Source organism: Falco cherrug, chromosome 11, assembly GCF_023634085.1.
Source record: "Falco cherrug isolate bFalChe1 chromosome 11, bFalChe1.pri, whole genome shotgun sequence".
Taxonomy (NCBI): Eukaryota; Metazoa; Chordata; class Aves; order Falconiformes; family Falconidae; genus Falco; species Falco cherrug.
In genome coordinates, this window is record NC_073707.1 from 2171107 (window position 1) to 2459464 (window position 288358).

Consider the following 288358-nt stretch of genomic DNA (forward strand, 5'->3'; position numbering starts at 1 on the left):
GCCAGAAACGAGTTCTACTGGTACTTTTTACACTACCCCAGTAGGCAGCTGAAAGGCACCACAAAAGTTGTTCTACCTGCTTTCTGGGCTGAGATGGGGAATCGCTGAATTTTGGTCTCGGCTCCTGACAAAATGTTTCAAACACACCCCATGCACAAATCCACCGGGGAAAGTGCCAAAACCGAGTTCTCTTGGTAGTTTTTACACTACCCTGGTAGGCAGCTGAAAGGCACCACAAAAGTTGTTCTACCTGCTTTCTGGGCTGAGATGGGGAATGGCTGAATTTTGGTCTCGGCTCCTGACAAAATGTTCCAAACACACCCCATGCACAACTCCACCGCGGAAGGTGCCAGAAAGGAGTTCTACTGGTACTTTTTACACTACCCCGGTAGACAGCTGAAAGGCACCACAAAACTTGTTCTACCTGCTTTCTGGGCTGAGATGGGGAATCGCTGAATTTTGGACTCGGCTGGTGACAAAATGTTCCAAACACACCCCATGCACAACTCCACCGCGGAAGGTGCCAGAAACGAGTTCTGTTGGTAGGTTTTACAGTACCCCGGTACGCAGCTGAAAGTCACCACAAAAGATGTTATACCTGCTTTCTGGGCTGAGATGGGGAATCGCTGAATTTTGGTCTCGGCTGGAGACAAAATGTTCCAAACACACCCCATGCACAACTCCACCGTGGAAGGTGCCAGAAAGGAGTTCTGTTGGTAGTTTTTACACTACCCCGGTAGGCAGCTGAAAGGCACCACAAAACTTGTTCTACCTGCTTTCTGGGCTGAGATGGGGAATGGCTGAATTTTGGACTCGGCTGGTGACAAAATGTTCCAAACACACCCCATGCACAACTCCACCGGGGAAGGTGCCAGAAAGGAGTTCTGTTGGTAGTTTTTACACTATCCCGGTAGGCAGCTGAAAGGCACCACAAAAGATGTTCTACCTGCTTTCTGGGCTGAGATGGGGAAACACTGAATTTTGGCCTCAGCTGGTGACAAAATGTTCCAAACACACCCCATGCACAACTCCACCGGGGAAGGTGCCAGAAACGAGTTCTCTTGGTAGTTTTTACACTACCCCGGTAGGCAGCTGAAAGGCACCACAAAACTTGTTCTACCTGCTTTCTGGGCTGAGATGGGGAATGGCTGTATTTTGGTCTCGGCTGGTGACAAAATGTTCCAAACACACCCCATGCACATCTCCACCGGGGAAAGTGCCAGAAACGAGTTCTACTGGTACTTTTAACACTACCCCGGTAGGCAGCTGAAAGGCACCACAAAAGTTGTTCTACCTGCTTTCTGGGCTGAGATGGGGAATGGCTGAATTTTGGTCTCGGCTCCTGACAAAATTTTCCAAACACACCCCATGCACAACTCCACCGCGGAAGGTGCCAGAAACGAGTTCTCTTGGTAGGTTTTACAGTACCCCGGTACGCAGCTGAAAGTCACCACAAAAGATGTTCTACCTGCTTTCTGGGCTGAGATGGGGAATCGCTGAATTTTGGTCTCAGCTGGAGACAAAATGTTCCAAACACACCCCATGCACAACTCCACCGGGGAAAGTGCCAGAAACGAGTTCTACTGGCACTTTTTACACTACCCCGGTAGACAGCTGAAAGGCACCACAAAAGTTGTTCTACCTGCTTTCTAGGCTGAGATGGGGAATGGCTGAATTTTGGTCTCGGCTGGTGACAAAATGTTCCAAACACACCCCATGCACAATTCCACCGGGGAAAGTGCCAGAAACGAGTTCTCTTGGTACTTTTTACACTACCCCAGTAGGCAGCTGAAAGGCACCACAAAAGATGTTCTACCTGCTTTCTGGACTGAGATGGGGAAACGCTGAATTTTGGCCTCAGCTGGTGACAAAATGTTCCAAACACACCCCATGCACAACTCCACCGGGGAAAGTGCCAGAAACGAGTTCTACTGGTACTTTTTACACTACCCCGGTAGGCAGCTGAAAGGCACCACAAAAGTTGTTCTACCTGCTTTCTGGGCTGAGATGGGGAATGGCTGAATTTTGGTCTCGGCTCCTGACAAAATGTTCCAAACACACCCCATGCACAACTCCACCGGGGAAAGTGCCAGAAACGAGTTCTACTGGTACTTTTTACACTACCCCGGTAGACAGCTGAAAGGCACCACAAAAGATGTTCTACCTGCTTTGTGGACTGAGATGGGGAAACGCTGAATTTTGGCCTCAGCTGGTGACAAAATGTTCCAAACACACCCCATGCACAACTCCACCGCGGAAGGTGCCAGAAAGGAGTTCTACTGGTACTTTTTACACTACCCCGGTAGACAGCTGAAAGGCACCACAAAACTTGTTCTACCTGCTTTCTGGGCTGAGATGGGGAATCGCTGAATTTTGGTCTCGGCTGGTGACAAAATGTTCCAAACACACCCCATGCACAACTCCACCGGGGAAAGTGCCAGAAACGAGTTCTGTTGGTAGTTTTTACACTACCCCGGCAGGCAGCTGAAAGGCACCACAAAAGTTGTTCTACCTGCTTTCTGGGCTGAGATGGGGAATGGCTAAATTTTGGACTCGGCTCCTGACAAAATGTTCCAAACACACCCCATGCACATCTCCACCGGGGAAAGTGCCAGAAAGGAGTTCTACTGGTACTTTTTACACTACCCCGGTAGGCAGCTGAAAGGCACCACAAAACTTGTTCTACCTGCTTTCTGGGCTGAGATGGGGAATCGCTGAATTTTGGTCTCGGCTCCTGACAAAATGTTCCAAACACACCCCATGCACAACTCCACCGGGGAAAGTGCCAGAAACGAGTTCTACTGGTACTTTTTAAACTACCCCGGTAGACAGCTGAAAGGCACCACAAAACTTGTTCTACCTGCTTTCTGGGCTGAGATGGGGAATGGCTATATTTTGGTCTCGGCTGGTGACAAAATGTTCCAAACACACCCCATGCACAACTCCACCGGGGAAGGTGCCAGAAACGAGTTCTACTGGTACTTTTTACACTACCCCGGTAGACAGCTGAAAGGCACCACAAAAGTTGTTCTACCTGCTTTCTGGGCTGAGATGGGGAATGGCTGAATTTTGGTCTCCGCTCCTGACAAAATGTTCCAAACACACCCCATGCACATCTCCACCGGGGAAAGTGCCAGAAATGAGTTCTACTGGTACTTTTTACACTACCCCGGTAGGCAGCTGAAAGGCACCACAAAACTTGTTCTACCTGCTTTCTGGGCTGAGATGGGGAATGGCTGAATTTTGGACTCGGCTGGTGACAAAATGTTCCAAACACACCCCATGCACAACTCCACCGGGGAAGGTGCCAGAAACGAGTTCTCTTGGTAGGTTTTATAGTACCCCGGTAGGCAGCTGAAAGTCACCACAAAAGATGTTCTACCTGCTTTCTGGGCTGAGATGGGGAATCGCTGAATTTTGGTCTCAGCTGGAGACAAAATGTTCCAAACACACCCCATGCACAACTCCACCGGGGAAAGTGCCAGAAACGAGTTCTACTGGTACTTTTTACACTACCCTGGTAGACAGCTGAAAGGCACCACAAAAGTTGTTCTACCTGCTTTCTGGGCTGAGATGGGGAATGGCTGAATTTTGGTCTCGGCTCCTGACAAAATGTTCCAAACACACCCCATGCACAACTCCACCGGGGAAGGTGCCAGAAACGAGTTCTCTTGGTAGTTTTTACACTACCCCGGTAGGCAGCTGAAAGGCACCACAAAACTTGTTCTACCTGCTTTCTGGGCTGAGATGGGGAATCGCTGAATTTTGGTCTCGGCTCCTGACAAAATGTTTCAAACACACCCCATGCACAACTCCACCGGGGAAAGTGCCAAAAACGAGTTCTCTTGGTACTTTTTACACTACCCCGGTAGACAGCTGAAAGGCACCACAAAACTTGTTCTACCTGCTTTCTGGGCTGAGATGGGGAATGGCTGAATTTTGGTCTCGGCTCCTGACAAAATGTTCCAAACACACCCCATGCACAACTCCACCGGGGAAAGTGCCAGAAACGAGTTCTACTGGTACTTTTTACACTACCCCGGTAGACAGCTGAAAGGCACCACAAAACTTGTTCTACCTGCTTTCTGGGCTGAGATGGGGAATCGCTGAATTTTGGACTCGGCTGGTGACAAAATGTTCCAAACACACCCCATGCACAACTCCACCGCGGAAGGTGCCAGAAACGAGTTCTGTTGGTAGGTTTTACAGTACCCCGGTACGCAGCTGAAAGTCACCACAAAAGATGTTCTACCTGCTTTCTGGGCTGAGATGGGGAATCGCTGAATTTTGGTCTCGGCTGGAGACAAAATGTTCCAAACACACCCCATGCACAACTCCACCGTGGAAGGTGCCAGAAAGGAGTTCTGTTGGTAGTTTTTACACTACCCCGGTAGGCAGCTGAAAGGCACCACAAAAGATGTTCTACCTGCTTTCTGGACTGAGATGGGGAAACGCTGAATTTTGGTCTCAGCTGGAGACAAAATGTTCCAAACACACCCCATGCACAACTCCACCGGGGAAGGTGCCAGAAAGGAGTTCTATTGGTAGTTTTTACACTACCCCGGTAGGCAGCTGAAAGGCACCACAAAAGATGTTCTACCTGCTTTCTGGGCTGAGATGGGGAATGGCTGAATTTTGGTCTCGGCTCCTGACAAAATGTTCCAAACACACCCCATGCACAACTCCACCGGGGAAAGTGCCAGAAACGAGTTCTACTGGTACTTTTTACACTACCCCGGTACGCAGCTGAAAGGCACCACAAAAGATGTTCTACCTGCTTTCTGGACTGAGATGGGGAAACGCTGAATTTTGGCCTCAGCTGGTGACAAAATGTTCCAAACACACCCCATGCACAACTCCACCGGGGAAGGTGCCAGAAACGACTTCTCTTGGTAGTTTTTACACTACCCCGGTAGGCAGCTGAAAGGCACCACAAAAGTTGTTCTACCTGCTTTCTGGGCTGAGATGGGGAATCGCTGAATTTTGGTCTCGGCTGGTGACAAAATGTTCCAAACACACCCCATGCACAACTCCACCGGGGAAAGTGCCAGAAACGAGTTCTGTTGGTAGTTTTTACACTACCCCGGTAGGCAGCTGAAAGGCACCACAAAACTTGTTCTACCTGCTTTCTGGGCTGAGATGGGGAATGGCTGAATTTTGGACTCGGCTCCTGACAAAATGTTCCAAACACACCCCATGCACATCTCCACCGGGGAAAGTGCCAAAAACGAGTTCTACTGGTACTTTTTACACTACCCCGGTAGACAGCTGAAAGGCACCACAAAAGATGTTCTACCTGCTTTCTGGGCTGAGATGGGGAATCGCTGAATTTTGGTCTCGGCTCATGACAAAATGTTCCAAACACACCCCATGCACAACTCCACCGGGGAAAGTGCCAGAAACGAGTTCTACTGGTACTTTTTACACTACCCCGGTAGACAGCTGAAAGGCACCACAAAACTTGTTCTACCTGCTTTCTGGGCTGAGATGGGGAGTGGCTGAATTTTGGTCTCGGCTCCTGACAAAATGTTCCAAACACACCCCATGCACAACTCCACCGGGGAAAGTGCCAGAAACGAGTTCTACTGGTACTTTTTACACTACCCCAGTAGGCAGCTGAAAGGCACCACAAAAGTTGTTCTACCTGCTTTCTGGACTGAGATGGGGAAACGCTGAATTTTGGTCTCGGCTCCTGACAAAATGTTCCAAACACACCCCATGCACAACTCCACCGGGGAAGGTGCCAGAAACGAGTTCTCTTGGTAGTTTTTACACTACCCCGGTAGGCAGCTGAAAGGCACCACAAAACTTGTTCTACCTGCTTTCTGGGCTGAGATGGGGAATCGCTGAATTTTGGTCTCGGCTCCTGACAAAATGTTTCAAACACACCCCATGCACAACTCCACCGGGGAAAGTTCCAAAAACGAGTTCTCTTGGTACTTTTTACACTACCCCGGTAGACAGCTGAAAGGCACCACAAAAGTTGTTCTACCTGCTTTCTGGGCTGAGATGGGGAATGGCTGAATTTTGGTCTCGGCTCCTGACAAAATGTTCCAAACACACCCCATGCACAACTCCACCGGGGAAAGTGCCAGAAACGAGTTCTACTGGTACTTTTTACACTACCCCGGTAGACAGCTGAAAGGCACCACAAAACTTGTTCTACCTGCTTTCTGGGCTGAGATGGGGAATCGCTGAATTTTGGACTCGGCTGGTGACAAAATGTTCCAAACACACCCCATGCACAACTCCACCGCGGAAGGTGCCAGTAACGAGTTCTCTTGGTAGTTTTTACACTACCCCGGTACGCAGCTGAAAGTCACCACAAAAGATGTTATACCTGCTTTCTGGGCTGAGATGGGGAATCGCTGAATTTTGGTCTCGGCTGGAGACAAAATGTTCCAAACACACCCCATGCACAACTCCACCGTGGAAGGTGCCAGAAAGGAGTTCTGTTGGTAGTTTTTACACTACCCCGGTAGGCAGCTGAAAGGCACCACAAAAGATGTTCTACCTGCTTTCTGGACTGAGATGGGGAATCGCTGAATTTTGGTCTCGGCTGGTGACAAAATGTTCCAAACACACCCCATGCACAACTCCACCGGGGAAGGTGCCAGAAAGGAGTTCTGTTGGTAGTTTTTACACTACCCCGGTAGGCAGCTGAAAGGCACCACAAAAGTTGTTCTACCTGCTTTCTGGACTGAGATGGGGAATGGCTGAATTTTGGTCTCGGCTCCTGACAAAATGTTCCAAACACACCCCATGCACATCTCCACCGGGGAAAGTGCCAGAAACGAGTTCTACTGGTACTTTTTACACTACCCCGGTAGACAGCTGAAAGGCACCACAAAAGTTGTTCTACCTGCTTTCTGGGCTGAGATGGGGAATCGCTGAATTTTGGACTCGGCTGGTGACAAAATGTTCCAAACACACCCCATGCACAACTCCACCGCGGAAGGTGCCAGAAACGAGTTCTGTTGGTAGGTTTTACAGTACCCCGGTACGCAGCTGAAAGTCACCACAAAAGATGTTCTACCTGCTTTCTGGGCTGAGATGGGGAATCGCTGAATTTTGGTCTCGGCTAAAGACAAAATGTTCCAAACACACCCCATGCACAACTCCACCGTGGAAGGTGCCAGAAAGGAGTTCTGTTGGTAGTTTTTACACTACCCCGGTAGGCAGCTGAAAGGCACCACAAAAGATGTTCTACCTGCTTTCTGGACTGATATGGGGAAACGCTGAATTTTGGTCTCAGCTGGAGACAAAATGTTCCAAACACACCCCATGCACAACTCCACCGGGGAAGGTGCCAGAAACGAGTTCTCTTGGTAGGTTTTACAGTACCCCGGTAGGCAGCTGAAAGGCACCACAAAAGATGTTCTACCTGCTTTCTGGGCTGAGATGGGGAATGGCTGAATTTTGGTCTCGGCTCCTGACAAAATGTTCCAAACACACCCCATGCACAACTCCACCGGGGAAAGTGCCAGAAACGAGTTCTACTGGTACTTTTTACACTACCCCAGTAGGCAGCTGAAAGGCACCACAAAAGATGTTCTACCTGCTTTCTGGACTGAGATGGGGAAACGCTGAATTTTGGCCTCAGCTGGTGACAAAATGTTCCAAACACACCCCATGCACAACTCCACCGGGGAAGGTGCCAGAAACGAGTTCTACTGGTACTTTTTACACTACCCCGGTAGGCAGCTGAAAGGCACCACAAAACTTGTTCTACCTGCTTTCTGGGCTGAGATGGGGAATGGCTGAATTTTGGACTCGGCTCCTGACAAAATGTTCCAAACACACCCCATGCACATCTCCACCGGGGAAAGTGCCAAAAACGAGTTCTACTGGTACTTTTTACACTACCCCGGTAGGCAGCTGAAAGGCACCACAAAAGATGTTCTACCTGCTTTCTGGGCTGAGAAGGGGAATCGCTGAATTTTGGCCTCAGCTGGTGACAAAATGTTCCAAACACACCCCATGCACAACTCCACCGGGGAAGGTGCCAGAAACGAGTTCTCTTGGTAGTTTTTACACTACCCCGGTAGGCAGCTGAAAGGCACCACAAAACTTGTTCTACCTGCTTTCTGGACTGAGATGGGGAAACGCTGAATTTTGGCCTCAGCTGGTGACAAAATGTTCCAAACACACCCCATGCACAACTCCACCGGGGAAGGTGCCAGAAACGAGTTCTCTTGGTAGGTTTTACAGTACCCCGGTACGCAACTGAAAGTCACCACAAAAGATGTTCTACCTGCTTTCTGGGCTGAGATGGGGAATCGCTGAATTTTGGTCTCAGCTGGAGACAAAATGTTCCAAACACACCCCATGCACAACTCCACCGGGGAAAGTGCCAGAAACGAGTTCTACTGGTACTTTTTACACTACCCCGGTAGACAGCTGAAAGGCACCACAAAACTTGTTCTACCTGCTTTCTAGGCTGAGATGGGGAATGGCTGAATTTTGGTCTCGGCTCCTGACAAAATGTTCCAAACACACCCCATGCACAATTCCACCGGGGAAAGTGCCAGAAACGAGTTCTACTGGTACTTTTTACACTACCCCAGTAGGCAGCTGAAAGGCACCACAAAAGATGTTCTACCTGCTTTCTGGACTGAGATGGGGAAACGCTGAATTTTGGCCTCAGCTGGTGACAAAATGTTCCAAACACACCCCATGCACAACTCCACCGGGGAAGGTGCCAAAAACGAGTTCTCTTGGTAGTTTTTACACTACCCAGGTAGGCAGCTGAAAGGCACCACAAAACTTGTTCTACCTGCTTTCTGGGCTGAGAAGGGGAATCGCTGAATTTTGGTCTCGGCTCCTGACAAAATGTTCCAAACACACCCCATGCACAACTCCACCGGGGAAGGTGCCAGAAACGAGTTCTACTGGTACTTTTTACACTACCCCGGTAGGCAGCTGAAAGGCACCACAAAAGTTGTTCTACCTGCTTTCTGGGCTGAGATGGGGAATCGCTGAATTTTGGTCTCGGCTCCTGACAAAATGTTCCAAACACACCCCATGCACATCTCCACCGGGGAAAGTGCCAAAAACGAGTTCTACTGGTACTGTTTACACTACCCCGGTAGACAGCTGAAAGGCACCACAAAACTTGTTCTACCTGCTTTCTGGGCTGAGATGGGGAATGGCTGAATTTTGGTCTCGGCTCCTGACAAAATGTTCCAAACACACCCCATGCACAACTCCACCGGGGAAAGTGCCAGAAAGGAGTTCTCTTGGTAGTTTTTACACTACCTCGGTAGGCAGCTGAAAGGCACCACAAAAGATGTTCTACCTGCTTTCTGGACTGAGATGGGGAATCGCTGAATTTTGGTCTCGGCTGGTGACAAAATGTTCCAAACACACCCCATGCACAACTCCACCGGGGAAGGTGCCAGAAACGAGTTCTACTGGTACTTTTTACACTACCCCAGTAGGCAGCTGAAAGGCACCACAAAAGTTGTTCTACCTGCTTTCTGGACTGAGATGGGGAAACGCTGAATTTTGGTCTCGGCTCCTGACAAAATGTTCCAAACACACCCCATGCACAACTCCACCGGGGAAGGTGCCAGAAACGAGTTCTCTTGGTAGTTTTTACACTACCCCGGTAGGCAGCTGAAAGGCACCACAAAACTTGTTCTACCTGCTTTCTGGGCTGAGATGGGGAATCGCTGAATTTTGGTCTCGGCTCCTGACAAAATGTTTCAAACACACCCCATGCACAACTCCACCGGGGAAAGTTCCAAAAACGAGTTCTCTTGGTACTTTTTACACTACCCCGGTAGACAGCTGAAAGGCACCACAAAAGTTGTTCTACCTGCTTTCTGGGCTGAGATGGGGAATGGCTGAATTTTGGTCTCGGCTTCTGACAAAATGTTCCAAACACACCCCATGCACATCTCCACCGGGGAAAGTGCCAGAAACGAGTTCTACTGGTACTTTTTACACTACCCCGGTAGACAGCTGAAAGGCACCACAAAACTTGTTCTACCTGCTTTCTGGGCTGAGATGGGGAATCGCTGAATTTTGGACTCGGCTGGTGACAAAATGTTCCAAACACACCCCATGCACAACTCCACCGCGGAAGGTGCCAGTAACGAGTTCTGTTGGTAGGTTTTACAGTACCCCGGTACGCAGCTGAAAGTCACCACAAAAGATGTTATACCTGCTTTCTGGGCTGAGATGGGGAATCGCTGAATTTTGGTCTGGGCTGGAGACAAAATGTTCCAAACACACCCCATGCACAACTCCACCGTGGAAGGTGCCAGAAAGGAGTTCTGTTGGTAGTTTTTACACTACCCCGGTAGGCAGCTGAAAGGCACCACAAAAGATGTTCTACCTGCTTTCTGGAGTGAGATGGGGAATCGCTGAATTTTGGTCTCGGCTGGTGACAAAATGTTCCAAACACACCCCATGCACAACTCCACCGGGGAAGGTGCCAGAAAGGAGTTCTGTTGGTAGTTTTTACACTACCCCGGTAGGCAGCTGAAAGGCACCACAAAAGTTGTTCTACCTGCTTTCTGGGCTGAGATGGGGAATGGCTGAATTTTGGTCTCGGCTCCTGACAAAATGTTCCAAACACACCCCATGCACATCTCCACCGGGGAAAGTGCCAGAAACGAGTTCTACTGGTACTTTTTACACTACCCCGGTAGACAGCTGAAAGGCACCACAAAAGTTGTTCTACCTGCTTTCTGGGCTGAGATGGGGAATCGCTGAATTTTGGACTCGGCTGGTGACAAAATGTTCCAAACACACCCCATGCACAACTCCACCGCGGAAGGTGCCAGAAACGAGTTCTGTTGGTAGGTTTTACAGTACCCCGGTACGCAGCTGAAAGTCACCACAAAAGATGTTCTACCTGCTTTCTGGGCTGAGATGGGGAATCGCTGAATTTTGGTCTCGGCTGGAGACAAAATGTTCCAAACACACCCCATGCACAACTCCACCGTGGAAGGTGCCAGAAAGGAGTTCTGTTGGTAGTTTTTACACTACCCCGGTAGGCAGCTGAAAGGCACCACAAAAGATGTTCTACCTGCTTTCTGGACTGATATGGGGAAACGCTGAATTTTGGTCTCAGCTGGAGACAAAATGTTCCAAATACACCCCATGCACAACTCCACCGGGGAAGGTGCCAGAAACGAGTTCTCTTGGTAGGTTTTACAGTACCCCGGTAGGCAGCTGAAAGGCACCACAAAAGATGTTCTACCTGCTTTCTGGGCTGAGATGGGGAATGGCTGAATTTTGGTCTCGGCTCCTGACAAAATGTTCCAAACACACCCCATGCACAACTCCACCGGGGAAAGTGCCAGAAACGAGTTCTACTGGTACTTTTTACACTACCCCAGTAGGCAGCTGAAAGGCACCACAAAAGATGTTCTACCTGCTTTCTGGACTGAGATGGGGAAACGCTGAATTTTGGCCTCAGCTGGTGACAAAATGTTCCAAACACACCCCATGCACAACTCCACCGGGGAAGGTGCCAGAAACGAGTTCTACTGGTACTTTTTACACTACCCCGGTAGGCAGCTGAAAGGCACCACAAAACTTGTTCTACCTGCTTTCTGGGCTGAGATGGGGAATCGCTGAATTTTGGTCTCGGCTGGTGACAAAATGTTCCAAACACACCCCATGCACAACTCCACCGGGGAAAGTGCCAGAAACGAGTTCTGTTGGTAGTTTTTACACTACCCCGGTAGGCAGCTGAAAGGCACCACAAAACTTGTTCTACCTGCTTTCTAGGCTGAGATGGGGAATGGCTGAATTTTGGTCTCGGCTCCTGACAAAATGTTCCAAACACACCCCATGCACAATTCCACCGGGGAAAGTGCCAGAAACGAGTTCTACTGGTACTTTTTACACTACCCCAGTAGGCAGCTGAAAGGCACCACAAAAGATGTTCTACCTGCTTTCTGGACTAGAGATGGGGAAACGCTGAATTTTGGCCTCAGCTGGTGACAAAATGTTCCAAACACACCCCATGCACAACTCCACCGGGGAAGGTGCCAAAAACGAGTTCTCTTGGTAGTTTTTACACTACCCAGGTAGGCAGCTGAAAGGCACCACAAAACTTGTTCTACCTGCTTTCTGGGCTGAGAAGGGGAATCGCTGAATTTTGGTCTCGGCTCCTGACAAAATGTTCCAAACACACCCCATGCACAACTCCACCGGGGAAGGTGCCAGAAACGAGTTCTACTGGTACTTTTTACACTACCCCGGTAGGCAGCTGAAAGGCACCACAAAAGTTGTTCTACCTGCTTTCTGGGCTGAGATGGGGAATCGCTGAATTTTGGTCTCGGCTCCTGACAAAATGTTCCAAACACACCCCATGCACATCTCCACCGGGGAAAGTGCCAAAAACGAGTTCTACTGGTACTGTTTACACTACCCCGGTAGACAGCTGAAAGGCACCACAAAACTTGTTCTACCTGCTTTCTGGGCTGAGATGGGGAATGGCTGAATTTTGGTCTCGGCTCCTGACAAAATGTTCCAAACACACCCCATGCACAACTCCACCGGGGAAAGTGCCAGAAAGGAGTTCTCTTGGTAGTTTTTACACTACCCCGGTAGGCAGCTGAAAGGCACCACAAAAGATGTTCTACCTGCTTTCTGGACTGAGATGGGGAATCGCTGAATTTTGGTCTCGGCTGGTGACAAAATGTTCCAAACACACCCCATGCACAACTCCACCGGGGAAGGTGCCAGAAACGAGTTCTACTGGTACTTTTTACACTACCCCAGTAGGCAGCTGAAAGGCACCACAAAAGATGTTCTACCTGCTTTCTGGACTGAGATGGGGAAACGCTGAATTTTGGTCTCGGCTCCTGACAAAATGTTCCAAACACACCCCATGCACAACTCCACCGGGGAAGGTGCCAAAAACGAGTTCTCTTGGTAGTTTTTACACTACCCCGGTAGGCAGCTGAAAGGCACCACAAAACTTGTTCTACCTGCTTTCTGGGCTGAGATGGGGAATCGCTGAATTTTGGTCTCGGCTGGTGACAAAATGTTCCAAACACACCCCATGCACAACTCTACCGGGGAAAGTGCCAGAAACGAGTTCTACTGGTACTTTTTACACTATCCCGGTAGGCAGCTGAAAGGCACCACAAAAGATGTTCTACCTGCTTTCTGGGCTGAGATGGGGAATGGCTGAATTTTGGACTCGGCTCCTGACAAAATGTTCCAAACACACCCCATGCACATCTCCACCGGGGAAAGTTCCAGAAACGAGTTCTACTGGTACTTTTTACACTACCCCAGTAGACAGCTGAAAGGCACCACAAAAGTTGTTCTACCTGCTTTCTGGGCTGAGATGGGGAATCGCTGAATTTTGGTCTCAGCTGGTGACAAAATGTTCCAAACACACCCCATGCACAACTCCACCGCGGAAGGTGCCAGAAACGAGTTCTCTTGGCAGTTTTTACACTACCCCGGTAGGCATCTGAAAGGCACCACAAAACTTGTTCTACCTGCTTTCTGGGCTGAGATGGGGAATGGCTGAATTTTGGTCTCGGCTGGTGACAAAATGTTCCAAACACACCCCATGCACAACTCCACCGGGGAAAGTGCCAAAAACGAGTTCTACTGGTACTTTTTACACTACCCCAGTAGACAGCTGAAAGGCACCACAAAAGTTGTTCTACCTGCTTTCTGGGCTGAGATGGGGAATGGCTGAATTTTGGTCTCGGCTGGTGACAAAATGTTCCAAACACACCCCATGCACATCTCCACCGGGGAAAGTGCCAGAAAGGAGTTCTACTGGTACTTTTTACACTACCCCGGTAGACAGCTGAAAGGCACCACAAAACTTGTTCTACCTGCTTTCTGGGCTGAGATGGGGAATCGCTGAATTTTGGTCTCGGCTGGTGACAAAATGTTCCAAACACATCCCATGCACAACTCCACCGGGGAAAGTGCCAGAAACGAGTTCTACTGGTACTTTTTACACTACCCCGGTAGACAGCTGAAAGGCACCACAAAAGTTGTTCTACCTGCTTTCTGGGCTGAGATGGGGAATGGCTGAATTTTGGTCTCAGCTGGAGACAAAATGTTCCAAACACACCCCATGCACAACTCCACCGCGGAAGGTGCCAGAAACGAGTTCTCTTGGCAGTTTTTACACTACCCCGGTAGGCATCTGAAAGGCACCACAAAACTTATTCTACCTGCTTTCTGGGCTGAGATGGGGAATCGCTGAATTTTGGTCTCGGCTCCTGACAAAATGTTCCAAACACACCCCATGCACAACTCCACCGGGGAAAGTGCCAGAAACGAGTTCTACTGGTACTTTTTACACTACCCCGGTAGACAGCTGAAAGTCACCACAAAACTTGTTCTACCTGCTTTCTGGGCTGAGATGGGGAATGGCTGAATTTTGGTCTCCGCTGGTGACAAAATGTTCCAAACACACCCCATGCACATCTCCACCGGGGAAAGTGCCAGAAACGAGTTCTGCTGGTACTTTTTACACTACCCCGGTAGACAGCTGAAAGGCACCACAAAACTTGTTCTACCTGCTTTCTGGGCTGAGATGGGGAATCGCTGAATTTTGGACTCGGCTGGTGACAATATGTTCCAAACACACCCCATGCACAACTCCACCGGGGAAGGTGCCAGAAACGAGTTCTGTTAGTAGTTTTTACACTACCCCGGTAGGCAGCTGAAAGGCACCACAAAAGTTGTTCTACCTGCTTTCTGGGCTGAGATGGGGAATGGCTGAATTTTGGTCTCGGCTCCTGACAAAATGTTCCAAACACACCCCATGCACATCTCCACCGGGGAAAGTGCCAGAAACGAGTTCTACTGGTACTTTTTACACTACCCCGGTAGACAGCTGAAAGGCACCACAAAACTTGTTCTACCAGCTTTCTGGGCTGAGATGGGGAATCGCTGAATTTTGGTCTCGGCTCCTGACAAAATGTTCCAAACACACCCCATGCACAACTCCACCGGGGAAAGTGCCAGAAACGAGTTCTACTGGTACTTTTTACACTACCCCGGTAGACAGCTGAAAGGCACCACAAAACTTGTTCTACCTGCTTTCTGGGCTGAGATGGGGAATCGCTGAATTTTGGTCTCGGCTGGTGACAAAATGTTCCAAACACACCCCATGCACAACTCCACCGGGGAAAGTGCCAGAAACGAGTTCTACTGGTACTTTTTACACTACCCCGGTAGGCAGCTGAAAGGCACCACAAAACTTGTTCTACCTGCTTTCTGGGCTGAGATGGGGAATGGCTGAATTTTGGTCTCAGCTGGAGACAAAATGTTCCAAACACACCCCATGCACAACTCCACCGGGGAAAGTGCCAGAAACGAGTTCTACTGGTACTTTTTACACTACCCCTGTAGGCAGCTGAAAGGCACCACAAAAGATGTTCTACCTGCTTTCTGGACTGAGATGGGGAAACGCTGAATTTTGGCCTCAGCTGGTGACAAAATGTTCCAAACACACCCCATGCACAACTCCACCGGGGAAAGTGCCAAAAACGAGTTCTACTGGTACTTTTTACACTACCCCGGTAGTCAGCTGAAAGGCACCACAAAACTTGTTCTACCTGCTTTCTGGGCTGAGATGGGGAATGGCTGAATTTTGGTCTCGGCTCCTGACAAAATGTTCCAAACACACCCCATGCACAACTCCACCGGGGAAGGTGCCAGAAACGAGTTCTGTTAGTAGTTTTTACACTACCCCGGTAGGCAGCTGAAAGGCACCACAAAAGTTGTTCTACCTGCTTTCTGGGCTGAGATGGGGAATCGCTGAATTTTGGACTCGGCTGGTGACAAAATGTTCCAAACACACCCCATGCACAACTCCACCGGGGAAGGTGCCAGAAACGAGTTCTGTTAGTAGTTTTTACACTACCCCGGTAGGCAGCTGAAAGGCACCACAAAACTTGTTCTACCTGCTTTCTGGGCTGAGATGGGGAATCGCTGAATTTTGGACTCGGCTCCTGACAAAATGTTCCAAACACACCCCATGCACATCTCCACCGGGGAAAGTGCCAGAAAGGAGTTCTACTGGTACTTTTTACACTACCCCGGTAGGCAGCTGAAAGGCACCACAAAACTTGTTCTACCTGCTTTCTGGGCTGAGATGGGGAATCGCTGAATTTTGGTCTCGGCTGGTGACAAAATGTTCCAAACACACCCCATGCACAACTCCACCGGGGAAAGTGCCAGAAACGAGTTCTACTGGTACTTTTTACACTACCCCGGTAGGCAGCTGAAAGGCACCACAAAACTTGTTCTACCTGCTTTCTGGGCTGAGATGGGGAATGGCTGAATTTTGGACTCGGCTCCTGACAAAATGTTCCAAACACACCCCATGCACAACTCCACCGGGGAAAGTGCCAGAAACGAGTTCTACTGGTACTTTTTACACTACCCCGGTAGACAGCTGAAAGGCACCACAAAAGTTGTTCTACCTGCTTTCTGGGCTGAGATGGGGAATGGCTGAATTTTGGTCTCGGCTCCTGACAAAATGTTCCAAACACACCCCATGCACAACTCCACCGGGGAAGGTGCCAGAAACGAGTTCTCTTGGTAGTTTTTACACTACCCCGGTAGGCAGCTGAAAGGCACCACAAAACTTGTTCTACCTGCTTTCTGGGCTGAGATGGGGAATGGCTGAATTTTGGTCTCGGCTCCTGACAAAATGTTCCAAACACACCCCATGCACAACTCCACCGGGGAAAGTGCCAGAAACGAGTTCTACTGGTACTTTTTACACTACCCCGGTAGACAGCTGAAAGGCACCACAAAACTTGTTCTACCTGCTTTCTGGGCTGAGATGGGGAATCGCTGAATTTTGGTCTCGGCTGGTGACAAAATGTTCCAAACACATCCCATGCACAACTCCACCGGGGAAAGTGCCAGAAACGAGTTCTACTGGTACTTTTTACACTACCCCGGTAGACAGCTGAAAGGCACCACAAAAGTTGTTCTACCTGCTTTCTGGGCTGAGATGGGGAATGGCTGAATTTTGGTCTTGGCACCTGAAAAAATGTTCCAAACACACCCCATGCACAACTCCACCGCGGAAAGTGCCAGAAACGAGTTCTACTGGTACTTTTTACACTACCCCGGTAGGCAGCTGAAAGGCACCACAAAAGTTGTTCTACCTGCTTTCTGGGCTGAGATGGGGAATGGCTGAATTTTGGTCTCGGCTGGTGACAAAATGTTCCAAACACACCCCATGCACAACTCCACCGGGGAAAGTGCCAGAAACGAGTTCTACTGGTACTTTTTACACTACCCCGGTAGACAGCTGAAAGGCACCACAAAAGTTGTTCTACCTGCTTTCTGGGCTGAGATGGGGAATGGCTGAATTTTGGTCTTGGCTCCTGACAAAATGTTCCAAACACACCCCATGCACAACTCCACCGCGGAAAGTGCCAGAAACGAGTTCTACTGGTACTTTTTACACTACCCCGGTAGGCAGCTGAAAGGCACCACAAAAGTTGTTCTACCTGCTTTCTGGGCTGAGATGGGGAATGGCTGAATTTTGGTCTCGGCTGGTGACAAAATGTTCCAAACACACCCCATGCACAACTCCACCGGGGAAAGTGCCAGAAACGAGTTCTACTGGTACTTTTTACACTACCCCTGTAGGCAGCTGAAAGGCACCACAAAAGATGTTCTACCTGCTTTCTGGACTGAGATGGGGAAACGCTGAATTTTGGCCTCAGCTGGTGACAAAATGTTCCAAACACACCCCATGCACAACTCCACCGGGGAAAGTGCCAAAAACAAGTTTTACTGGTACTTTTTACACTACCCCGGTAGTCAGCTGAAAGGCACCACAAAACTTGTTCTACCTGCTTTCTGGGCTGAGATGGGGAATGGCTGAATTTTGGTCTCGGCTCCTGACAAAATGTTCCAAACACACCCCATGCACAACTCCACCGGGGAAGGTGCCAGAAACGAGTTCTGTTAGTAGTTTTTACACTACCCCGGTAGGCAGCTGAAAGGCACCACAAAAGTTGTTCTACCTGCTTTCTGGGCTGAGATGGGGAATCGCTGAATTTTGGTCTCGGCTGGTGACAAAATGTTCCAAACACACCCCATGCACAACTCCACCGGGGAAGGTGCCAGAAACGAGTTCTGTTAGTAGTTTTTACACTACCCCGGTAGGCAGCTGAAAGGCACCACAAAACTTGTTCTACCTGCTTTCTGGGCTGAGATGGGGAATGGCTGAATTTTGGACTCGGCTCCTGACAAAATGTTCCAAACACACCCCATGCACAACTCCACCGGGGAAAGTGCCAGAAACGAGTTCTACTGGTACTTTTTACACTACCCCGGTAGACAGCTGAAAGGCACCACAAAAGTTGTTCTACCTGCTTTCTGGGCTGAGATGGGGAATCGCTGAATTTTGGTCTCGGCTGGTGACAAAATGTTCCAAACACACCCCATGCACAACTCCACCGGGGAAAGTGCCAGAAACGAGTTCTACTGGTACTTTTTACACTACCCCGGTAGACAGCTGAAAGGCACCACAAAAGTTGTTCTACCTGCTTTCTGGGCTGAGATGGGGAACCGCTGAATTTTGGACTCGGCTCCTGACAAAATGTTCCAAACACACCCCATGCACAACTCCACCGGGGAAAGTGCCAGAAATGAGTTCTACTGGTACTTTTTACACTACCCCGGTAGACAGCTGAAAGGCACCACAAAAGATGTTCTACCTGCTTTCTGGACTGAGATGGGGAAACGCTGAATTTTGGCCGCAGCTGGTGACAAAAGGTTCCAAACACACCCCATGCACAACTCCACCGGGGAAAGTGCCAAAAACGAGTTCTACTGGTACTTTTTACACTACCCCGGTAGACAGCTGAAAGGCACCACAAAACTTGTTCTACCTGCTTTCTGGGCTGAGATGGGGAATGGCTGAATTTTGGTCTCGGCTCCTGACAAAATGTTCCAAACACACCCCATGCACAACTCCACCGGGGAAGGTGCCAGAAACGAGTTCTGTTAGTAGTTTTTACACTACCCCGGTAGGCAGCTGAAAGGCACCACAAAAGTTGTTCTACCTGCTTTCTGGGCTGAGATGGGGAATCGCTGAATTTTGGACTCGGCTCCTGACAAAATGTTCCAAACACACCCCATGCACAACTCCACCGGGGAAAGTGCCAGAAAGGAGTTCTACTGGTACTTTTTACACTACCCCGGTAGACAGCTGAAAGTCACCACAAAACTTGTTCTACCTGCTTTCTGGGCTGAGATGGGGAAACACTGAATTTTGGTCTCAGCTGGAGACAAAATGTTCCAAACACACCCCATGCACAACTCCACCGGGGAAGGTGCCAGAAACGAGTTCTCTTGGCAGTTTTTACACCACCCCGGTAGACAGCTGAAAGGCACCACAAAACTTGTTCTACCTGCTTTCTGGGCTGAGATGGGGAATGGCTGAATTTTGGTCTCGGCTGGTGACAAAATGTTCCAAACACACCCCATGCACAACTCCACCGGGGAAAGTGCCAGAAACGAGTTCTGTTGGTAGTTTTTACACTACCCCGGTAGGCAGCTGAAAGGCACCACAAAAGTTGTTCTACCTGCTTTCTGGGCTGAGATGGGGAATGGCTGAATTTTGGTCTCGGCTCCTGACAAAATGTTCCAAACACACCCCATGCACAACTCCACCGGGGAAAGTGCCAGAAAGGAGTTCTACTGGTACTTTTTACACTACCCCGGTAGGCAGCTGAAAGGCACCACAAAACTTGTTCTACCTGCTTTCTGGGCTGAGATGACGAATCGCTGAATTTTGGCCTCGGCTCGTGACAAAATGTTCCAAACACACCCCATGCACATCTCCACCGGGGAAAGTGCCAGAAACGAGTTCTACTGGTACTTTTTACACTACCCCTGTAGGCAGCTGAAAGGCACCACAAAAGATGTTCTACCTGCTTTCTGGACTGAGATGGGGAAACGCTGAATTTTGGCCTCAGCTGGTGACAAAATGTTCCAAACACACCCCATGCACAACTCCACCGGGGAAAGTGCCAAAAACAAGTTTTACTGGTACTTTTTACACTACCCCGGTAGTCAGCTGAAAGGCACCACAAAACTTGTTCTACCTGCTTTCTGGGCTGAGATGGGGAATGGCTGAATTTTGGTCTCGGCTCCTGACAAAATGTTCCAAACACACCCCATGCACAACTCCACCGGGGAAGGTGCCAGAAACGAGTTCTCTTGGTAGTTTTTACACTACCCCGGTAGGCAGCTGAAAGGCACCACAAAAGTTGTTCTACCTGCTTTCTGGGCTGAGATGGGGAATCGCTGAATTTTGGTCTCGGCTGGTGACAAAATGTTCCAAACACACCCCATGCACAACTCCACCGGGGAAGGTGCCAGAAACGAGTTCTGTTAGTAGTTTTTACACTACCCCGGTAGGCAGCTGAAAGGCACCACAAAACTTGTTCTACCTGCTTTCTGGGCTGAGATGGGGAATGGCTGAATTTTGGACTCGGCTCCTGACAAAATGTTCCAAACACACCCCATGCACATCTCCACCGGGGAAAGTGCCAGAAACGAGTTCTACTGGTACTTTTTACACTACCCCGGTAGACAGCTGAAAGGCACCACAAAAGTTGTTCTACCTGCTTTCTGGGCTGAGATGGGGAATCGCTGAATTTTGGTCTCGGCTGGTGACAAAATGTTCCAAACACACCCCATGCACAACTCCACCGGGGAAAGTGCCAGAAACGAGTTCTACTGGTACTTTTTACACTACCCCGGTAGACAGCTGAAAGGCACCACAAAACTTGTTCTACCTGCTTTCTGGGCTGAGATGGGGAACCGCTGAATTTTGGACTCGGCTCCTGACAAAATGTTCCAAACACACCCCATGCACAACTCCACCGGGGAAAGTGCCAGAAATGAGTTCTACTGGTACTTTTTACACTACCCCGGTAGACAGCTGAAAGGCACCACAAAAGATGTTCTACCTGCTTTCTGGACTGAGATGGGGAAACGCTGAATTTTGGCCGCAGCTGGTGACAAAAGGTTCCAAACACACCCCATGCACAACTCCACCGGGGAAAGTGCCAAAAACGAGTTCTACTGGTACTTTTTACACTACCCCGGTAGACAGCTGAAAGGCACCACAAAACTTGTTCTACCTGCTTTCTGGGCTGAGATGGGGAATGGCTGAATTTTGGTCTCGGCTCCTGACAAAATGTTCCAAACACACCCCATGCACAACTCCACCGGGGAAGGTGCCAGAAACGAGTTCTGTTAGTAGTTTTTACACTACCCCGGTAGGCAGCTGAAAGGCACCACAAAAGTTGTTCTACCTGCTTTCTGGGCTGAGATGGGGAATCGCTGAATTTTGGACTCGGCTCCTGACAAAATGTTCCAAACACACCCCATGCACAACTCCACCGGGGAAAGTGCCAGAAAGGAGTTCTACTGGTACTTTTTACACTACCCCGGTAGACAGCTGAAAGTCACCACAAAACTTGTTCTACCTGCTTTCTGGGCTGAGATGGGGAAACACTGAATTTTGGTCTCAGCTGGAGACAAAATGTTCCAAACACACCCCATGCACAACTCCACCGGGGAAGGTGCCAGAAACGAGTTCTCTTGGCAGTTTTTACACCACCCCGGTAGACAGCTGAAAGGCACCACAAAACTTGTTCTACCTGCTTTCTGGGCTGAGATGGGGAATGGCTGAATTTTGGTCTCGGCTGGTGACAAAATGTTCCAAACACACCCCATGCACAACTCCACCGGGGAAAGTGCCAGAAACGAGTTCTGTTGGTAGTTTTTACACTACCCCGGTAGGCAGCTGAAAGGCACCACAAAAGTTGTTCTACCTGCTTTCTGGGCTGAGATGGGGAATGGCTGAATTTTGGTCTCGGCTCCTGACAAAATGTTCCAAACACACCCCATGCACAACTCCACCGGGGAAAGTGCCAGAAAGGAGTTCTACTGGTACTTTTTACACTACCCCGGTAGGCAGCTGAAAGGCACCACAAAACTTGTTCTACCTGCTTTCTGGGCTGAGATGGGGAATCGCTGAATTTTGGTCTCGGCTGGTGACAAAATGTTCCAAACACACCCCATGCACAACTCCACCGGGGAAAGTGCCAGAAACGAGTTCTACTGGTACTTTTTACACTACCCCGGTAGACAGCTGAAAGGCACCACAAAACTTGTTCTACCTGCTTTCTGGGCTGAGATGGGGAACCGCTGAATTTTGGACTCGGCTCCTGACAAAATGTTCCAAACACACCCCATGCACAACTCCACCGGGGAAAGTGCCAGAAACGAGTTCTACTGGTACTTTTTACACTACCCCGGTAGACAGCTGAAAGGCACCACAAAAGTTGTTCTACCTGCTTTCTGGGCTGAGATGGGGAATGGCTGAATTTTGGTCTCGGCTCCTGACAAAATGTTCCAAACACACCCCATGCACAACTCCACCGGGGAAGGTGCCAGAAACGAGTTCTCTTGGTAGTTTTTACACTACCCCGGTAGGCAGCTGAAAGGCACCACAAAACTTGTTCTACCTGCTTTCTGGGCTGAGATGGGGAATGGCTGAATTTTGGTCTCGGCTCCTGACAAAATGTTCCAAACACACCCCATGCACAACTCCACCGGGGAAAGTGCCAGAAACGAGTTCTACTGGTACTTTTTACACTACCCCGGTAGACAGCTGAAAGGCACCACAAAACTTGTTCTACCTGCTTTCTGGGCTGAGATGGGGAATCGCTGAATTTTGGTCTCGGCTGGTGACAAAATGTTCCAAACACATCCCATGCACAACTCCACCGGGGAAAGTGCCAGAAACGAGTTCTACTGGTACTTTTTACACTACCCCGGTAGACAGCTGAAAGGCACCACAAAAGTTGTTCTACCTGCTTTCTGGGCTGAGATGGGGAATGGCTGAATTTTGGTCTTGGCACCTGAAAAAATGTTCCAAACACACCCCATGCACAACTCCACCGCGGAAAGTGCCAGAAACGAGTTCTACTGGTACTTTTTACACTACCCCGGTAGGCAGCTGAAAGGCACCACAAAAGTTGTTCTACCTGCTTTCTGGGCTGAGATGGGGAATGGCTGAATTTTGGTCTCGGCTGGTGACAAAATGTTCCAAACACACCCCATGCACAACTCCACCGGGGAAAGTGCCAGAAACGAGTTCTACTGGTACTTTTTACACTACCCCTGTAGGCAGCTGAAAGGCACCACAAAAGATGTTCTACCTGCTTTCTGGACTGAGATGGGGAAACGCTGAATTTTGGCCTCAGCTGGTGACAAAATGTTCCAAACACACCCCATGCACAACTCCACCGGGGAAAGTGCCAAAAACAAGTTTTACTGGTACTTTTTACACTACCCCGGTAGTCAGCTGAAAGGCACCACAAAACTTGTTCTACCTGCTTTCTGGGCTGAGATGGGGAATGGCTGAATTTTGGTCTCGGCTCCTGACAAAATGTTCCAAACACACCCCATGCACAACTCCACCGGGGAAGGTGCCAGAAACGAGTTCTGTTAGTAGTTTTTACACTACCCCGGTAGGCAGCTGAAAGGCACCACAAAAGTTGTTCTACCTGCTTTCTGGGCTGAGATGGGGAATCGCTGAATTTTGGACTCGGCTGGTGACAAAATGTTCCAAACACACCCCATGCACAACTCCACCGGGGAAGGTGCCAGAAACGAGTTCTGTTAGTAGTTTTTACACTACCCCGGTAGGCAGCTGAAAGGCACCACAAAACTTGTTCTACCTGCTTTCTGGGCTGAGATGGGGAATGGCTGAATTTTGGACTCGGCTCCTGACAAAATGTTCCAAACACACCCCATGCACATCTCCACCGGGGAAAGTGCCAGAAACGAGTTCTACTGGTACTTTTTACACTACCCCGGTAGACAGCTGAAAGGCACCACAAAAGTTGTTCTACCTGCTTTCTGGGCTGAGATGGGGAATCGCTGAATTTTGGTCTCGGCTGGTGACAAAATGTTCCAAACACACCCCATGCACAACTCCACCGGGGAAAGTGCCAAAAACGAGTTCTACTGGTACTTTTTACACTACCCCGGTAGACAGCTGAAAGGCACCACAAAACTTGTTCTACCTGCTTTCTGGGCTGAGATGGGGAATGGCTGAATTTTGGTCTCGGCTGGTGACAAAATGTTCCAAACACACCCCATGCACAACTCCACCGGGGAAGGTGCCAGAAACGAGTTCTGTTAGTAGTTTTTACACTACCCCGGTAGGCAGCTGAAAGGCACCACAAAAGTTGTTCTACCTGCTTTCTGGGCTGAGATGGGGAATGGCTGAATTTTGGACTCGGCTCCTGACAAAATGTTCCAAACACACCCCATGCACAACTCCACCGGGGAAAGTGCCAGAAAGGAGTTCTACTGGTACTTTTTACACTACCCCGGTAGACAGCTGAAAGTCACCACAAAACTTGTTCTACCTGCTTTCTGGGCTGAGATGGGGAAACACTGAATTTTGGTCTCAGCTGGAGACAAAATGTTCCAAACACACCCCATGCACAACTCCACCGGGGAAGGTGCCAGAAACGAGTTCTCTTGGCAGTTTTTACACCACCCCGGTAGACAGCTGAAAGGCACCACAAAACTTGTTCTACCTGCTTTCTGGGCTGAGATGGGGAATGGCTGAATTTTGGTCTCGGCTGGTGACAAAATGTTCCAAACACACCCCATGCACAACTCCACCGGGGAAAGTGCCAGAAACGAGTTCTACTGGTACTTTTTACACTACCCCGGTAGACAGCTGAAAGGCACCACAAAACTTGTTCTACCTGCTTTCTGGGCTGAGATGGGGAACCGCTGAATTTTGGACTCGGCTCCTGACAAAATGTTCCAAACACACCCCATGCACAACTCCACCGGGGAAAGTGCCAGAAACGAGTTCTACTGGTACTTTTTACACTACCCCGGTAGACAGCTGAAAGGCACCACAAAAGTTGTTCTACCTGCTTTCTGGGCTGAGATGGGGAATGGCTGAATTTTGGTCTTGGCTCCTGACAAAATGTTCCAAACACACCCCATGCACAACTCCACCGCGGAAAGTGCCAGAAACGAGTTCTACTGGTACTTTTTACACTACCCCGGTAGGCAGCTGAAAGGCACCACAAAAGTTGTTCTACCTGCTTTCTGGGCTGAGATGGGGAATGGCTGAATTTTGGTCTCCGCTGGTGACAAAATGTTCCAAACACACCCCATGCACATCTCCACCGGGGAAAGTGCCAGAAACGAGTTCTACTGGTACTTTTTACACTACCCCGGTAGACAGCTGAAAGGCACCACAAAAGTTGTTCTACCTGCTTTCTGGGCTGAGATGGGGAATCGCTGAATTTTGGTCTCGGCTGGTGACAAAATGTTCCAAACACACCCCATGCACAACTCCACCGGGGAAAGTGCCAGAAACGAGTTCTACTGGTACTTTTTACACTACCCCGGTAGACAGCTGAAAGGCACCACAAAACTTGTTCTACCTGCTTTCTGGGCTGAGATGGGGAACCGCTGAATTTTGGACTCGGCTCCTGACAAAATGTTCCAAACACACCCCATGCACAACTCCACCGGGGAAAGTGCCAGAAATGAGTTCTACTGGTACTTTTTACACTACCCCGGTAGACAGCTGAAAGGCACCACAAAAGATGTTCTACCTGCTTTCTGGACTGAGATGGGGAAACGCTGAATTTTGGCCGCAGCTGGTGACAAAAGGTTCCAAACACACCCCATGCACAACTCCACCGGGGAAAGTGCCAAAAACGAGTTCTACTGGTACTTTTTACACTACCCCGGTAGACAGCTGAAAGGCACCACAAAACTTGTTCTACCTGCTTTCTGGGCTGAGATGGGGAATGGCTGAATTTTGGTCTCGGCTCCTGACAAAATGTTCCAAACACACCCCATGCACAACTCCACCGGGGAAGGTGCCAGAAACGAGTTCTGTTAGTAGTTTTTACACTACCCCGGTAGGCAGCTGAAAGGCACCACAAAAGTTGTTCTACCTGCTTTCTGGGCTGAGATGGGGAATCGCTGAATTTTGGACTCGGCTCCTGACAAAATGTTCCAAACACACCCCATGCACAACTCCACCGGGGAAAGTGCCAGAAAGGAGTTCTACTGGTACTTTTTACACTACCCCGGTAGACAGCTGAAAGTCACCACAAAACTTGTTCTACCTGCTTTCTGGGCTGAGATGGGGAAACACTGAATTTTGGTCTCAGCTGGAGACAAAATGTTCCAAACACACCCCATGCACAACTCCACCGGGGAAGGTGCCAGAAACGAGTTCTCTTGGCAGTTTTTACACCACCCCGGTAGACAGCTGAAAGGCACCACAAAACTTGTTCTACCTGCTTTCTGGGCTGAGATGGGGAATGGCTGAATTTTGGTCTCGGCTGGTGACAAAATGTTCCAAACACACCCCATGCACAACTCCACCGGGGAAAGTGCCAGAAACGAGTTCTGTTGGTAGTTTTTACACTACCCCGGTAGGCAGCTGAAAGGCACCACAAAAGTTGTTCTACCTGCTTTCTGGGCTGAGATGGGGAATGGCTGAATTTTGGTCTCGGCTCCTGACAAAATGTTCCAAACACACCCCATGCACAACTCCACCGGGGAAAGTGCCAGAAACGAGTTCTACTGGTACTTTTTACACTACCCCGGTAGTCAGCTGAAAGGCACCACAAAAGATGTTCTACCTGCTTTCTGGACTGAGATGGGGAATCGCTGAATTTTGGCCTCAGCTGGTGACAAAATGTTCCAAACACACCCCATGCACAACTCCACCGGGGAAAGTGCCAAAAACGAGTTCTACTGGTACTTTTTACACTACCCTGGTAGGCAGCTGAAAGGCACCACAAAACTTGTTCTACCTGCTTTCTGGGCTGAGATGGGGAATGGCTGAATTTTGGTCTCGGCTCCTGACAAAATGTTCCAAACACACCCCATGCACAACTCCACCGGGGAAGGTGCCAGAAACGAGTTCTGTTAGTAGTTTTTACACTACCCCGGTAGGCAGCTGAAAGGCACCACAAAAGTTGTTCTACCTGCTTTCTGGGCTGAGATGGGGAATGGCTGAATTTTGGTCTCGGCTCCTGACAAAATGTTCCAAACACACCCCATGCACAACTCCACCGGGGAAAGTGCCAGAAAGGAGTTCTACTGGTACTTTTTACACTACCCCGGTAGACAGCTGAAAGGCACCACAAAAGTTGTTCTACCTGCTTTCTGGGCTGAGATGGGGAATGGCTGAATTTTGGTCTTGGCTCCTGACAAAATGTTCCAAACACACCCCATGCACAACTCCACCGGGGAAAGTGCCAGAAACGAGTTCTACTGGTACTTTTTACACTACCCCGGTAGACAGCTGAAAGGCACCACAAAACTTGTTCTACCTGCTTTCTGGGCTGAGATGGGGAATGGCTGAATTTTGGACTCGGCTCCTGACAAAATGTTCCAAACACACCCCATGCACATCTCCACCGGGGAAAGTGCCAGAAACGAGTTCTACTGGTACTTTTTACACTACCCCGGTAGACAGCTGAAAGGCACCACAAAAGTTGTTCTACCTGCTTTCTGGGCTGAGATGGGGAATCGCTGAATTTTGGTCTCGGCTGGTGACAAAATGTTCCAAACACACCCCATGCACAACTCCACCGGGGAAAGTGCCAGAAACGAGTTCTACTGGTACTTTTTACACTACCCCGGTAGACAGCTGAAAGGCACCACAAAACTTGTTCTACCTGCTTTCTGGGCTGAGATGGGGAACCGCTGAATTTTGGACTCGGCTCCTGACAAAATGTTCCAAACACACCCCATGCACAACTCCACCGGGGAAAGTGCCAGAAACGAGTTCTACTGGTACTTTTTACACTACCCCGGTAGACAGCTGAAAGGCACCACAAAAGATGTTCTACCTGCTTTCTGGACTGAGATGGGGAAACGCTGAATTTTGGCCTCAGCTGGTGACAAAAGGTTCCAAACACACCCCATGCACAACTCCACCGGGGAAAGTGCCAAAAACGAGTTCTACTGGTACTTTTTACACTACCCCGGTAGACAGCTGAAAGGCACCACAAAACTTGTTCTACCTGCTTTCTGGGCTGAGATGGGGAATGGCTGAATTTTGGTCTCGGCTCCTGACAAAATGTTCCAAACACACCCCATGCACAACTCCACCGGGGAAGGTGCCAGAAACGAGTTCTGTTAGTAGTTTTTACACTACCCCGGTAGGCAGCTGAAAGGCACCACAAAAGTTGTTCTACCTGCTTTCTGGGCTGAGATGGGGAATGGCTGAATTTTGGACTCGGCTCCTGACAAAATGTTCCAAACACACCCCATGCACAACTCCACCGGGGAAAGTGCCAGAAAGGAGTTCTACTGGTACTTTTTACACTACCCCGGTAGACAGCTGAAAGTCACCACAAAACTTGTTCTACCTGCTTTCTGGGCTGAGATGGGGAAACACTGAATTTTGGTCTCAGCTGGAGACAAAATGTTCCAAACACACCCCATGCACAACTCCACCGGGGAAGGTGCCAGAAACGAGTTCTCTTGGCAGTTTTTACACCACCCCGGTAGACAGCTGAAAGGCACCACAAAACTTGTTCTACCTGCTTTCTGGGCTGAGATGGGGAATGGCTGAATTTTGGTCTCGGCTGGTGACAAAATGTTCCAAACACACCCCATGCACAACTCCACCGGGGAAAGTGCCAGAAACGAGTTCTGTTGGTAGTTTTTACACTACCCCGGTAGGCAGCTGAAAGGCACCACAAAAGTTGTTCTACCTGCTTTCTGGGCTGAGATGGGGAATGGCTGAATTTTGGTCTCGGCTCCTGACAAAATGTTCCAAACACACCCCATGCACAACTCCACCGGGGAAAGTGCCAGAAACGAGTTCTACTGGTACTTTTTACACTACCCCGGTAGTCAGCTGAAAGGCACCACAAAAGATGTTCTACCTGCTTTCTGGACTGAGATGGGGAATCGCTGAATTTTGGCCTCAGCTGGTGACAAAATGTTCCAAACACACCCCATGCACAACTCCACCGGGGAAAGTGCCAAATCGAGTTCTACTGGTACTTTTTACACTACCCTGGTAGGCAGCTGAAAGGCACCACAAAAGTTGTTCTACCTGCTTTCTGGGCTGAGATGGGGAATGGCTGAATTTTGGTCTCGGCTCCTGACAAAATGTTCCAAACACACCCCATGCACAACTCCACCGGGGAAGGTGCCAGAAACGAGTTCTGTTAGTAGTTTTTACACTACCCCGGTAGGCAGCTGAAAGGCACCACAAAAGTTGTTCTACCTGCTTTCTGGGCTGAGATGGGGAATGGCTGAATTTTGGTCTCGGCTCCTGACAAAATGTTCCAAACACACCCCATGCACAACTCCACCGGGGAAAGTGCCAGAAAGGAGTTCTACTGGTACTTTTTACACTACCCCGGTAGACAGCTGAAAGGCACCACAAAACTTGTTCTACCTGCTTTCTGGGCTGAGATGGGGAATCGCTGAATTTTGGTCTCGGCTGGTGACAAAATGTTCCAAACACATCCCATGCACAACTCCACCGGGGAAAGTGCCAGAAACGAGTTCTACTGGTACTTTTTACACTACCCCGGTAGACAGCTGAAAGGCACCACAAAAGTTGTTCTACCTGCTTTCTGGGCTGAGATGGGGAATGGCTGAATTTTGGTCTTGGCTCCTGACAAAATGTTCCAAACACACCCCATGCACAACTCCACCGGGGAAAGTGCCAGAAACGAGTTCTACTGGTACTTTTTACACTACCCCGGTAGACAGCTGAAAGGCACCACAAAACTTGTTCTACCTGCTTTCTGGGCTGAGATGGGGAATCGCTGAATTTTGGTCTCGGCTGGTGACAAAATGTTCCAAACACATCCCATGCACAACTCCACCGGGGAAAGTGCCAGAAACGAGTTCTACTGGTACTTTTTACACTACCCCGGTAGACAGCTGAAAGGCACCACAAAAGTTGTTCTACCTGCTTTCTGGGCTGAGATGGGGAATGGCTGAATTTTGGTCTTGGCTCCTGACAAAATGTTCCAAACACACCCCATGCACAACTCCACCGGGGAAAGTGCCAGAAACGAGTTCTACTGGTACTTTTTACACTACCCCGGTAGACAGCTGAAAGGCACCACAAAACTTGTTCTACCTGCTTTCTGGGCTGAGATGGGGAATGGCTGAATTTTGGTCTCGGCTCCTGACAAAATGTTCCAAACACACCCCATGCACAACTCCACCGGGGAAAGTGCCAGAAACGAGTTCTACTGGTACTTTTTACACTACCCCGGTAGGCAGCTGAAAGGCACCACAAAACTTGTTCTACCTGCTTTCTGGGCTGAGATGGGGAATGGCTGAATTTTGGTCTCCGCTGGTGACAAAATGTTCCAAACACACCCCATGCACAACTCCACCGGGGAAAGTGCCAGAAACGAGTTCTACTGGTACTTTTTACACTACCCCGGTAGACAGCTGAAAGGCACCACAAAAGATGTTCTACCTGCTTTCTGGACTGAGATGGGGAAACGCTGAATTTTGGCCTCAGCTGGTGACAAAATGTTCCAAACACACCCCATGCACAACTCCACCGGGGAAAGTGCCAAAAACGAGTTCTACTGGTACTTTTTACACTACCCCGGTAGTCAGCTGAAAGGCACCACAAAACTTGTTCTACCTGCTTTCTGGGCTGAGATGGGGAAACGCTGAATTTTGGTCTCGGCTGGTGACAAAATGTTCCAAACACACCCCATGCACAACTCCACCGGGGAAGGTGCCAGAAACGAGTTCTGTTAGTAGTTTTTACACTACCCCGGTAGGCAGCTGAAAGGCACCACAAAACTTGTTCTACCTGCTTTCTGGGCTGAGATGGGGAATGGCTGAATTTTGGACTCGGCTCCTGACAAAATGTTCCAAACACACCCCATGCACATCTCCACCGGGGAAAGTGCCAGAAAGGAGTTCTACTGGTACTTTTTACACTACCCCGGTAGACAGCTGAAAGGCACCACAAAACTTGTTCTACCTGCTTTCTGGGCTGAGATGGGGAATCGCTGAATTTTGGTCTCGGCTGGTGACAAAATGTTCCAAACACACCCCATGCACAACTCCACCGGGGAAAGTGCCAGAAACGAGTTCTACTGGTACTTTTTACACTACCCCGGTAGACAGCTGAAAGGCACCACAAAACTTGTTCTACCTGCTTTCTGGGCTGAGATGGGGAACCGCTGAATTTTGGACTCGGCTCCTGACAAAATGTTCCAAACACACCCCATGCACAACTCCACCGGGGAAAGTGCCAGAAACGAGTTCTACTGGTACTTTTTAAACTACCCCGGTAGACAGCTGAAAGGCACCACAAAAGATGTTCTACCTGCTTTCTGGACTGAGATGGGGAAACGCTGAATTTTGGCCTCAGCTGGTGACAAAAGGTTCCAAACACACCCCATGCACAACTCCACCGGGGAAAGTGCCAGAAACGAGTTCTACTGGTACTTTTTACACTACCCCGGTAGACAGCTGAAAGGCACCACAAAACTTGTTCTACCTGCTTTCTGGGCTGAGATGGGGAATGGCTGAATTTTGGTCTCGGCTCCTGACAAAATGTTCCAAACACACCCCATGCACAACTCCACCGGGGAAGGTGCCAGAAACGAGTTCTGTTAGTAGTTTTTACACTACCCCGGTAGGCAGCTGAAAGGCACCACAAAAGTTGTTCTACCTGCTTTCTGGGCTGAGATGGGGAATGGCTGAATTTTGGACTCGGCTCCTGACAAAATGTTCCAAACACACCCCATGCACAACTCCACCGGGGAAAGTGCCAGAAAGGAGTTCTACTGGTACTTTTTACACTACCCCGGTAGACAGCTGAAAGGCACCACAAAAGATGTTCTACCTGCTTTCTGGGCTGAGATGGGGAAACACTGAATTTTGGTCTCAGCTGGAGACAAAGTGTTCCAAACACACCCCATGCACAACTCCACCGGGGAAGGTGCCAGAAACGAGTTCTCTTGGCAGTTTTTACACCACCCCGGTAGACAGCTGAAAGGCACCACAAAACTTGTTCTACCTGCTTTCTGGGCTGAGATGGGGAATGGCTGAATTTTGGTCTCGGCTGGTGACAAAATGTTCCAAACACACCCCATGCACAACTCCACCGGGGAAAGTGCCAGAAACGAGTTCTGTTGGTAGTTTTTACACTACCCCGGTAGGCAGCTGAAAGGCACCACAAAACTTGTTCTACCTGCTTTCTGGGCTGAGATGGGGAATCGCTGAATTTTGGTCTCGGCTGGTGACAAAATGTTCCAAACACACCCCATGCACAACTCCACCGGGGAAAGTGCCAGAAACGAGTTCTACTGGTACTTTTTACACTACCCCGGTAGTCAGCTGAAAGGCACCACAAAAGATGTTCTACCTGCTTTCTGGACTGAGATGGGGAATCGCTGAATTTTGGCCTCAGCTGGTGACAAAATGTTCCAAACACACCCCATGCACAACTCCACCGGGGAAAGTGCCAAAAACGAGTTCTACTGGTACTTTTTACACTACCCTGGTAGGCAGCTGAAAGGCACCACAAAAGTTGTTCTACCTGCTTTCTGGGCTGAGATGGGGAATGGCTGAATTTTGGTCTCGGCTCCTGACAAAATGTTCCAAACACACCCCATGCACAACTCCACCGGGGAAGGTGCCAGAAACGAGTTCTGTTAGTAGTTTTTACACTACCCCGGTAGGCAGCTGAAAGGCACCACAAAAGTTGTTCTACCTGCTTTCTGGGCTGAGATGGGGAATGGCTGAATTTTGGTCTCGGCTCCTGACAAAATGTTCCAAACACATCCCATGCACAACTCCACCGGGGAAAGTGCCAGAAACGAGTTCTACTGGTACTTTTTACACTACCCCGGTAGACAGCTGAAAGGCACCACAAAAGTTGTTCTACCTGCTTTCTGGGCTGAGATGGGGAATGGCTGAATTTTGGTCTTGGCTCCTGACAAAATGTTCCAAAAACACCCCATGCACAACTCCACCGGGGAAAGTGCCAGAAACGAGTTCTACTGGTACTTTTTACACTACCCCGGTAGACAGCTGAAAGGCACCACAAAACTTGTTCTACCTGCTTTCTGGGCTGAGATGGGGAATGGCTGAATTTTGGTCTCGGCTCCTGACAAAATGTTCCAAACACACCCCATGCACAACTCCACCGGGGAAAGTGCCAGAAACGAGTTCTACTGGTACTTTTTACACTACCCCGGTAGGCAGCTGAAAGGCACCACAAAAGATGTTCTACCTGCTTTCTGGGCTGAGATGGGGAATGGCTGAATTTTGGTCTCCGCTGGTGACAAAATGTTCCAAACACACCCCATGCACAACTCCACCGGGGAAAGTGCCAGAAACGAGTTCTACTGGTACTTTTTACACTACCCCGGTAGACAGCTGAAAGGCACCACAAAAGATGTTCTACCTGCTTTCTGGACTGAGATGGGGAAACGCTGAATTTTGGCCTCAGCTGGTGACAAAATGTTCCAAACACACCCCATGCACAACTCCACCGGGGAAAGTGCCAAAAACGAGTTCTACTGGTACTTTTTACACTACCCCGGTAGTCAGCTGAAAGGCACCACAAAACTTGTTCTACCTGCTTTCTGGGCTGAGATGGGGAAACGCTGAATTTTGGTCTCGGCTGGTGACAAAATGTTCCAAACACACCCCATGCACAACTCCACCGGGGAAGGTGCCAGAAACGAGTTCTGTTAGTAGTTTTTACACTACCCCGGTAGGCAGCTGAAAGGCACCACAAAAGTTGTTCTACCTGCTTTCTGGGCTGAGATGGGGAATCGCTGAATTTTGGACTCGGCTGGTGACAAAATGTTCCAAACACACCCCATGCACAACTCCACCGGGGAAAGTGCCAGAAACGAGTTCTGTTAGTAGTTTTTACACTACCCCGGTAGGCAGCTGAAAGGCACCACAAAACTTGTTCTACCTGCTTTCTGGGCTGAGATGGGGAATGGCTGAATTTTGGACTCGGCTCCTGACAAAATGTTCCAAACACACCCCATGCACATCTCCACCGGGGAAAGTGCCAGAAAGGAGTTCTACTGGTACTTTTTACACTACCCCGGTAGACAGCTGAAAGGCACCACAAAACTTGTTCTACCTGCTTTCTGGGCTGAGATGGGGAATCGCTGAATTTTGGTCTCGGCTGGTGACAAAATGTTCCAAACACACCCCATGCACAACTCCACCGGGGAAAGTGCCAGAAACGAGTTCTACTGGTACTTTTTACACTACCCCGGTAGACAGCTGAAAGGCACCACAAAACTTGTTCTACCTGCTTTCTGGGCTGAGATGGGGAACCGCTGAATTTTGGACTCGGCTCCTGACAAAATGTTCCAAACACACCCCATGCACAACTCCACCGGGGAAGGTGCCAGAAAGGAGTTCTCTTGGTAGTTTTTACACTACCCCGGTAGGCAGCTGAAAGGCACCACAAAAGATGTTCTACCTGCTTTCTGGACTGAGATGGGGAATGGCTGAATTTTGGACTCGGCTCCTGACAAAATGTTCCAAACACACCCCATGCACAACTCCACCGGGGAAAGTGCCAGAAAGGAGTTCTACTGGTACTTTTTACACTACCCCGGTAGACAGCTGAAAGTCACCACAAAACTTGTTCTACCTGCTTTCTGGACTGAGATGGGGAAACACTGAATTTTGGTCTCAGCTGGAGACAAAATGTTCCAAACACACCCCATGCACAACTCCACCGGGGAAGGTGCCAGAAACGAGTTCTACTGGTACTTTTTACACTACCCCGGTAGTCAGCTGAAAGGCACCACAAAAGATGTTCTACCTGCTTTCTGGACTGAGATGGGGAATCGCTGAATTTTGGCCTCAGCTGGTGACAAAATGTTCCAAACACACCCCATGCACAACTCCACCGGGGAAAGTGCCAAAAACGAGTTCTACTGGTACTTTTTACACTACCCTGGTAGGCAGCTGAAAGGCACCACAAAAGTTGTTCTACCTGCTTTCTGGGCTGAGATGGGGAATGGCTGAATTTTGGTCTCGGCTCCTGACAAAATGTTCCAAACACACCCCATGCACAACTCCACCGGGGAAGGTGCCAGAAACGAGTTCTGTTAGTAGTTTTTACACTACCCCGGTAGGCAGCTGAAAGGCACCACAAAAGTTGTTCTACCTGCTTTCTGGGCTGAGATGGGGAATCGCTGAATTTTGGACTCGGCTGGTGACAAAATGTTCCAAACACACCCCATGCACAACTCCACCGGGGAAGGTGCCAGAAACGAGTTCTGTTAGTAGTTTTTACACTACCCCGGTAGGCAGCTGAAAGGCACCACAAAACTTGTTCTACCTGCTTTCTGGGCTGAGATGGGGAATGGCTGAATTTTGGACTCGGCTCCTGACAAAATGTTCCAAACACACCCCATGCACAACTCCACCGGGGAAGGTGCCAGAAAGGAGTTCTACTGGTACTTTTTACACTACCCCGGTAGACAGCTGAAAGGCACCACAAAACTTGTTCTACCTGCTTTCTGGGCTGAGATGGGGAATCGCTGAATTTTGGACTCGGCTCCTGACAAAATGTTCCAAACACATCCCATGCACAACTCCACCGGGGAAAGTGCCAGAAACGAGTTCTACTGGTACTTTTTACACTACCCCGGTAGACAGCTGAAAGGCACCACAAAAGTTGTTCTACCTGCTTTCTGGGCTGAGATGGGGAATGGCTGAATTTTGGTCTTGGCTCCTGACAAAATGTTCCAAAAACACCCCATGCACAACTCCACCGGGGAAAGTGCCAGAAACGAGTTCTACTGGTACTTTTTACACTACCCCGGTAGACAGCTGAAAGGCACCACAAAACTTGTTCTACCTGCTTTCTGGGCTGAGATGGGGAATGGCTGAATTTTGGTCTCGGCTCCTGACAAAATGTTCCAAACACACCCCATGCACAACTCCACCGGGGAAAGTGCCAGAAACGAGTTCTACTGGTACTTTTTACACTACCCCGGTAGGCAGCTGAAAGGCACCACAAAAGATGTTCTACCTGCTTTCTGGGCTGAGATGGGGAATGGCTGAATTTTGGTCTCCGCTGGTGACAAAATGTTCCAAACACACCCCATGCACAACTCCACCGGGGAAAGTGCCAGAAACGAGTTCTACTGGTACTTTTTACACTACCCCGGTAGACAGCTGAAAGGCACCACAAAACTTGTTCTACCTGCTTTCTGGACTGAGATGGGGAAACGCTGAATTTTGGCCTCAGCTGGTGACAAAATGTTCCAAACACACCCCATGCACAACTCCACCGGGGAAAGTGCCAAAAACGAGTTCTACTGGTACTTTTTACACTACCCCGGTAGTCAGCTGAAAGGCACCACAAAACTTGTTCTACCTGCTTTCTGGGCTGAGATGGGGAAACGCTGAATTTTGGTCTCGGCTGGTGACAAAATGTTCCAAACACACCCCATGCACAACTCCACCGGGGAAGGTGCCAGAAACGAGTTCTGTTAGTAGTTTTTACACTACCCCGGTAGGCAGCTGAAAGGCACCACAAAAGTTGTTCTACCTGCTTTCTGGGCTGAGATGGGGAATCGCTGAATTTTGGACTCGGCTGGTGACAAAATGTTCCAAACACACCCCATGCACAACTCCACCGGGGAAGGTGCCAGAAACGAGTTCTGTTAGTAGTTTTTACACTACCCCGGTAGGCAGCTGAAAGGCACCACAAAACTTGTTCTACCTGCTTTCTGGGCTGAGATGGGGAATGGCTGAATTTTGGACTCGGCTCCTGACAAAATGTTCCAAACACACCCCATGCACATCTCCACCGGGGAAAGTGCCAGAAAGGAGTTCTACTGGTACTTTTTACACTACCCCGGTAGACAGCTGAAAGGCACCACAAAACTTGTTCTACCTGCTTTCTGGGCTGAGATGGGGAATCGCTGAATTTTGGTCTCGGCTGGTGACAAAATGTTCCAAACACACCCCATGCACAACTCCACCGGGGAAAGTGCCAGAAACGAGTTCTACTGGTACTTTTTACACTACCCCGGTAGACAGCTGAAAGGCACCACAAAACTTGTTCTACCTGCTTTCTGGGCTGAGATGGGGAACCGCTGAATTTTGGACTCGGCTCCTGACAAAATGTTCCAAACACACCCCATGCACAACTCCACCGGGGAAGGTGCCAGAAAGGAGTTCTCTTGGTAGTTTTTACACTACCCCGGTAGGCAGCTGAAAGGCACCACAAAAGATGTTCTACCTGCTTTCTGGACTGAGATGGGGAATGGCTGAATTTTGGACTCGGCTCCTGACAAAATGTTCCAAACACACCCCATGCACAACTCCACCGGGGAAAGTGCCAGAAAGGAGTTCTACTGGTACTTTTTACACTACCCCGGTAGACAGCTGAAAGTCACCACAAAACTTGTTCTACCTGCTTTCTGGACTGAGATGGGGAAACACTGAATTTTGGTCTCAGCTGGAGACAAAATGTTCCAAACACACCCCATGCACAACTCCACCGGGGAAGGTGCCAGAAACGAGTTCTACTGGTACTTTTTACACTACCCCGGTAGTCAGCTGAAAGGCACCACAAAAGATGTTCTACCTGCTTTCTGGACTGAGATGGGGAATCGCTGAATTTTGGCCTCAGCTGGTGACAAAATGTTCCAAACACACCCCATGCACAACTCCACCGGGGAAAGTGCCAAAAACGAGTTCTACTGGTACTTTTTACACTACCCTGGTAGGCAGCTGAAAGGCACCACAAAAGTTGTTCTACCTGCTTTCTGGGCTGAGATGGGGAATGGCTGAATTTTGGTCTCGGCTCCTGACAAAATGTTCCAAACACACCCCATGCACAACTCCACCGGGGAAGGTGCCAGAAACGAGTTCTGTTAGTAGTTTTTACACTACCCCGGTAGGCAGCTGAAAGGCACCACAAAAGTTGTTCTACCTGCTTTCTGGGCTGAGATGGGGAATCGCTGAATTTTGGACTCGGCTGGTGACAAAATGTTCCAAACACACCCCATGCACAACTCCACCGGGGAAGGTGCCAGAAACGAGTTCTACTGGTACTTTTTACACTACCCCGGTAGGCAGCTGAAAGGCACCACAAAACTTGTTCTACCTGCTTTCTGGGCTGAGATGGGGAATGGCTGAATTTTGGACTCGGCTCCTGACAAAATGTTCCAAACACACCCCATGCACATCTCCACCGGGGAAAGTGCCAGAAAGGAGTTCTACTGGTACTTTTTACACTACCCCGGTAGACAGCTGAAAGGCACCACAAATCTTGTTCTACCTGCTTTCTGGGCTGAGATGGGGAATGGCTGAATTTTGGTCTCGGCTGGTGACAAAATGTTCCAAACACACCCCATGCACAACTCCACCGGGGAAAGTGCCAGAAACGAGTTCTACTGGTACTTTTTACACTACCCCGGTAGACAGCTGAAAGGCACCACAAAACTTGTTCTACCTGCTTTCTGGGCTGAGATGGGGAACCGCTGAATTTTGGACTCGGCTCCTGACAAAATGTTCCAAACACACCCCATGCACAACTCCACCGGGGAAAGTGCCAGAAACGAGTTCTACTGGTACTTTTTACACTACCCCGGTAGACAGCTGAAAGGCACCACAAAAGATGTTCTACCTGCTTTCTGGACTGAGATGGGGAAATGCTGAATTTTGGCCTCAGCTGGTGACAAAATGTTCCAAACACACCCCATGCACAACTCCACCGGGGAAAGTGCCAAAAACGAGTTCTACTGGTACTTTTTACACTACCCCGGTAGACAGCTGAAAGGCACCACAAAACTAATTCTACCTGCTTTCTGGGCTGAGATGGGGAATGGCTGAATTTTGGTCTCGGCTCCTGACAAAATGTTCCAAACGCACCCCATGCACAACTCCACCGGGGAAGGTGCCAGAAACGAGTTCTGTTAGTAGTTTTTACACTACCCCGGTAGGCAGCTGAAAGGCACCACAAAAGTTGTTCTACCTGCTTTCTGGGCTGAGATGGGGAATCGCTGAATTTTGGACTCGGCTCCTGACAAAATGTTCCAAACACACCCCATGCACAACTCCACCGGGGAAGGTGCCAGAAACGAGTTCTGTTAGTAGTTTTTACACTACCCCGGGTAGGCAGCTGAAAGGCACCACAAAAGTTGTTCTACCTGCTTTCTGGGCTGAGATGGGGAATGGCTGAATTTTGGACTCGGCTCCTGACAAAATGTTCCAAACACACCCCATGCACAACTCCACCGGGGAAAGTGCCAGAAAGGAGTTCTACTGGTACTTTTTACACTACCCCGGTAGACAGCTGAAAGTCACCACAAAACTTGTTCTACCTGCTTTCTGGACTGAGATGGGGAATCGCTGAATTTTGGCCTCAGCTGGTGACAAAATGTTCCAAACACACCCCATGCACAACTCCACCGGGGAAAGTGCCAAAAACGAGTTCTACTGGTGCTTTTTACACTACCCTGGTAGGCAGCTGAAAGGCACCACAAAAGTTGTTCTACCTGCTTTCTGGGCTGAGATGGGGAATGGCTGAATTTTGGTCTCGGCTCCTGACAAAATGTTCCAAACACACCCCATGCACAACTCCACCGGGGAAGGTGCCAGAAACGAGTTCTGTTAGTAGTTTTTACACTACCCCGGTAGGCAGCTGAAAGGCACCACAAAAGTTGTTCTACCTGCTTTCTGGGCTGAGATGGGGAATCGCTGAATTTTGGACTCGGCTGGTGACAAAATGTTCCAAACACACCCCATGCACAACTCCACCGGGGAAGGTGCCAGAAACGAGTTCTGTTAGTAGTTTTTACACTTCCCCGGTAGGCAGCTGAAAGGCACCACAAAACTTGTTCTACCTGCTTTCTGGGCTGAGATGGGGAATGGCTGAATTTTGGACTCGGCTCCTGACAAAATGTTCCAAACACACCCCATGCACATCTCCACCGGGGAAAGTGCCAGAAAGGAGTTCTACTGGTACTTTTTACACTACCCCGGTAGACAGCTGAAAGGCACCACAAATCTTGTTCTACCTGCTTTCTGGGCTGAGATGGGGAATGGCTGAATTTTGGTCTCGGCTGGTGACAAAATGTTCCAAACACACCCCATGCACAACTCCACCGGGGAAAGTGCCAGAAACGAGTTCTACTGGTACTTTTTACACTACCCCGGTAGACAGCTGAAAGGCACCACAAAACTTGTTCTACCTGCTTTCTGGGCTGAGATGGGGAACCGCTGAATTTTGGACTCGGCTCCTGACAAAATGTTCCAAACACACCCCATGCACAACTCCACCGGGGAAAGTGCCAGAAACGAGTTCTACTGGTACTTTTTACACTACCCCGGTAGACAGCTGAAAGGCACCACAAAAGATGTTCTACCTGCTTTCTGGACTGAGATGGGGAAATGCTGAATTTTGGCCTCAGCTGGTGACAAAATGTTCCAAACACACCCCATGCACAACTCCACCGGGGAAAGTGCCAAAAACGAGTTCTACTGGTACTTTTTACACTACCCCGGTAGACAGCTGAAAGGCACCACAAAACTAATTCTACCTGCTTTCTGGGCTGAGATGGGGAATGGCTGAATTTTGGTCTCGGCTCCTGACAAAATGTTCCAAACGCACCCCATGCACAACTCCACCGGGGAAGGTGCCAGAAACGAGTTCTGTTAGTAGTTTTTACACTACCCCGGTAGGCAGCTGAAAGGCACCACAAAAGTTGTTCTACCTGCTTTCTGGGCTGAGATGGGGAATCGCTGAATTTTGGACTCGGCTCCTGACAAAATGTTCCAAACACACCCCATGCACAACTCCACCGGGGAAGGTGCCAGAAACGAGTTCTGTTAGTAGTTTTTACACTACCCCGGTAGGCAGCTGAAAGGCACCACAAAAGTTGTTCTACCTGCTTTCTGGGCTGAGATGGGGAATGGCTGAATTTTGGACTCGGCTCCTGACAAAATGTTCCAAACACACCCCATGCACAACTCCACCGGGGAAAGTGCCAGAAAGGAGTTCTACTGGTACTTTTTACACTACCCCGGTAGACAGCTGAAAGTCACCACAAAACTTGTTCTACCTGCTTTCTGGGCTGAGATGGGGAAACGCTGAATTTTGGTCTCAGCTGGAGACAAAATGTTCCAAACACACCCCATGCACAACTCCACCGCGGAAGGTGCCAGAAACGAGTTCTCTTGGCAGTTTTTACACCACCCCGGTAGACAGCTGAAAGGCACCACAAAACTTGTTCTACCTGCTTTCTGGGCTGAGATGGGGAATCGCTGAATTTTGGTCTCGGCTGGTGACAAAATGTTCCAAACACACCCCATGCACATCTCCACCGGGGAAAGTGCCAGAAAGGAGTTCTACTGGTACTTTTTACACTACCCCGGTAGACAGCTGAAAGGCACCACAAAAGTTGTTCTACCTGCTTTCTAGGCTGAAATGGGGAATGGCTGAATTTTGGTCTCGGCTCCTGACAAAATGTTCCAAACACACCCCATGCACAACTCCACCGGGGAAAGTGCCAGAAACGAGTTCTACTGGTACTTTTTACACTACCCCAGTAGGCAGCTGAAAGGCACCACAAAAGATGTTCTACCTGCTTTCTGGACTGAGATGGGGAATCGCTGAATTTTGGCCTCAGCTGGTGACAAAATGTTCCAAACACACCCCATGCACAACTCCACCGGGGAAAGTGCCAAAAACGAGTTCTACTGGTACTTTTTACACTACCCTGGTAGGCACCTGAAAGGCACCACAAAAGTTGTTCTACCTGCTTTCTGGGCTGAGATGGGGAATGGCTGAATTTTGGTCTCGGCTGGTGACAAAATGTTCCAAACACACCCCATGCACAACTCCACCGGGGAAGGTGCCAGAAACGAGTTCTGTTAGTAGTTTTTACACTACCCCGGTAGGCAGCTGAAAGGCACCACAAAACTTGTTCTACCTGCTTTCTGGGCTGAGATGGGGAAAGGCTGAATTTTGGACTCGGCTCCTGACAAAATGTTCCAAACACACCCCATGCACAACTCCACCGGGGAAAGTTCCAGAAACGAGTTCTACTGGTACTTTTTACACTACCCCGGTAGACAGCTGAAAGGCACCACAAAAGTTGTTCTACCTGCTTTCTGGGCTGAGATGGGGAATGGCTGAATTTTGGTCTCAGCTGGAGACAAAATGTTCCAAACACACCCCATGCACAACTCCACCGCGGAAGGTGCCAGAAATGAGTTCTCTTGGTAGGTTTTACAGTACCCCGGTACGCAGCTGAAAGTCACCACAAAAGATGTTCTACCTGCTTTCTGGGCTGAGATGGGGAATCGCTGAATTTTGGTCTCGGCTCCTGACAAAATGTTCCAAACACACCCCATGCACAACTCCACCGGGGAAGGTGCCAGAAAGGAGTTCTGTTGGTAGTTTTTACACTACCCCAGTAGGCAGCTGAAAGGCACCACAAAAGATGTTCTACCTGCTTTCTGGACTGAGATGGGGAAACGCTGAATTTTGGCCTCAGCTGGTGACAAAATGTTCCAAACACACCCCATGCACAACTCCACCGGGGAAAGTGCCAAAAACGAGTTCTACTGGTACTTTTTACACTACCCTGGTAGGCAGCTGAAAGGCACCACAAAAGATGTTCTACCTGCTTTCTGGACTGAGATGGGGAATCGCTGAATTTTGGTCTCGGCTCCTGACAAAATGTTCCAAACACACCCCATGCACAACTCCACCGGGGAAGGTGCCAGAAACGAGTTCTGTTAGTAGTTTTTACACTACCCCGGTAGGCAGCTGAAAGTCACCACAAAAGATGTTCTACCTGCTTTCTGGGCTGAGATGGGGAATCGCTGAATTTTGGCCTCAGCTGGAGACAAAATGTTCCAAACACACCCCATGCACAACTCCACCGGGGAAGGTGCCAGAAAGGAGTTCTGTTGGTAGTTTTTACACTACCCCGGTAGGCAGCTGAAAGGCACCACAAAAGATGTTCTACCTGCTTTCTGGACTGAGATGGGGAAACGCTGAATTTTGGCCTCAGCTGGTGACAAAAGGTTCCAAACACACCCCATGCACAACTCCACCGGGGAAAGTGCCAAAAACGAGTTCTACTGGTACTTTTTACACTACCCCGGTAGGCAGCTGAAAGGCACCACAAAAGTTGTTCTACCTGCTTTCTGGGCTGAGATGGGGAATCGCTGAATTTTGGACTCGGCTCCTGACAAAATGTTCCAAACACACCCCATGCACAACTCCACCGGGGAAGGTGCCAGAAACGAGTTCTGTTAGTAGTTTTTACACTACCCCGGTAGGCAGCTGAAAGGCACCACAAAAGTTGTTCTACCTGCTTTCTGGGCTGAGATGGGGAATGGCTGAATTTTGGACTCGGCTCCTGACAAAATGTTCCAAACACACCCCATGCACAACTCCACCGGGGAAAGTGCCAGAAAGGAGTTCTACTGGTACTTTTTACACTACCCCGGTAGACAGCTGAAAGTCACCACAAAACTTGTTCTACCTGCTTTCTGGGCTGAGATGGGGAAACGCTGAATTTTGGTCTCAGCTGGAGACAAAATGTTCCAAACACACCCCATGCACAACTCCACCGGGGAAAGTGCCAGAAACGAGTTCTCTTGGCAGTTTTTACACCACCCCGGTAGACAGCTGAAAGGCACCACAAAACTTGTTCTACCTGCTTTCTGGGCTGAGATGGGGAATCGCTGAATTTTGGTCTCGGCTGGTGACAAAATGTTCCAAACACACCCCATGCACAACTCCACCGGGCAAAGTGTCAGAAAGGAGTTCTACTGGTACTTTTTACACTACCCCGGTAGACAGCTGAAAGGCACCACAAAAGTTGTTCTACCTGCTTTCTAGGCTGAAATGGGGAATGGCTGAATTTTGGTCTCAGCTGGAGACAAAATGTTCCAAACACACCCCATGCACAACTCCACCGGGGAAAGTGCCAGAAACGAGTTCTACTGGTACTTTTTACACTACCCCGGTAGTCAGCTGAAAGGCACCACAAAAGATGTTCTACCTGCTTTCTGGACTGAGATGGGGAATCGCTGAATTTTGGCCTCAGCTGGTGACAAAATGTTCCAAACACACCCCATGCACAACTCCACCGGGGAAGGTGCCAGAAACGAGTTCTGTTAGTAGTTTTTACACTACCCCGGTAGGCAGCTGAAAGTCACCACAAAAGATGTTCTACCTGCTTTCTGGGCTGAGATGGGGAATCGCTGAATTTTGGCCTCAGCTGGAGACAAAATGTTCCAAACACACCCCATGCACAACTCCACCGGGGAAGGTGCCAGAAAGGAGTTCTGTTGGTAGTTTTTACACTACCCCGGTAGGCAGCTGAAAGGCACCACAAAAGATGTTCTACCTGCTTTCTGGACTGAGATGGGGAAACGCTGAATTTTGGCCTCAGCTGGTGACAAAATGTTCCAAACACACCCCATGCACAACTCCACCGGGGAAAGTGCCAAAAACGAGTTCTACTGGTACTTTTTACACTACCCCGGTAGGCAGCTGAAAGGCACCACAAAAGTTGTTCTACCTGCTTTCTGGGCTGAGAAGGGGAATCGCTGAATTTTGGACTCGGCTCCTGACAAAATGTTCCAAACACACCCCATGCACAACTCCACCGGGGAAGGTGCCAGAAACGAGTTCTGTTAGTAGTTTTTACACTACCCCGGTAGGCAGCTGAAAGGCACCACAAAAGTTGTTCTACCTGCTTTCTGGGCTGAGATGGGGAATGGCTGAATTTTGGACTCGGCTCCTGACAAAATGTTCCAAACACACCCCATGCACAACTCCACCGGGGAAAGTGCCAGAAAGGAGTTCTACTGGTACTTTTTACACTACCCCGGTAGACAGCTGAAAGTCACCACAAAACTTGTTCTACCTGCTTTCTGGGCTGAGATGGGGAAACGCTGAATTTTGGTCTCAGCTGGAGACAAAATGTTCCAAACACACCCCATGCACAACTCCACCGCGGAAGGTGCCAGAAACGAGTTCTCTTGGCAGTTTTTACACCACCCCGGTAGACAGCTGAAAGGCACCACAAAACTTGTTCTACCTGCTTTCTGGGCTGAGATGGGGAATCGCTGAATTTTGGTCTCGGCTGGTGACAAAATGTTCCAAACACACCCCATGCACAACTCCACCGGGGAAAGTGCCAGAAACGAGTTCTACTGGTACTTTTTACACTACCCCGGTAGACAGCTGAAAGGCACCACAAAAGTTGTTCTACCTGCTTTCTAGGCTGAAATGGGGAATGGCTGAATTTTGGTCTCGGCTCCTGACAAAATGTTCCAAACACACCCCATGCACAACTCCACCGGGGAAAGTGCCAGAAACGAGTTCTACTGGTACTTTTTACACTACCCCGGTAGTCAGCTGAAAGGCACCACAAAAGATGTTCTACCTGCTTTCTGGACTGAGATGGGGAATCGCTGAATTTTGGCCTCAGCTGGTGACAAAATGTTCCAAACACACCCCATGCACAACTCCACCGGGGAAAGTGCCAGAAACGAGTTCTACTGGTACTTTTTACACTACCCTGGTAGGCACCTGAAAGGCACCACAAAACTTGTTCTACCTGCTTTCTGGGCTGAGATGGGGAAAGGCTGAATTTTGGACTCGGCTCCTGACAAAATGTTCCAAACACACCCCATGCACAACTCCACCGGGGAAAGTTCCAGAAACGAGTTCTACTGGTACTTTTTACACTACCCCGGTAGACAGCTGAAAGTCACCACAAAACTTGTTCTACCTGCTTTCTGGGCTGAGATGGGGAATGGCTGAATTTTGGTCTCAGCTGGAGACAAAATGTTCCAAACACACCCCATGCACAACTCCACCGCGGAAGGTGCCAGAAACGAGTTCTCTTGGTAGGTTTTACAGTACCCCGGTACGCAGCTGAAAGTCACCACAAAAGATGTTCTACCTGCTTTCTGGGCTGAGATGGGGAATCGCTGAATTTTGGTCTCGGCTCCTGACAAAATGTTCCAAACACACCCCATGCACAACTCCACCGGGGAAGGTGCCAGAAAGGAGTTCTGTTGGTAGTTTTTACACTACCCCGGTAGGCAGCTGAAAGGCACCACAAAAGATGTTCTACCTGCTTTCTGGACTGAGATGGGGAAACGCTGAATTTTGGTCTCAGCTGGTGACAAAATGTTCCAAACACACCCCATGCACAACTCCACCGGGGAAAGTGCCAAAAACGAGTTCTACTGGTACTTTTTACACTACCCTGGTAGGCAGCTGAAAGGCACCACAAAAGATGTTCTACCTGCTTTCTGGACTGAGATGGGGAATCGCTGAATTTTGGTCTCGGCTCCTGACAAAATGTTCCAAACACACCCCATGCACAACTCCACCGGGGAAGGTGCCAGAAACGAGTTCTGTTAGTAGTTTTTACACTACCCCGGTAGGCAGCTGAAAGTCACCACAAAAGATGTTCTACCTGCTTTCTGGGCTGAGATGGGGAATCGCTGAATTTTGGTCTCGGCTGGTGACAAAATGTTCCAAACACACCCCATGCACAACTCCACCGGGCAAAGTGTCAGAAAGGAGTTCTACTGGTACTTTTTACACTACCCCGGTAGACAGCTGAAAGGCACCACAAAAGTTGTTCTACCTGCTTTCTAGGCTGAAATGGGGAATGGCTGAATTTTGGTCTCGGCTCCTGACAAAATGTTCCAAACACACCCCATGCACAACTCCACCGGGGAAAGTGCCAGAAACGAGTTCTACTGGTACTTTTTACACTACCCCGGTAGTCAGCTGAAAGGCACCACAAAAGATGTTCTACCTGCTTTCTGGACTGAGATGGGGAATCGCTGAATTTTGGCCTCAGCTGGTGACAAAATGTTCCAAACACACCCCATGCACAACTCCACCGGGGAAGGTGCCAGAAACGAGTTCTGTTAGTAGTTTTTACACTACCCCGGTAGGCAGCTGAAAGTCACCACAAAAGATGTTCTACCTGCTTTCTGGGCTGAGATGGGGAATCGCTGAATTTTGGCCTCAGCTGGAGACAAAATGTTCCAAACACACCCCATGCACAACTCCACCGGGGAAGGTGCCAGAAAGGAGTTCTGTTGGTAGTTTTTACACTACCCCGGTAGGCAGCTGAAAGGCACCACAAAAGATGTTCTACCTGCTTTCTGGACTGAGATGGGGAAACGCTGAATTTTGGTCTCGGCTGGTGACAAAAGGTTCCAAACACACCCCATGCACAACTCCACCGGGGAAAGTGCCAAAAACGAGTTCTACTGGTACTTTTTACACTACCCCGGTAGGCAGCTGAAAGGCACCACAAAAGTTGTTCTACCTGCTTTCTGGGCTGAGAAGGGGAATCGCTGAATTTTGGACTCGGCTCCTGACAAAATGTTCCAAACACACCCCATGCACAACTCCACCGGGGAAGGTGCCAGAAACGAGTTCTGTTAGTAGTTTTTACACTACCCCGGTAGGCAGCTGAAAGGCACCACAAAAGTTGTTCTACCTGCTTTCTGGGCTGAGATGGGGAATGGCTGAATTTTGGACTCGGCTCCTGACAAAATGTTCCAAACACACCCCATGCACAACTCCACCGGGGAAAGTGCCAGAAAGGAGTTCTACTGGTACTTTTTACACTACCCCGGTAGACAGCTGAAAGTCACCACAAAACTTGTTCTACCTGCTTTCTGGGCTGAGATGGGGAAACGCTGAATTTTGGTCTCAGCTGGAGACAAAATGTTCCAAACACACCCCATGCACAACTCCACCGCGGAAGGTGCCAGAAACGAGTTCTCTTGGCAGTTTTTACACCACCCCGGTAGACAGCTGAAAGGCACCACAAAAGTTGTTCTACCTGCTTTCTGGGCTGAGATGGGGAATCGCTGAATTTTGGTCTCGGCTCCTGACAAAATGTTCCAAACACACCCCATGCACAACTCCACCGGGCAAAGTGCCAGAAAGGAGTTCTACTGGTACTTTTTACACTACCCCGGTAGACAGCTGAAAGGCACCACAAAAGTTGTTCTACCTGCTTTCTAGGCTGAAATGGGGAATGGCTGAATTTTGGTCTCAGCTGGAGACAAAATGTTCCAAACACACCCCATGCACAACTCCACCGCGGAAGGTGCCAGAAACGAGTTCTCTTGGTAGGTTTTACAGTACCCCGGTACGCAGCTGAAAGTCACCACAAAAGATGTTCTACCTGCTTTCTGGGCTGAGATGGGGAATCGCTGAATTTTGGTCTCGGCTCCTGACAAAATGTTCCAAACACACCCCATGCACAACTCCACCGGGGAAGGTGCCAGAAAGGAGTTCTGTTGGTAGTTTTTACACTACCCCGGTAGGCAGCTGAAAGGCACCACAAAAGATGTTCTACCTGCTTTCTGGACTGAGATGGGGAAACGCTGAATTTTGGTCTCAGCTGGTGACAAAATGTTCCAAACACACCCCATGCACAACTCCACCGGGGAAAGTGCCAAAAACGAGTTCTACTGGTACTTTTTACACTACCCTGGTAGGCAGCTGAAAGGCACCACAAAAGATGTTCTACCTGCTTTCTGGACTGAGATGGGGAATCGCTGAATTTTGGTCTCGGCTCCTGACAAAATGTTCCAAACACACCCCATGCACAACTCCACCGGGGAAGGTGCCAGAAACGAGTTCTGTTAGTAGTTTTTACACTACCCCGGTAGGCAGCTGAAAGTCACCACAAAAGATGTTCTACCTGCTTTCTGGGCTGAGATGGGGAATCGCTGAATTTTGGTCTCGGCTGGTGACAAAATGTTCCAAACACACCCCATGCACAACTCCACCGGGCAAAGTGTCAGAAAGGAGTTCTACTGGTACTTTTTACACTACCCCGGTAGACAGCTGAAAGGCACCACAAAAGTTGTTCTACCTGCTTTCTAGGCTGAAATGGGGAATGGCTGAATTTTGGTCTCGGCTCCTGACAAAATGTTCCAAACACACCCCATGCACAACTCCACCGGGGAAAGTGCCAGAAACGAGTTCTACTGGTACTTTTTTACACTACCCCGGTAGTCAGCTGAAAGGCACCACAAAAGATGTTCTACCTGCTTTCTGGACTGAGATGGGGAATCGCTGAATTTTGGCCTCAGCTGGTGACAAAATGTTCCAAACACACCCCATGCACAACTCCACCGGGGAAGGTGCCAGAAACGAGTTCTGTTAGTAGTTTTTACACTACCCCGGTAGGCAGCTGAAAGTCACCACAAAAGATGTTCTACCTGCTTTCTGGGCTGAGATGGGGAATCGCTGAATTTTGGCCTCAGCTGGAGACAAAATGTTCCAAACACACCCCATGCACAACTCCACCGGGGAAGGTGCCAGAAAGGAGTTCTGTTGGTAGTTTTTACACTACCCCGGTAGGCAGCTGAAAGGCACCACAAAAGATGTTCTACCTGCTTTCTGGACTGAGATGGGGAAACGCTGAATTTTGGCCTCAGCTGGTGACAAAAGGTTCCAAACACACCCCATGCACAACTCCACCGGGGAAAGTGCCAAAAACGAGTTCTACTGGTACTTTTTACACTACCCCGGTAGGCAGCTGAAAGGCACCACAAAAGTTGTTCTACCTGCTTTCTGGGCTGAGAAGGGGAATCGCTGAATTTTGGACTCGGCTCCTGACAAAATGTTCCAAACACACCCCATGCACAACTCCACCGGGGAAGGTGCCAGAAACGAGTTCTGTTAGTAGTTTTTACACTACCCCGGTAGGCAGCTGAAAGGCACCACAAAAGTTGTTCTACCTGCTTTCTGGGCTGAGATGGGGAATGGCTGAATTTTGGACTCGGCTCCTGACAAAATGTTCCAAACACACCCCATGCACAACTCCACCGGGGAAAGTGCCAGAAAGGAGTTCTACTGGTACTTTTTACACTACCCCGGTAGACAGCTGAAAGTCACCACAAAACTTGTTCTACCTGCTTTCTGGGCTGAGATGGGGAAACGCTGAATTTTGGTCTCAGCTGGAGACAAAATGTTCCAAACACACCCCATGCACAACTCCACCGCGGAAGGTGCCAGAAACGAGTTCTCTTGGCAGTTTTTACACCACCCCGGTAGACAGCTGAAAGGCACCACAAAAGTTGTTCTACCTGCTTTCTGGGCTGAGATGGGGAATCGCTGAATTTTGGTCTCGGCTCCTGACAAAATGTTCCAAACACACCCCATGCACAACTCCACCGGGCAAAGTGCCAGAAAGGAGTTCTACTGGTACTTTTTACACTACCCCGGTAGACAGCTGAAAGGCACCACAAAAGTTGTTCTACCTGCTTTCTAGGCTGAAATGGGGAATGGCTGAATTTTGGTCTCGGCTCCTGACAAAATGTTCCAAACACACCCCATGCACAACTCCACCGGGGAAAGTGCCAGAAACGAGTTCTACTGGTACTTTTTACACTACCCCGGTAGTCAGCTGAAAGGCACCACAAAAGATGTTCTACCTGCTTTCTGGACTGAGATGGGGAATCGCTGAATTTTGGCCTCAGCTGGTGACAAAATGTTCCAAACACACCCCATGCACAACTCCACCGGGGAAAGTGCCAGAAACGAGTTCTACTGGTACTTTTTACACTACCCTGGTAGGCACCTGAAAGGCACCACAAAACTTGTTCTACCTGCTTTCTGGGCTGAGATGGGGAAAGGCTGAATTTTGGACTCGGCTCCTGACAAAATGTTCCAAACACACCCCATGCACAACTCCACCGGGGAAAGTTCCAGAAACGAGTTCTACTGGTACTTTTTACACTACCCCGGTAGACAGCTGAAAGTCACCACAAAACTTGTTCTACCTGCCTTCTGGGCTGAGATGGGGAATGGCTGAATTTTGGTCTCAGCTGGAGACAAAATGTTCCAAACACACCCCATGCACAACTCCACCGCGGAAGGTGCCAGAAACGAGTTCTCTTGGTAGGTTTTACAGTACCCCGGTACGCAGCTGAAAGTCACCACAAAAGATGTTCTACCTGCTTTCTGGGCTGAGATGGGGAATCGCTGAATTTTGGTCTCGGCTCCTGACAAAATGTTCCAAACACACCCCATGCACAACTCCACCGGGGAAGGTGCCAGAAACGAGTTCTGTTAGTAGTTTTTACACTACCCCGGTAGGCAGCTGAAAGTCACCACAAAAGATGTTCTACCTGCTTTCTGGGCTGAGATGGGGAATCGCTGAATTTTGGCCTCAGCTGGAGACAAAATGTTCCAAACACACCCCATGCACAACTCCACCGGGGAAGGTGCCAAAAACGAGTTCTACTGGTACTTTTTACACTACCCTGGTAGGCAGCTGAAAGGCACCACAAAAGATGTTCTACCTGCTTTCTGGACTGAGATGGGGAATGGCTGAATTTTGGTCTCGGCTCCTGACAAAATGTTCCAAACACACCCCATGCACAACTCCACCGGGGAAGGTGCCAGAAACGAGTTCTGTTAGTAGTTTTTACACTACCCCGGTAGGCAGCTGAAAGTCACCACAAAAGATGTTCTACCTGCTTTCTGGGCTGAGATGGGGAATCGCTGAATTTTGGCCTCAGCTGGAGACAAAATGTTCCAAACACACCCCATGCACAACTCCACCGGGGAAGGTGCCAGAAAGGAGTTCTGTTGGTAGTTTTTACACTACCCCGGTAGACAGCTGAAAGGCACCACAAAACTTGTTCTACCTGCTTTCTGGACTGAGATGGGGAAACACTGAATTTTGGCCTCAGCTGGTGACAAAAGGTTCCAAACACACCCCATGCACATCTCCACCGGGGAAAGTGCCAGAAACGAGTTCTACTGGTACTTTTTACACTACCCCGGTAGGCAGCTGAAAGGCACCACAAAAGTTGTTCTACCTGCTTTCTGGGCTGAGATGGGGAATGGCTGAATTTTGGTCTCGGCTCCTGACAAAATGTTCCAAACACACCCCATGCACAACTCCACCGGGGAAGGTGCCAGAAACGAGTTCTGTTAGTAGTTTTTACACTACCCCGGTAGTCAGCTGAAAGGCACCACAAAAGTTGTTCTACCTGCTTTCTGGGCTGAGATGGGGAATGGCTGAATTTTGGACTCGGCTCCTGACAAAATGTTCCAAACACACCCCATGCACATCTCCACCGGGGAAAGTGCCAGAAAGGAGTTCTACTGGTACTTTTTACACTACCCCGGTAGGCAGCTGAAAGGCACCACAAAAGTTGTTCTACCTGCTTTCTGGACTGAGATGGGGAAACGCTGAATTTTGGCCTCAGCTGGTGACAAAATGTTCCAAACACACCCCATGCACAACTCCACCGGGGAAAGTGCCAAAAATGAGTTCTACTGGTACTTTTTACACTACCCCGGTAGACAGCTGAAAGGCACCACAAAACTTGTTCTACCTGCTTTCTGGGCTGAGATGGGGAATGGCTGAATTTTGGTCTCGGCTCCTGACAAAATGTTCCAAACACACCCCATGCACAACTCCACCGGGGAAGGTGCCAGAAACGAGTTCTGTTAGTAGTTTTTACACTACCCCGGTAGGCAGCTGAAAGGCACCACAAAAGTTGTTCTACCTGCTTTCTGGGCTGAGATGGGGAATGGCTGAATTTTGGACTCGGCTCCTGACAAAATGTTCCAAACACACCCCATGCACAACTCCACCGGGGAAAGTGCCAGAAAGGAGTTCTACTGGTACTTTTTACACTACCCCGGTAGACAGCTGAAAGTCACCACAAAACTTGTTCTACCTGCTTTCTGGGCTGAGATGGGGAAACACTGAATTTTGGTCTCAGCTGGAGACAAAATGTTCCAAACACACCCCATGCACAACTCCACCGGGGAAGGTGCCAGAAACGAGTTCTCTTGGCAGTTTTTACACCACCCCGGTAGACAGCTGAAAGGCACCACAAAACTTGTTCTACCTGCTTTCTGGGCTGAGATGGGGAATGGCTGAATTTTGGTCTCGGCTCCTGACAAAATGTTCCAAACACACCCCATGCACATCTCCACCGGGGAAAGTGCCAGAAACGAGTTCTGTTGGTAGTTTTTACACTACCCCGGTAGGCAGCTGAAAGGCACCACAAAAGTTGTTCTACCTGCTTTCTGGACTGAGATGGGGAATGGCTAAATTTTGGTCTCGGCTCCTGACAAAATGTTCCAAACACACCCCATGCACAACTCCACCGGGGAAAGTGCCAGAAACGAGTTCTACTGGTACTTTTTACACTACCCCGGTAGGCAGCTGAAAGGCACCACAAAAGTTGTTCTACCTGCTTTCTGGGCTGAGATGGGGAATCGCTGAATTTTGGACTCGGCTCATGACAAAATGTTCCAAACACACCCCATGCACAACCTCCACCGGGGAAAGTGCCAAAAACGAGTTCTACTGGTACTTTTTACACTACCCCGGTAGGCAGCTGAAAGGCACCACAAAACTTGCTCTACCTGCTTTCTGGGCTGAGATGGGGAATGGCTGAATTTTGGTCTCGGCTCCTGACAAAATGTTCCAAACACACCCCATGCACAACTCCACCGGGGAAGGTGCCAGAAACGAGTTCTGTTAGTAGTTTTTACACTACCCCGGTAGGCAGCTGAAAGGCACCACAAAACTTGTTCTACCTGCTTTCTGGGCTGAGATGGGGAATCGCTGAATTTTGGTCTCGGCTGGTGACAAAATGTTCCAAACACACCCCATGCACAACTCCACCGGGGAAAGTGCCAGAAAGGAGTTCTACTGGTACTTTTTACACTACCCCGGTAGACAGCTGAAAGGCACCACAAAACTTGTTCTACCTGCTTTCTGGGCTGAGATGGGGAATCGCTGAATTTTGGTCTCGGCTGGTGACAAAATGTTCCAAACACACCCCATGCACAACTCCACCGGGGAAAGTGCCAGAAACGAGTTCTACTGGTACTTTTTACACTACCCCGGTAGACAGCTGAAAGGCACCACAAAAGTTGTTCTACCCTGCTTTCTGGGCTGAGATGGGGAATGGCTGAATTTTGGTCTTGGCTCCTGACAAAATGTTCCAAACACACCCCATGCACAACTCCACCGGGGAAAGTGCCAGAAACGAGTTCTACTGGTACTTTTTACACTACCCCGGTAGGCAGCTGAAAGGCACCACAAAACTTGTTCTACCTGCTTTCTGGGCTGAGATGGGGAATGGCTGAATTTTGGTCTCGGCTCCTGACAAAATGTTCCAAACACACCCCATGCACAACTCCACCGGGAAAGTGCCAGAAAGGAGTTCTACTGGTACTTTTTACACTACCCCGGTAGGCAGCTGAAAGGCACCACAAAACTTGTTCTACCTGCTTTCTGGGCTGAGATGGGGAATGGCTGAATTTTGGTCTCCGCTGGTGACAAAATGTTCCAAACACACCCCATGCACAACTCCACCGGGCAAAGTGTCAGAAAGGAGTTCTACTGGTACTTTTTACACTACCCCGGTAGACAGCTGAAAGGCACCACAAAAGTTGTTCTACCTGCTTTCTAGGCTGAAATGGGGAATGGCTGAATTTTGGTCTCAGCTGGAGACAAAATGTTCCAAACACACCCCATGCACAACTCCACCGGGGAAAGTGCCAGAAACGAGTTCTACTGGTACTTTTTACACTACCCCAGTAGTCAGCTGAAAGGCACCACAAAAGATGTTCTACCTGCTTTCTGGACTGAGATGGGGAATCGCTGAATTTTGGCCTCAGCTGGTGACAAAAGGTTCCAAACACACCCCATGCACAACTCCACCGGGGAAAGTGCCAAAAACGAGTTCTACTGGTACTTTTTACACTACCCCGGTAGGCAGCTGAAAGGCACCACAAAAGTTGTTCTACCTGCTTTCTGGGCTGAGAAGGGGAATCGCTGAATTTTGGACTCGGCTCCTGACAAAATGTTCCAAACACACCCCATGCACAACTCCACCGGGGAAGGTGCCAGAAACGAGTTCTGTTAGTAGTTTTTACACTACCCCGGTAGGCAGCTGAAAGGCACCACAAAAGTTGTTCTACCTGCTTTCTGGGCTGAGATGGGGAATGGCTGAATTTTGGACTCGGCTCCTGACAAAATGTTCCAAACACACCCCATGCACAACTCCACCGGGGAAAGTGCCAGAAAGGAGTTCTACTGGTACTTTTTACACTACCCCGGTAGACAGCTGAAAGTCACCACAAAACTTGTTCTACCTGCTTTCTGGGCTGAGATGGGGAAACGCTGAATTTTGGTCTCAGCTGGAGACAAAATGTTCCAAACACACCCCATGCACAACTCCACCGCGGAAGGTGCCAGAAACGAGTTCTCTTGGCAGTTTTTACACCACCCCGGTAGACAGCTGAAAGGCACCACAAAAGTTGTTCTACCTGCTTTCTGGGCTGAGATGGGGAATCGCTGAATTTTGGTCTCGGCTCCTGACAAAATGTTCCAAACACACCCCATGCACAACTCCACCGGGCAAAGTGCCAGAAAGGAGTTCTACTGGTACTTTTTACACTACCCCGGTAGACAGCTGAAAGGCACCACAAAAGTTGTTCTACCTGCTTTCTAGGCTGAAATGGGGAATGGCTGAATTTTGGTCTCGGCTCCTGACAAAATGTTCCAAACACACCCCATGCACAACTCCACCGGGGAAGGTGCCAGAAACGAGTTCTGTTAGTAGTTTTTACACTACCCCGGTAGTCAGCTGAAAGGCACCACAAAAGATGTTCTACCTGCTTTCTGGACTGAGATGGGGAATCGCTGAATTTTGGCCTCAGCTGGTGACAAAATGTTCCAAACACACCCCATGCACAACTCCACCGGGGAAAGTGCCAGAAACGAGTTCTACTGGTACTTTTTACACTACCCTGGTAGGCACCTGAAAGGCACCACAAAACTTGTTCTACCTGCTTTCTGGGCTGAGATGGGGAAAGGCTGAATTTTGGACTCGGCTCCTGACAAAATGTTCCAAACACACCCCATGCACAACTCCACCGGGGAAAGTGCCAGAAACGAGTTCTACTGGTACTTTTTACACTACCCCGGTAGACAGCTGAAAGTCACCACAAAACTTGTTCTACCTGCTTTCTGGGCTGAGATGGGGAATGGCTGAATTTTGGTCTCAGCTGGAGACAAAATGTTCCAAACACACCCCATGCACAACTCCACCGCGGAAGGTGCCAGAAACGAGTTCTCTTGGTAGGTTTTACAGTACCCCGGTACGCAGCTGAAAGTCACCACAAAAGATGTTCTACCTGCTTTCTGGGCTGAGATGGGGAATCGCTGAATTTTGGTCTCGGCTCCTGACAAAATGTTCCAAACACACCCCATGCACAACTCCACCGGGGAAGGTGCCAGAAAGGAGTTCTGTTGGTAGTTTTTACACTACCCCGGTAGGCAGCTGAAAGGCACCACAAAAGATGTTCTACCTGCTTTCTGGACTGAGATGGGGAAACGCTGAATTTTGGCCTCAGCTGGTGACAAAATGTTCCAAACACACCCCATGCACAACTCCACCGGGGAAAGTGCCAAAAACGAGTTCTACTGGTACTTTTTACACTACCCTGGTAGGCAGCTGAAAGGCACCACAAAAGATGTTCTACCTGCTTTCTGGACTGAGATGGGGAATCGCTGAATTTTGGTCTCGGCTCCTGACAAAATGTTCCAAACACACCCCATGCACAACTCCACCGGGGAAGGTGCCAGAAACGAGTTCTGTTAGTAGTTTTTACACTACCCCGGTAGGCAGCTGAAAGTCACCACAAAAGATGTTCTACCTGCTTTCTGGGCTGAGAAGGGGAATCGCTGAATTTTGGCCTCAGCTGGAGACAAAATGTTCCAAACACACCCCATGCACAACTCCACCGGGGAAGGTGCCAGAAAGGAGTTCTGTTGGTAGTTTTTACACTACCCCGGTAGACAGCTGAAAGGCACCACAAAACTTGTTCTACCTGCTTTCTGGACTGAGATGGGGAAACGCTGAATTTTGGCCTCAGCTGGTGACAAAAGGTTCCAAACACACCCCATGCACAACTCCACCGGGGAAAGTGCCAAAAACGAGTTCTACTGGTACTTTTTACACTACCCCGGTAGGCAGCTGAAAGGCACCACAAAAGTTGTTCTACCTGCTTTCTGGGCTGAGATGGGGAATGGCTGAATTTTGGTCTCGGCTCCTGACAAAATGTTCCAAACACACCCCATGCACAACTCCACCGGGGAAGGTGCCAGAAACGAGTTCTGTTAGTAGTTTTTACACTACCCCGGTAGTCAGCTGAAAGGCACCACAAAAGTTGTTCTACCTGCTTTCTGGGCTGAGATGGGGAATGGCTGAATTTTGGACTCGGCTCCTGACAAAATGTTCCAAACACACCCCATGCACATCTCCACCGGGGAAAGTGCCAGAAAGGAGTTCTACTGGTACTTTTTACACTACCCCGGTAGGCAGCTGAAAGGCACCACAAAAGTTGTTCTACCTGCTTTCTGGACTGAGATGGGGAAACGCTGAATTTTGGCCTCAGCTGGTGACAAAATGTTCCAAACACACCCCATGCACAACTCCACCGGGGAAAGTGCCAGAAAGGAGTTCTACTGGTACTTTTTACACTACCCCGGTAGACAGCTGAAAGGCACCACAAAACTTGTTCTACCTGCTTTCTGGGCTGAGATGGGGAATGGCTGAATTTTGGTCTCGGCTCCTGACAAAATGTTCCAAACACACCCCATGCACAACTCCACCGGGGAAGGTGCCAGAAACGAGTTCTGTTAGTAGTTTTTACACTACCCCGGTAGGCAGCTGAAAGGCACCACAAAAGTTGTTCTACCTGCTTTCTGGGCTGAGATGGGGAATGGCTGAATTTTGGACTCGGCTCCTGACAAAATGTTCCAAACACACCCCATGCAAAACTCCACCGGGGAAAGTGCCAGAAACGAGTTCTACTGGTACTTTTTACACTACCCCGGTAGACAGCTGAAAGTCACCACAAAACTTGTTCTACCTGCTTTCTGGGCTGAGATGGGGAAACACTGAATTTTGGTCTCAGCTGGAGACAAAATGTTCCAAACACACCCCCATGCACAACTCCACCGGGGAAGGTGCCAGAAACGAGTTCTCTTGGCAGTTTTTACACCACCCCGGTAGACAGCTGAAAGGCACCACAAAACTTGTTCTACCTGCTTTCTGGGCTGAGATGGGGAATGGCTGAATTTTGGTCTCGGCTCCTGACAAAATGTTCCAAACACACCCCATGCACATCTCCACCGGGGAAAGTGCCAGAAACGAGTTCTGTTGGTAGTTTTTACACTACCCCGGTAGGCAGCTGAAAGGCACCACAAAAGTTGTTCTACCTGCTTTCTGGAGTGAGATGGGGAATGCTAAATTTTGGTCTCGGCTCCTGACAAAATGTTCCAAACACACCCCATGCACAACTCCACCGGGGAAAGTGCCAGAAACGAGTTCTACTGGTACTTTTTACACTACCCCGGTAGGCAGCTGAAAGGCACCACAAAAGTTGTTCTACTGCTTTCTGGGCTGAGATGGGGAATCGCTGAATTTGGACTCGGCTCATGACAAAATGTTCCAAACACACCCCATGCACAACTCCACCGGGGAAAGTGCCAAAACGAGTTCTACTGGTACTTTTTACACTACCCCGGTAGGCAGCTGAAAGGCACCACAAAACTTGCTCTACCTGCTTTCTGGGCTGAGATGGGGAATGGCTGAATTTTGGTCTCGGCTCCTGACAAAATGTTCCAAACACACCCCATGCACAACTCCACCGGGGAAGGTGCCAGAAACGAGTTCTGTTAGTAGTTTTTACACTACCCCGGTAGGCAGCTGAAAGGCACCACAAAACTTGTTCTACCTGCTTTCTGGGCTGAGATGGGGAATCGCTGAATTTTGGTCTCGGCTGGTGACAAAATGTTCCAAACACACCCATGCACAACTCCACCGGGGAAAGTGCCAGAAAGGAGTTTCTACTGGTACTTTTTACACTACCCCGGTAGACAGCTGAAAGGCACCACAAAACTTGTTCTACCTGCTTTCTGGGCTGAGATGGGGAATCGCTGAATTTTGGTCTCGGCTGGTGACAAAATGTTCCAAACACACCCCATGCACAACTCCACCGGGGAAAGTGCCAGAAACGAGTTCTACTGGTACTTTTTACACTACCCCGGTAGACAGCTGAAAGGCACCACAAAAGTTGTTCTACCTGCTTTCTGGGCTGAGATGGGGAATGGCTGAATTTTGGTCTTGGCTCCTGACAAAATGTTCCAAACACACCCCATGCACAACTCCACCGGGGAAAGTGCCAGAAACGAGTTCTACTGGTACTTTTTACACTACCCCGGTAGGCAGCTGAAAGGCACCACAAAACTTGTTCTACCTGCTTTCTGGGCTGAGATGGGGAATGGCTGAATTTTGGTCTCGGCTCCTGACAAAATGTTCCAAACACACCCCATGCACAACTCCACCGGGGAAAGTGCCAGAAACGAGTTCTACTGGTACTTTTTACACTACCCCGGTAGGCAGCTGAAAGGCACCACAAAACTTGTTCTACCTGCTTTCTGGGCTGAGATGGGGAATGGCTGAATTTTGGTCTCCGCTGGTGACAAAATGTTCCAAACACACCCCATGCACAACTCCACCGGGGAAAGTGCCAGAAACGAGTTCTACTGGTACTTTTTACACTACCCCGGTAGACAGCTGAAAGGCACCACAAAAGATGTTCTACCTGCTTTCTGGACTGAGATGGGGAAACGCTGAATTTTGGCCTCAGCTGGTGACAAAATGTTCCAAACACACCCCATGCACAACTCCACCGGGGAAAGTGCCAAAAACGAGTTCTACTGGTACTTTTTACACTACCCCGGTAGTCAGCTGAAAGGCACCACAAAACTTGTTCTACCTGCTTTCTGGGCTGAGATGGGGAATGGCTGAATTTTGGTCTCGGCTCCTGACAAAATGTTCCAAACACACCCCATGCACAACTCCACCGGGGAAGGTGCCAGAAACGAGTTCTGTTAGTAGTTTTTACACTACCCCGGTAGGCAGCTGAAAGGCACCACAAAAGTTGTTCTACCTGCTTTCTGGGCTGAGATGGGGAATCGCTGAATTTTGGACTCGGCTGGTGACAAAATGTTCCAAACACACCCCATGCACAACTCCACCGGGGAAGGTGCCAGAAACGAGTTCTGTTAGTAGTTTTTACACTACCCCGGTAGGCAGCTGAAAGGCACCACAAAACTTGTTCTACCTGCTTTCTGGGCTGAGATGGGGAATGGCTGAATTTTGGACTCGGCTCCTGACAAAATGTTCCAAACACACCCCATGCACATCTCCACCGGGGAAAGTGCCAGAAAGGAGTTCTACTGGTACTTTTTACACTACCCCGGTAGACAGCTGAAAGGCACCACAAAACTTGTTCTACCTGCTTTCTGGGCTGAGATGGGGAATGGTTGAATTTTGGTCTCGGCTGGTGACAAAATGTTCCAAACACACCCCATGCACAACTCCACCGGGGAAAGTGCCAGAAACGAGTTCTACTGGTACTTTTTACACTACCCCGGTAGACAGCTGAAAGGCACCACAAAACTTGTTCTACCTGCTTTCTGGGCTGAGATGGGGAACCGCTGAATTTTGGACTCGGCTCCTGACAAAATGTTCCAAACACACCCCATGCACAACTCCACCGGGGAAAGTGCCAGAAACGAGTTCTACTGGTACTTTTTACACTACCCCGGTAGACAGCTGAAAGGCACCACAAAAGATGTTCTACCTGCTTTCTGGACTGAGATGGGGAAACGCTGAATTTTGGCCTCAGCTGGTGACAAAATGTTCCAAACACACCCCATGCACAACTCCACCGGGGAAAGTGCCAAAAATGAGTTCTACTGGTACTTTTTACACTACCCCGGTAGACAGCTGAAAGGCACCACAAAACTTGTTCTACCTGCTTTCTGGGCTGAGATGGGGAATCGCTGAATTTTGGTCTCGGCTCCTGACAAAATGTTCCAAACACACCCCATGCACAACTCCACCGGGGAAGGTGCCAGAAACGAGTTCTGTTAGTAGTTTTTACACTACCCCGGTAGGCAGCTGAAAGGCACCACAAAAGTTGTTCTACCTGCTTTCTGGGCTGAGATGGGGAATGGCTGAATTTTGGACTCGGCTCCTGACAAAATGTTCCAAACACACCCCATGCACAACTCCACCGGGGAAAGTGCCAGAAAGGAGTTCTACTGGTACTTTTTACACTACCCCGGTAGACAGCTGAAAGTCACCACAAAACTTGTTCTACCTGCTTTCTGGGCTGAGATGGGGAAACACTGAATTTTGGTCTCGGCTGGTGACAAAATGTTCCAAACACACCCCATGCACAACTCCACCGGGGAAGGTGCCAGAAAGGAGTTCTGTTGGTAGTTTTTACACTACCCCGGTAGTCAGCTGAAAGGCACCACAAAAGATGTTCTACCTGCTTTCTGGACTGAGATGGGGAATCGCTGAATTTTGGCCTCAGCTGGTGACAAAATGTTCCAAACACACCCCATGCACAACTCCACCGGGGAAAGTGCCAAAAACGAGTTCTACTGGTACTTTTTACACTACCCTGGTAGGCAGCTGAAAGGCACCACAAAACTTGTTCTACCTGCTTTCTGGGCTGAGATGGGGAATGGCTGAATTTTGGACTCGGCTCCTGACAAAATGTTCCAAACACACCCCATGCACATCTCCACCGGGGAAAGTGCCAGAAAGGAGTTCTACTGGTACTTTTTACACTACCCCGGTAGACAGCTGAAAGGCACCACAAAACTTGTTCTACCTGCTTTCTGGGCTGAGATGGGGAACCGCTGAATTTTGGACTCGGCTCCTGACAAAATGTTCCAAACACACCCCATGCACAACTCCACCGGGGAAAGTGCCAGAAACGAGTTCTACTGGTACTTTTTACACTACCCCGGTAGACAGCTGAAAGGCACCACAAAAGTTGTTCTACCTGCTTTCTGGGCTGAGATGGGGAAACGCTGAATTTTGGTCTCAGCTGGAGACAAAATGTTCCAAACACACCCCATGCACAACTCCACCGCGGAAGGTGCCAGAAACGAGTTCTGTTGGTAGTTTTTACACTACCCCGGTAGGCAGCTGAAAGGCACCACAAAAGTTGTTCTACCTGCTTTCTGGGCTGAGATGGGGAATGGCTAAATTTTGGTCTCGGCTCCTGACAAAATGTTCCAAACACACCCCATGCACAACTCCACCGCGGAAGGTGCCAGAAATGAGTTCTGTTGGTACTTTTTACACTACCCTGGTAGGCACCTGAAAGGCACCACAAAACTTGTTCTACCTGCTTTCTGGGCTGAGATGGGGAATCGCTGAATTTTGGTCTCGGCTCCTGACAAAATGTTCCAAACACACCCCATGCACAACTCCACCGGGGAAGGTGCCAGAAACGAGTTCTGTTAGTAGTTTTTACACTACCCCGGTAGGCAGCTGAAAGTCACCACAAAAGATGTTCTACCTGCTTTCTGGGCTGAGATGGGGAATCGCTGAATTTTGGCCTCAGCTGGAGACAAAATGTTCCAAACACACCCCATGCACAACTCCACCGGGGAAGGTGCCAGAAAGGAGTTCTGTTGGTAGTTTTTACACTACCCCGGTAGGCAGCTGAAAGGTACCACAAAAGATGTTCTACCTGCTTTCTGGACTGAGATGGGGAAACGCTGAATTTTGGCCTCAGCTGGTGACAAAAGGTTCCAAACACACCCCATGCACAACTCCACCGGGGAAAGTGCCAAAAACGAGTTCTACTGGTACTTTTTACACTACCCCGGTAGGCAGCTGAAAGGCACCACAAAAGTTGTTCTACCTGCTTTCTGGGCTGAGATGGGGAATGGCTGAATTTTGGCCTCAGCTGGTGACAAAATGTTCCAAACACACCCCATGCACAACTCCACCGGGGAAGGTGCCAGAAACGAGTTCTGTTAGTAGTTTTTACACTACCCCGGTAGTCAGCTGAAAGGCACCACAAAAGTTGTTCTACCTGCTTTCTGGGCTGAGATGGGGAATGGCTGAATTTTGGACTCGGCTCCTGACAAAATGTTCCAAACACACCCCATGCACATCTCCACCGGGGAAAGTGCCAGAAAGGAGTTCTACTGGTACTTTTTACACTACCCCGGTAGACAGCTGAAAGTCACCACAAAACTTGTTCTACCTGCTTTCTGGGCTGAGATGGGGAAACGCTGAATTTTGGTCTCAGATGGAGACAAAATGTTCCAAACACACCCCATGCACAACTCCACCGGGGAAGGTGCCAGAAATGAGTTCTGTTGGTAGTTTTTACACTACCCCGGTAGGCAGCTGAAAGGCACCACAAAAGATGTTCTACCTGCTTTCTGGGCTGAGATGGGGAATCGCTGAATTTTGGTCTCGGCTGGTGACAAAATGTTCCAAACACACCCCATGCACAATTCCACCGGGGAAAGTGCCAAAAACGAGTTCTACTGGTACTTTTTACACTACCCTGGTAGGCACCTGAAAGGCACCACAAAACTTGTTCTACCTGCTTTCTGGGCTGAGATGGGGAATCGCTGAATTTTGGTCTCGGCTCCTGACAAAATGTTCCAAACACACCCCATGCACAACTCCACCGGGGAAGGTGCCAGAAACGAGTTCTGTTAGTAGTTTTTACACTACCCCGGTAGGCAGCTGAAAGTCACCACAAAAGATGTTCTACCTGCTTTCTGGGCTGAGATGGGGAATCGCTGAATTTTGGCCTCAGCTGGAGACAAAATGTTCCAAACACACCCCATGCACAACTCCACCGGGGAAGGTGCCAGAAAGGAGTTCTGTTGGTAGTTTTTACACTACCCCGGTAGGCAGCTGAAAGGTACCACAAAAGATGTTCTACCTGCTTTCTGGACTGAGATGGGGAAACGCTGAATTTTGGTCTCGGCTCCTGACAAAATGTTCCAAACACACCCCATGCACAACTCCACCGGGGAAGGTGCCAGAAACGAGTTCTGTTAGTAGTTTTTACACTACCCCGGTAGGCAGCTGAAAGGCACCACAAAAGTTGTTCTACCTGCTTTCTGGGCTGAGATGGGGAATCGCTGAATTTTGGACTCGGCTGGTGACAAAATGTTCCAAACACACCCCATGCACAACTCCACCGGGGAAGGTGCCAGAAACGAGTTCTGTTAGTAGTTTTTACACTACCCCGGTAGGCAGCTGAAAGTCACCACAAAAGATGTTCTACCTGCTTTCTGGGCTGAGATGGGGAATCGCTGAATTTTGGCCTCAGCTGGAGACAAAATGTTCCAAACACACCCCATGCACAACTCCACCGGGGAAGGTGCCAGAAAGGAGTTCTGTTGGTAGTTTTTACACTACCCCGGTAGGCAGCTGAAAGGTACCACAAAAGATGTTCTACCTGCTTTCTGGACTGAGATGGGGAATCGCTGAATTTTGGACTCGGCTGGTGACAAAATGTTCCAAACACACCCCATGCACAACTCCACCGGGGAAGGTGCCAGAAACGAGTTCTGTTAGTAGTTTTTACACTACCCCGGTAGGCAGCTGAAAGTCACCACAAAAGATGTTCTACCTGCTTTCTGGGCTGAGATGGGGAATCGCTGAATTTTGGCCTCAGCTGGAGACAAAATGTTCCAAACACACCCCATGCACAACTCCACCGGGGAAGGTGCCAGAAAGGAGTTCTGTTGGTAGTTTTTACACTACCCCGGTAGGCAGCTGAAAGGTACCACAAAAGATGTTCTACCTGCTTTCTGGACTGAGATGGGGAAACGCTGAATTTTGGCCTCAGCTGGTGACAAAAGGTTCCAAACACACCCCATGCACAACTCCACCGGGGAAAGTGCCAAAAACGAGTTCTACTGGTACTTTTTACACTACCCCGGTAGGCAGCTGAAAGGCACCACAAAACTTGTTCTACCTGCTTTCTGGGCTGAGATGGGGAATGGCTGAATTTTGGCCTCAGCTGGTGACAAAATGTTCCAAACACACCCCATGCACAACTCCACCGGGGAAGGTGCCAGAAACGAGTTCTGTTAGTAGTTTTTACACTACCCCGGTAGTCAGCTGAAAGGCACCACAAAAGTTGTTCTACCTGCTTTCTGGGCTGAGATGGGGAATGGCTGAATTTTGGTCTCGGCTGGTGACAAAATGTTCCAAACACACCCCATGCACATCTCCACCGGGGAAAGTGCCAGAAACGAGTTCTACTGGTACTTTTTACACTACCCCGGTAGACAGCTGAAAGGCACCACAAAACTTGTTCTACCTGCTTTCTGGACTGAGATGGGGAAACGCTGAATTTTGGTCTCAGCTGGAGACAAAATGTTCCAAACACACCCCATGCACAACTCCACCGCGGAAGGTGCCAGAAACGAGTTCTCTTGGCAGTTTTTACACTACCCCGGTAGGCATCTGAAAGGCACCACAAAACTTGTTCTACCTGCTTTCTGGGCTGAGATGGGGAATCGCTGAATTTTGGTCTCGGCTCCTGACAAAATGTTCCAAACACACCCCATGCACATCTCCACCGGGGAAAGTGCCAGAAACGAGTTCTACTGGTACTTTTAACACTACCCCAGTAGGCAGCTGAAAGGCACCACAAAACTTGTTCTACCTGCTTTCTGGGCTGAGATGGGGAATGGCTGAATTTTGGTCTCGGCTCCTGACAAAATGTTCCAAACACACCCCATGCACAACTCCACCGGGGAAAGTGCCAGAAACGAGTTCTACTGGTACTTTTTACACTACCCCGGTAGACAGCTGAAAGGCACCACAAAACTTGTTCTACCTGCTTTCTAGGCTGAGATGGGGAATGGCTGAATTTTGGTCTCGGCTCCTGACAAAATGTTCCAAACACACCCCATGCACAACTCCACCGGGGAAAGTGCCAGAAAGGAGTTCTACTGGTACTTTTTACACTACCCCAGTAGGCAGCTGAAAGGCACCACAAAAGATGTTCTACCTGCTTTCTGGACTGAGATGGGGAAACGCTGAATTTTGGCCTCAGCTGGTGACAAAATGTTCCAAACACACCCCATGCACAACTCCACCGGGGAAGGTGCCAGAAACGAGTTCTACTGGTACTTTTTACACTACCCCGGTAGGCAGCTGAAAGGCACCACAAAAGTTGTTCTACCTGCTTTCTGGGCTGAGATGGGGAATGGCTGAATTTTGGTCTCGGCTCCTGACAAAATGTTCCAAACACACCCCATGCACAACTCCACCGGGGAAAGTGCCAAAAACGAGTTCTACTGGTACTTTTTACACTACCCCGGTAGACAGCTGAAAGGCACCACAAAAGATGTTCTACCTGCTTTCTGGACTGATATGGGGAATCGCTGAATTTTGGCCTCAGCTGGTGACAAAATGTTCCAAACACACCCTATGCACAACTCCACCGGGGAAAGTGCCAGAAACGAGTTCTACTGGTACTTTTTACACTACCCTGGTAGACAGCTGAAAGGCACCACAAAAGTTGTTCTACCTGCTTTCTAGGCTGAGATGGGGAATGGCTGAATTTTGGTCTCGGCTGGTGACAAAATGTTCCAAACACACCCCATGCACAACTCCACCGGGGAAAGTGCCAGAAACGAGTTCTACTGGTACTTTTTACACTACCCCAGTAGGCAGCTGAAAGGCACCACAAAAGATGTTCTACCTGCTTTCTGGACTGAGATGGGGAATCGCTGAATTTTGGTCTCGGCTCCTGACAAAATGTTCCAAACACACCCCATGCACAACTCCACCGGGGAAAGTGCCAAAAACGAGTTCTACTGGTACTTTTTACACTACCCCTGTAGGCAGCTGAAAGGCACCACAAAACTTGTTCTACCTGCTTTCTGGGCTGAGATGGGGAATGGCTGAATTTTGGACTCGGCTGGTGACAAAATGTTCCAAACACACCCCATGCACAACTCCACCGCGGAAAGTGCCAGAAACGAGTTCTACTGGTACTTTTTACACTACCCCGGTAGACAGCTGAAAGTCACCACAAAACTTGTTCTACCTGCTTTCTGGACTGATATGGGGAAACGCTGAATTTTGGCCTCAGCTGGTGACAAAATGTTCCAAACACACCCCATGCACAACTCCACCGGGGAAGTTGCCAGAAACGAGTTCTCTTGGTAGTTTTTAGACTACCCCGGTACGCAGCTGAAAGGCACCACAAAAGTTGTTCTACCTGCTTTCTGGGCTGAGATGGGGAATCGCTGAATTTTGGTCTCGGCTGGTGACAAAATGTTCCAAACACACCCCATGCACAACTCCACCGCGGAAAGTGCCAGAAACGAGTTCTACTGGTACTTTTTACACTACCCCGGTAGGCAGCTGAAAGGCACCACAAAACTTGTTCTACCTGCTTTCTGGGCTGAGATGGGGAATGGCTGAATTTTGGTCTCGGCTCCTGACAAAATGTTCCAAACACACCCCATGCACAACTCCACCGGGGAAGGTGCCAGAAACGAGTTCTACTGGTACTTTTTACACTACCCCGGTAGGCAGCTGAAAGGCACCACAAAACTTGTTCTACCTGCTTTCTGGACTGAGATGGGGAAACGCTGAATTTTGGCCTCAGCTGGTGACAAAATGTTCCAAACACACCCCATGCACAACTCCACCGGGGAAGGTGCCAGAAACGAGTTCTCTTGGTAGTTTTTACACTACCCCGGTAGGCAGCTGAAAGTCACCACAAAACTTGTTCTACCTGCTTTCTGGGCTGAGATGGGGAATCGCTGAATTTTGGTCTCAGCTGGTGACAAAATGTTCCAAACACACCCCATGCACAATTCCACCGGGGAAAGTGCCAAAAACGAGTTCTACTGGTACTTTTTACACTACCCTGGTAGGCACCTGAAAGGCACCACAAAACTTGTTCTACCTGCTTTCTGGGCTGAGATGGGGAATCGCTGAATTTTGGACTCGGCTCCTGACAAAATGTTCCAAACACACCCCATGCACAACTCCACCGGGGAAGGTGCCAGAAACGAGTTCTGTTAGTAGTTTTTACACTACCCCGGTAGGCAGCTGAAAGTCACCACAAAAGATGTTCTACCTGCTTTCTGGGCTGAGATGGGGAATCGCTGAATTTTGGCCTCAGCTGGAGACAAAATGTTCCAAACACACCCCATGCACAACTCCACCGGGGAAGGTGCCAGAAAGGAGTTCTGTTGGTAGTTTTTACACTACCCCGGTAGGCAGCTGAAAGGTACCACAAAAGATGTTCTACCTGCTTTCTGGACTGAGATGGGGAAACGCTGAATTTTGGCCTCAGCTGGAGACAAAATGTTCCAAACACACCCCATGCACAACTCCACCGCGGAAAGTGCCAGAAACGAGTTCTACTGGTACTTTTTACACTACCCCGGTAGACAGCTGAAAGTCACCACAAAACTTGTTCTACCTGCTTTCTGGACTGATATGGGGAAACGCTGAATTTTGGCCTCAGCTGGTGACAAAATGTTCCAAACACACCCCATGCACAACTCCACCGGGGAAGTTGCCAGAAACGAGTTCTCTTGGTAGTTTTTAGACTACCCCGGTACGCAGCTGAAAGGCACCACAAAAGTTGTTCTACCTGCTTTCTGGGCTGAGATGGGGAATCGCTGAATTTTGGTCTCGGCTGGTGACAAAATGTTCCAAACACACCCCATGCACAACTCCACCGCGGAAAGTGCCAGAAACGAGTTCTACTGGTACTTTTTACACTACCCCGGTAGGCAGCTGAAAGGCACCACAAAAGTTGTTCTACCTGCTTTCTGGGCTGAGATGGGGAATGGCTGAATTTTGGTCTCGGCTCCTGACAAAATGTTCCAAACACACCCCATGCACAACTCCACCGGGGAAGGTGCCAGAAACGAGTTCTACTGGTACTTTTTACACTACCCCGGTAGGCAGCTGAAAGGCACCACAAAAGATGTTCTACCTGCTTTCTGGACTGAGATGGGGAAACGCTGAATTTTGGCCTCAGCTGGTGACAAAATGTTCCAAACACACCCCATGCACAACTCCACCGGGGAAGGTGCCAGAAACGAGTTCTCTTGGTAGTTTTTACACTACCCCGGTAGGCAGCTGAAAGTCACCACAAAACTTGTTCTACCTGCTTTCTGGGCTGAGATGGGGAATCGCTGAATTTTGGTCTCAGCTGGTGACAAAATGTTCCAAACACACCCCATGCACAATTCCACCGGGGAAAGTGCCAAAAACGAGTTCTACTGGTACTTTTTACACTACCCTGGTAGGCACCTGAAAGGCACCACAAAACTTGTTCTACCTGCTTTCTGGGCTGAGATGGGGAATCGCTGAATTTTGGACTCGGCTCCTGACAAAATGTTCCAAACACACCCCATGCACAACTCCACCGGGGAAGGTGCCAGAAACGAGTTCTGTTAGTAGTTTTTACACTACCCCGGTAGGCAGCTGAAAGTCACCACAAAAGATGTTCTACCTGCTTTCTGGGCTGAGATGGGGAATCGCTGAATTTTGGCCTCAGCTGGAGACAAAATGTTCCAAACACACCCCATGCACAACTCCACCGGGGAAGGTGCCAGAAAGGAGTTCTGTTGGTAGTTTTTACACTACCCCGGTAGGCAGCTGAAAGGTACCACAAAAGATGTTCTACCTGCTTTCTGGACTGAGATGGGGAAACGCTGAATTTTGGCCTCAGCTGGTGACAAAAGGTTCCAAACACACCCCATGCACAACTCCACCGGGGAAAGTGCCAAAAACGAGTTCTACTGGTACTTTTTACACTACCCCGGTAGGCAGCTGAAAGGCACCACAAAAGTTGTTCTACCTGCTTTCTGGGCTGAGATGGGGAATGGCTGAATTTTGGCCTCAGCTGGTGACAAAATGTTCCAAACACACCCCATGCACAACTCCACCGGGGAAGGTGCCAGAAACGAGTTCTGTTAGTAGTTTTTACACTACCCCGGTAGTCAGCTGAAAGGCACCACAAAAGTTGTTCTACCTGCTTTCTGGGCTGAGATGGGGAATGGCTGAATTTTGGACTCGGCTCCTGACAAAATGTTCCAAACACACCCCATGCACATCTCCACCGGGGAAAGTGCCAGAAAGGAGTTCTACTGGTACTTTTTACACTACCCCGGTAGACAGCTGAAAGTCACCACAAAACTTGTTCTACCTGCTTTCTGGGCTGAGATGGGGAAACGCTGAATTTTGGTCTCAGATGGAGACAAAATGTTCCAAACACACCCCATGCACAACTCCACCGCGGAAGGTGCCAGAAACGAGTTCTCTTGGTAGGTTTTACAGTACCCCGGTACGCAGCTGAAAGTCACCACAAAAGATGTTCTACCTGCTTTCTGGGCTGAGATGGGGAATCGCTGAATTTTGGTCTCGGCTCCTGACAAAATGTTCCAAACACACCCCATGCACATCTCCACCGGGGAAAGTGCCAGAAACGAGTTCTACTGGTACTTTTAACACTACCCCAGTAGGCAGCTGAAAGGCACCACAAAACTTGTTCTACCTGCTTTCTGGGCTGAGATGGGGAATGGCTGAATTTTGGTCTCGGCTCCTGACAAAATGTTCCAAACACACCCCATGCACAACTCCACCGGGGAAAGTGCCAGAAACGAGTTCTACTGGTACTTTTTACACTACCCCGGTAGACAGCTGAAAGGCACCACAAAACTTGTTCTACCTGCTTTCTAGGCTGAGATGGGGAATGGCTGAATTTTGGTCTCGGCTCCTGACAAAATGTTCCAAACACACCCCATGCACAACTCCACCGGGGAAAGTGCCAGAAACGAGTTCTACTGGTACTTTTTACACTACCCCGGTAGACAGCTGAAAGGCACCACAAAAGATGTTCCACCTGCTTTCTGGACTGAGATGGGGAAACGCTGAATTTTGGCCTCAGCTGGTGACAAAATGTTCCAAACACACCCCATGCACAACTCCACCGGGGAAGGTGCCAGAAACGAGTTCTACTGGTACTTTTTACACTACCCCGGTAGGCAGCTGAAAGGCACCACAAAAGTTGTTCTACCTGCTTTCTGGGCTGAGATGGGGAATGGCTGAATTTTGGTCTCGGCTCCTGACAAAATGTTCCAAACACACCCCATGCACAACTCCACCGGGGAAAGTGCCAGAAACGAGTTCTACTGGTACTTTTTACACTACCCCGGTAGACAGCTGAAAGGCACCACAAAAGATGTTCTACCTGCTTTCTGGACTGATATGGGGAATCGCTGAATTTTGGCCTCAGCTGGTGACAAAATGTTCCAAACACACCCTATGCACAACTCCACCGGGGAAAGTGCCAGAAACGAGTTCTACTGGTACTTTTTACACTACCCTGGTAGACAGCTGAAAGGCACCACAAAAGTTGTTCTACCTGCTTTCTAGGCTGAGATGGGGAATGGCTGAATTTTGGTCTCGGCTGGTGACAAAATGTTCCAAACACACCCCATGCACAACTCCACCGGGGAAAGTGCCAGAAACGAGTTCTACTGGTACTTTTTACACTACCCTGGTAGGCAGCTGAAAGGCGCCACAAAAGTTGTTCTACCTGCTTTCTGGGCTGAGATGGGGAATGGCTGAATTTTGGTCTCGGCTCCTGACAAAATGTTCCAAACACACCCCATGCACAACTCCACCGGGGAAGGTGCCAGAAACGAGTTCTGTTAGTAGTTTTTACACTACCCCGGTAGGCAGCTGAAAGGCACCACAAAACTTGTTCTACCTGCTTTCTGGACTGAGATGGGGAATCGCTGAATTTTGGTCTCGGCTCCTGACAAAATGTTCCAAACACACCCCATGCACAACTCCACCGGGGAAAGTGCCAAAAACGAGTTCTACTGGTACTTTTTACACTACCCCGGTAGGCAGCTGAAAGGCACCACAAAACTTGTTCTACCTGCTTTCTGGGCTGAGAAGGGGAATCGCTGAATTTTGGTCTCGGCTGGTGACAAAATGTTCCAAACACACCCCATGCACAACTCCACCGGGGAAGGTGCCAGAAACGAGTTCTACTGGTACTTTTTACACTACCCCGGTAGACAGCTGAAAGGCACCACAAAACTTGTTCTACCTGCTTTCTGGGCTGAGATGGGGAATGGCTGAATTTTGGACTCGGCTGGTGACAAAATGTTCCAAACACACCCCATGCACAACTCCACCGCGGAAAGTGCCAGAAACGAGTTCTACTGGTACTTTTTACACTACCCCGGTAGACAGCTGAAAGTCACCACAAAACTTGTTCTACCTGCTTTCTGGACTGAGATGGGGAAACGCTGAGTTTTGGCCTCAGCTGGTGACAAAATGTTCCAAACACACCCCATGCACAACTCCACCGGGGAAGTTGCCAGAAACGAGTTCTCTTGGTAGTTTTTACACTACCCCGGTACGCAGCTGAAAGGCACCACAAAAGTTGTTCTACCTGCTTTCTGGGCTGAGATGGGGAATCGCTGAATTTTGGTCTCGGCTGGTGACAAAATGTTCCAAACACACCCCATGCACAACTCCACCGGGGAAAGTGCCAAAAACGAGTTCTACTGGTACTTTTTACACTACCCCGGTAGGCAGCTGAAAGGCACCACAAAACTTGTTCTACCTGCTTTCTGGGCTGAGATGGGGAATGGCTGAATTTTGGTCTCGGCTCCTGACAAAATGTTCCAAACACACCCCATGCACAACTCCACCGGGGAAGGTGCCAGAAACGAGTTCTACTGGTACTTTTTACACTACCCCGGTAGGCAGCTGAAAGGCACCACAAAAGATGTTCTACCTGCTTTCTGGACTGAGATGGGGAAACGCTGAATTTTGGCCTCAGCTGGTGACAAAATGTTCCAAACACACCCCATGCACAACTCCACCGGGGAAGGTGCCAGAAACGAGTTCTCTTGGTAGTTTTTACACTACCCCGGTAGGCAGCTGAAAGTCACCACAAAACTTGTTCTACCTGCTTTCTGGGCTGAGATGGGGAATCGCTGAATTTTGGTCTCAGCTGGTGACAAAATGTTCCAAACACACCCCATGCACAACTCCACCGGGGAAAGTGCCAAAAACGAGTTCTACTGGTACTATTTACACTACCCCGGTAGGCAGCTGAAAGGCACCACAAAACTTGTTCTACCTGCTTTCTGGGCTGAGATGGGGAATGGCTGAATTTTGGTCTCGGCTCCTGACAAAATGTTCCAAACACACCCCATGCACATCTCCACCGGGGAAAGTGCCAGAAACGAGTTCTACTGGTACTTTTAACACTACCCCGGTAGACAGCTGAAAGGCACCACAAAACTTGTTCTACCTGCTTTCTGGGCTGAGATGGGGAATGGCTGAATTTTGGTCTCGGCTCCTGACAAAATGTTCCAAACACACCCCATGCACAACTCCACCGGGGAAAGTGCCAGAAACGAGTTCTACTGGTACTTTTTACACTACCCCGGTAGACAGCTGAAAGGCACCACAAAACTTGTTCTACCTGCTTTCTAGGCTGAGATGGGGAATGGCTGAATTTTGGTCTCGGCTCCTGACAAAATGTTCCAAACACACCCCATGCACAACTCCACCGGGGAAAGTGCCAGAAACGAGTTCTACTGGTACTTTTTACACTACCCCAGTAGGCAGCTGAAAGGCACCACAAAAGATGTTCTACCTGCTTTCTGGACTGAGATGGGGAAAGGCTGAATTTTGGCCTCAGCTGGTGACAAAATGTTCCAAACACACCCCATGCACAACTCCACCGGGGAAGGTGCCAGAAACGAGTTCTACTGGTACTTTTTACACTACCCCGGTAGGCAGCTGAAAGGCACCACAAAACTTGTTCTACCTGCTTTCTGGGCTGAGATGGGGAATGGCTGAATTTTGGTCTCGGCTCCTGACAAAATGTTCCAAACACATCCCATGCACAACTCCACCGGGGAAAGTGCCAAAAACGAGTTCTACTGGTACTTTTTACACTACCCTGGTAGACAGCTGAAAGGCACCACAAAACTTGTTCTACCTGCTTTCTGGGCTGAGATGGGGAATCGCTGAATTTTGGACTCGGCTCCTGACAAAATGTTCCAAACACACCCCATGCACAACTCCACCGCGGAAAGTGCCAGAAACGAGTTCTACTGGTACTTTTTACACTACCCCGGTAGACAGCTGAAAGGCACCACAAAACTTGTTCTACCTGCTTTCTGGACTGAGATGGGGAAACGCTGAATTTTGGTCTCAGCTGGAGACAAAATGTTCCAAACACACCCCATGCACAACTCCACCGCGGAAGGTGCCAGAAACGAGTTCTCTTGGCAGTTTTTACACTACCCCGGTAGGCATCTGAAAGGCACCACAAAACTTGTTCTACCTGCTTTCTGGGCTGAGATGGGGAATGGCTGAATTTTGGTCTCGGCTCCTGACAAAATGTTCCAAACACACCCCATGCACAACTCCACCGGGGAAGGTGCCAGAAAGGAGTTCTGTTGGTAGTTTTTACACTACCCCGGTAGGCAGCTGAAAGGCACCACAAAAGTTGTTCTACCTGCTTTCTGGGCTGAGAAGGGGAATCGCTGAATTTTGGTCTCGGCTGGTGACAAAATGTTCCAAACACACCCCATGCACAACTCCACCGGGGAAGGTGCCAGAAACGAGTTCTACTGGTACTTTTTACACTACCCCGGTAGACAGCTGAAAGGCACCACAAAACTTGTTCTACCTGCTTTCTGGGCTGAGATGGGGAATCGCTGAATTTTGGACTCGGCTGGTGACAAAATGTTCCAAACACACCCCATGCACAACTCCACCGCGGAAAGTGCCAGAAACGAGTTCTACTGCTACTTTTTACACTACCCCGGTACACAGCTGAAAGTCACCACAAAACTTGTTCTACCTGCTTTCTGGACTGATATGGGGAAACGCTGAATTTTGGCCTCAGCTGGTGACAAAATGTTCCAAACACACCCCATGCACAACTCCACCGCGGAAGGTGCCAGAAACGAGTTCTCTTGGTAGTTTTTACACTACCCCGGTACGCAGCTGAAAGGCACCACAAAAGTTGTTCTACCTGCTTTCTGGGCTGAGATGGGGAATGGCTGAATTTTGGACTCGGCTCCTGACAAAATGTTCCAAACACACCCCATGCACAACTCCACCGGGGAAAGTGCCAGAAAGGAGTTCTACTGGTACTTTTTACACTACCCCGGTAGACAGCTGAAAGTCACCACAAAACTTGTTCTACCTGCTTTCTGGACTGAGATGGGGAAACGCTGAATTTTGGTCTCAGCTGGAGACAAAATGTTCCAAACACACCCCATGCACAACTCCACCGCGGAAGGTGCCAGAAACGAGTTCTCTTGGCAGTTTTTACACTACCCCGGTAGGCATCTGAAAGGCACCACAAAACTTGTTCTACCTGCTTTCTGGGCTGAGATGGGGAATCGCTGAATTTTGGTCTCGGCTCCTGACAAAATGTTCCAAACACACCCCATGCACAACTCCACCGGGGAAGGTGCCAGAAAGGAGTTCTGTTGGTAGTTTTTACACTACCCCGGTAGGCAGCTGAAAGGCACCACAAAAGATGTTCTACCTGCTTTCTGGACTGAGATGGGGAAACGCTGAATTTTGGCCTCAGCTGGTGACAAAATGTTCCAAACACACCCCATGCACAACTCCACCGGGGAAGGTGCCAGAAACGAGTTCTCTTGGTAGTTTTTACACTACCCCGGTAGGCAGCTGAAAGTCACCACAAAACTTGTTCTACCTGCTTTCTGGGCTGAGATGGGGAATCGCTGAATTTTGGTCTCAGCTGGTGACAAAATGTTCCAAACACACCCCATGCACAACTCCACCGCGGAAAGTGCCAGAAACGAGTTCTACTGCTACTTTTTACACTACCCCGGTACACAGCTGAAAGTCACCACAAAACTTGTTCTACCTGCTTTCTGGACTGATATGGGGAAACGCTGAATTTTGGCCTCAGCTGGTGACAAAATGTTCCAAACACACCCCATGCACAACTCCACCGCGGAAGTTGCCAGAAACGAGTTCTCTTGGTAGTTTTTACACTACCCCGGTACGCAGCTGAAAGGCACCACAAAAGTGGTTCTACCTGCTTTCTGGGCTGAGATGGGGAATCGCTGAATTTTGGTCTCGGCTGGTGACAAAATGTTCCAAACACACCCCATGCACAACTCCACCGGGGAAAGTGCCAAAAACGAGTTCTACTGGTACTTTTTACACTACCCCGGTAGGCAGCTGAAAGGCACCACAAAAGTTGTTCTACCTGCTTTCTGGGCTGAGATGGGGAATCGCTGAATTTTGGTCTCAGCTGGTGACAAAATGTTCCAAACACACCCCATGCACAACTCCACCGGGGAAAGTGCCAAAAACGAGTTCTACTGGTACTTTTTACACTACCCCAGTAGGCAGCTGAAAGGCACCACAAAAGATGTTCTACCTGCTTTCTGGACTGAGATGGGGAAACGCTGAATTTTGGCCTCAGCTGGTGACAAAATGTTCCAAACACACCCCATGCACAACTCCACCGGGGAAGGTGCCAGAAACGAGTTCTACTGGTACTTTTTACACTACCCCGGTAGGCAGCTGAAAGGCACCACAAAAGTTGTTCTACCTGCTTTCTGGGCTGAGATGGGGAATGGCTGAATTTTGGTCTCGGCTCCTGACAAAATGTTCCAAACACACCCCATGCACAACTCCACCGGGGAAAGCGCCAGAAACGAGTTCTACTGGTACTTTTTACACTACCCCGGTAGACAGCTGAAAGGCACCACAAAAGATGTTCTACCTGCTTTCTGGACTGATATGGGGAAACGCTGAATTTTGGCCTCAGCTGGTGACAAAATGTTCCAAACACACCCTATGCACAACTCCACCGGGGAAAGTGCCAGAAACGAGTTCTACTGGTACTTTTTACACTACCCTGGTAGACAGCTGAAAGGCACCACAAAAGTTGTTCTACCTGCTTTCTAGGCTGAGATGGGGAATGGCTGAATTTTGGTCTCGGCTGGTGACAAAATGTTCCAAACACACCCCATGCACAACTCCACCGGGGAAAGTGCCAGAAACGAGTTCTACTGGTACTTTTTACACTACCCCAGTAGGCAGCTGAAAGGCACCACAAAAGATGTTCTACCTGCTTTCTGGACTGAGATGGGGAATGGCTGAATTTTGGTCTCGGCTCCTGACAAAATGTTCCAAACACACCCCATGCACAACTCCACCGGGGAAAGTGCCAAAAACGAGTTCTACTGGTACTTTTTACACTACCCCGGTAGGCAGCTGAAAGGCACCACAAAAGTTGTTCTACCTGCTTTCTGGGCTGAGAAGGGGAATCGCTGAATTTTGGTCTCGGCTGGTGACAAAATGTTCCAAACACACCCCATGCACAACTCCACCGGGGAAGGTGCCAGAAACGAGTTCTACTGGTACTTTTTACACTACCCCGGTAGACAGCTGAAAGGCACCACAAAACTTGTTCTACCTGCTTTCTGGGCTGAGATGGGCAATCGCTGAATTTTGGACTCGGCTGGTGACAAAATGTTCCAAACACACCCCATGCACAACTCCACCGCGGAAAGTGCCAGAAACGAGTTCTACTGCTACTTTTTACACTACCCCGGTACACAGCTGAAAGTCACCACAAAACTTGTTCTACCTGCTTAATGGACTGATATGGGGAAACGCTGAATTTTGGCCTCAGCTGGTGACAAAATGTTCCAAACACACCCCATGCACAACTCCACCGCGGAAGTTGCCAGAAACGAGTTCTCTTGGTAGTTTTTACACTACCCCGGTACGCAGCTGAAAGGCACCACAAAAGTTGTTCTACCTGCTTTCTGGGCTGAGAAGGGGAATCGCTGAATTTTGGTCTCCGCTCCTGACAAAATGTTCCAAACACACCCCATGCACAACTCCACCGGGGAAAGTGCCAAAAACGAGTTCTACTGGTACTTTTTACACTACCCCGGTAGGCAGCTGAAAGGCACCACAAAACTTGTTCTACCTGCTTTCTGGGCTGAGATGGGGAATGGCTGAATTTTGGTCTCGGCTCCTGACAAAATGTTCCAAACACACCCCATGCACAACTCCACCGGGGAAAGTGCCAGAAACGAGTTCTGTTAGTAGTTTTTACACTACCCCGGTAGGCAGCTGAAAGGCACCACAAAAGTTGTTCTACCTGCTTTCTGGGCTGAGATGGGGAATGGCTGAATTTTGGACTCGGCTCCTGACAAAATGTTCCAAACACACCCCATGCACAACTCCACCGCGGAAAGTGCCAGAAAGGAGTTCTACTGGTACTTTTTACACTACCCCGGTAGACAGCTGAAAGTCACCACAAAACTTGTTCTACCTGCTTTCTGGACTGATATGGGGAAACGCTGAATTTTGGTCTCAGCTGGAGACAAAATGTTCCAAACACACCCCATGCACAACTCCACCGGGGAAGGTGCCAGAAAGGAGTTCTGTTGGTAGTTTTTACACTACCCCGGTAGGCAGCTGAAAGGCACCACAAAAGATGTTCTACCTGCTTTCTGGACTGAGATGGGGAAACGCTGAATTTTGGCCTCAGCTGGTGACAAAATGTTCCAAACACACCCCATGCACAACTCCACCGGGGAAGGTGCCAGAAACGAGTTCTCTTGGTAGTTTTTACACTACCCCGGTAGGAAGCTGAAAGTCACCACAAAACTTGTTCTACCTGCTTTCTGGGCTGAGATGGGGAATCGCTGAATTTTGGTCTCAGCTGGTGACAAAATGTTCCAAACACACCCCATGCACAACTCCACCGGGGAAAGTGCCAAAAACGAGTTCTACTGGTACTATTTACACTACCCCGGTAGGCAGCTGAAAGGCACCACAAAAGTTGTTCTACCTGCTTTCTGGGCTGAGATGGGGAATGGCTGAATTTTGGTCTCGGCTCCTGACAAAATGTTCCAAACACACCCCATGCACATCTCCACCGGGGAAAGTGCCAGAAACGAGTTCTACTGGTACTTTTAACACTACCCCAGTAGGCAGCTGAAAGGCACCACAAAACTTGTTCTACCTGCTTTCTGGGCTGAGATGGGGAATGGCTGAATTTTGGTCTCGGCTCCTGACAAAATGTTCCAAACACACCCCATGCACAACTCCACCGGGGAAAGTGCCAGAAAGGAGTTCTACTGGTACTTTTTACACTACCCCGGTAGACAGCTGAAAGGCACCACAAAACTTGTTCTACCTGCTTTCTAGGCTGAGATGGGGAATGGCTGAATTTTGGTCTCGGCTCCTGACAAAATGTTCCAAACACACCCCATGCACAACTCCACCGGGGAAAGTGCCAAAAACGAGTTCTACTGGTACTATTTACACTACCCCGGTAGACAGCTGAAAGGCACCACAAAAGTTGTTCTACCTGCTTTCTGGGCTGAGATGGGGAATGGCTGAATTTTGGTCTCGGCTCCTGACAAAATGTTCCAAACACACCCCATGCACATCTCCACCGGGGAAAGTGCCAGAAACGAGTTCTACTGGTACTTTTAACACTACCCCGGTAGGCAGCTGAAAGGCACCACAAAACTTGTTCTACCTGCTTTCTGGGCTGAGATGGGGAATGGCTGAATTTTGGTCTCGGCTGGTGACAAAATGTTCCAAACACACCCCATGCACATCTCCACCGGGGAAAGTGCCAGAAAGGAGTTCTACTGGTACTTTTTACACTACCCCGGTAGGCAGCTGAAAGGCACCACAAAACTTGTTCTACCTGCTTTCTGGGCTGAGATGGGGAATCGCTGAATTTTGGTCTCGGCTCCTGACAAAATGTTCCAAACACACCCCATGCACAACTCCACCGGGGAAAGTGCCAGAAACGAGTTCTACTGGTACTTTTTACACTACCCCGGTAGACAGCTGAAAGGCACCACAAAACTTGTTCTACCTGCTTTCTGGACTGAGATGGGGAATCGCTGAATTTTGGTCTCGGCTGGTGACAAAATGTTCCAAACACACCCCATGCACAACTCCACCGGGGAAAGTGCCAGAAACGAGTTCTACTGGTACTTTTTACACTACCCCAGTAGGCAGCTGAAAGGCACCACAAAAGATGTTCTACCTGCTTTCTGGACTGAGATGGGGAATCGCTGAATTTTGGTCTCGGCTCCTGACAAAATGTTCCAAACACACCCCATGCACAACTCCACCGGGGAAAGTGCCAAAAACGAGTTCTACTGGTACTTTTTACACTACCCCGGTAGGCAGCTGAAAGGCACCACAAAACTTGTTCTACCTGCTTTCTGGGCTGAGAAGGGGAATCGCTGAATTTTGGTCTCGGCTGGTGACAAAATGTTCCAAACACACCCCATGCACAACTCCACCGCGGAAGTTGCCAGAAACGAGTTCTCTTGGTAGTTTTTACACTACCCCGGTACGCAGCTGAAAGGCACCACAAAAGTTGTTCTACCTGCTTTCTGGGCTGAGATGGGGAATCGCTGAATTTTGGTCTCGGCTGGTGACAAAATGTTCCAAACACACCCCATGCACAACTCCACCGGGGAAAGTGCCAAAAACGAGTTCTACTGGTACTTTTTACACTACCCCGGTAGGCAGCTGAAAGGCACCACAAAACTTGCTCTACCTGCTCTCTGGGCTGAGATGGGGAATGGCTGAATTTTGGTCTCGGCTCCTGACAAAATGTTCCAAACACACCCCATGCACAACTCCACCGGGGAAGGTGCCAGAAACGAGTTCTGTTAGTAGTTTTTACACTACCCCGGTAGGCAGCTGAAAGGCACCACAAAAGTTGTTCTACCTGCTTTCTGGGCTGAGATGGGGAATGGCTGAATTTTGGACTCGGCTCCTGACAAAATGTTCCAAACACACCCCATGCACAACTCCACCGGGGAAAGTGCCAGAAAGGAGTTCTACTGGTACTTTTTACACTACCCCGGTAGACAGCTGAAAGTCACCACAAAACTTGTTCTACCTGCTTTCTGGACTGAGATGGGGAAACGCTGAATTTTGGTCTCAGCTGGAGACAAAATGTTCCAAACACACCCCATGCACAACTCCACCGCGGAAGGTGCCAGAAACGAGTTCTCTTGGCAGTTTTTACACTACCCCGGTAGGCATCTGAAAGGCACCACAAAACTTGTTCTACCTGCTTTCTGGGCTGAGATGGGGAATCGCTGAATTTTGGCCTCAGCTGGTGACAAAATGTTCCAAACACACCCCATGCACAACTCCACCGGGGAAGGTGCCAGAAAGGAGTTCTGTTGGTAGTTTTTACACTACCCCGGTAGGCAGCTGAAAGTCACCACAAAACTTGTTCTACCTGCTTTCTGGGCTGAGATGGGGAATCGCTGAATTTTGGTCTCAGCTGGTGACAAAATGTTCCAAACACACCCCATGCACAACTCCACCGGGGAAAGTGCCAAAAACGAGTTCTACTGGTACTATTTACACTACCCCGGTAGGCAGCTGAAAGGCACCACAAAAGTTGTTCTACCTGCTTTCTGGGATGAGATGGGGAATGGCTGAATTTTGGTCTCGGCTCCTGACAAAATGTTCCAAACACACCCCATGCACATCTCCACCGGGGAAAGTGCCAGAAACGAGTTCTACTGGTACTTTTAACACTACCCCAGTAGGCAGCTGAAAGGCACCACAAAACTTGTTCTACCTGCTTTCTGGGCTGAGATGGGGAATGGCTGTATTTTGGTCTCGGCTCCTGACAAAATGTTCCAAACACACCCGATGCACAACTCCACCGGGGAAAGTGCCAGAAACGAGTTCTACTGGTACTTTTTACACTACCCCGGTAGACAGCTGAAAGGCACCACAAAACTTGTTCTACCTGCTTTCTAGGCTGAGATGGGGAATGGCTGAATTTTGGACTCGGCTCCTGACAAAATGTTCCAAACACACCCCATGCACAACTCCACCGGGGAAAGTGCCAGAAACGAGTTCTACTGGTACTTTTTACACTACCCCAGTAGGCAGCTGAAAGGCACCACAAAAGATGTTCTACCTGCTTTCTGGACTGAGATGGGGAAACGCTGAATTTTGGCCTCAGCTGGTGACAAAATGTTCCAAACACACCCCATGCACAACTCCACCGGGGAAGGTGCCAGAAACGAGTTCTACTGGTACTTTTTACACTACCCCGGTAGGCAGCTGAAAGGCACCACAAAAGTTGTTCTACCTGCTTTCTGGGCTGAGATGGGGAATGGCTGAATTTTGGTCTCGGCTCCTGACAAAATGTTCCAAACACACCCCATGCACAACTCCACCGGGGAAAGTGCCAGAAACGAGTTCTACTGGTACTTTTACACTACCCCGGTAGACAGCTGAAAGGCACCACAAAAGATGTTCTACCTGCTTTCTGGACTGATATGGGGAATGGCTGAATTTTGGCCTCAGCTGGTGACAAAATGTTCCAAACACACCCTATGCACAACTCCACCGGGGAAAGTGCCAGAAACGAGTTCTACTGGTACTTTTTACACTACCCTGGTAGACAGCTGAAAGGCACCACAAAAGTTGTTCTACCTGCTTTCTAGGCTGAGATGGGGAATGGCTGAATTTTGGTCTCGGCTGGTGACAAAATGTTCCAAACACACCCCATGCACAACTCCACCGGGGAAAGTGCCAGAAACGAGTTCTACTGAGTACTTTTTACACTACCCCAGTAGGCAGCTGAAAGGCACCACAAAAGATGTTCTACCTGCTTTCTGGACTGAGATGGGGAATGGCTGAATTTTGGTCTCGGCTCCTGACAAAATGTTCCAAACACACCCCATGCACAACTCCACCGGGGAAAGTGCCAAAAACGAGTTCTACTGGTACTTTTTACACTACCCCGGTAGGCAGCTGAAGGCACCACAAAACTTGTTCTACCTGCTTTCTGGGCTGAGAAGGGGAATCGCTGAATTTTGGTCTCCGCTCCTGACAAAATGTTCCAAACACACCCCATGCACAACTCCACCGGGGAAAGTGCCAGAAACGAGTTCTACTGGTACTTTTTACACTACCCCGGTAGACAGCTGAAAGGCACCACAAAACTTGTTCTACCTGCTTTCTGGGCTGAGATGGGGAATGGCTGAATTTTGGTCTCGGCTCCTGACAAAATGTTCCAAACACACCCCATGCACAACTCCACCGCGGAAAGTGCCAGAAACGAGTTCTACTGGTACTTTTTACACTACCCCGGTAGACAGCTGAAAGTCACCACAAAACTTGTTCTACCTGCTTTCTGGACTGATATGGGGAAACGCTGAATTTTGGCCTCAGCTGGTGACAAAATGTTCCAAACACACCCCATGCACAACTCCACCGCGGAAGTTGCCAGAAACGAGTTCTCTTGGTAGTTTTTACACTACCCCGGTACGCAGCTGAAAGGCACCACAAAAGTTGTTCTACCTGCTTTCTGGGCTGAGATGGGGAATCGCTGAATTTTGGTCTCAGCTGGTGACAAAATGTTCCAAACACACCCCATGCACAACTCCACCGGGGAAAGTGCCAAAAACGAGTTCTACTGGTACTATTTACACTACCCCCGGTAGGCAGCTGAAAGGCACCACAAAAGTTGTTCTACCTGCTTTCTGGGCTGAGATGGGGAATGGCTGAATTTTGGTCTCGGCTCCTGACAAAATGTTCCAAACACACCCCATGCACATCTCCACCGGGGAAAGTGCCAGAAACGAGTTCTACTGGTACTTTTAACACTACCCCAGTAGGCAGCTGAAAGGCACCACAAAACTTGTTCTACCTGCTTTCTGGGCTGAGATGGGGAATGGCTGTATTTTTGGTCTCGGCTCCTGACAAAATGTTCCAAACACACCCGATGCACAACTCCACCGGGGAAAGTGCCAGAAACGAGTTCTACTGGTACTTTTTACACTACCCCCGGTAGACAGCTGAAAGGCACCACAAAACTTGTTCTACCTGCTTTCTAGGCTGAGATGGGGAATGGCTGAATTTTGGACTCGGCTCCTGACAAAATGTTCCAAACACACCCCATGCACAACTCCACCGGGGAAAGTGCCAGAAACGAGTTCTACTGGTACTTTTTACACTACCCCAGTAGGCAGCTGAAAGGCACCACAAAAGATGTTCTACCTGCTTTCTGGACTGAGATGGGGAAACGCTGAATTTTGGCCTCAGCTGGTGACAAAATGTTCCAAACACACCCCATGCACAACTCCACCGGGGAAGGTGCCAGAAACGAGTTCTACTGGTACTTTTTACACTACCCCGGTAGGCAGCTGAAAGGCACCACAAAAGTTGTTCTACCTGCTTTCTGGGCTGAGATGGGGAATGGCTGAATTTTGGTCTCGGCTCCTGACAAAATGTTCCAAACACACCCCATGCACAACTCCACCGGGGAAAGTGCCAGAAACGAGTTCTACTGGTACTTTTTACACTACCCCGGTAGACAGCTGAAAGGCACCACAAAAGATGTTCTACCTGCTTTCTGGACTGATATGGGGAATGGCTGAATTTTGGCCTCAGCTGGTGACAAAATGTTCCAAACACACCCTATGCACAACTCCACCGGGGAAAGTGCCAGAAACGAGTTCTACTGGTACTTTTTACACTACCCTGGTAGACAGCTGAAAGGCACCACAAAAGTTGTTCTACCTGCTTTCTAGGCTGAGATGGGGAATGGCTGAATTTTGGTCTCGGCTGGTGACAAAATGTTCCAAACACACCCCATGCACAACTCCACCGGGGAAAGTGCCAGAAACGAGTTCTACTGGTACTTTTTACACTACCCCAGTAGGCAGCTGAAAGGCACCACAAAAGATGTTCTACCTGCTTTCTGGACTGAGATGGGGAATGGCTGAATTTTGGTCTCGGCTCCTGACAAAATGTTCCAAACACACCCCATGCACAACTCCACCGGGGAAAGTGCCAAAAACGAGTTCTACTGGTACTTTTTACACTACCCCGGTAGGCAGCTGAAAGGCACCACAAAACTTGTTCTACCTGCTTTCTGGGCTGAGAAGGGGAATCGCTGAATTTTGGTCTCCGCTCCTGACAAAATGTTCCAAACACACCCCATGCACAACTCCACCGGGGAAAGTGCCAGAAACGAGTTCTACTGGTACTTTTTACACTACCCCGGTAGACAGCTGAAAGGCACCACAAAACTTGTTCTACCTGCTTTCTGGGCTGAGATGGGGAATGGCTGAATTTTGGTCTCGGCTCCTGACAAAATGTTCCAAACACACCCCATGCACAACTCCACCGCGGAAAGTGCCAGAAACGAGTTCTACTGGTACTTTTTACACTACCCCGGTAGACAGCTGAAAGTCACCACAAAACTTGTTCTACCTGCTTTCTGGACTGATATGGGGAAACGCTGAATTTTGGCCTCAGCTGGTGACAAAATGTTCCAAACACACCCCATGCACAACTCCACCGCGGAAGTTGCCAGAAACGAGTTCTCTTGGTAGTTTTTACACTACCCCGGTACGCAGCTGAAAGGCACCACAAAAGTTGTTCTACCTGCTTTCTGGGCTGAGATGGGGAATCGCTGAATTTTGGTCTCGGCTGGTGACAAAATGTTCCAAACACACCCCATGCACAACTCCACCGGGGAAAGTGCCAAAAACGAGTTCTACTGGTACTTTTTACACTACCCCGGTAGGCAGCTGAAAGGCACCACAAAACTTGTTCTACCTGCTTTCTGGGCTGAGATGGGGAATGGCTGAATTTTGGTCTCGGCTAATGACAAAATGTTCCAAACACACCCCATGCACAACTCCACCGGGGAAGGTGCCAGAAAGGAGTTCTGTTGGTAGTTTTTACACTACCCCGGTAGGCAGCTGAAAGGCACCACAAAAGATGTTCTACCTGCTTTCTGGACTGAGATGGGGAAACGCTGAATTTTGGCCTCAGCTGGTGACAAAATGTTCCAAACACACCCCATGCACAACTCCACCGGGGAAGGTGCCAGAAACGAGTTCTCTTGGTAGTTTTTACACTACCCCGGTAGGCAGCTGAAAGTCACCACAAAACTTGTTCTACCTGCTTTCTGGGCTGAGATGGGGAATCGCTGAATTTTGGTCTCAGCTGGTGACAAAATGTTCCAAACACACCCCATGCACAACTCCACCGGGGAAAGTGCCAAAAACGAGTTCTACTGGTACTATTTACACTACCCCGGTAGGCAGCTGAAAGGCACCACAAAAGTTGTTCTACCTGCTTTCTGGGCTGAGATGGGGAATGGCTGAATTTTGGTCTCGGCTCCTGACAAAATGTTCCAAACACACCCCATGCACATCTCCACCGGGGAAAGTGCCAGAAATGAGTTCTACTAGTACTTTTAACACTACCCCGGTACGCAGCTGAAAGGCACCACAAAAGTTGTTCTACCTGCTTTCTGGGCTGAGATGGGGAATCGCTGAATTTTGGTCTCGGCTGGTGACAAAATGTTCCAAACACACCCCATGCACAACTCCACCGGGGAAAGTGCCAAAAACGAGTTCTACTGGTACTTTTTACACTACCCCGGTAGGCAGCTGAAAGGCACCACAAAAGTTGTTCTACCTGCTTTCTGGGCTGAGATGGGGAATGGCTGAATTTTGGTCTCGGCTCCTGACAAAATGTTCCAAACACACCCCATGCACAACTCCACCGGGGAAGGTGCCAGAAAGGAGTTCTCTTGGTAGTTTTTACACTACCCCGGTAGGCAGCTGAAAGGCACCACAAAAGATGTTCTACCTGCTTTCTGGACTGAGATGGGGAAACGCTGAATTTTGGCCTCAGCTGGTGACAAAATGTTCCAAACACACCCCATGCACAACTCCACCGGGGAAGGTGCCAGAAACGAGTTCTCTTGGTAGTTTTTACACTACCCCGGTAGGCAGCTGAAAGTCACCACAAAACTTGTTCTACCTGCTTTCTGGGCTGAGATGGGGAATCGCTGAATTTTGGTCTCAGCTGGTGACAAAATGTTCCAAACACACCCCATGCACAACTCCACCGGGGAAAGTGCCAAAAACGAGTTCTACTGGTACTATTTACACTACCCCGGTAGGCAGCTGAAAGGCACCACAAAAGTTGTTCTACCTGCTTTCTGGGCTGAGATGGGGAATGGCTGAATTTTGGTCTCGGCTCCTGACAAAATGTTCCAAACACACCCCATGCACATCTCCACCGGGGAAAGTGCCAGAAATGAGTTCTACTAGTACTTTTAACACTACCCCGGTACGCAGCTGAAAGGCACCACAAAAGTTGTTCTACCTGCTTTCTGGGCTGAGATGGGGAATCGCTGAATTTTGGTCTCGGCTGGTGACAAAATGTTCCAAACACACCCCATGCACAACTCCACCGGGGAAAGTGCCAAAAACGAGTTCTACTGGTACTTTTTACACTACCCCGGTAGGCAGCTGAAAGGCACCACAAAAGTTGTTCTACCTGCTTTCTGGGCTGAGATGGGGAATGGCTGAATTTTGGTCTCGGCTCCTGACAAAATGTTCCAAACACACCCCATGCACAACTCCACCGGGGAAGGTGCCAGAAAGGAGTTCTCTTGGTAGTTTTTACACTACCCCGGTAGGCAGCTGAAAGGCACCACAAAAGATGTTCTACCTGCTTTCTGGACTGAGATGGGGAAACGCTGAATTTTGGCCTCAGCTGGTGACAAAATGTTCCAAACACACCCCATGCACAACTCCACCGGGGAAGGTGCCAGAAACGAGTTCTCTTGGTAGTTTTTACACTACCCCGGTAGGCAGCTGAAAGTCACCACAAAACTTGTTCTACCTGCTTTCTGGGCTGAGATGGGGAATGGCTGAATTTTGGTCTCAGCTGGAGACAAAATGTTCCAAACACACCCCATGCACAACTCCACCGGGGAAAGTGCCAAAAACGAGTTCTACTGGTACTATTTACACTACCCCGGTAGGCAGCTGAAAGGCACCACAAAAGTTGTTCTACCTGCTTTCTGGGCTGAGATGGGGAATGGCTGAATTTTGGTCTCGGCTCCTGACAAAATGTTCCAAACACACCCCATGCACATCTCCACCGGGGAAAGTGCCAGAAACGAGTTCTACTGGTACTTTTAACACTACCCCGGTAGGCAGCTGAAAGGCACCACAAAACTTGTTCTACCTGCTTTCTGGGCTGAGATGGGGAATCGCTGAATTTTGGACTCGGCTGGTGACAAAATGTTCCAAACACACCCCATGCACAACTCCACCGCGGAAAGTGCCAGAAACGAGTTCTACTGGTACTTTTTACACTACCCCGGTAGACAGCTGAAAGTCACCACAAAACTTGTTCTACCTGCTTTCTGGACTGATATGGGGAAACGCTGAATTTTGGCCTCAGCTGGTGACAAAATGTTCCAAACACACCCCATGCACAACTCCACCGCGGAAGTTGCCAGAAACGAGTTCTCTTGGTAGTTTTTACACTACCCCGGTAGGCAGCTGAAAGGCACCACAAAAGTTGTTCTACCTGCTTTCTGGGCTGAGATGGGGAATCGCTGAATTTTGGTCTCGGCTCCTGACAAAATGTTCCAAACACACCCCATGCACAACTCCACCGGGGAAAGTGCCAAAAACGAGTTCTACTGGTACTTTTTACACTACCCCGGTAGGCAGCTGAAAGGCACCACAAAACTTGTTCTACCTGCTTTCTGGGCTGAGATGGGGAATGGCTGAATTTTGGTCTCGGCTCCTGACAAAATGTTCCAAACACACCCCATGCACAACTCCACCGGGGAAGGTGCCAGAAACGAGTTCTACTGGTACTTTTTACACTACCCCGGTAGGCAGCTGAAAGGCACCACAAAAGTTGTTCTACCTGCTTTCTGGGCTGAGATGGGGAATGGCTGAATTTTGGACTCGGCTCCTGACAAAATGTTCCAAACACACCCCATGCACATCTCCACCGGGGAAAGTACCAGAAACAAGTTCTACTGGTACTTTTTACACTACCCCGGTAGACAGCTGAAAGTCACCACAAAACTTGTTCTACCTGCTTTCTGGACTGAGATGGGGAAACGCTGAATTTTGGTCTCAGCTGGAGACAAAATGTTCCAAACACACCCCATGCACAACTCCACCGCGGAAGGTGCCAGAAACGAGTTCTCTTGGCAGTTTTTACACTACCCCGGTAGGCATCTGAAAGGCACCACAAAACTTGTTCTACCTGCTTTCTGGGCTGAGATGGGGAATCGCTGAATTTTGGTCTCGGCTCCTGACAAAATGTTCCAAACACACCCCATGCACAACTCCACCGGGGAAGGTGCCAGAAAGGAGTTCTCTTGGTAGTTTTTACACTACCCCGGTAGGCAGCTGAAAGGCACCACAAAAGATGTTCTACCTGCTTTCTGGACTGAGATGGGGAAACGCTGAATTTTGGACTCAGCTGGTGACAAAATGTTCCAAACACACCCCATGCACAACTCCACCGGGGAAGGTGCCAGAAACGAGTTCTCTTGGTAGTTTTTACACTACCCCGGTAGGCAGCTGAAAGGCACCACAAAACTTGTTCTACCTGCTTTCTGGGCTGAGATGGGGAATCGCTGAATTTTGGTCTCGGCTGGTGACAAAATGTTCCAAACACACCCCATGCACAACTCCACCGGGGAAAGTGCCAAAAATGAGTTCTACTGGTACTATTTACACTACCCCGGTAGACAGCTGAAAGGCACCACAAAAGTTGTTCTACCTGCTTTCTGGGCTGAGATGGGGAATCGCTGAATTTTGGTCTCGGCTGGTGACAAAATGTTCCAAACACACCCCATGCACAACTCCACCGGGGAAAGTGCCAAAAACGAGTTCTACTGGTACTTTTTACACTACCCCGGTAGGCAGCTGAAAGGCACCACAAAACTTGTTCTACCTGCTTTCTGGGCTGAGATGGGGAATGGCTGAATTTTGGTCTCGGCTCCTGACAAAATGTTCCAAACACACCCCATGCACAACTCCACCGGGGAAGGTGCCAGAAACGAGTTCTACTGGTACTTTTTACACTACCCCGGTAGGCAGCTGAAAGGCACCACAAAAGTTGTTCTACCTGCTTTCTGGGCTGAGATGGGGAATGGCTGAATTTTGGACTCGGCTCCTGACAAAATGTTCCAAACACACCCCATGCACATCTCCACCGGGGAAAGTACCAGAAACAAGTTCTACTGGTACTTTTTACACTACCCCGGTAGACAGCTGAAGGTCACCACAAAAGTTGTTCTACCTGCTTTCTGGACTGAGATGGGGAAACGCTGAATTTTGGTCTCAGCTGGAGACAAAATGTTCCAAACACACCCCATGCACAACTCCACCGCGGAAGGTGCCAGAAACGAGTTCTCTTGGCAGTTTTTACACTACCCCGGTAGGCATCTGAAAGGCACCACAAAACTTGTTCTACCTGCTTTCTGGGCTGAGATGGGGAATCGCTGAATTTTGGTCTCGGCTCCTGACAAAATGTTCCAAACACACCCCATGCACAACTCCACCGGGGAAGGTGCCAGAAACGAGTTCTCTTGGTAGTTTTTACACTACCCCGGTAGGCAGCTGAAAGGCACCACAAAAGATGTTCTACCTGCTTTCTGGACTGAGATGGGGAAACGCTGAATTTTGGACTCAGCTGGTGACAAAATGTTCCAAACACACCCCATGCACAACTCCACCGGGGAAGGTGCCAGAAACGAGTTCTCTTGGTAGTTTTTACACTACCCCGGTAGGCAGCTGAAAGGCACCACAAAACTTGTTCTACCTGCTTTCTAGGCTGAGATGGGGAATCGCTGAATTTTGGTCTCGGCTGGTGACAAAATGTTCCAAACACACCCCATGCACAACTCCACCGGGGAAAGTGCCAAAAACGAGTTCTACTGGTACTATTTACACTACCCCGGTAGACAGCTGAAAGGCACCACAAAAGTTGTTCTACCTGCTTTCTGGGCTGAGATGGGGAATCGCTGAATTTTGGTCTCGGCTGGTGACAAAATGTTCCAAACACACCCCATGCACATCTCCACCGGGGAAAGTGCCAGAAACGAGTTCTACTGGTACTTTTAACACTACCCCGGTAGGCAGCTGAAAGGCACCACAAAACTTGTTCTACCTGCTTTCTGGGCTGAGATGGGGAATCGCTGAATTTTGGTCTCGGCTCCTGACAAAATGTTCCAAACACACCCCATGCACATCTCCACCGGGGAAAGTGCCAGAAAGGAGTTCTACTGGTACTTTTTACACTACCCCGGTAGGCAGCTGAAAGGCACCACAAAACTTGTTCTACCTGCTTTCTGGGCTGAGATGGGGAATCGCTGAATTTTGGTCTCGGCTCCTGACAAAATGTTCCAAACACACCCCATGCACAACTCCACCGGGGAAAGTGCCAGAAACGAGTTCTACTGGTACTTTTTACACTACCCCGGTAGACAGCTGAAAGGCACCACAAAACTTGTTCTACCTGCTTTCTGGGCTGAGATGGGGAATCGCTGAATTTTGGTCTCGGCTGGTGACAAAATGTTCCAAACACACCCCATGCACAACTGCACCGGGGAAAGTGCCAGAAACGAGTTCTACTGGTACTTTTTACACTACCCCGGTAGACAGCTGAAAGGCACCACAAAAGATGTTCTACCTGCTTTCTGGGCTGAGATGGGGAATCGCTGAATTTTGGTCTCAGCTGGAGACAAAATGTTCCAAACACACCCCATGCACAACTCCACCGCGGAAGGTGCCAGAAACGAGTTCTCTTGGCAGTTTTTACACTACCCCGGTAGGCATCTGAAAGGCACCACAAAACTTGTTCTACCTGCTTTCTGGGCTGAGATGGGGAATCACTGAATTTTGGTCTCGGCTCCTGACAAAATGTTCCAAACACACCCCATGCACAACTCCACCGGGGAAAGTGCCAGAAACGAGTTCTACTGGTACTTTTTACACTACCCCGGTAGACAGCTGAAAGGCACCACAAAAGATGTTCTACCTGCTTTCTGGACTGAGATGGGGAATCGCTGAATTTTGGTCTCAGCTGGAGACAAAATGTTCCAAACACACCCCATGCACAACTCCACCGCGGAAGGTGCCAGAAACGAGTTCTCTTGGCAGTTTTTACACTACCCCGGTAGGCATCTGAAAGGCACCACAAAACTTGTTCTACCTGCTTTCTGGACTGAGATGGGGAAACGCTGAATTTTGGCCTCAGCTGGTGACAAAATGTTCCAAACACACCCCATGCACAACTCCACCGCGGAAGGTGCCAGAAACGAGTTCTCTTGGTAGTTATTACACTACCCCGGTAGGCAGCTGAAAGGCACCACAAAACTTGTTCTACCTGCTTTCTGGGCTGAGATGGGGAATGGCTGAATTTTGGTCTCGGCTCCTGACAAAATGTTCCAAACACACCCCATGCACAACTCCACCGGGGAAAGTGCCAGAAACGAGTTCTACTGGTACTTTTTACACTACCCCGGTAGACAGCTGAAAGGCACCACAAAACTTGTTCTACCTGCTTTCTAGGCTGAGATGGGGAATGGCTGAATTTTGGTCTCGGCTCCTGACAAAATGTTCCAAACACACCCCATGCACAACTCCACCGCGGAAGTTGCCAGAAACGAGTTCTCTTGGTAGTTTTTACACTACCCCGGTACGCAGCTGAAAGGCACCACAAAAGTTGTTCTACCTGCTTTCTGGGCTGAGATGGGGAATGGCTGAATTTTGGTCTCGGCTGGTGACAAAATGTTCCAAACACACCCCATGCACAACTCCACCGGGGAAAGTGCCAAAAACGAGTTCTACTGGTACTTTTTACACTACCCCGGTAGGCAGCTGAAAGGCACCACAAAAGATGTTCTACCTGCTTTCTGGACTGAGATGGGGAAACGCTGAATTTTGGCCTCAGCTGGTGACAAAATGTTCCAAACACACCCCATGCACAACTCCACCGGGGAAGGTGCCAGAAACGAGTTCTCTTGGTAGTTTTTACACTACCCCGGTAGGCAGCTGAAAGTCACCACAAAACTTGTTCTACCTGCTTTCTGGGCTGAGATGGGGAATGGCTGTATTTTGGTCTCGGCTCCTGACAAAATGTTCCAAACACACCCCATGCACATCTCCACCGGGGAAAGTGCCAGAAACGAGTTCTACTGGTACTTTTAACACTACCCCGGTAGACAGCTGAAAGGCACCACAAAACTTGTTCTACCTGCTTTCTGGGCTGAGATGGGGAATGGCTGAATTTTGGTCTCGGCTCCTGACAAAATGTTCCAAACACACCCCATGCACAACTCCACCGGGGAAAGTGCCAGAAACGAGTTCTACTGGTACTTTTTACACTACCCCGGTAGACAGCTGAAAGGCACCACAAAACTTGTTCTACCTGCTTTCTAGGCTGAGATGGGGAATGGCTGAATTTTGGTCTCGGCTCCTGACAAAATGTTCCAAACACACCCCATGCACAACTCCACCGGGGAAAGTGCCAGAAACGAGTTCTACTGGTACTTTTTACACTACCCCAGTAGGCAGCTGAAAGGCACCACAAAAGATGTTCTACCTGCTTTCTGGACTGAGATGGGGAAACGCTGAATTTTGGCCTCAGCTGGTGACAAAATGTTCCAAACACACCCCATGCACAACTCCACCGGGGAAGGTGCCAGAAACGAGTTCTACTGGTACTTTTTACACTACCCCGGTAGGCAGCTGAAAGGCACCACAAAAGTTGTTCTACCTGCTTTCTGGGCTGAGATGGGGAATGGCTGAATTTTGGTCTCGGCTCCTGACAAAATGTTCCAAACACACCCCATGCACAACTCCACCGGGGAAAGTGCCAGAAACGAGTTCTACTGGTACTTTTTACACTACCCCGGTAGACAGCTGAAAGGCACCACAAAAGATGTTCTACCTGCTTTCTGGACTGATATGGGGAAACGCTGAATTTTGGCCTCAGCTGGTGACAAAATGTTCCAAACACACCCTATGCACAACTCCACCGGGGAAAGTGCCAGAAACGAGTTCTACTGGTACTTTTTACACTACCCTGGTAGACAGCTGAAAGGCACCACAAAAGTTGTTCTACCTGCTTTCTAGGCTGAGATGGGGAATGGCTGAATTTTGGTCTCGGCTGGTGACAAAATGTTCCAAACACACCCCATGCACAACTCCACCCGGGGAAAGTGCCAGAAACGAGTTCTACTGGTACTTTTTACACTACCCCAGTAGGCAGCTGAAAGGCACCACAAAAGATGTTCTACCTGCTTTCTGGACTGAGATGGGGAATGGCTGAATTTTGGTCTCGGCTCCTGACAAAATGTTCCAAACACACCCCATGCACATCTCCACCGCGGAAAGTGCCAGAAACGAGTTCTACTGGTACTTTTTACACTACCCCGGTAGACAGCTGAAAGTCACCACAAAACTTGTTCTACCTGCTTTCTGGACTGATATGGGGAAACGCTGAATTTTGGCCTCAGCTGGTGACAAAATGTTCCAAACACACCCCATGCACAACTCCACCGCGGAAGGTGCCAGAAACGAGTTCTCTTGGTAGTTTTTACACTACCCCGGTAGGCAGCTGAAAGGCACCACAAAAGTTGTTCTACCTGCTTTCTGGGCTGAGATGGGGAATCGCTGAATTTTGGTCTCGGCTGGTGACAAAATGTTCCAAACACACCCCATGCACAACTCCACCGGGGAAAGTGCCAAAAACGAGTTCTACTGGTACTTTTTACACTACCCCGGTAGGCAGCTGAAAGGCACCACAAAACTTGTTCTACCTGCTTTCTGGGCTGAGATGGGGAATGGCTGAATTTTGGTCTCGGCTCCTGACAAAATGTTCCAAACACACCCCATGCACAACTCCACCGCGGAAGGTGCCAGAAACGAGTTCTACTGGTACTTTTTACACTACCCCGGTAGGCAGCTGAAAGGCACCACAAAAGTTGTTCTACCTGCTTTCTGGGCTGAGATGGGGAATGGCTGAATTTTGGACTCGGCTCCTGACAAAATGTTCCAAACACACCCCATGCACATCTCCACCGGGGAAAGTACCAGAAACAAGTTCTACTGGTACTTTTTACACTACCCCGGTAGACAGCTGAAAGTCACCACAAAACTTGTTCTACCTGCTTTCTGGACTGAGATGGGGAAACGCTGAATTTTGGTCTCAGCTGGAGACAAAATGTTCCAAACACACCCCATGCACAACTCCACCGCGGAAGGTGCCAGAAACGAGTTCTCTTGGCAGTTTTTACACTACCCCGGTAGGCATCTGAAAGGCACCACAAAACTTGTTCTACCTGCTTTCTGGGCTGAGATGGGGAATCGCTGAATTTTGGTCTCGGCTCCTGACAAAATGTTCCAAACACACCCCATGCACAACTCCACCGGGGAAGGTGCCAGAAAGGAGTTCTCTTGGTAGTTTTTACACTACCCCGGTAGGCAGCTGAAAGGCACCACAAAAGATGTTCTACCTGCTTTCTGGACTGAGATGGGGAAACGCTGAATTTTGGACTCAGCTGGTGACAAAATGTTCCAAACACACCCCATGCACAACTCCACCGGGGAAGGTGCCAGAAACGAGTTCTCTTGGTAGTTTTTACACTACCCCGGTAGGCAGCTGAAAGGCACCACAAAACTTGTTCTACCTGCTTTCTAGGCTGAGATGGGGAATCGCTGAATTTTGGTCTCGGCTGGTGACAAAATGTTCCAAAAACACCCCATGCACAACTCCACCGGGGAAAGTGCCAAAAACGAGTTCTACTGGTACTATTTACACTACCCCGGTAGACAGCTGAAAGGCACCACAAAAGTTGTTCTACCTGCTTTCTGGGCTGAGATGGGGAATCGCTGAATTTTGGTCTCGGCTGGTGACAAAATGTTCCAAACACACCCCATGCACATCTCCACCGGGGAAAGTGCCAGAAACGAGTTCTACTGGTACTTTTAACACTACCCCGGTAGGCAGCTGAAAGGCACCACAAAACTTGTTCTACCTGCTTTCTGGGCTGAGATGGGGAATCGCTGAATTTTGGTCTCGGCTCCTGACAAAATGTTCCAAACACACCCCATGCACATCTCCACCGGGGAAAGTGCCAGAAAGGAGTTCTACTGGTACTTTTTACACTACCCCGGTAGGCAGCTGAAAGGCACCACAAAACTTGTTCTACCTGCTTTCTGGGCTGAGATGGGGAATCGCTGAATTTTGGTCTCGGCTCCTGACAAAATGTTCCAAACACACCCCATGCACAACTCCACCGGGGAAAGTGCCAGAAACGAGTTCTACTGGTACTTTTTACACTACCCCGGTAGACAGCTGAAAGGCACCACAAAACTTGTTCTACCTGCTTTCTGGGCTGAGATGGGGAATCGCTGAATTTTGGTCTCGGCTCCTGACAAAATGTTCCAAACACACCCCATGCACAACTCCACCGGGGAAAGTGCCAGAAACGAGTTCTACTGGTACTTTTTACACTACCCCAGTAGGCAGCTGAAAGGCACCACAAAAGATGTTCTACCTGCTTTCTGGGCTGAGATGGGGAATCGCTGAATTTTGGTCTCAGCTGGAGACAAAATGTTCCAAACACACCCCATGCACAACTCCACCGCGGAAGGTGCCAGAAACGAGTTCTCTTGGCAGTTTTTACACTACCCCGGTAGGCATCTGAAAGGCACCACAAAACTTGTTCTACCTGCTTTCTGGGCTGAGATGGGGAATCACTGAATTTTGGTCTCGGCTGGTGACAAAATGTTCCAAACACACCCCATGCACAACTCCACCGGGGAAAGTGCCAGAAACGAGTTCTACTGGTACTTTTTACACTACCCCAGTAGGCAGCTGAAAGGCACCACAAAAGATGTTCTACCTGCTTTCTGGACTGAGATGGGGAATCGCTGAATTTTGGTCTCAGCTGGAGACAAAATGTTCCAAACACACCCCATGCACAACTCCACCGGGGAAAGTGCCAAAAACGAGTTCTACTGGTACTTTTTACACTACCCCGGTAGGCAGCTGAAAGGCACCACAAAAGTTGTTCTACCTGCTTTCTGGGCTGAGATGGGGAATGGCTGAATTTTGGTCTCGGCTCCTGACAAAATGTTCCAAACACACCCCATGCACAACTCCACCGGGGAAGGTGCCAGAAAGGAGTTCTCTTGGTAGTTTTTACACTACCCCGGTAGGCAGCTGAAAGGCACCACAAAAGATGTTCTACCTGCTTTCTGGACTGAGATGGGGAAACGCTGAATTTTGGCCTCAGCTGGTGACAAAATGTTCCAAACACACCCCATGCACAACTCCACCGGGGAAGGTGCCAGAAACGAGTTCTCTTGGTAGTTTTTACACTACCCCGGTAGGCAGCTGAAAGTCACCACAAAACTTGTTCTACCTGCTTTCTGGGCTGAGATGGGGAATCGCTGAATTTTGGTCTCAGCTGGTGACAAAATGTTCCAAACACACCCCATGCACAACTCCACCGGGGAAAGTGCCAAAAACGAGTTCTACTGGTACTATTTACACTACCCCGGTAGGCAGCTGAAAGGCACCACAAAAGTTGTTCTACCTGCTTTCTGGGCTGAGATGGGGAATGGCTGAATTTTGGTCTCGGCTCCTGACAAAATGTTCCAAACACACCCCATGCACATCTCCACCGGGGAAAGTGCCAGAAATGAGTTCTACTAGTACTTTTAACACTACCCCGGTACGCAGCTGAAAGGCACCACAAAAGTTGTTCTACCTGCTTTCTGGGCTGAGATGGGGAATCGCTGAATTTTGGTCTCGGCTGGTGACAAAATGTTCCAAACACACCCCATGCACAACTCCACCGGGGAAAGTGCCAAAAACGAGTTCTACTGGTACTTTTTACACTACCCCGGTAGGCAGCTGAAAGGCACCACAAAAGTTGTTCTACCTGCTTTCTGGGCTGAGATGGGGAATGGCTGTATTTTGGTCTCGGCTCCTGACAAAATGTTCCAAACACACCCCATGCACAACTCCACCGGGGAAGGTGCCAGAAAGGAGTTCTCTTGGTAGTTTTTACACTACCCCGGTAGGCAGCTGAAAGGCACCACAAAAGATGTTCTACCTGCTTTCTGGACTGAGATGGGGAAACGCTGAATTTTGGCCTCAGCTGGTGACAAAATGTTCCAAACACACCCCATGCACAACTCCACCGGGGAAGGTGCCAGAAACGAGTTCTCTTGGTAGTTTTTACACTACCCCGGTAGGCAGCTGAAAGTCACCACAAAACTTGTTCTACCTGCTTTCTGGGCTGAGATGGGGAATGGCTGAATTTTGGTCTCAGCTGGAGACAAAATGTTCCAAACACACCCCATGCACAACTCCACCGGGGAAAGTGCCAAAAACGAGTTCTACTGGTACTATTTACACTACCCCGGTAGGCAGCTGAAAGGCACCACAAAAGTTGTTCTACCTGCTTTCTGGGCTGAGATGGGGAATGGCTGAATTTTGGTCTCGGCTCCTGACAAAATGTTCCAAACACACCCCATGCACATCTCCACCGGGGAAAGTGCCAGAAACGAGTTCTACTGGTACTTTTAACACTACCCCGGTAGGCAGCTGAAAGGCACCACAAAACTTGTTCTACCTGCTTTCTGGGCTGAGATGGGGAATCGCTGAATTTTGGACTCGGCTGGTGACAAAATGTTCCAAACACACCCCATGCACAACTCCACCGCGGAAAGTGCCAGAAACGAGTTCTACTGGTACTTTTTACACTACCCCGGTAGACAGCTGAAAGTCACCACAAAACTTGTTCTACCTGCTTTCTGGACTGATATGGGGAAACGCTGAATTTTGGCCTCAGCTGGTGACAAAATGTTCCAAACACACCCCATGCACAACTCCACCGCGGAAGTTGCCAGAAACGAGTTCTCTTGGTAGTTTTTACACTACCCCGGTAGGCAGCTGAAAGGCACCACAAAAGTTGTTCTACCTGCTTTCTGGGCTGAGATGGGGAATCGCTGAATTTTGGTCTCGGCTCCTGACAAAATGTTCCAAACACACCCCATGCACAACTCCACCGGGGAAAGTGCCAAAAACGAGTTCTACTGGTACTTTTTACACTACCCCGGTAGGCAGCTGAAAGGCACCACAAAACTTGTTCTACCTGCTTTCTGGGCTGAGATGGGGAATGGCTGAATTTTGGTCTCGGCTCCTGACAAAATGTTCCAAACACACCCCATGCACAACTCCACCGGGGAAGGTGCCAGAAACGAGTTCTACTGGTACTTTTTACACTACCCCGGTAGGCAGCTGAAAGGCACCACAAAAGTTGTTCTACCTGCTTTCTGGGCTGAGATGGGGAATGGCTGAATTTTGGACTCGGCTCCTGACAAAATGTTCCAAACACACCCCATGCACATCTCCACCGGGGAAAGTACCAGAAACAAGTTCTACTGGTACTTTTTACACTACCCCGGTAGACAGCTGAAAGTCACCACAAAACTTGTTCTACCTGCTTTCTGGACTGAGATGGGGAAACGCTGAATTTTGGTCTCAGCTGGAGACAAAATGTTCCAAACACACCCCATGCACAACTCCACCGCGGAAGGTGCCAGAAACGAGTTCTCTTGGCAGTTTTTACACTACCCCGGTAGGCATCTGAAAGGCACCACAAAACTTGTTCTACCTGCTTTCTGGGCTGAGATGGGGAATCGCTGAATTTTGGTCTCGGCTCCTGACAAAATGTTCCAAACACACCCCATGCACAACTCCACCGGGGAAGGTGCCAGAAAGGAGTTCTCTTGGTAGTTTTTACACTACCCCGGTAGGCAGCTGAAAGGCACCACAAAACTTGTTCTACCTGCTTTCTGGGCTGAGATGGGGAATCGCTGAATTTTGGTCTCGGCTGGTGACAAAATGTTCCAAACACACCCCATGCACATCTCCACCGGGGAAAGTGCCAGAAACGAGTTCTACTGGTACTTTTAACACTACCCCGGTAGGCAGCTGAAAGGCACCACAAAACTTGTTCTACCTGCTTTCTGGGCTGAGATGGGGAATCGCTGAATTTTGGTCTCGGCTCCTGACAAAATGTTCCAAACACACCCCATGCACATCTCCACCGGGGAAAGTGCCAGAAAGGAGTTCTACTGGTACTTTTTACACTACCCCGGTAGGCAGCTGAAAGGCACCACAAAACTTGTTCTACCTGCTTTCTGGGCTGAGATGGGGAATCGCTGAATTTTGGTCTCGGCTCCTGACAAAATGTTCCAAACACACCCCATGCACAACTCCACCGGGGAAAGTGCCAGAAACGAGTTCTACTGGTACTTTTTACACTACCCCGGTAGACAGCTGAAAGGCACCACAAAACTTGTTCTACCTGCTTTCTGGGCTGAGATGGGGAATCGCTGAATTTTGGTCTCGGCTCCTGACAAAATGTTCCAAACACACCCCATGCACAACTCCACCGGGGAAAGTGCCAGAAACGAGTTCTACTGGTACTTTTTACACTACCCCAGTAGGCAGCTGAAAGGCACCACAAAAGATGTTCTACCTGCTTTCTGGGCTGAGATGGGGAATCGCTGAATTTTGGTCTCAGCTGGAGACAAAATGTTCCAAACACACCCCATGCACAACTCCACCGCGGAAGGTGCCAGAAACGAGTTCTCTTGGCAGTTTTTACACTACCCCGGTAGGCATCTGAAAGGCACCACAAAACTTGTTCTACCTGCTTTCTGGGCTGAGATGGGGAATCACTGAATTTTGGTCTCGGCTGGTGACAAAATGTTCCAAACACACCCCATGCACAACTCCACCGGGGAAAGTGCCAGAAACGAGTTCTACTGGTACTTTTTACACTACCCCAGTAGGCAGCTGAAAGGCACCACAAAAGATGTTCTACCTGCTTTCTGGACTGAGATGGGGAATCGCTGAATTTTGGTCTCAGCTGGAGACAAAATGTTCCAAACACACCCCATGCACAACTCCACCGGGGAAAGTGCCAAAAACGAGTTCTACTGGTACTTTTTACACTACCCCGGTAGGCAGCTGAAAGGCACCACAAAAGTTGTTCTACCTGCTTTCTGGGCTGAGATGGGGAATGGCTGAATTTTGGTCTCGGCTCCTGACAAAATGTTCCAAACACACCCCATGCACAACTCCACCGGGGAAGGTGCCAGAAAGGAGTTCTCTTGGTAGTTTTTACACTACCCCGGTAGGCAGCTGAAAGGCACCACAAAAGATGTTCTACCTGCTTTCTGGACTGAGATGGGGAAACGCTGAATTTTGGCCTCAGCTGGTGACAAAATGTTCCAAACACACCCCATGCACAACTCCACCGGGGAAGGTGCCAGAAACGAGTTCTCTTGGTAGTTTTTACACTACCCCGGTAGGCAGCTGAAAGTCACCACAAAACTTGTTCTACCTGCTTTCTGGGCTGAGATGGGGAATCGCTGAATTTTGGTCTCAGCTGGTGACAAAATGTTCCAAACACACCCCATGCACAACTCCACCGGGGAAAGTGCCAAAAACGAGTTCTACTGGTACTATTTACACTACCCCGGTAGGCAGCTGAAAGGCACCACAAAAGTTGTTCTACCTGCTTTCTGGGCTGAGATGGGGAATGGCTGAATTTTGGTCTCGGCTCCTGACAAAATGTTCCAAACACACCCCATGCACATCTCCACCGGGGAAAGTGCCAGAAATGAGTTCTACTAGTACTTTTAACACTACCCCGGTACGCAGCTGAAAGGCACCACAAAAGTTGTTCTACCTGCTTTCTGGGCTGAGATGGGGAATCGCTGAATTTTGGTCTCGGCTGGTGACAAAATGTTCCAAACACACCCCATGCACAACTCCACCGGGGAAAGTGCCAAAAACGAGTTCTACTGGTACTTTTTACACTACCCCGGTAGGCAGCTGAAAGGCACCACAAAAGTTGTTCTACCTGCTTTCTGGGCTGAGATGGGGAATGGCTGAATTTTGGTCTCGGCTCCTGACAAAATGTTCCAAACACACCCCATGCACAACTCCACCGGGGAAGGTGCCAGAAAGGAGTTCTCTTGGTAGTTTTTACACTACCCCGGTAGGCAGCTGAAAGGCACCACAAAAGATGTTCTACCTGCTTTCTGGACTGAGATGGGGAAACGCTGAATTTTGGCCTCAGCTGGTGACAAAATGTTCCAAACACACCCCATGCACAACTCCACCGGGGAAGGTGCCAGAAACGAGTTCTCTTGGTAGTTTTTACACTACCCCGGTAGGCAGCTGAAAGTCACCACAAAACTTGTTCTACCTGCTTTCTGGGCTGAGATGGGGAATGGCTGAATTTTGGTCTCAGCTGGAGACAAAATGTTCCAAACACACCCCATGCACAACTCCACCGGGGAAAGTGCCAAAAACGAGTTCTACTGGTACTATTTACACTACCCCGGTAGGCAGCTGAAAGGCACCACAAAAGTTGTTCTACCTGCTTTCTGGGCTGAGATGGGGAATGGCTGAATTTTGGTCTCGGCTCCTGACAAAATGTTCCAAACACACCCCATGCACATCTCCACCGGGGAAAGTGCCAGAAACGAGTTCTACTGGTACTTTTAACACTACCCCGGTAGGCAGCTGAAAGGCACCACAAAACTTGTTCTACCTGCTTTCTGGGCTGAGATGGGGAATCGCTGAATTTTGGACTCGGCTGGTGACAAAATGTTCCAAACACACCCCATGCACAACTCCACCGCGGAAAGTGCCAGAAACGAGTTCTACTGGTACTTTTTACACTACCCCGGTAGACAGCTGAAAGTCACCACAAAACTTGTTCTACCTGCTTTCTGGACTGATATGGGGAAACGCTGAATTTTGGCCTCAGCTGGTGACAAAATGTTCCAAACACACCCCATGCACAACTCCACCGCGGAAGTTGCCAGAAACGAGTTCTCTTGGTAGTTTTTACACTACCCCGGTAGGCAGCTGAAAGGCACCACAAAAGTTGTTCTACCTGCTTTCTGGGCTGAGATGGGGAATCGCTGAATTTTGGTCTCGGCTCCTGACAAAATGTTCCAAACACACCCCATGCACAACTCCACCGGGGAAAGTGCCAAAAACGAGTTCTACTGGTACTTTTTACACTACCCCGGTAGGCAGCTGAAAGGCACCACAAAACTTGTTCTACCTGCTTTCTGGGCTGAGATGGGGAATGGCTGAATTTTGGTCTCGGCTCCTGACAAAATGTTCCAAACACACCCCATGCACAACTCCACCGGGGAAGGTGCCAGAAACGAGTTCTACTGGTACTTTTTACACTACCCCGGTAGGCAGCTGAAAGGCACCACAAAAGTTGTTCTACCTGCTTTCTGGGCTGAGATGGGGAATGGCTGAATTTTGGACTCGGCTCCTGACAAAATGTTCCAAACACACCCCATGCACATCTCCACCGGGGAAAGTACCAGAAACAAGTTCTACTGGTACTTTTTACACTACCCCGGTAGACAGCTGAAAGTCACCACAAAACTTGTTCTACCTGCTTTCTGGACTGAGATGGGGAAACGCTGAATTTTGGTCTCAGCTGGAGACAAAATGTTCCAAACACACCCCATGCACAACTCCACCGCGGAAGGTGCCAGAAACGAGTTCTCTTGGCAGTTTTTACACTACCCCGGTAGGCATCTGAAAGGCACCACAAAACTTGTTCTACCTGCTTTCTGGGCTGAGATGGGGAATCGCTGAATTTTGGTCTCGGCTCCTGACAAAATGTTCCAAACACACCCCATGCACAACTCCACCGGGGAAGGTGCCAGAAAGGAGTTCTCTTGGTAGTTTTTACACTACCCCGGTAGGCAGCTGAAAGGCACCACAAAAGATGTTCTACCTGCTTTCTGGACTGAGATGGGGAAACGCTGAATTTTGGACTCAGCTGGTGACAAAATGTTCCAAACACACCCCATGCACAACTCCACCGGGGAAGGTGCCAGAAACGAGTTCTCTTGGTAGTTTTTACACTACCCCGGTAGGCAGCTGAAAGGCACCACAAAACTTGTTCTACCTGCTTTCTGGGCTGAGATGGGGAATCGCTGAATTTTGGTCTCGGCTGGTGACAAAATGTTCCAAACACACCCCATGCACAACTCCACCGGGGAAAGTGCCAAAAATGAGTTCTACTGGTACTATTTACACTACCCCGGTAGACAGCTGAAAGGCACCACAAAAGTTGTTCTACCTGCTTTCTGGGCTGAGATGGGGAATCGCTGAATTTTGGTCTCGGCTGGTGACAAAATGTTCCAAACACACCCCATGCACAACTCCACCGGGGAAAGTGCCAAAAACGAGTTCTACTGGTACTTTTTACACTACCCCGGTAGGCAGCTGAAAGGCACCACAAAACTTGTTCTACCTGCTTTCTGGGCTGAGATGGGGAATGGCTGAATTTTGGTCTCGGCTCCTGACAAAATGTTCCAAACACACCCCATGCACAACTCCACCGGGGAAGGTGCCAGAAACGAGTTCTACTGGTACTTTTTACACTACCCCGGTAGGCAGCTGAAAGGCACCACAAAAGTTGTTCTACCTGCTTTCTGGGCTGAGATGGGGAATGGCTGAATTTTGGACTCGGCTCCTGACAAAATGTTCCAAACACACCCCATGCACATCTCCACCGGGGAAAGTACCAGAAACAAGTTCTACTGGTACTTTTTACACTACCCCGGTAGACAGCTGAAGGTCACCACAAAAGTTGTTCTACCTGCTTTCTGGACTGAGATGGGGAAACGCTGAATTTTGGTCTCAGCTGGAGACAAAATGTTCCAAACACACCCCATGCACAACTCCACCGCGGAAGGTGCCAGAAACGAGTTCTCTTGGCAGTTTTTACACTACCCCGGTAGGCATCTGAAAGGCACCACAAAACTTGTTCTACCTGCTTTCTGGGCTGAGATGGGGAATCGCTGAATTTTGGTCTCGGCTCCTGACAAAATGTTCCAAACACACCCCATGCACAACTCCACCGGGGAAGGTGCCAGAAACGAGTTCTCTTGGTAGTTTTTACACTACCCCGGTAGGCAGCTGAAAGGCACCACAAAAGATGTTCTACCTGCTTTCTGGACTGAGATGGGGAAACGCTGAATTTTGGACTCAGCTGGTGACAAAATGTTCCAAACACACCCCATGCACAACTCCACCGGGGAAGGTGCCAGAAACGAGTTCTCTTGGTAGTTTTTACACTACCCCGGTAGGCAGCTGAAAGGCACCACAAAACTTGTTCTACCTGCTTTCTAGGCTGAGATGGGGAATCGCTGAATTTTGGTCTCGGCTGGTGACAAAATGTTCCAAACACACCCCATGCACAACTCCACCGGGGAAAGTGCCAAAAACGAGTTCTACTGGTACTATTTACACTACCCCGGTAGACAGCTGAAAGGCACCACAAAAGTTGTTCTACCTGCTTTCTGGGCTGAGATGGGGAATCGCTGAATTTTGGTCTCGGCTGGTGACAAAATGTTCCAAACACACCCCATGCACATCTCCACCGGGGAAAGTGCCAGAAACGAGTTCTACTGGTACTTTTAACACTACCCCGGTAGGCAGCTGAAAGGCACCACAAAACTTGTTCTACCTGCTTTCTGGGCTGAGATGGGGAATCGCTGAATTTTGGTCTCGGCTCCTGACAAAATGTTCCAAACACACCCCATGCACATCTCCACCGGGGAAAGTGCCAGAAAGGAGTTCTACTGGTACTTTTTACACTACCCCGGTAGGCAGCTGAAAGGCACCACAAAACTTGTTCTACCTGCTTTCTGGGCTGAGATGGGGAATCGCTGAATTTTGGTCTCGGCTCCTGACAAAATGTTCCAAACACACCCCATGCACAACTCCACCGGGGAAAGTGCCAGAAACGAGTTCTACTGGTACTTTTTACACTACCCCGGTAGACAGCTGAAAGGCACCACAAAACTTGTTCTACCTGCTTTCTGGGCTGAGATGGGGAATCGCTGAATTTTGGTCTCGGCTGGTGACAAAATGTTCCAAACACACCCCATGCACAACTGCACCGGGGAAAGTGCCAGAAACGAGTTCTACTGGTACTTTTTACACTACCCCGGTAGACAGCTGAAAGGCACCACAAAAGATGTTCTACCTGCTTTCTGGGCTGAGATGGGGAATCGCTGAATTTTGGTCTCAGCTGGAGACAAAATGTTCCAAACACACCCCATGCACAACTCCACCGCGGAAGGTGCCAGAAACGAGTTCTCTTGGCAGTTTTTACACTACCCCGGTAGGCATCTGAAAGGCACCACAAAACTTGTTCTACCTGCTTTCTGGGCTGAGATGGGGAATCACTGAATTTTGGTCTCGGCTCCTGACAAAATGTTCCAAACACACCCCATGCACAACTCCACCGGGGAAAGTGCCAGAAACGAGTTCTACTGGTACTTTTTACACTACCCCGGTAGACAGCTGAAAGGCACCACAAAAGATGTTCTACCTGCTTTCTGGACTGAGATGGGGAATCGCTGAATTTTGGTCTCAGCTGGAGACAAAATGTTCCAAACACACCCCATGCACAACTCCACCGCGGAAGGTGCCAGAAACGAGTTCTCTTGGCAGTTTTTACACTACCCCGGTAGGCATCTGAAAGGCACCACAAAACTTGTTCTACCTGCTTTCTGGACTGAGATGGGGAAACGCTGAATTTTGGCCTCAGCTGGTGACAAAATGTTCCAAACACACCCCATGCACAACTCCACCGCGGAAGGTGCCAGAAACGAGTTCTCTTGGTAGTTATTACACTACCCCGGTAGGCAGCTGAAAGGCACCACAAAACTTGTTCTACCTGCTTTCTGGGCTGAGATGGGGAATGGCTGAATTTTGGTCTCGGCTCCTGACAAAATGTTCCAAACACACCCCATGCACAACTCCACCGGGGAAAGTGCCAGAAACGAGTTCTACTGGTACTTTTTACACTACCCCGGTAGACAGCTGAAAGGCACCACAAAACTTGTTCTACCTGCTTTCTAGGCTGAGATGGGGAATGGCTGAATTTTGGTCTCGGCTCCTGACAAAATGTTCCAAACACACCCCATGCACAACTCCACCGCGGAAGTTGCCAGAAACGAGTTCTCTTGGTAGTTTTTACACTACCCCGGTACGCAGCTGAAAGGCACCACAAAAGTTGTTCTACCTGCTTTCTGGGCTGAGATGGGGAATGGCTGAATTTTGGTCTCGGCTGGTGACAAAATGTTCCAAACACACCCCATGCACAACTCCACCGGGGAAAGTGCCAAAAACGAGTTCTACTGGTACTTTTTACACTACCCCGGTAGGCAGCTGAAAGGCACCACAAAAGATGTTCTACCTGCTTTCTGGACTGAGATGGGGAAACGCTGAATTTTGGCCTCAGCTGGTGACAAAATGTTCCAAACACACCCCATGCACAACTCCACCGGGGAAGGTGCCAGAAACGAGTTCTCTTGGTAGTTTTTACACTACCCCGGTAGGCAGCTGAAAGTCACCACAAAACTTGTTCTACCTGCTTTCTGGGCTGAGATGGGGAATGGCTGTATTTTGGTCTCGGCTCCTGACAAAATGTTCCAAACACACCCCATGCACATCTCCACCGGGGAAAGTGCCAGAAACGAGTTCTACTGGTACTTTTAACACTACCCCGGTAGACAGCTGAAAGGCACCACAAAACTTGTTCTACCTGCTTTCTGGGCTGAGATGGGGAATGGCTGAATTTTGGTCTCGGCTCCTGACAAAATGTTCCAAACACACCCCATGCACAACTCCACCGGGGAAAGTGCCAGAAACGAGTTCTACTGGTACTTTTTACACTACCCCGGTAGACAGCTGAAAGGCACCACAAAACTTGTTCTACCTGCTTTCTAGGCTGAGATGGGGAATGGCTGAATTTTGGTCTCGGCTCCTGACAAAATGTTCCAAACACACCCCATGCACAACTCCACCGGGGAAAGTGCCAGAAACGAGTTCTACTGGTACTTTTTACACTACCCCAGTAGGCAGCTGAAAGGCACCACAAAAGATGTTCTACCTGCTTTCTGGACTGAGATGGGGAAACGCTGAATTTTGGCCTCAGCTGGTGACAAAATGTTCCAAACACACCCCATGCACAACTCCACCGGGGAAGGTGCCAGAAACGAGTTCTACTGGTACTTTTTACACTACCCCGGTAGGCAGCTGAAAGGCACCACAAAAGTTGTTCTACCTGCTTTCTGGGCTGAGATGGGGAATGGCTGAATTTTGGTCTCGGCTCCTGACAAAATGTTCCAAACACACCCCATGCACAACTCCACCGGGGAAAGTGCCAGAAACGAGTTCTACTGGTACTTTTTACACTACCCCGGTAGACAGCTGAAAGGCACCACAAAAGATGTTCTACCTGCTTTCTGGACTGATATGGGGAAACGCTGAATTTTGGCCTCAGCTGGTGACAAAATGTTCCAAACACACCCTATGCACAACTCCACCGGGGAAAGTGCCAGAAACGAGTTCTACTGGTACTTTTTACACTACCCTGGTAGACAGCTGAAAGGCACCACAAAAGTTGTTCTACCTGCTTTCTAGGCTGAGATGGGGAATGGCTGAATTTTGGTCTCGGCTGGTGACAAAATGTTCCAAACACACCCCATGCACAACTCCACCGGGGAAAGTGCCAGAAACGAGTTCTACTGGTACTTTTTACACTACCCCAGTAGGCAGCTGAAAGGCACCACAAAAGATGTTCTACCTGCTTTCTGGACTGAGATGGGGAATGGCTGAATTTTGGTCTCGGCTCCTGACAAAATGTTCCAAACACACCCCATGCACATCTCCACCGCGGAAAGTGCCAGAAACGAGTTCTACTGGTACTTTTTACACTACCCCGGTAGACAGCTGAAAGTCACCACAAAACTTGTTCTACCTGCTTTCTGGACTGATATGGGGAAACGCTGAATTTTGGCCTCAGCTGGTGACAAAATGTTCCAAACACACCCCATGCACAACTCCACCGCGGAAGGTGCCAGAAACGAGTTCTCTTGGTAGTTTTTACACTACCCCGGTAGGCAGCTGAAAGGCACCACAAAAGTTGTTCTACCTGCTTTCTGGGCTGAGATGGGGAATCGCTGAATTTTGGTCTCGGCTGGTGACAAAATGTTCCAAACACACCCCATGCACAACTCCACCGGGGAAAGTGCCAAAAACGAGTTCTACTGGTACTTTTTACACTACCCCGGTAGGCAGCTGAAAGGCACCACAAAACTTGTTCTACCTGCTTTCTGGGCTGAGATGGGGAATGGCTGAATTTTGGTCTCGGCTCCTGACAAAATGTTCCAAACACACCCCATGCACAACTCCACCGCGGAAGGTGCCAGAAACGAGTTCTACTGGTACTTTTTACACTACCCCGGTAGGCAGCTGAAAGGCACCACAAAAGTTGTTCTACCTGCTTTCTGGGCTGAGATGGGGAATGGCTGAATTTTGGACTCGGCTCCTGACAAAATGTTCCAAACACACCCCATGCACATCTCCACCGGGGAAAGTACCAGAAACAAGTTCTACTGGTACTTTTTACACTACCCCGGTAGACAGCTGAAAGTCACCACAAAACTTGTTCTACCTGCTTTCTGGACTGAGATGGGGAAACGCTGAATTTTGGTCTCAGCTGGAGACAAAATGTTCCAAACACACCCCATGCACAACTCCACCGCGGAAGGTGCCAGAAACGAGTTCTCTTGGCAGTTTTTACACTACCCCGGTAGGCATCTGAAAGGCACCACAAAACTTGTTCTACCTGCTTTCTGGGCTGAGATGGGGAATCGCTGAATTTTGGTCTCGGCTCCTGACAAAATGTTCCAAACACACCCCATGCACAACTCCACCGGGGAAGGTGCCAGAAAGGAGTTCTCTTGGTAGTTTTTACACTACCCCGGTAGGCAGCTGAAAGGCACCACAAAAGATGTTCTACCTGCTTTCTGGACTGAGATGGGGAAACGCTGAATTTTGGACTCAGCTGGTGACAAAATGTTCCAAACACACCCCATGCACAACTCCACCGGGGAAGGTGCCAGAAACGAGTTCTCTTGGTAGTTTTTACACTACCCCGGTAGGCAGCTGAAAGGCACCACAAAACTTGTTCTACCTGCTTTCTAGGCTGAGATGGGGAATCGCTGAATTTTGGTCTCGGCTGGTGACAAAATGTTCCAAAAACACCCCATGCACAACTCCACCGGGGAAAGTGCCAAAAACGAGTTCTACTGGTACTATTTACACTACCCCGGTAGACAGCTGAAAGGCACCACAAAAGTTGTTCTACCTGCTTTCTGGGCTGAGATGGGGAATCGCTGAATTTTGGTCTCGGCTGGTGACAAAATGTTCCAAACACACCCCATGCACATCTCCACCGGGGAAAGTGCCAGAAACGAGTTCTACTGGTACTTTTAACACTACCCCGGTAGGCAGCTGAAAGGCACCACAAAACTTGTTCTACCTGCTTTCTGGGCTGAGATGGGGAATCGCTGAATTTTGGTCTCGGCTCCTGACAAAATGTTCCAAACACACCCCATGCACATCTCCACCGGGGAAAGTGCCAGAAAGGAGTTCTACTGGTACTTTTTACACTACCCCGGTAGGCAGCTGAAAGGCACCACAAAACTTGTTCTACCTGCTTTCTGGGCTGAGATGGGGAATCGCTGAATTTTGGTCTCGGCTCCTGACAAAATGTTCCAAACACACCCCATGCACAACTCCACCGGGGAAAGTGCCAGAAACGAGTTCTACTGGTACTTTTTACACTACCCCGGTAGACAGCTGAAAGGCACCACAAAACTTGTTCTACCTGCTTTCTGGGCTGAGATGGGGAATCGCTGAATTTTGGTCTCGGCTCCTGACAAAATGTTCCAAACACACCCCATGCACAACTCCACCGGGGAAAGTGCCAGAAACGAGTTCTACTGGTACTTTTTACACTACCCCAGTAGGCAGCTGAAAGGCACCACAAAAGATGTTCTACCTGCTTTCTGGGCTGAGATGGGGAATCGCTGAATTTTGGTCTCAGCTGGAGACAAAATGTTCCAAACACACCCCATGCACAACTCCACCGCGGAAGGTGCCAGAAACGAGTTCTCTTGGCAGTTTTTACACTACCCCGGTAGGCATCTGAAAGGCACCACAAAACTTGTTCTACCTGCTTTCTGGGCTGAGATGGGGAATCACTGAATTTTGGTCTCGGCTGGTGACAAAATGTTCCAAACACACCCCATGCACAACTCCACCGGGGAAAGTGCCAGAAACGAGTTCTACTGGTACTTTTTACACTACCCCAGTAGGCAGCTGAAAGGCACCACAAAAGATGTTCTACCTGCTTTCTGGACTGAGATGGGGAAACGCTGAATTTTGGTCTCGGCTCCTGACAAAATGTTCCAAACACACCCCATGCACAACTCCACCGGGGAAAGTGCCAGAAACGAGTTCTACTGGTACTTTTTACACTACCCCGGTAGGCAGCTGAAAGTCACCACAAAACTTGTTCTACCTGCTTTCTGGGCTGAGATGGGGAATCGCTGAATTTTGGTCTCAGCTGGTGACAAAATGTTCCAAACACACCCCATGCACAACTCCACCGGGGAAAGTGCCAAAAACGAGTTCTACTGGTACTATTTACACTACCCCGGTAGGCAGCTGAAAGGCACCACAAAAGTTGTTCTACCTGCTTTCTGGGCTGAGATGGGGAATGGCTGAATTTTGGTCTCGGCTCCTGACAAAATGTTCCAAACACACCCCATGCACATCTCCACCGGGGAAAGTGCCAGAAATGAGTTCTACTGGTACTTTTAACACTACCCCGGTAGACAGCTGAAAGGCACCACAAAACTTGTTCTACCTGCTTTCTGGGCTGAGATGGGGAATGGCTGAATTTTGGTCTCGGCTCCTGACAAAATGTTCCAAACACACCCCATGCACAACTCCACCGGGGAAAGTGCCAGAAACGAGTTCTACTGGTACTTTTTACACTACCCCGGTAGACAGCTGAAAGGCACCACAAAACTTGTTCTACCTGCTTTCTAGGCTGAGATGGGGAATGGCTGAATTTTGGTCTCGGCTCCTGACAAAATGTTCCAAACACACCCCATGCACAACTCCACCGCGGAAGTTGCCAGAAACGAGTTCTCTTGGTAGTTTTTACACTACCCTGGTACGCAGCTGAAAGGCACCACAAAAGTTGTTCTACCTGCTTTCTGGGCTGAGATGGGGAATCGCTGAATTTTGGTCTCGGCTGGTGACAAAATGTTCCAAACACACCCCATGCACAACTCCACCGGGGAAAGTGCCAGAAACGAGTTCTGTTGGTAGTTTTTACACTACCCCGGTAGGCAGCTGAAAGGCACCACAAAAGTTGTTCTACCTGCTTTCTGGGCTGAGATGGGGAATGGCTGAATTTTGGTCTCGGCTCCTGACAAAATGTTCCAAACACACCCCATGCACAACTCCACCGCGGAAGGTGCCAGAAAGGAGTTCTCTTGGTAGTTTTTACACTACCCCGGTAGGCAGCTGAAAGGCACCACAAAAGATGTTCTACCTGCTCTGGACTGAGATGGGGAAACGCTGAATTTTGGCCTCAGCTGGTGACAAAATGTTCCAAACACACCCCATGCACAACTCCACCGGGGAAGGTGCCAGAAACGAGTTCTCTTGGTAGTTTTTACACTACCCCGGTAGGCAGCTGAAAGTCACCACAAAACTTGTTCTACCTGCTTTCTGGGCTGAGATGGGGAATCGCTGAATTTTGGTCTCAGCTGGTGACAAAATGTTCCAAACACACCCCATGCACAACTCCACCGGGGAAAGTGCCAAAAACGAGTTCTACTGGTACTATTTACACTACCCCGGTAGGCAGCTGAAAGGCACCACAAAAGTTGTTCTACCTGCTTTCTGGGCTGAGATGGGGAATGGCTGTATTTTGGTCTCGGCTCCTGACAAAATGTTCCAAACACACCCCATGCACATCTCCACCGGGGAAAGTGCCAGAAACGAGTTCTACTGGTACTTTTAACACTACCCCGGTAGACAGCTGAAAGGCACCACAAAACTTGTTCTACCTGCTTTCTGGGCTGAGATGGGGAATGGCTGAATTTTGGTCTCGGCTCCTGACAAAATGTTCCAAACACACCCCATGCACAACTCCACCGGGGAAAGTGCCAGAAACGAGTTCTACTGGTACTTTTTACACTACCCCGGTAGACAGCTGAAAGGCACCACAAAACTTGTTCTACCTGCTTTCTAGGCTGAGATGGGGAATGGCTGAATTTTGGTCTCGGCTCCTGACAAAATGTTCCAAACACACCCCATGCACAACTCCACCGGGGAAAGTGCCAGAAATGAGTTCTACTGGTACTTTTTACACTACCCCAGTAGGCAGCTGAAAGGCACCACAAAAGATGTTCTACCTGCTTTCTGGACTGAGATGGGGAAACGCTGAATTTTGGTCTCAGCTGGAGACAAAATGTTCCAAACACACCCCATGCACAACTCCACCGGGGAAGGTGCCAGAAACGAGTTCTCTTGGCAGTTTTTACACTACCCCGGTAGGCATCTGAAAGGCACCACAAAACTTGTTCTACCTGCTTTCTGGGCTGAGATGGGGAATCGCTGAATTTTGGTCTCGGCTCCTGACAAAATGTTCCAAACACACCCCATGCACAACTCCACCGGGGAAGGTGCCAGAAAGGAGTTCTCTTGGTAGTTTTTACACTACCCCGGTAGGCAGCTGAAAGGCACCACAAAAGATGTTCTACCTGCTTTCTGGACTGAGATGGGGAAACGCTGAATTTTGGACTCAGCTGGTGACAAAATGTTCCAAACACACCCCATGCACAACTCCACCGGGGAAGGTGCCAGAAACGAGTTCTCTTGGTAGTTTTTACACTACCCCGGTAGGCAGCTGAAAGGCACCACAAAACTTGTTCTACCTGCTTTCTAGGCTGAGATGGGGAATCGCTGAATTTTGGTCTCGGCTGGTGACAAAATGTTCCAAACACACCCCATGCACAACTCCACCGGGGAAAGTGCCAAAAACGAGTTCTACTGGTACTATTTACACTACCCCGGTAGACAGCTGAAAGGCACCACAAAAGTTGTTCTACCTGCTTTCTGGGCTGAGATGGGGAATCGCTGAATTTTGGTCTCGGCTGGTGACAAAATGTTCCAAACACACCCCATGCACATCTCCACCGGGGAAAGTGCCAGAAACGAGTACTACTGGTACTTTTAACACTACCCCGGTAGGCAGCTGAAAGGCACCACAAAACTTGTTCTACCTGCTTTCTGGGCTGAGATGGGGAATCGCTGAATTTTGGTCTCGGCTCCTGACAAAATGTTCCAAACACACCCCATGCACATCTCCACCGGGGAAAGTGCCAGAAAGGAGTTCTACTGGTACTTTTTACACTACCCCGGTAGGCAGCTGAAAGGCACCACAAAAGTTGTTCTACCTGCTTTCTGGGCTGAGATGGGGAATCGCTGAATTTTGGTCTCGGCTCCTGACAAAATGTTCCAAACACACCCCATGCACAACTCCACCGGGGAAAGTGCCAGAAACGAGTTCTACTGGTACTTTTTACACTACCCCGGTAGACAGCTGAAAGGCACCACAAAACTTGTTCTACCTGCTTTCTGGGCTGAGATGGGGAATCGCTGAATTTTGGTCTCGGCTGGTGACAAAATGTTCCAAACACACCCCATGCACAACTCCACCGGGGAAAGTGCCAGAAACGAGTTCTACTGGTACTTTTTACACTACCCCGGTAGACAGCTGAAAGGCACCACAAAAGATGTTCTACCTGCTTTCTGGACTGAGATGGGGAATCGCTGAATTTTGGTCTCAGCTGGAGACAAAATGTTCCAAACACACCCCATGCACAACTCCACCGCGGAAGGTGCCAGAAACGAGTTCTCTTGGCAGTTTTTACACTACCCCGGTAGGCATCTGAAAGGCACCACAAAACTTGTTCTACCTGCTTTCTGGGCTGAGATGGGGAATCACTGAATTTTGGTCTCGGCTGGTGACAAAATGTTCCAAACACACCCCATGCACAACTCCACCGGGGAAAGTGCCAAAAACGAGTTCTACTGGTACTTTTTACACTACCCCGGTAGGCAGCTGAAAGGCACCACAAAAGTTGTTCTACCTGCTTTCTGGGCTGAGATGGGGAATGGCTGAATTTTGGTCTCGGCTCCTGACAAAATGTTCCAAACACACCCCATGCACAACTCCACCGCGGAAGGTGCCAGAAACGAGTTCTCTTGGTAGTTTTTACACTACCCCGGTAGGCAGCTGAAAGGCACCACAAAAGATGTTCTACCTGCTTTCTGGACTGAGATGGGGAAACGCTGAATTTTGGCCTCAGCTGGTGACAAAATGTTCCAAACACACCCCATGCACAACTCCACCGGGGAAGGTGCCAGAAACGAGTTCTCTTGGTAGTTTTTACACTACCCCGGTAGGCAGCTGAAAGTCACCACAAAACTTGTTCTACCTGCTTTCTAGGCTGAGATGGGGAATCGCTGAATTTTGGTCTCGGCTGGTGACAAAATGTTCCAAACACACCCCATGCACAACTCCACCGGGGAAAGTGCCAAAAACGAGTTCTACTGGTACTATTTACACTACCCCGGTAGACAGCTGAAAGGCACCACAAAAGTTGTTCTACCTGCTTTCTGGGCTGAGATGGGGAATCGCTGAATTTTGGTCTCGGCTGGTGACAAAATGTTCCAAACACACCCCATGCACATCTCCACCGGGGAAAGTGCCAGAAACGAGTACTACTGGTACTTTTAACACTACCCCGGTAGGCAGCTGAAAGGCACCACAAAACTTGTTCTACCTGCTTTCTGGGCTGAGATGGGGAATCGCTGAATTTTGGTCTCGGCTCCTGACAAAATGTTCCAAACACACCCCATGCACATCTCCACCGGGGAAAGTGCCAGAAAGGAGTTCTACTGGTACTTTTTACACTACCCCGGTAGGCAGCTGAAAGGCACCACAAAACTTGTTCTACCTGCTTTCTGGGCTGAGATGGGGAATCGCTGAATTTTGGTCTCGGCTCCTGACAAAATGTTCCAAACACACCCCATGCACAACTCCACCGGGGAAAGTGCCAGAAACGAGTTCTACTGGTACTTTTTACACTACCCCGGTAGACAGCTGAAAGGCACCACAAAACTTGTTCTACCTGCTTTCTGGGCTGAGATGGGGAATCGCTGAATTTTGGTCTCGGCTGGTGACAAAATGTTCCAAACACACCCCATGCACAACTCCACCGGGGAAAGTGCCAGAAACGAGTTCTACTGGTACTTTTTACACTACCCCGGTAGACAGCTGAAAGGCACCACAAAAGATGTTCTACCTGCTTTCTGGACTGAGATGGGGAATCGCTGAATTTTGGTCTCAGCTGGAGACAAAATGTTCCAAACACACCCCATGCACAACTCCACCGCGGAAGGTGCCAGAAACGAGTTCTCTTGGCAGTTTTTACACTACCCCGGTAGGCATCTGAAAGGCACCACAAAACTTGTTCTACCTGCTTTCTGGGCTGAGATGGGGAATCACTGAATTTTGGTCTCGGCTGGTGACAAAATGTTCCAAACACACCCCATGCACAACTCCACCGGGGAAAGTGCCAGAAACGAGTTCTACTGGTACTTTTTACACTACCCCAGTAGGCAGCTGAAAGGCACCACAAAAGATGTTCTACCTGCTTTCTGGACTGAGATGGGGAAACGCTGAATTTTGGCCTCAGCTGGTGACAAAATGTTCCAAACACACCCCATGCACAACTCCACCGCGGAAGGTGCCAGAAACGAGTTCTCTTGGTAGTTTTTACACTACCCCAGTAGGCAGCTGAAAGGCACCACAAAACTTGTTCTACCTGCTTTCTGGGCTGAGATGGGGAATGGCTGAATTTTGGCCTCAGCTGGTGACAAAATGTTCCAAACACACCCCATGCACAACTCCACCGGGGAAAGTGCCAAAAACGAGTTCTACTGGTACTTTTTACACTACCCCGGTAGGCAGCTGAAAGGCACCACAAAAGTTGTTCTACCTGCTTTCTGGGCTGAGATGGGGAATGGCTGAATTTTGGTCTCGGCTCCTGACAAAATGTTCCAAACACACCCCATGCACAACTCCACCGCGGAAGGTGCCAGAAACGAGTTCTCTTGGTAGTTTTTACACTACCCCGGTAGGCAGCTGAAAGGCACCACAAAAGATGTTCTACCTGCTTTCTGGACTGAGATGGGGAAACGCTGAATTTTGGCCTCAGCTGGTGACAAAATGTTCCAAACACACCCCATGCACAACTCCACCGGGGAAGGTGCCAGAAACGAGTTCTCTTGGTAGTTTTTACACTACCCCGGTAGGCAGCTGAAAGTCACCACAAAACTTGTTCTACCTGCTTTCTGGGCTGAGATGGGGAATCGCTGAATTTTGGTCTCAGCTGGTGACAAAATGTTCCAAACACACCCCATGCACAACTCCACCGGGGAAAGTGCCAAAAACGAGTTCTACTGGTACTATTTACACTACCCCGGTAGGCAGCTGAAAGGCACCACAAAAGTTGTTCTACCTGCTTTCTGGGCTGAGATGGGGAATGGCTGTATTTTGGTCTCGGCTCCTGACAAAATGTTCCAAACACACCCCATGCACATCTCCACCGGGGAAAGTGCCAGAAACGAGTTCTACTGGTACTTTTTACACTACCCCGGTAGACAGCTGAAAGGCACCACAAAAGTTGTTCTACCTGCTTTCTGGGCTGAGATGGGGAATGGCTGAATTTTGGTCTCGGCTCCTGACAAAATGTTCCAAACACACCCCATGCACAACTCCACCGGGGAAAGTGCCAGAAACGAGTTCTACTGGTACTTTTTACACTACCCCGGTAGACAGCTGAAAGGCACCACAAAACTTGTTCTACCTGCTTTCTAGGCTGAGATGGGGAATGGCTGAATTTTGGTCTCGGCTCCTGACAAAATGTTCCAAACACACCCCATGCACAACTCCACCGCGGAAAGTGCCAGAAACGAGTTCTACTGGTACTTTTTACACTACCCCAGTAGGCAGCTGAAAGGCACCACAAAAGATGTTCTACCTGCTTTCTGGACTGAGATGGGGAAACGCTGAATTTTGGTCTCAGCTGGAGACAAAATGTTCCAAACACACCCCATGCACAACTCCACCGGGGAAGGTGCCAGAAACGAGTTCTCTTGGCAGTTTTTACACTACCCCGGTAGGCATCTGAAAGGCACCACAAAACTTGTTCTACCTGCTTTCTGGGCTGAGATGGGGAATCGCTGAATTTTGGTCTCGGCTCCTGACAAAATGTTCCAAACACACCCCATGCACAACTCCACCGGGGAAGGTGCCAGAAACGAGTTCTCTTGGTAGTTTTTACACTACCCCGGTAGGCAGCTGAAAGGCACCACAAAACTTGTTCTACCTGCTTTCTAGGCTGAGATGGGGAATCGCTGAATTTTGGTCTCGGCTGGTGACAAAATGTTCCAAACACACCCCATGCACAACTCCACCGGGGAAAGTGCCAAAAACGAGTTCTACTGGTACTATTTACACTACCCCGGTAGACAGCTGAAAGGCACCACAAAAGTTGTTCTACCTGCTTTCTGGGCTGAGATGGGGAATGGCTGAATTTTGGTCTCGGCTCCTGACAAAATGTTCCAAACACACCCCATGCACAACTCCACCGGGGAAAGTGCCAGAAACGAGTTCTACTGGTACTTTTTACACTACCCCGGTAGACAGCTGAAAGGCACCACAAAACTTGTTCTACCTGCTTTCTGGGCTGAGATGGGGAATCGCTGAATTTTGGTCTCGGCTGGTGACAAAATGTTCCAAACACACCCCATGCACAACTCCACCGGGGAAAGTGCCAGAAACGAGTTCTACTGGTACTTTTTACACTACCCCGGTAGACAGCTGAAAGGCACCACAAAAGATGTTCTACCTGCTTTCTGGACTGAGATGGGGAAACGCTGAATTTTGGTCTCAGCTGGTGACAAAATGTTCCAAACACACCCCATGCACAACTCCACCGCGGAAGGTGCCAGAAACGAGTTCTCTTGGCAGTTTTTACACTACCCCGGTAGGCATCTGAAAGGCACCACAAAAGTTGTTCTACCTGCTTTCTGGGCTGAGATGGGGAATGGCTGAATTTTGGTCTCGGCTCCTGACAAAATGTTCCAAACACACCCCATGCACAACTCCACCGGGGAAAGTGCCAGAAACGAGTTCTACTGGTACTTTTTACACTACCCCAGTAGGCAGCTGAAAGGCACCACAAAAGATGTTCTACCTGCTTTCTGGACTGAGATGGGGAAACGCTGAATTTTGGCCTCAGCTGGTGACAAAATGTTCCAAACACACCCCATGCACAACTCCACCGCGGAAGGTGCCAGAAACGAGTTCTCTTGGTAGTTTTTACACTACCCCAGTAGGCAGCTGAAAGGCACCACAAAACTTGTTCTACCTGCTTTCTGGGCTGAGATGGGGAATGGCTGAATTTTGGTCTCGGCTGGTGACAAAATGTTCCAAACACACCCCATGCACAACTCCACCGCGGAAGGTGCCAGAAACGAGTTCTCTTGGCAGTTTTTACACTACCCCGGTAGGCAGCTGAAAGGCACCACAAAACTTGTTCTACCTGCTTTCTGGGCTGAGAAGGGGAATGGCTGAATTTTGGTCTCGGCTGGTGACAAAATGTTCCAAACACACCCCATGCACAACTCCACCGGGGAAGGTGCCAGAAAGGAGTTCTGTTGGTAGTTTTTACACTACCCCGGTAGGCAGCTGAAAGGCACCACAAAAGATGTTCTACCTGCTTTCTGGACTGAGATGGGGAATCGCTGAATTTTGGACTCGGCTGGTGACAAAATGTTCCAAACACACCCCATGCACAACTCCACCGGGGAAGGTGCCAGAAACGAGTTCTCTTGGTAGTTTTTACACTACCCCGGTAGGCAGCTGAAAGTCACCACAAAACTTGTTCTACCTGCTTTCTGGGCTGAGATGGGGAATCGCTGAATTTTGGTCTCAGCTGGTGACAAAATGTTCCAAACACACCCCATGCACAACTCCACCGGGGAAAGTGCCAAAAACGAGTTCTACTGGTACTATTTACACTACCCCGGTAGGCAGCTGAAAGGCACCACAAAAGTTGTTCTACCTGCTTTCTGGGCTGAGATGGGGAATGGCTGTATTTTGGTCTCGGCTCCTGACAAAATGTTCCAAACACACCCCATGCACATCTCCACCGGGGAAAGTGCCAGAAACGAGTTCTCTTGGCAGTTTTTACACTACCCCGGTAGGCATCTGAAAGGCACCACAAAACTTGTTCTACCTGCTTTCTGGGCTGAGATGGGGAATGGCTGAATTTTGGTCTCGGCTCCTGACAAAATGTTCCAAACACACCCCATGCACAACTCCACCGGGGAAAGTGCCAGAAACGAGTTCTACTGGTACTTTTTACACTACCCCGGTAGACAGCTGAAAGGCACCACAAAACTTGTTCTACCTGCTTTCTAGGCTGAGATGGGGAATGGCTGAATTTTGGTCTCGGCTCCTGACAAAATGTTCCAAACACACCCCATGCACAACTCCACCGGGGAAAGTGCCAGAAACGAGTTCTACTGGTACTTTTTACACTACCCCAGTAGGCAGCTGAAAGGCACCACAAAAGATGTTCTACCTGCTTTCTGGACTGAGATGGGGAAACGCTGAATTTTGGCCTCAGCTGGTGACAAAATGTTCCAAACACACCCCATGCACAACTCCACCGGGGAAGGTGCCAGAAACGAGTTCTCTTGGTAGTTTTTACACTACCCCGGTAGGCAGCTGAAAGGCACCACAAAACTTGTTCTACCTGCTTTCTGGGCTGAGATGGGGAATGGCTGAATTTTGGTCTCGGCTGGTGACAAAATGTTCCAAACACACCCCATGCACAACTCCACCGGGGAAAGTGCCAGAAACGAGTTCTACTGGTACTTTTTACACTACCCCGGTAGACAGCTGAAAGGCACCACAAAAGATGTTCTACCTGCTTTCTGGACTGATATGGGGAAACGCTGAATTTTGGCCTCAGCTGGTGACAAAATGTTCCAAACACACCCTATGCACAAGTCCACCGGGGAAAGTGCCAGAAACGAGTTCTACTGGTACTTTTTACACTACCCTGGTAGACAGCTGAAAGGCACCACAAAAGTTGTTCTACCTGCTTTCTGGGCTGAGATGGGGAATGGCTGAATTTTGGTCTCGGCTGGTGACAAAATGTTCCAAACACACCCCATGCACAACTCCACCGGGGAAAGTGCCAGAAAGGAGTTCTACTGGTACTTTTTACACTACCCCAGTAGGCAGCTGAAAGGCACCACAAAAGATGTTCTACCTGCTTTCTGGACTGAGATGGGGAATCGCTGAATTTTGGTCTCGGCTCCTGACAAAATGTTCCAAACACACCCCATGCACAACTCCACCGGGGAAAGTGCCAAAAACGAGTTCTACTGGTACTTTTTACACTACCCCGGTAGGCAGCTGAAAGGCACCACAAAACTTGTTCTACCTGCTTTCTGGGCTGAGAAGGGGAATCGCTGAATTTTGGTCTCGGCTGGTGACAAAATGTTCCAAACACACCCCATCCACAACTCCACCGGGGAAGGTGCCAGAAACGAGTTCTACTGGTACTTTTTACACTACCCCGGTAGACAGCTGAAAGGCACCACAAAACTTGTTCTACCTGCTTTCTGGGCTGAGATGGGGAATCGCTGAATTTTGGACTCGGCTGGTGACAAAATGTTCCAAACACACCCCATGCACAACTCCACCGCGGAAAGTGCCAAAAACGAGTTCTACTGGTACTTTTTACACTACCCCGGTAGACAGCTGAAAGTCACCACAAAACTTGTTCTACCTGCTTTCTGGACTGATATGGGGAAACGCTGAATTTTGGCCTCAGCTGGTGACAAAATGTTCCAAACACACCCCATGCACAACTCCACCGCGGAAGTTGCCAGAAACGAGTTCTCTTGGTAGTTTTTACACTACCCCGGTAGGCAGCTGAAAGGCACCACAAAACTTGTTCTACCTGCTTTCTGGGCTGAGATGGGGAATGGCTGAATTTTGGTCTCGGCTCCTGACAAAATGTTCCAAACACACCCCATGCACAACTCCACCGGGGAAAGTGCCAAAAACGAGTTCTACTGGTACTTTTTACACTACCCCGGTAGGCAGCTGAAAGGCACCACAAAACTTGTTCTACCTGCTTTCTGGGCTGAGATGGGGAATGGCTGAATTTTGGTCTCGGCTCCTGACAAAATGTTCCAAACACACCCCATGCACAATTCCACCGCGGAAGGTGCCAGAAACGAGTTCTGTTAGTAGTTTTTACACTACCCCGGTAGGCAGCTGAAAGGCACCACAAAAGTTGTTCTACCTGCTTTCTGGGCTGAGATGGGGAATGGCTGAATTTTGGACTCGGCTCCTGACAAAATGTTCCAAACACACCCCATGCACATCTCCACCGGGGAAAGTACCAGAAACAAGTTCTACTGGTACTTTTTACATACCCCGGTAGACAGCTGAAAGTCACCACAAAACTTGTTCTACCTGCTTTCTGGACTGAGATGGGGAAACGCTGAATTTTGGTCTCAGCTGGAGACAAAATGTTCCAAACACACCCCATGCACAACTCCACCGCGGAAGGTGCCAGAAACGAGTTCTCTTGGCAGTTTTTACACTACCCCGGTAGGCATCTGAAAGGCACCACAAAACTTGTTCTACCTGCTTTCTGGGCTGAGATGGGGAATCGCTGAATTTTGGTCTCGGCTCCTGACAAAATGTTCCAAACACACCCCATGCACAACTCCACCGGGGAAGGTGCCAGAAAGGAGTTCTCTTGGTAGTTTTTACACTACCCCGGTAGACAGCTGAAAGGCACCACAAAAGATGTTCTACCTGCTTTCTGGACTGAGATGGGGAAACGCTGAATTTTGGACTCAGCTGGTGACAAAATGTTCCAAACACACCCCATGCACAACTCCACCGGGGAAGGTGCCAGAAACGAGTTCTCTTGGTAGTTTTTACACTACCCCGGTAGGCAGCTGAAAGGCACCACAAAAGTTGTTCTACCTGCTTTCTGGGCTGAGATGGGGAACGGCTGAATTTTGGTCTCGGCTGGTGACAAAATGTTCCAAACACACCCCATGCACAACTCCACCGGGGAAAGTGCCAAAAACGAGTTCTACTGGTACTATTTACACTACCCCGGTAGACAGCTGAAAGGCACCACAAAAGTTGTTCTACCTGCTTTCTGGGCTGAGATGGGGAATGGCTGAATTTTGGTCTCGGCTCCTGACAAAATGTTCCAAACACACCCCATGCACATCTCCACCGGGGAAAGTGCCAGAAACGAGTTCTACTGGTACTTTTAACACTACCCCGGTAGGCAGCTGAAAGGCACCACAAAACTTGTTCTACCTGCTTTCTGGGCTGAGATGGGGAATGGCTGAATTTTGGTCTCGGCTCCTGACAAAATGTTCCAAACACACCCCATGCACATCTCCACCGGGGAAAGTGCCAGAAACAAGTTCTACTGGTACTTTTTACACTACCCCGGTAGGCAGCTGAAAGGCACCACAAAACTTGTTCTACCTGCTTTCTGGGCTGAGATGGGGAATGGCTGAATTTTGGTCTCGGCTCCTGACAAAATGTTCCAAACACACCCCATGCACAACTCCACCGGGGAAAGTGCCAGAAACGAGTTCTACTGGTACTTTTTACACTACCCCAGTAGGCAGCTGAAAGGCACCACAAAAGATGTTCTACCTGCTTTCTGGACTGAGATGGGGAAACGCTGAATTTTGGCCTCAGCTGGTGACAAAATGTTCCAAACACACCCCATGCACAACTCCACCGGGGAAGGTGCCAGAAACGAGTTCTCTTGGTAGTTTTTACACTACCCCGGTAGGCAGCTGAAAGGCACCACAAAACTTGTTCTACCTGCTTTCTGGGCTGAGATGGGGAATGGCTGAATTTTGGTCTCGGCTGGTGACAAAATGTTCCAAACACACCCCATGCACAACTCCACCGCGGAAGGTGCCAGAAACGAGTTCTCTTGGCAGTTTTTACACTACCCCGGTAGGCAGCTGAAAGGCACCACAAAACATGTTCTACCTGCTTTCTGGGCTGAGAAGGGGAATGGCTGAATTTTGGTCTCGGCTGGTGACAAAATGTTCCAAACACACCCCATGCACAACTCCACCGGGGAAAGTGCCAGAAACGAGTTCTACTGGTACTTTTTACACTACCCTGGTAGACAGCTGAAAGGCACCACAAAAGTTGTTCTACCTGCTTTCTGGACTGAGATGGGGAAACGCTGAATTTTGGTCTCGGCTGGTGACAAAATGTTCCAAACACACCCCATGCACAACTCCACCGGGGAAAGTGCCAGAAAGGAGTTCTACTGGTACTTTTTACACTACCCCAGTAGGCAGCTGAAAGGCACCACAAAAGATGTTCTACCTGCTTTCTGGACTGAGATGGGGAATCGCTGAATTTTGGTCTCGGCTGGTGACAAAATGTTCCAAACACACCCCATGCACAACTCCACCGGGGAAAGTGCCAAAAACGAGTTCTACTGGTACTTTTTACACTACCCCGGTAGGCAGCTGAAAGGCACCACAAAACTTGTTCTACCTGCTTTCTGGGCTGAGAAGGGGAATCGCTGAATTTTGGTCTCGGCTGGTGACAAAATGTTCCAAACACACCCCATCCACAACTCCACCGGGGAAGGTGCCAGAAACGAGTTCTACTGGTACTTTTTACACTACCCCGGTAGACAGCTGAAAGGCACCACAAAACTTGTTCTACCTGCTTTCTGGGCTGAGATGGGGAATCGCTGAATTTTGGACTCGGCTGGTGACAAAATGTTCCAAACACACCCCATGCACAACTCCACCGCGGAAAGTGCCAAAAACGAGTTCTACTGGTACTTTTTACACTACCCCGGTAGACAGCTGAAAGGCACCACAAAAGTTGTTCTACCTGCTTTCTGGACTGATATGGGGAAACGCTGAATTTTGGCCTCAGCTGGTGACAAAATGTTCCAAACACACCCCATGCACAACTCCACCGCGGAAGTTGCCAGAAACGAGTTCTCTTGGTAGTTTTTACACTACCCCGGTAGGCAGCTGAAAGGCACCACAAAACTTGTTCTACCTGCTTTCTGGGCTGAGATGGGGAATGGCTGAATTTTGGTCTCGGCTCCTGACAAAATGTTCCAAACACACCCCATGCACAACTCCACCGGGGAAAGTGCCAAAAACGAGTTCTACTGGTACTTTTTACACTACCCCGGTAGGCAGCTGAAAGGCACCACAAAACTTGTTCTACCTGCTTTCTGGGCTGAGATGGGGAATGGCTGAATTTTGGTCTCGGCTCCTGACAAAATGTTCCAAACACACCCCATGCACAACTCCACCGCGGAAGGTGCCAGAAACGAGTTCTGTTAGTAGTTTTTACACTACCCCGGTAGGCAGCTGAAAGGCACCACAAAAGTTGTTCTACCTGCTTTCTGGGCTGAGATGGGGAATGGCTGAATTTTGGACTCGGCTCCTGACAAAATGTTCCAAACACACCCCATGCACATCTCCACCGGGGAAAGTACCAGAAACAAGTTCTACTGGTACTTTTTACATACCCCGGTAGACAGCTGAAAGTCACCACAAAACTTGTTCTACCTGCTTTCTGGACTGAGATGGGGAAACGCTGAATTTTGGTCTCAGCTGGAGACAAAATGTTCCAAACACACCCCATGCACAACTCCACCGCGGAAGGTGCCAGAAACGAGTTCTCTTGGCAGTTTTTACACTACCCCGGTAGGCATCTGAAAGGCACCACAAAACTTGTTCTACCTGCTTTCTGGGCTGAGATGGGGAATCGCTGAATTTTGGTCTCGGCTCCTGACAAAATGTTCCAAACACACCCCATGCACAACTCCACCGGGGAAGGTGCCAGAAAGGAGTTCTCTTGGTAGTTTTTACACTACCCCGGTAGGCAGCTGAAAGGCACCACAAAAGATGTTCTACCTGCTTTCTGGACTGAGATGGGGAAACGCTGAATTTTGGACTCAGCTGGTGACAAAATGTTCCAAACACACCCCATGCACAACTCCACCGGGGAAGGTGCCAGAAACGAGTTCTCTTGGTAGTTTTTACACTACCCCGGTAGGCAGCTGAAAGGCACCACAAAAGTTGTTCTACCTGCTTTCTGGGCTGAGATGGGGAACGGCTGAATTTTGGTCTCGGCTGGTGACAAAATGTTCCAAACACACCCCATGCACAACTCCACCGGGGAAAGTGCCAAAAACGAGTTCTACTGGTACTATTTACACTACCCCGGTAGACAGCTGAAAGGCACCACAAAAGTTGTTCTACCTGCTTTCTGGGCTGAGATGGGGAATGGCTGAATTTTGGTCTCGGCTCCTGACAAAATGTTCCAAACACACCCCATGCACATCTCCACCGGGGAAAGTGCCAGAAACGAGTTCTACTGGTACTTTTAACACTACCCCGGTAGGCAGCTGAAAGGCACCACAAAACTTGTTCTACCTGCTTTCTGGGCTGAGATGGGGAATCGCTGAATTTTGGTCTCGGCTCCTGACAAAATGTTCCAAACACACCCCATGCACATCTCCACCGGGGAAAGTGCCAGAAACAAGTTCTACTGGTACTTTTTACACTACCCCGGTAGGCAGCTGAAAGGCACCACAAAACTTGTTCTACCTGCTTTCTGGGCTGAGATGGGGAATCGCTGAATTTTGGTCTCGGCTCCTGACAAAATGTTCCAAACACACCCCATGCACAACTCCACCGGGGAAAGTGCCAAAAACGAGTTCTCTTGGTAGTTTTTACACTACCCCGGTACGCAGCTGAAAGGCACCACAAAACTTGTTCTACCTGCTTTCTGGGCTGAGATGGGGAATGGCTGAATTTTGGTCTCGGCTGGTGACAAAATGTTCCAAACACACCCCATGCACAATTCCACCGGGGAAAGTGCCAAAAACGAGTTCTACTGGTACTTTTTACACTACCCCGGTAGACAGCTGAAAGGCACCACAAAACTTGTTCTACCTGCTTTCTGGGCTGAGATGGGGAATCGCTGAATTTTGGACTCGGCTGGTGACAAAATGTTCCAAACACACCCCATGCACAACTCCACCGGGGAAAGTGCCAAAAACGAGTTCTACTGGTACTATTTACACTACCCCGGTAGACAGCTGAAAGGCACCACAAAACTTGTTCTACCTGCTTTCTGGGCTGAGATGGGGAATCGCTGAATTTTGGTCTCAGCTGGAGACAAAATGTTCCAAACACACCCCATGCACAACTCCACCGCGGAAGGTGCCAGAAACGAGTTCTCTTGGCAGTTTTTACACTACCCCGGTAGGCATCTGAAAGGCACCACAAAACTTGTTCTACCTGCTTTCTGGGCTGAGATGGGGAATCACTGAATTTTGGTCTCGGCTCCTGACAAAATGTTCCAAACACACCCCATGCACAACTCCACCGGGGAAAGTGCCAGAAACGAGTTCTACTGGTACTTTTTACACTACCCCAGTAGGCAGCTGAAAGGCACCACAAAAGATGTTCTACCTGCTTTCTGGACTGAGATGGGGAAACGCTGAATTTTGGCCTCAGCTGGTGACAAAATGTTCCAAACACACCCCATGCACAACTCCACCGGGGAAAGTGCCAGAAACGAGTTCTCTTGGTAGTTTTTACACTACCCCGGTAGACAGCTGAAAGGCACCACAAAACTTGTTCTACCTGCTTTCTGGGCTGAGATGGGGAATCGTTGAATTTTGGCCTCAGCTGGTGACAAAATGTTCCAAACACACCCCATGAACAGCTCCACCGGGGAAGGTGCCAGAAACGAGTTCTGTTAGTAGTTTTTACACTACCCCGGTAGTCAGCTGAAAGGCACCACAAAAGTTGTTCTACCTGCTTTCTGGACTGAGATGGGGAAACGCTGAATTTTGGTCTCGGCTCCTGACAAAATGTTCCAAACACACCCCATGCACATCTCCACCGGGGAAAGTGCCAGAAAGGAGTTCTACTGGTACTTTTTACACTACCCCGGTAGACAGCTGAAAGGCACCACAAAACTTGTTCTACCTGCTTTCTGGGCTGAGAAGGGGAATCGCTGAATTTTGGTCTCGGCTGGTGACAAAATGTTCCAAACACACCCCATCCACAACTCCACCGGGGAAGGTGCCAGAAACGAGTTCTACTGGTACTTTTTACACTACCCCGGTAGACAGCTGAAAGGCACCACAAAACTTGTTCTACCTGCTTTCTGGGCTGAGATGGGGAATCGCTGAATTTTGGACTCGGCTGGTGACAAAATGTTCCAAACACACCCCATGCACAACTCCACCGCGGAAAGTGCCAAAAACGAGTTCTACTGGTACTTTTTACACTACCCCGGTAGACAGCTGAAAGGCACCACAAAAGTTGTTCTACCTGCTTTCTGGACTGATATGGGGAAACGCTGAATTTTGGCCTCAGCTGGTGACAAAATGTTCCAAACACACCCCATGCACAACTCCACCGCGGAAGTTGCCAGAAACGAGTTCTCTTGGTAGTTTTTACACTACCCCGGTAGGCAGCTGAAAGGCACCACAAAACTTGTTCTACCTGCTTTCTGGGCTGAGATGGGGAATGGCTGAATTTTGGTCTCGGCTCCTGACAAAATGTTCCAAACACACCCCATGCACAACTCCACCGGGGAAAGTGCCAAAAACGAGTTCTACTGGTACTTTTTACACTACCCCGGTAGGCAGCTGAAAGGCACCACAAAACTTGTTCTACCTGCTTTCTGGGCTGAGATGGGGAATGGCTGAATTTTGGTCTCGGCTCCTGACAAAATGTTCCAAACACACCCCATGCACAACTCCACCGGGGAAAGTGCCAAAAACGAGTTCTACTGGTACTTTTTACACTACCCCCGGTAGACAGCTGAAAGGCACCACAAAACTTGTTCTACCTGCTTTCTGGGCTGAGATGGGGAATGGCTGAATTTTGGTCTCGGCTCCTGACAAAATGTTCCAAACACACCCCATGCACAACTCCACCGGGGAAAGTGCCAAAAACGAGTTCTACTGGTACTATTTACACTACCCCGGTAGACAGCTGAAAGGCACCACAAAACTTGTTCTACCTGCTTTCTGGGCTGAGATGGGGAATCGCTGAATTTTGGTCTCAGCTGGAGACAAAATGTTCCAAACACACCCCATGCACAACTCCACCGCGGAAGGTGCCAGAAACGAGTTCTCTTGGCAGTTTTTACACTACCCCGGTAGGCATCTGAAAGGCACCACAAAACTTGTTCTACCTGCTTTCTGGGCTGAGATGGGGAATCACTGAATTTTGGTCTCGGCTCCTGACAAAATGTTCCAAACACACCCCATGCACAACTCCACCGGGGAAAGTGCCAGAAACGAGTTCTACTGGTACTTTTTACACTACCCCAGTAGGCAGCTGAAAGGCACCACAAAAGATGTTCTACCTGCTTTCTGGACTGAGATGGGGAAACGCTGAATTTTGGCCTCAGCTGGTGACAAAATGTTCCAAACACACCCCATGCACAACTCCACCGGGGAAAGTGCCAGAAACGAGTTCTCTTGGTAGTTTTTACACTACCCCGGTAGACAGCTGAAAGGCACCACAAAACTTGTTCTACCTGCTTTCTGGGCTGAGATGGGGAATCGTTGAATTTTGGCCTCAGCTGGTGACAAAATGTTCCAAACACACCCCATGAACAGCTCCACCGGGGAAGGTGCCAGAAACGAGTTCTGTTAGTAGTTTTTACACTACCCCGGTAGTCAGCTGAAAGGCACCACAAAAGTTGTTCTACCTGCTTTCTGGACTGAGATGGGGAAACGCTGAATTTTGGTCTCGGCTCCTGACAAAATGTTCCAAACACACCCCATGCACATCTCCACCGGGGAAAGTGCCAGAAAGGAGTTCTACTGGTACTTTTTACACTACCCCGGTAGACAGCTGAAAGGCACCACAAAACTTGTTCTACCTGCTTTCTGGGCTGAGATGGGGAAACGCTGAATTTTGGTCTCAGCTGGAGACAAAATGTTCCAAACACACCCCATGCACAACTCCACCGCGGAAGGTGCCAGAAACGAGTTCTCTTGGCAGTTTTTACACTACCCCGGTAGGCATCTGAAAGGCACCACAAAAGATGTTCTACCTGCTTTCTGGGCTGAGATGGGGAATCGCTGAATTTTGGTCTCGGCTCCTGACAAAATGTTCCAAACACACCCCATGCACAACTCCACCGGGGAAGGTGCCAGAAAGGAGTTCTGTTGGTAGTTTTTACACTACCCCGGTAGGCAGCTGAAAGTCACCACAAAACTTGTTCTACCTGCTTTCTGGGCTGAGATGGGGAATCGCTGAATTTTGGACTCGGCTCCTGACAAAATGTTCCAAACACACCCCATGCACAACTCCACCGGGGAAAGTGCCAAAAACGAGTTCTACTGGTACTTTTTACACTACCCCGGTAGGCAGCTGAAAGGCACCACAAAAGTTGTTCTACCTGCTTTCTGGGCTGAGATGGGGAATCGGTGAATTTTGGTCTCGGCTGGTGACAAAATGTTCCAAACACACCCCATGCACATCTCCACCGGGGAAAGTGCCAGAAACGAGTTCTACTGGTACTTTTAACACTACCCCAGTAGGCAGCTGAAAGGCACCACAAAAGTTGATCTACCTGCTTTCTGGGCTGAGATGGGGAATGGCTGAATTTTGGACTCGGCTCATGACAAAATGTTCCAAACACACCCCATGCACATCTCCACCGGGGAAAGTGCCAGAAAGGAGTTCTACTGGTACTTTTTACACTACCCCGGTAGACAGCTGAAAGGCACCACAAAACTTGTTCTACCTGCTTTCTGGGCTGAGATGGGGAATCGCTGAATTTTGGTCTCGGCTGGTGACAAAATGTTCCAAACACACCCCATGCACAACTCCACCGGGGAAAGTGCCAAAAACGAGTTCTACTGGTACTTTTTACACTACCCCGGTAGACAGCTGAAAGACACCACAAAACTTGTTCTACCTGCTTTCTGGGCTGAGATGGGGAATCGCTGAATTTTGGTCTCGGCTGGTGACAAAATGTTCCAAACACACCCCATGCACAACTCCACCGGGGAAAGTGCCAGAAACGAGTTCTACTGGTACTTTTTACACTACCCCGGTAGACAGCTGAAAGGCACCACAAAAGATGTTCTACCTGCTTTCTGGACTGAGATGGGGAAACGCTGAATTTTGGCCTCAGCTGGTGACAAAATGTTCCAAACACACCCCATGCACAACTCCACCGGGGAAAGTGCCAAAAACGAGTTCTACTGGTACTTTTTACACTACCCCGGTAGTCAGCTGAAAGGCACCACAAAACTTGTTCTACCTGCTTTCTGGGCTGAGATGGGGAATGGCTGAATTTTGGTCTCGGCTCCTGACAAAATGTTCCAAACACACCCCATGCACAACTCCACCGGGGAAGGTGCCAGAAACGAGTTCTGTTAGTAGTTTTTACACTACCCCGGTAGGCAGCTGAAAGGCACCACAAAAGTTGTTCTACCTGCTTTCTGGGCTGAGATGGGGAATGGCTGAATTTTGGTCTCGGCTCCTGACAAAATGTTCCAAACACACCCCATGCACAACTCCACCGCGGAAAGTGCCAGAAAGGAGTTCTACTGGTACTTTTTACACTACCCCGGTAGACAGCTGAAAGGCACCACAAAACTTGTTCTACCTGCTTTCTGGACTGAGATGGGGAAACGCTGAATTTTGGTCTCAGCTGGAGACAAAATGTTCCAAACACACCCCATGCACAACTCCACCGCGGAAGGTGCCAGAAACGAGTTCTCTTGGCAGTTTTTACACTACCCCGGTAGGCATCTGAAAGGCACCACAAAAGTTGTTCTACCTGCTTTCTGGGCTGAGATGGGGAATGGCTGAATTTTGGTCTCGGCTGGTGACAAAATGTTCCAAACACACCCCATGCACAACTCCACCGGGGAAGGTGCCAGAAAGGAGTTCTGTTGGTAGTTTTTACACTACCCCGGTAGGCAGCTGAAAGGCACCACAAAAGATGTTCTACCTGCTTTCTGGACTGAGATGGGGAAACGCTGAATTTTGGACTCAGCTGGTGACAAAATGTTCCAAACACACCCCATGCACAACTCCACCGGGGAAGGTGCCAGAAACGAGTTCTCTTGGTAGTTTTTACACTACCCCGGTAGGCAGCTGAAAGGCACCACAAAACTTGTTCTACCTGCTTTCTGGGCTGAGATGGGGAATCGCTGAATTTTGGTCTCGGCTGGTGACAAAATGTTCCAAACACACCCCATGCACAACTCCACCGGGGAAAGTGCCAAAAACGAGTTCTACTGGTACTATTTACACTACCCCGGTAGACAGCTGAAAGGCACCACAAAAGTTGTTCTACCTGCTTTCTGGGCTGAGATGGGGAATCGCTGAATTTTGGTCTCGGCTCCTGACAAAATGTTCCAAACACACCCCATGCACATCTCCACCGGGGAAAGTGCCAGAAACGAGTTCTACTGGTACTTTTAACACTACCCCGGTAGGCAGCTGAAAGGCACCACAAAAGTTGTTCTACCTGCTTTCTGGGCTGAGATGGGGAATGGCTGAATTTTGGTCTCGGCTCCTGACAAAATGTTCCAAACACACCCCATGCACATCTCCACCGGGGAAAGTGCCAGAAACGAGTTCTGTTAGTAGTTTTTACACTACCCCGGTAGGCAGCTGAAAGGCACCACAAAAGTTGTTCTACCTGCTTTCTGGGTTGAGATGGGGAATGGCTGAATTTTGGTCTCGGCTCCTGACAAAATGTTCCAAACACACCCCATGCACAACTCCACCGCGGAAAGTGCCAGAAAGGAGTTCTACTGGTACTTTTTACACTACCCCGGTAGACAGCTGAAAGGCACCACAAAACTTGTTCTACCTGCTTTCTGGACTGAGATGGGGAAACGCTGAATTTTGGTCTCAGCTGGAGACAAAATGTTCCAAACACACCCCATGCACAACTCCACCGCGGAAGGTGCCAGAAACGAGTTCTCTTGGCAGTTTTTACACTACCCCGGTAGGCATCTGAAAGGCACCACAAAACTTGTTCTACCTGCTTTCTGGGCTGAGATGGGGAATCGCTGAATTTTGGTCTCGGCTCCTGACAAAATGTTCCAAACACACCCCATGCACATCTCCACCGGGGAAAGTGCCAGAAACAAGTTCTACTGGTACTTTTTACACTACCCCGGTAGGCAGCTGAAAGGCACCACAAAACTTGTTCTACCTGCTTTCTGGGCTGAGATGGGGAATCGCTGAATTTTGGTCTCGGCTCCTGACAAAATGTTCCAAACACACCCCATGCACAACTCCACCGGGGAAAGTGCCAAAAACGAGTTCTACTGGTACTTTTTACACTACCCCGGTAGTCAGCTGAAAGGCACCACAAAACTTGTTCTACCTGCTTTCTGGGCTGAGATGGGGAATGGCTGAATTTTGGTCTCGGCTCCTGACAAAATGTTCCAAACACACCCCATGCACAACTCCACCGGGGAAGGTGCCAGAAACGAGTTCTGTTAGTAGTTTTTACACTACCCCGGTAGGCAGCTGAAAGGCACCACAAAAGTTGTTCTACCTGCTTTCTGGGCTGAGATGGGGAATGGCTGAATTTTGGTCTCGGCTCCTGACAAAATGTTCCAAACACACCCCATGCACAACTCCACCGCGGAAAGTGCCAGAAAGGAGTTCTACTGGTACTTTTTACACTACCCCGGTAGACAGCTGAAAGGCACCACAAAACTTGTTCTACCTGCTTTCTGGACTGAGATGGGGAAACGCTGAATTTTGGTCTCAGCTGGAGACAAAATGTTCCAAACACACCCCATGCACAACTCCACCGGGGAAAGTGCCAGAAACGATTTCTCTTGGCAGTTTTTACACTACCCCGGTAGGCATCTGAAAGGCACCACAAAACTTGTTCTACCTGCTTTCTGGACTGAGATGGGGAAACGCTGAATTTTGGACTCAGCTGGTGACAAAATGTTCCAAACACACCCCATGCACATCTCCACCGGGGAAAGTGCCAGAAACGAGTTCTACTGGTACTTTTAACACTACCCCGGTAGGCAGCTGAAAGGCACCACAAAACTTGTTCTACCTGCTTTCTGGGCTGAGATGGGGAATCGCTGAATTTTGGTCTCGGCTCCTGACAAAATGTTCCAAACACACCCCATGCACATCTCCACCGGGGAAAGTGCCAGAAAGGAGTTCTACTGGTACTTTTTACACTACCCCGGTAGGCAGCTGAAAGGCACCACAAAACTTGTTCTACCTGCTTTCTGGGCTGAGATGGGGAATCGCTGAATTTTGGTCTCGGCTGGTGACAAAATGTTCCAAACACACCCCATGCACAACTCCACCGGGGAAAGTGCCAGAAACGAGTTCTACTGGTACTTTTTACACTACCCCAGTAGGCAGCTGAAAGGCACCACAAAAGATGTTCTACCTGCTTTCTGGACTGAGATGGGAAATCGCTGAATTTTGGTCTCAGCTGGAGACAAAATGTTCCAAACACACCCCATGCACAACTCCACCGCGGAAGGTGCCAGAAACGAGTTCTCTTGGCAGTTTTTACACTACCCCGGTAGGCATCTGAAAGGCACCACAAAACTTGTTCTACCTGCTTTCTGGGCTGAGATGGGGAATCACTGAATTTTGGTCTCGGCTCCTGACAAAATGTTCCAAACACACCCCATGCACAACTCCACCGGGGAAAGTGCCAGAAACGAGTTCTACTGGTACTTTTTACACTACCCCAGTAGGCAGCTGAAAGGCACCACAAAAGATGTTCTACCTGCTTTCTGGACTGAGATGGGGAAACGCTGAATTTTGGCCTCAGCTGGTGACAAAATGTTCCAAACACACCCCATGCACAACTCCACCGCGGAAGGTGCCAGAAACGAGTTCTCTTGGTAGTTTTTACACTACCCCGGTAGGCAGCTGAAAGGCACCACAAAACTTGTTCTACCTGCTTTCTGGGCTGAGATGGGGAATCGCTGAATTTTGGTCTCGGCTGGTGACAAAATGTTCCAAACACACCCCATGCACAACTCCACCGCGGAAGGTGCCAGAAACGAGTTCTGTTGGCAGTTTTTACACTACCCCGGTAGGCAGCTGAAAGGCACCACAAAACATGTTCTACCTGCTTTCTGGGCTGAGAAGGGGAATGGCTGAATTTTGGTCTCGGCTGGTGACAAAATGTTCCAAACACACCCCATGCACAACTCCACCGGGGAAGGTGCCAGAAACGAGTTCTACTGGTACTTTTTACACTACCCCGGTAGGCAGCTGAAAGGCACCACAAAAGTTGTTCTACCTGCTTTCTGGGCTGAGATGGGGAATGGCTGAATTTTGGTCTCGGCTCCTGACAAAATGTTCCAAACACACCCCATGCACAACTCCACCGGGGAAAGAGCCAGAAACGAGTTCTACTGGTACTTTTTACACTACCCCGGTAGTCAGCTGAAAGGCACCACAAAAGATGTTCTACCTGCTTTCTGGACTGATATGGGGAAACGCTGAATTTTGGTCTCCGCTCCTGACAAAATGTTCCAAACACACCCCATGCACAACTCCACCGGGGAAGTTGCCAGAAACGAGTTCTCTTGGTAGTTTTTACACTACCCCGGTACGCAGCTGAAAGGCACCACAAAACTTGTTCTACCTGCTTTCTGGGCTGAGATGGGGAATGGCTGAATTTTGGTCTCGGCTGGTGACAAAATGTTCCAAACACACCCCATGCACAATTCCACCGGGGAAAGTGCCAAAAACGAGTTCTACTGGTACTTTTTACACTACCCCGGTAGACAGCTGAAAGGCACCACAAAACTTGTTCTACCTGCTTTCTGGGCTGAGATGGGGAATCGCTGAATTTTGGACTCGGCTGGTGACAAAATGTTCCAAACACACCCCATGCACAACTCCACCGCGGAAGGTGCCAGAAACGAGTTCTCTTGGCAGTTTTTACACTACCCCGGTAGGCATCTGAAAGGCACCACAAAACTTGTTCTACCTGCTTTCTGGGCTGAGATGGGGAATCACTGAATTTTGGTCTCGGCTCCTGACAAAATGTTCCAAACACACCCCATGCACAACTCCACCGGGGAAAGTGCCAGAAACGAGTTCTACTGGTACTTTTTACACTACCCCAGTAGGCAGCTGAAAGGCACCACAAAAGATGTTCTACCTGCTTTCTGGACTGAGATGGGGAAACGCTGAATTTTGGCCTCGGCTGGTGACAAAATGTTCCAAACACACCCCATGCACAACTCCACCGCGGAAGGTGCCAGAAACGAGTTCTCTTGGTAGTTTTTACACTACCCCGGTAGGCAGCTGAAAGGCACCACAAAACTTGTTCTACCTGCTTTCTGGGCTGAGATGGGGAATGGCTGAATTTTGGTCTCGGCTGGTGACAAAATGTTCCAAACACACCCCATGCACAACTCCACCGGGGAAAGTGCCAGTAACGAGTTCTACTGGTACTTTTTACACTACCCCGGTAGACAGCTGAAAGGCACCACAAAACTTGTTCTACCTGCTTTCTGGGCTGAGATGGGGAATCGTTGAATTTTGGCCTCAGCTGGTGACAAAATGTTCCAAACACACCCCATGAACAGCTCCACCGGGGAAGGTGCCAGAAACGAGTTCTGTTAGTAGTTTTTACACTACCCCGGTAGTCAGCTGAAAGGCACCACAAAAGTTGTTCTACCTGCTTTCTGGACTGAGATGGGGAAACGCTGAATTTTGGTCTCGGCTCCTGACAAAATGTTCCAAACACACCCCATGCACATCTCCACCGGGGAAAGTGCCAGAAACGAGTTCTACTGGTACTTTTTACACTACCCCGGTAGACAGCTGAAAGGCACCACAAAACTTGTTCTACCTGCTTTCTGGGCTGAGATGGGGAATGGCTGAATTTTGGTCTCGGCTCCTGACAAAATGTTCCAAACACACCCCATGCACAACTCCACCGGGGAAGGTGCCAGAAACGAGTTCTGTTGGTAGTTTTTACACTACCCCGGTAGGCAGCTGAAAGGCACCACAAAAGTTGTTCTACCTGCTTTCTGGGCTGAGATGGGGAATGGCTGAATTTTGGACTCGGCTCCTGACAAAATGTTCCAAACACACCCCATGCACAACTCCACCGGGGAAAGTGCCAGAAAGGAGTTCTACTGGTACTTTTTACACTACCCCGGTAGACAGCTGAAAGTCACCACAAAACTTGTTCTACCTGCTTTCTGGACTGAGATGGGGAAACGCTGAATTTTGGTCTCAGCTGGAGACAAAATGTTCCAAACACACCCCATGCACAACTCCACCGCGGAAGGTGCCAGAAACGAGTTCTCTTGGCAGTTTTTACACTACCCCGGTAGGCATCTGAAAGGCACCACAAAACTTGTTCTACCTGCTTTCTGGGCTGAGATGGGGAATCGCTGAATTTTGGTCTCGGCTCCTGACAAAATGTTCCAAACACACCCCATGCACAACTCCACCGGGGAAGGTGCCAGAAAGGAGTTCTGTTGGTAGTTTTTACACTACCCCGGTAGGCAGCTGAAAGTCACCACAAAACTTGTTCTACCTGCTTTCTGGGCTGAGATGGGGAATCGCTGAATTTTGGTCTCGGCTGGTGACAAAATGTTCCAAACACACCCCATGCACAACTCCACCGGGGAAAGTGCCAAAAACGAGTTCTACTGGTACTTTTTACACTACCCCGGTAGGCAGCTGAAAGGCACCACAAAACTTGTTCTACCTGCTTTCTGGGCTGAGATGGGGAATGGCTGAATTTTGGTCTCGGCTCCTGACAAAATGTTCCAAACACACCCCATGCACAACTCCACCGCGGAAGGTGCCAGAAACGAGTTCTGTTAGTAGTTTTTACACTACCCCGGTAGGCAGCTGAAAGGCACCACAAAAGTTGTTCTACCTGCTTTCTGGGCTGAGATGGGGAATCGGTGAATTTTGGTCTCGGCTGGTGACAAAATGTTCCAAACACACCCCATGCACATCTCCACCGGGGAAAGTGCCAGAAACGAGTTCTACTGGTACTTTTAACACTACCCCAGTAGGCAGCTGAAAGGCACCACAAAAGTTGATCTACCTGCTTTCTGGGCTGAGATGGGGAATGGCTGAATTTTGGACTCGGCTCATGACAAAATGTTCCAAACACACCCCATGCACATCTCCACCGGGGAAAGTGCCAGAAAGGAGTTCTCTTGGTACTTTTTACACTACCCCGGTAGACAGCTGAAAGGCACCACAAAACTTGTTCTACCTGCTTTCTGGGCTGAGATGGGGAATCGCTGAATTTTGGTCTCGGCTGGTGACAAAATGTTCCAAACACACCCCATGCACAACTCCACCGGGGAAAGTGCCAAAAACGAGTTCTACTGGTACTTTTTACACTACCCCGGTAGACAGCTGAAAGGCACCACAAAACTTGTTCTACCTGCTTTCTGGGCTGAGATGGGGAATCGCTGAATTTTGGTCTCGGCTGGTGACAAAATGTTCCAAACACACCCCATGCACAACTCCACCGGGGAAAGTGCCAGAAACGAGTTCTACTGGTACTTTTTACACTACCCCGGTAGACAGCTGAAAGGCACCACAAAAGATGTTCTACCTGCTTTCTGGACTGAGATGGGGAAACGCTGAATTTTGGCCTCAGCTGGTGACAAAATGTTCCAAACACACCCCATGCACAACTCCACCGGGGAAAGTGCCAAAAACGAGTTCTACTGGTACTTTTTACACTACCCCGGTAGTCAGCTGAAAGGCACCACAAAACTTGTTCTACCTGCTTTCTGGGCTGAGATGGGGAATGGCTGAATTTTGGTCTCGGCTCCTGACAAAATGTTCCAAACACACCCCATGCACAACTCCACCGGGGAAGGTGCCAGAAACGAGTTCTCTTGGCAGTTTTTACACTACCCCGGTAGGCATCTGAAAGGCACCACAAAACTTGTTCTACCTGCTTTCTGGGCTGAGATGGGGAATGGCTGAATTTTGGTCTCGGCTGGTGACAAAATGTTCCAAACACACCCCATGCACAACTCCACCGGGGAAGGTGCCAGAAAGGAGTTCTGTTGGTAGTTTTTACACTACCCCGGTAGGCAGCTGAAAGGCACCACAAAAGATGTTCTACCTGCTTTCTGGACTGAGATGGGGAAACGCTGAATTTTGGACTCAGCTGGTGACAAAATGTTCCAAACACACCCCATGCACAACTCCACCGGGGAAGGTGCCAGAAACGAGTTCTCTTGGTAGTTTTTACACTACCCCGGTAGGCAGCTGAAAGGCACCACAAAACTTGTTCTACCTGCTTTCTGGGCTGAGATGGGGAATCGCTGAATTTTGGTCTCGGCTGGTGACAAAATGTTCCAAACACACCCCATGCACAACTCCACCGGGGAAAGTGCCAAAAACGAGTTCTACTGGTACTATTTACACTACCCCGGTAGACAGCTGAAAGGCACCACAAAAGTTGTTCTACCTGCTTTCGGGGCTGAGATGGGGAATCGCTGAATTTTGGTCTCGGCTCCTGACAAAATGTTCCAAACACACCCCATGCACATCTCCACCGGGGAAAGTGCCAGAAACGAGTTCTACTGGTACTTTTAACACTACCCCGGTAGGCAGCTGAAAGGCACCACAAAAGTTGTTCTACCTGCTTTCTGGGCTGAGATGGGGAATGGCTGAATTTTGGTCTCGGCTCCTGACAAAATGTTCCAAACACACCCCATGCACATCTCCACCGGGGAAAGTGCCAGAAACGAGTTCTGTTAGTAGTTTTTACACTACCCCGGTAGGCAGCTGAAAGGCACCACAAAAGTTGTTCTACCTGCTTTCTGGGTTGAGATGGGGAATGGCTGAATTTTGGTCTCGGCTCCTGACAAAATGTTCCAAACACACCCCATGCACAACTCCACCGGGGAAGGTGCCAGAAACGAGTTCTCTTGGTAGTTTTTACACTACCCCGGTAGACAGCTGAAAGGCACCACAAAACTTGTTCTACCTGCTTTCTGGACTGAGATGGGGAAACGCTGAATTTTGGTCTCAGCTGGAGACAAAATGTTCCAAACACACCCCATGCACAACTCCACCGCGGAAGGTGCCAGAAACGAGTTCTCTTGGCAGTTTTTACACTACCCCGGTAGGCATCTGAAAGGCACCACAAAACTTGTTCTACCTGCTTTCTGGGCTGAGATGGGGAATCGCTGAATTTTGGTCTCGGCTCCTGACAAAATGTTCCAAACACACCCCATGCACAACTCCACCGCGGAAAGTGCCAGAAAGGAGTTCTACTGGTACTTTTTACACTACCCCGGTAGACAGCTGAAAGTCACCACAAAACTTGTTCTACCTGCTTTCTGGACTGAGATGGGGAAACGCTGAATTTTGGTCTCAGCTGGAGACAAAATGTTCCAAACACACCCCATGCACAACTCCACCGGGGAAAGTGCCAGAAACGATTTCTCTTGGCAGTTTTTACACTACCCCGGTAGGCATCTGAAAGGCACCACAAAACTTGTTCTACCTGCTTTCTGGGCTGAGATGGGGAATGGCTGAATTTTGGTCTCGGCTGGTGACAAAATGTTCCAAACACACCCCATGCACAACTCCACCGGGGAAGGTGCCAGAAACGAGTTCTCTTGGCAGTTTTTACACTACCCCGGTAGGCAGCTGAAAGGCACCACAAAAGATGTTCTACCTGCTTTCTGGACTGAGATGGGGAAACGCTGAATTTTGGCCTCAGCTGGTGACAAAATGTTCCAAACACACCCCATGCACAACTCCACCGGGGAAGGTGCCAGAAACGAGTTCTCTTGGTAGTTTTTACACTACCCCGGTAGGCAGCTGAAAGGCACCACAAAACTTGTTCTACCTGCTTTCTGGGCTGAGATGGGGAATGGCTGAATTTTGGTCTCGGCTGGTGACAAAATGTTCCAAACACACCCCATGCACAACTCCACCGGGGAAAGTGCCAAAAACGAGTTCTACTGGTACTATTTACACTACCCCGGTAGACAGCTGAAAGGCACCACAAAAGTTGTTCTACCTGCTTTCTGGGCTGAGATGGGGAATCGCTGAATTTTGGTCTCGGCTGGTGACAAAATGTTCCAAACACACCCCATGCACAACTCCACCGGGGAAAGTGCCAGAAACGAGTTCTACTGGTACTTTTTACACTACCCCGGTAGGCAGCTGAAAGGCACCACAAAAGTTGTTCTACCTGCTTTCTGGGCTGAGATGGGGAATGGCTGAATTTTGGTCTCGGCTCCTGACAAAATGTTCCAAACACACCCCATGCACAACTCCACCGCGGAAAGTGCCAGAAAGGAGTTCTACTGGTACTTTTTACACTACCCCGGTAGACAGCTGAAAGGCACCACAAAACTTGTTCTACCTGCTTTCTGGGCTGAGATGGGGAAACGCTGAATTTTGGTCTCAGCTGGAGACAAAATGTTCCAAACACACCCCATGCACAACTCCACCGGGGAAGGTGCCAGAAACGAGTTCTCTTGGCAGTTTTTACACTACCCCGGTAGGCAGCTGAAAGGCACCACAAAAGTTGTTCTACCTGCTTTCTGGGCTGAGATGGGGAATGGCTGAATTTTGGTCTCGGCTCCTGACAAAATGTTCCAAACACACCCCATGCACATCTCCACCGGGGAAAGTGCCAGAAAGGAGTTCTACTGGTACTTTTTACACTACCCAGGTAGACAGCTGAAAGGCACCACAAAACTTGTTCTACCTGCTTTCTGGGCTGAGATGGGGAATTGCTGAATTTTGGTCTCGGCTGGTGACAAAATGTTCCAAACACACCCCATGCACAACTCCACCGGGGAAAGTGCCAGAAACGAGTTCTACTGGTACTTTTTACACTACCCCGGTAGACAGCTGAAAGGCACCACAAAACTTGTTCTACCTGCTTTCTGGGCTGAGATGGGGAAAGGCTGAATTTTGGACTCGGCTCCTGACAAAATGTTCCAAACACACCCCATGCACAACTCCACCGGGGAAAGTGCCAGAAACGATTTCTACTGGTACTTTTTACACTACCCCGGTAGACAGCTGAAAGGCACCACAAAAGATGTTCTACCTGCTTTCTGGACTGAGATGGGGAAACGCTGAATTTTGGCCTCAGCTGGTGACAAAATGTTCCAAACACACCCCATGCACAACTCCACCGGGGAAAGTGCCAAAAACGAGTTCTCTTGGTAGTTTTTACACTACCCCGGTAGGCAGCTGAAAGGCACCACAAAAGTTGTTCTACCTGCTTTCTGGGCTGAGATGGGGAATGGCTGAATTTTGGTCTCGGCTCCTGACAAAATGTTCCAAACACACCCCATGCACAACTCCACCAGGGAAGGTGCCAGAAACGAGTTCTGTTAGTAGTTTTTACACTACCCCGGTAGGCAGCTGAAAGGCACCACAAAACTTGTTCTACCTGCTTTCTGGGCTGAGATGGGGAATGGCTGAATTTTGGTCTCGGCTCCTGACAAAATGTTCCAAACACACCCCATGCACAACTCCACCGCGGAAAGTGCCAGAAAGGAGTTCTACTGGTACTTTTTACACTACCCCGGTAGACAGCTGAAAGGCACCACAAAACTTGTTCTACCTGCTTTCTGGACTGAGATGGGGAAACGCTGAATTTTGGTCTCAGCTGGAGACAAAATGTTCCAAACACACCCCATGCACAACTCCACCGCGGAAGGTGCCAGAAACGAGTTCTCTTGGCAGTTTTTACACTACCCCGGTAGGCATCTGAAAGGCACCACAAAACTTGTTCTACCTGCTTTCTGGGCTGAGATGGGGAATCGCTGAATTTTGGTCTCGGCTCCTGACAAAATGTTCCAAACACACCCCATGCACAACTCCACCGGGGAAAGTGCCAGAAAGGAGTTCTGTTGGTAGTTTTTACACTACCCCGGTAGGCAGCTGAAAGGCACCACAAAAGATGTTCTACCTGCTTTCTGGACTGAGATGGGGAAACGCTGAATTTTGGACTCAGCTGGTGACAAAATGTTCCAAACACACCCCATGCACAACTCCACCGGGGAAGGTGCCAGAAACGAGTTCTCTTGGTAGTTTTTACACTACCCCGGTAGGCAGCTGAAAGGCACCACAAAACTTGTTCTACCTGCTTTCTGGGCTGAGATGGGGAACCGCTGAATTTTGGACTCGGCTCATGACAAAATGTTCCAAACACACCCCATGCACAACTCCACCGGGGAAGGTGCCAGAAACGAGTTCTACTGGTACTATTTACACTACCCCGGTAGACAGCTGAAAGGCACCACAAAACTTGTTCTACCTGCTTTCTGGGCTGAGAAGGGGAATCGCTGAATTTTGGTCTCGGCTGGTGACAAAATGTTCCAAACACACCCCATGCACAACTCCACCGGGGAAAGTGCCAGAAACGAGTTATACTGGTACTTTTTACACTACCCCGGTAGGCAGCTGAAAGGCACCACAAAAGTTGTTCTACCTACTTTCTGGGCTGAGATGGGGAATGGCTGAATTTTGGTCTCGGCTCCTGACAAAATGTTCCAAACACACCCCATGCACAACTCCACCGCGGAAAGTGCCAGAAAGGAGTTCTACTGGTACTTTTTACACTACCCCGGTAGACAGCTGAAAGGCACCACAAAACTTGTTCTACCTGCTTTCTGGACTGAGATGGGGAAACGCTGAATTTTGGTCTCAGCTGGAGACAAAATGTTCCAAACACACCCCATGCACAACTCCACCGCGGAAGGTGCCAGAAACGAGTTCTCTTGGCAGTTTTTACACTACCCCGGTAGGCAGCTGAAAGGCACCACAAAACTTGTTCTACCTGCTTTCTGGGCTGAGAAGGGGAATCGCTGAATTTTGGTCTCGGCTGGTGACAAAATGTTCCAAACACACCCCATGCACAACTCCACCGGGGAAAGTGCCAGAAACGAGTTCTACTGGTACTTTTTACACTACCCCGGTAGGCAGCTGAAAGGCACCACAAAACTTGTTCTACCTGCTTTCTGGGCTGAGATGGGGAATGGCTGAATTTTGGTCTCGGCTCCTGACAAAATGTTCCAAACACACCCCATGCACAACTCCACCGGGGAAAGTGCCATAAACGAGTTCTACTGGTACTTTTTACACTACCCCGGTAGACAGCTGAAAGGCACCACAAAACTTGTTCTACCTGCTTTCTGGACTGAGATGGGGAAACGCTGAATTTTGGTCTCAGCTGGAGACAAAATGTTCCAAACACACCCCATGCACAACTCCACCGGGGAAGGTGCCAGAAACGAGTTCTCTTGGCAGTTTTTACACTACCCCGGTAGGCAGCTGAAAGGCACCACAAAAGTTGTTCTACCTGCTTTCTGGGCTGAGATGGGGAATGGCTGAATTTTGGTCTCGGCTCATGACAAAATGTTCCAAACACACCCCATGCACATCTCCCCGGGGAAAGTGCCAGAAAGGAGTTCTACTGGTACTTTTTACACTACCCAGGTAGACAGCTGAAAGGCACCACAAAACTTGTTCTACCTGCTTTCTGGGCTGAGATGGGGAATTGCTGAATTTTGGTCTCGGCTGGTGACAAAATGTTCCAAACACACCCCATGCACAACTCCACCGGGGAAAGTGCCAGAAACGAGTTCTACTGGTACTTTTTACACTACCCCGGTAGACAGCTGAAAGGCACCACAAAACTTGTTCTACCTGCTTTCTGGGCTGAGATGGGGAATCGCTGAATTTTGGTCTCGGCTGGTGACAAAATGTTCCAAACACACCCCATGCACAACTCCACCGGGGAAAGTGCCAGAAACGAGTTCTACTGGTACTTTTTACACTACCCCGGTAGACAGCTGAAAGGCACCACAAAAGATGTTCTACCTGCTTTCTGGGCTGAGATGGGGAAACGCTGAATTTTGGCCTCAGCTGGTGACAAAATGTTCCAAACACACCCCATGCACAACTCCACCGGGGAAAGTGCCAAAAACGAGTTCTACTGGTACTTTTTACACTACCCCGGTAGTCAGCTGAAAGGCACCACAAAAGTTGTTCTACCTGCTTTCTGGGCTGAGATGGGGAATGGCTGAATTTTGGTCTCGGCTCCTGACAAAATGTTCCAAACACACCCCATGCACAACTCCACCGGGGAAGGTGCCAGAAACGAGTTCTGTTAGTAGTTTTTACACTACCCCGGTAGGCAGCTGAAAGGCACCACAAAAGTTGTTCTACCTGCTTTCTGGGCTGAGATGGGGAATGGCTGAATTTTGGTCTCGGCTCCTGACAAAATGTTCCAAACACACCCCATGCACAACTCCACCGCGGAAAGTGCCAGAAAGGAGTTCTACTGGTACTTTTTACACTACCCCGGTAGACAGCTGAAAGGCACCACAAAACTTGTTCTACCTGCTTTCTGGACTGAGATGGGGAAACGCTGAATTTTGGTCTCAGCTGGAGACAAAATGTTCCAAACACACCCCATGCACAACTCCACCGCGGAAGGTGCCAGAAACGAGTTCTCTTGGCAGTTTTTACACTACCCCGGTAGGCATCTGAAAGGCACCACAAAACTTGTTCTACCTGCTTTCTGGGCTGAGATGGGGAATCGCTGAATTTTGGTCTCGGCTCCTGACAAAATGTTCCAAACACACCCCATGCACAACTCCACCGGGGAAAGTGCCAGAAAGGAGTTCTGTTGGTAGTTTTTACACTACCCCGGTAGGCAGCTGAAAGGCACCACAAAAGATGTTCTACCTGCTTTCTGGACTGAGATGGGGAAACGCTGAATTTTGGACTCAGCTGGTGACAAAATGTTCCAAACACACCCCATGCACAACTCCACCGGGGAAGGTGCCAGAAACGAGTTCTCTTGGTAGTTTTTACACTACCCCGGTAGGCAGCTGAAAGGCACCACAAAACTTGTTCTACCTGCTTTCTGGGCTGAGATGGGGAATCGCTGAATTTTGGTCTCGGCTGGTGACAAAATGTTCCAAACACACCCCATGCACAACTCCACCGCGGAAGGTGCCAGAAACGAGTTCTACTGGTACTATTTACACTACCCCGGTAGACAGCTGAAAGGCACCACAAAAGTTGTTCTACCTGCTTTCTGGGCTGAGATGGGGAATCGCTGAATTTTGGTCTCGGCTCCTGACAAAATGTTCCAAACACACCCCATGCACATCTCCACCGGGGAAAGTGCCAGAAACGAGTTCTACTGGTACTTTTAACACTACCCCGGTAGGCAGCTGAAAGGCACCACAAAACTTGTTCTACCTGCTTTCTGGGCTGAGATGGGGAATGGCTGAATTTTGGTCTCGGCTCCTGACAAAATGTTCCAAACACACCCCATGCACATCTCCACCGGGGAAAATGCCAGAAACGAGTTCTACTGGTACTTTTTACACTACCCCGGTAGACAGCTGAAAGGCACCACAAAACTTGTTCTACCTGCTTTCTGGGCTGAGATGGGGAATCGCTGAATTTTGGACTCGGCTGGTGACAAAATGTTCCAAACACACCCCATGCACAACTCCACCGGGGAAGGTGCCAGAAACGAGTTCTAGTGGTACTTTTTACACCACCCCGGTAGGCAGCTAAAAGTCACCACAAAACTTGTTCTACCTGCTTTCTGGGCTGAGATGGGGAATCGCTGAATTTTGGTCTCGGCTCCTGACAAAATGTTCCAAACACACCCCATGCACAACTCCACCGGGGAAGGTGCCAGAAACGAGTTCTCTTGGTAGTTTTTACACTACCCCGGTAGGCAGCTGAAAGGCACCACAAAACTTGTTCTACCTGCTTTCTGGGCTGAGATGGGGAATGGCTGAATTTTGGTCTCGGCTGGTGACAAAATGTTCCAAACACACCCCATGCACAACTCCACCGGGGAAGGTGCCAGAAACGAGTTCTACTGGTACTATTTACACTACCCCGGTAGACAGCTGAAAGGCACCACAAAACTTGTTCTACCTGCTTTCTGGGCTGAGAAGGGGAATCGCTGAATTTTGGTCTCGGCTGGTGACAAAATGTTCCAAACACACCCCATGCACAACTCCACCGGGGAAAGTGCCAGAAACGAGTTCTACTGGTACTTTTTACACTACCCCGGTAGGCAGCTGAAAGGCACCACAAAAGTTGTTCTACCTACTTTCTGGGCTGAGATGGGGAATGGCTGAATTTTGGTCTCGGCTCCTGACAAAATGTTCCAAACACACCCCATGCACAACTCCACCGCGGAAAGTGCCAGAAAGGAGTTCTACTGGTACTTTTTACACTACCCCGGTAGACAGCTGAAAGGCACCACAAAACTTGTTCTACCTGCTTTCTGGACTGAGATGGGGAAACGCTGAATTTTGGTCTCAGCTGGAGACAAAATGTTCCAAACACACCCCATGCACAACTCCACCGCGGAAGGTGCCAGAAACGAGTTCTCTTGGCAGTTTTTACACTACCCCGGTAGGCAGCTGAAAGGCACCACAAAACTTGTTCTACCTGCTTTCTGGGCTGAGAAGGGGAATCGCTGAATTTTGGTCTCGGCTGGTGACAAAATGTTCCAAACACACCCCATGCACAACTCCACCGGGGAAAGTGCCAGAAACGAGTTCTACTGGTACTTTTTACACTACCCCGGTAGGCAGCTGAAAGGCACCACAAAAGTTGTTCTACCTGCTTTCTGGGCTGAGATGGGGAATGGCTGAATTTTGGTCTCGGCTCCTGACAAAATGTTCCAAACACACCCCATGCACAACTCCACCGGGGAAAGTGCCATAAACGAGTTCTACTGGTACTTTTTACACTACCCCGGTAGACAGCTGAAAGGCACCACAAAACTTGTTCTACCTGCTTTCTGGACTGAGATGGGGAAACGCTGAATTTTGGTCTCAGCTGGAGACAAAATGTTCCAAACACACCCCATGCACAACTCCACCGGGGAAGGTGCCAGAAACGAGTTCTCTTGGCAGTTTTTACACTACCCCGGTAGGCAGCTGAAAGGCACCACAAAAGTTGTTCTACCTGCTTTCTGGGCTGAGATGGGGAATGGCTGAATTTTGGTCTCGGCTCATGACAAAATGTTCCAAACACACCCCATGCACATCTCCCCGGGGAAAGTGCCAGAAAGGAGTTCTACTGGTACTTTTTACACTACCCAGGTAGACAGCTGAAAGGCACCACAAAACTTGTTCTACCTGCTTTCTGGGCTGAGATGGGGAATTGCTGAATTTTGGTCTCGGCTGGTGACAAAATGTTCCAAACACACCCCATGCACAACTCCACCGGGGAAAGTGCCAGAAACGAGTTCTACTGGTACTTTTTACACTACCCCGGTAGACAGCTGAAAGGCACCACAAAACTTGTTCTACCTGCTTTCTGGGCTGAGATGGGGAATCGCTGAATTTTGGTCTCGGCTGGTGACAAAATGTTCCAAACACACCCCATGCACAACTCCACCGGGGAAAGTGCCAGAAACGAGTTCTACTGGTACTTTTTACACTACCCCGGTAGACAGCTGAAAGGCACCACAAAAGATGTTCTACCTGCTTTCTGGGCTGAGATGGGGAAACGCTGAATTTTGGCCTCAGCTGGTGACAAAATGTTCCAAACACACCCCATGCACAACTCCACCGGGGAAAGTGCCAAAAACGAGTTCTACTGGTACTTTTTACACTACCCCGGTAGTCAGCTGAAAGGCACCACAAAAGTTGTTCTACCTGCTTTCTGGGCTGAGATGGGGAATGGCTGAATTTTGGTCTCGGCTCCTGACAAAATGTTCCAAACACACCCCATGCACAACTCCACCGGGGAAGGTGCCAGAAACGAGTTCTGTTAGTAGTTTTTACACTACCCCGGTAGGCAGCTGAAAGGCACCACAAAAGTTGTTCTACCTGCTTTCTGGGCTGAGATGGGGAATGGCTGAATTTTGGTCTCGGCTCCTGACAAAATGTTCCAAACACACCCCATGCACAACTCCACCGCGGAAAGTGCCAGAAAGGAGTTCTACTGGTACTTTTTACACTACCCCGGTAGACAGCTGAAAGGCACCACAAAACTTGTTCTACCTGCTTTCTGGACTGAGATGGGGAAACGCTGAATTTTGGTCTCAGCTGGAGACAAAATGTTCCAAACACACCCCATGCACAACTCCACCGCGGAAGGTGCCAGAAACGAGTTCTCTTGGCAGTTTTTACACTACCCCGGTAGGCATCTGAAAGGCACCACAAAACTTGTTCTACCTGCTTTCTGGGCTGAGATGGGGAATCGCTGAATTTTGGTCTCGGCTCCTGACAAAATGTTCCAAACACACCCCATGCACAACTCCACCGGGGAAAGTGCCAGAAAGGAGTTCTGTTGGTAGTTTTTACACTACCCCGGTAGGCAGCTGAAAGGCACCACAAAAGATGTTCTACCTGCTTTCTGGACTGAGATGGGGAAACGCTGAATTTTGGACTCAGCTGGTGACAAAATGTTCCAAACACACCCCATGCACAACTCCACCGGGGAAGGTGCCAGAAACGAGTTCTCTTGGTAGTTTTTACACTACCCCGGTAGGCAGCTGAAAGGCACCACAAAACTTGTTCTACCTGCTTTCTGGGCTGAGATGGGGAATCGCTGAATTTTGGTCTCGGCTGGTGACAAAATGTTCCAAACACACCCCATGCACAACTCCACCGCGGAAGGTGCCAGAAACGAGTTCTACTGGTACTATTTACACTACCCCGGTAGACAGCTGAAAGGCACCACAAAAGTTGTTCTACCTGCTTTCTGGGCTGAGATGGGGAATCGCTGAATTTTGGTCTCGGCTCCTGACAAAATGTTCCAAACACACCCCATGCACATCTCCACCGGGGAAAGTGCCAGAAACGAGTTCTACTGGTACTTTTAACACTACCCCGGTAGGCAGCTGAAAGGCACCACAAAACTTGTTCTACCTGCTTTCTGGGCTGAGATGGGGAATGGCTGAATTTTGGTCTCGGCTCCTGACAAAATGTTCCAAACACACCCCATGCACATCTCCACCGGGGAAAATGCCAGAAACGAGTTCTACTGGTACTTTTTACACTACCCCGGTAGACAGCTGAAAGGCACCACAAAACTTGTTCTACCTGCTTTCTGGGCTGAGATGGGGAATCGCTGAATTTTGGACTCGGCTGGTGACAAAATGTTCCAAACACACCCCATGCACAACTCCACCGGGGAAGGTGCCAGAAACGAGTTCTAGTGGTACTTTTTACACCACCCCGGTAGGCAGCTAAAAGTCACCACAAAACTTGTTCTACCTGCTTTCTGGGCTGAGATGGGGAATCGCTGAATTTTGGTCTCGGCTCCTGACAAAATGTTCCAAACACACCCCATGCACAACTCCACCGGGGAAGGTGCCAGAAACGAGTTCTCTTGGTAGTTTTTACACTACCCCGGTAGGCAGCTGAAAGGCACCACAAAACTTGTTCTACCTGCTTTCTGGGCTGAGATGGGGAATGGCTGAATTTTGGTCTCGGCTGGTGACAAAATGTTCCAAACACACCCCATGCACAACTCCACCGGGGAAGGTGCCAGAAACGAGTTCTACTGGTACTATTTACACTACCCCGGTAGACAGCTGAAAGGCACCACAAAACTTGTTCTACCTGCTTTCTGGGCTGAGAAGGGGAATCGCTGAATTTTGGTCTCGGCTGGTGACAAAATGTTCCAAACACACCCCATGCACAACTCCACCGGGGAAAGTGCCAGAAACGAGTTCTACTGGTACTTTTTACACTACCCCGGTAGGCAGCTGAAAGGCACCACAAAAGTTGTTCTACCTACTTTCTGGGCTGAGATGGGGAATGGCTGAATTTTGGTCTCGGCTCCTGACAAAATGTTCCAAACACACCCCATGCACAACTCCACCGCGGAAAGTGCCAGAAAGGAGTTCTACTGGTACTTTTTACACTACCCCGGTAGACAGCTGAAAGGCACCACAAAACTTGTTCTACCTGCTTTCTGGACTGAGATGGGGAAACGCTGAATTTTGGTCTCAGCTGGAGACAAAATGTTCCAAACACACCCCATGCACAACTCCACCGCGGAAGGTGCCAGAAACGAGTTCTCTTGGCAGTTTTTACACTACCCCGGTAGGCAGCTGAAAGGCACCACAAAACTTGTTCTACCTGCTTTCTGGGCTGAGAAGGGGAATCGCTGAATTTTGGTCTCGGCTCCTGACAAAATGTTCCAAACACACCCCATGCACAACTCCACCGGGGAAAGTGCCAGAAACGAGTTCTACTGGTACTTTTTACACTACCCCGGTAGGCAGCTGAAAGGCACCACAAAAGTTGTTCTACCTGCTTTCTGGGCTGAGATGGGGAATGGCTGAATTTTGGTCTCGGCTCCTGACAAAATGTTCCAAACACACCCCATGCACAACTCCACCGCGGAAAGTGCCAGAAAGGAGTTCTACTGGTACTTTTTACACTACCCCGGTAGACAGCTGAAAGGCACCACAAAACTTGTTCTACCTGCTTTCTGGACTGAGATGGGGAAACGCTGAATTTTGGTCTCAGCTGGAGACAAAATGTTCCAAACACACCCCATGCACAACTCCACCGGGGAAGGTGCCAGAAACGAGTTCTCTTGGCAGTTTTTACACTACCCCGGTAGGCAGCTGAAAGGCACCACAAAAGTTGTTCTACCTGCTTTCTGGGCTGAGATGGGGAATGGCTGAATTTTGGTCTCGGCTCCTGACAAAATGTTCCAAACACACCCCATGCACATCTCCACCGGGGAAAGTGCCAGAAAGGAGTTCTACTGGTACTTTTTACACTACCCAGGTAGACAGCTGAAAGGCACCACAAAACTTGTTCTACCTGCTTTCTGGGCTGAGATGGGGAATTGCTGAATTTTGGTCTCGGCTGGTGACAAAATGTTCCAAACACACCCCATGCACAACTCCACCGGGGAAAGTGCCAGAAACGAGTTCTACTGGTACTTTTTACACTACCCCGGTAGACAGCTGAAAGGCACCACAAAACTTGTTCTACCTGCTTTCTGGGCTGAGATGGGGAATCGCTGAATTTTGGTCTCGGCTGGTGACAAAATGTTCCAAACACACCCCATGCACAACTCCACCGGGGAAAGTGCCAGAAACGAGTTCTACTGGTACTTTTTACACTACCCCGGTAGACAGCTGAAAGGCACCACAAAAGATGTTCTACCTGCTTTCTGGACTGAGATGGGGAAACGCTGAATTTTGGCCTCAGCTGGTGACAAAATGTTCCAAACACACCCCATGCACAACTCCACCGGGGAAAGTGCCAAAAACGAGTTCTACTGGTACTTTTTACACTACCCCGGTAGTCAGCTGAAAGGCACCACAAAAGTTGTTCTACCTGCTTTCTGGGCTGAGATGGGGAATGGCTGAATTTTGGTCTCGGCTCCTGACAAAATGTTCCAAACACACCCCATGCACAACTCCACCGGGGAAGGTGCCAGAAACGAGTTCTGTTAGTAGTTTTTACACTACCCCGGTAGGCAGCTGAAAGGCACCACAAAAGTTGTTCTACCTGCTTTCTGGGCTGAGATGGGGAATGGCTGAATTTTGGTCTCGGCTCCTGACAAAATGTTCCAAACACACCCCATGCACAACTCCACCGCGGAAAGTGCCAGAAAGGAGTTCTACTGGTACTTTTTACACTACCCCGGTAGACAGCTGAAAGGCACCACAAAACTTGTTCTACCTGCTTTCTGGACTGAGATGGGGAAACGCTGAATTTTGGTCTCAGCTGGAGACAAAATGTTCCAAACACACCCCATGCACAACTCCACCGCGGAAGGTGCCAGAAACGAGTTCTCTTGGCAGTTTTTACACTACCCCGGTAGGCATCTGAAAGGCACCACAAAACTTGTTCTACCTGCTTTCTGGGCTGAGATGGGGAATCGCTGAATTTTGGTCTCGGCTCCTGACAAAATGTTCCAAACACACCCCATGCACAACTCCACCGGGGAAAGTGCCAGAAAGGAGTTCTGTTGGTAGTTTTTACACTACCCCGGTAGGCAGCTGAAAGGCACCACAAAAGATGTTCTACCTGCTTTCTGGACTGAGATGGGGAAACGCTGAATTTTGGACTCAGCTGGTGACAAAATGTTCCAAACACACCCCATGCACAACTCCACCGGGGAAGGTGCCAGAAACGAGTTCTCTTGGCAGTTTTTACACTACCCCGGTAGGCAGCTGAAAGGCACCACAAAACTTGTTCTACCTGCTTTCTGGGCTGAGATGGGGAATCGCTGAATTTTGGTCTCGGCTGGTGACAAAATGTTCCAAACACACCCCATGCACAACTCCACCGCGGAAGGTGCCAGAAACGAGTTCTACTGGTACTATTTACACTACCCCGGTAGACAGCTGAAAGGCACCACAAAACTTGTTCTACCTGCTTTCTGGGCTGAGAAGGGGAATCGCTGAATTTTGGTCTCGGCTGGTGACAAAATGTTCCAAACACACCCCATGCACAACTCCACCGGGGAAAGTGCCAGAAACGAGTTCTACTGGTACTTTTTACACTACCCCGGTAGGCAGCTGAAAGGCACCACAAAAGTTGTTCTACCTGCTTTCTGGGTTGAGATGGGGAATGGCTGAATTTTGGTCTCGGCTCCTGACAAAATGTTCCAAACACACCCCATGCACAACTCCACCGGGGAAGGTGCCAGAAACGAGTTCTCTTGGTAGTTTTTACACTACCCCGGTAGACAGCTGAAAGGCACCACAAAACTTGTTCTACCTGCTTTCTGGACTGAGATGGGGAAACGCTGAATTTTGGTCTCAGCTGGAGACAAAATGTTCCAAACACACCCCATGCACAACTCCACCGCGGAAGGTGCCAGAAACGAGTTCTCTTGGCAGTTTTTACACTACCCCGGTAGGCATCTGAAAGGCACCACAAAACTTGTTCTACCTGCTTTCTGGGCTGAGATGGGGAATCGCTGAATTTTGGTCTCGGCTCCTGACAAAATGTTCCAAACACACCCCATGCACAACTCCACCGGGGAAAGTGCCAGAAACGAGTTCTCTTGGTAGTTTTTACACTACCCCGGTAGGCAGCTGAAAGGCACCACAAAAGATGTTCTACCTGCTTTCTGGACTGAGATGGGGAAACGCTGAATTTTGGACTCAGCTGGTGACAAAATGTTCCAAACACACCCCATGCACAACTCCACCGGGGAAGGTGCCAGAAACGAGTTCTCTTGGTAGTTTTTACACTACCCCGGTAGGCAGCTGAAAGGTACCACAAAACTTGTTCTACCTGCTTTCTGGACTGAGATGGGGAATCGCTGAATTTTGGTCTCGGCTGGTGACAAAATGTTCCAAACACACCCCATGCACAACTCCACCGGGGAAAGTGCCAAAAACGAGTTCTACTGGTACTATTTACACTACCCCGGTAGACAGCTGAAAGGCACCACAAAAGTTGTTCTACCTGCTTTCTGGGCTGAGATGGGGAATCGCTGAATTTTGGTCTCGGCTCCTGACAAAATGTTCCAAACACACCCCATGCACATCTCCACCGGGGAAAGTGCCAGAAACGAGTTCTACTGGTACTTTTAACACTACCCCGGTAGGCAGCTGAAAGGCACCACAAAAGTTGTTCTACCTGCTTTCTGGGCTGAGATGGGGAATGGCTGAATTTTGGTCTCAGCTGGTGACAAAATGTTCCAAACACACCCCATGCACAACTCCACCGGGGAAGGTGCCAGAAAGGAGTTCTGTTGGTAGGTTTAAACTACCCCGGTTGGCAGCTGAAAGGCACCACAAAACTTGTTCTACCTGCTTCCTGGTCTAGAGATGGGGAAACGCGGAATTTTGGCCTCAGCTGGTGACAAAATGTTCCAAACACACCCCATGCACAACTCCACCGGGGAAAGTGCCAGAAACGAGTTCTACTGGTACTTTTAACACTACCCCGGTAGGCAGCTGAAAGTCACCACAAAACTTGTTCTACCTGCTTTCTGGGCTGAGATGGGGAATGGCTGAATTTTGGTCTCGGCTGGTGACAAAATGTTCCAAACACACCCCATGCACAACTCCACCGGGGAAAGTGCCAGAAACGAGTTCTACTGGTACTTTTTACACTACCCCAGTAGGCAGCTGAAAGGCACCACAAAAGATGTTCTACCTGCTTTCTGGACTGAGATGGGGAAACGCTGAATTTTGGCCTCAGCTGGTGACAAAATGTTCCAAACACACCCCATGCACAACTCCACCGGGGAAACTGCCAGAAACGAGTTCTACTGGTAGTTTTTACACTACCCCGGTAGGCAGCTGAAAGGCACCACAAAACTTGTTCTACCTGCTTTCTGGGCTGAGATGGGGAATCGCTGAATTTTTGTCTCGGCTGGTGACAAAATGTTCCAAACACACCCCATGCACAACTCCACCGGGGAAAGTGCCAGAAACGAGTTCTACTGGTACTTTTTACACTACCCCGGTAGACAGCTGAAAGGCACCACAAAACATGTTCTACCTGCTTTCTGGGCTGAGATGGGGAATCGCTGAATTTTGGCCTCAGCTGGAGGCAAAATGTTCCAAACACACCCCATGCACAACTCCACCGGGGAAGGTGCCAGAAACGAGTTCTGTTGGTAGTTTTTACACTACCCCGGTAGGCAGCTGAAAGGCACCACAAAAGATGTTCTACCTGCTTTCTGGACTGAGATGGGGAAATGCTGAATTTTGGCCTCAGCTGGTGACAAAATGTTCCAAACACACCCCATGCACAACTCCACCGGGGAAAGTGCCAGAAACGAGTTCTACTGGTACTTTTAACACTACCCCGGTAGGCAGCTGAAAGGCACCACAAAACTTGTTCTACCTGCTTTCTGGGCTGAGATGGGGAACCGCTGAATTTTGGACTCGGCTCATGACAAAATGTTCCAAACACACCCCATGCACAACTCCACCGGGGAAAGTGCCAGAAACGAGTTCTACTGGTACTTTTTACACTACCCCGGTAGACAGCTGAAAGGCACCACAAAAGTTGTTCTACCTGCTTTCTGGGCTGAGATGGGGAATGGCTGAATTTTGGTCTCGGCTCCTGACAAAATGTTCCAAACACACCCCATGCACATCTCCACCGGGGAAGGTGCCAGAAACGAGTTCTACTGGTACTTTTTACACTACCCCGGTAGACAGCTGAAAGGCACCACAAAACTTGTTCTACCTGCTTTCTGGGCTGAGATGGGGAATGGCTGAATTTTGGTCTCGGCTGGTGAAAAAATGTTCCAAACACACCCCATGCACAACTCCACCGGGGAAGGTGCCAGAAACGAGTTCTACTGGTACTTTTTACACTACCCCGGTAGGCAGCTGAAAGGCACCACAAAAGTTGTTCTACCTGCTTTCTAGGCTGAGATGGGGAATGGCTGAATTTTGGTCTCGGCTCCTGACAAAATGTTCCAAACACACCCCATGCACAACTCCACCGGGGAAAGTGCCATAAACGAGTTCTACTGGTACTTTTTACACTACCCCAGTAGGCAGCTGAAAGGCACCACAAAAGATGTTCTACCTGCTTTCTGGACTGAGATGGGGAATGGCTGAATTTTGGTCTCGGCTCCTGATAAAATGTTCCAAACACACCCCATGCACATCTCCACCGGGGAAAGTGCCAGAAACGAGTTCTACTGGTACTTTTTACACTACCCCGGTAGACAGCTGAAAGGCACCACAAAACTTGTTCTACCTGCTTTCTGGGCTGAGATGGGGAATCGCTGAATTTTGGACTCGGCTGGTGACAAAATGTTCCAAACACACCCCATGCACAACTCCACCGGGGAAGGTGCCAGAAACGAGTTCTGTTAGTAGTTTTTACACTACCCCGGTAGGCAGCTGAAAGGCACCACAAAAGTTGTTCTACCTGCTTTCTGGGCTGAGATGGGGAATCGCTGAATTTTGGTCTCAGCTGGAGACAAAATGTTCCAAACACACCCCATGCACAACTCCACCGCGGAAGGTGCCAGAAACGAGTTCTCTTGGCAGTTTTTACACTACCCCGGTAGGCACCTGAAAGGCACCACAAAACTTGTTCTACCTGCTTTCTGGGCTGAGATGGGGAATGGCTGAATTTTGGTCTCGGCTGGTGACAAAATGTTCCAAACACACCCCATGCACAACTCCACCGGGGAAAGTGCCAGAAACGAGTTCTACTGGTACTTTTTACACTACCCCAGTAGGCAGCTGAAAGGCACCACAAAAGATGTTCTACCTGCTTTCTGGACTGAGATGGGGAAACGCTGAATTTTGGCCTCAGCTGGTGACAAAATGTTCCAAACACACCCCATGCACAACTCCACCGGGGAAGGTGCCAGAAACGAGTTCTCTTGGTAGTTTTTACACTACCCCGGTAGGCAGCTGAAAGGCACCACAAAACTTGTTCTACCTGCTTTCTGGGCTGAGAAGGGGAATCGCTGAATTTTGGTCTCGGCTGGTGACAAAATGTTCCAAACACACCCCATGCACAACTCCACCGGGGAAAGTGCCAGAAATGAGTTCTACTGGTACTTTTTACACTACCCCGGTAGACAGCTGAAAGGCACCACAAAAGTTGTTCTACCTGCTTTCTGGGCTGAGATGGGGAATCGCTGAATTTTGGTCTCGGCTCCTGATAAAATGTTCCAAACACACCCCATGCACATCTCCACCGGGGAAAGTGCCAGAAACGAGTTCTACTGGTACTTTTTACACTACCCCGGTAGACAGCTGAAAGGCACCACAAAACTTGTTCTACCTGCTTTCTGGGCTGAGATGGGGAATCGCTGAATTTTGGACTCGGCTGGTGACAAAATGTTCCAAACACACCCCATGCACAACTCCACCGGGGAAGGTGCCAGAAACGAGTTCTGTTAGTAGTTTTTACACTACCCCGGTAGGCAGCTGAAAGGCACCACAAAACTTGTTCTACCTGCTTTCTGGGCTGAGAAGGGGAATCGCTGAATTTTGGTCTCGGCTGGTGACAAAATGTTCCAAACACACCCCATGCACAACTCCACCGGGGAAAGTGCCAGAAACGAGTTCTACTGGTACTTTTTACACTACCCCGGTAGGCAGCTGAAAGGCACCACAAAAGTTGTTCTACCTGCTTTCTGGGCTGAGATGGGGAATGGCTGAATTTTGGTCTCGGCTCCTGACAAAATGTTCCAAACACACCCCATGCACATCTCCACCGGGGAAGGTGCCAGAAACGAGTTCTACTGGTACTTTTTACACTACCCCGGTAGACAGCTGAAAGGCACCACAAAACTTGTTCTACCTGCTTTCTGGGCTGAGATGGGGAATGGCTGAATTTTGGTCTCGGCTGGTGACAAAATGTTCCAAACACACCCCATGCATAACTCCACCGGGGAAGGTGCCCGAAACGAGTTCTCTTGGCAGTTTTTACACTACCCCGGTAGGCAGCTGAAAGGCACCACAAAACTTGTTCTACCTGCTTTCTGGGCTGAGATGGGGAAACGCTGAATTTTGGACTCGGCTCATGACAAAATGTTCCAAACACACCCCATGCACAACTCCACCGGGGAAAGTGCCAGAAACGAGTTCTACTGGTACTTTTTACACTACCCCGGTAGGCAGCTGAAAGGCACCACAAAAGATGTTCTACCTGCTTTCTGGACTGATATGGGGAAACACTGAATTTTGGCCTCAGCTGGTGACAAAATGTTCCAAACACACCCCATGCACAACTCCACCGCGGAAGGTGCCAAAAACGAGTTCTACTGGTACTTTTTATACTACCCCGGTAGACAGCTGAAAGGCACCACAAAAGTTGTTCTACCTGCTTTCTGGGCTGAGATGGGGAATCGCTGAATTTTGGTCTCGGCTCCTGACAAAATGTTCCAAACACACCCCATGCACAACTCCACCGGGGAAAGTGCCAGAAACGAGTTCTACTGGTACTTTTTACACTACCCCAGTAGGCAGCTGAAAGGCACCACAAAAGATGTTCTACCTGCTTTCTGGACTGAGATGGGGAATGGCTGAATTTTGGTCTCGGCTCATGATAAAACGTTCCAAACACACCCCATGCACATCTCCACCGGGGAAAGTGCCAGAAACGAGTTCTACTGGTACTTTTTACACTACCCCGGTAGGCAGCTGAAAGGCACCACAAAAGATGTTCTACCTGCTTTCTGGACTGAGATGGGGAAACGCTGAATTTTGGCCTCAGCTGGTGACAAAATGTTCCAAACACACCCCATGCACAACTCCACCGGGGAAGGTGCCAGAAACGAGTTCTCTTGGTAGTTTTTACACTACCCCGGTAGGCAGCTGAAAGGCACCACAAAACTTGTTCTACCTGCTTTCTGGGCTGAGAAGGGGAATCGCTGAATTTTGGTCTCGGCTGGTGACAAAATGTTCCAAACACACCCCATGCACAACTCCACCGGGGAAAGTGCCAGAAAGGAGTTCTACTGGTACTTTTTACACTACCCCGGTAGACAGCTGAAAGGCACCACAAAAGTTGTTCTACCTGCTTTCTGGGCTGAGATGGGGAATGGCTGAATTTTGGTCTCGGCTCCTGACAAAATGTTCCAAACACACCCCATGCACAACTCCACCGGGGAAGGTGCCAGAAACGAGTTCTGTTAGTAGTTTTTACACTACCCCGGTAGGCAGCTGAAAGGCACCACAAAAGTTGTTCTACCTGCTTTCTGGGCTGAGATGGGGAATCGCTGAATTTTGGACTCGGCTGGTGACAAAATGTTCCAAACACACCCCATGCACAACTCCACCGGGGAAGGTGCCAGAAACGAGTTCTGTTAGTAGTTTTTACACTACCCCGGTAGGCAGCTGAAAGGCACCACAAAAGTTGTTCTACCTGCTTTCTGGGCTGAGATGGGGAATGGCTGAATTTTGGTCTCAGCTGGAGACAAAATGTTCCAAACACACCCCATGCACAACTCCACCGCGGAAGGTGCCAGAAACGAGTTCTCTTGGTAGTTTTTACACTACCCCGGTAGGCATCTGAAAGGCACCACAAAACTTGTTCTACCTGCTTTCTGGGCTGAGATGGGGAATCGCTGAATTTTGGTCTCGGCTCCTGACAAAATGTTCCAAACACACCCCATGCACAACTCCACCGGGGAAAGTGCCAGAAACGAGTTCTACTGGTACTTTTTACACTACCCCAGTAGGCAGCTGAAAGGCACCACAAAAGATGTTCTACCTGCTTTCTGGACTGAGATGGGGAAACGCTGAATTTTGGTCTCGGCTCCTGACAAAATGTTCCAAACACACCCCATGCACAACTCCACCGGGGAAAGTGCCAGAAACGAGTTCTACTGGTACTTTTTACACTACCCCGGTAGACAGCTGAAAGGCACCACAAAACTTGTTCTACCTGCTTTCTGGGCTGAGATGGGGAATGGCTGAATTTTGGTCTCGGCTGGTGACAAAATGTTCCAAACACACCCCATGCACAACTCCACCGGGGAAGGTGCCAGAAACGAGTTCTCTTGGCAGTTTTTACACTACCCCGGTAGGCAGCTGAAAGGCACCACAAAACTTGTTCTACCTGCTTTCTGGGCTGAGATGGGGAAACGCTGAATTTTGGACTCGGCTCATGACAAAATGTTCCAAACACACCCCATGCACAACTCCACCGCGGAAAGTGCCAGAAATGAGTTCTACTGGTACTTTTTACACTACCCCGGTAGTCAGCTGAAAGGCACCACAAAAGATGTTCTACCTGCTTTCTGGACTGATATGGGGAAACGCTGAATTTTGGCCTCAGCTGGTGACAAAATGTTCCAAACACACCCCATGCACAACTCCACCGCGGAAGGTGCCAAAAACGAGTTCTACTGGTACTTTTTATACTACCCCGGTAGACAGCTGAAAGGCACCACAAAAGTTGTTCTACCTGCTTTCTGGGCTGAGATGGGGAATCGCTGAATTTTGGTCTCGGCTCCTGACAAAATGTTCCAAACACACCCCATGCACAACTCCACCGGGGAAAGTGCCAGAAACGAGTTCTACTGGTACTTTTTACACTACCCCAGTAGGCAGCTGAAAGGCACCACAAAAGATGTTCTACCTGCTTTCTGGACTGAGATGGGGAATGGGTGAATTTTGGTCTCGGCTCCTGATAAAACGTTCCAAACACACCCCATGCACATCTCCACCGGGGAAAGTGCCAGAAACGAGTTCTACTGGTACTTTTTACACTACCCCGGTAGGCAGCTGAAAGGCACCACAAAACTTGTTCTACCTGCTTTCTGGGCTGAGATGGGGAATGGCTGAATTTTGTACTCGGCTGGTGACAAAATGTTCCAAACACACCCCATGCACAACTCCACCGGGGAAGGTGCCAGAAACGAGTTCTGTTAGTAGTTTTTACACTACCCCGGTAGGCAGCTGAAAGGCACCACAAAAGTTGTTCTACCTGCTTTCTGGGCTGAGATGGGGAATCGCTGAATTTTGGACTCGGCTCATGACAAAATGTTCCAAACACACCCCATGCACAACTCCACCGGGGAAAGTGCCAGAAACGAGTTCTACTGGTACTTTTTACACTACCCCGGTAGGCAGCTGAAAGGCACCACAAAACTTGTTCTACCTGCTTTCTGGGCTGAGATGGGGAATGGCTGAATTTTGGTCTCGGCTGGTGACAAAATGTTCCAAACACACCCCATGCACAACTCCACCGGGGAAAGTGCCAGAAACGAGTTCTACTGGTACTTTTTACACTACCCCAGTAGGCAGCTGAAAGGCACCACAAAAGATGTTCTACCTGCTTTCTAGGCTGAGATGGGAAATGGCTGAATTTTGGTCTCGGCTGGTGACAAAATGTTCCAAACACACCCCATGCACAACTCCACCGGGGAAGGTGCCAGAAACGAGTTCTCTTGGTAGTTTTTACACTACCCCGGTAGGCAGCTGAAAGGCACCACAAAAGTTGTTCTACCTGCTTTCTGGGCTGAGATGGGGAATCGCTGAATTTTGGTCTCAGCTGGAGACAAAATGTTCCAAACACACCCCATGCACAACTCCACCGCGGAAGGTGCCAGAAACGAGTTCTCTTGGCAGTTTTTACACTACCCCGGTAGGCAGCTGAAAGGCACCACAAAACTTGTTCTACCTGCTTTCTGGGCTGAGATGGGGAACCGCTGAATTTTGGTCTCGGCTCCTGACAAAATGTTCCAAACACACCCCATGCACAACTCCACCGGGGAAAGTGCCAGAAACGAGTTCTACTGGTACTTTTTACACTACCCCGGTAGGCAGCTGAAAGGCACCACAAAACTTGTTCTACCTGCTTTCTGGGCTGAGATGGGGAATGGCTGAATTTTGGTCTCGGCTGGTGACAAAATGTTCCAAACACACCCCATGCACAACTCCACCGGGGAAAGTGCCAGAAACGAGTTCTACTGGTACTTTTTACACTACCCCAGTAGGCAGCTGAAAGGCACCACAAAAGATGTTCTACCTGCTTTCTGGACTGAGATGGGGAAACGCTGAATTTTGGCCTCAGCTGGTGACAAAATGTTCCAAACACACCCCATGCACAACTCCACCGGGGAAGGTGCCAGAAACGAGTTCTCTTGGTAGTTTTTACACTACCCCGGTAGGCAGCTGAAAGGCACCACAAAACTTGTTCTACCTGCTTTCTGGGCTGAGATGGGGAATGGCTGAATTTTGGTCTCGGCTGGTGACAAAATGTTCCAAACACACCCCATGCACAATTCCACCGGGGAAAGTGCCAGAAACGAGTTCTACTGGTACTTTTTACACTACCCCAGTAGGCAGCTGAAAGGCACCACAAAAGATGTTCTACCTGCTTTCTGGACTGAGATGGGGAAACGCTGAATTTTGGTCTCGGCTCCTGACAAAATGTTCCAAACACACCCCATGCACATCTCCACCGGGGAAAGTGCCAGAAACGAGTTCTCTTGGTACTTTTTACACTACCCCGGTAGGCAGCTGAAAGGCACCACAAAAGTTGTTCTACCTGCTTTCTGGGCTGAGATGGGGAATCGCTGAATTTTGGACTCGGCTGGTGACAAAATGTTCCAAACACACCCCATGCACAACTCCACCGGGGAAGGTGCCAGAAACGAGTTCTGTTAGTAGTTTTTACACTACCCCGGTAGGCAGCTGAAAGGCACCACAAAAGTTGTTCTACCTGCTTTCTGGGCTGAGATGGGGAATGGCTGAATTTTGGTCTCAGCTGGAGACAAAATGTTCCAAACACACCCCATGCACAACTCCACCGCGGAAGGTGCCAGAAACGAGTTCTCTTGGTAGTTTTTACACTACCCCGGTAGGCATCTGAAAGGCACCACAAAACTTGTTCTACCTGCTTTCTGGGCTGAGATGGGGAATCGCTGAATTTTGGTCTCGGCTCCTGACAAAATGTTCCAAACACACCCCATGCACAACTCCACCGGGGAAAGTGCCAGAAACGAGTTCTACTGGTACTTTTTACACTACCCCAGTAGGCAGCTGAAAGGCACCACAAAAGATGTTCTACCTGCTTTCTGGACTGAGATGGGGAAACGCTGAATTTTGGTCTCGGCTCCTGACAAAATGTTCCAAACACACCCCATGCACAACTCCACCGGGGAAAGTGCCAGAAACGAGTTCTACTGGTACTTTTTACACTACCCCGGTAGACAGCTGAAAGGCACCACAAAACTTGTTCTACCTGCTTTCTGGGCTGAGATGGGGAATGGCTGAATTTTGGTCTCGGCTGGTGACAAAATGTTCCAAACACACCCCATGCACAACTCCACCGGGGAAGGTGCCAGAAACGAGTTCTCTTGGCAGTTTTTACACTACCCCGGTAGGCAGCTGAAAGGCACCACAAAACTTGTTCTACCTGCTTTCTGGGCTGAGATGGGGAAACGCTGAATTTTGGACTCGGCTCATGACAAAATGTTCCAAACACACCCCATGCACAACTCCACCGCGGAAAGTGCCAGAAATGAGTTCTACTGGTACTTTTTACACTACCCCGGTAGTCAGCTGAAAGGCACCACAAAAGATGTTCTACCTGCTTTCTGGACTGATATGGGGAAACGCTGAATTTTGGCCTCAGCTGGTGACAAAATGTTCCAAACACACCCCATGCACAACTCCACCGCGGAAGGTGCCAAAAACGAGTTCTACTGGTACTTTTTATACTACCCCGGTAGACAGCTGAAAGGCACCACAAAAGTTGTTCTACCTGCTTTCTGGGCTGAGATGGGGAATCGCTGAATTTTGGTCTCGGCTCCTGACAAAATGTTCCAAACACACCCCATGCACAACTCCACCGGGGAAAGTGCCAGAAACGAGTTCTACTGGTACTTTTTACACTACCCCAGTAGGCAGCTGAAAGGCACCACAAAAGATGTTCTACCTGCTTTCTGGACTGAGATGGGGAATGGGTGAATTTTGGTCTCGGCTCCTGATAAAACGTTCCAAACACACCCCATGCACATCTCCACCGGGGAAAGTGCCAGAAACGAGTTCTACTGGTACTTTTTACACTACCCCGGTAGGCAGCTGAAAGGCACCACAAAACTTGTTCTACCTGCTTTCTGGGCTGAGATGGGGAATGGCTGAATTTTGTACTCGGCTGGTGACAAAATGTTCCAAACACACCCCATGCACAACTCCACCGGGGAAGGTGCCAGAAACGAGTTCTGTTAGTAGTTTTTACACTACCCCGGTAGGCAGCTGAAAGGCACCACAAAAGTTGTTCTACCTGCTTTCTGGGCTGAGATGGGGAATCGCTGAATTTTGGACTCGGCTCATGACAAAATGTTCCAAACACACCCCATGCACAACTCCACCGGGGAAAGTGCCAGAAACGAGTTCTACTGGTACTTTTTACACTACCCCGGTAGGCAGCTGAAAGGCACCACAAAACTTGTTCTACCTGCTTTCTGGGCTGAGATGGGGAATGGCTGAATTTTGGTCTCGGCTGGTGACAAAATGTTCCAAACACACCCCATGCACAACTCCACCGGGGAAAGTGCCAGAAACGAGTTCTACTGGTACTTTTTACACTACCCCAGTAGGCAGCTGAAAGGCACCACAAAAGATGTTCTACCTGCTTTCTAGGCTGAGATGGGAAATGGCTGAATTTTGGTCTCGGCTGGTGACAAAATGTTCCAAACACACCCCATGCACAACTCCACCGGGGAAGGTGCCAGAAACGAGTTCTCTTGGTAGTTTTTACACTACCCCGGTAGGCAGCTGAAAGGCACCACAAAAGTTGTTCTACCTGCTTTCTGGGCTGAGATGGGGAATCGCTGAATTTTGGTCTCAGCTGGAGACAAAATGTTCCAAACACACCCCATGCACAACTCCACCGCGGAAGGTGCCAGAAACGAGTTCTCTTGGCAGTTTTTACACTACCCCGGTAGGCAGCTGAAAGGCACCACAAAACTTGTTCTACCTGCTTTCTGGGCTGAGATGGGGAACCGCTGAATTTTGGTCTCGGCTCCTGACAAAATGTTCCAAACACACCCCATGCACAACTCCACCGGGGAAAGTGCCAGAAACGAGTTCTACTGGTACTTTTTACACTACCCCGGTAGGCAGCTGAAAGGCACCACAAAACTTGTTCTACCTGCTTTCTGGGCTGAGATGGGGAATCGCTGAATTTTGGTCTCGGCTGGTGACAAAATGTTCCAAACACACCCCATGCACAACTCCACCGGGGAAAGTGCCAGAAACGAGTTCTACTGGTACTTTTTACACTACCCCAGTAGGCAGCTGAAAGGCACCACAAAAGATGTTCTACCTGCTTTCTGGACTGAGATGGGGAAACGCTGAATTTTGGCCTCAGCTGGTGACAAAATGTTCCAAACACACCCCATGCACAACTCCACCGGGGAAGGTGCCAGAAACGAGTTCTCTTGGTAGTTTTTACACTACCCCGGTAGGCAGCTGAAAGGCACCACAAAACTTGTTCTACCTGCTTTCTGGGCTGAGATGGGGAATGGCTGAATTTTGGTCTCGGCTGGTGACAAAATGTTCCAAACACACCCCATGCACAATTCCACCGGGGAAAGTGCCAGAAACGAGTTCTACTGGTACTTTTTACACTACCCCAGTAGGCAGCTGAAAGGCACCACAAAAGATGTTCTACCTGCTTTCTGGACTGAGATGGGGAAACGCTGAATTTTGGTCTCGGCTCCTGACAAAATGTTCCAAACACACCCCATGCACATCTCCACCGGGGAAAGTGCCAGAAACGAGTTCTCTTGGTACTTTTTACACTACCCCGGTAGGCAGCTGAAAGGCACCACAAAACTTGTTCTACCTGCTTTCTGGGCTGAGAAGGGGAATCGCTGAATTTTGGTCTCGGCTCCTGACAAAATGTTCCAAACACACCCCATGCACAACTCCACCGGGGAAAGTGCCAGAAACGAGTTCTACTGGTACTTTTTACACTACCCCGGTAGACAGCTGAAAGGCACCACAAAAGTTGTTCTACCTGCTTTCTGGGCTGAGATGGGGAATGGCTGAATTTTGGTCTCGGCTCCTGACAAAATGTTCCAAACACACCCCATGCACATCTCCACCGGGGAAGGTGCCAGAAACGAGTTCTACTGGTACTTTTTACACTACCCCGGTAGACAGCTGAAAGGCACCACAAAACTTGTTCTACCTGCTTTCTGGGCTGAGATGGGGAATGGCTGAATTTTGGTCTCGGCTGGTGACAAAATGTTCCAAACACACCCCATGCACAACTCCACCGGGGAAGGTGCCAGAAACGAGTTCTCTTGGCAGTTTTTACACTACCCCGGTAGGCAGCTGAAAGGCACCACAAAACTTGTTCTACCTGCTTTCTGGGCTGAGATGGGGAAACGCTGAATTTTGGACTCGGCTCATGACAAAATGTTCCAAACACACCCCATGCACAACTCCACCGCGGAAAGTGCCAGAAATGAGTTCTACTGGTACTTTTTACACTACCCCGGTAGTCAGCTGAAAGGCACCACAAAAGATGTTCTACCTGCTTTCTGGACTGATATGGGGAAACGCTGAATTTTGGCCTCAGCTGGTGACAAAATGTTCCAAACACACCCCATGCACAACTCCACCGCGGAAGGTGCCAAAAACGAGTTCTACTGGTACTTTTTATACTACCCCGGTAGACAGCTGAAAGGCACCACAAAAGTTGTTCTACCTGCTTTCTGGGCTGAGATGGGGAATCGCTGAATTTTGGTCTCGGCTCCTGACAAAATGTTCCAAACACACCCCATGCACAACTCCACCGGGGAAGGTGCCAGAAACGAGTTCTCTTGGTACTTTTTACACTACCCCGGTAGGCAGCTGAAAGGCACCACAAAACTTGTTCTACCTGCTTTCTGGGCTGAGAAGGGGAATCGCTGAATTTTGGTCTTGGCTCCTGACAAAATGTTCCAAACACACCCCATGCACAACTCCACCGGGGAAAGTGCCAGAAACGAGTTCTACTGGTACTTTTTACACTACCCCGGTAGACAGCTGAAAGGCACCACAAAAGTTGTTCTACCTGCTTTCTGGGCTGAGATGGGGAATGGCTGAATTTTGGTCTCGGCTCCTGACAAAATGTTCCAAACACACCCCATGCACATCTCCACCGGGGAAGGTGCCAGAAACGAGTTCTACTGGTACTTTTTACACTACCCCGGTAGACAGCTGAAAGGCACCACAAAACTTGTTCTACCTGCTTTCTGGGCTGAGATGGGGAATCGCTGAATTTTGGTCTCGGCTGGTGACAAAATGTTCCAAACACACCCCATGCACAACTCCACCGGGGAAGGTGCCAGAAACGAGTTCTCTTGGCAGTTTTTACACTACCCCGGTAGGCAGCTGAAAGGCACCACAAAACTTGTTCTACCTGCTTTCTGGGCTGAGATGGGGAAACGCTGAATTTTGGACTCGGCTCATGACAAAATGTTCCAAACACACCCCATGCACAACTCCACCGCGGAAAGTGCCAGAAATGAGTTCTACTGGTACTTTTTACACTACCCCGGTAGTCAGCTGAAAGGCACCACAAAAGATGTTCTACCTGCTTTCTGGACTGATATGGGGAAACGCTGAATTTTGGCCTCAGCTGGTGACAAAATGTTCCAAACACACCCCATGCACAACTCCACCGCGGAAGGTGCCAAAAACGAGTTCTACTGGTACTTTTTACACTACCCCAGTAGGCAGCTGAAAGGCACCACAAAAGATGTTCTACCTGCTTTCTGGACTGAGATGGGGAATGGGTGAATTTTGGTCTCGGCTCCTGATAAAACGTTCCAAACACACCCCATGCACATCTCCACCGGGGAAAGTGCCAGAAACGAGTTCTACTGGTACTTTTTACACTACCCCGGTAGGCAGCTGAAAGGCACCACAAAACTTGTTCTACCTGCTTTCTGGGCTGAGATGGGGAATGGCTGAATTTTGGACTCGGCTGGTGACAAAATGTTCCAAACACACCCCATGCACAACTCCACCGGGGAAGGTGCCAGAAACGAGTTCTGTTAGTAGTTTTTACACTACCCCGGTAGGCAGCTGAAAGGCACCACAAAACTTGTTCTACCTGCTTTCTGGGCTGAGATGGGGAATCGCTGAATTTTGGACTCGGCTCATGACAAAATGTTCCAAACACACCCCATGCACAACTCCACCGGGGAAAGTGCCAGAAACGAGTTCTACTGGTACTTTTTACACTACCCCGGTAGGCAGCTGAAAGGCACCAGAAAACTTGTTCTACCTGCTTTCTGGGCTGAGATGGGGAATGGCTGAATTTTGGTCTCGGCTGGTGACAAAATGTTCCAAACACACCCCATGCACAACTCCACCGGGGAAAGTGCCAGAAACGAGTTCTACTGGTACTTTTTACACTACCCCAGTAGGCAGCTGAAAGGCACCACAAAAGATGTTCTACCTGCTTTCTAGGCTGAGATGGGGAATGGCTGAATTTTGGTCTCGGCTGGTGACAAAATGTTCCAAACACACCCCATGCACAACTCCACCGGGGAAGGTGCCAGAAACGAGTTCTCTTGGTAGTTTTTACACTACCCCGGTAGGCAGCTGAAAGGCACCACAAAAGTTGTTCTACCTGCTTTCTGGGCTGAGATGGGGAATCGCTGAATTTTGGTCTCAGCTGGAGACAAAATGTTCCAAACACACCCCATGCACAACTCCACCGCGGAAGGTGCCAGAAACGAGTTCTCTTGGCAGTTTTTACACTACCCCGGTAGGCAGCTGAAAGGCACCACAAAACTTGTTCTACCTGCTTCCTGGTCTAGAGATGGGGAAACGCTGAATTTTGGTCTCGGCTCCTGACAAAATGTTCCAAACACACCCCATGCACAACTCCACCGGGGAAAGTGCCAGAAACGAGTTCTACTGGTACTTTTTACACTACCCCGGTAGGCAGCTGAAAGGCACCACAAAAGTTGTTCTACCTGCTTTCTGGGCTGAGATGGGGAATGGCTGAATTTTGGTCTCGGCTGGTGACAAAATGTTCCAAACACACCCCATGCACAACTCCACCGGGGAAAGTGCCAGAAACGAGTTCTACTGGTACTTTTTACACTACCCCAGTAGGCAGCTGAAAGGCACCACAAAAGATGTTCTACCTGCTTTCTGGACTGAGATGGGGAAACGCTGAATTTTGGCCTCAGCTGGTGACAAAATGTTCCAAACACACCCCATGCACAACTCCACCGGGGAAGGTGCCAGAAACGAGTTCTCTTGGTAGTTTTTACACTACCCCGGTAGGCAGCTGAAAGGCACCACAAAACTTGTTCTACCTGCTTTCTGGGCTGAGATGGGGAATGGCTGAATTTTGGTCTCGGCTGGTGACAAAATGTTCCAAACACACCCCATGCACAATTCCACCGGGGAAAGTGCCAGAAACGAGTTCTACTGGTACTTTTTACACTACCCCAGTAGGCAGCTGAAAGGCACCACAAAAGATGTTCTATCTGCTTTCTGGGCTGAGATGGGGAATCGCTGAATTTTGGTCTCGGCTCCTGACAAAATGTTCCAAACACACCCCATGCACATCTCCACCGGGGAAGGTGCCAGAAACGAGTTCTGTTGGTAGGTTTTACAGTACCCCGGTACGCAGCTGAAAGTCACCACAAAACATGTTCTACCTGCTTTCTGGGCTGAGATGGGGAATCGCTGAATTTTGGCCTCAGCTGGAGACAAAATGTTCCAAACACACCCCATGCACAACTCCACCGGGGACGGTGCCAGAAAGGAGTTCTACTGGTACTTTTTACACTACCCCAGTAGGCAGCTGAAAGGCACCACAAAAGTTGTTCTACCTGCTTTCTGGGCTGAGATGGGGAATCGCTGAATTTTGGTCTCGGCTCCTGACAAAATGTTCCAAACACACCCCATGCACAACTCCACCGGGGAAAGTGCCAGAAACGAGTTCTACTGGTACTTTTTACACTACCCCGGTAGACAGCTGAAAGGCACCACAAAAGTTGTTCTACCTGCTTTCTAGGCTGAGATGGGGAAACGCTGAATTTTGGCCTCAGCTGGTGACAAAATATTCCAAACACACCCCATGCACAACTCCACCGGGGAAAGTGCCAGAAACGAGTTCTACTGGTACTTTTTACACTACCCCGGTAGGCAGCTGAAAGGCACCACAAAAGATGTTCTACCTGCTTTCTGGACTGAGATGGGGAAACGCTGAATTTTGGTCTCGGCTGGTGACAAAATGTTCCAAACACACCCCATGCACAACTCCACCGGGGAAGGTGCCAGAAACGAGTTCTCTTGGTAGTTTTTACACTACCCCGGTAGGCAGCTGAAAGGCACCACAAAAGTTGTTCTACCTGCTTTCTGGGCTGAGATGGGGAATCGCTGAATTTTGGTCTCGGCTGGTGACAAAATGTTCCAAACACACCCCATGAACAACTCCACCGGGGAAAGTGCCAGAAACGAGTTCTACTGGTACTTTTTACACTACCCCGGTAGACAGCTGAAAGGCACCACAAAAGTTGTTCTACCTGCTTTCAGGGCTGAGATGGGGAATGGCTGAATTTTGGTCTCGGCTCCTGACAAAATGTTCCAAACACACCCCATGCACATCTCCACCGGGGAAGGTGCCAGAAACGAGTTCTACTGGTACTTTTTACACTACCCCGGTAGACAGCTGAAAGGCACCACAAAACTTGTTCTACCTGCTTTCTAGGCTGAGATGGGGAATGGCTGAATTTTGGTCTCGGCTCCTGACAAAAAGTTCGAAACACACCCCATGCACAACTCCACCGGGGAAAGTGCCAGAAACGAGTTCTACTGGTACTTTTTACACTACCCCGGTAGTCAGCTGAAAGGCACCACAAAAGATGTTCTACCTGCTTTCTGGACTGATATGGGGAAGCGCTGAATTTTGGTCTCGGCTCCTGACAAAATGTTCCAAACACACCCCATGCACAACTCCACCGGGGAAAGTGCCAGAAACGAGTTCTACTGGTACTTTTTACACTACCCCGGTAGACAGCTGAAAGGCACCACAAAAGTTGTTCTACCTGCTTTCTGGGCTGAGATGGGGAATGGCTGAATTTTGGTCTCGGCTCCTCACAAAATGTTCCAAACACACCCCATGCACAACTCCACCGGGGAAAGTGCCAGAAACGAGTTCTACTGGTACTTTTTACACTACCCCGGTAGACAGCTGAAAGGCACCACAAAAGATGTTCTACCTGCTTTCTGGACTGATATGGGGAAACGCTGAATTTTGGCCTCAGCTGGTGACAAAATGTTCCAAACACACCCTATGCACAACTCCACCGGGGAAAGTGCCAGAAACGAGTTCTACTGGTACTTTTTACACTACCCTGGTAGACAGCTGAAAGGCACCACAAAAGTTGTTCTACCTGCTTTCTAGGCTGAGATGGGGAATGGCTGAATTTTGGTCTCGGCTGGTGACAAAATGTTCCAAACACACCCCATGCACAACTCCACCGGGGAAAGTGCCAGAAACGAGTTCTACTGGTACTTTTTACACTACCCCAGTAGGCAGCTGAAAGGCACCACAAAAGATGTTCTACCTGCTTTCTGGACTGAGATGGGGAAACGCTGAATTTTGGTCTCGGCTCCTGACAAAATGTTCCAAACACACCCCATGCACAACTCCACCGGGGAAAGTGCCAAAAACGAGTTCTACTGGTACTTTTTACACTACCCCGGTAGGCAGCTGAAAGGCACCACAAAACTTGTTCTACCTGCTTTCTGGGCTGAGAAGGGGAATCGCTGAATTTTGGTCTCGGCTGGTGACAAAATGTTCCAAACACACCCCATCCACAACTCCACCGCGGAAGGTGCCAGAAACGAGTTCTACTGGTACTTTTTACACTACCCCGGTAGACAGCTGAAAGGCACCACAAAACTTGTTCTACCTGCTTTCTGGGCTGAGATGGGGAATCGCTGAATTTTGGACTCGGCTGGTGACAAAATGTTCCAAACACACCCCATGCACAACTCCACCGCGGAAAGTGCCAAAAACGAGTTCTACTGGTACTTTTTACACTACCCCGGTAGACAGCTGAAAGTCACCACAAAACTTGTTCTACCTGCTTACTGGACTGATATGGGGAAACGCTGAATTTTGGCCTCAGCTGGTGACAAAATGTTCCAAACACACCCCATGCACAACTCCACCGCGGAAGTTGCCAGAAACGAGTTCTCTTGGTAGTTTTTACACTACCCCGGTACGCAGCTGAAAGGCACCACAAAAGTTGTTCTACCTGCTTTCTGGGCTGAGATGGGGAATCGCTGAATTTTGGTCTCGGCTGGTGACAAAATGTTCCAAACACACCCCATGCACAACTCCACCGGGGAAAGTGCCAAAAACGAGTTCTACTGGTACTTTTTACACTACCCCGGTAGGCAGCTGAAAGGCACCACAAAACTTGTTCTACCTGCTTTCTGGGCTGAGATGGGGAATGGCTGAATTTTGGTCTCGGCTCCTGACAAAATGTTCCAAACACACCCCATGCACAACTCCACCGCGGAAGGTGCCAGAAACGAGTTCTGTTAGTAGTTTTTACACTACCCCGGTAGGCAGCTGAAAGGCACCACAAAAGTTGTTCTACCTGCTTTCTGGGCTGAGATGGGGAATGGCTGAATTTTGGACTCGGCTCCTGACAAAATGTTCCAAACACACCCCATGCACATCTCCACCGGGGAAAGTACCAGAAACAAGTTCTACTGGTACTTTTTACATACTCCGGTAGACAGCTGAAAGTCACCACAAAACTTGTTCTACCTGCTTTCTGGACTGAGATGGGGAAACGCTGAATTTTGGTCTCAGCTGGAGACAAAATGTTCCAAACACACCCCATGCACAACTCCACCGCGGAAGGTGCCAGAAACGAGTTCTCTTGGCAGTTTTTACACTACCCCGGTAGGCATCTGAAAGGCACCACAAAACTTGTTCTACCTGCTTTCTGGGCTGAGATGGGGAATGGCTGAATTTTGGTCTCGGCTCCTGACAAAATGTTCCAAACACACCCCATGCACAACTCCACCGGGGAAGGTGCCAGAAAGGAGTTCTCTTGGTAGTTTTTACACTACCCCGGTAGGCAGCTGAAAGGCACCACAAAAGATGTTCTACCTGCTTTCTGGACTGAGATGGGGAAACGCTGAATTTTGGACTCAGCTGGTGACAAAATGTTCCAAACACACCCCATGCACAACTGCACCGGGGAAGGTGCCAGAAACGAGTTCTCTTGGTAGTTTTTACACTACCCCGGTAGGCAGCTGAAAGGCACCACAAAAGTTGTTCTACCTGCTTTCTGGGCTGAGATGGGGAACGGCTGAATTTTGGTCTCGGCTGGTGACAAAATGTTCCAAACACACCCCATGCACAACTCCACCGGGGAAAGTGCCAAAAACGAGTTCTACTGGTACTATTTACACTACCCCGGTAGACAGCTGAAAGGCACCACAAAAGTTGTTCTACCTGCTTTCTGGGCTGAGATGGGGAATGGCTGAATTTTGGTCTCGGCTCCTGACAAAATGTTCCAAACACACCCCATGCACATCTCCACCGGGGAAAGTGCCAGAAACGAGTTCTACTGGTACTTTTAACACTACCCCGGTAGGCAGCTGAAAGGCACCACAAAACTTGTTCTACCTGCTTTCTGGGCTGAGATGGGGAATCGCTGAATTTTGGTCTCGGCTCCTGACAAAATGTTCCAAACACACCCCATGCACATCTCCACCGGGGAAAGTGCCAGAAAGGAGTTCTACTGGTACTTTTTACACTACCCCGGTAGGCAGCTGAAAGGCACCACAAAACTTGTTCTACCTGCTTTCTGGGCTGAGATGGGGAATCGCTGAATTTTGGTCTCGGCTGGTGACAAAATGTTCCAAACACACCCCATGCACAACTCCACCGGGGAAAGTGCCAGAAACGAGTTCTACTGGTACTTTTTACACTACCCCGGTAGGCAGCTGAAAGGCACCACAAAACTTGTTCTACCTGCTTTCTGGACTGAGATGGGGAATCGCTGAATTTTGGTCTCGGCTGGTGACAAAATGTTCCAAACACACCCCATGCACAACTCCACCGCGGAAGGTGCCAGAAACGAGTTCTCTTGGCAGTTTTTACACTACCCCGGTAGGCAGCTGAAAGGCACCACAAAACTTGTTCTACCTGCTTTCTGGGCTGAGAAGGGGAATGGCTGAATTTTGGTCTCGGCTGGTGACAAAATGTTCCAAACACACCCCATGCACAACTCCACCGGGGAAGGTGCCAGAAACGAGTTCTACTGGTACTTTTTACACTACCCCGGTAGGCAGCTGAAAGGCACCACAAAAGTTGTTCTACCTGCTTTCTGGGCTGAGATGGGGAATGGCTGAATTTTGGTCTCGGCTCCTGACAAAATGTTCCAAACACACCCCATGCACAACTCCACCGGGGAAAGTGCCAGAAACGAGTTCTACTGGTACTTTTTACACTACCCCGGTAGTCAGCTGAAAGGCACCACAAAAGATGTTCTACCTGCTTTCTGGACTGATATGGGGAAACGCTGAATTTTGGCCTCAGCTGGTGACAAAATGTTCCAAACACACCCCATGCACAACTCCACCGGGGAAGTTGCCAGAAACGAGTTCTCTTGGTAGTTTTTACACTACCCCGGTACGCAGCTGAAAGGCACCACAAAAGTTGTTCTACCTGCTTTCTGGGCTGAGATGGGGAATGGCTGAATTTTGGTCTCGGCTGGTGACAAAATGTTCCAAACACACCCCATGCACAATTCCACCGGGGAAAGTGCCAAAAACGAGTTCTACTGGTACTATTTACACTACCCCGGTAGACAGCTGAAAGGCACCACAAAACTTGTTCTACCTGCTTTCTGGGCTGAGATGGGGAATCGCTGAATTTTGGTCTCAGCTGGAGACAAAATGTTCCAAACACACCCCATGCACAACTCCACCGCGGAAGGTGCCAGAAACGAGTTCTCTTGGCAGTTTTTACACTACCCCGGTAGGCATCTGAAAGGCACCACAAAACTTGTTCTACCTGCTTTCTGGGCTGAGATGGGGAATCACTGAATTTTGGTCTCGGCTCCTGACAAAATGTTCCAAACACACCCCATGCACAACTCCACCGGGGAAAGTGCCAGAAACGAGTTCTACTGGTACTTTTTACACTACCCCAGTAGGCAGCTGAAAGGCACCACAAAAGATGTTCTACCTGCTTTCTGGACTGAGATGGGGAAACGCTGAATTTTGGCCTCAGCTGGTGACAAAATGTTCCAAACACACCCCATGCACAACTCCACCGCGGAAGGTGCCAGAAACGAGTTCTCTTGGTAGTTTTTACACTACCCCGGTAGGCAGCTGAAAGGCACCACAAAACTTGTTCTACCTGCTTTCTGGGCTGAGATGGGGAATGGCTGAATTTTGGTCTCGGCTGGTGACAAAATGTTCCAAACACACCCCATGCACAACTCCACCGGGGAAAGTGCCAGTAACGAGTTCTACTGGTACTTTTTACACTACCCCGGTAGACAGCTGAAAGGCACCACAAAACTTGTTCTACCTGCTTTCTGGGCTGAGATGGGGAATCGTTGAATTTTGGCCTCAGCTGGTGACAAAATGTTCCAAACACACCCCATGAACAGCTCCACCGGGGAAGGTGCCAGAAACGAGTTCTGTTAGTAGTTTTTACACTACCCCGGTAGTCAGCTGAAAGGCACCACAAAAGTTGTTCTACCTGCTTTCTGGACTGAGATGGGGAAACGCTGAATTTTGGTCTCGGCTCCTGACAAAATGTTCCAAACACACCCCATGCACATCTCCACCGGGGAAAGTGCCAGAAAGGAGTTCTACTGGTACTTTTTACACTACCCCGGTAGACAGCTGAAAGGCACCACAAAACTTGTTCTACCTGCTTTCTGGGCTGAGATGGGGAATGGCTGAATTTTGGTCTCGGCTCCTGACAAAATGTTCCAAACACACCCCATGCACAACTCCACCGGGGAAGGTGCCAGAAACGAGTTCTGTTGGTAGTTTTTACACTACCCCGGTAGGCAGCTGAAAGGCACCACAAAAGTTGTTCTACCTGCTTTCTGGGCTGAGATGGGGAATGGCTGAATTTTGGACTCGGCTCCTGACAAAATGTTCCAAACACACCCCATGCACAACTCCACCGGGGAAAGTGCCAGAAAGGAGTTCTACTGGTACTTTTTACACTACCCCGGTAGACAGCTGAAAGTCACCACAAAACTTGTTCTACCTGCTTTCTGGACTGAGATGGGGAAACGCTGAATTTTGGTCTCAGCTGGAGACAAAATGTTCCAAACACACCCCATGCACAACTCCACCGCGGAAGGTGCCAGAAACGAGTTCTCTTGGCAGTTTTTACACTACCCCGGTAGGCATCTGAAAGGCACCACAAAACTTGTTCTACCTGCTTTCTGGGCTGAGATGGGGAATCGCTGAATTTTGGTCTCGGCTCCTGACAAAATGTTCCAAACACACCCCATGCACAACTCCACCGGGGAAGGTGCCAGAAAGGAGTTCTCTTGGTAGTTTTTACACTACCCCGGTAGGCAGCTGAAAGTCACCACAAAACTTGTTCTACCTGCTTTCTGGGCTGAGATGGCGAATCGCTGAATTTTGGTCTCGGCTGGTGACAAAATGTTCCAAACACACCCCATGCACAACTCCACCGGGGAAAGTGCCAAAAACGAGTTCTACTGGTACTTTTTACACTACCCCGGTAGGCAGCTGAAAGGCACCACAAAAGTTGTTCTACCTGCTTTCTGGGCTGAGATGGGGAATGGCTGAATTTTGGTCTCGGCTGGTGACAAAATGTTCCAAACACACCCCATGCACAACTCCACCGGGGAAAGTGCCAAAAACGAGTTCTACTGGTACTTTTTACACTACCCCGGTAGACAGCTGAAAGGCACCACAAAACTTGTTCTACCTGCTTTCTGGGCTGAGATGGGGAATCGCTGAATTTTGGTCTCGGCTGGTGACAAAATGTTCCAAACACACCCCATGCACAACTCCACCGGGGAAAGTGCCAGAAACGAGTTCTACTGGTACTTTTTACACTACCCCGGTAGACAGCTGAAAGGCACCACAAAAGATGTTCTACCTGCTTTCTGGACTGAGATGGGGAAACGCTGAATTTTGGCCTCAGCTGGTGACAAAATGTTCCAAACACACCCCATGCACAACTCCACCGGGGAAAGTGCCAAAAACGAGTTCTACTGGTACTTTTTACACTACCCCGGTAGTCAGCTGAAAGGCACCACAAAACTTGTTCTACCTGCTTTCTGGGCTGAGATGGGGAATGGCTGAATTTTGGTCTCGGCTCCTGACAAAATGTTCCAAACACACCCCATGCACAACTCCACCGGGGAAAGTGCCAGAAACGAGTTCTACTGGTACTTTTTACACTACCCCGGTAGGCAGCTGAAAGGCACCACAAAACTTGTTCTACCTGCTTTCTGGGCTGAGATGGGGAATGGCTGAATTTTGGTCTCGGCTGGTGACAAAATGTTCCAAACACACCCCATGCACAACTCCACCGCGGAAAGTGCCAGAAAGGAGTTCTACTGGTACTTTTTACACTACCCCGGTAGACAGCTGAAAGTCACCACAAAACTTGTTCTACCTGCTTTCTGGACTGAGATGGGGAAACGCTGAATTTTGGCCTCAGCTGGTGACAAAATGTTCCAAACACACCCCATGCACAACTCCACCGCGGAAGGTGCCAGAAACGAGTTCTCTTGGCAGTTTTTACACTACCCCGGTAGGCATCTGAAAGGCACCACAAAACTTGTTCTACCTGCTTTCTGGGCTGAGATGGGGAATGGCTGAATTTTGGTCTCGGCTGGTGACAAAATGTTCCAAACACACCCCATGCACAACTCCACCGGGGAAGGTGCCAGAAAGGAGTTCTGTTGGTAGTTTTTACACTACCCCGGTAGGCAGCTGAAAGGCACCACAAAAGATGTTCTACCTGCTTTCTGGACTGAGATGGGGAAACGCTGAATTTTGGACTCAGCTGGTGACAAAATGTTCCAAACACACCCCATGCACAACTCCACCGGGGAAGGTGCCAGAAACGAGTTCTCTTGGTAGTTTTTACACTACCCCGGTAGGCAGCTGAAAGGCACCACAAAACTTGTTCTACCTGCTTTCTGGGCTGAGATGGGGAATGGCTGAATTTTGGTCTCGGCTCCTGACAAAATGTTCCAAACACACCCCATGCACAACTCCACCGGGGAAGGTGCCAGAAACGAGTTCTGTTAGTAGTTTTTACACTACCCCGGTAGGCAGCTGAAAGGCACCACAAAAGTTGTTCTACCTGCTTTCTGGGCTGAGATGGGGAATGGCTGAATTTTGGACTCGGCTGGTGACAAAATGTTCCAAACACACCCCAAGCACAACTCCACCGGGGAAGGTGCCAGAACGGAGTTCTGTTGGTAGTTTTTACACTACCCCGGTAGGCAGCTGAAAGGCACCACAAAACTTGTTCTACCTGCTTTCTGGACTGAGATGGGGAAACGCTGAATTTTGGCCTCAGCTGGTGACAAAATGTTCCAAACACACCCCATGCACAACTCCACCGGGGAAGGTGCCAGAAACGAGTTCTCTTGGTAGTTTTTGCACTACCCCGGTAGGCAGCTGAAAGGCACCACAAAACTTGTTCTACCTGCTTTCTGGGCTGAGATGGGGAATCGCTGAATTTTGGTCTCGGCTGGTGACAAAATGTTCCAAACACACCCCATCCACAACTCCACCGGGGAAAGTGCCAAAAACGAGTTCTACTGGTACTATTTATACTACCCCGGTAGACAGCTGAAAGGCACCACAAAAGTTGTTCTACCTGCTTTCTGGGCTGAGATGGGGAATCGCTGAATTTTGGTCTCGGCTGGTGACAAAATGTTCCAAACACACCCCATGCACAACTCCACCGGGGAAGGTGCCAGAAACGAGTTCTCTTGGCAGTTTTTACACTACCCCGGTAGGCAGCTGAAAGGCACCACAAAAGTTGTTCTACCTGCTTTCTGGGCTGAGATGGGGAATGGCTGAATTTTGGTCTCGGCTCCTGACAAAATGTTCCAAACACACCCCATGCACATCTCCACCGGGGAAAGTGCCAGAAAGGAGTTCTACTGGTACTTTTTACACTACCCAGGTAGACAGCTGAAAGGCACCACAAAACTTGTTCTACCTGCTTTCTGGGCTGAGATGGGGAATTGCTGAATTTTGGTCTCGGCTGGTGACAAAATGTTCCAAACACACCCCATGCACAACTCCACCGGGGAAAGTGCCAGAAACGAGTTCTACTGGTACTTTTTACACTACCCCGGTAGACAGCTGAAAGGCACCACAAAACTTGTTCTACCTGCTTTCTGGGCTGAGATGGGGAATGGCTGAATTTTGGTCTCGGCTCCTGACAAAATGTTCCAAACACACCCCATGCACAACTCCACCGCGGAAAGTGCCAGAAAGGAGTTCTACTGGTACTTTTTACACTACCCCGGTAGACAGCTGAAAGTCACCACAAAACTTGTTCTACCTGCTTTCTGGACTGAGATGGGGAAACGCTGAATTTTGGTCTCAGCTGGAGACAAAATGTTCCAAACACACCCCATGCACAACTCCACCGCGGAAGGTGCCAGAAACGAGTTCTCTTGGCAGTTTTTACACTACCCCGGTAGGCATCTGAAAGGCACCACAAAACTTGTTCTACCTGCTTTCTGGGCTGAGATGGGGAATGGCTGAATTTTGGTCTCGGCTGGTGACAAAATGTTCCAAACACACCCCATGCACAACTCCACCGGGGAAGGTGCCAGAAAGGAGTTCTGTTAGTAGTTTTTACACTACCCCGGTAGGCAGCTGAAAGGCACCACAAAAGATGTTCTACCTGCTTTCTGGACTGAGATGGGGAAACGCTGAATTTTGGACTCAGCTGGTGACAAAATGTTCCAAACACACCCCATGCACAACTCCACCGGGGAAGGTGCCAGAAACGAGTTCTCTTGGTAGTTTTTACACTACCCCGGTAGGCAGCTGAAAGGCACCACAAAACTTGTTCTACCTGCTTTCTGGGCTGAGATGGGGAATCGCTGAATTTTGGTCTCGGCTGGTGACAAAATGTTCCAAACACACCCCATGCACAACTCCACCGGGGAAAGTGCCAAAAACGAGTTCTACTGGTACTATTTACACTACCCCGGTAGACAGCTGAAAGGCACCACAAAAGTTGTTCTACCTGCTTTCTGGGCTGAGATGGGGAATGGCTGAATTTTGGTCTCGGCTCCTGACAAAATGTTCCAAACACACCCCATGCACATCTCCACCGGGGAAAGTGCCAGAAACGAGTTCTGTTAGTAGTTTTTACACTACCCCGGTAGGCAGCTGAAAGGCACCACAAAAGTTGTTCTACCTGCTTTCTGGGCTGAGATGGGGAATGGCTGAATTTTGGTCTCGGCTCCTGACAAAATGTTCCAAACACACCCCATGCACAACTCCACCGGGGAAAGTGCCAGAAAGGAGTTCTACTGGTACTTTTTACACTACCCCGGTAGACAGCTGAAAGGCACCACAAAAGATGTTCTACCTGCTTTCTGGACTGAGATGGGGAAACGCTGAATTTTGGTCTCAGCTGGAGACAAAATGTTCCAAACACACCCCATGCACAACTCCACCGCGGAAGGTGCCAGAAACGAGTTCTCTTGGCAGTTTTTACACTACCCCGGTAGGCATCTGAAAGGCACCACAAAACTTGTTCTACCTGCTTTCTGGGCTGAGATGGGGAACCGCTGAATTTTGGTCTCGGCTCCTGACAAAATGTTCCAAACACACCCCATGCACAACTCCACCGGGGAAAGTGCCAGAAAGGAGTTCTGTTGGTAGTTTTTACACTACCCCGGCAGGCAGCTGAAAGGCACCACAAAAGATGTTCTACCTGCTTTCTGGACTGAGATGGGGAAACGCTGAATTTTGGCCTCAGCTGGTGACAAAATGTTCCAAACACACCCCATGCACAACTCCACCGGGGAAAGTGCCAGAAACGAGTTCTACTGGTACTTTTAACACTACCCCGGTAGTCAGCTGAAAGGCACCACAAAACTTGTTCTACCTGCTTTCTGGGCTGAGATGGGGAATGGCTGAATTTTGGTCTCGGCTCCTGACAAAATGTTCCAAACACACCCCATGCACAACTCCACCGGGGAAGGTGCCAGAAACGAGTTCTGTTAGTAGTTTTTACACTACCCCGGTAGGCAGCTGAAAGGCACCACAAAAGTTGTTCTACCTGCTTTCTGGGCTGAGATGGGGAATGGCTGAATTTTGGTCTCGGCTCCTGACAAAATGTTCCAAACACACCCCATGCACAACTCCACCGCGGAAAGTGCCAGAAAGGAGTTCTACTGGTACTTTTTACACTACCCCGGTAGACAGCTGAAAGGCACCACAAAACTTGTTCTACCTGATTTCTGGACTGAGATGGGGAAACGCTGAATTTTGGTCTCAGCTGGAGACAAAATGTTCCAAACACACCCCATGCACAACTCCACCGGGGAAAGTGCCAGAAACGATTTCTCTTGGCAGTTTTTACACTACCCCGGTAGGCATCTGAAAGGCACCACAAAACTTGTTCTACCTGCTTTCTGGGCTGAGATGGGGAATCGCTGAATTTTGGTCTCGGCTCCTGACAAAATGTTCCAAACACACCCCATGCACAACTCCACCGGGGAAGGTGCCAGAACGGAGTTCTGTTGGTAGTTTTTACACTACCCCGGTAGGCAGCTGAAAGGCACCACAAAAGATGTTCTACCTGCTTTCTGGACTGAGATGGGGAAACGCTGAATTTTGGCCTCAGCTGGTGACAAAATGTTCCAAACACACCCCATGCACAACTCCACCGGGGAAAGTGCCAGAAACGAGTTCTCTTGGTAGTTTTTACACTACCCCGGTAGGCAGCTGAAAGGCACCACAAAACTTGTTCTACCTGCTTTCTGGGCTGAGATGGGGAATCGCTGAATTTTGGTCTCGGCTGGTGACAAAATGTTCCAAACACACCCCATGCACAACTCCACCGGGGAAAGTGCCAAAAACGAGTTCTACTGGTACTATTTACACTACCCCGGTAGACAGCTGAAAGGCACCACAAAAGTTGTTCTACCTGCTTTCTGGGCTGAGATGGGGAATCGCTGAATTTTGGTCTCGGCTCCTGACAAAATGTTCCAAACACACCCCATGCACAACTCCACCGGGGAAGGTGCCAGAAACGAGTTCTCTTGGCAGTTTTTACACTACCCCGGTAGGCAGCTGAAAGGCACCACAAAAGTTGTTCTACCTGCTTTCTGGGCTGAGATGGGGAATGGCTGAATTTTGGTCTCGGCTCCTGACAAAATGTTCCAAACACACCCCATGCACAGCTCCACCGGGGAAAGTGCCAGAAAGGAGTTCTACTGGTACTTTTTACACTACCCAGGTAGACAGCTGAAAGGCACCACAAAACTTGTTCTACCTGCTTTCTGGGCTGAGATGGGGAATTGCTGAATTTTGGTCTCGGCTGGTGACAAAATGTTCCAAACACACCCCATGCACAACTCCACCGGGGAAAGTGCCAGAAACGAGTTCTACTGGTACTTTTTACACTACCCCGGTAGACAGCTGAAAGGCACCACAAAACTTGTTCTACCTGCTTTCTGGGCTGAGATGGGGAATCGCTGAATTTTGGTCTCGGCTGGTGACAAAATGTTCCAAACACACCCCATGCACAACTCCACCGGGGAAAGTGCCAGAAACGAGTTCTACTGGTACTTTTTACACTACCCCGGTAGACAGCTGAAAGGCACCACAAAAGATGTTCTACCTGCTTTCTGGACTGAGATGGGGAAACGCTGAATTTTGGCCTCAGCTGGTGACAAAATATTCCAAACACACCCCATGCACAACTCCACCGGGGAAGGTGCCAGAAACGAGTTCTCTTGGTAGTTTTTACACTACCCCGGTAGGCAGCTGAAAGGCACCACAAAACTTGTTCTACCTGCTTTCTGGGCTGAGATGGGGAATGGCTGAATTTTGGTCTCGGCTGGTGACAAAATGTTCCAAACACACCCCATGCACAACTCCACCGCGGAAGGTGCCAGAAACGAGTTCTACTGGTACTATTTACACTACCCCGGTAGACAGCTGAAAGGCACCACAAAACTTGTTCTACCTGCTTTCTGGGCTGAGAAGGGGAATCGCTGAATTTTGGTCTCGGCTGGTGACAAAATGTTCCAAACACACCCCATGCACAACTCCACCGGGGAAAGTGCCAGAAACGAGTTCTACTGGTACTTTTTACACTACCCCGGTAGGCAGCTGAAAGGCACCACAAAAGTTGTTCTACCTACTTTCTGGGCTGAGATGGGGAATGGCTGAATTTTGGTCTCGGCTCCTGACAAAATGTTCCAAACACACCCCATGCACAACTCCACCGCGGAAAGTGCCAGAAAGGAGTTCTACTGGTACTTTTTACACTACCCCGGTAGACAGCTGAAAGGCACCACAAAACTTGTTCTACCTGCTTTCTGGACTGAGATGGGGAAACGCTGAATTTTGGTCTCAGCTGGAGACAAAATGTTCCAAACACACCCCATGCACAACTCCACCGCGGAAGGTGCCAGAAACGAGTTCTCTTGGCAGTTTTTACACTACCCCGGTAGGCAGCTGAAAGGCACCACAAAACTTGTTCTACCTGCTTTCTGGGCTGAGAAGGGGAATCGCTGAATTTTGGTCTCGGCTGGTGACAAAATGTTCCAAACACACCCCATGCACAACTCCACCGGGGAAAGTGCCAGAAACGAGTTCTACTGGTACTTTTTACACTACCCCGGTAGGCAGCTGAAAGGCACCACAAAAGTTGTTCTACCTGCTTTCTGGGCTGAGATGGGGAATGGCTGAATTTTGGTCTCGGCTCCTGACAAAATGTTCCAAACACACCCCATGCACAACTCCACCGCGGAAAGTGCCAGAAAGGAGTTCTACTGGTACTTTTTACACTACCCCGGTAGACAGCTGAAAGGCACCACAAAACTTGTTCTACCTGCTTTCTGGACTGAGATGGGGAAACGCTGAATTTTGGTCTCAGCTGGAGACAAAATGTTCCAAACACACCCCATGCACAACTCCACCGGGGAAGGTGCCAGAAACGAGTTCTCTTGGCAGTTTTTACACTACCCCGGTAGGCAGCTGAAAGGCACCACAAAAGTTGTTCTACCTGCTTTCTGGGCTGAGATGGGGAATGGCTGAATTTTGGTCTCGGCTCCTGACAAAATGTTCCAAACACACCCCATGCACATCTCCACCGGGGAAAGTGCCAGAAAGGAGTTCTACTGGTACTTTTTACACTACCCAGGTAGACAGCTGAAAGGCACCACAAAACTTGTTCTACCTGCTTTCTGGGCTGAGATGGGGAATTGCTGAATTTTGGTCTCGGCTGGTGACAAAATGTTCCAAACACACCCCATGCACAACTCCACCGGGGAAAGTGCCAGAAACGAGTTCTACTGGTACTTTTTACACTACCCCGGTAGACAGCTGAAAGGCACCACAAAACTTGTTCTACCTGCTTTCTGGGCTGAGATGGGGAATCGCTGAATTTTGGTCTCGGCTCATGACAAAATGTTCCAAACACACCCCATGCACAACTCCACCGGGGAAAGTGCCAGAAACGAGTTCTACTGGTACTTTTTACACTACCCCGGTAGACAGCTGAAAGGCACCACAAAAGATGTTCTACCTGCTTTCTGGACTGAGATGGGGAAACGCTGAATTTTGGCCTCAGCTGGTGACAAAATGTTCCAAACACACCCCATGCACAACTCCACCGGGGAAAGTGCCAAAAACGAGTTCTACTGGTACTTTTTACACTACCCCGGTAGGCAGCTGAAAGGCACCACAAAAGTTGTTCTACCTGCTTTCTGGGCTGAGATGGGGAATGGCTGAATTTTGGTCTCGGCTGGTGACAAAATGTTCCAAACACACCCCATGCACAACTCCACCGGGGAAAGTGCCAGAAACGAGTTCTACTGGTACTTTTTACACTACCCCGGTAGACAGCTGAAAGGCACCACAAAAGATGTTCTACCTGCTTTCTGGACTGAGATGGGGAAACGCTGAATTTTGGCCTCAGCTGGTGACAAAATGTTCCAAACACACCCCATGCACAACTCCACCGGGGAAAGTGCCAAAAACGAGTTCTCTTGGTAGTTTTTACACTACCCCCTCTTGGTAGTTTTTACACTACCCCGGTAGGCAGCTGAAAGGCACCACAAAAGTTGTTCTACCTGCTTTCTGGGCTGAGATGGGGAATGGCTGAATTTTGGTCTCGGCTCCTGACAAAATGTTCCAAACACACCCCATGCACAACTCCACCGGGGAAGGTGCCAGAAACGAGTTCTGTTAGTAGTTTTTACACTACCCCGGTAGGCAGCTGAAAGGCACCACAAAAGTTGTTCTACCTGCTTTCTGGGCTGAGATGGGGAATGGCTGAATTTTGGTCTCGGCTCCTGACAAAATGTTCCAAACACACCCCATGCACAACTCCACCGCGGAAAGTGCCAGAAAGGAGTTCTACTGGTACTTTTTACACTACCCCGGTAGACAGCTGAAAGGCACCACAAAACTTGTTCTACCTGCTTTCTGGACTGAGATGGGGAAACGCTGAATTTTGGTCTCAGCTGGAGACAAAATGTTCCAAACACACCCCATGCACAACTCCACCGCGGAAGGTGCCAGAAACGAGTTCTCTTGGCAGTTTTTACACTACCCCGGTAGGCATCTGAAAGGCACCACAAAACTTGTTCTACCTGCTTTCTGGGCTGAGATGGGGAATCGCTGAATTTTGGTCTCGGCTCCTGACAAAATGTTCCAAACACACCCCATGCACAACTCCACCGGGGAAAGTGCCAGAAAGGAGTTCTGTTGGTAGTTTTTACACTACCCCGGTAGGCAGCTGAAAGGCACCACAAAAGATGTTCTACCTGCTTTCTGGACTGAGATGGGGAAACGCTGAATTTTGGACTCAGCTGGTGACAAAATGTTCCAAACACACCCCATGCACAACTCCACCGGGGAAGGTGCCAGAAACGAGTTCTCTTGGTAGTTTTTACACTACCCCGGTAGGCAGCTGAAAGGCACCACAAAACTTGTTCTACCTGCTTTCTGGGCTGAGATGGGGAATGGCTGAATTTTGGTCTCGGCTGGTGACAAAATGTTCCAAACACACCCCATGCACAACTCCACCGCGGAAGGTGCCAGAAACGAGTTCTACTGGTACTATTTACACTACCCCGGTAGACAGCTGAAAGGCACCACAAAACTTGTTCTACCTGCTTTCTGGGCTGAGAAGGGGAATCGCTGAATTTTGGTCTCGGCTGGTGACAAAATGTTCGAAACACACCCCATCCACAACTCCACCGGGGAAAGTGCCAGAAACGAGTTCTACTGGTACTTTTTACACTACCCCGGTAGGCAGCTGAAAGGCACCACAAAAGTTGTTCTACCTACTTTCTGGGCTGAGATGGGGAATGGCTGAATTTTGGTCTCGGCTCCTGACAAAATGTTCCAAACACACCCCATGCACAACTCCACCGCGGAAAGTGCCAGAAAGGAGTTCTACTGGTACTTTTTACACTACCCCGGTAGACAGCTGAAAGGCACCACAAAACTTGTTCTACCTGCTTTCTGGACTGAGATGGGGAAACGCTGAATTTTGGTCTCAGCTGGAGACAAAATGTTCCAAACACACCCCATGCACAACTCCACCGCGGAAGGTGCCAGAAACGAGTTCTCTTGGCAGTTTTTACACTACCCCGGTAGGCAGCTGAAAGGCACCACAAAACTTGTTCTACCTGCTTTCTGGGCTGAGAAGGGGAATCGCTGAATTTTGGTCTCGGCTGGTGACAAAATGTTCCAAACACACCCCATGCACAACTCCACCGGGGAAAGTGCCAGAAACGAGTTCTACTGGTACTTTTTACACTACCCCGGTAGGCAGCTGAAAGGCACCACAAAAGTTGTTCTACCTGCTTTCTGGGCTGAGATGGGGAATGGCTGAATTTTGGTCTCGGCTCCTGACAAAATGTTCCAAACACACCCCATGCACAACTCCACCGCGGAAAGTGCCAGAAAGGAGTTCTACTGGTACTTTTTACACTACCCCGGTAGACAGCTGAAAGGCACCACAAAACTTGTTCTACCTGCTTTCTGGACTGAGATGGGGAAACGCTGAATTTTGGTCTCGGCTCCTGACAAAATGTTCCAAACACACCCCATGCACAACTCCACCGGGGAAGGTGCCAGAAACGAGTTCTCTTGGTAGTTTTTACACTACCCCGGTAGGCAGCTGAAAGGCACCACAAAAGTTGTTCTACCTGCTTTCTGGGCTGAGATGGGGAATGGCTGAATTTTGGTCTCGGCTCCTGACAAAATGTTCCAAACACACCCCATGCACATCTCCACCGGGGAAAGTGCCAGAAAGGAGTTCTACTGGTACTTTTTACACTACCCAGGTAGACAGCTGAAAGGCACCACAAAACTTGTTCTACCTGCTTTCTGGGCTGAGATGGGGAATTGCTGAATTTTGGTCTCGGCTGGTGACAAAATGTTCCAAACACACCCCATGCACAACTCCACCGGGGAAAGTGCCAGAAACGAGTTCTACTGGTACTTTTTACACTACCCCGGTAGACAGCTGAAAGGCACCACAAAACTTGTTCTACCTGCTTTCTGGGCTGAGATGGGGAATCGCTGAATTTTGGTCTCGGCTCATGACAAAATGTTCCAAACACACCCCATGCACAACTCCACCGGGGAAGGTGCCAGAAACGAGTTCTACTGGTACTTTTTACACTACCCCGGTAGACAGCTGAAAGGCACCACAAAAGATGTTCTACCTGCTTTCTGGACTGAGATGGGGAAACGCTGAATTTTGGCCTCAGCTGGTGACAAAATGTTCCAAACACACCCCATGCACAACTCCACCGGGGAAAGTGCCAAAAACGAGTTCTACTGGTACTTTTTACACTACCCCGGTAGGCAGCTGAAAGGCACCACAAAAGTTGTTCTACCTGCTTTCTGGGCTGAGATGGGGAATGGCTGAATTTTGGTCTCGGCTCCTGACAAAATGTTCCAAACACACCCCATGCACAACTCCACCGGGGAAGGTGCCAGAAACGAGTTCTGTTAGTAGTTTTTACACTACCCCGGTAGGCAGCTGAAAGGCACCACAAAAGTTGTTCTACCTGCTTTCTGGGCTGAGATGGGGAATGGCTGAATTTTGGTCTCGGCTCCTGACAAAATGTTCCAAACACACCCCATGCACAACTCCACCGCGGAAAGTGCCAGAAAGGAGTTCTACTGGTACTTTTTACACTACCCCGGTAGACAGCTGAAAGGCACCACAAAACTTGTTCTACCTGCTTTCTGGACTGAGATGGGGAAACGCTGAATTTTGGTCTCAGCTGGAGACAAAATGTTCCAAACACACCCCATGCACAACTCCACCGCGGAAGGTGCCAGAAACGAGTTCTCTTGGCAGTTTTTACACTACCCCGGTAGGCATCTGAAAGGCACCACAAAACTTGTTCTACCTGCTTTCTGGGCTGAGATGGGGAATCGCTGAATTTTGGTCTCGGCTCCTGACAAAATGTTCCAAACACACCCCATGCACAACTCCACCGGGGAAAGTGCCAGAAAGGAGTTCTGTTGGTAGTTTTTACACTACCCCGGTAGGCAGCTGAAAGGCACCACAAAACTTGTTCTACCTGCTTTCTGGGCTGAGATGGGGAATCGCTGAATTTTGGTCTCGGCTCCTGACAAAATGTTCCAAACACACCCCATGCACAACTCCACCGCGGAAGGTGCCAGAAACGATTTCTACTGGTACTATTTACACTACCCCGGTAGACAGCTGAAAGGCACCACAAAAGTTGTTCTACCTGCTTTCTGGGCTGAGATGGGGAATCGCTGAATTTTGGTCTCGGCTCCTGACAAAATGTTCCAAACACACCCCATGCACATCTCCACCGGGGAAAGTGCCAGAAACGAGTTCTACTGGTACTTTTAACACTACCCCGGTAGGCAGCTGAAAGGCACCACAAAACTTGTTCTACCTGCTTTCTGGGCTGAGATGGGGAATCGCTGAATTTTGGTCTCGGCTCCTGACAAAATGTTCCAAACACACCCCATGCACATCTCCACCGGGGAAAATGCCAGAAACGAGTTCTACTGGTACTTTTTACACTACCCCGGTAGACAGCTGAAAGGCACCACAAAACTTGTTCTACCTGCTTTCTGGGCTGAGATGGGGAATCGCTGAATTTTGGACTCGGCTGGTGACAAAATGTTCCAAACACACCCCATGCACAACTCCACCGTGGAAGGTGCCAGAAACGAGTTCTACTGGTACTTTTTACACCACCCCGGTAGGCAGCTGAAAGTCACCACAAAACTTGTTCTACCTGCTTTCTGGGCTGAGATGGGGAATCGCTGAATTTTGGTCTCAGCTGGAGACAAAATGTTCCAAACACACCCCATGCACAACTCCACCGGGGAAGGTGCCAGAAACGAGTTCTGTTGGTAGTTTTTACACTACCCCGGTAGGCAGCTGAAAGGCACCACAAAACTTGTTCTACCTGCTTTCTGGGCTGAGAAGGGGAATCGCTGAATTTTGGTCTCGGCTGGTGACAAAATGTTCCAAACACACCCCATGCACAACTCCACCGGGGAAAGTGCCAGAAACGAGTTCTACTGGTACTTTTTACACTACCCCGGTAGGCAGCTGAAAGGCACCACAAAAGTTGTTCTACCTGCTTTCTGGACTGAGATGGGGAATGGCTGAATTTTGGTCTCGGCTCCTGACAAAATGTTCCAAACACACCCCATGCACAACTCCACCGGGGAAAGTGCCAGAAAGGAGTTCTACTGGTACTTTTTACACTACCCCGGTAGACAGCTGAAAGGCACCACAAAACTTGTTCTACCTGCTTTCTGGACTGAGATGGGGAAACGCTGAATTTTGGTCTCAGCTGGAGACAAAATGTTCCAAACACACCCCATGCACAACTCCACCGCGGAAGGTGCCAGAAACGAGTTCTCTTGGCAGTTTTTACACTACCCCGGTAGGCATCTGAAAGGCACCACAAAACTTGTTCTACCTGCTTTCTGGGCTGAGATGGGGAATCGCTGAATTTTGGTCTCGGCTCCTGACAAAATGTTCCAAACACACCCCATGCACAACTCCACCGGGGAAAGTGCCAGAAAGGAGTTCTGTTGGTAGTTTTTACACTACCCCGGTAGGCAGCTGAAAGGCACCACAAAAGATGTTCTACCTGCTTTCTGGACTGAGATGGGGAAACGCTGAATTTTGGACTCAGCTGGTGACAAAATGTTCCAAACACACCCCATGCACAACTCCACCGGGGAAAGTGCCAAAAACGAGTTCTACTGGTACTATTTACACTACCCCGGTAGACAGCTGAAAGGCACCACAAAAGTTGTTCTACCTGCTTTCTGGGCTGAGATGGGGAATCGCTGAATTTTGGTCTCGGCTCCTGACAAAATGTTCCAAACACACCCCATGCACATCTCCACCGGGGAAAATGCCAGAAACGAGTTCTGTTGGTAGTTTTTACACTACCCCGGTAGACAGCTGAAAGGCACCACAAAACTTGTTCTACCTGATTTCTGGGCTGAGATGGGGAATCGCTGAATATTGGACTCGGCTGGTGACAAAATGTTCCAAACACACCCCATGCACAACTCCACCGTGGAAGGTGCCAGAAACGAGTTCTACTGGTACTTTTTACACCACCCCGGTAGGCAGCTGAAAGTCACCACAAAACTTGTTCTACCTGCTTTCTGGGCTGAGATGGGGAATCGCTGAATTTTGGTCTCAGCTGGTGACAAAATGTTCCAAACACACCCCATGCACAACTCCACCGGGGAAGGTGCCAGAAAGGAGTTCTGTTGGTAGGTTTAAACTACCCCGGTTGGCAGCTGAAAGGCACCACAAAACTTGTTCTACCTGCTTCCTGGTCTAGAGATGGGGAAACGCGGAATTTTGGCCTCAGCTGGTGACAAAATGTTCCAAACACACCCCATGCACAACTCCACCGGGGAAAGTGCCAGAAACGAGTTCTACTGGTACTTTTAACACTACCCCGGTAGGCAGCTGAAAGTCACCACAAAACTTGTTCTACCTGCTTTCTGGGCTGAGATGGGGAATGGCTGAATTTTGGACTCGGCTCATGACAAAATGTTCCAAACACACCCCATGCACAACTCCACCGGGGAAAGTGCCAGAGACGAGTTCTACTGGTACTTTTTACACTACCCCGGTAGACAGCTGAAAGGCACCACAAAAGTTGTTCTACCTGCTTTCTAGGCTGAGATGGGGAATGGCTGAATTTTGGTCTCGGCTGGTGACAAAATGTTCCAAACACACCCCATGCACAACTCCACCGGGGAAAGTGCCAGAAACGAGTTCTACTGGTACTTTTTACACTACCCCAGTAGGCAGCTGAAAGGCACCACAAAAGATGTTCTACCTGCTTTCTGGACTGAGATGGGGAAACGCTGAATTTTGGCCTCAGCTGGTGACAAAATGTTCCAAACACACCCCATGCACAACTCCACCGGGGAAACTGCCAGAAACGAGTTCTACTGGTAGTTTTTACACTACCCCGGTAGGCAGCTGAAAGGCACCACAAAACTTGTTCTACCTGCTTTCTGGGCTGAGATGGGGAATCGCTGAATTTTGGTCTCGGCTGGTGACAAAATGTTCCAAACACACCCCATGCACAACTCCACCGGGGAAAGTGCCAGAAAGGAGTTCTACTGGTACTTTTTACACTACCCCGGTAGACAGCTGAAAGGCACCACAAAACTTGTTCTACCTGCTTTCTGGGCTGAGATGGGGAATCGCTGAATTTTGGACTCGGCTGGTGACAAAATGTTCCAAACACACCCCATGCACAACTCCACCGTGGAAGGTGCCAGAAACGAGTTCTGTTAGTAGGTTTTACAGTACCCCGGTACGCAGCTGAAAGGCACCACAAAACATGTTCTACCTGCTTTCTGGGCTGAGATGGGGAATCGCTGAATTTTGGCCTCAGCTGGAGACAAAATGTTCCAAACACACCCCATGCACAACTCCACCGGGGAAGGTGCCAGAAACGAGTTCTGTTGGTAGTTTCTACACTACCCCGGTAGGCAGCTGAAAGGCACCACAAAAGATGTTCTACCTGCTTTCTGGACTGAGATGGGGAAATGCTGAATTTTGGCCTCAGCTGGTGACAAAATGTTCCAAACACACCCCATGCACAACTCCACCGGGGAAAGTGCCAGAAACGAGTTCTACTGGTACTTTTAACACTACCCCGGTAGGCAGCTGAAAGGCACCACAAAACTTGTTCTACCTGCTTTCTGGGCTGAGATGGGGAACCGCTGAATTTTGGACTCGGCTCATGACAAAATGTTCCAAACACACCCCATGCACAACTCCACCGGGGAAAGTGCCAGAAACGAGTTCTACTGGTACTTTTTACACTACCCCGGTAGACAGCTGAAAGTCACCACAAAACTTGTTCTACCTGCTTTCTAGGCTGAGATGGGGAATGGCTGAATTTTGGTCTCGGCTGGTGACAAAATGTTCCAAACACACCGCATGCACAACTCCACCGGGGAAAGTGCCAGAAACGAGTTCTACTGGTACTTTTTACACTACCCCAGTAGGCAGCTGAAAGGCACCACAAAAGATGTTCTACCTGCTTTCTGGACTGAGATGGGGAAACGCTGAATTTTGGCCTCAGCTGGTGACAAAATGTTCCAAACACACCCCATGCACAACTCCACCGGGGAAGGTGCCAGAAACGAGTTCTCTTGGTACTTTTTACACTACCCCGGTAGGCAGCTGAAAGGCACCACAAAAGTTGTTCTACCTGCTTTCTGGGCTGAGAAGGGGAATCGCTGAATTTTGGTCTCGGCTGGTGACAAAATGTTCCAAACACACCCCATGCACAACTCCACCGGGGAAAGTGCCAGAAACGAGTTCTACTGGTACTTTTTACACTACCCCGGTAGACAGCTGAAAGGCACCACAAAAGTTGTTCTACCTGCTTTCTGGGCTGAGATGGGGAATGGCTGAATTTTGGTCTCGGCTCCTGACAAAATGTTCCAAACACACCCCATGCACATCTCCACCGGGGAAGGTGCCAGAAACGAGTTCTACTGGTACTTTTTACACTACCCCGGTAGACAGCTGAAAGGCACCACAAAACTTGTTCTACCTGCTTTCTGGGCTGAGATGGGGAATGGCTGAATTTTGGTCTCGGCTGGTGACAAAATGTTCCAAACACACCCCATGCACAACTCCACCGGGGAAGGTGCCAGAAACGAGTTCTACTGGTACTTTTTACACTACCCCGGTAGGCAGCTGAAAGGCACCACAAAAGTTGTTCTACCTGCTTTCTAGGCTGAGATGGGGAATGGCTGAATTTTGGTCTCGGCTCCTGACAAAATGTTCCAAACACACCCCATGCACAACTCCACCGGGGAAAGTGCCAGAAACGAGTTCTACTGGTACTTTTTACACTACCCCAGTAGGCAGCTGAAAGGCACCACAAAAGATGTTCTACCTGCTTTCTGGACTGAGATGGGGAATGGCTGAATTTTGGTCTCGGCTCCTGATAAAATGTTCCAAACACACCCCATGCACATCTCCACCGGGGAAAGTGCCAGAAACGAGTTCTACTGGTACTTTTTACACTACCCCGGTAGACAGCTGAAAGGCACCACAAAACTTGTTCTACCTGCTTTCTGGGCTGAGATGGGGAATCGCTGAATTTTGGACTCGGCTGGTGACAAAATGTTCCAAACACACCCCATGCACATCTCCACCGGGGAAGGTGCCAGAAACGAGTTCTCTTGGTAGTTTTTACACTACCCCGGTAGACAGCTGAAAGGCACCACAAAACTTGTTCTACCTGCTTTCTGGGCTGAGATGGGGAATGGCTGAATTTTGGTCTCGGCTGGTGACAAAATGTTCCAAACACACCCCATGCACAACTCCACCGCGGAAGGTGCCAGAAACGAGTTCTACTTGTACTTTTTACACTACCCCGATAGGCAGCTGAAAGGCACCACAAAAGTTGTTCTACCTGCTTTCTAGGCTGAGATGGGGAATGGCTGAATTTTGGTCTCGGCTCCTGACAAAATGTTCCAAACACACCCCATGCACAACTCCACCGGGGAAAGTGCCAGAAACGAGTTCTACTGGTACTTTTTACACTACCCCGGTAGTCAGCTGAAAGGCACCACAAAAGATGTTCTACCTGCTTTCTGGACTGAGATGGGGAAACGCTGAATTTTGGCCTCAGCTGGTGACAAAATGTTCCAAACACACCCCATGCACAACTCCACCGCGGAAGGTGCCAGAAACGAGTTCTACTGGTACTTTTTACACTACCCCGGTAGACAGCTGAAAGGCACCACAAAAGTTGTTCTACCTGCTTTCTGGGCTGAGATGGGGAATCGCTGAATTTTGGTCTCGGCTCCTGACAAAATGTTCCAAACACACCCCATGCACAACTCCACCGGGGAAAGTGCCAGAAACGAGTTCTACTGGTACTTTTTACACTACCCCAGTAGGCAGCTGAAAGGCACCACAAAAGATGTTCTACCTGCTTTCTGGACTGAGATGGGGAATGGCTGAATTTTGGACTCGGCTCCTGATAAAATGTTCCAAACACACCCCATGCACATCTCCACCGGGGAAAGTGCCAGAAACGAGTTCTACTGGTACTTTTTACACTACCCCGGTAGACAGCTGAAAGGCACCACAAAACTTGTTCTACCTGCTTTCTGGGCTAGATGGGGAATCGCTGAATTTTGGACTCGGCTGGTGACAAAATGTTCCAAACACACCCCATGCACAACTCCACCGGGGAAGGTGCCAGAAACGAGTTCTCTTGGCAGTTTTTACACTACCCCGGTAGGCAGCTGAAAGGCACCACAAAAGTTGTTCTACCTGCTTTCTGGGCTGAGATGGGGAATCGCTGAATTTTGGTCTCAGCTGGAGACAAAATGTTCCAAACACACCCCATGCACAACTCCACCGCGGAAGGTGCCAGAAACGAGTTCTCTTGGCAGTTTTTACACTACCCCGGTAGGCAGCTGAAAGGCACCACAAAACTTGTTCTACCTGCTTTCTGGACTGAGATGGGGAACCGCTGAATTTTGGTCTCGGCTCCTGACAAAATGTTCCAAACACACCCCATGCACAACTCCACCGGGGAAAGTGCCAGAAACGAGTTCTACTGGTACTTTTTACACTACGCCGGTAGGCAGCTGAAAGGCACCACAAAACTTGTTCTACCTGCTTTCTGGGCTGAGATGGGGAATGGCTGAATTTTGGTCTCGGCTGGTGACAAAATGTTCCAAACACACCCCATGCACAACTCCACCGGGGAAAGTGCCAGAAACGAGTTCTACTGGTACTTTTTACACTACCCCAGTAGGCAGCTGAAAGGCACCACAAAAGATGTTCTACCTGCTTTCTGGACTGAGATGGGGAAACGCTGAATTTTGGCCTCAGCTGGTGACAAAATGTTCCAAACACACCCCATGCACAACTCCACCGGGGAAGGTGCCAGAAAGGAGTTCTCTTGGTAGTTTTTACACTACCCCGGTAGGCAGCTGAAAGGCACCACAAAACTTGTTCTACCTGCTTTCTGGGCTGAGATGGGGAATCGCTGAATTTTGGTCTCGGCTGGTGACAAAATGTTCCAAACACACCCCATGCACAATTCCACCGGGGAAAGTGCCAGAAACGAGTTCTACTGGTACTTTTTACACTACCCCGGTAGGCAGCTGAAAGGCACCACAAAAGATGTTCTACCTGCTTTCTGGACTGAGATGGGGAAACGCTGAATTTTGGTCTCGGCTCCTGACAAAATGTTCCAAACACACCCCATGCACAACTCCACCGGGGAAGGTGCCAGAAACGAGTTCTCTTGGTACTTTTTACACTACCCCGGTAGGCAGCTGAAAGGCACCACAAAACTTGTTCTACCTGCTTTCTGGGCTGAGAAGGGGAATCGCTGAATTTTGGTCTCGGCTCCTGACAAAATGTTCCAAACACACCCCATGCACAACTCCACCGGGGAAGGTGCCAGAAACGAGTTCTCTTGGCAGTTTTTACACTACCCCGGTAGGCAGCTGAAAGGCACCACAAAACTTGTTCTACCTGCTTTCTGGGCTGAGATGGGGAAACGCTGAATTTTGGACTCGGCTCATGACAAAATGTTCCAAACACACCCCATGCACAACTCCACCGCGGAAAGTGCCAGAAATGAGTTCTACTGGTACTTTTTACACTACCCCGGTAGTCAGCTGAAAGGCACCACAAAAGATGTTCTACCTGCTTTCTGGACTGATATGGGGAAACGCTGAATTTTGGCCTCAGCTGGTGACAAAATGTTCCAAACACACCCCATGCACAACTCCACCGCGGAAGGTGCCAAAAACGAGTTCTACTGGTACTTTTTATACTACCCCGGTAGACAGCTGAAAGGCACCACAAAAGTTGTTCTACCTGCTTTCTGGGCTGAGATGGGGAATCGCTGAATTTTGGTCTCGGCTCCTGACAAAATGTTCCAAACACACCCCATGCACAACTCCACCGGGGAAGGTGCCAGAAACGAGTTCTCTTGGTACTTTTTACACTACCCCGGTAGGCAGCTGAAAGGCACCACAAAACTTGTTCTACCTGCTTTCTGGGCTGAGAAGGGGAATCGCTGAATTTTGGTCTCGGCTCCTGACAAAATGTTCCAAACACACCCCATGCACAACTCCACCAGGGAAAGTGCCAGAAACGAGTTCTACTGGTACTTTTTACACTACCCCGGTAGACAGCTGAAAGGCACCACAAAAGTTGTTCTACCTGCTTTCTGGGCTGAGATGGGGAATGGCTGAATTTTGGTCTCGGCTCCTGACAAAATGTTCCAAACACACCCCATGCACATCTCCACCGGGGAAGGTGCCAGAAACGAGTTCTACTGGTACTTTTTACACTACCCCGGTAGACAGCTGAAAGGCACCACAAAACTTGTTCTACCTGCTTTCTGGGCTGAGATGGGGAATGGCTGAATTTTGGTCTCGGCTGGTGACAAAATGTTCCAAACACACCCCATGCACAACTCCACCGGGGAAGGTGCCAGAAACGAGTTCTCTTGGCAGTTTTTACACTACCCCGGTAGGCAGCTGAAAGGCACCACAAAACTTGTTCTACCTGCTTTCTGGGCTGAGATGGGGAAACGCTGAATTTTGGTCTCAGCTGGAGACAAAATGTTCCAAACACACCCCATGCACAACTCCACCGCGGAAGGTGCCAGAAATGAGTTCTACTGGTACTTTTTACACTACCCCGGTAGTCAGCTGAAAGGCACCACAAAAGATGTTCTACCTGCTTTCTGGACTGATATGGGGAAACGCTGAATTTTGGCCTCAGCTGGTGACAAAATGTTCCAAACACACCCCATGCACAACTCCACCGCGGAAGGTGCCAAAAACGAGTTCTACTGGTACTTTTTATACTACCCCGGTAGGCAGCTGAAAGGCACCACAAAAGTTGTTCTACCTGCTTTCTGGGCTGAGATGGGGAATCGCTGAATTTTGGTCTCGGCTCCTGACAAAATGTTCCAAACACACCCCATGCACAACTCCACCGGGGAAAGTGCCAGAAACGAGTTCTACTGGTACTTTTTACACTACCCCAGTAGGCAGCTGAAAGGCACCACAAAAGATGTTCTACCTGCTTTCTGGACTGAGATGGGGAATGGGTGAATTTTGGTCTCGGCTCCTGATAAAACGTTCCAAACACACCCCATGCACATCTCCACCGGGGAAAGTGCCAGAAACGAGTTCTACTGGTACTTTTTACACTACCCCGGTAGGCAGCTGAAAGGCACCACAAAACTTGTTCTACCTGCTTTCTGGACTGAGATGGGGAATGGCTGAATTTTGGACTCGGCTGGTGATAAAATGTTCCAAACACACCCCATGCACAACTCCACCGCGGAAGGTGCCAGAAACGAGTTCTGTTAGTAGTTTTTACACTACCCCGGTAGGCAGCTGAAAGGCACCACAAAAGTTGTTCTACCTGCTTTCTGGGCTGAGATGGGGAATCGCTGAATTTTGGACTCGGCTCATGACAAAATGTTCCAAACACACCCCATGCACAACTCCCACCGGGGAAAGTGCCAGAAACGAGTTCTACTGGTACTTTTTACACTACCCCGGTAGGCAGCTGAAAGGCACCACAAAACTTGTTCTACCTGCTTTCTGGGCTGAGATGGGGAATGGCTGAATTTTGGTCTCGGCTGGTGACAAAATGTTCCAAACACACCCCATGCACAACTCCACCGGGGAAAGTGCCAGAAACGAGTTCTACTGGTACTTTTTACACTACCCCAGTAGGCAGCTGAAAGGCACCACAAAAGATGTTCTACCTGCTTTCTGGACTGAGATGGGGAAACGCTGAATTTTGGTCTCGGCTGGTGACAAAATGTTCCAAACACACCCCATGCACAACTCCACCGGGGAAGGTGCCAGAAACGAGTTCTCTTGGTAGTTTTTACACTACCCCGGTAGGCAGCTGAAAGGCACCACAAAAGTTGTTCTACCTGCTTTCTGGGCTGAGATGGGGAATCGCTGAATTTTGGTCTCAGCTGGAGACAAAATGTTCCAAACACACCCCATGCACAACTCCACCGCGGAAGGTGCCAGAAACGAGTTCTCTTGGCAGTTTTTACACTACCCCGGTAGGCAGCTGAAAGGCACCACAAAACTTGTTCTACCTGCTTTCTGGGCTGAGATGGGGAACCGCTGAATTTTGGTCTCGGCTCCTGACAAAATGTTCCAAACACACCCCATGCACAACTCCACCGGGGAAAGTGCCAGAAACGAGTTCTACTGGTACTTTTTACACTACCCCGGTAGGCAGCTGAAAGGCACCACAAAACTTGTTCTACCTGCTTTCTGGGCTGAGATGGGGAATGGCTGAATTTTGGTCTCGGCTGGTGACAAAATGTTCCAAACACACCCCATGCACAACTCCACCGGGGAAAGTGCCAGAAACGAGTTCTACTGGTACTTTTTACACTACCCCGGTAGGCAGCTGAAAGGCACCACAAAACTTGTTCTACCTGCTTTCTGGGCTGAGACGGGGAATGGCTGAATTTTGGTCTCGGCTGGTGACAAAATGTTCCAAACACACCCCATGCACAACTCCACCGCGGAAGGTGCCAGAAACGAGTTCTACTGGTACTTTTTACACTACCCCAGTAGGCAGCTGAAAGGCACCACAAAAGATGTTCTATCTGCTTTCTGGACTGAGATGGGGAAACGCTGAATTTTGGCCTCAGCTGGTGACAAAATGTTCCAAACACACCCCATGCACAACTCCACCGCGGAAGGTGCCAGAAACGAGTTCTCTTGGTAGTTTTTACACTACCCCCGGTAGGCAGCTGAAAGGCACCACAAAACTTGTTCTACCTGCTTTCTGGGCTGAGAAGGGGAATCGCTGAATTTTGGTCTCGGCTCCTGACAAAATGTTCCAAACACACCCCATGCACAACTCCACCGGGGAAAGTGCCAGAAACGAGTTCTCTTGGTAGTTTTTACACTACCCCGGTAGGCAGCTGAAAGGCACCACAAAACTTGTTCTACCTGCTTTCTGGGCTGAGAAGCGGAATCGCTGAATTTTGGTCTCAGCTGGAGACAAAATGTTCCAAACACACCCCATGCACAACTCCACCGGGGAAAGTGCCAGAAACGAGTTCTACTGGTACTTTTTACACTACCCCGGTAGACAGCTGAAAGGCACCACAAAAGTTGTTCTACCTGCTTTCTGGGCTGAGATGGGGAATCGCTGAATTTTGGTCTCGGCTCCTGACAAAATGTTCCAAACACACCCCATGCACATCTCCACCGGGGAAGGTGCCAGAAACGAGTTCTGTTGGTAGGTTTTACAGTACCCCCGGTACGCAGCTGAAAGTCACCACAAAACATGTTCTACCTGCTTTCTGGGCTGAGATGGGGAATCGCTGAATTTTGGCCTCAGCTGGAGACAAAATGTTCCAAACACACCCCATGCACAACTCCACCGGGGACGGTGCCAGAAAGGAGTTCTACTGGTACTTTTTACACTACCCCAGTAGGCAGCTGAAAGGCACCACAAAAGTTGTTCTACCTGCTTTCTGGGCTGAGATGGGGAATCGCTGAATTTTGGTCTCGGCTCCTGACAAAATGTTCCAAACACACCCCATGCACAACTCCACCGGGGAAGGTGCCAGAAACGAGTTCTACTGGTACTTTTTACACTACCCCGGTAGACAGCTGAAAGGCACCACAAAAGTTGTTCTACCTGCTTTCTAGGCTGAGATGGGGGAAACGCTGAATTTTGGCCTCAGCTGGTGACAAAATATTCCAAACACACCCCATGCACAACTCCACCGGGGAAAGTGCCAGAAACGAGTTCTACTGGTACTTTTTACACTACCCCGGTAGGCAGCTGAAAGGCACCACAAAAGATGTTCTACCTGCTTTCTGGACTGAGATGGGGAAACGCTGAATTTTGGTCTCGGCTGGTGACAAAATGTTCCAAACACACCCCATGCACAACTCCACCGGGGAAAGTGCCAGAAACGAGTTCTACTGGTACTTTTTAACACTACCCCGGTAGGCAGCTGAAAGGCACCACAAAAGTTGTTCTACCTGCTTTCTGGGCTGAGATGGGGAACCGCTGAATTTTGGTCTCGGCTCCTGACAAAATGTTCCAAACACACCCCATGCACAACTCCACCGGGGAAAGTGCCAGAAACGAGTTCTACTGGTACTTTTTACACTACCCCGGTAGACAGCTGAAAGGCACCACAAAAGTTGTTCTACCTGCTTTCTAGGCTGAGATGGGGAATGGCTGAATTTTGGCCTCAGCTGGTGACAAAATATTCCAAACACACCCCATGCACAACTCCACCGGGGAAAGTGCCAGAAACGAGTTCTACTGGTACTTTTTACACTACCCCGGTAGACAGCTGAAAGGCACCACAAAAGTTGTTCTACCTGCTTTCTGGGCTGAGATGGGGAATCGCTGAATTTTGGTCTCGGCTCCTGACAAAATGTTCCAAACACACCCCATGCACATCTCCACCGGGGAAGGTGCCAGAAACGAGTTCTGTTGGTAGGTTTTACAGTACCCCGGTACGCAGCTGAAAGTCACCACAAAACATGTTCTACCTGCTTTCTGGGCTGAGATGGGGAATCGCTGAATTTTGGCCTCAGCTGGAGACAAAATGTTCCAAACACACCCCATGCACAACTCCACCGGGGACGGTGCCAGAAAGGAGTTCTACTGGTACTTTTTACACTACCCCAGTAGGCAGCTGAAAGGCACCACAAAAGTTGTTCTACCTGCTTTCTGGGCTGAGATGGGGAATCGCTGAATTTTGGTCTCGGCTCCTGACAAAATGTTCCAAACACACCCCATGCACAACTCCACCGGGGAAGGTGCCAGAAACGAGTTCTACTGGTACTTTTTACACTACCCCGGTAGACAGCTGAAAGGCACCACAAAAGTTGTTCTACCTGCTTTCTAGGCTGAGATGGGGAAACGCTGAATTTTGGCCTCAGCTGGTGACAAAATATTCCAAACACACCCCATGCACAACTCCACCGGGGAAAGTGCCAGAAACGAGTTCTACTGGTACTTTTTACACTACCCCGGTAGGCAGCTGAAAGGCACCACAAAAGATGTTCTACCTGCTTTCTGGACTGAGATGGGGAAACGCTGAATTTTGGTCTCGGCTGGTGACAAAATGTTCCAAACACACCCCATGCACAACTCCACCGGGGAAAGTGCCAGAAACGAGTTCTACTGGTACTTTTAACACTACCCCGGTAGGCAGCTGAAAGGCACCACAAAAGTTGTTCTACCTGCTTTCTGGGCTGAGATGGGGAACCGCTGAATTTTGGTCTCGGCTCCTGACAAAATGTTCCAAACACACCCCATGCACAACTCCACCGGGGAAAGTGCCAGAAACGAGTTCTACTGGTACTTTTTACACTACCCCGGTAGACAGCTGAAAGGCACCACAAAAGTTGTTCTACCTGCTTTCTAGGCTGAGATGGGGAAACGCTGAATTTTGGCCTCAGCTGGTGACAAAATATTCCAAACACACCCCATGCACAACTCCACCGGGGAAAGTGCCAGAAACGAGTTCTACTGGTACTTTTTACACTACCCCGGTAGGCAGCTGAAAGGCACCACAAAAGATGTTCTACCTGCTTTCTGGACTGAGATGGGGAAACGCTGAATTTTGGTCTCGGCTGGTGACAAAATGTTCCAAACACACCCCATGCACAACTCCACCGGGGAAAGTGCCAGAAACGAGTTCTACTGGTACTTTTAACACTACCCCGGTAGGCAGCTGAAAGGCACCACAAAAGTTGTTCTACCTGCTTTCTGGGCTGAGAAGGGGAATCGCTGAATTTTGGTCTCGGCTGGTGACAAAATGTTCCAAACACACCCCATGCACAACTCCACCGGGGACGGTGCCAGAAACGAGTTCTACTGGTACTTTTTACACTACCCCAGTAGGCAGCTGAAAGGCACCACAAAAGTTGTTCTACCTGCTTTCTGGGCTGAGATGGGGAATCGCTGAATTTTGGTCTCGGCTCCTGACAAAATGTTCCAAACACACCCCATGCACAACTCCACCGGGGAAGGTGCCAGAAACGAGTTCTACTGGTACTTTTTACACTACCCCGGTAGACAGCTGAAAGGCACCACAAAAGTTGTTCTACCTGCTTTCTAGGCTGAGATGGGGAAACGCTGAATTTTGGCCTCAGCTGGTGACAAAATATTCCAAACACACCCCATGCACAACTCCACCGGGGAAAGTGCCAGAAACGAGTTCTACTGGTACTTTTTACACTACCCCGGTAGGCAGCTGAAAGGCACCACAAAAGATGTTCTACCTGCTTTCTGGACTGAGATGGGGAAACGCTGAATTTTGGTCTCGGCTGGTGACAAAATGTTCCAAACACACCCCATGCACAACTCCACCGGGGAAAGTGCCAGAAACGAGTTCTACTGGTACTTTTAACACTACCCCGGTAGGCAGCTGAAAGGCACCACAAAAGTTGTTCTACCTGCTTTCTGGGCTGAGATGGGGAACCGCTGAATTTTGGACTCGGCTCATGACAAAATGTTCCAAACACACCCCATGCACAACTCCACCGGGGAAAGTGCCAGAAACGAGTTCTACTGGTACTTTTTACACTACCCCGGTAGACAGCTGAAAGGCACCACAAAACTTGTTCTACCTGCTTTCTAGGCTGAGATGGGGAATGGCTGAATTTTGGTCTCGGCTGGTGACAAAATGTTCCAAACACACCCCATGCACAACTCCACCGGGGAAAGTGCCAGAAACGAGTTCTACTGGTACTTTTTACAGTACCCCAGTAGGCAGCTGAAAGGCACCACAAAAGATGTTCTACCTGCTTTCTGGACTGAGATGGGGAAACGCTGAATTTTGGCCTCAGCTGGTGACAAAATCTTCCAAACACACCCCATGCACAACTCCACCGGGGAAGGTGCCAGAAACGAGTTCTCTTGGTAGTTTTTACACTACCCCGGTAGGCAGCTGAAAGGCACCACAAAACTTGTTCTACCTGCTTTCTGGGCTGAGAAGGGGAATCGCTGAATTTTGGTCTCGGCTGGTGACAAAATGTTCCAAACACACCCCATGAACAACTCCACCGGGGAAAGTGCCAGAAACGAGTTCTACTGGTACTTTTTACACTACCCCGGTAGACAGCTGAAAGGCACCACAAAAGTTGTTCTACCTGCTTTCAGGGCTGAGATGGGGAATGGCTGAATTTTGGTCTCGGCTCCTGACAAAATGTTCCAAACACACCCCATGCACATCTCCACCGGGGAAGGTGCCAGAAACGAGTTCTACTGGTACTTTTTACACTACCCCGGTAGACAGCTGAAAGGCACCACAAAACTTGTTCTACCTGCTTTCTAGGCTGAGATGGGGAATGGCTGAATTTTGGTCTCGGCTCCTGACAAAAAGTTCGAAACACACCCCATGCACAACTCCACCGGGGAAAGTGCCAGAAACGAGTTCTCTTGGTAGTTTTTACACTACCCCGGTAGTCAGCTGAAAGGCACCACAAAAGATGTTCTACCTGCTTTCTGGACTGATATGGGGAAGCGCTGAATTTTGGTCTCGGCTCCTGACAAAATGTTCCAAACACACCCCATGCACAACTCCACCGGGGAAGTTGCCAGAAACGAGTTCTCTTGGTAGTTTTTACACTACCCCGGTACGCAGCTGAAAGGCACCACAAAAGTTGTTCTACCTGCTTTCTGGGCTGAGATGGGGTATGGCTGAATTTTGGTCTCGGCTGGTGACAAAATGTTCCAAACACACCCCATGCACAATTCCACCGGGGAAAGTGCCAAAAACGAGTTCTACTGGTACTTTTTACACTACCCCGGTAGACAGCTGAAAGGCACCACAAAACTTGTTCTACCTGCTTTCTGGGCTGAGATGGGGAATCGCTGAATTTTGGACTCGGCTGGTGACAAAATGTTCCAAACACACCCCATGCACAACTCCACCGGGGAAAGTGCCAAAAACGAGTTCTACTGGTACTTTTTACCTTACCCCGGTAGACAGCTGAAAGGCACCACAAAAGTTGTTCTACCTGCTTTCTGGGCTGAGATGGGGAATGGCTGAATTTTGGTCTCGGCTCCTCACAAAATGTTCCAAACACACCCCATGCACAACTCCACCGGGGAAAGTGCCAGAAAGGAGTTCTGTTGGTAGTTTTTACACTACCCCGGTAGGCAGCTGAAAGGCACCACAAAAGATGTTCTACCTGCTTTCTGGACTGAGACGGGGAATGGCTGAATTTTGGTCTCGGCTCCTGATAAAACGTTCCAAACACACCCCATGCACATCTCCACCGGGGAAAGTGCCAGAAACGAGTTCTACTGGTACTTTTTACACTACCCCAGTAGGCAGCTGAAAGGCACCACAAAAGATGTTCTACCTGCTTTCTGGACTGAGATGGGGAAACGCTGAATTTTGGTCTCGGCTGGTGACAAAATGTTCCAAACACACCCCATGCACAACTCCACCGGGGAAGGTGCCAGAAACGAGTTCTCTTGGTAGTTTTTACACTACCCCGGTAGGCAGCTGAAAGGCACCACAAAACTTGTTCTACCTGCTTTCTGGTCTGAGAAGGGGAATCGCTGAATTTTGGTCTCGGCTGGTGACAAAATGTTCCAAACACACCCCATGCACAACTCCACCGGGGAAAGTGCCAGAAACGAGTTCTACTGGTACTTTTTACACTACCCCGGTAGACAGCTGAAAGGCACCACAAAAGTTGTTCTACCTGCTTTCTGGGCTGAGATGGGGAATCGCTGAATTTTGGTCTCGGCTCCTGACAAAATGTTCCAAACACACCCCATGCACATCTCCACCGGGGAAGGTGCCAGAAACGAGTTCTACTGGTACTTTTTACACTACCCCGGTAGACAGCTGAAAGGCACCACAAAACTTGTTCTACCTGCTTTCTAGGCTGAGATGGGGAAACGCTGAATTTTGGCCTCAGCTGGTGACAAAATATTCCAAACACACCCCATGCACAACTCCACCGGGGAAAGTGCCAGAAACGAGTTCTACTGGTACTTTTTACACTACCCCGGTAGGCAGCTGAAAGGCACCACAAAAGTTGTTCTACCTGCTTTCTGGGCTGAGATGGGGAATGGCTGAATTTTGGTCTCGGCTGGTGACAAAATGTTCCAAACACACCCCATGCACAACTCCACCGGGGAAAGTGCCAGAAACGAGTTCTACTGGTACTTTTTACACTACCCCAGTAGGCAGCTGAAAGGCACCACAAAAGATGTTCTACCTGCTTTCTGGACTGAGATGGGGAAACGCTGAATTTTGGCCTCAGCTGGTGACAAAATCTTCCAAACACACCCCATGCACAACTCCACCGGGGAAGGTGCCAGAAACGAGTTCTCTTGGTAGTTTTTACACTACCCCGGTAGGCAGCTGAAAGGCACCACAAAACTTGTTCTACCTGCTTTCTGGGCTGAGAAGGGGAATCGCTGAATTTTGGTCTCGGCTGGTGACAAAATGTTCCAAACACACCCCATGAACAACTCCACCGGGGAAAGTGCCAGAAACGAGTTCTACTGGTACTTTTTACACTACCCCGGTAGACAGCTGAAAGGCACCACAAAAGTTGTTCTACCTGCTTTCAGGGCTGAGATGGGGAATGGCTGAATTTTGGTCTCGGCTCCTGACAAAATGTTCCAAACACACCCCATGCACATCTCCACCGGGGAAGGTGCCAGAAACGAGTTCTACTGGTACTTTTTACACTACCCCGGTAGACAGCTGAAAGGCACCACAAAACTTGTTCTACCTGCTTTCTAGGCTGAGATGGGGAATGGCTGAATTTTGGTCTCGGCTCCTGACAAAAAGTTCGAAACACACCCCATGCACAACTCCACCGGGGAAAGTGCCAGAAACGAGTTCTCTTGGTAGTTTTTACACTACCCCGGTAGTCAGCTGAAAGGCACCACAAAAGATGTTCTACCTGCTTTCTGGGCTGAGATGGGGAATGGCTGAATTTTGGTCTCGGCTCCTGACAAAATGTTCCAAACACACCCCATGCACATCTCCACCGGGGAAGGTGCCAGAAACGAGTTCTACTGGTACTTTTTACACTACCCCGGTAGACAGCTGAAAGGCACCACAAAACTTGTTCTACCTGCTTTCTGGGCTGAGATGGGGAATCGCTGAATTTTGGTCTCGGCTCCTGACAAAATGTTCCAAACACACCCCATGCACAACTCCACCGGGGAAGGTGCCAGAAACGAGTTCTACTGGTACTTTTTACACTACCCCGGTAGACAGCTGAAAGGCACCACAAAACTTGTTCTACCTGCTTTCTAGGCTGAGATGGGGGAAACGCTGAATTTTGGCCTCAGCTGGTGACAAAATATTCCAAACACACCCCATGCACAACTCCACCGGGGAAAGTGCCAGAAACGAGTTCTACTGGTACTTTTTACACTACCCCGGTAGGCAGCTGAAAGGCACCACAAAAGTTGTTCTACCTGCTTTCTGGGCTGAGATGGGGAATGGCTGAATTTTGGTCTCGGCTGGTGACAAAATGTTCCAAACACACCCCATGCACAACTCCACCGGGGAAAGTGCCAGAAACGAGTTCTACTGGTACTTTTTACAGTACCCCAGTAGGCAGCTGAAAGGCACCACAAAAGATGTTCTACCTGCTTTCTGGACTGAGATGGGGAAACGCTGAATTTTGGCCTCAGCTGGTGACAAAATGTTCCAAACACACCCCATGCACAACTCCACCGGGGAAGGTGCCAGAAACGAGTTCTCTTGGTAGTTTTTACACTACCCCGGTAGGCAGCTGAAAGGCACCACAAAACTTGTTCTACCTGCTTTCTGGGCTGAGAAGGGGAATCGCTGAATTTTGGTCTCGGCTGGTGACAAAATGTTCCAAAACACACCCCATGAACAACTCCACCGGGGAAAGTGCCAGAAACGAGTTCTACTGGTACTTTTTACACTACCCCGGTAGACAGCTGAAAGGCACCACAAAAGTTGTTCTACCTGCTTTCAGGGCTGAGATGGGGAATGGCTGAATTTTGGTCTCGGCTCCTGACAAAATGTTCCAAACACACCCCATGCACATCTCCACCGGGGAAGGTGCCAGAAACGAGTTCTACTGGTACTTTTTACACTACCCCGGTAGACAGCTGAAAGGCACCACAAAACTTGTTCTACCTGCTTTCTAGGCTGAGATGGGGAATGGCTGAATTTTGGTCTCGGCTCCTGACAAAAAGTTCGAAACACACCCCATGCACAACTCCACCGGGGAAAGTGCCAGAAACGAGTTCTCTTGGTAGTTTTTACACTACCCCGGTAGTCAGCTGAAAGGCACCACAAAAGATGTTCTACCTGCTTTCTGGACTGATATGGGGAAGCGCTGAATTTTGGTCTCGGCTCCTGACAAAATGTTCCAAACACACCCCATGCACAACTCCACCGGGGAAAGTGCCAGAAACGAGTTCTACTGGTACTTTTTACACTACCCCGGTAGACAGCTGAAAGGCACCACAAAAGTTGTTCTACCTGCTTTCTGGGCTGAGATGGGGAATGGCTGAATTTTGGTCTCGGCTCCTCACAAAATGTTCCAAACACACCCCATGCACAACTCCACCGGGGAAAGTGCCAGAAAGGAGTTCTGTTGGTAGTTTTTACACTACCCCGGTAGGCAGCTGAAAGGCACCACAAAAGATGTTCTACCTGCTTTCTGGACTGAGACGGGGAATGGCTGAATTTTGGTCTCGGCTCCTGATAAAACGTTCCAAACACACCCCATGCACATCTCCACCGGGGAAAGTGCCAGAAACGAGTTCTACTGGTACTTTTTACACTACCCCAGTAGGCAGCTGAAAGGCACCACAAAAGATGTTCTACCTGCTTTCTGGACTGAGATGGGGAAACGCTGAATTTTGGTCTCGGCTGGTGACAAAATGTTCCAAACACACCCCATGCACAACTCCACCGGGGAAGGTGCCAGAAACGAGTTCTCTTGGTAGTTTTTACACTACCCCGGTAGGCAGCTGAAAGGCACCACAAAACTTGTTCTACCTGCTTTCTGGTCTGAGAAGGGGAATCGCTGAATTTTGGTCTCGGCTGGTGACAAAATGTTCCAAACACACCCCATGCACAACTCCACCGGGGAAAGTGCCAGAAACGAGTTCTACTGGTACTTTTTACACTACCCCGGTAGACAGCTGAAAGGCACCACAAAAGTTGTTCTACCTGCTTTCTGGGCTGAGATGGGGAATGGCTGAATTTTGGTCTCGGCTCCTGACAAAATGTTCCAAACACACCCCATGCACATCTCCACCGGGGAAGGTGCCAGAAACGAGTTCTACTGGTACTTTTTACACTACCCCGGTAGACAGCTGAAAGGCACCACAAAACTTGTTCTACCTGCTTTCTGGGCTGAGATGGGGAATCGCTGAATTTTGGTCTCGGCTCCTGACAAAATGTTCCAAACACACCCCATGCACAACTCCACCGGGGAAGGTGCCAGAAACGAGTTCTACTGGTACTTTTTACACTACCCCGGTAGACAGCTGAAAGGCACCACAAAACTTGTTCTACCTGCTTTCTAGGCTGAGATGGGGAAACGCTGAATTTTGGCCTCAGCTGGTGACAAAATATTCCAAACACACCCCATGCACAACTCCACCGGGGAAAGTGCCAGAAACGAGTTCTACTGGTACTTTTTACACTACCCCGGTAGGCAGCTGAAAGGCACCACAAAACTTGTTCTACCTGCTTTCTGGGCTGAGATGGGGAATGGCTGAATTTTGGTCTCGGCTGGTGACAAAATGTTCCAAACACACCCCATGCACAACTCCACCGGGGAAAGTGCCAGAAACGAGTTCTACTGGTACTTTTTACACTACCCCGGTAGTCAGCTGAAAGTCACCACAAAAGATGTTCTACCTGCTTTCTGGGCTGAGATGGGGAATCGCTGAATTTTGGCCTCAGCTGGTGACAAAATGTTCCAAACACACCCCATGCACAACTCCACCGGGGAAAGTGCCAAAAACGAGTTCTACTGGTACTTTTTACACTACCCCGGTAGGCAGCTGAAGGGCACCACAAAACTTGTTCTACCTGCTTTCTGGACTGAGACGGGGAATCGCTGAATTTTGGTCTCGGCTGGTGACAAAATGTTCCAAACACACCCCATGCACAACTCCACCGGGGAAGGTGCCAGAAACGAGTTCTGTTAGTAGTTTTTACACTACCCCGGTAGGCAGCTGAAAGGCACCACAAAAGTTGTTCTACCTGCTTTCTGGGCTGAGATGGGGAATGGCTGAATTTTGGACTCGGCTCCTGACAAAATGTTCCAAACACACCCCATGCACAACTCCACCGGGGAAATTGCCAGAAAGGAGTTCTACTGGTACTTTTTACACTACCCCGGTAGACAGCTGAAAGTCACCACAAAACTTGTTCTACCTGCTTTCTGGGCTGAGATGGGGAAACGCTGAATTTTGGTCTCAGCTGGAGACAAAATGTTCCAAACACACCCCATGCACAACTCCACCGCGGAAGGTGCCAGAAACGAATTCTGTTGGTAGTTTTTACACTACCCCGGTAGGCAGCTGAAAGGCACCACAAAAGATGTTCTACCTGCTTTCTGGACTGAGATGGGGAAGCGCTGAATTTTGGTCTCAGCTGGAGACAAAATGTTCCAAACACACCCCATGCACAACTCCACCGCGGAAGGTGCCAGAAACGAGTTCTGTTGGTAATTTTTACACTACCCCGGTAGGCAGCTGAAAGGCACCACAAAAGATGTTCTACCTGCTTTCTGGACTGAGATGGGGAATCGCTGAATTTTGGTCTCGGCTCCTGACAAAATGTTCCAAACACACCCCATGCACATCTCCACCGGGGAAAGTGCCAGAAACGAGTTCTACTGGTACTTTTAACACTACCCCGGTAGGCAGCTGAAAGGCACCACAAAAGTTGTTCTACCTGCTTTCTGGGCTGAGATGGGGAATGGCTGAATTTTGGACTCGGCTCCTGACAAAATGTTCCAAACACACCCCATGCACAACTCCACCGGGGAAAGTGCCAGAAAGGAGTTCTACTGGTACTTTTTACACTACCCCGGTAGACAGCTGAAAGGCACCACAAAAGTTGTTCTACCTGCTTTCTGGGCTGAGATGGGGAATGGCTGAATTTTGGTCTCGGCTCCTGACAAAATGTTCCAAACACACCCCATGCACATCTCCACCGGGGAAGGTGCCAGAAACGAGTTCTACTGGTACTTTTTACACTACCCCGGTAGACAGCTGAAAGGCACCACAAAACTTGTTCTACCTGCTTTCTGGGCTGAGATGGGGAATCGCTGAATTTTGGTCTCGGCTCCTGACAAAATGTTCCAAACACACCCCCATGCACAACTCCACCGGGGAAGGTGCCAGAAACGAGTTCTACTGGTACTTTTTACACTACCCCGGTAGACAGCTGAAAGGCACCACAAAACTTGTTCTACCTGCTTTCTAGGCTGAGATGGGGAAACGCTGAATTTTGGCCTCAGCTGGTGACAAAATATTCCAAACACACCCCATGCACAACTCCACCGGGGAAAGTGCCAGAAACGAGTTCTACTGGTACTTTTTACACTACCCCGGTAGGCAGCTGAAAGGCACCACAAAACTTGTTCTACCTGCTTTCTGGGCTGAGATGGGGAATGGCTGAATTTTGGTCTCGGCTGGTGACAAAATGTTCCAAACACACCCCATGCACAACTCCACCGGGGAAAGTGCCAGAAACGAGTTCTACTGGTACTTTTTACACTACCCCGGTAGTCAGCTGAAAGTCACCACAAAAGATGTTCTACCTGCTTTCTGGGCTGAGATGGGGAATCGCTGAATTTTGGCCTCAGCTGGTGACAAAATGTTCCAAACACACCCCATGCACAACTCCACCGGGGAAAGTGCCAAAAACGAGTTCTACTGGTACTTTTTACACTACCCCGGTAGGCAGCTGAAGGGCACCACAAAACTTGTTCTACCTGCTTTCTGGACTGAGACGGGGAATCGCTGAATTTTGGTCTCGGCTGGTGACAAAATGTTCCAAACACACCCCATGCACAACTCCACCGGGGAAGGTGCCAGAAACGAGTTCTGTTAGTAGTTTTTACACTACCCCGGTAGGCAGCTGAAAGGCACCACAAAAGTTGTTCTACCTGCTTTCTGGGCTGAGATGGGGAATGGCTGAATTTTGGACTCGGCTCCTGACAAAATGTTCCAAACACACCCCATGCACAACTCCACCGGGGAAATTGCCAGAAAGGAGTTCTACTGGTACTTTTTACACTACCCCGGTAGACAGCTGAAAGTCACCACAAAACTTGTTCTACCTGCTTTCTGGGCTGAGATGGGGAAACGCTGAATTTTGGTCTCAGCTGGAGACAAAATGTTCCAAACACACCCCATGCACAACTCCACCGCGGAAGGTGCCAGAAACGAATTCTGTTGGTAGTTTTTACACTACCCCGGTAGGCAGCTGAAAGGCACCACAAAAGATGTTCTACCTGCTTTCTGGACTGAGATGGGGAAGCGCTGAATTTTGGTCTCAGCTGGAGACAAAATGTTCCAAACACACCCCATGCACAACTCCACCGCGGAAGGTGCCAGAAACGAGTTCTGTTGGTAGTTTTTACACTACCCCGGTAGGCAGCTGAAAGGCACCACAAAAGATGTTCTACCTGCTTTCTGGACTGAGATGGGGAATCGCTGAATTTTGGTCTCGGCTCCTGACAAAATGTTCCAAACACACCCCATGCACATCTCCACCGGGGAAAGTGCCAGAAACGAGTTCTACTGGTACTTTTAACACTACCCCGGTAGGCAGCTGAAAGGCACCACAAAAGTTGTTCTACCTGCTTTCTGGGCTGAGATGGGGAATGGCTGAATTTTGGACTCGGCTCCTGACAAAATGTTCCAAACACACCCCATGCACAACTCCACCGGGGAAAGTGCCAGAAAGGAGTTCTACTGGTACTTTTTACACTACCCCGGTAGACAGCTGAAAGGCACCACAAAAGTTGTTCTACCTGCTTTCTGGGCTGAGATGGGGAATGGCTGAATTTTGGTCTCGACTCATGACAAAATGTTCCAAACACACCCCATGCACAACTCCACCGGGGAAAGTGCCAGAAAGGAGTTCTACTGGTACTTTTTACACTACCCCGGTAGACAGCTGAAAGGCACCACAAAAGTTGTTCTACCTGCTTTCTAGGCTGAGATGGGGAATGGCTGAATTTTGGTCTCGGCTGGTGACAAAATGTTCCAAACACACCCCATGCACAACTCCACCGGGGAAAGTGCCAGAAACGAGTTCTACTGGTACTTTTTACACTACCCCAGTAGGCAGCTGAAAGGCACCACAAAAGATGTTCTACCTGCTTTCTGGACTGAGATGGGGAAACGCTGAATTTTGGCCTCAGCTGGTGACAAAACGTTCCAAACACACCCCATGCACAACTCCACCGGGGAAGGTGCCAGAAACGAGTTCTCTTGGTAGTTTTTACACTACCCCGGTAGGCAGCTGAAAGGCACCACAAAAGTTGTTCTACCTGCTTTCTGGGCTGAGAAGGGGAATCGCTGAATTTTGGTCTCGGCTGGTGACAAAATGTTCCAAACACACCCCATGCACAACTCCAACGGGGAAGGTGCCAGAAACGAGTTCTACTGGTACTTTTTACACTACCCTGGTAGGCAGCTGAAAGGCACCACAAAAGTTGTTCTACCTGCTTTCTGGGCTGAGATGGGGAATGGCTGAATTTTGGTCTCGGCTGGTGACAAAATGTTCCAAACACACCCCATGCACATCTCCACCGGGGAAAGTGCCAAAAACGAGTTCTACTGGTACTTTTTACACTACCCCGGTAGACAGCTGAAAGGCACCACAAAACTTGTTCTACCTGCTTTCTGGGCTGAGATGGGGAATGGCTGAATTTTGGTCTCGGCTCCTGACAAAATGTTCCAAACACACCCCATGCACAACTCCACCGGGGAAAGTGCCAGAAAGGAGTTCTATTGGTAGTTTTTACACTACCCCGGTAGGCAGCTGAAAGGCACCACAAAAGATGTTCTACCTGCTTTCTGGACTGAGATGGGGAATGGCTGAATTTTGGTCTCGGCTCCTGAGAAAATGTTCCAAACACACCCCATGCACATCTCCACCGGGGAAAGTGCCAGAAACGAGTTCTACTGGTACTTTTTACACTACCCCAGTAGGCAGCTGAAAGGCACCACAAAAGGTGTTCTACCTGCTTTCTGGACGGAGATGGGGAAACGCTGAATTTTGGACTCGGCTGGTGACAAAATGTTCCAAACACACCCCATGCACAACTCCACCGGGGAAGGTGCCAGAAACGAGTTCTGTTAGTAGTTTTTACACTACATCGGTAGGCAGCTGAAAGGCACCACAAAAGTTGTTCTACCTGCTTTCTGGACTGAGATGGGGAAACGCTGAATTTTGGCCTCAGCTGGTGACAAAACGTTCCAAACACACCCCATGCACAACTCCACCGGGGAAGGTGCCAGAAACGAGTTCTCTTGGTAGTTTTTACACTACCCCGGTAGTCAGCTGAAAGTCACCACAAAAGATGTTCTACCTGCTTTCTGGACTGAGATGGGGAAACGCTGAATTTTGGCCTCAGCTGGTGACAAAATGTTCCAAACACACCCCATGCACAACTACACCGGGGAAGGTGCCAGAAACGAGTTCTGTTAGTAGTTTTTACACTACCCCGGTAGGCAGCTGAAAGGCACCACAAAAGTTGTTCTACCTGCTTTCTGGGCTGAGATGGGGAATGGCTGAATTTTGGACTCGGCTCCTGACAAAATGTTCCAAACACACCCCATGCACATCTCCACCGGGGGAAAGTGCCAGAAACGAGTTCTACTGGTACTTTTTACACTACCCCGGTAGACAGCTGAAAGGCACCACAAAACTTGTTCTACCTGCTTTCTGGGCTGAGATGGGGAATGGCTGAATTTTGGTCTCAGCTGGAGACAAAATGTTCCAAACACACCCCATGCACAACTCCACCGCGGAAGGTGCCAGAAACGAGTTCTGTTAGTAGTTTTTACACTACCCCGGTAGTCAGCTGAAAGGCACCACAAAAGATGTTCTACCTGCTTTCTGGACTGATATGGGGAAACGCTGAATTTTGGCCTCAGCTGGTGACAAAATGTTCCAAACACACCCCATGCACAACTCCACCGCGGAAGGTGCCAGAAACGAGTTCTCTTGGTAGTTTTTACACTACCCCGGTAGGCAGCTGAAAGGCACCACAAAAGTTGTTCTACCTGCTTTCTGGGCTGAGATGGGGAATCGCTGAATTTTGGTCTCGGCTGGTGACAAAATGTTCCAAAACACACCCCATGCACAATTCCACCGGGGAAAGTGCCAAAAACGAGTTCTACTGGTACTTTTTACACTACCCCGGTAGACAGCTGAAAGGCACCACAAAAGTTGTTCTACCTGCTTTCTGGGCTGAGATGGGGAATGGCTGAATTTTGGTCTCGGCTCCTGACAAAATGTTCCAAACACACCCCATGCACAACTCCACCGGGGAAAGTGCCAGAAACGAGTTCTACTGGTACTTTTTACACTACCCCGGTAGTCAGCTGAAAGGCACCACAAAAGTTGTTCTACCTGCTTTCTGGACTGATATGGGGAATGGCTGAATTTTGGACTCGGCTCCTGACAAAATGTTCCAAACACACCCCATGCACAACTCCACCGGGGAAAGTGCCAGAAAGGAGTTCTACTGGTACTTTTTACACTACCCCGGTAGACAGCTGAAAGGCACCACAAAAGTTGTTCTACCTGCTTTCTGGGCTGAGATGGGGAATCGCTGAATTTTGGTCTCGGCTGGTGACAAAATGTTCCAAACACACCCCATGCACAACTCCACCGGGGAAAGTGCCAGAAAGGAGTTCTACTGGTACTTTTTACACTACCCCGGTAGACAGCTGAAAGGCACCACAAGAGTTGTTCTACCTGCTTTCTAGGCTGAGATGGGGAATCGCTGAATTTTGGTCTCGGCTGGTGACAAAATGTTCCAAACACACCCCATGCACAACTCCACCGGGGAAAGTGCCAGAAACGAGTTCTACTGGTACTTTTTACACTACCCCAGTAGGCAGCTGAAAGGCACCACAAAAGATGTTCTACCTGCTTTCTGGACTGAGATGGGGAAACGCTGAATTTTGGCCTCAGCTGGTGACAAAACGTTCCAAACACACCCCATGCACAACTCCACCGGGGAAGGTGCCAGAAACGAGTTCTCTTGGTAGTTTTTACACTACCCCGGTAGGCAGCTGAAAGGCACCACAAAACTTGTTCTACCTGCTTTCTGGGCTGAGAAGGGGAATCGCTGAATTTTGGTCTCGGCTGGTGACAAAATGTTCCAAACACACCCCATGCACAACTCCACCGGGGAAGGTGCCAGAAACGAGTTCTACTGGTACTTTTTACACTACCCTGGTAGGCAGCTGAAAGGCACCACAAAAGTTGTTCTACCTGCTTTCTGGGCTGAGATGGGGAATGGCTGAATTTTGGTCTCGGCTCCTGACAAAATGTTCCAAACACACCCCATGCACAACTCCACCGGGGAAAGTGCCAGAAAGGAGTTCTGTTGGTAGTTTTTACACTACCCCGGTAGACAGCTGAAAGGCACCACAAAAGTTGTTCTACCTGCTTTCTGGGCTGAGATGGGGAATGGCTGAATTTTGGTCTCGGCTCCTGACAAAATGTTCCAAACACACCCCATGCACAACTCCACCGGGGAAAGTGCCAGAAAGGAGTTCTGTTGGTAGTTTTTACACTACCCCGGTAGGCAGCTGAAAGTCACCACAAAAGATGTTCTACCTGCTTTCTGGACTGAGATGGGGAATGGCTGAATTTTGGTCTCGGCTCCTGAGAAAATGTTCCAAACACACCCCATGCACATCTCCACCGGGGAAAGTGCCAGAAACGAGTTCTACTGGTACTTTTTACACTACCCCAGTAGGCAGCTGAAAGGCACCACAAAAGATGTTCTACCTGCTTTCTGGACTGAGATGGGGAATGGCTGAATTTTGGACTCGGCTGGTGACAAAATGTTCCAAACACACCCCATGCACAACTCCACCGGGGAAGGTGCCAGAAACGAGTTCTGTTAGTAGTTTTTACACTACCCCGGTAGGCAGCTGAAAGGCACCACAAAAGTTGTTCTACCTGCTTTCTGGACTGAGATGGGGAAACGCTGAATTTTGGCCTCAGCTGGTGACAAAACGTTCCAAACACACCCCATGCACAACTCCACCGCGGAAGGTGCCAGAAACGAGTTCTCTTGGTAGTTTTTACACTACCCCGGTAGTCAGCTGAAAGTCACCACAAAAGATGTTCTACCTGCTTTCTGGACTGAGATGGGGAAACCGCTGAATTTTGGCCTCAGCTGGTGACAAAATGTTCCAAACACACCCCATGCACAACTACACCGGGGAAGGTGCCAGAAACGAGTTCTGTTAGTAGTTTTTACACTACCCCGGTAGGCAGCTGAAAGGCACCACAAAAGTTGTTCTACCTGCTTTCTGGGCTGAGATGGGGAATGGCTTATTTTGGTCTCGGCTCCTGACAAAATGTTCCAAACACACCCCATGCACATCTCCACCGGGGAAAGTGCCAAAAATGAGTTCTACTGGTACTTTTTACACTACCCCGGTAGACAGCTGAAAGGCACCACAAAACTTGTTCTACCTGCTTTCTGGGCTGAGATGGGGAATGGCTGAATTTTGGTCTCGGCTGGTGACAAAATGTTCCAAACACACCCCATGCACAACTCCACCGGGGAAAGTGCCAGAAACGAGTTCTACTGGTACTTTTTACACTACCCCGGTAGTCAGCTGAAAGGCACCACAAAAGATGTTCTACCTGCTTTCTGGACTGATATGGGGAAACGCTGAATTTTGGCCTCAGCTGGTGACAAAATGTTCCAAACACACCCCATGCACAACTCCACCGCGTAAGGTGCCAGAAACGAGTTCTCTTGGTAGTTTTTACACTACCCCGGTAGGCAGCTGAAAGGCACCACAAAAGTTGTTCTACCTGCTTTCTGGACTGAGATGGGGAATGGCTGAATTTTGGTCTCGGCTCCTGATAAAATGTTCCAAACACACCCCATGCACATCTCCACCGGGGAAAGTGCCAGAAAGGAGTTCTACTGGTACTTTTTACACTACCCCGGTAGACAGCTGAAAGGCACCACAAAACTTGTTCTACCTGCTTTCTGGGCTGAGATGGGGAATCGCTGAATTTTGGACTCGGCTGGTGACAAAATGTTCCAAACACACCCCATGCACAACTCCACCGGGGAAGGTGCCAGAAACGAGTTCTGTTAGTAGTTTTTACACTACCCCGGTAGGCAGCTGAAAGGCACCACAAAAGTTGTTCTACCTGCTTTCTGGGCTGAGATGGGGAATGGCTGAATTTTGGTCTCAGCTGGAGACAAAATGTTCCAAACACACCCCATGCACAACTCCACCGGGGAAGGTGCCAGAAACGAGTTCTCTTGGCAGTTTTTACACTACCCCGGTAGGCATCTGAAAGGCACCACAAAACTTGTTCTACCTGCTTTCTGGGCTGAGATGGGGAATCACTGAATTTTGGTCTCGGCTCCTGACAAAATGTTCCAAACACACCCCATGCACAATTCCACCGGGGAAAGTGCCAGAAACGAGTTCTACTGGTACTTTTTACACTACCCCGGTAGTCAGCTGAAAGGCACCACAAAAGATGTTCTACCTGCTTTCTGGACTGATATGGGGAAACGCTGAATTTTGGCCTCAGCTGGTGACAAAATGTTCCAAACACACCCCATGCACAACTCCACCGCGGAAGGTGCCAGAAACGAGTTCTCTTGGTAGTTTTTACACTACCCCGGTAGGCAGCTGAAAGGCACCACAAAAGTTGTTCTACCTGCTTTCTGGGCTGAGATGGGGAATCGCTGAATTTTGGCCTCAGCTGGTGACAAAATGTTCCAAACACACCCCATGCACAATTCCACCGGGGAAAGTGCCAAAAACGAGTTCTACTGGTACTTTTAACACTACCCCGGTAGACAGCTGAAAGGCACCACAAAAGTTGTTCTACCTGCTTTCTGGGCTGAGATGGGGAATGGCTGAATTTTGGTCTCGGCTCCTGACAAAATGTTCCAAACACACCCCATGCACAACTCCACCGGGGAAAGTGCCAGAAACGAGTTCTACTGGTACTTTTTACACTACCCCGGTAGACAGCTGAAAGGCACCACAAAACTTGTTCTACCTGCTTTCTGGACTGAGATGGGGAATGGCTGAATTTTGGTCTCGGCTCCTGTTAAAATGTTCCAAACACACCCCATGCACATCTCCACCGGGGAAAGTGCCAGAAACGAGTTCTACTGGTACTTTTTACACTACCCCGGTAGTCAGCTGAAAGGCACCACAAAAGATGTTCTACCTGCTTTCTGGACTGATATGGGGAAACGCTGAATTTTGGCCTCAGCTGGTGACAAAATGTTCCAAACACACCCCATGCACAACTCCACCGCGTAAGGTGCCAGAAACGAGTTCTCTTGGTAGTTTTTACACTACCCCGGTAGGCAGCTGAAAGGCACCACAAAAGTTGTTCTACCTGCTTTCTGGACTGAGATGGGGAATGGCTGAATTTTGGTCTCGGCTCCTGATAAAATGTTCCAAACACACCCCATGCACATCTCCACCGGGGAAAGTGCCAGAAAGGAGTTCTACTGGTACTTTTTACACTACCCCGGTAGACAGCTGAAAGGCACCACAAAACTTGTTCTACCTGCTTTCTGGGCTGAGATGGGGAATCGCTGAATTTTGGACTCGGCTGGTGACAAAATGTTCCAAACACACCCCATGCACAACTCCACCGGGGAAGGTGCCAGAAACGAGTTCTGTTAGTAGTTTTTACACTACCCCGGTAGGCAGCTGAAAGGCACCACAAAAGTTGTTCTACCTGCTTTCTGGGCTGAGATGGGGAATGGCTGAATTTTGGTCTCAGCTGGAGACAAAATGTTCCAAACACACCCCATGCACAACTCCACCGGGGAAGGTGCCAGAAACGAGTTCTCTTGGCAGTTTTTACACTACCCCGGTAGGCATCTGAAAGGCACCACAAAACTTGTTCTACCTGCTTTCTGGGCTGAGATGGGGAATCACTGAATTTTGGTCTCGGCTCCTGACAAAATGTTCCAAACACACCCCATGCACAATTCCACCGGGGAAAGTGCCAGAAACGAGTTCTACTGGTACTTTTTACACTACCCCGGTAGTCAGCTGAAAGGCACCACAAAAGATGTTCTACCTGCTTTCTGGACTGATATGGGGAAACGCTGAATTTTGGCCTCAGCTGGTGACAAAATGTTCCAAACACACCCCATGCACAACTCCACCGCGGAAGGTGCCAGAAACGAGTTCTCTTGGTAGTTTTTACACTACCCCGGTAGGCAGCTGAAAGGCACCACAAAAGTTGTTCTACCTGCTTTCTGGGCTGAGATGGGGAATCGCTGAATTTTGGCCTCAGCTGGTGACAAAATGTTCCAAACACACCCCATGCACAATTCCACCGGGGAAAGTGCCAAAAACGAGTTCTACTGGTACTTTTAACACTACCCCGGTAGACAGCTGAAAGGCACCACAAAAGTTGTTCTACCTGCTTTCTGGGCTGAGATGGGGAATGGCTGAATTTTGGTCTCGGCTCCTGACAAAATGTTCCAAACACACCCCATGCACAACTCCACCGGGGAAAGTGCCAGAAACGAGTTCTACTGGTACTTTTTACACTACCCCGGTAGACAGCTGAAAGGCACCACAAAACTTGTTCTACCTGCTTTCTGGACTGAGATGGGGAATGGCTGAATTTTGGTCTCGGCTCCTGTTAAAATGTTCCAAACACACCCCATGCACATCTCCACCGGGGAAAGTGCCAGAAACGAGTTCTACTGGTACTTTTTACACTACCCCGGTAGACAGCTGAAAGGCACCACAAAAGATGTTCTACCTGCTTTCTGGACTGAGATGGGGAATGGCTGAATTTTTGTCTCGGCTCCTGATAAAATGTTCCAAACACACCCCATGCACATCTCCACCGGGGAAAGTGCCAGAAACGAGTTCTACTGGTACTTTTTACACTACCCCGGTAGACAGCTGAAAGGCACCACAAAAGTTGTTCTACCTGCTTTCTGGGCTGAGATGGGGAATCGCTGAATTTTGGTCTCAGCTGGAGACAAAATGTTCCAAACACACCCCATGCACAACTCCACCGCGGAAGGTGCCAGAAACGAGTTCTCTTGGCAGTTTTTACACTACCCCGGTAGGCATCTGAAAGGCACCACAAAACTTGTTCTACCTGCTTTCTGGGCTGAGATGGGGAATCACTGAATTTTGGCCTCGGCTCCTGACAAAATGTTCCAAACACACCCCATGCACAACTCCACCGGGGAAAGTGCCAGAAACGAGTTCTACTGGTACTTTTTACACTACCCCAGTAGGCAGCTGAAAGGCACTGAAAGGCACCACAAAAGTTGTTCTACCTGCTTTCTGGGCTGAGATGGGGAATCGCTGAATTTTGGTCTCGGCTGGTGACAAAATGTTCCAAACACACCCCATGCACAACTCCACCGGGGAAAGTGCCAGAAACGAGTTCTACTGGTACTTTTTACACTACCCCGGTAGACAGCTGAAAGGCACCACAAAAGTTGTTCTACCTGCTTTCTGGGCTGAGATGGGGAATGGCTGAATTTTGGTCTCGGCTCCTGTTAAAATGTTCCAAACACACCCCATGCACATCTCCACCGGGGAAAGTGCCAGAAACGAGTTCTACTGGTACTTTTAACACTACCCCGGTAGGCAGCTGAAAGGCACCACAAAAGTTGTTCTACCTGCTTTCTGGGCTGAGATGGGGAATGGCTGAATTTTGGTCTCGGCTCCTGACAAAATGTTCCAAACACACCCCATGCACAACTCCACCGGGGAAAGTGCCAGAAACGAGTTCTACTGGTACTTTTTACACTACCCCGGTAGACAGCTGAAAGGCACCACAAAAGTTGTTCTACCTGCTTTCTGGGCTGAGATGGGGAATGGCTGAATTTTGGACTCGGCTCATGACAAAATGTTCCAAACACACCCCATGCACATCTCCACCGGGGAAGGTGCCAGAAACGAGTTCTACTGGTACTTTTTACACTACCCCAGTAGGCAGCTGAAAGGCACCACAAAAGATGTTCTACCTGCTTTCTGGACTGAGATGGGGAATGGCTGAATTTTGGACTCGGCTGGTGACAAAATGTTCCAAACACACCCCATGCACAACTCCACCGGGGAAGGTGCCAGAAACGAGTTCTGTTAGTAGTTTTTACACTACCCCGGTAGGCAGCTGAAAGGCACCACAAAAGATGTTCTACCTGCTTTCTGGACTGAGATGGGGAAACGCTGAATTTTGGCCTCAGCTGGTGACAAAACGTTCCAAACACACCCCATGCACAACTCCACCGCGGAAGGTGCCAGAAAGGAGTTCTCTTGGTAGTTTTTACACTACCCCGGTAGGCAGCTGAAAGGCACCACATAAGATGTTCTACCTGCTTTCTGGACTGAGATGGGGAAACGCTGAATTTTGGCCTCAGCTGGTGACAAAATGTTCCAAACACACCCCATGCACAACTCCACCGGGGAAGGTGCCAGAAACGAGTTCTCTTGGTAGTTTTTACACTACCCCGGTAGGCAGCTGAAAGGCACCACAAAAGTTGTTCTACTTGCTTTCTGGGCTGAGATGGGGAATCGCTGAATTTTGGTCTCGGCTCCTGACAAAATGTTCCAAACACACCCCATGCACAATTCCACCGGGGAAGGTGCCAGAAACGAGTTCTGTTAGTAGTTTTTACACTACCCCGGTAGGCAGCTGAAAGGCACCACAAAAGTTGTTCTACCTGCTTTCTGGGCTGAGATGGGGAATGGCTGAATTTTGGTCTCAGCTGGAGACAAAATGTTCCAAACACACCCCATGCACAACTCCACCGGGGAAGGTGCCAGAAACGAGTTCTCTTGGCAGTTTTTACACTACCCCGGTAGGCATCTGAAAGGCACCACAAAACTTGTTCTACCTGCTTTCTGGGCTGAGATGGGAAATCACTGAATTTTGGTCTCGGCTCCTGACAAAATGTTCCAAACACACCCCATGCACAATTCCACCGGGGAAAGTGCCAGAAACGAGTTCTACTGGTACTTTTTACACTACCCCGGTAGTCAGCTGAAAGGCACCACAAAAGATGTTCTACCTGCTTTCTGGACTGATATGGGGAAACGCTGAATTTTGGCCTCAGCTGGTGACAAAATGTTCCAAACACACCCCATGCACAACTCCACCGCGGAAGGTGCCAGAAAGGAGTTCTCTTGGTAGTTTTTACACTACCCCGGTAGGCAGCTGAAAGGCACCACAAAAGTTGTTCTACCTGCTTTCTGGGCTGAGATGGGGAATCGCTGAATTTTGGCCTCAGCTGGTGACAAAATGTTCCAAACACACCCCATGCACAATTCCACCGGGGAAAGTGCCAAAAACGAGTTCTACTGGTACTTTTAACACTACCCCGGTAGACAGCTGAAAGGCACCACAAAAGTTGTTCTACCTGCTTTCTGGGCTGAGATGGGGAATGGCTGAATTTTGGTCTCGGCTCCTGACAAAATGTTCCAAACACACCCCATGCACAACTCCACCGGGGAAAGTGCCAGAAACGAGTTCTACTGGTACTTTTTACACTACCCCGGTAGACAGCTGAAAGGCACCACAAAACTTGTTCTACCTGCTTTCTGGACTGAGATGGGGAATGGCTGAATTTTGGTCTCGGCTCCTGTTAAAATGTTCCAAACACACCCCATGCACATCTCCACCGGGGAAAGTGCCAGAAACGAGTTCTACTGGTACTTTTTACACTACCCCGGTAGACAGCTGAAAGGCACCACAAAACTTGTTCTACCTGCTTTCTGGGCTGAGATGGGGAATCGCTGAATTTTGGTCTCGGCTCCTGATAAAATGTTCCAAACACACCCCATGCACAACTCCACCGCGGAAGGTGCCAGAAACGAGTTCTCTTGGCAGTTTTTACACTACCCCGGTAGGCATCTGAAATGCACCACAAAACTTGTTCTACCTGCTTTCTGGGCTGAGATGGGGAATCACTGAATTTTGGCCTCGGCTGGAGACAAAATGTTCCAAACACACCCCATGCACAACTCCACCGGGGAAAGTGCCAGAAACGAGTTCTACTGGTACTTTTTACACTACCCCAGTAGGCAGCTGAAAGGCACCACAAAAGTTGTTCTACCTGCTTTCTGGGCTGAGATGGGGAATGGCTGAATTTTGGTCTCGGCTGGTGACAAAATGTTCCAAACACACCCCATGCACATCTCCACCGGGGAAAGTGCCAGAAACGAGTTCTACTGGTACTTTTAACACTACCCCGGTAGGCAGCTGAAAGGCACCACAAAAGTTGTTCTACCTGCTTTCTGGGCTGAGATGGGGAATGGCTGAATTTTGGTCTCGGCTCCTGACAAAATGTTCCAAACACACCCCATGCACAACTCCACCGGGGAAAGTGCCAGAAACGAGTTCTACTGGTACTTTTTACACTACCCCGGTAGACAGCTGAAAGGCACCACAAAACTTGTTCTACCTGCTTTCTGGGCTGAGATGGGGAATGGCTGAATTTTGGACTCGGCTCATGACAAAATGTTCCAAACACACCCCATGCACATCTCCACCGGGGAAGGTGCCAGAAACGAGTTCTACTGGTACTTTTTACACTACCCCAGTAGGCAGCTGAAAGGCACCACAAAAGATGTTCTACCTGCTTTCTGGACTGATATGGGGAAACGCTGAATTTTGGCCTCAGCTGGTGACAAAAATGTTCCAAACACACCCCATGCACAACTCCACCGCGGAAGGTGCCAGAAAGGAGTTCTCTTGGTAGTTTTTACACTACCCCGGTAGGCAGCTGAAAGGCACCACAAAAGATGTTCTACCTGCTTTCTGGACTGAGATGGGGAAACGCTGAATTTTGGCCTCAGCTGGTGACAAAACGTTCCAAACACACCCCATGCACAACTCCACCGCGGAAGGTGCCAGAAAGGAGTTCTCTTGGTAGTTTTTACACTAGCCCGGTAGGCAGCTGAAAGGCACCACAAAAGATGTTCTACCTGCTTTCTGGGCTGAGATGGGGAAACGCTGAATTTTGGCCTCAGCTGGTGACAAAATGTTCCAAACACACCCCATGCACAACTCCACCGGGGAAGGTGCCAGAAACGAGTTCTCTTGGTAGTTTTTACACTACCCCGGTAGGCAGCTGAAAGGCACCACAAAAGTTGTTCTACCTGCTTTCTGGGCTGAGATGGGGAATCGCTGAATTTTGGACTCGGCTGGTGACAAAATGTTCCAAACACACCCCATGCACAACTCCACCGGGGAAGGTGCCAGAAACGAGTTCTGTTAGTAGTTTTTACACTACCCCGGTAGGCAGCTGAAAGGCACCACAAAAGTTGTTCTACCTGCTTTCTGGGCTGAGATGGGGAATGGCTGAATTTTGGTCTCAGCTGGAGACAAAATGTTCCAAACACACCCCATGCACAACTCCACCGGGGAAGGTGCCAGAAACGAGTTCTCTTGGTAGTTTTTACACTACCCCGGTAGGCATCTGAAAGGCACCACAAAACTTGTTCTACCTGCTTTCTGGGCTGAGATGGGGAATCACTGAATTTTGGTCTCGGCTCCTGACAAAATGTTCCAAACACACCCCATGCACAATTCCACCGGGGAAAGTGCCAGAAACGAGTTCTACTGGTACTTTTTACACTACCCCGGTAGTCAGCTGAAAGGCACCACAAAAGATGTTCTACCTGCTTTCTGGACTGATATGGGGAAACGCTGAATTTTGGCCTCAGCTGGTGACAAAATGTTCCAAACACACCCCATGCACAACTCCACCGCGGAAGGTGCCAGAAACGAGTTCTCTTGGTAGTTTTTACACTACCCCGGTAGGCAGCTGAAAGGCACCACAAAAGTTGTTCTACCTGCTTTCTGGGCTGAGATGGGGAATCGCTGAATTTTGGCCTCAGCTGGTGACAAAATGTTCCAAACACACCCCATGCACAATTCCACCGGGGAAAGTGCCAAAAACGAGTTCTACTGGTACTTTTAACACTACCCCGGTAGACAGCTGAAAGGCACCACAAAACTTGTTCTACCTGCTTTCTGGGCTGAGATGGGGAATGGCTGAATTTTGGTCTCGGCTCCTGACAAAATGTTCCAAACACACCCCATGCACAACTCCACCGGGGAAAGTGCCAGAAACGAGTTCTACTGGTACTTTTTACACTACCCCGGTAGACAGCTGAAAGGCACCACAAAACTTGTTCTACCTGCTTTCTGGACTGAGATGGGGAATGGCTGAATTTTGGTCTCGGCTCCTGTTAAAATGTTCCAAACACACCCCATGCACATCTCCACCGGGGAAAGTGCCAGAAACGAGTTCTACTGGTACTTTTTACACTACCCCGGTAGACAGCTGAAAGGCACCACAAAACTTGTTCTATCTGCTTTCTGGGCTGAGATGGGGAATCGCTGAATTTTGGTCTCGGCTCCTGATAAAATGTTCCAAACACACCCCATGCACAACTCCACCGGGGAAGGTGCCAGAAACGAGTTCTCTTGGCAGTTTTTACACTACCCCGGTAGGCATCTGAAAGGCACCACAAAACTTGTTCTACCTGCTTTCTGGGCTGAGATGGGGAATCACTGAATTTTGGTCTCGGCTCCTGACAAAATGTTCCAAACACACCCCATGCACAATTCCACCGGGGAAAGTGCCAGAAACGAGTTCTACTGGTACTTTTTACACTACCCCGGTAGTCAGCTGAAAGGCACCACAAAAGATGTTCTACCTGCTTTCTGGACTGATATGGGGAAACGCTGAATTTTGGCCTCAGCTGGTGACAAAATGTTCCAAACACACCCCATGCACAACTCCACCGCGGAAGGTGCCAGAAACGAGTTCTCTTGGTAGTTTTTACACTACCCCGGTAGGCAGCTGAAAGGCACCACAAAAGTTGTTCTACCTGCTTTCTGGGCTGAGATGGGGAATCGCTGAATTTTGGCCTCAGCTGGTGACAAAATGTTCCAAACACACCCCATGCACAATTCCACCGGGGAAAGTGCCAAAAACGAGTTCTACTGGTACTTTTAACACTACCCCGGTAGACAGCTGAAAGGCACCACAAAAGTTGTTCTACCTGCTTTCTGGGCTGAGATGGGGAATGGCTGAATTTTGGTCTCGGCTCCTGACAAAATGTTCCAAACACACCCCATGCACAACTCCACCGGGGAAAGTGCCAGAAACGAGTTCTACTGGTACTTTTTACACTACCCCGGTAGACAGCTGAAAGGCACCACAAAACTTGTTCTACCTGCTTTCTGGACTGAGATGGGGAATGGCTGAATTTTGGTCTCGGCTCCTGTTAAAATGTTCCAAACACACCCCATGCACATCTCCACCGGGGAAAGTGCCAGAAACGAGTTCTACTGGTACTTTTTACACTACCCCGGTAGACAGCTGAAAGGCACCACAAAAGATGTTCTACCTGCTTTCTGGACTGAGATGGGGAATGGCTGAATTTTTGTCTCGGCTCCTGATAAAATGTTCCAAACACACCCCATGCACATCTCCACCGGGGAAAGTGCCAGAAACGAGTTCTACTGGTACTTTTTACACTACCCCAGTAGACAGCTGAAAGGCACCACAAAACTTGTTCTACCTGCTTTCTGGGCTGAGATGGGGAATCGCTGAATTTTGGTCTCAGCTGGAGACAAAATGTTCCAAACACACCCCATGCACAACTCCACCGCGGAAGGTGCCAGAAACGAGTTCTCTTGGCAGTTTTTACACTACCCCGGTAGGCATCTGAAAGGCACCACAAAACTTGTTCTACCTGCTTTCTGGGCTGAGATGGGGAATCACTGAATTTTGGCCTCGGCTCCTGACAAAATGTTCCAAACACACCCCATGCACAACTCCACCGGGGAAAGTGCCAGAAACGAGTTCTACTGGTACTTTTTACACTACCCCAGTAGGCAGCTGAAAGGCACCACAAAAGTTGTTCTACCTGCTTTCTGGGCTGAGATGGGGAATCGCTGAATTTTGGTCTCGGCTGGTGACAAAATGTTCCAAACACACCCCATGCACAACTCCAACGGGGAAAGTGCCAAAAACGAGTTCTACTGGTACTATTTACACTACCCCGGTAGACAGCTGAAAGGCACCACAAAAGTTGTTCTACCTGCTTTCTGGGCTGAGATGGGGAATGGCTGAATTTTGGTCTCGGCTCCTGACAAAATGTTAGAAACACACCCCATGCACATCTCCACCGGGGAAAGTGCCAGAAACGAGTTCTACTGGTACTTTTAACACTACCCCGGTAGGCAGCTGAAAGGCACCACAAAAGTTGTTCTACCTGCTTTCTGGGCTGAGATGGGGAATGGCTGAATTTTGGTCTCGGCTCCTGACAAAATGTTCCAAACACACCCCATGCACAACTCCACCGGGGAAAGTGCCAGAAACGAGTTCTACTGGTACTTTTTACACTACCCCGGTAGACAGCTGAAAGGCACCACAAAAGTTGTTCTACCTGCTTTCTGGGCTGAGATGGGGAATGGCTGAATTTTGGACTCGGCTCATGACAAAATGTTCCAAACACACCCCATGCACATCTCCACCGGGGAAGGTGCCAGAAACGAGTTCTACTGGTACTTTTTACACTACCCCAGTAGGCAGCTGAAAGGCACCACAAAAGATGTTCTACCTGCTTTCTGGACTGAGATGGGGAATGGCTGAATTTTGGACTCGGCTGGTGACAAAATGTTCCAAACACACCCCATGCACAACTCCACCGGGGAAGGTGCCAGAAACGAGTTCTGTTAGTAGTTTTTACACTACCCCGGTAGGCAGCTGAAAGGCACCACAAAAGATGTTCTACCTGCTTTCTGGACTGAGATGGGGAAACGCTGAATTTTGGCCTCAGCTGGTGACAAAACGTTCCAAACACACCCCATGCACAACTCCACCGCGGAAGGTGCCAGAAAGGAGTTCTCTTGGTAGTTTTTACACTACCCCGGTAGGCAGCTGAAAGGCACCACAAAAGATGTTCTACCTGCTTTCTGGACTGAGATGGGGAAACGCTGAATTTTGGCCTCAGCTGGTGACAAAATGTTCCAAACACACCCCATGCACAACTCCACCGGGGAAGGTGCCAGAAACGAGTTCTCTTGGTAGTTTTTACACTACCCCGGTAGGCAGCTGAAAGGCACCACAAAAGTTGTTCTACCTGCTTTCTGGGCTGAGATGGGGAATCGCTGAATTTTGGACTCGGCTGGTGACAAAATGTTCCAAACACACCCCATGCACAACTCCACCGGGGAAGGTGCCAGAAACGAGTTCTGTTAGTAGTTTTTACACTACCCCGGTAGGCAGCTGAAAGGCACCACAAAAGTTGTTCTACCTGCTTTCTGGGCTGAGATGGGGAATGGCTGAATTTTGGTCTCGGCTGGTGACAAAATGTTCCAAACACACCCCATGCACAACTCCACCGGGGAAGGTGCCAGAAACGAGTTCTCTTGGCAGTTTTTACACTACCCCGGTAGGCATCTGAAAGGCACCACAAAACTTGTTCTACCTGCTTTCTGGGCTGAGATGGGGAATCACTGAATTTTGGTCTCGGCTCCTGACAAAATGTTCCAAACACACCCCATGCACAATTCCACCGGGGAAAGTGCCAGAAACGAGTTCTACTGGTACTTTTTACACTACCCCGGTAGTCAGCTGAAAGGCACCACAAAAGATGTTCTACCTGCTTTCTGGACTGATATGGGGAAACGCTGAATTTTGGCCTCAGCTGGTGACAAAATGTTCCAAACACACCCCATGCACAACTCCACCGCGGAAGGTGCCAGAAAGGAGTTCTCTTGGTAGTTTTTACACTACCCTGGTAGGCAGCTGAAAGGCACCACAAAAGTTGTTCTACCTGCTTTCTGGGCTGAGATGGGGAATCGCTGAATTTTGGCCTCAGCTGGTGACAAAATGTTCCAAACACACCCCATGCACAATTCCACCGGGGAAAGTGCCAAAAACGAGTTCTACTGGTACTTTTAACACTACCCCGGTAGACAGCTGAAAGGCACCACAAAAGTTGTTCTACCTGCTTTCTGGGCTGAGATGGGGAATGGCTGAATTTTGGTCTCGGCTCCTGACAAAATGTTCCAAACACACCCCATGCACAACTCCACCGGGGAAAGTGCCAGAAACGAGTTCTACTGGTACTTTTTACACTACCCCGGTAGACAGCTGAAAGGCACCACAAAACTTGTTCTACCTGCTTTCTGGACTGAGATGGGGAATGGCTGAATTTTGGTCTCGGCTCCTGTTAAAATGTTCCAAACACACCCCATGCACATCTCCACCGGGGAAAGTGCCAGAAACGAGTTCTACTGGTACTTTTTACACTACCCCGGTAGACAGCTGAAAGGCACCACAAAACTTGTTCTACCTGCTTTCTGGGCTGAGATGGGGAATCACTGAATTTTGGTCTCGGCTCCTGATAAAATGTTCCAAACACACCCCATGCACAACTCCACCGCGGAAGGTGCCAGAAACGAGTTCTCTTGGCAGTTTTTACACTACCCCGGTAGGCATCTGAAAGGCACCACAAAACTTGTTCTACCTGCTTTCTGGGCTGAGATGGGGAATCACTGAATTTTGGCCTCGGCTCCTGACAAAATGTTCCAAACACACCCCATGCACAACTCCACCGGGGAAAGTGCCAGAAACGAGTTCTACTGGTACTTTTTACACTACCCCAGTAGGCAGCTGAAAGGCACCACAAAAGTTGTTCTACCTGCTTTCTGGGCTGAGATGGGGAATCGCTGAATTTTGGTCTCGGCTGGTGACAAAATGTTCCAAACACACCCCATGCACAACTCCAACGGGGAAAGTGCCAAAAACGAGTTCTACTGGTACTATTTACACTACCCCGGTAGACAGCTGAAAGGCACCACAAAAGTTGTTCTACCTGCTTTCTGGGCTGAGATGGGGAATGGCTGAATTTTGGTCTCGGCTCCTGACAAAATGTTAGAAACACACCCCATGCACATCTCCACCGGGGAAAGTGCCAGAAACGAGTTCTACTGGTACTTTTAACACTACCCCGGTAGGCAGCTGAAAGGCACCACAAAAGTTGTTCTACCTGCTTTCTGGGCTGAGATGGGGAATGGCTGAATTTTGGTCTCGGCTCCTGACAAAATGTTCCAAACACACCCCATGCACAACTCCACCGGGGAAAGTGCCAGAAACGAGTTCTACTGGTACTTTTTACACTACCCCGGTAGACAGCTGAAAGGCACCACAAAAGTTGTTCTACCTGCTTTCTGGGCTGAGATGGGGAATGGCTGAATTTTGGACTCGGCTCATGACAAAATGTTCCAAACACACCCCATGCACATCTCCACCGGGGAAGGTGCCAGAAACGAGTTCTACTGGTACTTTTTACACTACCCCAGTAGGCAGCTGAAAGGCACCACAAAAGATGTTCTACCTGCTTTCTGGACTGAGATGGGGAATGGCTGAATTTTGGACTCGGCTGGTGACAAAATGTTCCAAACACACCCCATGCACAACTCCACCGGGGAAGGTGCCAGAAACGAGTTCTGTTAGTAGTTTTTACACTACCCCGGTAGGCAGCTGAAAGGCACCACAAAAGATGTTCTACCTGCTTTCTGGACTGAGATGGGGAAACGCTGAATTTTGGCCTCAGCTGGTGACAAAACGTTCCAAACACACCCCATGCACAACTCCACCGCGGAAGGTGCCAGAAAGGAGTTCTCTTGGTAGTTTTTACACTACCCCGGTAGGCAGCTGAAAGGCACCACAAAAGATGTTCTACCTGCTTTCTGGGCTGAGATGGGGAAACGCTGAATTTTGGCCTCAGCTGGTGACAAAATGTTCCAAACACACCCCATGCACAACTCCACCGGGGAAGGTGCCAGAAACGAGTTCTCTTGGTAGTTTTTACACTACCCCGGTAGACAGCTGAAAGGCACCACAAAACTTGTTCTACCTGCTTTCTGGGCTGAGATGGGGAATGGCTGAATTTTGGTCTCAGCTGGAGACAAAATGTTCCAAACACACCCCATGCACAACTCCACCGGGGAAGGTGCCAGAAACGAGTTCTCTTGGCAGTTTTTACACTACCCCGGTAGGCATCTGAAAGGCACCACAAAACTTGTTCTACCTGCTTTCTGGGCTGAGATGGGGAATCGCTGAATTTTGGCCTCAGCTGGTGACAAAATGTTCCAAACACACCCCATGCACAATTCCACCGGGGAAAGTGCCAGAAACGAGTTCTACTGGTACTTTTTACACTACCCCGGTAGTCAGCTGAAAGGCACCACAAAAGATGTTCTACCTGCTTTCTGGACTGATATGGGGAAACGCTGAATTTTGGCCTCAGCTGGTGACAAAATGTTCCAAACACACCCCATGCACAACTCCACCGCGGAAGGTGCCAGAAACGAGTTCTCTTGGTAGTTTTTACACTACCCCGGTAGGCAGCTGAAAGGCACCACAAAAGTTGTTCTACCTGCTTTCTGGGCTGAGATGGGGAATCGCTGAATTTTGGCCTCAGCTGGTGACAAAATGTTCCAAACACACCCCATGCACAATTCCACCGGGGAAAGTGCCAGAAACGAGTTCTACTGGTACTTTTAACACTACCCCGGTAGACAGCTGAAAGGCACCACAAAAGTTGTTCTACCTGCTTTCTGGGCTGAGATGGGGAATGGCTGAATTTTGGTCTCGGCTCCTGACAAAATGTTCCAAACACACCCCATGCACAACTCCACCGGGGAAAGTGCCAGAAACGAGTTCTACTGGTACTTTTTACACTACCCCGGTAGACAGCTGAAAGGCACCACAAAACTTGTTCTACCTGCTTTCTGGACTGAGATGGGGAATGGCTGAATTTTGGTCTCGGCTCCTGTTAAAATGTTCCAAACACACCCCATGCACATCTCCACCGGGGAAAGTGCCAGAAACGAGTTCTACTGGTACTTTTTACACTACCCCGGTAGACAGCTGAAAGGCACCACAAAACTTGTTCTACCTGCTTTCTGGGCTGAGATGGGGAATCGCTGAATTTTGGACTCGGCTGGTGACAAAATGTTCCAAACACACCCCATGCACAACTCCACCGCGGAAGGTGCCAGAAACGAGTTCTCTTGGCAGTTTTTACACTACCCCCGGTAGGCAGCTGAAAGGCACCACAAAACTTGTTCTACCTGCTTTCTGGGCTGAGATGGGGAATCACTGAATTTTGGCCTCGGCTCCTGACAAAATGTTCCAAACACACCCCATGCACAACTCCACCGGGGAAAGTGCCAGAAACGAGTTCTACTGGTACTTTTTACACTACCCCAGTAGGCAGCTGAAAGGCACCACAAAAGTTGTTCTACCTGCTTTCTGGGCTGAGATGGGGAATCGCTGAATTTTGGTCTCGGCTGGTGACAAAATGTTCCAAACACACCCCATGCACAACTCCAACGGGGAAAGTGCCAAAAACGAGTTCTACTGGTACTATTTACACTACCCCGGTAGACAGCTGAAAGGCACCACAAAAGTTGTTCTACCTGCTTTCTGGGCTGAGATGGGGAATGGCTGAATTTTGGTCTCGGCTCCTGACAAAATGTTAGAAACACACCCCATGCACATCTCCACCGGGGAAAGTGCCAGAAACGAGTTCTACTGGTACTTTTAACACTACCCCGGTAGGCAGCTGAAAGGCACCACAAAAGTTGTTCTACCTGCTTTCTGGGCTGAGATGGGGAATGGCTGAATTTTGGTCTCGGCTCCTGACAAAATGTTCCAAACACACCCCATGCACAACTCCACCGGGGAAAGTGCCAGAAACGAGTTCTACTGGTACTTTTTACACTACCCCGGTAGACAGCTGAAAGGCACCACAAAAGTTGTTCTACCTGCTTTCTGGGCTGAGATGGGGAATGGCTGAATTTTGGACTCGGCTCATGACAAAATGTTCCAAACACACCCCATGCACATCTCCACCGGGGAAGGTGCCAGAAACGAGTTCTACTGGTACTTTTTACACTACCCCAGTAGGCAGCTGAAAGGCACCACAAAAGATGTTCTACCTGCTTTCTGGACTGAGATGGGGAATGGCTGAATTTTGGACTCGGCTGGTGACAAAATGTTCCAAACACACCCCATGCACAACTCCACCGGGGAAGGTGCCAGAAACGAGTTCTGTTAGTAGTTTTTACACTACCCCGGTAGGCAGCTGAAAGGCACCACAAAAGATGTTCTACCTGCTTTCTGGACTGAGATGGGGAAACGCTGAATTTTGGCCTCAGCTGGTGACAAAACGTTCCAAACACACCCCATGCACAACTCCACCGCGGAAGGTGCCAGAAAGGAGTTCTCTTGGTAGTTTTTACACTAGCCCGGTAGGCAGCTGAAAGGCACCACAAAAGATGTTCTACCTGCTTTCTGGGCTGAGATGGGGAATGGCTGAATTTTGGCCTCAGCTGGTGACAAAATGTTCCAAACACACCCCATGCACAACTCCACCGGGGAAGGTGCCAGAAACGAGTTCTCTTGGTAGTTTTTACACTACCCCGGTAGGCAGCTGAAAGGCACCACAAAAGTTGTTCTACCTGCTTTCTGGGCTGAGATGGGGAATCGCTGAATTTTGGACTCGGCTGGTGACAAAATGTTCCAAACACACCCCATGCACAACTCCACCGGGGAAGGTGCCAGAAACGAGTTCTGTTAGTAGTTTTTACACTACCCCGGTAGGCAGCTGAAAGGCACCACAAAAGTTGTTCTACCTGCTTTCTGGGCTGAGATGGGGAATGGCTGAATTTTGGTCTCAGCTGGAGACAAAATGTTCCAAACACACCCCATGCACAACTCCACCGGGGAAGGTGCCAGAAACGAGTTCTCTTGGCAGTTTTTACACTACCCCGGTAGGCAGCTGAAAGGCACCACAAAACTTGTTCTACCTGCTTTCTGGGCTGAGATGGGGAATCACTGAATTTTGGTCTCGGCTCCTGACAAAATGTTCCAAACACACCCCATGCACAATTCCACCGGGGAAAGTGCCAGAAACGAGTTCTACTGGTACTTTTTACACTACCCCAGTAGGCAGCTGAAAGGCACCACAAAAGTTGTTCTACCTGCTTTCTGGGCTGAGATGGGGAATCGCTGAATTTTGGTCTCGGCTGGTGACAAAATGTTCCAAACACACCCCATGCACAACTCCAACGGGGAAAGTGCCAAAAACGAGTTCTACTGGTACTATTTACACTACCCCGGTAGACAGCTGAAAGGCACCACAAAAGTTGTTCTACCTGCTTTCTGGGCTGAGATGGGGAATGGCTGAATTTTGGTCTCGGCTCCTGACAAAATGTTAGAAACACACCCCATGCACATCTCCACCGGGGAAAGTGCCAGAAACGAGTTCTACTGGTACTTTTAACACTACCCCGGTAGGCAGCTGAAAGGCACCACAAAACTTGTTCTACCTGCTTTCTGGGCTGAGATGGGGAATGGCTGAATTTTGGTCTCGGCTCCTGACAAAATGTTCCAAACACACCCCATGCACAACTCCACCGGGGAAAGTGCCAGAAACGAGTTCTACTGGTACTTTTTACACTACCCCGGTAGACAGCTGAAAGGCACCACAAAACTTGTTCTACCTGCTTTCTGGGCTGAGATGGGGAATGGCTGAATTTTGGACTCGGCTCATGACAAAATGTTCCAAACACACCCCATGCACATCTCCACCGGGGAAGGTGCCAGAAACGAGTTCTACTGGTACTTTTTACACTACCCCAGTAGGCAGCTGAAAGGCACCACAAAAGATGTTCTACCTGCTTTCTGGACTGAGATGGGGAATGGCTGAATTTTGGACTCGGCTGGTGACAAAATGTTCCAAACACACCCCATGCACAACTCCACCGGGGAAGGTGCCAGAAACGAGTTCTGTTAGTAGTTTTTACACTACCCCGGTAGGCAGCTGAAAGGCACCACAAAAGATGTTCTACCTGCTTTCTGGACTGAGATGGGGAAACGCTGAATTTTGGCCTCATCTGGTGACAAAACGTTCCAAACACACCCCATGCACAACTCCACCGCGGAAGGTGCCAGAAAGGAGTTCTCTTGGTAGTTTTTACACTAGCCCGGTAGGCAGCTGAAAGGCACCACAAAAGATGTTCTACCTGCTTTCTGGGCTGAGATGGGGAAACGCTGAATTTTGGCCTCAGCTGGTGACAAAATGTTCCAAACACACCCCATGCACAACTCCACCGGGGAAGGTGCCAGAAACGAGTTCTCTTGGTAGTTTTTACACTACCCCGGTAGACAGCTGAAAGGCACCACAAAACTTGTTCTACCTGCTTTCTGGGCTGAGATGGGGAATGGCTGAATTTTGGTCTCAGCTGGAGACAAAATGTTCCAAACACACCCCATGCACAACTCCACCGGGGAAGGTGCCAGAAACGAGTTCTCTTGGCAGTTTTTACACTACCCCGGTAGGCATCTGAAAGGCACCACAAAACTTGTTCTACCTGCTTTCTGGGCTGAGATGGGGAATCGCTGAATTTTGGCCTCAGCTGGTGACAAAATGTTCCAAACACACCCCATGCACAATTCCACCGGGGAAAGTGCCAGAAACGAGTTCTACTGGTACTTTTTACACTACCCCGGTAGTCAGCTGAAAGGCACCACAAAAGATGTTCTACCTGCTTTCTGGACTGATATGGGGAAACGCTGAATTTTGGCCTCAGCTGGTGACAAAATGTTCCAAACACACCCCATGCACAACTCCACCGCGGAAGGTGCCAGAAACGAGTTCTCTTGGTAGTTTTTACACTACCCCGGTAGGCAGCTGAAAGGCACCACAAAAGTTGTTCTACCTGCTTTCTGGGCTGAGATGGGGAATCGCTGAATTTTGGCCTCAGCTGGTGACAAAATGTTCCAAACACACCCCATGCACAATTCCACCGGGGAAAGTGCCAGAAACGAGTTCTACTGGTACTTTTAACACTACCCCGGTAGACAGCTGAAAGGCACCACAAAAGTTGTTCTACCTGCTTTCTGGGCTGAGATGGGGAATCGCTGAATTTTGGTCTCGGCTCCTGACAAAATGTTCCAAACACACCCCATGCACAACTCCACCGGGGAAAGTGCCAGAAACGAGTTCTACTGGTACTTTTTACACTACCCCGGTAGACAGCTGAAAGGCACCACAAAACTTGTTCTACCTGCTTTCTGGACTGAGATGGGGAATGGCTGAATTTTGGTCTCGGCTCCTGTTAAAATGTTCCAAACACACCCCATGCACATCTCCACCGGGGAAAGTGCCAGAAACGAGTTCTACTGGTACTTTTTACACTACCCCGGTAGACAGCTGAAAGGCACCACAAAACTTGTTCTACCTGCTTTCTGGGCTGAGATGGGGAATCGCTGAATTTTGGACTCGGCTGGTGACAAAATGTTCCAAACACACCCCATGCACAACTCCACCGCGGAAGGTGCCAGAAACGAGTTCTCTTGGCAGTTTTTACACTACCCCGGTAGGCAGCTGAAAGGCACCACAAAACTTGTTCTACCTGCTTTCTGGGCTGAGATGGGGAATCACTGAATTTTGGCCTCGGCTCCTGACAAAATGTTCCAAACACACCCCATGCACAACTCCACCGGGGAAAGTGCCAGAAACGAGTTCTACTGGTACTTTTTACACTACCCCAGTAGGCAGCTGAAAGGCACCACAAAAGTTGTTCTACCTGCTTTGTGGGCTGAGATGGGGAATCGCTGAATTTTGGTCTCGGCTGGTGACAAAATGTTCCAAACACACCCCATGCACAACTCCAACGGGGAAAGTGCCAAAAACGAGTTCTACTGGTACTATTTACACTACCCCGGTAGACAGCTGAAAGGCACCACAAAAGTTGTTCTACCTGCTTTCTGGGCTGAGATGGGGAATGGCTGAATTTTGGTCTCGGCTCCTGACAAAATGTTAGAAACACACCCCATGCACATCTCCACCGGGGAAAGTGCCAGAAACGAGTTCTACTGGTACTTTTAACACTACCCCGGTAGGCAGCTGAAAGGCACCACAAAAGTTGTTCTACCTGCTTTCTGGGCTGAGATGGGGAATGGCTGAATTTTGGTCTCGGCTCCTGACAAAATGTTCCAAACACACCCCATGCACAACTCCACCGGGGAAAGTGCCAGAAACGAGTTCTACTGGTACTTTTTACACTACCCCGGTAGACAGCTGAAAGGCACCACAAAAGTTGTTCTACCTGCTTTCTGGGCTGAGATGGGGAATGGCTGAATTTTGGACTCGGCTCATGACAAAATGTTCCAAACACACCCCATGCACATCTCCACCGGGGAAGGTGCCAGAAACGAGTTCTACTGGTACTTTTTACACTACCCCAGTAGGCAGCTGAAAGGCACCACAAAAGATGTTCTACCTGCTTTCTGGACTGAGATGGGGAATGGCTGAATTTTGGACTCGGCTGTGACAAAATGTTCCAAACACACCCCATGCACAACTCCACCGGGGAAGGTGCCAGAAACGAGTTCTGTTAGTAGTTTTTACACTACCCCGGTAGGCAGCTGAAAGGCACCACAAAAGATGTTCTACCTGCTTTCTGGACTGAGATGGGGAAACGCTGAATTTTGGCCTCAGCTGGTGACAAAACGTTCCAAACACACCCCATGCACAACTCCACCGCGGAAGGTGCCAGAAAGGAGTTCTCTTGGTAGTTTTTACACTAGCCCGGTAGGCAGCTGAAAGGCACCACAAAAGATGTTCTACCTGCTTTCTGGGCTGAGATGGGGAATGGCTGAATTTTGGCCTCAGCTGGTGACAAAATGTTCCAAACACACCCCATGCACAACTCCACCGGGGAAGGTGCCAGAAACGAGTTCTCTTGGTAGTTTTTACACTACCCCGGTAGGCAGCTGAAAGGCACCACAAAAGTTGTTCTACCTGCTTTCTGGGCTGAGATGGGGAATCGCTGAATTTTGGACTCGGCTGGTGACAAAATGTTCCAAACACACCCCATGCACAACTCCACCGGGGAAGGTGCCAGAAACGAGTTCTGTTAGTAGTTTTTACACTACCCCGGTAGGCAGCTGAAAGGCACCACAAAAGTTGTTCTACCTGCTTTCTGGGCTGAGATGGGGAATGGCTGAATTTTGGTCTCAGCTGGAGACAAAATGTTCCAAACACACCCCATGCACAACTCCACCGGGGAAGGTGCCAGAAACGAGTTCTCTTGGCAGTTTTTACACTACCCCGGTAGGCAGCTGAAAGGCACCACAAAACTTGTTCTACCTGCTTTCTGGGCTGAGATGGGGAATCACTGAATTTTGGTCTCGGCTCCTGACAAAATGTTCCAAACACACCCCATGCACAATTCCACCGGGGAAAGTGCCAGAAACGAGTTCTACTGGTACTTTTTACACTACCCCGGTAGACAGCTGAAAGGCACCACAAAAGATGTTCTACCTGCTTTCTGGACTGATATGGGGAAACGCTGAATTTTGGCCTCGGCTGGTGACAAAATATTCCAAACACACCCCATGCACAACTCCACCGCGGAAGGTGCCAGAAACGAGTTCTCTTGGTAGTTTTTACACTACCCCGGTAGGCAGCTGAAAGGCACCACAAAAGTTGTTCTACCTGCTTTCTGGGCTGACTGAATTTTGGCCTCAGCTGGTGACAAAATGTTCCAAACACACCCCATGCACAATTCCACCGGGGAAAGTGCCAAAAACGAGTTCTACTGGTACTTTTAACACTACCCCGGTAGGCAGCTGAAAGGCACCACAAAAGTTGTTCTACCTGCTTTCTGGGCTGAGATGGGGAATGGCTGAATTTTGGTCTCGGCTCCTGACAAAATGTTCCAAACACACCCCATGCACAACTCCACCGGGGAAAGTGCCATAAACGAGTTCTACTGGTACTTTTACACTACCCCGGTAGACAGCTGAAAGGCACCACAAAACTTGTTCTACCTGCTTTCTGGACTGAGATGGGGAATGGCTGAATTTTGGTCTCGGCTCCTGTTAAAATGTTCCAAACACACCCCATGCACATCTCCACCGGGGAAAGTGCCAGAAACGAGTTCTACTGGTACTTTTTACACTACCCCGGTAGACAGCTGAAAGGCACCACAAAAGATGTTCTACCTGCTTTCTGGACTGAGATGGGGAATGGCTGAATTTTTGTCTCGGCTCCTGATAAAATGTTCCAAACACACCCCATGCACAATTCCACCGGGGAAAGTGCCAGAAACGAGTTCTACTGGTACTTTTTACACTACCCCGGTAGACAGCTGAAAGGCACCACAAAACTTGTTCTACCTGCTTTCTGGGCTGAGATGGGGAATCGCTGAATTTTGGTCTCAGCTGGAGACAAAATGTTCCAAACACACCCCATGCACAACTCCACCGCGGAAGGTGCCAGAAACGAGTTCTCTTGGCAGTTTTTACACTACCCCGGTAGGCATCTGAAAGGCACCACAAAACTTGTTCTACCTGCTTTCTGGGCTGAGATGGGGAATCACTGAATTTTGGCCTCGGCTCCTGACAAAATGTTCCAAACACACCCCATGCACAACTCCACCGGGGAAAGTGCCAGAAACGAGTTCTACTGGTACTTTTTACACTACCCCAGTAGGCAGCTGAAAGGCACCACAAAACTTGTTCTACCTGCTTTCTGGGCTGAGATGGGGAATCGCTGAATTTTGGTCTCGGCTGGTGACAAAATGTTCCAAACACACCCATGCACAACTCCAACGGGGAAAGTGCCAAAAACGAGTTCTACTGGTACTATTTACACTACCCCGGTAGACAGCTGAAAGGCACCACAAAAGTTGTTCTACCTGCTTTCTGGGCTGAGATGGGGAATGGCTGAATTTTGGTCTCGGCTCCTGACAAAATGTTAGAAACACACCCATGCACATCTCCACCGGGGAAAGTGCCAGAAAGGAGTTCTACTGGTACTTTTTACACTACCCCGGTAGACAGCTGAAAGGCACCACAAAAGTTGTTCTACCTGCTTTCTGGGCTGAGATGGGGAATGGCTGAATTTTGGTCTCAGCTGGAGACAAAATGTTCCAAACACACCCCATGCACAACTCCACCGCGGAAGGTGCCAGAAACGAGTTCTCTTGGCAGTTTTTACACTACCCCGGTAGGCATCTGAAAGGCACCACAAAACTTGTTCTACCTGCTTTCTGGGCTGAGATGGGGAATCACTGAATTTTGGCCTCGGCTCCTGACAAAATGTTCCAAACACACCCCATGCACAACTCCACCGGGGAAAGTGCCAGAAACGAGTTCTACTGGTACTTTTTACACTACCCCAGTAGGCAGCTGAAAGGCACCACAAAACTTGTTCTACCTGCTTTCTGGGCTGAGATGGGGAATCGCTGAATTTTGGTCTCGGCTGGTGACAAAATGTTCCAAACACACCCCATGCACAACTCCAACGGGGAAAGTGCCAAAAACGAGTTCTACTGGTACTATTTACACTACCCCGGTAGACAGCTGAAAGGCACCACAAAAGTTGTTCTACCTGCTTTCTGGGCTGAGATGGGGAATGGCTGAATTTTGGTCTCGGCTCCTGACAAAATGTTAGAAACACACCCCATGCACATCTCCACCGGGGAAAGTGCCAGAAAGGAGTTCTACTGGTACTTTTAACACTACCCCGGTAGGCAGCTGAAAGGCACCACAAAAGTTGTTCTACCTGCTTTCTGGGCTGAGATGGGGAATGGCTGAATTTTGGTCTCGGCTCCTGACAAAATGTTCCAAACACACCCCATGCACAACTCCACCGGGGAAAGTGCCAGAAACGAGTTCTACTGGTACTTTTTACACTACCCCGGTAGACAGCTGAAAGGCACCACAAAAGTTGTTCTACCTGCTTTCTGGGCTGAGATGGGGAATGGCTGAATTTTGGACTCGGCTCATGACAAAATGTTCCAAACACACCCCATGCACATCTCCACCGGGGAAGGTGCCAGAAACGAGTTCTACTGGTACTTTTTACACTACCCCAGTAGGCAGCTGAAAGGCACCACAAAAGATGTTCTACCTGCTTTCTGGACTGAGATGGGGAATGGCTGAATTTTGGACTCGGCTGGTACAAAATGTTCCAAACACACCCCATGCACAACTCCACCGGGGAAGGTGCCAGAAACGAGTTCTGTTAGTAGTTTTTACACTACCCCGGTAGGCAGCTGAAAGGCACCACAAAAGTTGTTCTACCTGCTTTCTGGACTGAGATGGGGAAACGCTGAATTTTGGCCTCAGCTGGTGACAAAACGTTCCAAACACACCCCATGCACAACTCCACCGCGGAAGGTGCCAGAAACGAGTTCTCTTGGTAGTTTTTACACTACCCCGGTAGGCAGCTGAAAGGCACCACAAAAGATGTTCTACCTGCTTTCTGGACTGAGATGGGGAAACGCTGAATTTTGGTCTCCGCTGGTGACAAAATGTTCCAAACACACCCCATGCACAATTCCACCGGGGAAAGTGCCAGAAACGAGTTCTACTGGTACTTTTTACACTACCCCGGTAGACAGCTGAAAGGCACCACAAAAGTTGTTCTACCTGCTTTCTGGGCTGAGATGGGGAATGGCTGAATTTTGGTCTCGGCTGGTGACAAAATGTTCCAAACACACCCCATGCACAACTCCACCGGGGAAGGTGCCTGAAAGGAGTTCTCTTGGTAGTTTTTACACTACCCCGGTAGACAGCTGAAAGGCACCACAAAACTTGTTCTACCTGCTTTCTGGGCTGAGATGGGGAATCGCTGAATTTTGGACTCGGCTGGTGACAAAATGTTCCAAACACACCCCATGCACAACTCCACCGGGGAAGGTGCCAGAAACGAGTTCTGTTAGTAGTTTTTACACTACCCCGGTAGGCAGCTGAAAGGCACCACAAAAGTTGTTCTACCTGCTTTCTGGGCTGAGATGGGGAATGGCTGAATTTTGGCCTCAGATGGAGACAAAATGTTCCAAACACACCCCATGCACAACTCCACCGGGGAAGGTGCCAGAAACGAGTTCTCTTGGCAGTTTTTACACTACCCCGGTAGGCATCTGAAAGGCACCACAAAACTTGTTCTACCTGCTTTCTGGGCTGAGATGGGGAATCACTGAATTTTGGTCTCGGCTCCTGACAAAATGTTCCAAACACACCCCATGCACAATTCCACCGGGGAAAGTGCCAGAAACGAGTTCTACTGGTACTTTTTACACTACCCCGGTAGTTAGCTGAAAGGCACCACAAAAGATGTTCTACCTGCTTTCTGGACTGAGATGGGGAAACGCTGAATTTTGGCCTCAGCTGGTGACAAAATGTTCCAAACACACCCCATGCACAACTCCACCGCGGAAGGTGCCAGAAACGAGTTCTCTTGGTAGTTTTTACACTACCCCGGTAGGCAGCTGAAAGGCACCACAAAAGTTGTTCTACCTGCTTTCTGGGCTGAGATGGGGAATCGCTGAATTTTGGTCTCGGCTGGTGACAAAATGTTCCAAACACACCCCATGCACAATTCCACCGGGGAAAGTGCCAAAAACGAGTTCTACTGGTACTTTTAACACTACCCCGGTAGGCAGCTGAAAGGCACCACAAAAGTTGTTCTACCTGCTTTCTGGGCTGAGATGGGGAATGGCTGAATTTTGGTCTCGGCTCCTGACAAAATGTTCCAAACACACCCCATGCACAACTCCACCGGGGAAAGTGCCAGAAACGAGTTCTACTGGTACTTTTTACACTACCCCGGTAGACAGCTGAAAGGCACCACAAAACTTGTTCTACCTGCTTTCTGGACTGAGATGGGGAATGGCTGAATTTTGGTCTCGGCTCCTGTTAAAATGTTCCAAACACACCCCATGCACATCTCCACCGGGGAAGGTGCCAGAAACGAGTTCTACTGGTACTTTTTACACTACCCCAGTAGGCAGCTGAAAGGCACCACAAAAGATGTTCTACCTGCTTTCTGGACTGAGATGGGGAATGGCTGAATTTTGGACTCGGCTGGTGACAAAATGTTCCAAACACACCCCATGCACAACTCCACCGGGGAAGGTGCCAGAAACGAGTTCTGTTAGTAGTTTTTACACTACCCCGGTAGGCAGCTGAAAGGCACCACAAAAGTTGTTCTACCTGCTTTCTGGACTGAGATGGGGAAACGCTGAATTTTGGCCTCAGCTGGTGACAAAACGTTCCAAACACACCCCATGCACAACTCCACCGCGGAAGGTGCCAGAAACGAGTTCTCTTGGTAGTTTTTACACTACCCCGGTAGGCAGCTGAAAGGCACCACAAAAGATGTTCTACCTGCTTTCTGGACTGAGATGGGGAAACGCTGAATTTTGGCCTCAGCTGGTGACAAAATGTTCCAAACACACCCCATGCACAACTCCACCGGGGAAGGTGCCAGAAACGAGTTCTCTTGGTAGTTTTTACACTACCCCGGTAGGCAGCTGAAAGGCACCACAAAAGTTGTTCTACCTGCTTTCTGGGCTGAGATGGGGAATGGCTGAATTTTGGTCTCGGCTCCTGACAAAATGTTCCAAACACACCCCATGCACAACTCCACCGGGGAAGGTGCCAGAAACGAGTTCTGTTAGTAGTTTTTACACTACCCCGGTAGGCAGCTGAAAGGCACCACAAAAGTTGTTCTACCTGCTTTCTGGGCTGAGATGGGGAATCGCTGTATTTTGGTCTCGGCTGGTGACAAAATGTTCCAAACACACCCCATGCACAACTCCACCGGGGAAGGTGCCAGAAACGAGTTCTACTGGTACTTTTTACACTACCCCGGTAGGCAGCTGAAAGGCACCACAAAAGTTGTTCTACCTGCTTTCTGGGCTGAGAAGGGGAATCGCTGAATTTTGGTCTCGGCTGGTGACAAAATGTTCCAAACACACCCCATGCACAACTCCACCGGGGAAAGTGCCAGAAACGAGTTCTACTGGTACTTTTTACACTACCCCGGTAGGCAGCTGAAAGGCACCACAAAAGATGTTCTACCTGCTTTCTGGACTGATATGGGGAAACGCTGAATTTTGGCCTCAGCTGGTGACAAAATGTTCCAAACACACCCCATGCACAACTCCACCGCGGAAGGTGCCAGAAACGAGTTCTCTTGGTAGTTTTTACACTACCCCGGTAGGCAGCTGAAAGGCACCACAAAAGTTGTTCTACCTGCTTTCTGGGCTGAGATGGGGAATCGCTGAATTTTGGTCTCGGCTGGTGACAAAATGTTCCAAACACACCCCATGCACAATTCCACCGGGGAAAGTGCCAAAACCGAGTTCTACTGGTACTTTTTACACTACCCCGGTAGACAGCTGAAAGGCACCACAAAAGTTGTTCTACCTGCTTTCTGGGCTGAGATGGGGAATGGCTGAATTTTGGTCTCGGCTGGTGACAAAATGTTCCAAACACACCCCATGCACATCTCCACCGGGGAAAGTGCCAAAAACGAGTTCTACTGGTACTTTTTACACAACCCCGGTAGACAGCTGAAAGGCACCACAAAACTTGTTCTACCTGCTTTCTGGGCTGAGATGGGGAATCGCTGAATTTTGGTCTCGGCTGGTGACAAAATGTTCCAAACACACCCCATGCACAACTCCACCGGGGAAGGTGCCAGAAACGAGTTCTACTGGTACTTTTTACACTACCCCGGTAGGCAGCTGAAAGGCACCACAAAAGTTGTTCTACCTGCTTTCTGGGCTGAGATGGGGAATGGCTGAATTTTGGTCTCGGCTCCTGACAAAATGTTCCAAACACACCCCATGCACAACTCCACCGGGGAAAGTGCCAGAAACGAGTTCTACTGGTACTTTTTACACTACCCCGGTAGGCAGCTGAAAGGCACCACAAAAGATGTTCTACCTGCTTTCTGGACTGATATGGGGAAACGCTGAATTTTGGCCTCAGCTGGTGACAAAATGTTCCAAACACACCCCATGCACAACTCCACCGCGGAAGGTGCCAGAAACGAGTTCTCTTGGTAGTTTTTACACTACCCTGGTAGGCAGCTGAAAGGCACCACAAAACTTGTTCTACCTGCTTTCTGGGCTAGGGGTGGGGAATGGCTGAATTTTGGTCTCGGCTGGTGACAAAATGTTCCAAACACACCCCATGCACAATTCCACCGGGGAAAGTGCCAGAAACGAGTTCTACTGGTACTTTTTACACTACCCCGGTAGACAGCTGAAAGGCACCACAAAAGTTGTTCTACCTGCTTTCTGGGCTGAGATGGGGAATGGCTGAATTTTGGTCTCGGCTCCTGACAAAATGTTCCAAACACACCCCATGCACAACTCCACCGCGGAAGGTGCCAGAAACGAGTTCTCTTGGCAGTTTTTACACTACCCCGGTAGGCATCTGAAAGGCACCACAAAACTTGTTCTACCTGCTTTCTGGGCTGAGATGGGGAATCACTGAATTTTGGCCTCGGCTCCTGACAAAATGTTCCAAACACACCCCATGCACAACTCCACCGGGGAAAGTGCCAGAAACGAGTTCTACTGGTACTTTTTACACTACCCCAGTAGGCAGCTGAAAGGCACCACAAAACTTGTTCTACCTGCTTTCTGGGCTGAGATGGGGAATCGCTGAATTTTGGTCTCGGCTGGTGACAAAATGTTCCAAACACACCCCATGCACAACTCCACCGGGGAAAGTGCCAAAAACGAGTTCTACTGGTACTATTTACACTACCCCGGTAGACAGCTGAAAGGCACCACAAAAGTTGTTCTACCTGCTTTCTGGGCTGAGATGGGGAATGGCTGAATTTTGGTCTCGGCTCCTGACAAAATGTTAGAAACACACCCCATGCACATCTCCACCGGGGAAAGTGCCAGAAAGGAGTTCTACTGGTACTTTTAACACTACCCCGGTAGGCAGCTGAAAGGCACCACAAAAGTTGTTCTACCTGCTTTCTGGGCTGAGATGGGGAATGGCTGAATTTTGGTCTCGGCTCCTGACAAAATGTTCCATACACACCCCATGCACAACTCCACCGGGGAAAGTGCCAGAAACGAGTTCTACTGGTACTTTTTACACTACCCCGGTAGACAGCTGAAAGGCACCACAAAAGTTGTTCTACCTGCTTTCTGGGCTGAGATGGGGAATCGCTGAATTTTGGACTCGGCTCATGACAAAATGTTCCAAACACACCCCATGCACATCTCCACCGGGGAAGGTGCCAGAAACGAGTTCTACTGGTACTTTTTACACTACCCCAGTAGGCAGCTGAAAGGCACCACAAAAGATGTTCTACCTGCTTTCTGGACTGAGATGGGGAATGGCTGAATTTTGGACTCGGCTGGTGACAAAATGTTCCAAACACACCCCATGCACAACTCCACCGGGGAAGGTGCCAGAAACGAGTTCTGTTAGTAGTTTTTACACTACCCCGGTAGGCAGCTGAAAGGCACCACAAAAGTTGTTCTACCTGCTTTCTGGACTGAGATGGGGAAACGCTGAATTTTGGCCTCAGCTGGTGACAAAACGTTCCAAACACACCCCATGCACAACTCCACCGCGGAAGGTGCCAGAAACGAGTTCTCTTGGTAGTTTTTACACTACCCCGGTAGGCAGCTGAAAGGCACCACAAAAGATGTTCTACCTGCTTTCTGGACTGAGATGGGGAAACGCTGAATTTTGGTCTCCGCTGGTGACAAAATGTTCCAAACACACCCCATGCACAATTCCACCGGGGAAAGTGCCAGAAAGGAGTTCTACTGGTACTTTTTACACTACCCCGGTAGGCAGCTGAAAGGCACCACAAAAGTTGTTCTACCTGCTTTCTGGGCTGAGATGGGGAATGGCTGAATTTTGGTCTCGGCTGGTGACAAAATGTTCCAAACACACCCCATGCACAACTCCACCGGGGAAGGTGCCAGAAAGGAGTTCTCTTGGTAGTTTTTACACTACCCCGGTAGACAGCTGAAAGGCACCACAAAACTTGTTCTACCTGCTTTCTGGGCTGAGATGGGGAATCGCTGAATTTTGGACTCGGCTGGTGACAAAATGTTCCAAACACACCCCATGCACAACTCCACCGGGGAAGGTGCCAGAAACGAGTTCTCTTGGTAGTTTTTACACTACCCCGGTAGGCAGCTGAAAGGCACCACAAAAGTTGTTCTACCTGCTTTCTGGGCTGAGATGGGGAATTGCTGAATTTTGGTCTCAGCTGGAGACAAAATGTTCCAAACACACCCCATGCACAACTCCACCGGGGAAGGTGCCAGAAACGAGTTCTCTTGGCAGTTTTTACACTACCCCGGTAGGCATCTGAAAGGCACCACAAAACTTGTTCTACCTGCTTTCTGGGCTGAGATGGGGAATCACTGAATTTTGGTCTCGGCTCCTGACAAAATGTTCCAAACACACCCCATGCACAATTCCACCGGGGAAAGTGCCAGAAACGAGTTCTACTGGTACTTTTTACACTACCCCGGTAGTCAGCTGAAAGGCACCACAAAAGATGTTCTACCTGCTTTCTGGACTGATATGGGGAAACGCTGAATTTTGGCCTCAGCTGGTGACAAAATGTTCCAAACACACCCCATGCACAACTCCACCGCGGAAGGTGCCAGAAACGAGTTCTCTTGGTAGTTTTTACACTACCCCGGTAGGCAGCTGAAAGGCACCACAAAACTTGTTCTACCTGCTTTCTGGGCTGAGATGGGGAATCGCTGAATTTTGGTCTCGGCTGGTGACAAAATGTTCCAAACACACCCCATGCACAATTCCACCGGGGAAAGTGCCAAAAACGAGTTCTACTGGTACTTTTAACACTACCCCGGTAGGCAGCTGAAAGGCACCACAAAAGTTGTTCTACCTGCTTTCTGGGCTGAGATGGGGAATGGCTGAATTTTGGTCTCGGCTCCTGACAAAATGTTCCAAACACACCCCATGCACAACTCCACCGGGGAAAGTGCCAGAAACGAGTTCTACTGGTACTTTTTACACTACCCCGGTAGACAGCTGAAAGGCACCACAAAACTTGTTCTACCTGCTTTCTGGACTGAGATGGGGAATGGCTGAATTTTGGTCTCGGCTCCTGTTAAAATGTTCCAAACACACCCCATGCACAACTCCACCGGGGAAGGTGCCAGAAACGAGTTCTACTGGTACTTTTTACACTACCCCAGTAGGCAGCTGAAAGGCACCACAAAAGATGTTCTACCTGCTTTCTGGGCTGAGATGGGGAATGGCTGAATTTTGGTCTCGGCTCCTGACAAAATGTTCCAAACACACCCCATGCACAACTCCACCGGGGAAAGTGCCAGAAACGAGTTCTACTGGTACTTTTTACACTACCCCGGTAGGCAGCTGAAAGGCACCACAAAAGTTGTTCTACCTGCTTTCTGGACTGAGATGGGGAAACGCTGAATTTTGGCCTCAGCTGGTGACAAAACGTTCCAAACACACCCCATGCACAACTCCACCGCGGAAGGTGCCAGAAACGAGTTCTCTTGGTAGTTTTTACACTACCCCGGTAGGCAGCTGAAAGGCACCACAAAAGATGTTCTACCTGCTTTCTGGACTGAGATGGGGAAACGCTGAATTTTGGCCTCAGCTGGTGACAAAATGTTCCAAACACACCCCATGCACAACTCCACCGGGGAAGGTGCCAGAAACGAGTTCTCTTGGTAGTTTTTACACTACCCCGGTAGGCAGCTGAAAGGCACCACAAAAGTTGTTCTACCTGCTTTCTGGGCTGAGATGGGGAATGGCTGAATTTTGGTCTCGGCCCCTGACAAAATGTTCCAAACACACCCCATGCACAACTCCACCGGGGAAGGTGCCAGAAACGAGTTCTGTTAGTAGTTTTTACACTACCCCGGTAGGCAGCTGAAAGGCACCACAAAACTTGTTCTACCTGCTTTCTGGGCTGAGATGGGGAATCGCTGAATTTTGGTCTCGGCTGGTGACAAAATGTTCCAAACACACCCCATGCACAACTCCACCGGGGAAGGTGCCAGAAACGAGTTCTACTGGTACTTTTTACACTACCCCGGTAGGCAGCTGAAAGGCACCACAAAAGTTGTTCTACCTGCTTTCTGGGCTGAGAAGGGGAATCGCTGAATTTTGGTCTCGGCTGGTGACAAAATGTTCCAAACACACCCCGTGCACAACTCCACCGGGGAAAGTGCCAGAAACGAGTTCTACTGGTACTTTTTACACTACCCCGGTAGGCAGCTGAAAGGCACCACAAAAGATGTTCTACCTGCTTTCTGGACTGAGATGGGGAAACGCTGAATTTTGGCCTCAGCTGGTGACAAAATGTTCCAAACACACCCCATGCACAACTCCACCGCGGAAGGTGCCAGAAACGAGTTCTCTTGGTAGTTTTTACACTACCCCGGTAGGCAGCTGAAAGGCACCACAAAAGTTGTTCTACCTGCTTTCTGGGCTGAGATGGGGAATCGCTGAATTTTGGTCTCGGCTGGTGACAAAATGTTCCAAACACACCCCATGCACAATTCCACCGGGGAAAGTGCCAAAACCGAGTTCTACTGGTACTTTTTACACTACCCCGGTAGACAGCTGAAAGGCACCACAAAAGTTGTTCTACCTGCTTTCTGGGCTGAGATGGGGAATGGCTGAATTTTGGTCTCGGCTGGTGACAAAATGTTCCAAACACACCCCATGCACATCTCCACCGGGGAAAGTGCCAAAAACGAGTTCTACTGGTACTTTTTACACAACCCCGGTAGACAGCTGAAAGGCACCACAAAACTTGTTCTACCTGCTTTCTGGGCTGAGATGGGGAATGGCTGAATTTTGGTCTCGGCTGGTGACAAAATGTTCCAAACACACCCCATGCACAACTCCACCGGGGAAGGTGCCAGAAAGGAGTTCTACTGGTACTTTTTACACTACCCCAGTAGGCAGCTGAAAGGCACCACAAAAGTTGTTCTACCTGCTTTCTAGGCTGAGATGGGGAATGGCTGAATTTTGGTCTCGGCTCCTGACAAAATGTTCCAAACACACCCCATGCACAACTCCACCGGGGAAAGTGCCAGAAACGAGTTCTACTGGTACTTTTTACACTACCCCGGTAGGCAGCTGAAAGGCACCACAAAAGATGTTCTACCTGCTTTCTGGACTGATATGGGGAAACGCTGAATTTTGGCCTCAGCTGGTGACAAAATGTTCCAAACACACCCCATGCACAACTCCACCGCGGAAGGTGCCAGAAACGAGTTCTCTTGGTAGTTTTTACACTACCCTGGTAGGCAGCTGAAAGGCACCACAAAACTTGTTCTACCTGCTTTCTGGGCTAGGGGTGGGGAATCACTGAATTTTGGTCTCGGCTCCTGACAAAATGTTCCAAACACACCCCATGCACAACTCCACCGGGGAAAGTGCCAGAAACGAGTTCTACTGGTACTTTTTACACTACCCCGGTAGTCAGCTGAAAGGCACCACAAAAGATGTTCTACCTGCTTTCTGGACTGATATGGGGAAACGCTGAATTTTGGCCTCAGCTGGTGACAAAATGTTCCAAGCACACCCCATGCACAACTCCACCGGGGAAGGTGCCAGAAACGAGTTCTGTTAGTAGTTTTTACACTACCCCGGTAGGCAGCTGAAAGGCACCACAAAAGTTGTTCTACCTGCTTTCTGGGCTGAGATGGGGAATCACTGAATTTTGGTCTCGGCTCCTGACAAAATGTTCCAAACACACCCCATGCACAACTCCACCGGGGAAAGTGCCAGAAACGAGTTCTACTGGTACTTTTTACACTACCCCGGTAGACAGCTGAAAGGCACCACAAAAGATGTTCTACCTGCTTTCTGGACTGATATGGGGAAACGCTGAATTTTGGCCTCAGCTGGTGACAAAATGTTCCAAACACACCCCATGCACAACTCCACCGGGGAAGGCGCCAGAAAGGAGTTCTGTTGGTAGTTTTTACACTACCCCGGTAGGCAGCTGAAAGGCACCACAAAAGTTGTTCTACCTGCTTTCTGGGCTGAGATGGGGAATGGCTGAATTTTGGTCTCGGCTCCTGATAAAATGTTCCAAACACACCCCATGCACATCTCCACCGGGGAAAGTGCCAGAAACGAGTTCTACTGGTACTTTTTACACTACCCCGGTAGGCAGCTGAAAGGCACCACAAAAGTTGTTCTACCTGCTTTCTGGGCTGAGATGGGGAATCGCTGAATTTTGGACTCGGCTGGTGACAAAATGTTCCAAACACACCCCATGCACAACTCCACCGCGGAAGGTGCCAGAAACGAGTTCTCTTGGCAGTTTTTACACTACCCCGGTAGGCATCTGAAAGGCACCACAAAACTTGTTCTACCTGCTTTCTGGGCTGAGATGGGGAATCACTGAATTTTGGTCTCGGCTGGTGACAAAATGTTCCAAACACACCCCATGCACAACTCCACCGGGGAAAGTGCCAGTAACGAGTTCTACTGGTACTTTTTACACTACCCCAGTAGGCAGCTGAAAGGCACCACAAAACTTGTTCTACCTGCTTTCTGGGCTGAGATGGGGAATCGCTGAATTTTGGTCTCGGCTGGTGACAAAATGTTCCAAACACACCCCATGCACAACTCCACCGGGGAAAGTGCCAAAAACGAGTTCTACTGGTACTATTTACACTACCCCGGTAGACAGCTGAAAGGCACCACAAAAGTTGTTCTACCTGCTTTCTGGGCTGAGATGGGGAATCACTGAATTTTGGTCTCGGCTGGTGACAAAATGTTCCAAACACACCCCATGCACATCTCCACCGGGGAAAGTGCCAGAAAGGAGTTCTACTGTTACTTTTAACACTACCCCGGTAGGCAGCTGAAAGGCACCACAAAAGTTGTTCTACCTGCTTTCTGGACTGAGATGGGGAAACGCTGAATTTTGGCCTCGGCTCCTGACAAAATGTTCCAAACACACCCCATGCACAACTCCACCGCGGAAGGTGCCAGAAACGAGTTCTCTTGGTAGTTTTTACACTACCCCGGTAGGCAGCTGAAAGTCACCACAAAAGATGTTCTACCTGCTTTCTGGGCTGAGAAGGGGAATCGCTGAATTTTGGTCTCAGCTGGTGACAAAATGTTCCAAACACACCCCATGCACAATTCCACCGGGGAAAGTGCCAGAAACGAGTTCTACTGGTACTTTTTACACTACCCCGGTAGACAGCTGAAAGGCACCACAAAACTTGTTCTACCTGCTTTCTGGGCTGAGATGGGGAATGGCTGAATTTTGGTCTCGGCTGGTGACAAAATGTTCCAAACACACCCCATGCACAACTCCACCGGGGAAGGTGCCAGAAACGAGTTCTACTGGTACTTTTTACACTACCCCGGTAGGCAGCTGAAAGGCACCACAAAAGTTGTTCTACCTGCTTTCTAGGCTGAGATGGGGAATGGCTGAATTTTGGTCTCGGCTGGTGACAAAATGTTCCAAACACACCCCATGCACAACTCCACCGGGGAAAGTGCCAGAAACGAGTTCTACTGGTACTTTTTACACTACCCCGGTAGTCAGCTGAAAGGCACCACAAAAGATGTTCTACCTGCTTTCTGGACTGAGATGGGGAATGGCTGAATTTTGGTCTCGGCTCCTGACAAAATGTTCCAAACACACCCCATGCACAACTCCACCGGGGAAGGTGCCAGAAAGGAGTTCTGTTGGTAGTTTTTACACTACCCCGGTAGGCAGCTGAAAGGCACCACAAAAGTTGTTCTACCTGCTTTCTGGGCTGAGATGGGGAATCGCTGAATTTTGGTCTCGGCTGGTGACAAAATGTTCCAAACACACCCCATGCACAATTCCACCGGGGAAAGTGCCAAAAACGAGTTCTACTGGTACTTTTTACACTACCCCGGTAGACAGCTGAAAGGCACCACAAAACTTGTTCTACCTGCTTTCTGGGCTGAGATGGGGAATGGCTGAATTTTGGTCTCGGCTGGTGACAAAATGTTCCAAACACACCCCATGCACAACTCCACCGGGGAAGGTGCCAGAAACGAGTTCTACTGGTACTTTTTACACTACCCCGGTAGGCAGCTGAAAGGCACCACAAAAGTTGTTCTACCTGCTTTCTAGGCTGAGATGGGGAATGGCTGAATTTTGGTCTCGGCTGGTGACAAAATGTTCCAAACACACCCCATGCACAACTCCACCGGGGAAAGTGCCAGAAACGAGTTCTACTGGTACTTTTTACACTACCCCGGTAGTCAGCTGAAAGGCACCACAAAAGATGTTCTACCTGCTTTCTGGACTGAGATGGGGAATGGCTGAATTTTGGTCTCGGCTCCTGACAAAATGTTCCAAACACACCCCATGCACAACTCCACCGGGGAAGGTGCCAGAAAGGAGTTCTGTTGGTAGTTTTTACACTACCCCGGTAGGCAGCTGAAAGGCACCACAAAACTTGTTCTACCTGCTTTCTGGGCTGAGATGGGGAATCGCTGAATTTTGGTCTCGGCTGGTGACAAAATGTTCCAAACACACCCCATGCACAATTCCACCGGGGAAAGTGCCAAAAACGAGTTCTACTGGTACTTTTTACACTACCCCGGTAGACAGCTGAAAGGCACCACAAAAGTTGTTCTACCTGCTTTCTGGGCTGAGATGGGGAATGGCTGAATTTTGGTCTCGGCTCCTGACAAAATGTTCCAAACACACCCCATGCACAACTCCACCGGGGAAAGTGCCAGAAACGAGTTCTACTGGTACTTTTTACACTACCCCGGTAGACAGCTGAAAGGCACCACAAAAGATGTTCTACCTGCTTTCTGGACTGAGATGGGGAATGGCTGAATTTTGGTCTCGGCTCCTGACAAAATGTTCCAAACACACCCCATGCACATCTCCACCGGGGAAAGTGCCAGAAACCAGTTCTACTGGTACTTTTTACACTACCCCGGTAGACAGCTGAAAAGCACCACAAAACTTGTTCTACCTGCTTTCTGGGCTGAGATGGGGAATCGCTGAATTTTGGACTCGGCTGGTGACAAAATGTTCCAAACACACCCCATGCACAACTCCACCGGGGAAGGTGCCAGAAAGTACTTCTGTTGGTAGTTTCTACAGTACACCGGTAGTCAGCTGAAAGGCACCACAAAAGATGTTCTACCTGCTTTCTGGACTGAGATGGGGAATGGCTGAATTTTGGTCTCGGCTCCTGACAAAATGTTCCAAACACACCCCATGCACAACTCCACCGGGGAAAGTGCCAAAAACGAGTTCTACTGGTACTTTTTACACTACCCCGGTAGACAGCTGAAAGGCACCACAAAAGTTGTTCTACCTGCTTTCTGGGCTGAGATGGGGAATGGCTGAATTTTGGTCTCGGCTCCTGACAAAATGTTCCAAACACACCCCATGCACAACTCCACCGGGGAAAGTGCCAGAAACGAGTTCTACTGGTACTTTTTACACTACCCCGGTAGACAGCTGAAAGGCACCACAAAAGATGTTCTACCTGCTTTCTGGACTGAGATGGGGAATGGCTGAATTTTGGTCTCGGCTCCTGACAAAATGTTCCAAACACACCCCATGCACATCTCCACCGGGGAAAGTGCCAGAAACGAGTTCTACTGGTACTTTTTACACTACCCCGGTAGACAGCTGAAAGGCACCACAAAACTTGTTCTACCTGCTTTCTGGGCTGAGATGGGGAAGCGCTGAATTTTGGTCTCGGCTGGTGACAAAATGTTCCAAACACACCCCATGCACAACTCCACCGGGGAAGGTGCCAGAAAGTAGTTCTGTTGGTAGTTTTTACAGTACCCCGGTAGGCAGCTGAAAGTCACCACAAAAGATGTTCTACCTGCTTTCTGGGCTGAGATGGGGAATCGCTGAATTTTGGTCTCAGCTGGTGACAAAATCTTCCAAACACACCCCATGCACATCTCCACCGGGGAAAGTGCCAGAAACGAGTTCTACTGGTACTTTTTACACTACCCCGGTAGGCAGCTGAAAGGCACCACAAAACTTGTTCTACCTGCTTTCTGGGCTGAGATGGGGAATCGCTGAATTTTGGACTCGGCTGGTGACAAAATGTTCCAAGCACACCCCATGCACAACTCCACCGGGGAAGGTGCCAGAAACGAGTTCTGTTAGTAGTTTTTACACTACCCCGGTAGGCAGCTGAAAGGCACCACAAAAGTTGTTCTACCTGCTTTCTGGGCTGAGATGGGGAATGGCTGAATTTTGGTCTCGGCTCCTGACAAAATGTTCCAAACACACCCCATGCACAACTCCACCGGGGAAAGTGCCAGAAAGGAGTTCTGTTGGTAGTTTTTACACTACCCCGGTAGGCAGCTGAAAGGCACCACAAAAGATGTTCTACCTGCTTTCTGGACTGAGATGGGGAAACGCTGAATTTTGGCCTCAGCTGCTGAAAAATGTTCCAAGCACACCCCATGCACAACTCCACCGGGGAAGGTGCCAGAAACGAGTTCTGTTAGTAGTTTTTACACTACCCCTGTAGGCAGCTGAAAGGCACCACAAAAGTTGTTCTACCTGCTTTCTGGGCTGAGATGGGGAATGGCTGAATTTTGGTCTCGGCTCCTGACAAAATGTTCCAAACACACCCCATGCACAACTCCACCGGGGAAAGTGCCAGAAACGAGTTCTACTGGTACTTTTTACACTACCCCGGTAGACAGCTGAAAGTCACCACAAAACTTGTTCTACCTGCTTTCTGGGCTGAGATGGGGAAACGCTGAATTTTGGTCTCAGCTGGTGACAAAATGTTCCAAACACACCCCATGCACAACTCCACCGCGGAAGGTGCCAGAAAGGAGTTCTGTTGGTAGTTTTTACACTACCCCGGTAGGCAGCTGAAAGGCACCACAAAAGATGTTCTACCTGCTTTCTGGACTGAGATGGGGAAACGCTGAATTTTGGCCTCAGCTGGTGACAAAATGTTCCAAACACACCCCATGCACAACTCCACCGGGGAAAGTGCCAGAAACGAGTTCTACTGGTACTTTTTACACTACCCCTGTAGGCAGCTGAAAGGCACCACAAAACTTGTTCTACCTGCTTTCTGGGCTGAGATGGGGAATCGCTGAATTTTGGTCTCGGCTGGTGACAAAATGTTCCAAACGCACCCCATGCACAACTCCACCGGGGAAGGTGCCAGAAACGAGTTCTGTTAGTAGTTTTTACACTACCCCGGTAGACAGCTGAAAGGCACCACAAAACTTGTTCTACCTGCTTTCTGGGCTGAGATGGGGAATGGCTGAATTTTGGTCTCAGCTGGTGACAAAATGTTCCAAACACACCCCATGCACAACTCCACCGCGGAAGGTGCCAGAAACGAGTTCTGTTGGTAGTTTTTACAGTACCCCGGTAGGCAGCTGAAAGTCACCACAAAACTTGTTCTACCTGCTTTCTGGGCTGAGATGGGGAATCGCTGAATTTTGGTCTCAGCTGGTGACAAAATGTTCCAAACACACCCCATGCACAATTCCACCGGGGAAAGTGCCAGAAACGAGTTCTACTGGTACTTTTTACACTACCCCGGTAGACAGCTGAAAGGCACCACAAAACTTGTTCTACGTGCTTTCTGGGCTGAGATGGGGAATCGCTGAATTTTGGACTCGGCTGGTGACAAAATGTTCCAAACACACCCCATGCACAACTCCACCGGGGAAAGTGCCAGAAACGAGTTCTACTGGTACTTTTTACACTACCCCAGTAGGCAGCTGAAAGGCACCACAAAAGATGTTCTACCTGCTTTCTGGGCTGAGATGGGGAATCGCTGAATTTTGGTCTCGGCTCCTGACAAAATGTTCCAAACACACCCCATGCACAACTCCACCGGGGAAAGTGCCAAAAACGAGTTCTACTGGTACTTTTACACTACCCCGGTAGACAGCTGAAAGGCACCACAAAACTTGTTCTACCTGCTTTCTGGGCTGAGATGGGGAATCGCTGAATTTTGGTCTCGGCTCCTGACAAAATGTTCCAAACACACCCCATGCACATCTCCACCGGGGAAAGTGCCAGAAACGAGTTCTACTGGTACTTTTTACACTAACCCGGTAGACAGCTGAAAGGCACCACAAAACTTGTTCTACCTGCTTTCTGGGCTGAGATGGGGAATGGCTGAATTTTGGTCTCGGCTCCTGACAAAATGTTCCAAACACACCCCATGCACAACTCCACCGGGGAAAGTGCCAGAAAGGAGTTCTGTTAGTAGTTTTTACACTACCCCGGTAGGCAGCTGAAAGGCACCACAAAACTTGTTCTACCTGCTTTCTGGGCTGAGATGGGGAATCGCTGAATTTTGGTCTCGGCTCCTGACAAAATGTTCCAAACACACCCCATGCACAACTCCACCGGGGAAAGTGCCAGAAATGAGTTCTACTGGTACTTTTTACACTACCCCGGTAGACAGCTGAAAGTCACCACAAAACTTGTTCTACCTGCTTTCTGGGCTGAGATGGGGAAACGCTGAATTTTGGTCTCAGCTGGTGACAAAATGTTCCAAACACACCCCATGCACAACTCCACCGCGGAAGGTGCCAGAAAGGAGTTCTGTTGGTAGTTTTTACAGTACCCCGGTAGGCAGCTGAAAGTCACCACAAAAGATGTTCTACCTGCTTTCTGGGCTGAGATGGGGAATCGCTGAATTTTGGTCTCAGCTGGTGACAAAATGTTCCAAACACACCCCATGCACAATTCCACCGGGGAAAGTGCCAGAAACGAGTTCTACTGGTACTTTTTACACTACCCCGGTAGACAGCTGAAAGGCACCACAAAACTTGTTCTACGTGCTTTCTGGGCTGAGATGGGGAATCGCTGAATTTTGGACTCGGCTGGTGACAAAATGTTCCAAGCACACCCCATGCACAACTCCACCGGGGAAGGTGCCAGAAACGAGTTCTGTTAGTAGTTTTTTACACTACCCCGGTAGACAGCTGAAAGGCACCACAAAACTTGTTCTACCTGCTTTCTGGGCTGAGATGGGGAATGACTGAATTTTGGTCTCGGCTCCTGACAAAATGTTCCAAACACACCCCATGCACAACTCCACCGGGGAAAGTGCCAGAAAGGAGTTCTGTTGGTAGTTTTTACACTACCCCGGTAGGCAGCTGAAAGGCACCACAAAAGATGTTCTACCTGCTTTCTGGACTGAGATGGGGAAAGGCTGAATTTTGGCCTCAGCTGGTGACAAAATGTTCCAAACACACCCCATGCACAACTCCACCGGGGAAAGTGCCAGAAACGAGTTCTACTGGTACTTTTTACACTACCCCGGTAGACAGCTGAAAGGCACCACAAAACTTGTTCTACCTGCTTTCTGGGCTGAGATGGGGAACCGCTGAATTTTGGACTCGGCTCATAACAAAATGTTCCAAACACACCCCATGCACAACTCCACCGCGGAAGGTGCCAGAAACGAGTTCTCTTGGTAGTTTTTACACTACCCCGGTAGGCAGCTGAAAGGCACCACAAAAGTTGTTCTACCTGCTTTCTGGGCTGAGATGGGGAATGGCTGAATTTTGGTCTCGGCTCCTGACAAAATGTTCCAAACACACCCCATGCACAACTCCACCGGGGAAAGTGCCAGAAAGGAGTTCTACTGGTACTTTTTACACTACCCCGGTAGACAGCTGAAAGGCACCACAAAAGTTGTTCTACCTGCTTTCTAGGCTGAGATGGGGAATGGCTGAATTTTGGTCTCGGCTCCTGACAAAATGTTCCAAGCACACCCCATGCACAACTCCACCGGGGAAAGTGCCAGAAAGGAGTTCTACTGGTACTTTTTACACTACCCCGGTAGTCATCTGAAAGGCACCACAAAAGATGTTCTACCTGCTTTCTGGGCTGAGATGGGGAATCGCTTAATTTTGGCCTCAGCTGGTGACAAAATGTTCCAAACACACCCCATGCACAACTCCACCGGGGAAGGTGCCAGAAAGGAGTTCTCTTGGTAGTTTTTACACTACCCCGGGAGGCAGCTGAAAGGCACCACAAAACTTGTTCTACCTGTTTTCTGGGCTGAGATGGGGAATCGCTGAATTTTGGTCTCGGCTGGTGACAAAATGTTCCAAACACACCCCATGCACAACTCCACCGGGGAAAGTGCCAAAAATGAGTTCTACTGGTACTTTTTACACTACCCCGGTAGACAGCTGAAAGTCACCACAAAACTTGTTCTACCTGCTTTCTGGACTGAGATGGGGAAACGCTGAATTTTGGTCTCAGCTGGTGACAAAATGTTCCAAACACACCCCATGCACAACTCCACCGCGGAAGGTGCCAGAAACGAGTTCTGTTGGTAGGTTTTACAGTACCCCGGTAGGCAGCTGAAAGTCACCACAAAAGATGTTCTACCTGCTTTCTGGGCTGAGATGGGGAATGGCTGAATTTTGGTCTCGGCTCCTGACAAAATGTTCCAAACACACCCCATGCACAACTCCACCGGGGAAAGTGCCAAAAACGAGTTCTACTGCTACTTTTACACTACCCCGGTAGACAGCTGAAAGGCACCACAAAACTTGTTCTACCTGCTTTCTGGGCTGAGATGGGGAATCGCTGAATTTTGGTCTCGGCTGGTGACAAAATGTTCCAAGCACACCCCATGCACAACTCCACCGGGGAAGGTGCCAGAAACGAGTTCTGTTAGTAGTTTTTACACTACCCCGGTAGGCAGCTGAAAGGCACCACAAAAGATGTTCTACCTGCTTTCTGGGCTGAGATGGGGAAACGCTGAATTTTGGTCTCGGCTGGTGACAAAATGTTCCAAACACACCCCATGCACAACTCCACCGGGGAAAGTGCCAAAAACGAGTTCTACTGGTACTTTTACACTACCCCGGTAGGCAGCTGAAAGGCACCACAAAACTTGTTCTACCTGCTTTCTGGGCTGAGATGGGGAATCGCTGAATTTTGGACTCGGCTGGTGACAAAATGTTCCAAACGCACCCCATGCACAACTCCACCGGGGAAGGTGCCAGAAACGAGTTCTGTTAGTAGTTTTTACACTACCCCGGTAGACAGCTGAAAGGCACCACAAAACTTGTTCTACCTGCTTTCTGGGCTGAGATGGGGAATGGCTGAATTTTGGTCTCAGCTGGTGACAAAATGTTCCAAACACACCCCATGCACAACTCCACCGCGGAAGGTGCCAGAAACGAGTTCTGTTGGTAGTTTTTACAGTACCCCGGTAGGCAGCTGAAAATCACCACAAAAGATGTTCTACCTGCTTTCTGGACTGAGATGGGGAAACGCTGAATTTTGGTCTCAGCTGGTGACAAAATGTTCCAAACACACCCCATGCACAACTCCACCGGGGAAAGTGCCAGAAACGAGTTCTACTGGTACTTTTTACACTACCCCGGTAGACAGCTGAAAGGCACCACAAAACTTGTTCTACGTGCTTTCTGGGCTGAGATGGGGAATCGCTGAATTTTGGACTCGGCTGGTGACAAAATGTTCCAAACACACCCCATGCACAACTCCACCGGGGAAAGTGCCAGAAACGAGTTCTACTGGTACTTTTTACACTACCCCAGTAGGCAGCTGAAAGGCACCACAAAAGATGTTCTACCTGCTTTCTGGGCTGAGATGGGGAATCGCTGAATTTTGGTCTCGGCTCCTGACAAAATGTTCCAAACACACCCCATGCACAACTCCACCGGGGAAAGTGCCAAAAACGAGTTCTACTGGTACTTTTACACTACCCCGGTAGGCAGCTGAAAGGCACCACAAAAGTTGTTCTACCTGCTTTCTGGGCTGAGATGGGGAATCGCTGAATTTTGGTCTCGGCTCCTGACAAAATGTTCCAAACACACCCCATGCACAACTCCACCGGGGAAAGTGCCAGAAACGAGTTCTACTGGTACTTTTTACACTACCCCGGTAGACAGCTGAAAGGCACCACAAAACTTGTTCTACGTGCTTTCTGGGCTGAGATGGGGAATCGCTGAATTTTGGACTCGGCTGGTGACAAAATGTTCCAAACACACCCCATGCACAACTCCACCGGGGAAAGTGCCAGAAACGAGTTCTACTGGTACTTTTTACACTACCCCAGTAGGCAGCTGAAAGGCACCACAAAAGATGTTCTACCTGCTTTCTGGGCTGAGATGGGGAATCGCTGAATTTTGGTCTCGGCTCCTGACAAAATGTTCCAAACACACCCCATGCACAACTCCACCGGGGAAAGTGCCAAAAACGAGTTCTACTGGTACTTTTACACTACCCCGGTAGGCAGCTGAAAGGCACCACAAAAGTTGTTCTACCTGCTTTCTGGGCTGAGATGGGGAATCGCTGAATTTTGGTCTCGGCTCCTGACAAAATGTTCCAAACACACCCCATGCACATCTCCACCGGGGAAAGTGCCAGAAACGAGTTCTACTGGTACTTTTACACTACCCCGGTAGACAGCTGAAAGGCACCACAAAACTTGTTCTACCTGCTTTCTGGGCTGAGATGGGGAATGGCTGAATTTTGGTCTCGGCTGGTGACAAAATGTTCCAAACACACCCCATGCACAACTCCACCGGGGAAAGTGCCAGAAACGAGTTCTACTGGTACTTTTTACACTACCCCGGTAGACAGCTGAAAGGCACCACAAAAGTTGTTCTACCTGCTTTCTGGGCTGAGATGGGGAATGGCTGAATTTTGGACTCGGCTCCTGACAAAATGTTCCAAACACACCCCATGCACAACTCCACCGGGGAAAGTGCCAGAAACGAGTTCTACTGGTACTTTTTACACTACCCCGGTAGACAGCTGAAAGTCACCACAAAACTTGTTCTACCTGCTTTCTGGGCTGAGATGGGGAAACGCTGAATTTTGGTCTCAGCTGGTGACAAAATGTTCCAAACACACCCCATGCACAACTCCACCGCGGAAGGTGCCAGAAAGGAGTTCTGTTGGTAGTTTTTACAGTACCCCGGTAGGCAGCTGAAAGTCACCACAAAAGATGTTCTACCTGCTTTCTGGGCTGAGATGGGGAATCGCTGAATTTTGGTCTCAGCTGGTGACAAAATGTTCCAAACACACCCCATGCACAATTCCACCGGGGAAAGTGCCAGAAACGAGTTCTACTGGTACTTTTTACACTACCCCGGTAGACAGCTGAAAGGCACCACAAAACTTGTTCTACGTGCTTTCTGGGCTGAGATGGGGAATCGCTGAATTTTGGACTCGGCTGGTGACAAAATGTTCCAAGCACACCCCATGCACAACTCCACCGGGGAAGGTGCCAGAAACGAGTTCTGTTAGTAGTTTTTACACTACCCCGGTAGGCAGCTGAAAGGCACCACAAAAGATGTTCTACCTGCTTTCTGGGCTGAGATGGGGAATGACTGAATTTTGGTCTCGGCTCCTGACAAAATGTTCCAAACACACCCCATGCACAACTCCACCGGGGAAAGTGCCAGAAAGGAGTTCTGTTGGTAGTTTTTACACTACCCCGGTAGGCAGCTGAAAGGCACCACAAAAGATGTTCTACCTGCTTTCTGGACTGAGATGGGGAAAGGCTGAATTTTGGCCTCAGCTGGTGACAAAATGTTCCAAACACACCCCATGCACAACTCCACCGGGGAAAGTGCCAGAAACGAGTTCTACTGGTACTTTTTACACTACCCCGGTAGACAGCTGAAAGGCACCACAAAACTTGTTCTACGTGCTTTCTGGGCTGAGATGGGGAACCGCTGAATTTTGGACTCGGCTCATAACAAAATGTTCCAAACACACCCCATGCACAACTCCACCGCGGAAGGTGCCAGAAACGAGTTCTCTTGGTAGTTTTTACACTACCCCGGTAGGCAGCTGAAAGGCACCACAAAAGTTGTTCTACCTGCTTTCTGGGCTGAGATGGGGAATGGCTGAATTTTGGTCTCGGCTCCTGACAAAATGTTCCAAACACACCCCATGCACAACTCCACCGGGGAAAGTGCCAGAAACGAGTTCTACTGGTACTTTTTACACTACCCCGGTAGACAGCTGAAAGGCACCACAAAAGTTGTTCTACCTGCTTTCTAGGCTGAGATGGGGAATGGCTGAATTTTGGTCTCGGCTCCTGACAAAATGTTCCAAACACACCCCATGCACAACTCCACCGGGGAAAGTGCCAGAAAGGAGTTCTACTGGTACTTTTTACACTACCCCGGTAGTCATCTGAAAGGCACCACAAAAGATGTTCTACCTGCTTTCTGGGCTGAGATGGGGAATCGCTTAATTTTGGCCTCAGCTGGTGACAAAATGTTCCAAACACACCCCATGCACAACTCCACCGGGGAAGGTGCCAGAAAGGAGTTCTCTTGGTAGTTTTTACACTACCCCGGGAGGCAGCTGAAAGGCACCACAAAACTTGTTCTACCTGTTTTCTGGGCTGAGATGGGGAATCGCTGAATTTTGGTCTCGGCTGGTGACAAAATGTTCCAAACACACCCCATGCACAACTCCACCGGGGAAAGTGCCAAAAATGAGTTCTACTGGTACTTTTTACACTACCCCGGTAGACAGCTGAAAGGCACCACAAAAGTTGTTCTACCTGCTTTCTGGGCTGAGATGGGGAATGGCTGAATTTTGGTCTCGGCTCCTGACAAAATGTTCCAAACACACCCCATGCACATCTCCACCGGGGAAAGTGCCAAAAATGAGTTCTACTGGTACTTTTTACACTACCCCGGTAGACAGCTGAAAGGCACCACAAAACTTGTTCTACCTGCTTTCTGGGCTGAGATGGGGAATCGCTGAATTTTGGACTCGGCTGGTGACAAAATGTTCCAAACACACCCCATGCACAACTCCACCGGGGAAAGTGCCAGAAACGAGTTCTACTGGTACTTTTTACACTACCCCTGTAGGCAGCTGAAAGGCACCACAAAACTTGTTCTACCTGCTTTCTGGGCTGAGATGGGGAATCGCTGAATTTTGGTCTCGGCTCCTGACAAAATGTTCCAAACACACCCCATGCACAACTCCACCGGGGAAGGTGCCAGAAACGAGTTCTGTTAGTAGTTTTTACACTACCCCGGTAGACAGCTGAAAGGCACCACAAAACTTGTTCTACGTGCTTTCTGGGCTGAGATGGGGAATGGCTGAATTTTGGTCTCGGCTCCTGACAAAATGTTCCAAACACACCCCATGCACAACTCCACCGGGGAAAGTGCCAGAAAGGAGTTCTACTTGTACTTTTTACACTACCCCGGTAGACAGCTGAAAGTCACCACAAAACTTGTTCTACCTGCTTTCTGGACTGAGATGGGGAAACGCTGAATTTTGGTCTCAGCTGGTGACAAAATGTTCCAAACACACCCCATGCACAACTCCACCGCGGAAGGTGCCAGAAACGAGTTCTGTTGGTAGTTTTTACAGTACCCCGGTAGGCAGCTGAAAGTCACCACAAAAGATGTTCTACCTGCTTTCTGGGCTGAGATGGGGAATGGCTGAATTTTGGTCTCGGCTCCTGACAAAATGTTCCAAACACACCCCATGCACAACTCCACCGGGGAAAGTGCCAAAAACGAGTTCTACTGCTACTTTTACACTACCCCGGTAGACAGCTGAAAGGCACCACAAAACTTGTTCTACCTGCTTTCTGGGCTGAGATGGGGAATCGCTGAATTTTGGTCTCGGCTCCTGACAAAATGTTCCAAACACACCCCATGCACATCTCCACCGGGGAAAGTGCCAGAAACGAGTTCTACTGGTACTTTTTACACTACCCCGGTAGACAGCTGAAAGGCACCACAAAACTTGTTCTACCTGCTTTCTGGGCTGAGATGGGGAATGGCTGAATTTTGGTCTCAGCTGGTGACAAAATGTTCCAAACACACCCCATGCACAACTCCACCGCGGAAGGTGCCAGAAACGAGTTCTGTTGGTAGTTTTTACAGTACCCCGGTAGGCAGCTGAAAATCACCACAAAAGATGTTCTACCTGCTTTCTGGACTGAGATGGGGAAACGCTGAATTTTGGTCTCAGCTGGTGACAAAATGTTCCAAACACACCCCATGCACAACTCCACCGGGGAAAGTGCCAGAAACGAGTTCTACTGGTACTTTTTACACTACCCCGGTAGACAGCTGAAAGGCACCACAAAACTTGTTCTACGTGCTTTCTGGGCTGAGATGGGGAATCGCTGAATTTTGGACTCGGCTGGTGACAAAATGTTCCAAACACACCCCATGCACAACTCCACCGGGGAAAGTGCCAGAAACGAGTTCTACTGGTACTTTTTACACTACCCCAGTAGGCAGCTGAAAGGCACCACAAAAGATGTTCTACCTGCTTTCTGGGCTGAGATGGGGAATCGCTGAATTTTGGTCTCGGCTCCTGACAAAATGTTCCAAACACACCCCATGCACAACTCCACCGGGGAAAGTGCCAAAAACGAGTTCTACTGGTACTTTTACACTACCCCGGTAGGCAGCTGAAAGGCACCACAAAAGTTGTTCTACCTGCTTTCTGGGCTGAGATGGGGAATCGCTGAATTTTGGTCTCGGCTCCTGACAAAATGTTCCAAACACACCCCATGCACAACTCCACCGGGGAAAGTGCCAGAAACGAGTTCTACTGGTACTTTTTACACTACCCCGGTAGACAGCTGAAAGGCACCACAAAACTTGTTCTACGTGCTTTCTGGGCTGAGATGGGGAATCGCTGAATTTTGGACTCGGCTGGTGACAAAATGTTCCAAACACACCCCATGCACAACTCCACCGGGGAAAGTGCCAGAAACGAGTTCTACTGGTACTTTTTACACTACCCCAGTAGGCAGCTGAAAGGCACCACAAAAGATGTTCTACCTGCTTTCTGGGCTGAGATGGGGAATCGCTGAATTTTGGTCTCGGCTCCTGACAAAATGTTCCAAACACACCCCATGCACAACTCCACCGGGGAAAGTGCCAAAAACGAGTTCTACTGGTACTTTTACACTACCCCGGTAGGCAGCTGAAAGGCACCACAAAAGTTGTTCTACCTGCTTTCTGGGCTGAGATGGGGAATCGCTGAATTTTGGTCTCGGCTCCTGACAAAATGTTCCAAACACACCCCATGCACATCTCCACCGGGGAAAGTGCCAGAAACGAGTTCTACTGGTACTTTTACACTACCCCGGTAGACAGCTGAAAGGCACCACAAAACTTGTTCTACCTGCTTTCTGGGCTGAGATGGGGAATGGCTGAATTTTGGTCTCGGCTGGTGACAAAATGTTCCAAACACACCCCATGCACAACTCCACCGGGGAAAGTGCCAGAAACGAGTTCTACTGGTACTTTTTACACTACCCCGGTAGACAGCTGAAAGGCACCACAAAAGTTGTTCTACCTGCTTTCTGGGCTGAGATGGGGAATGGCTGAATTTTGGACTCGGCTCCTGACAAAATGTTCCAAACACACCCCATGCACAACTCCACCGCGGAAGGTGCCAGAAAGGAGTTCTGTTGGTAGTTTTTACAGTACCCCGGTAGGCAGCTGAAAGTCACCACAAAAGATGTTCTACCTGCTTTCTGGGCTGAGATGGGGAATCGCTGAATTTTGGTCTCAGCTGGTGACAAAATGTTCCAAACACACCCCATGCACAATTCCACCGGGGAAAGTGCCAGAAACGAGTTCTACTGGTACTTTTTACACTACCCCGGTAGACAGCTGAAAGGCACCACAAAACTTGTTCTACGTGCTTTCTGGGCTGAGATGGGGAATCGCTGAATTTTGGACTCGGCTGGTGACAAAATGTTCCAAGCACACCCCATGCACAACTCCACCGGGGAAGGTGCCAGAAACGAGTTCTGTTAGTAGTTTTTACACTACCCCGGTAGGCAGCTGAAAGGCACCACAAAAGATGTTCTACCTGCTTTCTGGGCTGAGATGGGGAATGACTGAATTTTGGTCTCGGCTCCTGACAAAATGTTCCAAACACACCCCATGCACAACTCCACCGGGGAAAGTGCCAGAAAGGAGTTCTGTTGGTAGTTTTTACACTACCCCGGTAGGCAGCTGAAAGGCACCACAAAAGATGTTCTACCTGCTTTCTGGACTGAGATGGGGAAAGGCTGAATTTTGGCCTCAGCTGGTGACAAAATGTTCCAAACACACCCCATGCACAACTCCACCGGGGAAAGTGCCAGAAACGAGTTCTACTGGTACTTTTTACACTACCCCGGTAGACAGCTGAAAGGCACCACAAAACTTGTTCTACGTGCTTTCTGGGCTGAGATGGGGAACCGCTGAATTTTGGACTCGGCTCATAACAAAATGTTCCAAACACACCCCATGCACAACTCCACCGCGGAAGGTGCCAGAAACGAGTTCTCTTGGTAGTTTTTACACTACCCCGGTAGGCAGCTGAAAGGCACCACAAAAGTTGTTCTACCTGCTTTCTGGGCTGAGATGGGGAATGGCTGAATTTTGGTCTCGGCTCCTGACAAAATGTTCCAAACACACCCCATGCACAACTCCACCGGGGAAAGTGCCAGAAACGAGTTCTACTGGTACTTTTTACACTACCCCGGTAGACAGCTGAAAGGCACCACAAAAGTTGTTCTACCTGCTTTCTAGGCTGAGATGGGGAATGGCTGAATTTTGGTCTCGGCTCCTGACAAAATGTTCCAAACACACCCCATGCACAACTCCACCGGGGAAAGTGCCAGAAAGGAGTTCTACTGGTACTTTTTACACTACCCCGGTAGTCATCTGAAAGGCACCACAAAAGATGTTCTACCTGCTTTCTGGGCTGAGATGGGGAATCGCTTAATTTTGGCCTCAGCTGGTGACAAAATGTTCCAAACACACCCCATGCACAACTCCACCGGGGAAGGTGCCAGAAAGGAGTTCTCTTGGTAGTTTTTACACTACCCCGGGAGGCAGCTGAAAGGCACCACAAAACTTGTTCTACCTGCTTTCTGGGCTGAGATGGGGAATCGCTGAATTTTGGTCTCGGCTGGTGACAAAATGTTCCAAACACACCCCATGCACAACTCCACCGGGGAAAGTGCCAAAAATGAGTTCTACTGGTACTTTTTACACTACCCCGGTAGACAGCTGAAAGGCACCACAAAAGTTGTTCTACCTGCTTTCTGGGCTGAGATGGGGAATGGCTGAATTTTGGTCTCGGCTCCTGACAAAATGTTCCAAACACACCCCATGCACATCTCCACCGGGGAAAGTGCCAAAAATGAGTTCTACTGGTACTTTTTACACTACCCCGGTAGACAGCTGAAAGGCACCACAAAACTTGTTCTACCTGCTTTCTGGGCTGAGATGGGGAATCGCTGAATTTTGGACTCGGCTGGTGACAAAATGTTCCAAACACACCCCATGCACAACTCCACCGGGGAAAGTGCCAGAAACGAGTTCTACTGGTACTTTTTACACTACCCCTGTAGGCAGCTGAAAGGCACCACAAAACTTGTTCTACCTGCTTTCTGGGCTGAGATGGGGAATCGCTGAATTTTGGTCTCGGCTCCTGACAAAATGTTCCAAACACACCCCATGCACAACTCCACCGGGGAAGGTGCCAGAAACGAGTTCTGTTAGTAGTTTTTACACTACCCCGGTAGACAGCTGAAAGGCACCACAAAACTTGTTCTACGTGCTTTCTGGGCTGAGATGGGGAATGGCTGAATTTTGGTCTCGGCTCCTGACAAAATGTTCCAAACACACCCCATGCACAACTCCACCGGGGAAAGTGCCAGAAAGGAGTTCTACTTGTACTTTTTACACTACCCCGGCAGACAGCTGAAAGTCACCACAAAACTTGTTCTACCTGCTTTCTGGACTGAGATGGGGAAACGCTGAATTTTGGTCTCAGCTGGTGACAAAATGTTCCAAACACACCCCATGCACAACTCCACCGCGGAAGGTGCCAGAAACGAGTTCTGTTGGTAGTTTTTACAGTACCCCGGTAGGCAGCTGAAAGTCACCACAAAACTTGTTCTACCTGCTTTCTGGGCTGAGATGGGGAATGGCTGAATTTTGGTCTCGGCTCCTGACAAAATGTTCCAAACACACCCCATGCACAACTCCACCGGGGAAAGTGCCAAAAACGAGTTCTACTGCTACTTTTACACTACCCCGGTAGACAGCTGAAAGGCACCACAAAACTTGTTCTACCTGCTTTCTGGGCTGAGATGGGGAATCGCTGAATTTTGGTCTCGGCTCCTGACAAAATGTTCCAAACACACCCCATGCACATCTCCACCGGGGAAAGTGCCAGAAACGAGTTCTACTGGTACTTTTTACACTACCCCGGTAGACAGCTGAAAGGCACCACAAAACTTGTTCTACCTGCTTTCTGGGCTGAGATGGGGAATCGCTGAATTTTGGACTCGGCTGGTGACAAAATGTTCCAAGAACACCCCATGCACAACTCCACCGGGGAAGGTGCCAGAAACGAGTTCTGTTAGTAGTTTTTACACTACCCCGGTAGGCAGCTGAAAGGCACCACAAAAGATGTTCTACCTGCTTTCTGGGCTGAGATGGGGAAACGCTGAATTTTGGCCTCGGCTCCTGACAAAATGTTCCAAACACACCCCATGCACAACTCCACCGGGGAAAGTGCCAAAAACGAGTTCTACTGGTACTTTTACACTACCCCGGTAGGCAGCTGAAAGGCACCACAAAACTTGTTCTACCTGCTTTCTGGGCTGAGATGGGGAATCGCTGAATTTTGGACTCGGCTGGTGACAAAATGTTCCAAGCACACCCCATGCACAACTCCACCGGGGAAGGTGCCAGAAACGAGTTCTGTTAGTAGTTTTTACACTACCCCAGTAGGCAGCTGAAAGGCACCACAAAAGATGTTCTACCTGCTTTCTGGGCTGAGATGGGGAAACGCTGAATTTTGGCCTCGGCTCCTGACAAAATGTTCCAAACACACCCCATGCACAACTCCACCGGGGAAAGTGCCAAAAACGAGTTCTACTGGTACTTTTTACACTACCCCGGTAGACAGCTGAAAGGCACCACAAAACTTGTTCTACCTGCTTTCTGGGCTGAGATGGGGAATCGCTGAATTTTGGTCTCGGCTGGTGACAAAATGTTCCAAACACACCCCATGCACAACTCCACCGGGGAAAGTGCCAAAAATGAGTTCTACTGGTACTTTTTACACTACCCCGGTAGACAGCTGAAAGGCACCACAAAAGTTGTTCTACCTGCTTTCTGGGCTGAGATGGGGAATGGCTGAATTTTGGTCTCGGCTCCTGACAAAATGTTCCAAACACACCCCATGCACATCTCCACCGGGGAAAGTGCCAAAAATGAGTTCTACTGGTACTTTTTACACTACCCCGGTAGACAGCTGAAAGTCACCACAAAACTTGTTCTACCTGCTTTCTGGGCTGAGATGGGGAATCGCTGAATTTTGGACTCGGCTGGTGACAAAATGTTCCAAGCACACCCCATGCACAACTCCACCGGGGAAGGTGCCAGAAACGAATTCTACTGGTACTTTTTACACTACCCCGGTAGGCAGCTGAAAGGCACCACAAAAGATGTTCTACCTGCTTTCTGGGCTGAGATGGGGAATCGCTGAATTTTGGCCTCAGCTGGTGACAAAATGTTCCAAACACACCCCATGCACAACTCCACCGGGGAAAGTGCCAGAAACGAGTTCTACTGGTACTTTTTACACTACCCCTGTAGGCAGCTGAAAGGCACCACAAAACTTGTTCTACCTGCTTTCTGGGCTGAGATGGGGAATCGCTGAATTTTGGTCTCGGCTGGTGACAAAATGTTCCAAACACACCCCATGCACAACTCCACCGGGGAAGGTGCCAGAAACGAGTTCTGTTAGTAGTTTTTACACTACCCCGGTAGGCAGCTGAAAGGCACCACAAAAGTTGTTCTACCTGCTTTCTGGGCTGAGATGGGGAATCGCTGAATTTTGGTCTCGGCTCCTGACAAAATGTTCCAAACACACCCCATGCACAACTCCACCGGGGAAAGTGCCAGAAAGGAGTTCTACTGGTACTTTTTACACTACCCCGGTAGACAGCTGAAAGTCACCACAAAACTTGTTCTACCTGCTTTCTGGACTGAGATGGGGAAACGCTGAATTTTGGTCTCAGCTGGTGACAAAATGTTCCAAACACACCCCATGCACAACTCCACCGCGGAAGGTGCCAGAAACGAGTTCTGTTGGTAGTTTTTACAGTACCCCGGTAGGCAGCTGAAAGTCACCACAAAAGATGTTCTACCTGCTTTCTGGGCTGAGATGGGGAATGGCTGAATTTTGGTCTCGGCTCCTGACAAAATGTTCCAAACACACCCCATGCACAACTCCACCGGGGAAAGTGCCAAAAACGAGTTCTACTGCTACTTTTACACTACCCCGGTAGACAGCTGAAAGGCACCACAAAACTTGTTCTACCTGCTTTCTGGGCTGAGATGGGGAATCGCTGAATTTTGGTCTCGGCTCCTGACAAAATGTTCCAAACACACCCCATGCACATCTCCACCGGGGAAAGTGCCAGAAACGAGTTCTACTGGTACTTTTTACACTACCCCGGTAGACAGCTGAAAGGCACCACAAAACTTGTTCTACCTGCTTTCTGGGCTGAGATGGGGAATCGCTGAATTTTGGACTCGGCTGGTGACAAAATGTTCCAAGCACACCCCATGCACAACTCCACCGGGGAAGGTGCCAGAAACGAGTTCTGTTAGTAGTTTTTACACTACCCCGGTAGGCAGCTGAAAGGCACCACAAAAGATGTTCTACCTGCTTTCTGGGCTGAGATGGGGAAACGCTGAATTTTGGCCTCGGCTCCTGACAAAATGTTCCAAACACACCCCATGCACAACTCCACCGGGGAAAGTGCCAAAAACGAGTTCTCCTGGTACTTTTACACTACCCCGGTAGGCAGCTGAAAGGCACCACAAAACTTGTTCTACCTGCTTTCTGGGCTGAGATGGGGAATCGCTGAATTTTGGACTCGGCTGGTGACAAAATGTTCCAAGCACACCCCATGCACAACTCCACCGGGGAAGGTGCCAGAAACGAGTTCTGTTAGTAGTTTTTACACTACCCCAGTAGGCAGCTGAAAGGCACCACAAAAGATGTTCTACCTGCTTTCTGGGCTGAGATGGGGAAACGCTGAATTTTGGCCTCGGCTCCTGACAAAATGTTCCAAACACACCCCATGCACAACTCCACCGGGGAAAGTGCCAAAAACGAGTTCTACTGGTACTTTTTACACTACCCCGGTAGACAGCTGAAAGGCACCACAAAACTTGTTCTACCTGCTTTCTGGGCTGAGATGGGGAATCGCTGAATTTTGGACTCGGCTGGTGACAAAATGTTCCAAGCACACCCCGTGCACAACTCCACCGGGGAAGGTGCCAGAAACGAGTTCTGTTAGTAGTTTTTACACTACCCCGGTAGGCAGCTGAAAGGCACCACAAAAGTTGTTCTACCTGCTTTCTGGGCTGAGATGGGGAATGGCTGAATTTTGGTCTCGGCTCCTGACAAAATGTTCCAAACACACCCCATGCACAACTCCACCGGGGAAAGTGCCAGAAAGGAGTTCTACTGGTACTTTTTACACTACCCCGGTAGACAGCTGAAAGGCACCACAAAACTTGTTCTACCTGCTTTCTGGGCTGAGATGGGGAATGGCTGAATTTTGGTCTCGGCTCCTGACAAAATGTTCCAAACACACCCCATGCACATCTCCACCGGGGAAAGTGCCAGAAACGAGTTCTACTGGTACTTTTTACACTACCCCGGTAGACAGCTGAAAGGCACCACAAAACTTGTTCTACCTGCTTTCTGGGCTGAGATGGGGAATCGCTGAATTTTGGACTCGGCTGGTGACAAAATGTTCCAAGCACACCCCATGCACAACTCCACCGGGGAAGGTGCCAGAAACGAGTTCTGTTAGTAGTTTTTACACTACCCCGGTAGGCAGCTGAAAGGCACCACAAAAGTTGTTCTACCTGCTTTCTGGGCTGAGATGGGGAATCGCTGAATTTTGGACTCGGCTGGTGACAAAATGTTCCAAGCACACCCCATGCACAACTCCACCGGGGAAGGTGCCAGAAACGAGTTCTGTTAGTAGTTTTTACACTACCCCGGTAGACAGCTGAAAGGCACCACAAAACTTGTTCTACCTGCTTTCTGGGCTGAGATGGGGAATGGCTGAATTTTGGTCTCCGCTCCTGACAAAATGTTCCAAACACACCCCATGCACAACTCCACCGGGGAAAGTGCCAGAAAGGAGTTCTCTTGGTAGTTTTTACACTACCCCGGTAGGCAGCTGAAAGGCACCACAAAACTTGTTCTACCTGCTTTCTGGGCTGAGATGGGGAATGGCTGAATTTTGGACTCGGCTGGTGACAAAATGTTCCAAACACACCCCATGCACAACTCCACCGGGGAAAGTGCCAGAAACGAGTTCTACTGGTACTTTTTACACTACCCCGGTAGACAGCTGAAAGGCACCGCAAAAGTTGTTCTACCTGCTTTCTGGGCTGAGATGGGGAACCGCTGAATTTTGGACTCGGCTCATGACAAAATGTTCCAAACACACCCCATGCACAACTCCACCGGGGAAGGTGCCAAAAACGAGTTCTGTTGGTAGTTTTTACACTACCCTGGTAGGCAGCTGAAAGGCACCACAAAAGATGTTCTACCTGCTTTCTGGGCTGAGATGGGGAAACGCTGAATTTTGGCCTCGGCTCCTGACAAAATGTTCCAAACACACCCCATGCACATCTCCACCGGGGAAAGTGCCAAAAACGAGTTCTACTGGTACTTTTTACACTACCCCGGTAGACAGCTGAAAGTCACCACAAAACTTGTTCTACCTGCTTTCTGGGCTGAGATGGGGAAACGCTGAATTTTGGTCTCAGCTGGTGACAAAATGTTCCAAACACACCCCATGCACAACTCCACCGCGGAAGGTGCCAGAAACGAGTTCTCTTGGTAGTTTTTACAGTACCCCGGTAGGCAGCTGAAAGTCACCACAAAAGATGTTCTACCTGCTTTCTGGGCTGAGATGGGGAATCGCTGAATTTTGGTCTCTAGCTGGAGACAAAATGTTCCAAACACACCCCATGCACAACTCCACCGGGAAAGTGCCAGAAACGAGTTCTACTGGTACTTTTTACACTACCCCGGTAGACAGCTGAAAGGCACCACAAAAGTTGTTCTACCTGCTTTCTGGGCTGAGATGGGGAATGGCTGAATTTTGGTCTCGGCTCCTGACAAAATGTTCCAAACACACCCCATGCACATCTCCACCGGGGAAAGTGCCAGAAACGAGTTCTACTGGTACTTTTTACACTACCCCGGTAGACAGCTGAAAGGCACCACAAAACTTGTTCTACCTGCTTTCTGGGCTGAGATGGGGAATCGCTGAATTTTGGACTCGGCTGGTGACAAAATGTTCCAAGCACACCCCATGCACAACTCCACCGGGGAAGGTGCCAGAAACGAGTTCTGTTAGTAGTTTTTACACTACCCTGGTAGGCAGCTGAAAGGCACCACAAAAGTTGTTCTACCTGCTTTCTGGGCTGAGATGGGGAATGGCTGAATTTTGGTCTCGGCTCCTGACAAAATGTTCCAAACACACCCCATGCACAACTCCACCGGGGAAAGTGCCAGAAAGGAGTTCTACTGGTACTTTTTACACTACCCCGGTAGACAGCTGAAAGTCACCACAAAACTTGTTCTACCTGCTTTCTGGGCTGAGATGGGGAAACGCTGAATTTTGGTCTCAGCTGGTGACAAAATGTTCCAAACACACCCCATGCACAACTCCACCGCGGAAGGTGCCAGAAACGAGTTCTGTTGGTAGTTTTTACAGTACCCCGGTAGGCAGCTGAAAGGCACCACAAAAGATGTTCTACCTGCTTTCTGGGCTGAGATGGGGAATCGCTGAATTTTGGTCTCTAGCTGGACACAATATGTTCCAAACACACCCCATGCACAATTCTACCGGGGAAAGTGCCAGAAACGAGTTCTACTGGTACTTTTTACACTACCCCGGTAGACAGCTGAAAGGCACCACAAAAGTTGTTCTACCTGCTTTCTGGGCTGAGATGGGGAATGGCTGAATTTTGGTCTCGGCTCCTGACAAAATGTTCCAAACACACCCCATGCACATCTCCACCGGGGAAAGTGCCAGAAACGAGTTCTACTGGTACTTTTACACTACCCCGGTAGACAGCTGAAAGGCACCACAAAACTTGTTCTACCTGCTTTCTGGGCTGAGATGGGGAATCGCTGCATTTTGGTCTCGGCTCCTGACAAAATGTTCCAAACACACCCCATGCACATCTCCACCGGGGAAAGTGCCAGAAACGAGTTCTACTGGTACTTTTTACACTACCCCGGTAGACAGCTGAAAGGCACCACAAAACTTGTTCTACCTGCTTTCTGGGCTGAGATGGGGAATCGCTGAATTTTGGACTCGGCTGGTGACAAAATGTTCCAAGCACACCCCATGCACAACTCCACCGCGGAAGGTGCCAGAAACGAGTTCTGTTAGTAGTTTTTACACTACCCCGGTAGACAGCTGAAAGGCACCACAAAACTTGTTCTACCTGCTTTCTGGGCTGAGATGGGGAATGGCTGAATTTTGGTCTCCGCTCCTGACAAAATGTTCCAAACACACCCCATGCACAACTCCACCGGGGAAAGTGCCAGAAAGGAGTTCTGTTGGTAGTTTTTACACTACCCCGGTAGGCAGCTGAAAGGCACCACAAAACTTGTTCTACCTGCTTTCTGGGCTGAGATGGGGAAACGCTGAATTTTGGCCTCAGCTGGTGACAAAATGTTCCAAACACACCCCATGCACAACTCCACCGGGGAAGGTGCCAGAAACGAGTTCTCTTGGTAGTTTTTACACTACCCCGGTAGGCAGCTGAAAGGCACCACAAAACTTGTTCTACCTGCTTTCTGGGCTGAGATGGGGAATGGCTGAATTTTGGTCTCGGCTGGTGACAAAATGTTCCAAACACACCCCATGCACAACTCCACCGGGGAAAGTGCCAGAAACGAGTTCTACTGGTACTTTTTACACTACCCCGGTAGACAGCTGAAAGGCACCACAAAAGTTGTTCTACCTGCTTTCTGGGCTGAGATGGGGAATGGCTGAATTTTGGACTCGGCTCCTGACAAAATGTTCCAAACACACCCCATGCACATCTCCACCGGGGAAAGTGCCAGAAACGAGTTCTACTGGTACTTTTTACACTACCCCGGTAGACAGCTGAAAGGCACCACAAAACTTGATCTACCTGCTTTCTGGGCTGAGATGGGGAATCGCTGAATTTTGGACTCGGCTGGTGACAAAATGTTCCAAACACACCCCATGCACAACTCCACCGGGGAAGGTGCCAGAAACGAGTTCTGTTAGTAGTTTTTACACTACCCCGGTAGGCAGCTGAAAGGCACCACAAAAGTTGTTCTACCTGCTTTCTGGGCTGAGATGGGGAATGGCTGAATTTTGGTCTCGGCTCCTGACAAAATGTTCCAAACACACCCCATGCACAACTCCACCGGGGAAAGTGCCAGAAAGGAGTTCTACTGGTACTTTTTACACTACCCCGGTAGACAGCTGAAAGTCACCACAAAACTTGTTCTACCTGCTTTCTGGGCTGAGATGGGGAATCGCTGAATTTTGGACTCGGCTCCTGACAAAATGTTCCAAACACACCCCATGCACAACTCCACCGGGGAAGGTGCCAGAAACGAGTTCTGTTAGTAGTTTTTACACTACCCCGGTAGGCAGCTGAAAGGCACCACAAAACTTGTTCTACCTGCTTTCTGGGCTGAGATGGGGAATCGCTGAATTTTGGTCTCTAGCTGGAGACAAAATGTTCCAAACACACCCCATGCACAATTCCACCGGGGAAAGTGCCAGAAACGAGTTCTACTGGTACTTTTTACAGTACCCCGGTAGACAGCTGAAAGGCACCACAAAACTTGTTCTACCTGCTTTCTGGGCTGAGATGGGGAATCGCTGAATTTTGGACTCGGCTGGTGACAAAATGTTCCAAGCACACCCCATGCACAACTCCACCGGGGAAGGTGCCAGAAACGAGTTCTGTTAGTAGTTTTTACACTACCCCGGTAGACAGCTGAAAGGCACCACAAAAGTTGTTCTACCTGCTTTCTGGGCTGAGATGGGGAATGGCTGAATTTTGGTCTCGGCTCCTGACAAAATGTTCCAAACACACCCCATGCACAACTCCACCGGGGAAAGTGCCAGAAAGGAGTTCTGTTGGTAGTTTTTACACTACCCCGGTAGGCAGCTGAAAGGCACCACAAAACTTGTTCTACCTGCTTTCTGGGCTGAGATGGGGAACCGCTGAATTTTGGACTCGGCTCATGACAAAATGTTCCAAACACACCCCATGCACAACTCCACCGCGGAAGGTGCCAGAAACGAGTTCTCTTGGTAGTTTTTACACTACCCAGGTAGACAGCTGAAAGGCACCACAAAACTTGTTCTACCTGCTTTCTGGGCTGAGATGGGGAATCGCTGAATTTTGGTCTCGGCTGGTGACAAAATGTTCCAAACACACCCCATGCACAACTCCACCGGGGAAAGTGCCAGAAACGAGTTCTACTGGTACTTTTTACACTACCCCGGTAGACAGCTGAAAGGCACCACAAAAGTTGTTCTACCTGCTTTCTGGGCTGAGATGGGGAATGGCTGAATTTTGGTCTCGGCTCCTGACAAAATGTTCCAAACACACCCCATGCACAACTCCACCGGGGAAGGTGCCAGAAACGAGTTCTGTTAGTAGTTTTTACACTACCCCGGTAGGCAGCTGAAAGGCACCACAAAACTTGTTCTACCTGCTTTCTGGGCTGAGATGGGGAAGCGCTGAATTTTGGTCTCGGCTGGTGACAAAATGTTCCAAACACACCCCATGCACAACTCCACCGGGGAAAGTGCCAGAAACGAGTTCTACTGGTACTTTTTACACTACCCCGGTAGACAGCTGAAAGGCACCACAAAACTTGTTCTACCTGCTTTCTGGGCTGAGATGGGGAATCGCTGAATTTTGGTCTCGGCTCCTGACAAAATGTTCCAAACACACCCCATGCACAACTCCACCGGGGAAGGTGCCAGAAACGAGTTCTGTTAGTAGTTTTTACACTACCCCGGTAGGCAGCTGAAAGGCACCACAAAAGATGTTCTACCTGCTTTCTGGGCTGAGATGGGGAATGGCTGAATTTTGGTCTCGGCTCCTGACAAAATGTTCCAAACACACCCCATGCACAACTCCACCGCGGAAGGTGCCAGAAACGAGTTCTACTGGTACTTTTTACACTACCCCGGTAGACAGCTGAAAGGCACCACAAAACTTGTTCTACCTGCTTTCTGGGCTGAGATGGGGAAACGCTGAATTTTGGTCTCAGCTGGTGACAAAATGTTCCAAACACACCCCATGCACAACTCCACCGCGGAAGGTGCCAGAAACGAGTTCTGTTGGTAGTTTTTACACTACCCCGGTAGGCAGCTGAAAGGCACCACAAAAGATGTTCTACCTGCTTTCTGGGCTGAGATGGGGAATCGCTGAATTTTGGTCTCAGCTGGAGACAAAATGTTCCAAACACACCCCATGCACAATTCCACCGGGGAAAGTGCCAGAAACGAGTTCTACTGGTACTTTTTACACTACCCCGGTAGACAGCTGAAAGGCACCACAAAACTTGTTCTACCTGCTTTCTGGGCTGAGATGGGGAATCGCTGAATTTTGGTCTCGGCTCCTGACAAAATGTTCCAAGCACACCCCATGCACAACTCCACCGCGGAAGGTGCCAGAAACGAGTTCTGTTAGTAGTTTTTACACTACCCCGGTAGACAGCTGAAAGGCACCACAAAACTTGTTCTACCTGCTTTCTGGGCTGAGATGGGGAATGGCTGAATTTTGGTCTCCGCTCCTGACAAAATGTTCCAAACACACCCCATGCACAACTCCACCGGGGAAAGTGCCAGAAAGGAGTTCTGTTGGTAGTTTTTACACTACCCCGGTAGGCAGCTGAAAGGCACCACAAAACTTGTTCTACCTGCTTTCTGGGCTGAGATGGGGAAACGCTGAATTTTGGCCTCAGCTGGTGACAAAATGTTCCAAACACACCCCATGCACAACTCCACCGGGGAAGGTGCCAGAAACGAGTTCTCTTGGTAGTTTTTACACTACCCCGGTAGGCAGCTGAAAGGCACCACAAAACTTGTTCTACCTGCTTTCTGGGCTGAGATGGGGAATGGCTGAATTTTGGTCTCGGCTGGTGACAAAATGTTCCAAACACACCCCATGCACAACTCCACCGGGGAAAGTGCCAGAAACGAGTTCTACTGGTACTTTTTACACTACCCCGGTAGACAGCTGAAAGGCACCACAAAAGTTGTTCTACCTGCTTTCTGGGCTGAGATGGGGAATGGCTGAATTTTGGACTCGGCTCCTGACAAAATGTTCCAAACACACCCCATGCACATCTCCACCGGGGAAAGTGCCAGAAACGAGTTCTACTGGTACTTTTTACACTACCCCGGTAGACAGCTGAAAGGCACCACAAAACTTGATCTACCTGCTTTCTGGGCTGAGATGGGGAATCGCTGAATTTTGGACTCGGCTGGTGACAAAATGTTCCAAACACACCCCATGCACAACTCCACCGGGGAAGGTGCCAGAAACGAGTTCTGTTAGTAGTTTTTACACTACCCCGGTAGGCAGCTGAAAGGCACCACAAAAGTTGTTCTACCTGCTTTCTGGGCTGAGATGGGGAATGGCTGAATTTTGGTCTCGGCTCCTGACAAAATGTTCCAAACACACCCCATGCACAACTCCACCGGGGAAAGTGCCAGAAAGGAGTTCTACTGGTACTTTTTACACTACCCCGGTAGACAGCTGAAAGTCACCACAAAACTTGTTCTACCTGCTTTCTGGGCTGAGATGGGGAATCGCTGAATTTTGGACTCGGCTCCTGACAAAATGTTCCAAACACACCCCATGCACAACTCCACCGGGGAAGGTGCCAGAAACGAGTTCTGTTAGTAGTTTTTACACTACCCCGGTAGGCAGCTGAAAGGCACCACAAAACTTGTTCTACCTGCTTTCTGGGCTGAGATGGGGAATCGCTGAATTTTGGTCTCTAGCTGGAGACAAAATGTTCCAAACACACCCCATGCACAATTCCACCGGGGAAAGTGCCAGAAACGAGTTCTACTGGTACTTTTTACACTACCCCGGTAGACAGCTGAAAGGCACCACAAAACTTGTTCTACCTGCTTTCTGGGCTGAGATGGGGAATCGCTGAATTTTGGACTCGGCTGGTGACAAAATGTTCCAAGCACACCCCATGCACAACTCCACCGGGGAAGGCGCCAGAAACGAGTTCTGTTAGTAGTTTTTACACTACCCCGGTAGACAGCTGAAAGGCACCACAAAAGTTGTTCTACCTGCTTTCTGGGCTGAGATGGGGAATGGCTGAATTTTGGTCTCGGCTCCTGACAAAATGTTCCAAACACACCCCATGCACAACTCCACCGGGGAAAGTGCCAGAAAGGAGTTCTGTTGGTAGTTTTTACACTACCCCGGTAGGCAGCTGAAAGGCACCACAAAACTTGTTCTACCTGCTTTCTGGGCTGAGATGGGGAACCGCTGAATTTTGGACTCGGCTCATGACAAAATGTTCCAAACACACCCCATGCACAACTCCACCGCGGAAGGTGCCAGAAACGAGTTCTCTTGGTAGTTTTTACACTACCCAGGTAGACAGCTGAAAGGCACCACAAAACTTGTTCTACCTGCTTTCTGGGCTGAGATGGGGAATCGCTGAATTTTGGTCTCGGCTGGTGACAAAATGTTCCAAACACACCCCATGCACAACTCCACCGGGGAAAGTGCCAGAAACGAGTTCTACTGGTACTTTTTACACTACCCCGGTAGACAGCTGAAAGGCACCACAAAAGTTGTTCTACCTGCTTTCTGGGCTGAGATGGGGAATGGCTGAATTTTGGTCTCGGCTCCTGACAAAATGTTCCAAACACACCCCATGCACAACTCCACCGGGGAAGGTGCCAGAAACGAGTTCTGTTAGTAGTTTTTACACTACCCCGGTAGGCAGCTGAAAGGCACCACAAAACTTGTTCTACCTGCTTTCTGGGCTGAGATGGGGAAGCGCTGAATTTTGGTCTCGGCTGGTGACAAAATGTTCCAAACACACCCCATGCACAACTCCACCGGGGAAAGTGCCAGAAACGAGTTCTACTGGTACTTTTTACACTACCCCGGTAGACAGCTGAAAGGCACCACAAAACTTGTTCTACCTGCTTTCTGGGCTGAGATGGGGAATCGCTGAATTTTGGTCTCGGCTCCTGACAAAATGTTCCAAACACACCCCATGCACAACTCCACCGGGGAAGGTGCCAGAAACGAGTTCTGTTAGTAGTTTTTACACTACCCCGGTAGGCAGCTGAAAGGCACCACAAAAGATGTTCTACCTGCTTTCTGGGCTGAGATGGGGAATGGCTGAATTTTGGTCTCGGCTCCTGACAAAATGTTCCAAACACACCCCATGCACAACTCCACCGCGGAAGGTGCCAGAAACGAGTTCTACTGGTACTTTTTACACTACCCCGGTAGACAGCTGAAAGGCACCACAAAACTTGTTCTACCTGCTTTCTGGGCTGAGATGGGGAAACGCTGAATTTTGGTCTCAGCTGGTGACAAAATGTTCCAAACACACCCCATGCACAACTCCACCGCGGAAGGTGCCAGAAACGAGTTCTGTTGGTAGTTTTTACACTACCCCGGTAGGCAGCTGAAAGGCACCACAAAAGATGTTCTACCTGCTTTCTGGGCTGAGATGGGGAATCGCTGAATTTTGGTCTCAGCTGGAGACAAAATGTTCCAAACACACCCCATGCACAATTCCACCGGGGAAAGTGCCAGAAACGAGTTCTACTGGTACTTTTTACACTACCCCGGTAGACAGCTGAAAGGCACCACAAAACTTGTTCTACGTGCTTTCTGGGCTGAGATGGGGAATCGCTGAATTTTGGTCTCGGCTCCTGACAAAATGTTCCAAACACACCCCATGCACAATTCCACCGGGGAAAGTGCCAAAAACGAGTTCTACTGGTACTTTTTACACTACCCCGGTAGACAGCTGAAAGGCACCACAAAAGTTGTTCTACCTGCTTTCTGGGCTGAGAAGGGGAATCGCTGAATTTTGGACTCGGCTGGTGACAAAATGTTCCAAACACACCCCATGCACAACTCCACCGGGGAAAGTGCCAGAAACGAGTTCTACTGGTACTTTTTACACTACCCCAGTAGGCAGCTGAAAGGCACCACAAAAGATGTTCTACCTGCTTTCTGGGCTGAGATGGGGAAACATGAATTTTGGTCTCGGCTCCTGACAAAATGTTCCAAACACACCCCATGCACAACTCCACCGGGGAAGGTGCCAGAAACGAGTTCTGTTAGTAGTTTTTACACTACCCCGGTAGGCAGCTGAAAGGCACCACAAAAGTTGTTCTACCTGCTTTCTGGGCTGAGATGGGGAATGGCTGAATTTTGGTCTCGGCTCCTGACAAAATGTTCCAAACACACCCCATGCACAACTCCACCGGGGAAAGTGCCAAAAACGAGTTCTACTGGTACTTTTACACTACCCCGGTAGACAGCTGAAAGGCACCACAAAACTTGTTCTACCTGCTTTCTGGGCTGAGATGGGGAATGGCTGAATTTTGGTCTCGGCTCCTGACAAAATGTTCCAAACACACCCCATGCACATCTCCACCGGGGAAGGTGCCAGAAACGAGTTCTACTGGTACTTTTTACACTACCCCGGTAGACAGCTGAAAGGCACCACAAAACTTGTTCTACCTGCTTTCTGGGCTGAGATGGGGAATCGCTGAATTTTGGACTCGGCTGGTGACAAAATGTTCCAAGCACACCCCATGCACAACTCCACCGGGGAAGGTGCCAGAAACGAGTTCAGTTAGTAGTTTTTACACTACCCCGGTAGACAGCTGAAAGGCACCACAAAAGTTGTTCTACCTGCTTTCTGGGCTGAGATGGGGAATGGCTGAATTTTGGTCTCGGCTGGTGACAAAATGTTCCAAACACACCCCATGCACAACTCCACCGGGGAAAGTGCCAGAAACGAGTTCTACTGGTACTTTTTACACTACCCCGGTAGACAGCTGAAAGGCACCACAAAAGTTGTTCTACCTGCTTTCTGGGCTGAGATGGGGAACCGCTGAATTTTGGACTCGGCTCATGACAAAATGTTCCAAACACACCCCATGCACAACTCCACCGCGGAAGGTGCCAGAAAGGAGTTCTGTTGGTAGTTTTTACACTACCCCGGTAGGCAGCTGAAAGGCACCACAAAAGTTGTTCTACCTGCTTTCTGGGCTGAGATGGGGAATGGCTGAATTTTGGTCTCGGCTCCTGACAAAATGTTCCAAACACACCCCATGCACAACTCCACCGGGGAAGGTGCCAGAAACGAGTTCTGTTAGTAGTTTTTACACTACCCCGGTAGGCAGCTGAAAGGCACCACAAAACTTGTTCTACCTGCTTTCTGGGCTGAGATGGGGAATGGCTGAATTTTGGTCTCGGCTGGAGACAAAATGTTCCAAACACACCCCATGCACAACTCCACCGCGGAAGGTGCCAGAAACGAGTTCTACTGGTACTTTTTACACTACCCCGATAGACAGCTGAAAGGCACCACAAAACTTGTTCTACCTGCTTTCTGGGCTGAGATGGGGAAACGCTGAATTTTGGTCTCAGCTGGTGACAAAATGTTCCAAACACACCCCATGCACAACTCCACCGGGGAAAGTGCCAAAAACGAGTTCTACTGGTACTTTTTACACTACCCCGGTAGGCAGCTGAAAGTCACCACAAAAGATGTTCTACCTGCTTTCTGGGCTGAGATGGGGAATCGCTGAATTTTGGTCTCAGCTGGAGACAAAATGTTCCAAACACACCCCATGCACAATTCCACCTGGGAAAGTGCCAGAAACGAGTTCTACTGGTACTTTTACACTACCCCGGTAGACAGCTGAAAGGCACCACAAAACTTGTTCTACCTGCTTTCTGGGCTGAGATGGGGAATCGCTGCATTTTGGTCTCGGCTCCTGACAAAATGTTCCAAACACACCCCATGCACATCTCCACCGGGGAAAGTGCCAGAAACGAGTTCTACTGGTACTTTTTACACTACCCCGGTAGACAGCTGAAAGGCACCACAAAACTTGTTCTACCTGCTTTCTGGGCTGAGATGGGGAATCGCTGAATTTTGGACTCGGCTGGTGACAAAATGTTCCAAGCACACCCCATGCACAACTCCACCGGGGAAGGTGCCAGAAACGAGTTCTCTTGGTAGTTTTTACACTACCCCGGTAGACAGCTGAAAGGCACCACAAAAGTTGTTCTACCTGCTTTCTGGGCTGAGATGGGGAATGGCTGAATTTTGGTCTCGGCTCCTGACAAAATGTTCCAAACACACCCCATGCACAACTCCACCGCGGAAGGTGCCAGAAACGAGTTCTCTTGGTAGTTTTTACACTACCCCGGTAGGCAGCTGAAAGGCACCACAAAACTTGTTCTACCTGCTTTCTGGGCTGAGATGGGGAAACGCTGAATTTTGGCCTCAGCTGGTGACAAAATGTTCCAAACACACCCCATGCACAACTCCACCGGGGAAGGTGCCAGAAACGAGTTCTCTTGGTAGTTTTTACACTACCCCGGTAGGCAGCTGAAAGGCACCACAAAACTTGTTCTACCTGCTTTCTGGGCTGAGATGGGGAATGGCTGAATTTTGGTCTCGGCTGGTGACAAAATGTTCCAAACACACCCCATGCACAACTCCACCGGGGAAAGTGCCAGAAACGAGTTCTACTGGTACTTTTTACACTACCCCGGTAGACAGCTGAAAGGCACCACAAAAGTTGTTCTACCTGCTTTCTGGGCTGAGATGGGGAATGGCTGAATTTTGGACTCGGCTCCTGACAAAATGTTCCAAACACACCCCATGCACAACTCCACCGGGGAAAGTGCCAGAAAGGAGTTCTACTGGTACTTTTTACACTACCCCGGTAGACAGCTGAAAGTCACCACAAAACTTGTTCTACCTGCTTTCTGGGCTGAGATGGGGAATCGCTGAATTTTGGACTCGGCTGGTGACAAAATGTTCCAAGCACGCCCCGTGCACAACTCCACCGGGGAAGGTGCCAGAAACGAGTTCTGTTAGTAGTTTTTACACTACCCCGGTAGGCAGCTGAAAGGCACCACAAAACTTGTTCTACCTGCTTTCTGGGCTGAGATGGGGAATCGCTGAATTTTGGTCTCTAGCTGGAGACAAAATGTTCCAAACACACCCCATGCACAATTCCACCGGGGAAAGTGCCAGAAACGAGTTCTACTGGTACTTTTTACACTACCCCGGTAGACAGCTGAAAGGCACCACAAAAGTTGTTCTACCTGCTTTCTGGGCTGAGATGGGGAATCGCTGAATTTTGGACTCGGCTGGTGACAAAATGTTCCAAACACACCCCATGCACAACTCCACCGGGGAAAGTGCCAAAAACGAGTTCTACTGGTACTTTTACACTACCCCGGTAGACAGCTGAAAGGCACCACAAAACTTGTTCTACCTGCTTTCTGGGCTGAGATGGGGAATGGCTGAATTTTGGTCTCGGCTCCTGACAAAATGTTCCAAACACACCCCATGCACATCTCCACCGGGGAAAGTGCCAGAAACGAGTTCTACTGGTACTTTTTACACTACCCCGGTAGACAGCTGAAAGGCACCACAAAACTTGTTCTACCTGCTTTCTGGGCTGAGATGGGGAATCGCTGAATTTTGGACTCGGCTGGTGACAAAATGTTCCAAGCACACCCCATGCACAACTCCACCGGGGAAGGTGCCAGAAACGAGTTCTGTTAGTAGTTTTTACACTACCCCGGTAGACAGCTGAAAGGCACCACAAAAGTTGTTCTACCTGCTTTCTGGGCTGAGATGGGGAATGGCTGAATTTTGGTCTCGGCTCCTGACAAAATGTTCCAAACACACCCCATGCACAACTCCACCGGGGAAAGTGCCAGAAAGGAGTTCTGTTGGTAGTTTTTACACTACCCCGGTAGGCAGCTGAAAGGCACCACAAAACTTGTTCTACCTGCTTTCTGGGCTGAGATGGGGAACCGCTGAATTTTGGACTCGGCTCATGACAAAATGTTCCAAACACACCCCATGCACAACTCCACCGCGGAAGGTGCCAGAAACGAGTTCTCTTGGTAGTTTTTACACTACCCAGGTAGACAGCTGAAAGGCACCACAAAACTTGTTCTACCTGCTTTCTGGGCTGAGATGGGGAATCGCTGAATTTTGGTCTCGGCTGGTGACAAAATGTTCCAAACACACCCCATGCACAACTCCACCGGGGAAAGTGCCAGAAACGAGTTCTACTGGTACTTTTTACACTACCCCGGTAGACAGCTGAAAGGCACCACAAAAGTTGTTCTACCTGCTTTCTGGGCTGAGATGGGGAATGGCTGAATTTTGGTCTCGGCTCCTGACAAAATGTTCCAAACACACCCCATGCACAACTCCACCGGGGAAGGTGCCAGAAACGAGTTCTGTTAGTAGTTTTTACACTACCCCGGTAGGCAGCTGAAAGGCACCACAAAACTTGTTCTACCTGCTTTCTGGGCTGAGATGGGGAACCGCTGAATTTTGGTCTCGGCTCCTGACAAAATGTTCCAAACACACCCCATGCACAACTCCACCGGGGAAAGTGCCAGAAACGAGTTCTACTGGTACTT